This window comes from Vespula vulgaris, chromosome 6, assembly GCF_905475345.1.
Source record: "Vespula vulgaris chromosome 6, iyVesVulg1.1, whole genome shotgun sequence".
In the NCBI taxonomy this organism is placed as follows: Eukaryota; Metazoa; Arthropoda; class Insecta; order Hymenoptera; family Vespidae; genus Vespula; species Vespula vulgaris.
This window is the reverse complement of record NC_066591.1, coordinates 5,022,338-5,266,130: the sequence shown is the minus strand read 5'-3', so window position 1 is coordinate 5,266,130 and position 243,793 is coordinate 5,022,338. Positions and strand designations below refer to the sequence as shown.

Genomic DNA, 243,793 nt, shown 5'->3' with positions numbered 1-243,793 from the left:
GTAACACTCTTCAATTCTTTTTCGATCATTCAAATGGATTTTGTTAAAGCATTACTATGATTTTCTAATGCTTAACAAGATTAAATTATAACATCATTACAGATTTAAAATTGTAATGTAAATAGTATAAAGGATGGAAAAAATGAAGAATATGTAAGAATATTCGAGGACATGATGGTTAAACGAAATAAGCGCGCTTTATCTGTCGATATTCATCGACGAATATTTTTCGTTCAAAGTGAAGACCGATTTGGCTTCTTTTCGGATTCTTATCGAAGGGAATTCGATCGGAAGGATAGGAGACATTTTGGAGAATATTACCCGTACAACTACCGGAGAAAATGACGCGGTCGGACGAACAACCGTTGTCGCGAACAGCCTGCGAATAACGCGTGTCGCTGACGCGGATTTCGTGTCATCCACAGGTCAAACACGTTCGCTAGTAGAGTTAGCGAGATGTATCACGAACAATAGTGGAATCGAGAGATGAACTGCTTTGTCTCTGTATATATGCTTGTATTCGTACATATATCTTTGCTAACCAAAGTGAATTTTCGAATAACATGTACGTATATGTGTATGTAGATGGGTACATATTCGTGACAAGATACATTCTCAAGAAGGAAAGAGTTAGATTACTTCCGATGCATTTTATGTTCTTTCAAAGAGTCTACCATCGAACGTTGTAATTCCACTGTATCACTTTCACACACACGAATGTATACATTTATATGTGTACACATAGTGAAGGCTCGTATAATCTAAAAAGTGACGATGCACATTCCTCGTAACAATGTAACTTTTTTTTATTTTTACATCGAACTGCTGAAAGATTAATCGACAAGCTCGTTCAACTATAAAAGACCTATTCGAGTGTACACGTGAGGCACGTGTCAGCACTAATTTTTATTTCGGAATTATCAGTGCGCAATATATGAATGCGTTCGAATAAAATAAATAAAAATGTTCATTTAATTCTGAAATTTAAGAACAATAGGAAGAAAAAAGGAAGGAGATCGATTTAAAAGAAACACATATGGATTTATTGGTGCAACTAATGATTTTATTTCAACTGTTTACATCCCAATAGTCAAGGATAATATATTCCAAAGAAAACTTTTTTTCTATCTTCCAAAATGAAGAAAGATAAATAGAGAATAAAAAAATGAGAAGGGAAAGAAAGGAAAACAACGTCCACCGTTGCGTTCTCGGGTAGTATCGATTTTAAAAGCGGAATGAATGCAAATGTGCACCTTTTTTCTTTACTTTACCTTATCTCTACCGTTCAACTTATTTTATTCATATTGTTTTACATACTAAGGGGACAATAATTTTGATTACTTTGATTATCTCCCAATTTTTTAGAGATACAAAGAAACTTTTTTTATGAAAGTTTTTACGAAGAGAGCTATAATACGGTAGTAATAATTTTTTTGTAGGTAGATGCATAAAGGAAATATGAAGGTCAACTAAGTTTTTTAAAATGGAATCATATGTTTTTATTGCATTGTATCGATGTAGCTTAACATTCTCTATAAAAAAGTATTAATTCATATATGTCGAAAAATTATTAGTTTCGGAGATATAATATTTTACATTTATAATTTTATTGCGAAAGAAAGCCTTTCGAAATTTTTATTAATATTCTATTCCTTATTTTAATTAAACAAAATAAAATTTACATTATTATAACATAAATTTTAACGATTTTATTATAGTTATGTTCTTATTATGAAAGAAAAAAAAAAAATTTGATTTTTAAAATTATTAACAAAATCGATTTTATTATAACAATATTATTGCAATATTTAAATAAATAAAGCATAAATTATACTTGAAAATGGTGTTTGTTTCAAGTCTCTACGACTTTCCGTTCCGGAGATATCGCGTTCGAAAGATTTTCATTCATAATTAGGGTAAACATCTGTTCGTAGTAAAAGTAGTAGTAGTAGTAGTACGAGTGCGTAAATTCTTGGAATTTATGTAGGTCAGTGTGTCATCCAGCCGCATGAATGAAATTATATAGGTCAGTGGATCAACGTAAACTCTTTCCACTTATATGGGAATATCTCCAGAACGAAAAGTCGTAGAAATATGAATGAAATATCATTTTAAAGGGCAAAATTTTATCTATTTTTTCAGCGTATTGTTAATAAATAATTAACAATTTTTTATAAACAATATAATTTTTATAAACAAATTTTTACGAACTAAATTCATCTTATTTTGTTAAAAATAATCCTAATTGTAATTTATTTATAAAATTATATAAATTAATAAATAGTTAATAAAAAATTACTTTTTTACCCGAGTAAAAATTTTTTTCTACATTATTAATAGCCACATTCTTCATTTACATGAGCATATCTCGGGAATTAAAAATTTTAGAGACTTGAAACAAATATGCAAAATAAGTGCTTATTCTATGTTTAGTTACACCATTATTATAGTGTTAAGATAATTTTTTGACATATATTGATCCTTCGGTTTTCTTAGAAGATAGTTTAACTTCTTTGTTGATAAACAATCCTTTTATCTGCTTGCATCCTTCGAACAACGCCACATCTTCAGCACGCTTGCAACATAGCTTTCTCTTTTCAAAGTTATCGTCCCAACAACTCCGCTATTTGCCAAGTGAGTTTCTCTAAACTTTTTCTCGTTTCAAGAGCTCAACTTCAGGGTGCCTTGACGACAACACTTCATCCGCATTTCCCTGTCGAATTCCTCGTACTACTCCGTTTCCCGGTTTCAACCGGATGCCTTCCAGGAACAAAACCGGGACCCATCTCCTGGTCTCTTCTTGGCAGTGGTCCTGGCCTCTTCCAAGCTCCTTTTCTAATCTATTCCTCTTTCCTCGCCTAGAGCATCCACAGCATGGGGAAGAGGTGGGCTGACATGGGCTTTACTCATTCGTTGACCGACTTGGTATTCTCCCGGAGCCCTAACTTGTTCTATCCGAAGGGTAAACCATAGCTTAATGTAGGAGATATTCCATTGGGATGGTAGGTGTTCGTATTTCTCTCAAGTTAGAAGGGAGGAAGGTTTTTTTAACAGTGATGATAACGATCCAATGTTTATGTTTATTTCGAACATGTTGCGTTACATGTTTTTGAGTCACGCGACTGACTCATAGGTTTTCCTGGAAAACAAATTTCTGCGAATTGATGTTCTTATACCCATCGTTTCAAAGAGCTTCTTATATCCATTGTTTCGAAGAAACTCCCCACTCTCAAACACCGCGCTCAGTCGAGTCGCTATTATAGGGCAATGTTGTCAGTTTTATTTGAACTCTTGGAGGGACAACATCTCTTTGGCGAAGGAGGAGCTCTCAGATTGTAAATAATTGCGGACGCTGAAGTCAGGTAATCGATATATTATCCTTATAGATATTATTTGTATTTATATTTTAATATATATATAAAATATATATATAATATATATATATATATATATATATATATCGTTTATATATAGTATATATAATACCGGTTACATTAAAAATCTCCTGGAGGATGATCATATCCTGTATAGTATTTTGCGTCTGATCTTTGCGCCTGACCTTCGCACCTGACCTTTTCTCTACTATATGAATGTAAGTAAAACAAACAGTCTGTCCGACAAAATATCTTTCAAGGGAAACCCAATCTTTTTTTTCAACAATATCTCTAACGAAAAAACGTAGAATAACGATTTGAAATTAAATTGAACAAAATATTCTCTAATTGAATCTATACCGTTATATGGATCCGTTCCGACAGAACAGCTTATTCCTATGGTGGATCTAATTTTGCGACAAATTTTTATCCATCATCGATTAATTCCAAAGAATAGAAAAATCATCGCTCGCAATCATTATCATAGATATGTATATATACATATGTAATTAGAAAATTATACATGTACATTTTAAGGGATATTTGCATAGAATTTTAATGCTATTGTTGTCGTTCTATTCGGCTTATTTTTATTATAAAATCATTAGCTAACGTCATTTTGATAATATAATGTTAAACAATAATTGTTTTACGATTATGATATTATCGACAACGTCTATCATTGAATTATCGATTGATCAAATTATTAATAATACGTTTTATTTCATATTTCATATTTTATAAAATAAAAGAGATCACTACGTTATAAAAAGAAAAGAATAGATCATTCATAAAGGAGAAACTATCTTTTTCTTAAGAAAGGACTTATTGTAACAAAAGATCTTGCACGTGCAAGATAATCCTCGATTCCCTTTCGATACTTTCCGCGAACGTGGTAGCACGCGTTATAATTTTAGTGCGCGGCGTAGTGCCGTGACTTGGCTATAAATAACATTGAAATAGCATGCCCAACGTCCGACCAATAAATCTAGATATAACCCTGGAGAATAAAATAAAGTTATGGGCCCGGTTCATGCACCGATACAGACCGATAGTTTACCTCGCTTTGACTACTAGCAGTAGTAGTCACTTTGTCTTCTATCCCGTTTCCTTTCTCTTCTTTTCTTCGTTTATATATATATTTTTTTCTTTCATTTCGTATCTCGAGATTCTTTTCATTTACTTTTTCTTATTACTCCGTGCAACATCCGACGTATTTTCTTCTTGCTTCTGGGACTTTCATTTTTACAATACTTTTGCTTATCATCTTCCTTTTTCCTTTTACTTTCTTTTCTTCTTTTCCTTCGTCTTTGTCGTCGACGTTATTGCCTTTATTAGCTTTCTTCACGAAAATGCATTTTAACGCGTTGGCACGTATACAAACTTTAACCCGTGAGATCTCTCAGAACAAATCACTCTACAATCCCTTCTAGCCATCTCGAGAGCCGCTTAGATATGTATACCTATACCTATATATATATAATATATCATAAATAAGATCAGATCTTTAGAATCCTTGTTACTACACAAAATATACTGCTTTCGATATAAACTAGAATAACGTTATGTACCGACGATAAAGACTCTTTTCTCGAAGCTTCTCTTGGCTTTTTTTAATATTCGAGATCTTGAAATTCCGTCGACGATGAAGCGTATGCGCTTTGAAACGACGTACTGTTTAAATTTTTATAGCTTTCAGGTACTATTTCGTAGACAGTTTTCGAGAGACGCCATCATAGAATTTCTCTATCTCTGAAGCCGTAAAATGTTGGATTATCGAGCGTCTGTAACCTTCCAGTTTGGACAACTTTCCTTTCCCGAGGGGGTAGTGGCAATGTTCTTTTGCTTTCACTGCTTTCTACGTTTCTCGATATATTGTCTGGAAGAATGAGTGAGAAGAGAGAACGAACGAATACAGTGGTAGATGAATCTAATAAATATGGATAGAAGGAAAGAAGCTTGCAAGCTTACCGGAGAATCTTTTATCCTTCTAACCGATCGAAACTTTCTTTTCCGACGATTCTCGTACTTTCCCTAAAATAACAAATCACGCTTTTTTCTTATATAACTACTTATCTAATTTTACGTAATTTTTTTTTAAAGTACGTTTCACCGGCTTGATTTTAATCGATTCAGCGAGGATCTCGAGTTTGAGAGAAATTGAAGTATGTTTTCTTGCTTTTAACGTCGTAAGACGACGCAAATGTCGGAATTTGAAAGAGACGGAGAGGGAGAGAGAGAGGGGGAGAGAGAGAGAGGCAGGGAGGGAGAATTGATAGAGGAAGGAGATTGAAGGAGAAGGGCAAAAGGTAATTAAACTTTCACGCGCTTTGACACAAGTTCGTTGCAAGATGATGCTTGATTATTTATATGCATGTATTCATGATTATTAGCTCTTTTCTTTCCATTTCTCTCTCTCTCTCTCTCTCTCTCTTTGTCTCTCTCTGTTTCTCTCTTCCTCTCTTTTTGTATTTCTTTTTCCTTTTTTTCTTGCGAAGCTATTTATATTTATCAGCGTGTAATTTTGGTAACCCATACGTAGAGCAGGAAATTTAGTTGAAACCTTCGAAATTTTTTTCACGATTAACGCGCATCCTCTTTTCTATGTGCATCGAGAACGATCCGTGTTTCACGTTAATTTCGACGACGATGCTCTTTCTTCCTCGCTGCGAAAGTTTGGCCTTCATTGATGCCGTTTTTCAACGAGCATAGCTACTAAACAAGCTCGTCGTAATTAAATTTTTGTCCCTTCTCGTTCTCTCTGGTCCACCATCACCATCACTTCCTTCTTCATTTTCTTCTTTTTGTCTTTGTTCACTGGCTGACGAACTCGAGGTGGTGCAATTAGTGTCGCTATGACGTTGCTTACCTCCTTCCCTATTCCCCTCTATTTCGTTAGAGAATCTTGTTTTCTACTTTCGTGCGTTATCAACCATCGATGTTTTCTTTTAATCTTTTTTTATTTTTTAGTAACGATAAAAAGAATTACAGGGAGAACTCATCGGACGTAAAATGTGTTATATACCAAATGTTATCAGCAAAGGTTCAAATTTTTTTCTTAAAAAGAGTTATATTCGAAAATTTACTCCACATGAAAGATATTAATTGTAGCATTGTGCACTCCAGAGTAAAAAGGCTTATGAATCTAACAACAACATTCGTTTGACATTTTCTTCCTGTTTTTCTTTTCTTTTTTTTTTTTATTATTTTTACAATCCTTTCGACTAAGATTAGAAACGGAAAATTACAACTTCTTTTATTTGATAAAAGTAAAAAATTCTATCGATTTATCCTGAATGTGATATATTGCCATACGTCAATAAAGACATATTTCATTTTTCCATTAATCGACCATACTCACGTGTGTCGACTTCATTGCATTTCGCAATACAATCGGGATAAACTATATATTGTTTGTTTTAGATCGATGTCATTTACGATTGCTCGTTCTTCAAAGATCGCTACGGAACACGTTTGAAAAAGAGAGAAAGTAATACGGATTTATAATGGGATTTCAGGTCATCGTTAACGGACTGCAAAGTTGAAATGGCGTACACTCTTTCGAGGAACTAACTTCGACGGCTACAAAGATTATTTATTTACGGTTCGCGAACACGAACATTTCATCGCGAAATCGCGACATTTCTCCCTTTATCTCTCTTTCTCCTTCGCTCTTCTTTTTTTCTTTTTCAAGGGAGTAAACTCGCATCCCTACCCCTTTGCTTTTCTGCGCATACTTTCTTACGAGGGTTACCCTCGAAACTTAATAAGCGGTTTTCGCGAGTTAAACGTCGTTAGTTATTCATGCGAGAGGATAACAATGGATCCTTTCCATCGAGCTCCTGAAACTTTTAGTTTTCTTTCCATCGAATCTAGCTTCGTATGTAAACTTTACTAAACTGTGAACTCTATAGTATTTTTACTTTATTTTTTTATTTTGTTTATACTGAATATGTATTGAGGATATGGAAGAAAATAAGTTTCTTAAAATTAATTTCCAGCCACAATATCGCTCGAGAGGATCACGAGAGAGGGAGATAGACAGAGGGAGAGAGAAAGAGAGGGGTCAGAGAGAGAGGAGAGGGAGAAATGTTATCTATATTCGTGCAAGAATTAATTGTTATTTTACGACGAAAAAAAAAAATAAAATACTCTAGTAAAAAAAAGAGTTTTAAATGTATGCATAAAAATTGTGTGCATATGTTGGTTATGCATTAAAGTTTCAAGATAGCTATTATAATGATAAGCGTGATATACTCAGCTTCAAAAATAAATGTTACGAAATAGATAACGAGATACAAATATCATCACAAAAAGAAAAGATAACATTATTATCAAAACTAATATATGATTAGAATATGTGTAAGTACAACCAAACTTGAGAACTTCATAGAAGAAACGAACGTATTAATAAAATAGAGTTTAATAAGAGAAATACGACCTAGAAATAAAGGATATAAAATAAAAGATATAGAAAAAACCAATATGATATATTAAAAAACAAATTATCTAATATAAATTATGAAACGTGTATTTATATGCAATACATCATGCGTCAAAAAAAAAGAAACTCCAAAGAAAGTATTGAATATATTGAAACTATAATTAATGATTGGTAGTTATCGAAAAATAATGAGCATTTCTTTCTATCATATATCTTCGCGCAGTGATGAGTCATTTCATCTTTGTTTCTTTCGGGCTTTGTTTTTCTTTCGCTTTGTTTAGTGCGTTATGTGGAGTCAAGCCGTAGGAGAGTAAACATTGGTCGTGACCGAGGCCTAAGAACAAATGTTTATTTATATACAATCGTGCTGTAACCTTCCGAACATTTATATGTGATCGGAGATCGTCCTTGGATATACCGATCAGTTTGAAACGAGACATTGCGGCGTTAGTATGGATAAGACACGTTCAGACAAGTTTATTCAAATCTGTGCTATGATTGTGCCTCTCCATGATGGGACCGAAGGACCAGAAAACGAAGAAAGTATCGGTAACTATCAAATATAATTTTTATCGTTTCTAATCCTAATTTTTTTATACTCGGCGTACGTAATAGATTACCTTATTATCGACGATTAATTGATATTTTATATTATAGTGCGATTTTATACAAACTTTTGTACAGATTTGAACGAAAATCGAACTGAAAGAATTTTGTAACCGAGAAATAATAATAATAGTATTATATTATATTAATTATCATCTTCGTCACGATACTAACTAAACTAATTAAAAGTCCTCTCATCTCAAAACGTTTAGCATGCACACACGCGTACATACATTCAACATTCACAAATCATTTAAACATTAAAAAAGCAATCATACTTAAAGCAGCAGTAATAATCAGAAATGCATTACAATAATAATAGAACATATGGGTGTAGGTTAATCAAGACCCATTGCATGATTATCGAATCACATGATGTGAATTAGTAAAGAACGTAATAATAATAATTATTATAATAATGTAGTATCAATATATAGTAACAATGCTTCTAATAATGATTCTATAGAATTCTGCATAATGATTCTAATGATGACAATAATAGTAATAGTGTGCGTATGTGTAGTAAAAACATGACACATTTCTTTTTATTACGATATAGGGAAAAAAATATGATTATTTTTGTAACTATTCGAAGTGCAGTATAAATGAAACTTAATAAAAGAAGGGAAATTATTTTTGTGAAATTTGATAACAAAAAATGGTAGTTTGCAAAAGAGTAAAATAGTTGTAATTTGTAGGAAATGAAAAATTGTCGTACCGATCAATTATCAAATAAGTAGATTTTTATGCCTAAATGATTAACAATTTTAATAAACAGACATTTAATTGTTAAAATAAAAGATTTTTGTGATATTTATTTGTTAATTCAACTAATCAAATATGTACTAATATCTAATAGAAGATATTAGCTTTGTTCGGTACTTCTTTTGAAATATTCGTTTACTAGGAGAATTACAAAAAATTAAAACACTGATAAAAAAATTGCCTATGTAACAGAAAGATTCAACTGCGATAATATTTAAAATTATATCAGCAATTTGTAATTATGAATTTTTTGTAGATTTTTTTTATGTAAGCTGTCAAAGAATGTTAAGCATATAAAAATCAAAATGTTCGAACTTAACAAAATATCCCCATATATATTTTAATGTTATACACAATTTATATTTTGATGAAATAGGAGAGACGAGTATCTACTACCAAAAAGAGAAGCTTTTTTCGCCGGGGGTCTAAAAGGTGGAGCCCTCTGACCGGATTGAAGGGTTGGTTTATTCTCGCTCACACAGTGCAAGTATGTGTGGAAGTATCCAGGTATGCACGTATGTGTATTGGAATACATGTAACAGAAGCGTCGCACTTGCGGTAGTGGAAATGGATCCGATGTTATTTACGGTAACTTTGTTTTCAAGCTCAGGTTGGTACGTAGATAGATGCACGAAACGTGATCGCTTGTTACTGGTGTAATACTCGATACGATGCGAGAACGATGGCTTCACTTCGATAGATGAAGTACATAGCATTCTTTTTCTTCGTTTCTCACAGCTTCGAACGATCATCACTCCTCTTCGATTAAATCTTTCTACGAATTGTCTATTTCCTTTAAAAAAAAAGAAAAAGAAAAAGAGAGAGAGAGATCATTTTTATATTAAGCATATGTTTTGCGTATGCGTTCCGTTCATTTCCGTGTGTATTTATACGCAAGGGATCCTCACTACGAAAGCAAGATGAATTCGATAAACCATTTGCGAAACAAAATACAAGGTCTCTCGTCGCTCGTAAACAATTCTGACGTGCTAGAACTAGTGCATTTTTACGAGTATGGATTAATAATAACATGGTGCAATTCACGTAAAGGTATATGTATGTATGTATGTATGTATCTCAATCGTTGGAAGGGCAACCTACCGATCCTAACTAATTAACGGTCAGTTATCGACGATGCAGCGAAGCTAAACACCGGCACAGTTGAGGTGCTACATAATTTCAGCCTCACCGAATCCCTTTATACGTGGCTCGCGTAAAACCGCAGTTACAGTTAATAATAAAGTTCGTGGCACTATGCCAGCTCTGATATACTACGCATTCTCTTTCTCTCTCTCGCGCTATCTGATACCTTCTCGTACCTTCTCTATTCGCAGCCACAGTCATGGTCGCAGGTAACGAGTCGGTAAAGCCGCTTCACGATTCGTACATAGTTTGTATATCCGACAGTGCATGATGTAAATATGCCGAGAGGAGAAAATAAAGCAAAACGGTGTCGTTACTTATAAACCTACTAATTGTAATAACCTGTAATTACACGGCTAACAACACAAATGTTTAACTCGAACACTTTCGAGCTTAATTATGATACGAATTGAATCGTTGCGTTTGTTTTTCGTCTTTTTAAATTAGTCATACGTCATAAAATTCCAGATAAAATAGAAAAATATTCGATCTATCGTATATGCATGTATTCTTGATTTTTATTCGCGATAATTTAATTAATAGTCGACGATACAGTTAAGAACAAAAATAGTTATATTTAACAGAATTCGAAAACTTTCTGGTATAAGCCGATATCATCTCGAAATTTCAATATACGAGAGGAATTTGTTGTACAACTTGGGTAGCACATTGTTTCGAAGATTCCTATGTCCGATATCGTGATGATCTTTCCATCATAGCGTATCCGAATTATTTAAAATTTAGAAAAGATTATCCACAAAGGTGCTTGAAAAAGATACACAAAGAAAACGAAAAAGGATATCTATTTCAAAGTAAAATTAAAAATATGGTAAGTCAAATTGTGATGTAAGGAAGACTAAGAAATTTTGAATAAAAAATAAATATTTTCTTTTTTTAGATTCCAATCGTAATTATTATTATTCACAGATAACTGTAAAGTATTTGTTTAATTTAATCTTAATTTGACTTGTAAATTAAAAATTTGTAAAACGCTTAAATTCTAAAGACTTATCATATATTACGTACTAACTTACTAGTCTCAAATTATCCGATACATTCGATGTGACGAATTGAGTCAAGGATATTTAAACGAAGTTATCTCTGTCTCTTTCTCTCTTCGAACGGATGAACGTTTTCAACGCGTTTTCTCGAGACTTGAACTTCTGATGACGTCTGTTTCAACTCGGCAATTAACAACGTTTGCGTAGCAGCGACTCGCTTAAACGCTTGAATAGTCGTGCTACTGCTTTGAAATTGAGGCGGCTGTACGGCAACAGACGTTCTCGTTTGCCGCTTAAGATGTACGTTAAAAGAACGTATATCTCGTAGAACGGCACCTCTCTCTTCATTTTCGTCTCTACGTAACGGAGGTTATAGCTAGATGACTACGACGAGACGAGACAAATTTTCATCCTCCGGTCTTGTTCGCTCAACTACCGGATGCAGAAACCGATAAGCAAGTTAAGAGAGAAAGTTGTGAGATAGTTGAACAAGTTTTTTTCTCTTTTTCCATCTCTCTCTTTTTCTATCTATTTATCATTCTTCAAAAATTTCATTTTGATATTTTTCTAAAGATGGAAATGTCAAGAATTTATTGAATTAGATATATATTTTATTTCTCTCTCTTCCTTTCTCTCTCTTGCTCTTTCCGTATGTTTCAATGTTGACATATCGTCACCGTTAATTATTTCATCCACACGTTACGTTGAGCAATTAACCGAGCTAGAATAGGGTCGTTAAATGGAGGTAAGGAATAGGTACGACATTGAGCCATCGTCTTATTGCCCACAGGGGAATCGTAATTAATTAAGCTGGGACAATATTCGAAATCATGAAGGAGTAATTTGGTATTTGTTTGAATGAATAACGTTATTTTCTACGTTCGACACAGATATTCGTTGATTATCACTCGCGTCGATTAATCGAAACGCGTATTGTAATGATAAAACGTTAAAAGAAATTTATTATAAAGAATTTTTTATTTTTCCTTTTGTTTCTCCATTTCTAATCAGTAATTTATTTGTATAATTTCAAACGACCTCGTAGGAAGTTTTGCCTTTTTAATGATCACATTGAAATCTTTAATCTGCAGCAAAATACGAGCGATCGATTTTTCTGACAATTTCACCAACGATGGTCCATAGTTAACGTTGGATTACATTAACCTGCATGCTTGACCGCGGTTAAGCTCGAAATTCGAATGGCCGGTCATTGTAATCGGAGTTTGCCCGTTTGCTTTGCCGAGTTACACTTTAAGCAAAAGCTATGAGCATAGTCTTCCCTGGAATATTGCAATGGGAGCTTCTCTCAAACACATTCCAAGATACTCCTCAGAACGGACTAATTCGAATTGCTGAGTATTCTCGATCGCTTTTAGAAAGAATCGTCCTTTCGTTTCGCGATCGAACGCTCTCGTTCACTCGAATTAATTCCGATTCGAATAAAAAACTCAAGAAGAAGTATCGTAATGACACGGTGCAACGTGTCTTTTCGTAAATATTTCAGGCACGTCAAAAGATATACATTCCCTATTTTTTCGCGTTAACGAGCAACGGATCCTTATAAAAAGATACGTAGCTAAATCTGTGAAATCTCGCGAACGAATGATCGAACGAAGTTTTTTTCGCCCTTCGAATTAAACACACGAAGAGACAAATGAAAAGAAACGAGATGAGAGTCGGAGTATTTGGTAGGTGCGAAAAGCTGGGGCTGCTTGATTTGATGCGACTCTCAGTAAAAGAGGAACCGAGTCGAGAAAGAGAGAGTTACACATACATACATATATACGTATATATATATATATATATATATATATATATATATATATATATATATATTTACATGTACAATTGGATGAGAATGCTCATACGTAAATGATTCACATACAATACAAGAGAGTCGAAAAATATCAGTGTATACCGGTGAATGTGTTGCTTCTATACATATATACGCGAATGTATCTGTATAATATATAGTATATAAATATATAGACACACGTGCACGTGCTTTGGATCCGCTTTTCAATGAATGCCAATATAAAGGCGGGTCGTCCCAAGCTTTCGCATTCTCAGCCGCAGCGAGAGTGCACCGGCTGGGCTCGCCTTTATACGCGGAGGAGCAGAAAACAGAACGGTAGCTCATTAGCGGTAACAGGGAGCCGAGCAAGAGAGGAAGCTCGTTATCCATGGATACACAAACCCAGAACGTATGTACGTACCTCCTTCGTAATCCGTGCGGTACGATTCGAGTTGTCTGTATGTCTTGAAGCCCGAGCTTTCTACGGGCGTCACCCCCTTTGAATTCAACTCGTACCCCTTGCAATCTATTTATCTATATATACATATACTTCTATATCTTTATCAAGTTCTCTTGGTAATCATGAGTTGATGCTTTTAATTTAGTCATCGAACATTTCCTTTTTCGTACGTGTTTTCTTTTATTCTTTTTTTTTTTGAAGAAGTATTGAGGGAAAATATGGTTAGAATGATCAAGCAGACAAAACTTTTTGAATTTAGCAAAGTTTCCGCAGGAGTGCTTTCCGGAGGATATTGATCCTACCGTACGGTGTATTATATAAAGGCGTAGTTCGTTTATCGTTATAGTCGTCGTTAAAAAAAAAAGAAAGAAATTGGTTAAAATAATATTTAATTATTATAGAAAGGATTATACCTTCGATTAATTTTTGTTTGATTACGTTCTACAATTAGATAATAAACAAAATTAATTGATAAAGTGGAGACTAACTTTTTGTTCTTTTAACATTCGAATATACGTAAAAATAATATCGAGAAATATTTGTTTCCTTAAGAAATATTGAAAGATATTTGTAATTATTAATCTCGAAACTTTAATGGGCAAAGATGAATGATCTTGTTAGAGTATAGAGCCGTGGACGACGTGGTGACCGTTTTTAGGATGAATAATATTCTGTAAGAGGATTCTCCGCTTTTGCTTTTCGTGGAAGAACATTAAGAGGACGATTCTCGTTCGTCCTCGCTGTTGTTTAAATGCGATCTCTCTATAGCCGTACTCGTCGGGGCAGAGTTCCGCATCGACTTAATCGTCAAGAGACAGAGAGAATTTACATTCACAGTGATACAATGCTATGCTTACTGACAAATCGGTCGTTCACAGTCAGCAACGACACAACGAGGAACGCGAATGGCCTTTTGAGTCATAAAGACTATTTCAAAATATCATAGTCTCTTCGTCTTTTCCTGCTTTAATTATCCAGCGAGTTCGTAATTAGGACTAACGATATATACTTGAAAGAAAAAGTTGGCAGCAACGATAATTAAAGTTTTTCTCTTCGTAGTTTTTTTTTCTTTTTTCTTAACGATTCGACTTTTAAGTCAACTTCGATATAATTATTATGTAATTATCTTTAATCTAGAAGTGTATAATATAGGACTTTGTGGATTGCGTTTCTTTGTAGCTTCTTATTTGAACACGACTGGCAGTAACTCTTATCAGTAACGACGTCTTCAAAATAACGAATATAACCATAATTTAAATTATTTCGAGTAACTGAGAGCAAGAAAAATGTGACCTTGACCATTTGGGATTCCATCAACCGACAAGATCTATCGGCTCGGAAAATCATCGGCTTCTAGTCGAATAGGCCGTTGTCACTAGCTTCCTGGTAGTACAAGGATACCGTAACCAGAGGAATGCTCGTTCGCAGTAATGCAATAACTGTGGTATCGCGACGGCAGGATACCACGAAGGGCTGGCATTCAGATTGGTCGCATCTCCCGCCGGTAAACTTGGAAGCATTTGCGCAAGATCGATCGCGTCAAGTTTAAGAAGAAAAACGAATGATATACGAGGATTACGTGAGTACGATTCGTTCGTGAACTGGTGAGTTTCCGGTGAGTTTGGCGTACAATGAACCTCTCTTGTGGAATCGTTTCTTCCCGCAAAATCATATTCGTTCGTGTTTCATACCGATGATTAATAATATACTGAAAAGAGAGGTAAACTTAGACTTTCGTTAAAAGTAAGAAAGATTCAATATTAACGATAAATACGAAAAACGGGAACTTCAACTTTTGTAAATCGTTTATTTATAATTGGAATGAGGAATTTAACTCGATCAAAGAGAATCGTGTGTCTCGAGTTAGTTCAAGTGCGTGACAATCGTTGATACAGTGTAAAATTATGAAGATATTATACTTTCTTACTTTAAAAAACAACAGTTAAAAAAATTGGAAGAGAAATGGAAGTATCTTTTAAATAAAATTTAGTCACTTTTAGAGATAGACAAGATTTCTTGATTCATCAATAATTTTTTAGATCGAGAAACAACTTGATTTTCTTAGTAAGATAATAGTAGCAAGGTATAGATACTAAAGTGTCTTGATTAGCCACATGTCAATATACGCATAAGCGCGAAGGATAGCCATGGCCTTAAGTGCCATCCTCGCGTATACCAGCTAGCATAATCGAATTTGCAAGGGATAGACCAATTTGATTACGTAGAGAGAGAGAGAGAGAGAGAGAGAGAGAGAGAGAGAGAGAGAGAGAGAGAGAGACAGAGAGAGAGAGAGAGAGAGAGAGAGAGAGAGAGAGAGACGGAGGGAGAGAGAGAGGGAAAGAGAAGGAAATGGATGCTTCGACATTGCTCCGTGTAATATCAAGTCATTACTATAATACTTGCGAATCCGGCTTAATAAACGTTTATTTAATACGATGCACTATGAGAGAGTCATGAAATTGCAAGAAATTTGATATACTTGCACGAGTTATGAATTCTCTAACTTTTCTGTTTTCTTTATTACCAGGCGTATCTACTCGAACTTATTGAAATAAGTTAACTCATTGAATTATACATTCTGCTCAAGACTATTCACAGCGAATAATAGACATGAGTTATGCATTTGACCCGTAAGATTAACACGCTCCACAATATTGTCGACTTTTTATAACGCTTGAGAGAGTAGAAGGTAATGATCACTTTTGCGATGTTTCATCCTTGATAGGAGAGAAACGAATATCGATTGTTGCTGTAAAAGCATTAAGATTCCTTTTTGATCTATTCTTTGATCGTGTCGCTATCTCTTTTTTTTTCTTTGTTCTCTGTTCTCTCTTTTTCTCTTTCTTTTCGACACTGATGATCGCGAACGATTATCAAGGCGACTTCGTGTTTCTTCGTATTCGCGAGATTCAACTTTCTTCGTTTATTAGAGTAGAACTTTTCTTCGTATTAACTTTTCTTCGAATTGCAAGAATGAACAATATTTCCTCGATTTCTTCGAGAAGTAAAATGTCCCCGATCCTCAATCTACTTTTTTCAGCCGACTCTTTAGCTTTGTCATTATACGAACGCATTCCTTCGTTTGAGATTTCTTACTTTTGATCTTTGAGAGAAACGTTAACGATTGAATAATTTGTTTTATGGAAAAAGAAGAGGAACGAAGGATGATTCATTCAAGGACGTTACGTTCGATGGTTTCCTCGTAGCAATTAAAGACGTTCGAATGTCTTTAATTCGGTGCAACATGTCGACTATTGTTCCAGACAAAAGAGAAAAAGCGATCAAGCTCGAAATACACCTTCTCTTTGGGATTATTCGGGCATACTTTTCGTAGGTAGCACTGTAAGTGATTCTTAAGCGTTTATCTGTAGTCAGACACATATACATATATACTTAAAGCTATACGTACGAATAGCAAGAGTGAGAAGGTTTGAAATACCGAGCAATATCAGGGATACGGCTCTTTTACGAAAGTACCGAGGTGCTGGATACAATCCAGGAAGCTCTTTTTCTTTTTCTTTTTTTCTTTTTTTTTATGCGCATGCGCGTGTAATTCACGTTTCCGCACGTATGCCGCTGCACATTTCCCGCAATCTCAAAGTTTTAGAACGATGCAAAAATCGCTTTTCTACGAAAAGGGATGAGATACTTATCAACCGTGTAACAGTGGACTTTCATAGTGCATGATAGAGGAGATGCATTTTTAGAGAAAACTCTGATCCCTCTGGAAGGGAGTGATACCACGTTCTCGTGATGTGAATTCTTTATTTGAGAAAGATAGATTGTTAGATAGATAGATAGATAGATAGAGAGATAGATAGATAGATAGATAGATAGATAGATAGATAGATAGATATATAGATAGAGACAGAGACAAAGAGAAAGAAAGAGAGAGAGAAGGGGAGAAAATATTTATAAACATCTAAAGAGAGATAAATATATTTGATCATAAGTGATATTTCATTAATAATTACACATATTTGATATATGTATATATCCGAGTATATATATTTCTTTTTTTTTTAATATTCATTCAAATTAATCAATATAAAGTGATCAATACAGTAACACTATAAAGTAAAATAAGAGAAGATAAAAATGAAAGAAGGATGATGCAGGATTGTAGAAATTATTCATTTCAGTGAATAAGAGTGAAAAGGTATGAGAGAGAATACACCCTTTCCGTATTTGTTTATTCGACGTGTCGAGCGTCGGTGGACTTGTTGGCCGGTTGGGTCAGTGCCAGACTTAGTATTGCTTCATAAATCCTTACCCAAGGAACTCCTGCATCATCTTGTATTGTGTCGCAAATAGTGCCCGCTTGCCCGCGTACCAATAATCGGATGTATCCGATAAAATTTATGGCCGATGCCTGTCCCTTCGAGAGGAAAGGAACAGGCGTGAAACTCGAAAGAAGCTCATCGAAAGCTCTTGGATATATTTGTTAATCTTGTATATTTTTATGCAGTGTTTATTTATTGTAAAGTTTTATATCAAAACGAAATTCGAGAAAAGTCGTTCCGTTCATCAAAAATTATTATATGCTTCCTCGTAATAATAATTTCTATTCTTACGAATAAGAAATTGTTTTTCGAGGAATTCTTTTCGAATAATAAGAAACCATTAGGGAATTGGATCGTTAATTCTAATCATCGATGGCTATTCATACAAGAAAATTGTATCAGAAATCTCAAGCTTGACCAGCTCGAAGCAATAAAAGAAAAGAAGAGAGATATTTGTTAAAACTGTAGTTATGAACGATCCTTCACGACTAACAATATTTTATTTTCTTTTTTTTCCACAGTTACGTTCGTTGATTGCTTTACGAAACAATGAATGAACGAGATCATTAATATCATTATGATAGATAAAGAAAATAAAGTAATCAATATTGTAGTAAGACATAAAAAGCTATAACATCGTATTAAGTAATTTAAATCCATAAAAAGATTTAAATCTATTAAAAGGTCCAACATTTTATACGGTTAAAGTTCACTTGAATCGTAGGGTTGCTAAATCCTAAAGGGTTTTCCTAGCGCAGAAAAGGATAGATCCACTCATTCGTTTCCCATTTCAAGAAACTCTACAACTCCTTTCCATCAGTTTCATCTCGCATTGGTAGAAACTTACCGGTGGATCAAAGTCTGAAGACGAGTCGTCGAAGGCGTGTGTTTGTGTGTGCGTGCGTGTATGTGTGAGTATGTGGTGTATCTAAAGGAAAAAAGAAAGATGAAGAGAGAGAGAGAGAGAGAGAGAGAGAGAGAGAGAGAGAGAGAGAGAAATGGTAGAGGAGGTATTGAGGTCGGATGCGAGAGGCGTCGTTGAGGGTGGAAATATAGGGAAAAAGACTCGGGGAGAGAAGATCTGGAAGGGAGGAGTAAAGTTCTTTCCCTCTCTCTCTCTCTCTCTCTCTCTCTCTCTCTCTTTTTCTCCCTCCCTTTCTTTTCTTTCTCCTTCACTCCCCTCTAGTTCACGCATCGACGCCTCTTCACCGCGAATGCGAATCGCTTGCTAAGGCGAAACGCTTGACGAATGATGAACCGGTTTCGCTAGCATGAACGGAGGGAGATAGTAAGAGAGGGTAACGTGGAATGAAATAAAATCGAGCGTTTCGCGGGTGATGAACCGTGATGACGAGTTGCGATAAAGGAGCGAGACGGCATCGTGAAGATGTATGAATTTAGGATAACCAAAAGTACCTTACGAATTCGTCGTCTCGTCGCTCGCTTTACGGAGCTGGAAAAAGAGCGGTGCGTTTCTTTTTCTTTTTCTTTCTTTTTTTTTCGAGGAATAAATGAATTCATAGATTTCGAAGAGAACGAGAACGTGCTTTGAGAAAAATAATGTAAAATTTGTGAAATGATAATATCAATGTTTTTGTTTAATTTAATATACTGTATTTTTATCGTCTATTCTTGTTTTCAGTTTTATATATTTTCGCGTTTAACTATTAATAAGTATTATTCGTCGAACGACGACCACGTTTCTACATATGCATCGAAGAAGAAGGAAGAAGTAACGTCCGGCTTACTCATTCGTAAAGGCATCGCCGTAGTGATATCGCGATTCGCATCTCTATTTAAAGTCGGACACTAGACAAATGTTAGCATTCGCGCTTCCCATTCGTACTGTTGGGACTTTACGTACGTTCCTGTGTGAGGCTATATCTACGAATATGGATACGCATTTGAAAGACATCCGAAATGGAGCGCCTGGAAATTTTTCTGCTTTCCATAGAGAGAGAAAGAAAGAGAGAGAGAGAGAGAAGGAGGAGGGGAGAGAAAAGAAGAGAGAGAGATGGAGAGAGAGAAGGAAAAAGAAAAGGGCGAAGATGTGCAAACGGAACGGAAAGCCTTCTAGGCGTGGGAAACTCTGCTTTTGACGTATCTTCACGTCACGGAAAAGAATATGCCTTCTTTTTTCTGTTTGCAATTATTTGTTTCAAAGGAGAAAGCTCCGTGTTTCTATGATATTTTTTAAATTTTCTTTATCCATCGTGTCTTTTATGATAAACGTCGATATCTATCGAGAAAGACGAGGAAAATTGAATGGGACAACAACGATCTCGCTTTGAATAGAATATTTCCTGTTTTTTTTTCTTACATTTTCTTTTCTTTTTTTCTTTATAGAGCGTATACAGCTAACTAAAAATCGAACGTGCCATAGCCAGAAATTTTGAACGATTTAAGTCTTTCTTTTGGCAGTTATTATTCTTTGACGAGTTGTTAAAATAGTATTGTAAGAATAAAGAGAAAAATATATAAATCGTTTTAGTCATATAGAAGTGCAATGAATATTCATGTTCAAAATGTATTTTTTTTTATTAATGAGTCATCCTCGCATGTACCCAAATGTGGTATGCGGAATACGAATACGATAAAGAAGAAGCTGCGAGATTCCTGTTGTAGAAGTGTCGGCGAGGGCGACAACAAGAGCTGTCGAAAGCAGTTCGGATTATTTATGAAGCTTTTTTTCCTTTGGCTACACTTCGAAGCTTGCTGCTACTATAGTTCCGTTGCTTTAAAGCCAAAACGCTCGAGACCGCGACGAAGAGCACGAAGAATTCAAGGAAGAAAAGATGAAATTGTCAGAGAAATCGTCGATGTTTTCTTCCAACGTTTTCATGCATTTGACATTTTGAATTAGGTTCTTTTTTGTTTCTTTTTTTTTTATAGGACTTTCTTTAAGTTCAATAAGACATTAATATGATAATATTGCAAGTATTCGAATCGATATTTATTGATTGTATTATAGTGATTGATATAAATTTCTTATAAAATTTCTCTTCATTAATGGTAATATATTTTGACGAATAGTTTATATTACCTCACTTACGTAAATCTCACAAAAACATAAAATCTAAATCAATAAAATTTTAACTCCTCTTATCGCGTTTTTTTACAATTTATTCATCAAGTTTTTTAAAAAACGTTTTCAGTAAAATACGCACGAACAAGCGTACTTGCATATATTCCGACTTATCTAGCATATGATTATGAATATATAAAAATGTTACTCGCGTCGATCTTTCGTCTTTACTTGGAAAACACACAAGTTTGAGATAAATAGCTGTTATTGTTGTCATCGTCATCTCTGTCGGTATTCTTGTCCACTTCTTGTTCGGACAAGGTGTCGCTTTAAACTGGATGACTTTATCTTATCCCATGTCACGCGTTAACAAGACGGATTTAAGAAGGATGGCCGTGTTACCTGGTAGACGCGGATCGAGGAAAGAAGGAAAGGAAAAAAGAAGAATACTCTCAAGGGTTTTCTGGAAGAGAGTAAACGAGCGTTTACGAGAATGGCCCATTATCAGGGCCAATATCCAAGATGCTCGACAACCTCCTAACGATCCTAACACAACTCCTCTCTTTCTCTCTTTCTCTCTTTCTCTCTTTCTCTCTCTCTCTCTCTCTCTCTCTCTCTCTCTCTTTCTATTCCACATCTTTTTTTCTCTTTTTCTTTTCTTGCCCTTGGACAACTCCCTCCTCCTTTCTCACGCTTCTCCTCCTGCTCTTTCTACGTTCTCGTGTTCTCCTAGAATCTAGAATCTCGCAAGACTTCATCGAAACCTCTTTCAGAAAGCAACCGACAACCGGCTGGCAACGACATTGACGACGACACCTCCTGATAGCGACGTCTTCTCTTACTCTTCTATCGCGGCTTTCACGTCGTATCGTCATTTCGTCTCATTTCCCTTCTAAAGCATGTCGCACACCGCAGTGCTTTTATTAAGTTTCAATGACGCTTGCTTTCTACAGAATGAACTAATCCTTGATCAGGAACACTGTAATAGCCTTATTCTTGAATCATTGTCCTCTCTTTTATAACAGTTTTTCTTTCGTTTCGATCACAAAAATTATTTTTAATTCGTTCATTCTTTATGATTTATTTTTATGTTTCATAGACTTTTTATAGTCGCTCGTTTATAACTGGGAAATTTATAGCTGCATGAAAGAGTTTCTATGAAGTTAATCTGTTCTTTTGAATGTTGAATTGGATATGTGGTTTCGTTGAGCTATTCGAAACACTAAAAGAGAATGAGAGAAAGAGAGAGAGAGAGAGAGAGAGAGAGAGAGAGAGAGAGAGAGAGAGAGAGAGAGAACCGTAATCATCTTTTCGATAGGAACGGTAAAAATATAGTAACCATCTCGATTCGTTTTCTTTTCCAGTAATGGAGGAGGTAATCGATTTTGTGTGTCGCCAATGTGAGAGATCCCTTCGCTACGGTATTTTTTATGTCGAGCGATCAGAGAAGGGCTCGAAGGTTCCTTAATAAAGGACACCGATAGGCTCTCTTCATTGAATTCGTTCTGATACTTTTATCCCTCGAAATCCGTGTCGGGCCAAGCACAGAATAAATTTCTCTTTCTCGCTTGCCGATCGCATATTCCATCTCATGTTCGAAACGATTCTTTGAAAACGAAGACTCGTTCATGGTGAGCCCTGCTGTCTCCTATTATACCGTTTCATTCGCTTGATGTCCGAATCGAAATTGATGGACGGACGGATTATCATAATTACTCTTTATTCATGAATTTATTTTCGTATCATTTTTCGTTTTGTTCGTAAGTTAAACAATTACAAAAAAGTTCTCGCTTCCGTTGGATGTTTTAAAAAGTAACGTCAAACCTTTAATAACCACGTATCATATAAAAATAGGCAATTTAATAACATTCACGTAATGTTAGTCTCGTATCAAAGTTTTGATTAGCTATATAATTACATGTCAACCGCAAGAATACAATTCTAAATATGAAATGGCAAAATAACGAGTAAGCGATCAGCGAGTAGCCGAAATCTCAGAATCGGTTCAGTATCATACAAGAGAATTGTTGATATTGGAACGAGTGCTTCGAGTCGTTCGACAATTATTAAACAGTCACACATAGGTGTATCTGCAGTTGATCGCTCTACGAACGATTTCTCGTTAGTTTTGCGTCATATGCACGTTTCCGTCATATCGAGCTAAACGGTGTGCATTATCGTATCCTCAATGCGACCGTGGATGCATAACCTTTTGGCTCTATCTCCATTCCCCGTAGATTTGCAAAGCCGATAATCCTAGGCAGCCGATCGTAAAACGTACATTCGTCATTTCCCTATAGTCGAGTCATCGAGATTTGCACGCGATCGCCCCGACGCGATTCGATGGAATTGAAAAGTCGGACCGGACGTGACAATCACGTAGCAAACAATTTTTAAAGCCGATGGACGTGAACTTTTTCGAGTCATTTGATATCCATCTTTTCCGTTTGGTACTCCGATCTTCACGGAATACACTTGGAAGTTTAAAAATGTATCAATTGCCTGTCTTCTTATTTTTCATACGACTTTATAATAAGTCCAGTGCTTTTAATAATGTTTTTATAAAAGAGAAGCATATAAAAAAGCTTGATAATATATTATGTTTTTTATTTTAAAAAGATGAAAATTTTGTTAATGAAATTGTACGTCAGTCATCGATGGCCCGATCATAATTAATACGATAATTTATAAACCTCAAAAACGGGGCAGAGAATAAATGTATACCCATTTTTACATCGTTTTTATCCTATCTGATTGTAGTGAAAAAAGGGAAAGTCAAGTTAATCGACGAAAAGTCTCTCGACGATTTATCTCAGCGAGTCTAAGAAGGCTTAAGATGAAAGCGTGTTGTTTCGCTGTCTAAACCGGCACGGACAGATTGCGGGGCTCGTTTATACGAGGCACTTACACTCTTGCCGTCGTATGGCATCGATTTATGCCTCAGCATGCCGTAAATTCGACGGATCTTCCGCTGTAAAGTTTCATCAGGCTAGTATTCACGCCGAGAAAATCCGCTACGTTTCGTCACCTCTGCTTGTATACCACATTTTCAATGATTTTTCATCCGACTTTTTAAATCAATAACTGATCAAAAATAATCATTGTAGACTTAAAGACGTGCTCGTACGTTTCATAGATTTTTTTTTTCTATTAAACAAATGTGACTTCAGCGATGATTTTTTGATCGATATTAATAGTTTGAAACTTCGAGATGGATAATGGTAATTTTATAGAGATTTACAACAGTACCCCGTGAGAATGCATAAATAATATTACTTTCCACGAAGTATTTGACCCAACGAAAGATCGAACTTGCTAAAGAGAATTGAATGTTCAGCGGAATCATCTCATGCTCACGTGCGTGAATATGAAGCGTTGAAACACGCTTACGGCTTCACCCATAGAGAAATGTAGGTATATCGTATTCGCAGTTGCAACTAATTTACCGTACCGCTGGACGATTTATATTTCGATGAAATCTATTGCATCGACAAAAAGCCAATAGTCCAGGACATTTGGTTATTTCAGCTGATGTATTATTATCGGTGAATCTCGCGGTCGTCAGGCGGCCTGTTGCCTGCATCAGCGGTAGCTGTACGACATGAGATAAAGAGAGACATAGAGAGAGAGAGAGAGAGAAAGAGAGAGAGAGAGAGAGAAAGAGAGAGAGAGAGAGAGAGAAAGAGAGAGAGAGAAAGAGAGAGAGAGAGAGAGAGAGACAGAGAGAGGAGGAAAGAGAGATGATAGAGAAGAGAGAAGAGACATCTAACAACAACGCAAAATTCGCGATTTCCGCGTATCGTGTACGAACGAGCGCTCGCTCGAGACATTTTCCGCCGACGAAACCCGCACGCCCTTTCTATAGGAGCTCTGCGAAATTGTTTTCAACAATAGGCGAAACTAACAATAGGACGAAGTCGTATAGTACCGTTCGAGACGACATAGAGAGGGTGGTGTTGTGTATACGTACGTACCTTACTCAGGAGATGCTACAACAGGAGAATATCCGTGTTGCTTGGGTTGATGCGTGTACCCGATATGAGAGAGAAGGGCTAAAACTTTGCATTCTCAAAGCTCATGCTGAATTAACACAATGCTTCTACTCCTCTACCCTCGCACAGCTCGCGAATTTCTCACACTCTTTTCGATTTACGCTCTCACGCAATACTTTAACAAGTATTAAGATAAGCAAGATTATATTCATCGTGTTGTTCGCAGTTTCTATTTCATAAGAAATTTGAATACTAGTTTCGAGTAATGATAGTCGTTCAACTTTGATTTCTTTTATAAATTGAAATAGAAACAATAATGTGTTATTTATAGTTATAATAGAAGTGTTGTTTATTGTCATTGTTTTAATGAATTTTTCATTGAATTTTAATTTAGGATAAATGATCGAGTTATTGAATATTCACCAACATGCCTCGAAAAATATGTCATGTGATTATATTCCATATTTTTTGAATTTGCCTAAGGGAACTATTATAAGGAACGTTAGAAAAATGTAATAACGTATTATGGTTTAGAAACAAAATTATTTTTATTATTTTATTATATTATGGAAGTAAATATCAAAAAAATGTAATTATTGATTGGCACTTTAGTAATTATTGTGAACAGTTATTGTTTAACACTTAAAGAAGAAATAAAATTATGTATTATATAATATATTCAACAAATATTAATAGAGATGTTAATATAGTCAAAGTAATAAAACAACACAATTTTTTAACTTAATTTTAATAACGATGATGATGATTATTATTATTATTTTAATTTAATGTTGGATTATCAACTTTATCATAATGTTTCCGCATGAAAATTTACACTTGATCATTTAACTATTTCAAATGATTTCAGAGAAAATCTCACTCTGATTCTATAAACTTCTAAAAAAGTTTTTTTTTTAATTTTTAAATGGCATGATTTATTAGAAAAGGCTTTTGGTTTTTCTTTAGTGATCTGAAATAAAGATGATAGATTAGTTCAATAATTGATTAGTTGAATTTATAAGTCTGTTTGCATGTTTTTTATGTTAGTGGACAGAGATGTTGTCGTACTCTTAAATGAAAAACGAAACGATTTCGAAGCATTATCGATCGCTTATCCGCGGGCGTGGATTATTTCATTCGATTCGAATCTGCGACACGTCGGCAATTTTCGCGCGAAAATCGCGAACTGTAGCGATTGGCAGAACGCGACGTGCCAGACTTTCGATACTAGTGCCAGAGGTACGTCTCGATAATCCATCTCGAGGGCCTTCGCTTTCAATCGCGAGAGATGCGATTCGTTTGATGTGCCAGCCGTTACGTGTTCCCTTTATTTTTGATTTCGGCCTCGAACGTGCCGATGCTGTCGTAGTATATTGCCCTTTAATACCTTCCATTTGTTATAGAAATATGAAAAAGCATGACGTGGCATGTGTCGCTTTTTATCACGAGATAATAACGTTAAGTCTTTCTCTTCCTCTATCTCCGGCTCTCGTAAAGAAAGTTTCGACGTAACTGTCATCTTAACGAAGTTTTAAAGTAACTGTCTATGACGGAAAGTTAAGAAGATAATTTGATATCGGATAACTTCGCATTACTTCGATATCGATCGTTCTGCTCGATTATGTTTTCTCATTTATTCATATTAATACATATTAGGTTTCATATTACATGGAAATTGTAAATGGATAACATATATCGGAGTTTCGTAAAATTATTTCCTGTTTATCACTTAATCGACTTTCATCGTACACACGTTAAAGAATATCTTCGTAGTATTGCAAAATGTTGAATTTTATGGAAAAAAATTCGATCTCGTCGCGAATCCTTGCACGTTCATTGATGCTTGGAAAATAAGCTGGGACGTCGATTTACTATACGATATTTACAAGCAAATATACGAGCCTCGTTCGTTGAATTTTTCGAGGCTCGAACGAGCAACGACGTGCACTTCCTTCCACGAGTTTTACACGTTTTCCCGGTTATCGAGGCCGAAAGTGAACTTCGACGGCAATTCTCGTCAGTTGATATTCGCGCGAGAGGTGATAAAATTCATCTCTCTCTTTTTCTGGACTTCGTGAAACTGCGAAAAGGGATGAGAGGATATACATCGATAATACGTCCTTTAGTCAGAAAGAGTACGAATTCTCTCAAAGAAAAGCGGGCCGGGTTGATGGATTCCGATGAGAAATAGCAGACTTGGGTTATCAATGACATTGACGTAACTTGATACTCTAACGGCCGATAGCTTGGCTCACACGATGGAGAGGTAGAGAAAGAGAAAGAGAGAGAGAGAGAGAAAGTAGCCAGGGGATGACGTAAAAGTGAAAAAGTTAGAAAGCTCCGGTCTATCTTATCGAATAAAGGTGCTACTTTTGCGAAAAGATAACGAGAAAGCTTCATTTAAGACTTCTTTTTAAAACGGGGTAAATATCGGATATTATTAAGGATGAAAAGATATTTTCTTGAAAATTAAATTCATATTGTATATTCAATTTTGCAAGAAGAACCTTCCGGAGTATTTCCTTCCTTCAAATTCGATTAGAATATTAAGCCATGTGCCAAATGTTGCTATTTCGTAAAAAATTTCATTTCTCTTCAAAATATTGCCTTTTTCTTTTAATTAGAGTACGCGTATATTTTATTTTTATTTTATAAAATGAAATTGAATATTGGTAGAAAAGAATATCGAGATATAAATTGATTTTATTTTATATCGAAACACAAAGCTAACTCTTTAGAAAATATTGTTTTATGAATCGGCATATGATAGTCTATTAAAAGAGGGAAACCTTTTCGACCTATCGTACCGTCTCGTGCGATAATTAAAATACAGACGCAGACACAACGTGTTTGATGTATAAGTTTCGTATATGTATGTATATATAGATCCATGTATACACAGGAGTGTGTACATGTATATATAGATACAGGAGTGTACATATACGAATATATGAAGCGCATACATGGAAGACACGTACGGTCGAACGTTCCGAGGATTAAAGGGGATTCTTTGAAAGGCATGAAAGAGGGAATTACAGCGGAAATTCTTCTTTAGCATTTTTCCTTTAGATCTCTTTTCCGAACTAAATTATTTCGTTGATGTTGAATCAGATATCTCGATCATGGCGTCGAGCTTGATGATGAATTTTCAACGAAGGTCTTTCATCGTACAAAAGTATCTTCGAAAATTATTGTTTTCTCGATCCTGATCGATATTCAATCTCTCTCTCCCCCCTCTTTCTCTCTCTCTTTCTTTTACTTCCTGAAAGTGTAGAGATTATATCGTTCATTCCCTTTCGTTTCTAACGACGTACTGAATATAATTTATCATCGAGACGCCTAAATACAATTCTGTATCGTTTCTACGAGATTGTTGACAGCGTGAAAATCAGCAAAAGTCATTGTTCAAGAAGACGCAAATCGAGCACTTTCTCTCGCGAAATGACTAGCTACGTTATCCTTTGACGTCGTCACATTTATACAACAGTGAAGACCGGTCCGAGAGGCAACAGTGAACGACGACGTGGCTTTCGGAGTGCCTGTCGGAAATCCCTAACCGCATTTCAGCGCGTTGCTACTCTAAGTAGGTGCTGCTCTCTCTCTCTCTCTCTCTTTCTCTTTCTCTCTCTCTCTATACACTGACGTTGATGTAATTTTAATGAGCGTTCATGGGTCAGAGAAGGGAGGCCTCCTCGGAAAACTGTAATTGCAAGTCAGCCTCTGGAATAGAGAAAGTGCTGCTGGTGGTGGTGAGAGGGTTAAGAAGAGAGTAAGTCGATGGAGATAAGGAGTCAAAAAGGGTGAAAGGAGATGGAAGAAAGAGAAAAGTTAAAGAGAGAGAGGGAGAAAATGAGTTTAAAGGACCTCTCGGTAGATAATTCGGCTCTTTCTAGGAATTATCTAGATTCAGTGCTATCTACGTATGAAACTACTGTGGAATTATGTTCGAAAGCTAACCACTACCACTAGTTTTCTCCCATATTTAGAATTGTCCGGCACGAAATACACACGCGGTACATTGACGCGGAATGCGTATTTAATCTCTGAACATGAAACTTCCATTCGTTGCGAAGCAAGCCAAGAGGGTTTTATATGCATATAGAGACAGGGAGACAGACGGACAAAGAGAGAGAGAAAGAGAGAGAGAGAAAGCCATGTATGTGTAGTCACATTTAAACGATACCAGCAAATTCGCCTGTTGAGTGAAAGATGAGGGAGGTGAAGAACGAAGAGAAGACTCGCCGCATATGCTTCGTGAAATGTAAATACTCGCCGGATTTTCACTTTTCGAGTAGACGTTGCGATTATCGCAGGGATTACCATTTAATGCGCGAGTTATCGCCAAGGCTCGTTTTCTCTTGGCTATTATTGCGTTTTGATATGCAAAACGAGCGATTCCAGTTCGCGAGCTGTTTTGAAGACGAGATTTCGATGATCGCTGAATTAGTATTTTCTTATAGTATTTTTTATCGTCCGTTTTTATATTAAATTGTTTGGATTTTTATTATTTTCATTTTCATATTATTCTCTGATTCATTACAAGATGAAACATTGATTATTCATGTCATTTATTTTGTGTTTCCCATCCGTTATAAATTTATAATTATTGTCGTATATAGGTAATGTTACTTTTTACATATACATTTTATAATAATTTAAAAAAGAAAAGAATTGTAAGGATCGTATAAATCGTAAAGAGAATAAGGGGATACTTATTTCAAAACGTACTAAGAAAATCAAGCTGGAAAAAATGTACCTATACGTACCGAGATTTCCGATAATGTTTTCGCAGCGTTTCGATTTGGCGATCGAGAGATATGTTCTTTCTTAAAGGAAGTCAATTGCTAAGAGGTACCAGTCACGTATAATCATGGGACGCGATATAAGAAGGACGATGAGAATAGAAAACAAGTTATAGTCGGTAGTGCATTGCTCGCGAATCGAGTCACGATGAGGTCGAGCGTCGAAGTGGACCAGAGAATAAATTCTACCGATGTCTCCTCGTCCTTCCGTCGATGAAAACTGCATACTTATGTGCGCACATATGTGGATATACTTGGAGAAGAAAGGAGAGTAAAGAAAACTTCCTTCTCTTTTAACCTCCTTTTTGGCAAACGAACGAACAAACGGACGAGCATTCCGCAGTCGCGACGAAATAACCTATGAGATTTTTGTCGACGAATATTTTTGGATGCTAGCCATTGTCTTCGTCGTCTTCGTGGTCGGTCGCAACGTGTCAACTCTCTATGGGTGGTACTTGGCCATAATACATTTTTTTATTTATTAGATCGTTTCGTTTATTCGTCTCGACGATAGATTTATTAAGAATTTCTTTCTTATTCAGGATGGTTTTCCTTACCGTAAACGCATATGTAATTAACGTTCATGGCTAAAATTTATTTTGGAGCGAACAACGGCAACGACGAAAATAAATTCTCTCTCTCTCTCTCTCTCTTTTTCTCTCTGTCTTTCTCTCGCGCTATCCTAAAAGAGAATTTTCGGTGTACGGTATGTTTTTCCGTGCACGATAAATTGTACGCTTATGCATAGAAAGAGGCACACGATTACGAAGAAATACGCGCTCGCATATTGTTACCGTAATTCCAGCCAGGACAAGAGGGATTAAAGCTAAAAGTACCTACCCTACGTATTTATCTACGACTTGACGCCTTTTCAACGAACATTGAAGTTTTACGGGGGCTTTGATTAACTTACTTTTAATCGTTATTTTAATGTGTGTTACTTTAACTTATAGAAAGCCATTAAATTGTACTTTTCAATTACAAAGTTATAAACCGAGAGATTTGGATTCTCTTCTGTTCGCTTTTATATTCGTTTAATGATATATATTCGTCGAGATTAGATTTAAAAAAAGAAAATAGAAAATGAGCGAATGAACGCATGGAAGTGACAAGAGACGAGATTACGAGTGTGACTAGCAAGTAAACGAGAGAGAAAGAGAGAGAGAGTGAACGGCAGGAGCAGTGAAACTCGACGGATAAATTTAGCGTCTTTCGAGGAAATTTCATTTTACATTATAGACTAGTCTTTCCTCCATCACGTTGGAATTTAATATTTTTGCCGACAATTAATGAAAATCTTGTCTGTATCTTCTTTTTTCCCCCAATAAACATGTTTAAATCCATACCGAATAAGATATATTGATATTGTCTGATTTTTTATTTCCCACGTTTTTACTAATTACAAAAAAAGAGTAATTGATCCGTGGAGTTAATTATTTTTATTTTCTTTGTTATTCGCTTCATCATTTGTAATATTTTATTATTTTTTATCTTCTTCCTCGTTGTCGACGTCAACCGTTTTGACTGGCTTGGAGCACTTTTTTTTTACTCCAAGCATTTACTTTGGTATTAATCGCGTTCTCGCATGAAATTTCAGGAACGGCTACGCATAATGGCTTAAATACAGGCTGTGCGTAATAGAAATATAATTTCCCGTTTCGCGGAAGGGGTACAGGAGAGAACGCACGCGCTTCTCTCCGCAACGCTTCTGCCGCGTCAATGGGATAAAAATGTTGAAGCGAAAAATACGGCCCGCTTCGCCTTTCAACGCCACTTGCACCTAAATTATTTAATGGTGCCGTTCAATTTGCAACGCATTTTACATGCTCTGCTATAATTTTTTCGTATCTCATCGTTCCTCCACTTTTACTTTATTTTTCATTACATCCCAACCTTCCTCTTCTTTTAATTCCATTCATATGCGTGCTACTTCATTAATTTTGCCATAAAAATCGATCGATCAAATAGATAATCTTTTCTTTTTCCTAAATACTTAAATTAATTTTTTTAAATTAAATTTTTATGCGATTCTTTGAGTATCATACTAAGATATCCATAAGCACTATACATCAGTATAGTGAGAAGGTGGTAATATAAGAATTATCTTATCGGTCTCTAAATCAAGCAAATTGGTGGTAATAATTTATCTAATGTCACTACTCTTTCGTGTAGTGCTTGTCTTCTATATTTCGGAAGTATTAAAATAAAAAATTAAACTAGTCAAAAGATATAGCAAAAAAATCAAAAGTAATGGAGAAATTTAAGTTTGAGAAAATTGAATGGCAATAGCATTAAATATGTTCAAAAAGAATATTTGATACACAAATCATAAAAATAAACAATAGAAATACATAAAAAAATACGAAAAGATATTAAAATGGACATAAACAGCAATATATCATCTTGAGTATGAATAATATAATCAGTCTACATATTAGTCCAATCAAAATAAAGATTTATAAAGATTTATAGATTCCAGGAAAATAAGTCACACGCGTAACATATCTGTATGACATTCAGAACGAGCTAAATATGCCCAATCAGGCACATGGGAAATAGAACTTTACGAGTCCCATATTATCATTATTTGCCGTATTTGTGTTTAATCTAAAATAATTCACATACGAATGCGATTCCAGGGGATTGAAACACATCATTTTAAAGAATTATTTAAGTGTTATTTGAAAACCTAATTTAAATGAGATAAGTAAATACTTGGTCAATTTCGCAACAGAGGGAGTCTAATTCATAAGTAAGTAAAAATTTTCAAGTGTAAAAATATTGACAACTATAAAAACATATTTAATTTAGCCATCATTTATAAAGTGAATGATGAGGATATTAGAATGAATTTTTAGATGTAGTGTAGCGGAATCACTATTATATGTTAAATCAATATGTTAAAGTTTATAGCGGTTCCTATATTATCACTCTCTCGTATATTACCATCTTCTGCTCTATAATCTTCCTATAAAGGAACAATAATTCAATGCGTTTACTCGCATTTATACATGGATAAATAATTAATGCCTTTAGAGCATGAGAATGCGTTGATGAATGATTAATGTAAAGCTTGAGAAGACCTTTCAGAGCTTAAACTAAAAGCAAGAAGAAGAAGAGATAGAGAGACAGCTAGAAAGAGAACGATCAGGAGATACGGATCCATTGGCGATTGGGTCTTCGAGAGAGAAATCAGTCGACATATCGAGATGAAATCGATCGTCGCCCGCCGGCAGCTTCTTGCCAATTAGAGATCTGGCGGGGACCATCGTAATTGCAATTTCGAGAGCCATTTCGTGGTATGTGTGAGAGGTAGGGTAGTGGCTATCTGTTCGCATGTCGACGGCGAGAGGTGGAACAGCGACGTGGTACGAGCTTGAAGCTTTCGTTACATTAGTCCCTTCTCCCTCTGAGCCCATATTCATCCTTCTCGATGAGAGAAGGGATGGTGTAGATTTACGCGGTGTATAGGTCGCTTTGTTGGCACGACTGCGGTGTAGGCAACTAGGTCGGATTGTTGTTTACTCCATCGCATAATTGCTCACTCCATTTACGTATCAATCGGTGCATTACTATTGCGCTATGGCTAATTAACGCCTGTCCTTGCATTCGTATTCGCTCTCTTCGTTCGTATGACGAGTAACATCATTGATGAAGTGGCCTGGTACCTGTCAAGCTTGAGCTGTTCGCTTGAACCTCTCTTCGGCTTTGTCCTCTCATCAGGATTTACACTTCGGTCAAAGTATCATCGCATGGTGTTATGCTAATGATAATAGTTACGATTGTGGTGGGAAAAAGAGAGAGAGGGAGAGAGAGAGAACTAGTGTATGGTTCGTCTTAGTCGTTGGGCATACATAGCTGTAATTCCCATGACGACGATACGAATAAATATACTGCTGTAGAGCAAATAGACCATTTTCCACGAATCGTGATTTTGAAATACAGTCTTTGAATTTCTTTTAATCATTTTAAATAAATATGGTAACATATTTAAATAATATCCAAGAAGTAATAATATATTAAGAAAATATAATTTTATGATTTTATACATGACTATGCAACTATATACAACACTATACGAGAATATGAGTGTTTATAATTCAAGTCAAGCTACGTATCATTCTGGTCATTTTGACTCATCTATATGTATATAGTGCATTCTGTAAAAATGCGATTTTATCGATGATACTGCTTCTGATATCAACCGATATAGAATTACGATTTATACTGATAAACGTATAGGAAATTTTGAAATAAGTTTCCTCGCAAATTCTTTTTCTTTCAAAAATCGATGATTGGATAGCTATTTTATTCTGATCCTTCAATATTTTTCTAATATTAGTTATATTAGATTAATCAGACTCAACTCTTTATCTTTCAATCTTCTATATTATCAGAACTCAAAATCCAATTTTTCAAATACTTAAACAACTATATCGTCCCGTTTTCTGTAATAACCCGGTTTTCTCACGCGACTCTGTTTCTCCGTTTGTATGATAAAATTTGTTGTGTCGATCTATAATTACTACAATTTAAGTGTAATCCCAATTCTCAAAGGACTCATTTTCGAGGAACTGACACAGATCGGGTATCACAAAGCGATTATCTGGACTTCTTTTGATATCAAGATAATTATAATATTTGTCAAAAAAGAATCACTGGGGATACATTGCCATTATTTAGATACTCGATTTTGTGTAATTCAGTTTGTCCCATGATCCCTCGAGATTATTTATTTAAAGCAATTTTGTACTAATTATCATATACAGATATTTGTATATCCTGGAAGCGGATTACGAGAGATCTAAAATATCGATTTATCTCATGTCCTCCTTGTTGATTATTTATTATTATTATGGTAAATAGATTTTTGTTGAACATTTAAATTTTACCTTTTACATTCGTCTACTGATGGTACGCGGTAGTTTTTATACGCGCGTTCTTTTTATATGCAATAAATTATTCCACGGTTTATACGGTACTTTTATATGAGGTCTCTGTTTACGCGGTCAGAAAATATAAACCTCTATAATCTTTATTGAATTTATGGTTGGTGTTGCAATATCTAAAATATGATAAAAATGAGATTTTCATTGACACGATTGCTTTAACTTTGAACCAATCAATAGGGAAAATTTGATTACTTTGAAGTACAAATAAAATTTTTTTTCATGAACCTACGTAGAATAAATATTTTTAAAACTTATATCGATTTTTTCTTTAGTATGTTTTGTTACTGGAGAAACTTCGATTTTTATTCGCGTGAAATAAAAACTGCATGGAATGAACATTTAGTAAAAATCAAAAGATGGTTGTATTTATTAAAATAAATTATTACAATTATATTATTCATTTTATACAGTTATCCTATAATACCTCGTAATATACATATTTTTTCGCAAAATTCGTAACTTGTTTGTTAACTACTTTGTTAACTCAAGAAGACGAATTAACTAGTTAAGAAGATTTAACTTCACTCTCGAAGAAAGAAAAAATAAATAACTTGTTTCTTACTGTTGTTTGAGTTAAGAATCATTATAAGTATTTACGATTAAATTTTACTTTTTATTTTTACTAAAAGTTTTCATCTGTATCATTTTACTTTTAATCAGAATCAATTTCATACGTTCACGTTTAGCGATTAAAAAAAATTCATCTCAGTTAAAAGATTAAATTATAACTTTTTTCAGAATAGAGTATCTCGAAAGCATCTTTACAAGAAGACTGCATCGAGATCATTCATTTCGAAAACCGAGGAAGTTTCGCGGTCGTGTCGATTATCAAACAAGCGTCGTTCCGCGGATAGGGGTGGTTTTCCGTCGAACGGAAGGAGCGCGCGCGTTCGTTCACGCTAGGCGTAAACGGATCGATCAACAATAATACCGCGCGTAGCCTGTGTTAGGTGGTCAGCGTGTCGTACGCTCTCTTGCTGCTCGTCCCGCCCTAAAACGCAACGTCACCGACAAATAATTTCATCGGCACAGCACGAATATCATTTCGCGCTTGCAAACCACGCACAACCACTATCACATTGGTTTAACTCCGTAGAGATTTTACTACCACCCTCTTCCATTTCGCTTTTCGTCTCTCTCTCTCTCTCTCTCTCTCTCTCTCTCTCTCTCTCTCTCTCTCTCAGAGACTTCCGGGATTGATATATCAACGATAAATGTTCGTTGAGGCCTGCCAGGTCGGTGATGGGACGTCATTTCGAGTTGAATTGCAATAACCGGCCCATATCGGTATTAATGCCATGGTGATTCATGCACGCATAAGCCGAATAGAACGGTCGCTCGCTGTCAGTTTACGAAACTACGACCGCATCAAGTTAGAAACAACTAATCGTGACGGATTGGTTTATAACGCTGACGACGAATACGCGGTTGAAAGCTTCAAATGCAACCTAGTTCGTTTCTGCTCCCTTAACTACTATATTTTCTTTCTCTCTCTCCCTCTCTCTCTCTCTCTCCTTTCTCCTCATCTTCTTCTGATAACAGGCCGTTTCTATGTAGAAGCGACTTCCCGATAAGATACGCTTGATCACGCTTACATTAGCATCCTAGCGATCGTTCCAGTTTTCCTTCCGAGCTCGTCAGATTATTGATTGCATACGTGCTTTGCTTATCTTTTTTTAAAGTTTGAATTCTTTGTTGCGCGATCTTTGCTGTTTTGAAAAAGAAAACAAAAAAAATAGAGAGAATACTTTTCTTTCGAATGCACTCGGATCGATCGATTCGACTTACGACAAGAGACGCGTAAAGCAGCAAATATTTGTATCTTTCAAGAGAATAGGGCGATTGAAGGAGAGAAAGAAGAGAGGTGAAGAAGGACGGAGGGGAAAAGTGCGTCATCTTTATTGGTGGAAGAACGGGAAGGGGGTTGAAAGCTTTTCTATAGAACAAGTCGAACGATTTTCCTCGTCGTCGCGTACGGCGCCACGCATATCCACTCGACGTCTTTTTCAAATCCATTCGCTCGCCTAGTCGAAGCTGGAATTTAAGTCCGTAGAAACGTACTTTCTCGCGAATATGTGTGTATCTGTGTAAGAGAGAGAAAGAGAGAGAGAGGGAGAGAGAGAGAAATTGTGTAGGAAAGAGAAAGAGAGTCAGTGCTAGGCAGTGAGAGATGGACGTGGTACTAGTGCTAGCAGTACCAATTAATTACGTCCGCTCTGTCACGATGTTTAATTAAAAGTGCAAACGACCGGTGCAGTCCAACCCATCGAATTCGTCGCACTTTTCGTAATGTGGAATTGCATTTACGCGGAGCAGTTTTCGGAAGGGCGATTACGATGCTCTCTTTCTCTCTTTCGCGATCCTAATTAATTAATGGATTTTGAATCCCCGCAGCTAGGCAAATCGGTCGAAAGACGTAAAAAGTTTTACTAATTAGAACGATTTGGATTAAACCTTTCTTTTCTCTTTTTGCCTGTCCTTTACCTCCAGGACGATGTTTTTTCCAGCACTATGGCTACGTACATACCTATGTATGTATATCGTAATGCCCGTGTTCGCCTTAAAAAGGTATTAATTTGGCCGGGTCGAAAATAGACGTTCGGGATGCAACGGGAGTTGAAAAAAACGGTGCTAACGATATCTTTTTGCACGAACAGTTTTTGCCTTTTTTCCTTTTTACCGAGCGAGCAACGCTTATCGCTTATCGCACGGCTTGAGGCCGTTTGCATTTTAACCGGCTCGTTGTCGATCGCTCTCCAATACGCGCGAATGAATTCGAAATTTCCCTTGTCGAACGCGAGTTACGTGCACCGGCAACGTATCTTGGAAAGCATCCTTTGTCCGTATCTAAGCGATTTTTTAATTTTCTTTTTTTCTCAATTTTGTTCCTTTCAAGAAGACAGATAATACAATTTCTTTTAACACGATTTTCCATTCGCATTTGTTTTCAAACGCACGTGTTCATTTAAATAATTAAACTTTCGAATGTACCTACACCGAAAAAATCTTGAATGATAAAGAGAAATTATTTATCAGTAATTTTACAGAACGGAAAATCTAGTCGGCTTTTCAATAATCATTGGGCAATGTTCGATTTATGCATTTTAAATATGGAACGCGGGTTACTCATTTCGCGTGATTAAATATTTCATTTATCATGAATTCTGCTCAATGAAATTCTCCCTTTTCATTCTTCTCTCTTTCCACCTTTCACTCTCTCTCTCTCTCTCTCCCACTCTTTCTCTCACTCTCTCCCCCTCCCTCTCTCTCTCTTTCTATAGTTCTTGAAATATCATAGACGAGACGCAAAAAGGGCGCTGGGAAAAAAGCGCGAAGACAAATATTTGTCATGACTCTCACTGGTTTATAGAACGCTCGAGTTATCAGCTCGTAACTCCGGCAACTTCTACCTTCTCGTTCCATGACTTTCTTTCTTTGTTTTTCTCTCTTTCTCTCATTCTCATTTTACTTTTTTTCCTTTCTATCGTTTCGTTCTTTCTCTTTCGTTTGTATCTTCTTGTGACTCTCTTTTTCTCTGTCTCTGTTTCTTTTCCATTTTCTTTATCGTGCTTTGAGAATTATTTCAAACGTAAAAAAAATCAGATACGGAGATTACAGAAAATTTTACAGAGATTATCACGTTAATATAATTTGTCGATCTTTTCAAAAAGTCTATTTATGTTTTGTACTTATATGAGTCGGATCAATGTAGGGTTCATCGGCCTCTCTTACGTTTCTCATTCCCCTACTCGAAGAATCTTCGTGTATTTTTCTTTCTATTTGATTTTCTTTTATTGGATTTCCCATAACGGCGGATATCGATGACTGTTTTTCTCGCGAAGAGAAGGATCTTATCACGAGAATAAAAATCATAAGAGGAAACGTTTAAACTCACTTCGATTGTTTCGCAAGAAACGTAAACTTTTTGTCGATGATTTCTAAACGGCGAAAGATCGTTTTAAAAATATAAAATTTAGAAAAGAGAAAAGAAATAGAAATAATCCTTTCAGTCTATTTTCATGAATTTTACTCTAATCCTGTTAATTGTGAAAAAAAAAGAATTAACTTGTAACGAAGATTTGACTTTTTTCATTAAGTTAATAATTCATTCGTTTCACACTACTACTAAGAAAGCGTTGTATGTACATCCGAGTTCCTCTTTTTACGATTCATTAATTTAGCTCCCTGTCCCTATGTCTGTAACATTTCATTTTTAATAGAAATAAATTTTTCGTGAATTTACGCTCGCTGATTAAAAATCTTTCCCAGGATTTTGAAACAATTTTAAAGTGCGAAGCTCTTGGGATTCTAATAATTAATTCTTCAGGAATACGTTCCTCCGATTATCTCCTTAGATTTGGTATACACATGATAATAGAGCGAAGGACTTTAAAACTCATTAAATTTGCATCTCGAGACATTGAGAACGTGAGTGGACCAAAGAGAGGAAGAGAGAAAGAGAGAGAGAGAGAGAGAGAGAGAGAGAGAGAGAGAGAGAGAGAGAGAGAGAAAGGGAGATGAGCGCGGAAATTATTCGAGTTTGTTTGTACGAGAAAAGCGGAAGGAAGGTAGGACCTTTGGCTATTCTCTTGCCTAAGCCGACACATTGCAACGAGTCTAGTCGGATTAAAGTAGCACTGCAGACCAGCGATTCGTGGTTTCGTACGTCGTTTCTGTCCCTTCGCCGACGATGAAACACGACTAGATTCTCTTGGCTAAGAATAATTGATAGCTTTAGTTCTAGAAAGAGCGAGGGAGAGAGGAGGGAGAAAGAGAGAGTTGGATGGAAAGAGGAATAAACTTTCTATCGGATAAGGTGTCCAAAACCGAGCCTTACGATAAGTCCATAGTTCGAGGGATTCAAGAGGATTCCACCCTTAATATCCCAAGGGAGATATTAATTCGCCAATTATCGAAAGAGCACAAAGCTTCGCTTAATAAACTCTCTCTCTCTCTCTCTCTTTCTCTTTCTGGAGATTATCGACATAGATTCTTCTTTCTATATCTGTTTTAGGTATATATATATACACACACACGATATATATATATATATATATATATATATATATATATGTAATTGTATAGGAAAAAAAATGGAAAAGGTAATTCATCTTTGCGAAGAATGGAAATACAGAGAAGAAGAAGAAAGCATAAGCGTTGAAGGTTGACCGAATGACCCGGTTAAATTTCGTTCTCACAAATCGTCGCTCGTAAGAATTTCTTTGTTTTACTTACTTGACGTTTAATTATTTCGCCGTTCCTTTGTCGTAGATTCCCACCCTTCGTCGAGAAAGAGAGAGAGAGACAGAGAGAGAGAGAGAGAGAGAATGCAGCATTCCAGTTTAGTGCAGTTATTTGGTAACGTTTTATGGTTTAAGTTCTGGTCGTGCCTGAACGAAGAAATGTTGGCATATAAATTAATGACAAAGTAAACCGAAATAGCACTTTAGATTTGAAATGAAAAGCAAAGGAGTCGTTCTATGACCAATGTTATTATTTCCTGTAAAACTAAATGCTTTTTCATGTTTATCGTTAAAGAATGATTATCATTACACACGCACCCAACACGAACACACACACACACACACACATATATATATATATATATATATATATATGATCGTGATTTATTTGTAGTTTGTTTTTAAGGTAATAACGAAGATGAAAGAGATATTTTTCCTTAGAATTTCTTTCTTTCTCTCTTTATCTCTCTTTGCAAGTCAAATTGGAAAAAGCAGGAAAAAGTAAATCTCGTTAATTAACGAAGAACAGCTTGTCTTTTATGCATAGTTCGTACTCTCATTGTACAACGAAACAGTATAATAATACCTTGAGAATAATTAGCTAGAAAAATATCTTGTCATGTGTCGAGGAATCTTTTGGAAATTATAAAAAGGTATTCGACGAAAATGATGAATTTGAGAAAATATAAAAATATCGATATCACGATTAATTCAAAAATAGCTCAACGTGGTGCAAGGTTTAATTTGAATTATATACATTCACGCTACTCTGTCTACTTTAGGTTACTTTGTTTGTACTCTAAGATCCGTTCTTTCATCTAAAGGGAAAACGATACCTCGAAACCAAACTTGTCTTGCGTGATATTCCAATATAGGATCTTTTTCCCTCGAAATTACACGATTCCCTATAAAGAAAGTTCGTCTCTTTCTCTTTCCCTCTCTCTTTCCTTCTTTTTTTTCGAAGGGAAGAACACAGGCACGTGCACGATACGACGGATACGTGTACGGGTCTGAACTTACCGTGCGCAGCGAGGGGTTTTAATTTCGTCGAGAAGCCAGATGGACCAAATGGCTACGTGTTCTCCTTTACGGTCGTCTGCGTGTTCTTGATTAACGTCAATTCCATGGTGGTTCCAGTTACGTTCTCATTTTCGTTTCCGCTACTTTATTCAATTCACCGGTACTAACACCACCACTAATACTACTATCACCACTACCATCATCACTGGCAGTAGTCCTACTACCAATGTCGCCATCACCATGGTCATCGTCGCTTATAGCCTACCTTTCTTCGTATCCATTTCGTAAAAGAGAGGGCGAAATACGTTCCTTTTTTTTCTGGTGAACATAAGTAGTCCTATAAGTGGTGCTAAACTTGAATCATATAATTTAACAACCTTCACTTATTTTAACATCTAAAATCACTTTGTAGAAACGTATTATGATGAATTCGTCGATTATTATGTAAGACGATAAAAAATTCTTTAAGAAACAAGCAATACTTACAATTACATGGTTTTTTCTAAATGAAATGTATATATATATATATATTATTTGTGGATATTATTTGATTACATCATATATTAATTTCTCAATTCCTGTACTATTTGTAATTGATCATCTTACAAAAGAAAATATAGCTCTTTTCTTGAGGCTTGATAAAAGCTGCAAAGCACTATTTCATTATTTCTCTGGAGTACTTCGATTTTTATTGAAATGGAAAACGTTTAAAACGAGTACTGTACTTTGTAATATCCGATTATTAAAGAGAGAACTTTTATCGATATAATAATCGTTAAAGCGTTCCCTTTTATCCACTCTCTTTCCGAAGATACAGAAAACAAATGGGAAGACTTGAAAACGGAGAGAAAGAAAGAACATCGATCAGTATTGTTCGTACTGTAATTTATTACAATTTGTACAGATTACAAACCAGTACCTATCGTTTCTTTCTTCGCATTCACTGTTAGGCGTCTTAAAAGGAGCGGATATCGAGCCAAACGTTGCCGCTCGCCGTAGCTGCGCTAACGTTATAATATACCGATCGTTACGAGGATTATCTCAATTTTATAATCTACCCTTATTTTTTGTTTTTTTTTTCTTTTTTTTTTCATCGTCGCTGAACATTGGCGTATCCTTAACGTAGAAGAGAAAATCTGAGAGAACAACTCGGGTCTCGCGGAGAGGCAGTAGTTAGACGTACATATTTCGACGTAAGTGGGAGAGGAAATCGAAAATAGTTCCTGATTGTCCAACATTTTCCTCTCTCGCCAGAACTCATAGTCACCCGACGCACATCATTCCTCCCTCTTTCACCGGGCACCTTTCTTCATTCGTTTTTATATACTTGCTTCACTTTAACGAACGATCATCCTTCGTCCTTCACCTTTTTTTGCCTCTTCTTAATCAACAATTTACATCAAAAAGATAACATGTTCAAAAGTAACTGCGTTATGTATAATAGGTCGTCGTCGATTTTACAATGGGGTCTTTTTCTTAAAGCGACGTGTCACCGTCTTTTTATCGTCGTCGTCAGGCTGTTTTAATTTATTTTCTTTTTTGTTTTTGTTGTTGTCATCTTCTTCCGTCTCATTCGTTTCCAATAAAAATCATCGTTATTCGACTATCTACTTCAATACATAGTAACATACATAACTGGAAGCCCTAGACTACTAGGTTTTACATGGACGATGTATTCGGATCAGACAGTGGCAGTGATGTTCTCGTTAATGTCGCGGACAAGCTACCTCGTACCGAGTACAGCGTTCGTAAGTCGTCCGCTCGTCAAGAATTCGGTCATCACCAGTATCGCTGTAGCCAAGGCTATCGAAGTCATCATTGTGGAGTACCAAAGTTGTTGGTTCATGACGATGCTTGCACTTGATTCTGCTGACAAAAAGAGAAAAAACAGACATGGTTTATATTTAGAATAAACTTACAATGATAAGCATGAAGAATTTATCGTTGGATACTTATTTACGTATGCACGATAAAAAAGTTTAGCTCGTTAAAAGAGCATATAGTGTTCTCTAACTATTCTACCGTAATTTATCTGCAGGAGAAATAGAGAAAAAGAAGTAACTAATATTAAACGATGTATCATTCGCTCGCAAATAACTTAAAAGCGTATCATATCCCAAAGGTACAGAGAAAATCGTAAAACGGTTAGTATCTTAACATCCCGACGATGGGTATGAAGTATATATAGACAATGCATTTTACGGAAATCTCTGGGGAATAAGCCCCCCAGTATGTCCTCGGGCCATTTTGATAAAATCGTATCTACCATGCTATAACACCGAGAGGATATCCTCTTATCGTTCTCCCTTTAAACCTTTCCTTTAAACCTAAAAGGAGAAATCTAGAAAGAGAAAGAGAGAGAGAGGGAGAGAGAGAGGGCAAGCAGAATTCCAGAATAATGTCGACGTGAGCCGATAAGGCATCTTATATTAACAAAATCAATGCAAAATACATGCTATATTAAAGCACAATACTTTAGATCGTATCTTGTAACCTTTTATCGGCTACTTAATATCAAATCGTTATTAGCATCAAATTTATGTTCGAAATTATTTAACCTAAGGATTACGTAAAATTTTAAATTGATTTAAAATTGATTACGATTAAAATTCAAATCTACCGCGTTACAAATATTTAATCGACGTGTTGTCGAGTTTATTTTTTCTTCTTTGAAAAAATATAAAGTATAAGAACGCTCAACGAAACTTTTAATATCTCTTGGCGAAGAATTATTAGAGAGATATTTTTATCTCATTCCCTTTTTCGCGAATCTCTCTATGCAAATAGTGGAACATAGGTACGTTGCGAATCGAGAGAGATTATAAAAAGCTTTTTTCTGATTATACTCCATTATATTGAACGAATAATTAAATACTTATTATTTTATGTGTTCTGTTTATAATTTTTCTCATTAATACTTTAGAAATTCATTTTAATTTTCAGGGAACTCGAGGTGGATCGATCGAAAAGTTTCGTCGAAGGAAGGGCGAAAAGAACCGAAGATGTGGTAAAGAATCGTATTAAGGGCAACGTCACGGTTCCCCGCGATTAAATTTTCAAGAAGGGGTCGGAGAAAAAAAGGGCGACGAAGACGAAGCAAAGAAGAAGCAAGATCGAGAGAGTAACTTGAGCAGAGGAGAATAGAAAAAGTAAATTATCGGTTGACTCGCATCCTCGCCGAACCTCGACGAAGTCACGCCATTGGAAGATGCAAAGAACCTTAGGGAAAAGTACCCGATGGTAATTTTGTCCAAGACGAGACGTGAAAAATAATTGGACCGGTTTGTCGCGGACATTTTAAGTAAATTCTTTCTCCACCTTTTTCTCTCTCTTTTTCTATCTCTTTCTTTTTCTCTTTGCTCAAGTTCCCCTATTTCTCTATCTTCCAATTTTTCATACTTTTACGTTTTCTTTTTTCTTCTATTCTATGCGAAACACATAATCATACGCTTATATCATATTATAATTGAGAAACATGAATAATAACGCTTATGCTGCATCATATTTACATGTTTATCAAAAACGTGAGAGAAAGAAGGAAAGAAAGAGAAACACATTAAATGAGAGAAACACATTATAATTTCGGTCAAATGTGAAAATTAGGTAATTACTCTTTCCTTTTCTTTTCGGAGAAAGAAACATTCCTCGTTTTAATTTCGTTTTGTTTTTTCTTTATGCATCCTCATCTTTCCTTATGACATTCTTCTTATCGTCCTCTCTATTTTCTTTCTGCTTTATACTCTGTTTAGAGGAATTCGAAAAAAAAATCTCTCAGAGACTAGCAGGAAGGTAAGCGTAATGAAAGGGAAATTCACTCCATTTGAAAAACCTCATTACTTCGTCTTCTTGATTCGCTCAAGAACTTGTTTTCCAACATCATCACGTATATTTCTCTATTTATGAGCCGTTTAAGTCGCAAAGGAAAAAAATACATCATATAATACGTTTTAATCGTGACGGATTTGACTGTATATAGGAGAAGGATTTTCTTGGAAAATGTGTCTTTAACGGCGCATTTCTATCTCGTAAATTTAATCCCACGTAGTAAGACGAGGACATGCATGAAACACCTACAAGAATGTATACGTACACGGACACACGAGCGCTCAGAGTTAAATCACGTCTCCGACGTCGCTGATACAAAGGGAGAGCATTTAATGCAGCGCATCGAAGCGATGTTCTTTGATGAAATTCTAATCTATCTCATTATCACGATTATGAGTGTGCGTGTAAGAGAGAGAGAGAGAGAGAGAGAGAGAGAGAGAGAGGAAGAGAGATAGATCAATACTTGACTAACGTCGAGTAAAAAGCCTTTCTCTTTGAGTTATCAATGATCTCCACGTTCTTAAGATTTAACGAGCAATTTTTTACTGATTATATTAGAAAGTTTCAACCACTGAATATTTTTTCATCTTCATAAATTTTATTTTTTCTCTTTCAATCGTGAGTTAATATTCAGGCTACTTCTTTTAAAGTAAAATTCTTTCTAATATTTTCAGGATGAGAATTCGACTCGACTCGTCGAATTATTATGTTATCCCCTACCATCAAACATTTTTCGCAGAATTTCAAACGCTCTTATGTTTGCTTTGCTTCTCAGAATTCTATCGAAATTGAAATATCGAGAGTCTAAGTAAATCGATTCAGTTATCTCACGTCCGATATTGAACGATAGTATTTTTTTGTTTTGATACGATTATATAATAACATGACAAGTCAGTCGGTCATGCTGATTACGAAATATATTCAGTTGGTTTATGTATCACCAAGGACGAATATTTTCTCATTCTCTCTCTTCTCGTCGAATCCGATAAATCCGTGGGAAGTTTTTATCACCCGTATCTATCGGCCTAATAAACTTTTCCACGGGATTTCCAACGTGGGAAATAAAAAGGCCTTGTGAACGACCTTGTGGTGCCAGCCTTCCCGTACTTCCGAGAGGAGTGGTTCAAAATACACGAATAAGCACACAGACTTTTATGTATTTCTTTTCGATATATTCGAGTATAAAATGCTTCGTCGGCAATATCCTCGATCGACGAGTTCGAGCTATTAACTCGTGTTTCACTTTTTCTCTCTTTTCTATCCTTTTTTCTACCGCAGAATTACGGCTTGTTCGATTCGTTTCAGGGAAGAGAGAGAGAGAGAGAGAGAGAGAGAGAGAGAGAGAGAGAGAGAGATAGACTTTTTATGTTCCTTTCTGTTTTTATTTTTTTTTTATCTTTCCTTTCTTTTTCTCTCTCTCTCTTTCTCTTTTTGGAAATTTGTTTCCCAAGTGAAACAAGCAAAATCTATTTTGAGAAATTTGACGTTTACGGATGGCTCGGGAGATTTCGATTGTTTATGAATAAAAATCAATCGTATCGATGTAGAATGGAAGAATAGAATAGAAGAGGGAAAGGGAGATAGGTCGTAGTTCGTCGTGCGTTGGATTTTTATTAGCGCGCTAACGTAAAATATCGTTGGGGTCTATGCACAGGACAATGGACTGGATCAAGCGATAATTCTTTCCAGCGCGTGCACTCGTTATTACCGAGGAGTAGTAGTCATTTATTGTCCGGACGCATTCGTCTTCGTTCGTCCCTGGGGCCAACTCGCGTCAGTGATAAATCTACCAGAGAATCTTTATCAATCCAAGCCGAACTTTTTGTTCGATACTAGCAAGTTCGCGTTTAATAAACTTCACGTTGTCGTTCCTAATTCGACGTTAAATCGAAATAAAAGAGAAAGAAGTGACTTAGGAAATGAACGCGAGTCGATGAACAAACAAATGCTCGATCGTGGCAAATAATAGCATCGATAAGATAGATTTACTGCTTTCGAACCTAACTGGGAATAAATGTTCCATTAGATCTTTGAAAAAGTCATTTTATCTCATAAATATGCAGTATTAAAAAAAAAATATTTAAATCTTTCGCCGTTAGCTTCGAAGTTGGAAGCATTAATATGATTTGTAATGGCGGTGCCAGTGAATGTAAATGTAAAGTGTGTTGTATATGTAATCTATGTTGAAAGGAAATGTTATAAGAGAAGCTTTAGAAAGACGTAAGCTATTTTCTATTTGAGATATACTCTCTACTGAATTATTTTCTTTTTAGATGAAGATTATTGAGACAAATTTAAACGATGCAATAAGACTAATAAGATACACGTGTTCCAGAGAGAACAATTTTCTGCGTTAAAAAATAAAATCAATTTTGAGAAAGTTAAACGTCGACGGATTGAGAATAATCGATCTACGTTACTGATAGAAACGACGCTGAGAAGAGTTCATTGTGTGCGTAAACGAACGAATAAGAGTTCGAGCCTTAAATCCCTCGTACAATTGCGATTACAATGATTAAACGTAATTTCTCGATCGATGATCCGAACCATGTATTGAATCAGGGATTCACGATGAAATGCGAGAAGAAGAAAGTGCGAACAACGATAATTGCCGTTCCATGGGCTTTTGCGGATTACGTGCGGAATCGTTTTCCACGTTTGCGTGTTATTACGCGAAAGAGAGAGCGAGAAAGAGAGAAAGAGTAACCGCGAATACGACGCTCATTCGTTGGTTCGTTCGTTCATCGAGTTCTCTCTTTTCGTATTTCATCTCTCATCTCTTCTTCGTCATCCCGTTGGAATAGGCGCGGTTAGAGGATAGAAGAGTACAGAACTATTCCAATTTGTGTTTTCTACAAGTATCTCCTTACAATTTTTAACGATCTTTCTGTTCACTCGTATCGACGGCAGTCTGGAGGACTGCCAGGAACTTGTGAACGAGAAAAAGAGAAAGAGAAGAGGTTTCCGAGTTATTATAAACGAACAAGAAATGTCCAAAAGAGTCAGACGAGAGATTATAAACGTTCTGCGAACGACGTAACAATCTCCGACAGCGTATTGTTGTTCAATGATTCGATTAGGAACTTTATTGTTAGTTTCTCTCTTTCTCTCTTCTTTCCACTTCTTTTCTTGAGATTATTTGCCCTTCGATTTCGACGTTACCTCTTCGAAATTCCTGAGCACGCTTTCTCGAAGCGAAAATGCCTTCGTTTTTACGAGCACCGTTTTACGAGTTCGCCTTTCTCGTCTTACATGTCACGTTCTGCTCGCAAAATTTTCGAGATACGCGCCGAATCGTCGCGTGCCGCGATCGAATCCACGTATTTCATTCGTGCTATTTGCCTAGCATTTAAGACCTTGTCAAACTTTTGGAGAATTCGAAGATCCCGCCGAGAAACTGCCGAGAATCCTTATCGTCGGAATCGTTCTCGCTTAGTGATAATAATTGCCTATAGAAATATTTTATCGAATATTTTATGAAATTTCTTATAGAATTTTTATCTAATATTTTTCATAACTTCCTTTTATATAAAAGATATAGACATTGTTATAATTTTTATATCAAAAACTTTACTTATATTAAAAAGTATATTTTCAGTCTTTTCAATATCGTCAAGGTGATTTTAATAATATTTCAATAGATTTCGACATTCGAAATAAGATATGACTCATTGTTATGTAAGTGTACGTGAATAAACAATCTTAATTCTTCGAAATAAGGTATGACTCATCATCATGTATGTGTACGCGAGTAAACAATCTAGGTCACGTTGTTTATAGACCGGTCGGATCCTGTTGGATTTATTACGTATGAGTAATTAGATACCAGTAAACATTCCTTTGTGTTATATCGGAGAACGCGTAGAAGCTTCATTTCAGTTTAAACATTTGTTGTGTTAAGACGTATATCTGTAATTTGGTGTCTTCAAATATAAAAGCCGTGGAAGCGTTAAAAGAGTAAGTACTTACATATTTTATAAATTTCATCAGTATCAACGAGTACATTATTATCGAGCTACGTTAATATCGATTATACACTACATTATTATCGAGCAAGTAGATGAAGTAATTAAAGAATTAATTATGTTGACTCTATATATAAGGAAGGAAGGATAACGATGATAATAATAATACGATAGTACGATAACTATAATATAATAATAACAATATAGTAAAAGAGCGATAATGATGTTGATGATGATAATGAAAGTATTAATAGTATTACATGAGGGATACGAAATAAAATATAATAGTTTTTTCCATTCGATCGTTAATAAAACATTCACTGCTTGATAATAAGTCAATTATTATTTGCCTTTGGAAAATAAAATGAGATATTTTTCGTGAACCGATTTTATAGCTTTTTCGTGAAACTCTTTAAGAGGAAAGTACCGTTCGGTATCGGGAACGTTTTTTATTTTCTTCTATTTTCTCTCTCCTCGCTTTGGTCTCGGTAAAACGCACGGTATTGCTAACGACTTTGGCGCATCGATTCCCTCGCGATGAATAAACGTTTTGCCGTAGAGTGGAATAACGATTCTCGTTTTTCTCTATATTCCGCCTTAATTCTTGCCAGGCCATGCCGAAAAAGTTTAGATTGCTTTTCTTCCACCCCCTACTCGCTGCACCTATCTCCCTTACCTCCCTGCCCACGATATCTACTGCTTGCCTCTTTTGTTTTACCTTCGTTTCGGAGTTTCGACGATATTCTAGACTTCCTCCAGTTCGAGCACTTCCATCCGTTAGAAGAAGCGTTGGAAAAGCAGTAGCGGAGTCTTTTCGAGTCTCCAACCAACAAATACACGTTTATTTATTTCGACGATTCATAGGAGAGATCGTCGTAAGGAAGAAAAGAAGCGTTTGTTAGTTCGCGAAGAACGTAAATCGTGGTAGTATGCCTTTTAGAAAAATGGCAAGTGAATTCGTTTGCGAGCGCCGACACAATCGTTTTGTGCGTTACATTTGCCTCGTCTAACGTGATAAGCGTCAAGGAATTCTTTAAGAATTCAAAGAGAGCTACGTGAGGGATGTTCGAGAATTCTTGGAAGGAAGAAATCACGGATGGAAAGACAGAGAGAAAGAGTTGGAACGCGAAGGGAATCACGATAGACATCATATTATCTTCTCTCTTTCTTTCACATAGCGTGAATTCGATGGACCAAACGAGAAAAGAGCGTCTCGCTTAAGGTTAGCAGAAAATTTCTCTCGGCCCATATAAACGTCGAGTTGTAAAACGTCGAATCAAACCATCATCTCGGGAACAGGAACCAAGAGAAAGAGAGAAAGAGAGAAAAAGAGAGAGAGAGAATGTATAAGCTGCGTCGATATTTGGCGAATTGCCAATTATTTGTCAGTCCAGATCGAATCGAAAACGTCGGTTTGCGAGGTTCGAAATATCCGCTCGTGCACCCTCGTTTCTTCCATCACTGAACTTCTCTCTTTCTCTCTCTCTCTCTCTCTTTCTCTCTCTCTCTCTTTCTCTCCCACTCCCATTCTCTGGTTATCCCTCTCTTCCCTTCCTCTTTGAATCCGGACGCATGCTCGTGTTTCCTGTCAAAACAGATTCGACACCGAGGATAACAGAGTATAACACGCTCGACGATGGATGGATCGTCGCTCAGGTGGACGCGTATCTCTTCTCGTTCGAAGGATACAGGGAGAGTTAGAGAGGGATAAAGCCGTGAGAGGAAGGGGGAAGCGGGGGAGGAATAGAGAATTCACGTTCATCAACGCCACGCTTCGCTCTCTCTCTCTCTCTCTCTCTCTCTCTCTCTCTCTCTCTTTCTCTTTCTCTCTCCCTTCATCTCACTGTTTTCATACCAATTTTGATAGCAGCCCCGTTGTCGTCGTCTGTGCAACGTAATTGCTTTTTCGGCTTTGAACAAGTTTTTTTCAAAATATCTGTATTATTCATGCCGAGTGAATCGAGTAAAGCCGATTCGCTATGAAGCTTGTTTTTAATGGCCCAGCGTAACGCTCTTGAAGCGAATATGTGCGCGGTTCCTCGTTGATTATGCTCGTTAGCCTTTACTACGTTTGCTTTCAGTCTCTATATACACGTATACATTTGTAAAAGCTGATCTAAAAAGTATTTATATTTCTCGTATCTTTATATGTATTTCATTCTTTTCTTTACATCGACATTAGTCGTTTTTCTCTTACCCTTCTGTTTTTTCTCGAAAAATGCGTTTATCGGTTCTTCCTTTTCTCTCTCTATCTTTCTCGTTCTCATCGATAATTTTTAAAAATAAATGAAAAATTGAGGGATAAACGCGAGTCATGATTTAGAGGATTCGTCACGATTTCGAGCATGACGTTTTCCTCCCTTCCAATCAAATTTACAGCTTATTCGATTCATTTTGCGGTTTACATCGTCTCGTTTTGATTGACAAGGCTATGCGGTCTAACCACGGTCTAACCGCATTCTAGCCACGTACCGTTCGCCGTATCGTTTCATGGAAAATTTTGCAGAGAGCCATAGGAGAGAGATAGAAGGAGAGAAAGAGAAAGAAAGAGAGAGAGAGAGAGAGAGCAAGATAGAGAAATAGCAATTCATGTGCTGGTGGCGATTTTGTGAATATGATTCGATGCAAAAAATATAGATAAGAAAGCAGATATTTCGTAAGAGGTATGTTACAAATAATAGATTTCCATACCGCATATATTCGGAGATATTAGCTCATTAATGCAACTACAATATATCACAAGTGCGTATGTAGATATATTATATATATATATATATATATATATATATATATATATATATGCGCACATATGCGTGTGTGGACGCCTGGATATTACGTTGACTATCTGCTAGTACCGCATAGTATGCCACTATGAGAGATGCAATTCGCAGCCGATGGAATTGGGTCGCAACGAATTTGCATTTGAATGCACGTTAGAATAAGACAAAGGGCCGATCTCGCGACGTGATTGGCGGCAACGTGGATAGGAGTGAGGTCATCCTCGAGATTCGTTCGATAGTGCAGCATACATATACGTAGATACATACACGTATACGATCCTAGCGAGACGAACTGTATTAAAACTGCTCGATATCGGGGGCAAACGAATAAAATCGATTTCGACCTCGTGATTCGATATCGAGCCACATGCGTCTCCCTCGATCTCGAAACCCTTCCCACGGAATAAAAGCGATCGGGATAGCGATTTTGATATTTCCACATAATTTCTTTTTCTTTGTCTAGTCTTTTAAATTCGACATATATTATTTTATTTATTTTCTTATTCAATTATTCCAGTTATCGCGAGATTACGTAGTAGATTTTCTTTGAATTCATTAATCGATTAACATGCCTGAATCCTTTGATTTTTTCTTTCTCGGTATTTAATTACGTTACTATTTACTAAATAGTTTTTCGAGCGTCCGTTAGAGTTAGATGAGTTGTTCACCGTCTCATGAACTTTTGGGTTAGAGGTGGTAGGAAGAGTAGTGGTTGGTAAAGGGAAAAGCTTAACCGGCAACAGAAATGCTCGTTGAAGTGTCTCGCATTAGCGTGCACTTTCAGTACGTGGCACAAGGGTGCAAATAAATTTCCATATTTTCATTTCCCTTTCGGTCATTTTCTCACAGGAGTTTCCACGTTTCTACTATTACTCTATATTTTCTCCCCTTCTCAATGTCATAAACTGTGTAAAGAATAACGAGAGAAAAGCTATTCGACGTGTATAATAAAAGCTTTTCGTTTTCTTATTTTTCATTTGTTTTTAAATATCAATACTCTTCGAAACTGTTATCGACAACAGCTAGTAACTAGTCTGTTTTATTCCGAAAGAATGAGAGCATTGAACAAAACAGAAAGCTTAGTGTAGTGGACATTTTTTATTGAATGAGAGAAAGAACGAACAGTAAATATTAGAAACATGAATAAATACACAAATAGATGGATAGGTAGACAGATAGATAAATGGATGGATAGAAATAGATAAATAGATGGATGGATGGACAGATGGATGGATGGATGGATGGATGGACGGACGCATGGATAGATAGATAAATAAATAAATGGATGTATAGATACGTAGATATATAGATAGATAGACAGAGCAGGCAGTGGAAGCCAAGAGGGAGTTAAGGGGTGTCCTTTAACAGTACGTTTACGTTGCTTTTATTGCGAAGTAATGTTATTGGCAATCGAATAGGCAATACCATCGTCATCGATGTTGGGAAATAGGGAGAAAGACTTTTACCCGAGCTATAGGAAACATGGATGTTTTTAGGCAGTTACAGTTGAATCGTCGGTGTTTCTGACAGATCGAGAACGTCGAATAGCGACGTTCCGGTCATGAAATCTTCGATATCGCATAATGGCCTCAACATAAATCATTCTTACTAGCGGATACTCTTTCTCTCTCTTTCTTTTTTGTAATTTTGTCGAAGAACTCGAAAAGAAGAAGCAGCGGCTCTTGCTTAACAGGATGAATCATGCGAGATCGTAAAAATCGTAAGATGTTCGAACAACTCAATAAACGTGTCAGTAATAGGTTTCTATTGAGGAAATTAAATGAAATTAAAAATGGAAAGGGCTGTTCGTACTTTGAAGCTCCGATGTTCGTATCATCGAGGAATTTTTCGACGATAAATTTGGCGACGATCGAAGCGGGAAAAAGAACGGGAAGAACGTTGTTTTCTATGAATCGCCGGGCGCATTAGTCGTTCGCTCGTCTAAAGTACGATCGGCCCGGTGCCAAAGTTTCTGCCTCACTGGGAACGCTTTCATCGCCCTTTTTTTTTCTTTTTTTTTTTTATCGCCACCTTGGAACTTACGGAAAATCTGTAACGCCTCTCGTCTCTCATCGAAAACTTGTCTAGCACTTGTCTATCAAGAAAAAAGAAAAAGGGAGAAATCAAAAGTTGTGAAAGCCTTTTCATAAAAAAATTTTTTTCGATTATTTTTTCTTTCTATCTTCTTATTATATATTATATATTATAAATCATATTATATATATATATCCATATTATGTATTGTATATTACACATCTCTTCAATATTGTACTATATAACACTTAATTATCTATTATTATCTTTGTTATGAAAGATGCTTTTATTCGAATATAACAAATTTTGTTTTCTTTTTTCATCTTTTCCTTTTTTCTCTCTCTTTCTCTTTTGCTCTTTCGATAGGAAGAGTAACCGTTTGGAACAAAAGTGTCCATTTACGCGGAGGTACAGACTTCGAGCTGACATGGTCAAATATCTAAAACTTTCAGTCATATCCCGGCGTACTTTCACACGTAACAGCATCCGGTAGCGTGAGTGCTAAAAAATTGCCATATTGGTGGATACGTCGGTAGATATATGTAACATAGGAGGCTAGTACTCACGAACGAAAGTGTTAAATGGGTCCAGGCTCCCACGAAACGTGGCTTTTACCGGTGTAAACCTTTAAGTAGGTCACTTCCGCCTACGATAATAAGTCTTTTTCTCATGTTTTTTTTATGCTTCTCGTAGGTATTTTCTCGACGAACGACGGTACTGTTATGTGTAATCTTTTGACGGACTCGACCATCAAGAGAATGAAAATTGAAGAGGTTCTTGCAAACTAAAGAATGGAACGAGATGGAGTATATGCGAGAACAAATTTTGGAACGAACAATCTGGAGCAGAAAGAAAAGCGGAAATGTAAAAATTATCGAAATATCTCGGAAATGAAGTTCGTGCGAGCTTTCTTTTAAATATTTTCATTCATTCATTTTAAGTAGTTCTCACATTTTACAGAAATATTCTCTATTGGAATCATTGTATCGAAATTATATGAAATATTGTAATCCATTTTCGATCTCCCTCTATCGCTTTCTTTTTTTTTTCTTCTGTTATGGTCACCTTTGTTGAGAAGAGCTGAACAGAATTGGGTTCGAAGTAGGACGTTAATAAAACCAGAGCTTTAATTGCTGAATTCCCCATTGATTAATGGCTCTTCGAGACAGTCGGGGAAAGAGATGGATGGTACTTCGAACGACTCGACGATTTTAAAGAGGAACATACTAGTTCTCGTTTCTCCCCGACGTTTCAACTTATTAACTTATTCTCTGTTTTAATAAATTATTATTTTCAATAAACATTTATATAAACATATGTACACATATAATATATACATAAATGTAACATACACATACACATATACACACATACACACATATACATATATATATGTGTGTATATGTTGTTTTAACGAACAAAGATAACATTATCGAACAAACAATAGGGGCAACGAGCAAACGGTGTTCGTGATACACCCTTTCCGGCAGCTGCATCTGTTTATAATGACGCGAAAACGTGGTAACGAGACACGTATTAAAAGCGAACGATACGAAATGAAGAGAGAACAGGAGAAAAACGTGAAAGAGGATGAGTATAAAGAGAGAGAGAGAGAGAGAGAGAGAGAGAGGAGAAATCGCGGATAATAATTTAGATAGCGGCGTTGGAGACGATCCCATTTTCTGCAACAGACATAACGGCTTTGCTTTCCCAGGCGGAACAATCGCGTCGTCCTCCCCTTTGCTTTCTTGGCGAGAGCCTGATACCGCTAGGAGAGTCACATAACTGTCACAAGGGTGGCGTGATTCACGTGAAAGATGGCACTCGACCCGATACATTTACGGTCCTACTCGGCGCCATAATTTTATTGTCGCCGGTTAGTCTTTACCAAGCATAGAACACGCCTCTTCTGGAACGACATTACTGACGAATATCTACTGACTTTTCCTAATCAACTCCTAAATCTTCCTATGAAAGGTATTATAATAATACTAACGATAATAATACAATAATAATATTAATTATTTACAATGATTTGTTTTATTAAACCGAAAACACTTTTTTTTAAACTCGATCTTTCTCAATTCGATGTTTTTAAATCTTTAACAAATAAAAACGTATCGAATAAAACATTTGTACGTAACAATGTATTTTTCAATCAATTCGTAGTTGGAAAAATCCGTAGATATCGATACGTTATAGTAGAGATAAAAGCAACTATGTTGATCGTTGAAATTCCTGAAGCGGATAACGAACTGATAGCACAAACGTGAGAGGAGATGCGTACCTACAACGTTGAAATTCGTACTCCTCTGATATTCGATACGATCGCTTTTCCGTACATGCGCGAAATGTACTTAGTTTGTCGTTGTCGTCGAATTCATAGGGCGGAAAGAGTAATTAGAGTTTAAGGAGGTACATCGAACTACGTTACATTGTACTATTTCCTACACTATTTCCGTTACCACTTACTATACCAATTTACAGTTTGAATTACCTACGAGATGTAGTTAACGATAGTTCCTCTTGCGTTGATTGCGAAGCCAGGTTAACTTACGACTTTGGTTGAGCAGTTTCGATACGTGGTCCGAAGTAAATTTTATTAAACTCACCGTGTGGTTTACGCAAGAAAATTGGAACGGTTTACTATGTACATATATCTGTACTTACGTGGAATTTAATATTCCCTCCCCCTCTCTCTTTTTCACTCTCCTTATGCAAAATATGGATTTTGATATGAATTTACAAAGTTTAACTTCGTCGTTAGGGATCGTGTGATAACGAAGAATAGTATTATGACTTACTGTGACTATGTGCAGGGGCATCACCGGTGATAGAGGCAAGAAGCGGTTCGTCGACAGCGATTTCCATGTCAGCGGATTTTCGATATACATCGGAAATGAAAGCTATGCAGCGTAGATGCAGCCGGCCGTTTTGAAACATGTCGTTGGTGATTTTAAATTCTATATGCGACTTGGTCTTTACGGTGTCGTCCTCTTGTGAGATCGAATGGGGTTGAATCCAAAAGTGTGAGCTGTTGTTTGTAATCTGTGAATATAATACAAACGAATTTAAAAGAAACAAATAATTGAATTACATACTTTTCTGTATTTAAACTTATCAATTCGATGTATCGTATATATCATATTCTTTAATCAAGAACAAATGTAACAAGAGCGAGGAGCATTGGGAATAAAAAAGTCTCCGTTTCGTGCACTTTTATTATGAAACATCGTCGCGAGATCGACTCCCATTTTCTTCGGGAAGTAAGAAAGAAAGGGCAAAGGAATAGTAGAGAAAATGGTAGGCGAGTATCTCTCGGCGTTATTACTTCGGGGAACAAACGAGACTATGCATCAAGTCCGTGGACTCGCGATGACGCGAGACCAGAGGACGCATCCATAAAGCATAAAGCATAAAGCTCGTGCCATCGTGTTGCCCATCTCCTTTCGTAACAACCATCTCTACCCTTTCACATCTCTCTTTCTCTCTTCTACTCGTCCTCTTTTTCGTTCACTTCGCGCTTACGTTGCGTATTTCAGCGCGTAGGCAGGAACATAGAGGAATGGAAGGCTTCTCTATAAAGCGTCATCTCGTCGCGTTACGATGCCAGACAGAGAGAAAAAGAGAAAGAGAGAGAGAGAGAGAAATCGTGTTCCGCCATTTGGCACACTCGAAAGTTGGTTAAGTTAAATCGGAGCTATGCTAGGTATTAGAAAAGGAAAAGAGATCTAGTAGATGTACTATAAAATGCAGACAGAGAATTTCCTTCTTCTTCTCAAGATGACTCACGATGAAATACTATCGAAACGTTTCAGAAAGAAAAGGCGGTATCAGTGAACGGAAATATCGAATCTCTACTACTATTGCTATATACTTCTTATGTCAATCCATAATGCATCAATATCGACATGTCGTTAGTTCAGTTAAGAATTGTTGAGAGACATAATATCCGAGAGATATATCGGTTCTTTCATTTTATTTCATTTTATTTTTCATTTTAGTTTCATACACGGAATGCTTTCAATCATATCAAATTTTTGACAAACTCCAAGTTATCCCTCGATTCTTTTCCTCAATTTTGATTTCTCTTGAAGTATATTTACAAAAATTCTCGGTTCTGGAAGGTAAAAGAAAAAGAGTGGGAGAGAGAAAGAGAGAAACCAACGGACAGAGATCACATTTTCAGGGAAAGTAATAAAGAGTGAAGATGTCGGATGAGAGTTTAGAAGTCGAAGAAAGATAGAGACGGAGAGGAAACTCTCTCTCTCTCTCTTTCTTTCTCCTTTTTTCTCGACTTTATTGCTTCGAGTAAGGTACGAAACCTTGTATCCTGTACGACGATGACGTCGAAATACTACTAGCTGCGTTCATAAAATGCAAGGAACGAAACTGCTATTGCCGCCATTTCTGCCACTGATGCTGTCTACCCTTCTGCATAATCCATCTCTCTTTTTCTTTCTTTCTCCCTTCCTCTCTTTCTCCTTTTTTTCATCCTTTTTTCATCGTTCGCAATCACGTACGGCTAGAGAATACGGCAAGAGAATAAGAGCAAGAGAGAAAAACAGAGAGAAAGGGATACACGCACGTTGACTTTTATCTATATGACTGTGTGTGCACGTCTTCATTCACTCTCCGACACATATTTATCTTCCTTCAATGTGTTCTCAGTGTTTCCCTGGTAATCCTTCATTCTCATAATGTGTTCGTAAGCCGAGTTTTAGATAGCTACATACAGTCCTGCTGATTCATGTAACTCTTAAAGTTCATTTAATTTATCGGCGCTTGTTTATTTTCATTCGATAGATATTCTTGTTTATTTATTTTTGTTTATTACTCTTGTATATGTGTATATATATGTATGTATATATACGTAATGTGTATGTATATATATATATATATATGTATATATTCAAAAAGGAAACATCATCGTCTCTTGTTTTCCATCGAAATATGGATAGCATAAATGTTTGCAATTTACAAATACCCGGATATATATTTACTTAAAGTATTTATTAGCAAATATTTGTAGGATTCATGAAAAAAGTTGAACCAGCGTTTCCAAATCTCAAAAGCCTGGTCAAAATCTCAAAAATGAAATATTTAAATTTAGAGTTTTGAAACGTTGTTCAAAAGCGCAAGTGACGTTCATTCGAGCACGTATATCTGCGTGAGAATAAGGAAACAAAGCTTGCTTCGTTAACAATTAACTCGTTAATAATATTGTTGGAAGTGCATCAAATTTTATTCTGGAAAATGGAAAATACTTTTGAAAGTAAATACAATTTATATAATGCTTAGGAAAAAGTCATAATTATAAAGCGTAATATAATAATTTAGTAACGCTTTTGCGTAAAAATTCATATAAAGAATTCTGTGTACATTACGAAGAATAATAAAAAATTTATGCCAGTTGCAAACCGCTACAAAAGAGAAGACTCAGGCTTTTAGCTAAATACTATATACAATTTAAAAAAATCAATAAAAATTGACTCTAGAAAGATATTGAATTCTAACGAAAGTTTGTATAGATATTATTAACACGATGTTTAGAATGCGATAATTAGATGTAATTAAAAAAAAATATTAAATTTAATTCAAACTTTGTATATTAAGATTTTTTGGGTTGTAGATTACGATATTTTTTAAATATATTATATATCATGATCATAATCAGCGATATCGAAAACTTTGTTATAATTGAAAAACGCCTTCATATTTTAGTCAGGTTTTTGCAATTTGAAAATATCGCATGGAATGGTAATCTACATCTGTACTCGAACCCGTTTTTTCCACTTTTCGTGTGGCTGTTTTAACTATTAAGCGCTTTCGCATATTTCTTATCGCCCTTCTTTTAAGTTTTTCATGAGCATAAGCAGAGAAATTTTTATTCGCAGGGAAATCGAAAAGTGGAACAAACCTTCCTTGAAGAGAAGCAATCTTGAAAATGTTAGTGGGATCGAAAAGAAGTAATGTAATTGGAGCCATGTAGGAGGTACGAATTTGTTTTTCGAATCGGTATTACTATATCTCGAGAACGAAATGGGTTACGTGAATTTTCTTTTAAGGTGACAATAGAAAACAGCGAGATGAGAAAATGCACGTAAGATTGCCATGAATTTCTATTATATTTTATTTTTATTTGGATTTATGAAAGATCGATTTAAATCGTTAATTTATTTCTAAATTATGCGTATAAAATTAGAACCCATTATTTTCTTTTTTAAACAGGAAAGAAAGAAAGAAATGGTTTCTCAGAAAATTACACTTTAAATTGAATTTGATTTTGCAAATTTAAATTCATGTTCGGAATGTCAGCTTCTAATGTTATTACTTTTGAAAACGATTGGACTTACGTAATCGATAAAAACTGGGAGAAGAAAAAGGAAAAAGGAAAAGAAAAAGGAAAACGAAAGAGAATGTTGTGCCACGTTTTCTTGCGATAAAATGTGAGTCTTGTTTTAAATTCGATCCCCGAGCGATCGCGGAAGCGATAAGTGTCTTCGAAACGAAACGTCGAGTGTCGTTCGATTCTTTTGCAAGAGAGCCGTTCTCTCGTTTGAAGGAGAGTCTATATCTGAGTTCCGTAGATAAACTCATGAAAATATTGCTAGCTCTTCGATTGTTCTTGAATTCTTTTCTCTTTCTGTCTTTTCTTCTTTCGCACTCGACGCACGTAAATGCGAAAAGATGTTCATGAAGTCACAAAGCCTCATACTTCTCATACTCTTTTCTACCTCGAGCGTATTTTCCGACATATATACGCACGTAAGCATGTACATATTTCCATAAAGCACTCGACGCGTGCCACGACCTCGAAGATACACCTACCATCCTCGAATATTATACCTCGAATCCCAGGAAACCACAGCGACACAGATCTAGAATTTCAACGTGTTTCCCATACCTTCGCTTCCTAACGATCGAACTTAATTTTGAGAACCGAAAACTTTGTATGATTTTGCTTCGAATTTATCTTTTCGAGAGAAAAATTGAGTAGATAGATAACATTCGATTTATTGAAACTCTTTCGTTTTTTTTTTTTTTACTATATGTTTTTTATTAATCCGAACATGAATGATTAATCAAATAGTTACAAATAATACTTTCTTCAAAAAATGATATTTGATTGATGGTTGTCCATTGTTGATGATCTTGATTGTACGCCTTTCAGGTTGTTCATCTGACAGCAGAGAGAGATTTCTCTACTTTAAAAATACTCCTCTATGTGTTTCGCATTCGTAAGAAAGCTTTTCTGCAAAGTCGCGTGAAGCTAAACGGAAAAATAGGCGGTGAGAATATATCAGAGAAAAGTTGATTCGAAATTGCAAGGTGCGGTTCGAATCCTCTTGGCATACGATCAAGTATATCTATATATATATATATATATATATATATATATATATACTACTACTACGAATATCAGGACGTTCTATCCTATATCTAAGACTATTTATATAAGAAAAACACAGACATGTACAAACGAATGTAGTATAGTCAAAAATATATATATATAAAAGTATATATATATATATATACTAGCGTACGTATTAACTCGGGATGTTGTGGAAGAGTAGAAGTAGCTATTGGACAATCGATGGGAGCGATTTTCTAACCCAGTGACCGGCTACACCAGACCATCGTCATGGTCCACGCGTCTCCTGCACTTTACGCGAGTTAACCACCGGTTGATAGGCCTTCTGCACTTTCACGACCTTTTCTACTACCTCTGGAGTTTCCACGGAAGCGGAAATTTCATATCAGCCGCGATCGTTCAATTTATTCCAAGTGACCATTATCGTAATTCGCTTGAATGAATCTATTTCTCGCCATCTAATCTCGATTAGTATCTCTAATTAACTTTAAACTTTATCTGTTTTCTATTGACTTCTCTTTCTCCTTTTTTCCTCTTTCTTTCTTTTTCTCTGTCTTTCTCTTTAGTAGTATTCATACATTCAGAGTTATCAAAGAAGTTTTTCTAGTATGAAAGCGCAGGGAAGGTTAAAAGAACTTCAAAATCGTCTGTACGAGTGTTTGCAAACTCAATTTATATAGAAGGATTTTATGTTCTTTTTATATTTTTGACTCTTCATGGACCTAAACGCCTTTTATTATATTTCTTGACAAACAAAAGGAAGACGGGAGAGAAGGAAGTAGTAGACCTAGGGAGTCAATCGAAAATGTCAAAAATTGGGAAGTAAAAACGATAGAATAGTCGATGCATTTTCTTAGAAAGTAAACGGACCGAGACGCATCAGGACTGCTGAAAAAGACTCGAAATTCCACACCCCCACTATCGTTGCTCTCCTTCCTTCCAAAATCGAGAAACATAAAAATAGGAAGCAGTTCGTTCAGACGTGTGCTTTCGAGCGAACAAGCTATTGTTATACGTCATCAGGACTGGGAGAGATAGAGCAGCCCTCACGAAACGCGAATTTTCTGTTAGTGCGCGGAATAGTTCAGTAGTCGTTGCCACAACGTTCGTTTTGTTTCCGTGTCAACGATTTTTCATTCCTTCCGTTGTTGAAAACATAATCTCTCTGTCTCTTTCTTTTTCTCGATAATTATAAAAAGTAATGTAAACGCAGATAAATTTCACCCTAAGATCTTCGATGTGATGTCGGAATAAAAACATTTTTATATTTTTCTTTGTAATTCCTTCTTCTTTATACTTTTATTCTAATTTTTTAAGGGTCGAAAATTATAAAAATTATTCATTGCTCATCGGGACAACAACGACGACGACGACTATGACGACTACGACTACAACTACGATTACGACTACGACTACGACTACGACTACGACTACGACTATGACGACGACGATGAAAGGAGGACGGGCGTCCGATCGAATTTATTTCTAGCTCGTACGCTGTAAAGTTTCATATTTCATTTTTTAATTAGCGAGCAGAGTCGTAATTCGATATTTCGTAGTCTCCCGTTCGAGATCAATCGAGCTCTCACTCCGACGCGAATTAAATTTACCGAGATATATATCGTGATACGCCCATAGAAAGTGGGCGACACATAGCGGTGTTTCGGGGTGCGAAGAGGTGAAAGAGGTAGAGGAGAAATAGGAAGGGGTAGGTGCAAAGGCCGCTACGATGCCACCCTATGCAAATAAATCGTTATTCCGCGGCATTTGTTAAATCAACCAAATTATTCCGTTAAATCGCAATTCGAACTGCACACGTCGGAACATATTGCTACGTTGCTACGGCAAAAGTGGTTTACGTGTTTACAATCGTATGGATTTAAATCCCCTCACCTCTTCTTTTCCTCTCCTCTTCCATTGCGTTTCCATTCCTTTCAACGATCGGCAACGAATTGAGAACATTTTCCATGATATCGATGGATAAGACCGGTCGTGAAACGTTTACCTTCGTTTTGAATTACATCAGAGCTACGTGTAAATCCGATCGATCGATATCTATTAATTTATCGACCTATACAATTTTGTTTCTTTCTTTTTGAACGGTATCTCGTGGTATATATTTATGTCGTATTTCTATAGACCATTATTTAAGTAATCGCATTAGTTAATAATTAATTGCAGGAAAGCAGAGAAAAACGAAATGAAAAGAAGGTAAGAGATAGAGGGACAGAGAGAGAGAGAGAGAGAGAGAGAGAGAGAGAGAGAAATAGGGATAGACAGATGGAAAGTTTTCCATGTGGGATTTTCGTCGAATCCCACATTATATAGTTATATAACCAAATATAGAACAGACGAAATAACTGTAAAAAGAGAAGAAGAAGAAGAAAGCGAATAAAGATAGAGAGATATTGAGACAATAACACCAAGAGAAATACTCACATGATCTCCGTTGAGCATCCACGTAATGGCAGAGGCTGGACGGGATGCACCGGAGGTGCAATTCGCTCTGAGCATCTCACCGACTGCTATGCGCTCCTTCTCACTGCCGATCGTCGGATCCGTTTTTGGGGCGTCTAAGGCATAATAATTATGTCGTTTAACACATGGGAGTCCTGCTCGCCGGCATTAATTCGACGTCTGGCGAATTGCCAGAGACCAACCGGAAGTGTACTTCTAACTCTCTCCCATTCTCTTTGAAATCAACCCTAACTCCCGTCTGCTTGGCAATTTTATCGTCTTGAGAAGATCGTTCGCGCGGTTTTCCTTCGAACTCCAACCGCGTAACTTTCCGCGATCGTTCGTTACGTCGGACTTTTTCCACGTAGCGCGGAATACGCTGACGTCACGTTTTCAGCTTGCTTTAGACCATTGAAAAAGAGAGAAAGAGAGAGACAGAAAGAGAGAGAGAGGGAAAATAAGAGGGAAGATCGAATCCCCTAATCTACGGAGAAAGAATCGTGGCGGTTTCCGGGAATGGGGACCGTAAAGGGAAATCCCGTGCCGCGAGTTATGTGCCTCTAAAGTTCTCGTTAAACGTATCGTCGTTATTTGCGAAAAGCAGGACGCAAGGAATGTCGCTATCGCCGGCCAACGATCGATCCTGTGTCCCACTCTTCCCTGTCTTTCCCCTCTCCTCTTTCTGTGCTCTATTTCGTCGGTAGCTTTTTTATTGCTTTTTTTTTTATGTCCTCTCATCTCTTCGGAATTCGGATTCGTGTGCTTTAAGAATTAAGGCTGATGGTGGGAAGAGCCGAACATTTTAATCCTCCAATTCGTGAAAACGTTTGTAGTGAGTGGTATAGATCAAGCCTCGGACTCCTCGCACACTGCTTACAAAATATATGATGGGCTATCATGATGCCGACGAATTGCAATTTTTTGAGAATTTTATTAAGGTTTTATTAAAGTTTATATTGATCAGAGACAACGGTTTTACACTATCTTGGTTATCTTGAATAGGTATTTCAAGTAACATAATCCGATGGAAAAACTGTGGAATATTCAGCAGAAAAAAAAGAAAGAAAAGGAGAGAGAGAGGGAGAGAGAGAGAGAGAGAAGCATAGAAAGTACGAACATCGCGAATTATAAGTGGAAATGAGATTTTAATTTCGAACAAGGTAATTTGCTGGTAGGAACCGAACTTTCGAAAGGTAATTAAACCATCGAGAGTACGATATCTCGTACCAGCTCGTTTTCATGAATCATAACGCATCGAATAGGTTATTATGAGTTTTCAAAAGTGTACTTACCTACGACCATCATTTTCGCTCTCTCGATCAACGTGTGATAAGAGGGCACACCGGCTGATACTTCGCACTTGTACGTCCCGGTCAGATTTCTGGACACGTCTACCAGGGTGACACTGGTTGTATCAGATGCGGTGACCTGTGAAACAATATCGAAGCTTAATGCATCCCGAGTTTCGAGTTTCTTTTTGTTCTCGTTCTTTCGAGCTTGCCTCATCACATGAGGTACGTTATATTTCAAAGCCGTTTTAGCTTCCATTCTATTTATTTTTTCTCTCCATCCTCCTCTCTTGTTCTGTCAATTTTCTCTTCCACCATGTATCGGGCTCGTACGATCGTACGATCGTAGCTCTCGTCGAAAGCAACACGGATATTACTTCGCATTCTGCCGCACCATCGACTCGCCGAAATCGATCCTCCGCGCGACTAAATCTCGATCGGCTCGACTCCACTATCGCTACAACTCACCCCCAATCCCTCACTCCCAGCTTCCTTCATCTCACCCTTTCGTTCTTTCATCCTTTTTTCAGCTGATATTTATATGCATCGCAACGATCTTTCTCTCTTCCTCCAACTCTTCATACTGCTCCGTTGTTCTCTTCGATTCGTTCATCTCTTCTATTATCGTTTCTGCTTCCTCATTCTTTCTACTCTCTGCTATTTTCTATCTTTCTTTTTTTCTAATTCTCTTTATCAAGGACGGATGAACGGCCGATGAAAGAAATTTCAACGAATCGATATACGAAACGAATAGGGAAATGTTCTGACTGGAAAAAATTATAAGTATTAAAGATATATTGGAAGAATAAAAAATTTGACCAGTCGATTAAAAAAGAGACTAAAAGAGAAACTTTAAACTATTGATTATATAAAATGATCGTACAATTTTATTTATTCTTTTAATAATAATTACTTTTTCCAAATAATACGATCGAAAGTACATTCTTTTTATCGATATGATTTTTTATCACAGATAACAAAATATTGTTAACAACTTTTTGTCCGTTTCCAATATCAGCTTGATAGATAGGTCGTTCCGACGAGATGACCATGGTCCATAACTTTAATTTGTTTCGGAAAAAAGGGAAGAGGAATACATACGTGGAATTTTTACAACTTGATCGATCACATGGATCAAACACAGCGAAAGCCCGCGGGCTTGGGAACCCATGGGACATGTCGCGTGCAAATGCTTGTTTAATCGTTGATCCACGCTGCTCTTGTACCTACGGTTTTGAATTTCAACGGTGGTGGACATGCGATATGGCAATTTTACGGAACGTAAGCACGAATGATAGAAACTCCGTTTATCTTCTGTCATGCGCTAACGTATTTCAGAGATCAGAACGACGGATAAAATCGTTGAATAAATCTCTCTGAATTAACTTTAATAAGGCACATTGAGTTTGCTGAAGATCGAAACAAAATGAAAAAAGGCAGAGTTATCTAACGACATTAATAAACGATAAAGAGTGTTAACGTAGAGAATACAAAATTACTTGGCGAAGTGAGATCGACTTTGTACTTTTATATTTATTTTTTCAGAAAACGATCGTACTTGATACAATTACAAAGAGTTTCGGTATAATTTCCTCATTCTTTTACTAACAAAAATGTTTCCCTACGGACATTAGCTCCAAGACCGACATCAATGTAGGACGTAAGACCCCCCAGATTTCTTAAGTAATCTCATTTTTTTTATGGAGGAACAGTTCTCCTTCCATGTCATGCCTCACTTAACTCGTAAAATTTAAAATAAGGACGGTTTCATTATTACATAAAATAAATTTCTATTATTGGCTATCATACTCGGTATAAGTATAATACAAAGCGATTAGTATAATTTGCTTCTTCCTTTACTAATACTAAAATTCTTTTCTTTCAAAAATGTTTCGCAACAATAATCTTATCCTGCAAATAATAGAACATATAATTAACTCTCGAGTTATAATATGAGTGTAAAAATTACAATGAATTCAGCCGAACAGTTAAAACGATTGTAAACGCGCATATTATTATAATTTGAATTTGTCGGAATTCAATGAATCGATAACTTCGATAAAGTGTTTCTCGATTTCGTGTAAGTGTCTCGAAAAATCATAAAATCTGTCGTTCGATGCAAAAGAAAAAAAAAAGGAATGGAAGAAAAAAATCTTATTACGAAAATCTTATTGACATTGGACTCACATTTTCGACGATCTTCTTATCGACGAGCTTATGCTCAACGTGGAAAGAATTGGAGACTCATTTTCACAAGTACACCCGACGGAGAGAGATCGTAACCGGGTGCGAACGATTTCGCGGTGTATCGCCGTGGGGATGAGGGAAAGAAAAGAGAAAAGAAGAGAGAGGAGAGACAAGATGTTTCAACGAGAATCTCAATATCCAGAGCGGAATGAATTTTTGTAGCACCGACGAAGAATGAAAAATGTACGATACCTACTGTTTTTCGACGGTCTCTTCTCTTACGAGAACTCGGTAAAATTGAATCGGTGGCACGTTCGACGAAAGAAGTGAAGAAAAGAAAAAAAGAAAAAGAAGAAAGAAGGCAAGAAAGAATCGAAAAAGAGTTTCTTTTGTACGAAATGAAGTCTATCTATCCTCTCTTTCTCTTTTACTCTTCCGTTCTTTTCCTTACTAGCAAGAACGATGCTTTACAGGGTGGACTTTTAAAACTCACAAACGATCTCTTGTCCTTCTTTCTTGCTCCTTCTGTTTCATTCTTCGGCACTTCTTTTCTGAAATGTTCGGTCACTTTCTGGATCACTGTTACTTCTATGTACACGTATATAAGTATGTGTATAGGTATATATCTATTCCAAAGAATGCTCGGAACGTTTCTATAGTTCAATCCGTCTTACTACTTTCTCTTTCCTGTTTTCTTTCAACGTGGTTCGATATTGTTTGTGATAAACAAAAAAAAAAGAAAAAAGAAGAAGAAGATATAGCTAGCTTCTAGCTGTAGAAGCATTAACTAGTCTTGAGAGGATATTTTCTCAGAAGACTTCGAAACTCTTTCTTTTGAATCTATGAATAAAAGACCGTAAGGAGGACGAGGGAGGGTATACTCGACGTTATTAGAGATACACGCCGTCCAAGTAACCATAACCTCGTAAGCCGATGTAATATTTCAGTGTTCGCGTCTATTTGCCAGGGAACGAGGAGCTACGCTTTCTTGGAAAAGAGAGAGAAGAAAAAAGTCGGAGGATAAAAAAAAGTAAATGCCTCGACGGCATGTGCGCGAAGAAACGCGAAAGAATGATGGCATGGTGCTAGGAAAACTAATGTTACGAGAGATGTTTTCTTTTGCATTTCTTACCTCGTCTTTTATCTGGTAAATCCGTAGAGAGGTGAGGAGATAGAGATTGCGACAGAATGAGAGAGAAAGAGAGAAAGAAAAAGAGGAGGCGGGACAAGTGGAAAGAACAAAAAAAGGAAGAGTGATGGAAAAATCAACAATAGCTTCTCCAATTTTTCTTATCATTGATAAAGAATTATAACAAGTTTAACAACTTCTGTTCCACTCCGTAATTGTAGTCTCCTAATACGGACCCGATTGACTCGTTATTAATAACTCGAGTTAAAAGTAAGTTAAAACTATCGTTCGTACAGCTTTCGGACTATCTGGATAAATGAATGTGCCTTTGAAACTTTTCTTCAAAGTTCTGCAGTTTTTTTATCTTTTTATTTTTTTAAAAAATAAAGAGGAAGAGGAGATATTCTTTATCGTATTGGAAATGGGATAAAAATCTAGCTTAATCAACTCTTCCATTTCAAAGAAGATAAATGTTACGTAACAGCAAGAAAAAGTTAAAGTCAAAGCAAGAATATACAAAAAAAAAAAAAAAAGAAACTACGACTCACATTTTTCTCTTGAATAACTATATACGTATGTACGTCGACGCCTATCGCAAAGCAATATATTAATCACTCGATTTCTGACTTTCGTTGCGGCCTGCAAAATAAATCCAATATCGCTTTTTAATTACACATCGACCGAGTGGTTTCCGATTCGCATTAAAGCGTGCTCGCTGCTTCGGGTTCGCATCGCACTGGATACGTGTAATGAATGAGGGTATGGCAAAACCGCAAGCGAAATTTTTGAGTTATTAACGTGAAAAGTAGCGTTTAATCGTTTCTCGATTCGGCGAGTCGGTTTGAACTCACGATAGATTGTTTCGTTCCGAGTGATATATATATCGCACATGTCGTTTACCTAAATTCACCTAATTGAGAACTATTCTTCGTTATAATTTAAAAATTTGAATACATATGAATGCAGAATTATAAAGCATTAATGTTTAGCTCAATGCTTAATGTAGCTTAATGCGTAATGTAACATACGTGTAATAATTTAATTTTTCGTTAAATTTGATTTAAAACAAAAATTATGATAATGTAATTTTGCCATTACTTTGGTTCTATTATTTATTTAATTAGCTAATATAATATTATTTTTTTTTTAATTTATAAAGAAAATAAATTAGGTATCTATTAATAGGATTCGGAGAAAATGATATTGATTCGAAAGGAAAAAAAAGCCGAAGGATCCAACGATCGATATCGCGAGATAGATAAAGGATTTTCCATGGGATAAGAAAAATCAGGGAATGAGGGAGGTGTCCTCGATCGCGAAGGCGTTGACTCGATTCTCGTGAAACACGGAGTCCGCTTGACCCGGGTTCAAATTCACTCGAACGGAATTTCAAAGGGTCGTGTCGCGGTCGTAGCGCCGCCCGTAAATCAGCCCTATCGATTTCTTTCTTCTCGACGAACTCGAAGGATTTTAACCGTTCGACATGGTGTTACCTACGCTGTTGAACTTTTCCATGTATGTACGTAAGTACGTATATATTCTGACTTTTCTGTGTGTATCAGATTGCATTGGTCTTGAGTAACTCGAAAGAGAGAGAGAGAGAGAGAGAGAAAGATGAAAGAAAAAGTTAAACCTTTTGTAGTGGTATGTTGGAAAAGGCATCGAAACCCTTCCGTTTATCGAGACTCGTTCGCTCGTAGAAAAATATATTATAGTCGTGAGAGGTGTGACTCCAGAGTAAAAAGCGATGCATTCGAAGCCGAGTGGAAAAATCAGGTCGGTTTACTGTTCTTATCTTTCTCTCTCTCTTCTCTCTTTTTCTTTCAACATCGGACAAGTACACGACGCTGATAAATGTCCGCCTCGAGTTTCGTCCTGCTTCGAGCTTCTCTAACTGTATTGTCTTTTCCCAGTTCGCTCACTTGCTCACATTGGCTGACTCGCGAGAAAATTACGCGTTTCCTACGGAAAATTTTGCAGACCGACCGACCGACCAATGAGTACAGGAGTGAGATAGAAAGAGGATGAGAGGGGAGTTCAAAATCGCTTATTACGCGTCTACATAGTGGTTTAAATCAAAAAGACGATGATGAGCACGACTATCTAGAGAGAAAATTTTACACCTCCAGCATGAAAGACAATTAATCATCCTTCTTCTCACGTTCTTCGCCTTCTGGAATCTGGCAGAAAGTATGCATTCGCGGTTAATGAGGATGCCGTAAGTCGACTGAATTCTATCGAAAGTTCGTCGTCTCTTCTATTTTTCCGTTGGTATCTTCCTGTCGATGTACGATTGGCTTATGCTTCAATCGTTTTTAATTTCTTTTTTCTTTTTTTCGGTAAAATAATTAACATTACGAGAATGTTTATTAGAAAGGCCATATCGATTAATCAATCCTTTTTAAATAATATTTTTTTCTTAATTTCGTTCTCCGAGTAAAGTATAAAATTGATTACGATTCCATAAAATAGGTAAACGTAGTTGAGGATTGTTCGAATCGTTCTACTTAAAACATATTTTATATTATATTTTCTATTTGATATAAATTTTTATACATTTAATATTGAAAATCATAATTTAAGATACTTATTAAGTATATATATTATGTGATTTATGTCTTTGTATTTGATAATTGTGTTTTAAGTAATTTTGCATACTTCTTAAAACGAATATATTATTTATTTATCAATTTAAAAAAATTTATTTCTATGTTATATTTTACTCTTTCTATTAGCTATTGTTTTTAATTGAATTTTAAGAACGCCTACTTCAACATTCTATTATACGGTTTGGTTAAGGTAAAAAAGGAAATTCTCGCGTCTAACGAGGAGAATATAGATGTAATTAAAAGAGAGAACGCGAAAGCGTATAATTAAAAGTCAAGTTAAATTAAGTCATAGAACGAACTATAGATACTTACATTTACATGTATTCCACTCACGTTGTACGCGCTTTGGGGTGGCATTCGTTCGGTCACGTAACGATAGAATTCTACCTCTTCTAAGCTCCATTGAATGCTGTACAACGATGAACCCTCTAGGTCGTACGTGCAAGTCAGTATGACGGTGTCACCAGATCTTACCATTGCTGGGACGTTGATCGTTAAATCCTTTAAGCCCGTAACACCTGGAAAATATTTAACGAGAACGTGCAACGAATTACATTTACGTGTGAAACAAATCCTGTGCATGAAGTATCATGACGCGAGGCTCTATGTCGCGAGCACCATTTGTCAGATATTTTATTTATCTTTTACAAACGTTTGTGCGTCATAAACATTTATGGTAAGAGCCAGAGAGAATGGTTTTAACCAGAAATACAGTGTTTTGGTCGTTGTAAATCCTATGAAAAAGAATGGAAAAGAGAAAGAGCAAGAGAGAGAGAGAGAGAGAGAGAGAGAGAGAGAGAGAGTGAGAGAGAGAGAAAAAGGGAGGGAGAGAAAGAGAGAGAGAGAGAAAAGCACTCGAGCAGATTTAGGTAAAAATATTTTTTGCGAAAAGCGAGCAAAAAGCAGAAGCGACTATGTGAGTGCAAAAACGAAGAAGAAAGAAGAATACAGAGGAATTAGAAAGACGAACGAGGTACAATAATTTTTCGAAATGGAGTTATTGTTCCGTCGTGTCACTTGGAATTGGCAATATCGTTTGTACCGCACACGAGTCATATACCAGTTTGGATTGTCGTCAAGATCGAAGAGACGTAGAACGTATCCTATTGAGACCACGAAATAACCTATATGTCCATCGTTTTTCGAAAGAACGTTCCGAATGAAGAGTTTTCTTTCGTAAAAAGTAATAAAAAATATTGATCCTGTAGTTTACGAAGATTGGATCATATATTTCTCGATAAATAAATCATCAACTTTCATAGCTATAAATTTCATAATTATGTAGGTCGAAAATTCAATTAAATTTTTTATTTTTAATTAATTTATTTATTTGTTTTCTTATTAATATACGTCCTCATTGATATATGTATTATTACAAATGAAAGCTTGAAATTAATATAATCCGATGCTATTATTTAATACATATATATCACAAATGAATAATTGAGTACGCTGGGTATCTTTACAATAGAAACTCATTGCATATTTTAAATTCGTCATCAAAGTAAAAGCTGTGACGTGTAGCTTTTGGGCAGAAATCTTCCTACCGTACATCATCCTTTGCGCGAAACTTAATCTAAAATAATGTGTTTCAAACTCGATATTGTGGTATAGCTGTCTGATGAATACTACACGACACGTAGGTACCGTACAGCACCGTATAACGTACTTCCTAAACTCTCTAGCATTATATACAAAGTCAAACTTAATCTCGCATCCCTAAGAAACATACGGACTCGTATTTACTGCATTTCCCTTCCTTTACCATGATCCACTTAAATCAACTCTATACCTTTCCACTCTCAATATCGTCGTTACGAAATTGTAAATTTCATGTCATTGTCGTATATATATATATTATATATCTCGTATATATATGTGCGTGTGTGTGTGTATGTGTATGGATTATTTGATAAAGAAAAATAATATTTAAACAAGAAAATGGAATAAAATTCATCGTTGGAGCATACAATATATTGTAACTATATATAAAACTTTTTTAATATTATATATATTTTTTAATATTTATCACTTTTTCAAAGTGATTCGTGTTACACGCATACACATATACACCAGATTTCAAATATTAATCCTAATCTGTGATATTTAAAATTCACAAAGTATTTTATATCGTTCCATTTCAACTGCCATTCATCTCGGAACATTTCGTAAACCATTTCGTTTCGGAAGAAGGGAAGAATTTCGAAAGAGAAGAAGAAGGTCGATTGCTTTTATTATCATCTTTTTCGTCCTTATATGTGCTTTTTTATCTTTTGTCTTTTCAACTTTCTTTCTCTCTCTTCCTTTCTCTCTCTCTCTCTCTCTCTCTCTCTCTCTCTCTCTCTCTAACTTTCTCTTTGCCTTAGTGACTTACATGATGCGATTGAGGAACAAGTCGTACTTACCTAGGTACGTAAGCGCCCTAATTCGCTAAAGTTAGCCACATTCCCAGCCAATTAATTTTCATAACAGCCGTTTCTAATCTGCAGCTTTGCCCTTTAACACGGCGGATGTATTTCATCCGACCCATTAGAGCTTCAGAGAAAGTCGGGTTAACCGCCATATTTCGGCTTCTTCGGCATTACGGATGCCTAATTAGATTAATAAATAAGATTGTGCGATGTTGAAAGAGACACGAGTGAACGAGATAGAGAACAAGTCTCTAATGAACCGATTTTATATCGCAAACGAATATGAGCTACAAATATTGCTCACGAAACTTGTTTTTATTTGTTAATTTCTTTTTCATTGTTCAATCGAAGGGAGACAAAATCAAATATCTGCTTCGAATAAATTAATATCTTTCATGTTGTTTGCCCCGTATTAAATCGATTTTAATAAGAAGAAATCTTCTCTTTGATATTCTTCTCCATAATGAATTATTTCGTTGATAGAAAGAGAAAGCGAGCTCGAAGGTAAATTCCGTCTCTCAGATACTTCATTATTAAAATCGGATTTATTGTAAATAAAATAGATTGCCATCTTGGATTCATCGAAAACGTTTTTTTGGTCGAATCGATCTTTCAGCTTCATCTCTTCTATTTTCTCTTTTTTTTTTCTTTGTACTTGAAAAGAAAGAAGATCTTATTTCCGTCTTGAAACGAGGGTGAAAATGTACGAACGGAGAGACTCAAAAGCGTAAGGAAGGATGAGAGTGGTGAAGAGGCAGACGAGATAGACGAAGAGAAGAGAGAAAGCATTACGGTGGGTCGTCGCGATTAGACGAGCTTCGGTCTACGTCGTACGACACTCTAGGGACGTTCAGACGTCCTAAATGGACTTTACGCACACCATTAGGTTTAAGGGAGAAAGAGGAGTTAACTAGCCATGCACCAGAACCTTCGAGCCACGGCTAATTACGATAATAAATAACGCGTGTATGTTACAACGAAAGAGAGAGAATGAGAAAGAAATGAGGCAGATGGAAACATTTTACGAGGTGATTATAATTTCTATTTCCCAATTGCCTAATTCAATAGCCTCATTAACTTTTTTTTATATCGAATGAGAAATTCTTTATTTTTTAGTTTCACTTTTAATATACAAAGGATTCCGAAAAAAGAAATTGGATTTTGTTGTTGCAACAAAAAATATATAAATATGAACTTTTCACAAATATGTCATGAATTGTTTTATAAACGATATGTCGGATATACATAGATAATCTATAAATATCACATAAGAATCTCTGATTATATTATATAAAATAAATTTATAAAATAAATTTACATTACATTAATAAAATTAAATGTTTTATCACCATTGTAAAGATCGTAGTGTAATGATGTTGGATTTTATTTCCCGTTTTGTAATAACTTCATTCTCGCTGGTTTTATATTTACTGTATGGAATATTACATTATCTTTCGTGGGAGATGTATTTGGAATGAAAGGTGGAAGAAAATCGATACGATGTTCAAAAGTTATTGTGGATATTCCTTTCACGCTAGCCATTTTGAAAGAATAGCCTTTGTTTTGATGTTTCACCGAATTTTGTCTGTAGTTTTCTCTTGAAAATGAAAATGCGAATATTTGGAGGCCTTTCTTTATTTTCGAGATATCTCTTTTCCACGCATTACATCGAAACCGTTGTTGTTAGAGAACCAATAACGTGTAAAGTTTTCAACATTGCAAAAATACACACATAGACGCAACACAATCGTAACATTACATTGAAAAAGCTGCAGACAATAGGATTTGAAGGGAGACAACGATTTTCGAAAAACATTTGTCCAGAAAGTTTATTGGATATTTTATTTTCGGCGACTGTTCGAAACGATATATCCAGTAGTGTATCCGTGCTCGCTATCCATCGATATATATTCGTCCGAAGGGATGGATGTGCCTATGTAAAACTGCGGAAAATCAATCGAACGGTCGCTACGTTGTCAGCTAACATAAAGCGTAACAGACTGTTTTAACCGAAATTGTTACAACCATCGTTTCATGTTTTCTTTGTTAAATTTTTCTATTCCAATTTTATCATTTTACAAACAGAGCTTATCGGATTTGAATTCATTTTTCTTTTAGTTAATTATAAGATTATACAAAATTGTTATTTTATTATTATTTTTTTTCATTTCGTTAAAGAATCGCTTTTGTTTTTTCATTTAATACGAACAAATTTTTAATGAAAACAGGTTTTATCACTTGAACCGCCGAGTACATGTTCCTACATATATAAATGTGTATTATATTATATTCACGTATACGCCTACACACAGATCCCTTTTTACCTTCTTTTATTTATCCTAATCCAATGTCAACGTTCACGGATGGCAAAATGGAAGAAGAAACACGCTGTGAAAAGAAACACATTTACTCAAGGAGCCGAATATTTTTTTTTCTTTTTACAGCTGATTCTAAAATACCTCGCTTTATCGATAATCGTTTCAATTGCGTGGTCCGAAATTTCGCACTTTTCGAGTGTGTGTTTCAAATAAATAGAAAGTTCATTTGAGAGCGTGCTTAAAGGAAGAACGGAATGGGAAAGATAGAAGAGATCGGTACATACATTACACGTACGCGATAGTAAATGGTGGCTCGATCGTGCCGATACAGACGCATGTAAATTAAGGAGTTGCTTTAGAGATGGCTTCTACCTCTCGAATGTTAAATGAAAGCATGTGTGTGTGTGTGTGTGTAACAGATAGAGAGAGAGGAAGATAAAAATACAAATTAACAATAAATGCACAACTAGTGCAAGATTAAAGTTAAAATGTTTATTCATAATTCAGTTCATTGATTTAATTATTATAATACTTTTATTTATTCCACAGACTTGATTAATATCGAAATAATTTTTTTCTGATATCATCGAGATGAAAACCTACTTGAACTCTCATCATCAACTCTACTTGTAACTTTCAGTTGATTGAAAATTAACATAATACACTTAATAAAGCGATGACGAACGAAGTTAATCGAAAATCAATATAATTGAATCAAGGTTGAGGAACAATTACAATAATGGATCAAAAGAGACGATCTGTCTTCTTGTTGCATTGTTTTCGATTGAATCGCTTTGCACGTGTACGTTTGTCAGGTTCCTGAGCCGGTAAAGCAATCCTTCGAAATGAACATTCCGTTAGTTATAGAGAAGGAGATGGAGAGAGAGAGAGAGAGATAGATACAGAGAGATAAACTAGATGGAGGAACGGAAAGCCTCGATTACAATGCATGTCTTCGCAATTGTTGCTTTAAATGGAGCGTGCTTCGTAAAGTTTCAAGGTACACGAAAATGGGTAATTCGAACGCAAATTACAAACAGTCGAAACGCTCGCTAATGGAAATTACAAGGACCATGCTGAGATTCGAAAGAAAGTGCAATTAAAGTGAGAAAGTAGGTTGGCGAATAGACGCGACGATGATCATAATTTATTTGAAAAATTTTTATTAAATGAGCCACATATCTTTGGACTATTATGCAGTATGAGCACGTTTATCGAAAAATGAAATTTAATATTAGACGAACGTAATTTAGCTGGCGATGGACTTATCGTATCAATACACACAGCCCACGACGTTATCGTTGAGCTTGGCTGACTTTTCTAACCCGCCTCAATTTTCATCGGATCAACGATCTCCTTCCGTTTAGTATGTATATGGAAAGGTCATTGCCTCCGAAAATACGCGACGTCAATTTCGTGCTTTCATAAAAGGAGCCATTTTGCTGTTGAAGTTGGTCGATATTCTACCAAGACGTTCCTTCCCGATAATTTACGTATTAAATTTTAAACTGCATTCCACGTGTAATAAAATGAGACTTTATCTTCGACGAACGCGCGTTAAGCCAATTATCTTGGCTTTCTACGTTCCTATCTTTTATCGTATTATCCTAACGGATAGGACAACCAGATATGAGAGAAAGATATTTAATATTATACTTTCCTTTTTAATTTTCGTCATTATGTTTTTAAGCTTTTATTTTATTCGCCAGTTTTCAAATGCGTTTAAATTTTAATTTCTCTTTTTCTTTTTTTTTTGTTTCTTTTTTTGTTTTCGTTTTATTTGTTTTTAATGTACGAATCCTGACTGAATTCCTGCGAAGAGTTTCCATTAAAAAGCTTCTCTCTCTCTCTCTCTCTCTCTCTTTCTCTCTCTTTCTCTCTGTTTATTCTGGCATTATTCAAACGTTAATCGAAAGCAAAGGGCAGGATGCGAGCGGTGGGAATGGCACGTAGCGCATCGCGAAATGGGATTGTTTGAGCTTGGCACGACCTAATTACGTGGATAATTATCGGAGGCTGATTGGTAGGCGTCGACGGTATTGGCTACTAATGAATATAGATAAATCGTAAGTGGCCGGTTATTGGTTTTGCAACGTGGTCGAGGACCGTACGGTGAGTGCTTCCATAGTGCAATATCTCTGATTTATGACGCGGCCTGAATACAAAGTGTGGAAACTTCGGGAAGTATGTTTCGGATCAGTCTCCCATTTTCTACTTGTTACAAGTCTACGAAAGTCTAATTAGCTGGTGACTACAACGAAAACTTTTTGCTTATTATCGATTTGACAGACTTAAAACAAATTGAAGTAGTAGTTTTAGTAGGTTAATATGTCCTCACTTTGCATAGGAAAATGAAGAATATTTGGAATAATATGAATATATCGGAGAGATTTCCTCAGTAGTATCAAATGAATGGTAATTATTTTCGATACATACATCGTTACATTTGATTCTAAATTAACACGCAACGTTTATCTATACACGTTTAATTTTAATTGCATTATTCGTGTACAAAGACGATGGTTATCGAATCGAATATTAAGCAGAAAGAGCAAGAATCTACGTTATTGAAACTCCGTTTTATTATTTTCTTCTTTTTTCATCTCAAAATTAAACTTTAGAGAAAAAAGAATTTAGAGGCATGTTTTTTGTTTTTTCTCTATGATTTGTGGTAAATTCAAATATACTTTTTTAATTTATTCCTTGATCGAATAAAAATTCGAGAAACGACATTTTCTACGAACTCTCACGTTGATGGCTTAATCAAGGATCGATCGTTCCCAGTAACACATTATCATTTGGTGTAGCTGATTACCATTTGAACGCATCACGGTGTTCGGAGAGGAGGCGGAAACGATATTTCTCAAACGACAGCTCTAAACGCATTCCTGAGACCAATCACCAAGCTATGTCCCTGTTGTAGCGCAATCTCACGATCCAGTACATCGATCGGTGATAAATCTTAGGTCGGTCGGATTAGCAAGGTTGAAAATTTTCGACGCGAATGCACCGCGACGCGAGAAGCTAAACAAATCGAACTACGGGGACTCATTAGCCTAATTCTCTATTCGACCACGTAATCGCATACGCACTAACAATAAGGCTTGTGATTATGTTCGCGCTTATTAGTAGTACCAATATGTAAGCGTTGCCGTTCAAATCGATCTTGAAACGCGAATCACGTCCGACCTATCGAACTACTACAATTGAATACTCATGATAGCCTTATCAACTTGCGTACGCATGTAGATGTATTATTTACGTCGCATGATGCGAGATAACTCGTGATATTTCCTATGTAGCAATTCTAGTTCGATATCGAATAATTTCCAATTTCGAAATTTTCACGAAATCAATGATATATAGTTTTAAGCAAGAAATTAATCAGTTCATTCTTAATTTTCCAATTTGCGAATAAATTAGAAGAATTTTGTTGGTACATCTCGTCGATGTATCGAACAAAATATCTTTCGAAATTGCGAAAAATAGGTTTTCATATAATTACGAATGATCGTTGAAACGGAATCACCTAGATCAATTGTATCGTTAGTAAATGCTTCTCCGAGCCTCGGGAGTCCTCTCGATTGGCGTTGGAACAGAAATTTGTTGTGCGAAGAGCCAAGAGAGTTCGGAAATCGCGTGGGAGCGAGAAGAGAGGGAAAGAGATATAGATAGAGAGATAGAAAGAGGATGAGTACGAGGGTAAACCTTAAAGCTGAAGATCGAAATTTAGCCTGAAACTATCACAGGTGTGGGAGATTACTGAAGTAGAGAAGGGAGAGAGAGAGAGAGAGAGAGAGAGAGAGAGAGAGGAAGAGAAAGAGCGAGCGAGTACGACGTACATTTTCGATTTAAACTTTCAACGTAGCATATATATATATGTGTATAACGCACGACAACTTTCGAACGACAACTACGGAACGTTCGAACACATTCGCGGCTTGCACTTTGTTTTGCACCTTAACGGTAGGTGTCTTAGATACGGAAGTTTAATATGGTCCTTTATCGAACAGTCTGCAAGATCGATTTTCCCTTGTATAAAAGCTCCAAAAAGTCGTAGTTGCTTTTCGAAAAAGATACAATTGATTCCTTTATCGAAGGGGAATTTCCATAAATTTTGTTTGCTTCGTTCGATTAATGGGACGATAGATATGTAAACGGCGTTATATCTTCATCGTTTTTCAATATTCCGATTTAACAATTTCAACAAAAGTAGAACGTTTTTTGCTACTTTCGCATAAAACTACGATGAAGTAGCAAGTATTTCGTTTCTCTCATAAATCGAAGAATAGAGATGGAATCTCCATAGAAAAATAACTCCTGTTTAGTGGGTCTCAACGCTAACTGCCATGTTCGTTTCGCGCCGTAACAGTCAAGATAGGAGATTTAATAGTGCCTTTTATCCATCGAGTCGTAAGACAAATGTTAGTACGTAAAACTACTGCCGTACCCTCCTACACCTCTTTGTTCTTCATACTTTCGGTGATCACTCGGAAAAAGGTACCTCCAGTGATAAACGGTCACTCCGAGAACAAGTTGTTTACAATTCTACGAGTTTGCGTCTATGAAAATTTTCAAAGTTTCTCTTCCTTTCTCTTTCTCTCTTCCTTCCTTTCTCTTCTTATCTCTTTCTCTCTTTCTTCCTTTCTCTTTCTGTGTCTTTCTCTCTTTCCTCCGTTCTCTTCCTGTTTCCCTCTTCCTCTCTCTCCCTTTCTCTATTTGCTTCTTTTATTTCCGTCGATATAAACAACGACGAGATTTCTACTCTGACTCCACCATCGAGCATTTGCGCGTTGCTGAGCAAAGAACTGTTTTCATATATGTATACTCTACATATGTAGATACGTCTTCCCCGTCCTTTTCCTTTTCCCCTTTTTCATATCCTAGCTAACCCTCCGTCGTATCCTCTTTGTCCACGCCAACGTTGATGCCTCTGGATAGGCAAGAAATGATCGTTGTCCTCACAATATTTTCCCAACACCGTAGATATTTTCCTTCTCTGACGATTTACAGTGTGCTGTCTCGCGTCTAACGAAATCTCCCTCTTGCTGGATGCGATTTTTGCCCTACGGAGACATATGCGATGCAACCATGTATGTAGGTATGTTTTCCGTCACCGCATAAGCATGAAATACGGATAAGTATAGTATGATTTTTATTTCGAGCGTCGATTTATCCCACGAGAAAAAGAGGGTGAATTTGCGTGGAATGGATTAACGTAGGTGATGCTTTCAGCACTCGCAATTTTGAAAAAAAAAATATGTTTTCGAAAATAATTCTCGTAATCGACGAAAAAAATTCTTCTAAAAGGACAATGAAAAAAGGAAAGACTTAAGAATCGTGTATTGCTATTCGTTCAATTTATTTTCCTTTCTCTTTCTTAAAAAAAGAAAGAAAACAAGAAAAAAGTAAGGAATCTATCTTTCGTTCTTGGAGATAATTTGTTCAAAGGCACGAGATCTTCACGATAAAATGGAAAATTCAAAGATTACGAATGATATTCTCTCTCTTTCTCTCTCTTTCTTTCTATTTAATTTTTTTATCATTTCGTTTCCACTTTCGCCTGGTGTTATCACGGGCGCGAACGGTTGGGTTCGTGCATTTAGAAATACGACGAAGCATAATCGTTATCTCTCTAGCTTTCTCTTACTTTCTTCTCACAAGCTGTTCGTTCTCTTTCTCTTTCTCTCTCTCTCTCTCTCTTAGATACCAAAATGCTGGAGCTTCTGAGTGCCGACGCGCATCTGTATTTTCCCTCTTCTCTCCCTTGGATTTTCAATGCGCTATTATTCTCCGTGCGCCGAGGGTTTAAAATGTCGCTCTTGAGATGCCGCAAAATGTCCTTGAGTAGGAAAGCTCCAGAAAGATTTCTCTCCTAAAGGCAAATGTGGTACACGTTTATGCCGACTGCCGCCGTTAAATACAACGTTGTGGTATATTTAAAGGGAGAAAGTGAAAAGAAACGAGAGAGAGAGAGAGAGAGAGAGAGAAAAAAGAGTGATCGTTTCCATCCGTCATCTCGTTTCTCTTCTTCATGCTTTTCGAGCTAGCTATCCTTACCACACCGGTTCTTCTTACTCTCCACCTACACTATAATCTTCTCGAGCTGTGGAATTTTCTACCTCCAAAATTGATACCGCAGCGAGAAGCTTGAAATACGAGTTGCTTTAATTAACGTAAGGCAACGCGTCGAATCGTCCTGTTAACCCTTAATTGTACCTGCTTGCGGAATTACAACGTATTAACCTTTAATGTAGATTTATGTGCGACGTAATGTATGTGCAATAATTTAGTTTTATATTAAATTTCATAAAAAAGAAATATGAGTTTTATTAGAAAAAATATGATTTCATTTATTATTTCTGCTTTAATATTTACTTAATAACAATAGTGCGTCCAACGAGTCGAGTCAGTAGAAATACACAAACCCGCACGATTAGAACAAAAGAGTATTCACAACCTTCAAGTACTGTAACATTGTCAAATATTAAACTTTAACAATGACTCGTGCAAATTCACTCCTAAATTTAACAATTGACCAGTCATTGCAAATGTTTTGCTTAATTCTATTAGACTGACTATAGTATGCGTGATATTTCTTTCTTCTGCAAATTTTTAAAGTAACAAATCATAAATGAAAGGGTTAATTAAACTCTTTATAATTTCGAAATCATCCTTTATGCTACTTCAAAATATTGGATTCCTTTCGTCCTAGAAAAACTTTAGATTATATAAAATAATTTTTCTAAGATCGTTATCAAATAATACTTGCGATATATTGTTCTTTTAAAAGTTTCAGACAAATCGTAATCGATATGATATGTAAAAGATTCTTTTTTCTCTGTCTATCCCTCTCTTTCTCTCATACACACACTACCTCTGTTTTATATCCATAACCCATTCCTTTTCATTATCCGCCAGCACGGTCGATTGCAGCGAAATATAAAGCGTAAGATATCATCCGCTTTCTGCTGGAAGCACGTCGTTTATCATTCCACCGAATCGTGGCCTCTTTCTCTTCCTTTTCTTCTTCTTCTTCTTCTTCTTCTTCTTCTTCTTCTTCCGATCCTTTCTCTATAAGAGAGCATGTCAGTCGAATACTTAACGCGTACGATCACGCGCTTCTCTCAGGTTTTCTCTTTCTTCTATTATCTTTTCCTTTTTTCCTCTTTATCTCTCTTTCTTTTTTCCCTCTCGGTACCTTGGAACTTTGCTCCACGATATCGTATAGCTTTTATATGCATATGGATAGCGATCGACGACGACGAGATTTAAAGCAGTCGAGTCGATCGACGGTGAGAAAGGAACTAGAAGGAGAGACAGAGAGAGATAGAGATAGAGAAAGAGAGAGAGAAGGAAAGAAAGGGAAAAGGAAAACGTACTCTCTTCTTAGAAGGGACGGTCGAGCCCTTCGTCCTCGGGCAAATGGGAAATTCAATTTGCCGTTCGCCTTTCTTGTTTGATCGTGGCACAAATACAACGTTTCTATCTCTCTTTCTCTCTTCTTTTCCTTCAACTTTCTTCCAGTCCTCTTCTCTCTTTTCTACGTTCCTTCCTCTGGCCGTACAATTTTCAAAATCAGTCTCTCGTCGAATCTCGACTAGGATGGCAGCTTTTTGTTGAACGAAAACGAATTTGAAAGGTAAAAACAGGACTAGTCCAACGAAATTCTTCTATAAGAAGAATTCTATACAAAGGATAGATTTCCATGTAAAAGAAAATCGATGGAATAGAAAGAGGCATTCGATGAGTTGTGTCTTGGAAAAGAAAATTTTGGAAAAATACGAAAAATAACGATTGATCTCGTGGAATATCGATTTCATTCAAGTATCTCTTTTGAAACAAAATTAATGACGTTGTCATGATGAAAGCAAAATAGTGATGATATAGTCACGGTGATAGACTGTCCGCAAAATCAACAAAACCATTCCTCCTACGATTTCCATCGAGTATTCCAAGAGATCTCTTAGAAAACTTCAGTTGTCCGTGCCAACTGCGAAATTGGGCTTCCACTCGGATGCAAATTTTCTTTTTCTTGATTATCGATGTAGCATCCTTCTTCATCTATCGTCGATAATCTTGCGTCGTTCTTAAACACTTGTATCTCTTTTTCTTTTAATAGAAATATAAAAAGAGAAGAGATTTTATTTCCAAGATCTAATATCCTGAAGAAAGATTTACAAGTTAGTTGCAAATTAGAAAAATGAGGAAGAAATAGAGAGAGAGAGAGAGAGAGAGAGAGAAGAAAAAGAATATCTTCTTATTCGTAGTGAAAATAAACGTCATTTAATCAGGTTAAGAGGGAAAGCTGGAGCATCGCCAATGGTTTACTCCACGTGCTAGAGACGAGGAAAATGATCGGCAGAGAAGAAGGAAGAAGCAGTACTATATACAACCTTGTAACTAATTTCGACGAGATATTAACGAAGTAAATTTAAAGTCCGCTTATAAACGAGGAGCAAAAGACAGGTTCGCTTTTGGGGATAGAACCGATTAATAGGGTGGAGACTTAGATACTGTGACAAAGGAATGGTTTATAGGGATGAGAGTGAAAAAGATGGATGACTGTCGACAGTGATTATTCGTTTAACGCAAGCCAAATTAATATCCTGCTTAATATCCTACGACTTTCGACTCGAATCAATTTGGCTGGCTCAAATCAATCTCTTCGAACAGAAGAGGCTAATGATATCGGTTACGTAAAGTGCACGAGATAGCAAGTCTATGAGTAATGCGATCAAGAAAGATTTAACGGGATACGTGGAGCGAAGATACCGAAGAATAAATGTGATAATCTGATACGTCTTACAATGAGGACCACTTTTACGAAGAAAAGAAGATAAAATATCCCGTAAGATTCTTTTCGATACGAAAGTGACGCATCGCTAGCTTACGTGTAAGCTAAAAGAAAATGGAAACCCTATCGAGATCTATCGAAACTTCGATTTTGTTTCTTTCTTTTCTCTTTTTTTTTGTTTTTTCTTTTTTTCATCGTCATTATAAAAGGAGAAAGAGAAGAAAAAAGAACATAATCCAATCACTGTATTCCTTTGACATCTTTCGTCACTTCGTTCTTCCATTCGTCCTCTCGTGAAAATTGTCCCAATTTCTAATATCGAATTTCTCGAAGAAAGAGAAAGATAGATAGAGAAGGATGAACGCGCGCAGTCAGCGAGAATCGGAGCTTCAAATTTTCAATCTCGTTGCCCTCGCCACCGATAAGATTGTATCTCAGGGAATTTAAGTGAATCGAAGTGGGTGTACCGGAGAAGTTTGTCCTCTATCGAACTTTTATAGAGAGAACGTAACATAGTTACGTTTTCTCGATGCTCCTTTTGTACGTCGTTAAATTAACGGTCCTTCTTTAAGCTCGCAACTTTTCTACATTCGAGGATGCTCTCGAATAAGATAGATTTTTCTTTTTTTCCTTCAAGTTCGTACGTCTGATCTTAATCTTCTCGCGACTAATCGAGGAAAGGTCGAAGGTTCGAGTAATTGGTGGCCTTTTTCGAATCGTCTGGGTTGCGAAGTCGTAACCAGGAAAAGGCCGAGTTTTCGAAAGAGAGGAAGAGAATGAGACAGATAGAAAAAGGAGCTAATCAGTCGTGGAACGATCGGAGAAGGTCGAAGGCAAGGAAATCCTCGCTTGTGAGGCTTACCTCGGCGAAGATCAAGCTAAAAAGAGATCTTTCCTTTTCCAAGGAGAGAAGGACTTTCTTAAACGACGGAGACGCGTGCCCAAAGGGATCACCCATCGTCTCGATCAGCTGCTGCGTCGACGAACTCGAGATCGAAACTTTTTCATCTTCTTAACTTCGTTCTCGACGCGAAACGAAGAAACCTTGGTTGGATTTGCTCGTCTCGCTTACGATCTTCCCTATCTTCCTTCCTTCCTTCCTTCCTTTCTTTTTTTTTTTCTTTCACTATCTTGTACGATCCTTCTCTCCTTATCTTTCTTCAATCGTCTTCTTGTACATTGGATTAGAAGCGAATTTGGAATTTTTATACGTACGGTGGTGGTGGTTTTTCTTGAGACATGATTTTAATTATTTTTATGTAATTATGAGGGCTATCTATGTAGATTTACTCGACAAGAGATATTTCATTTTTCGAAAGAATATTTTAAAAATAATTTTTTTCGGTTAAAGACCTACTCGCTACTCGTGCTCGCTACTCAATGTCTTTCATTTCTTTCTCCCTTTTCGCTTCATTAATACGTAACAATTTTTCAAAACGAAATCCGGTAGGATCCATCGTAGTTCTCTTCCTCGTCGCATTTAAATCGAGTCATTAGCGCGACAAGAAATTCACCGATCCGTCACGCCTGTCATTTTCTACTAATTAAGCGATGTTACTTCTTCGGCGACGTGGAGACAAGAAGGAGAGGGGAGAAAATAGTACGGCTTGTTGCAGAAAACTACTATGCTAATGCATATTGCCGGGAGGAATGGACATTTTCATAGGTTTCATTATGAAAATGAATGATAGACAAAGGAAGAAAGAGAGATAATAAGCGGAAGTGAAAGACAGGGAGAAGGTAGAAGAAATAGGAAAAAGGAGAGTTAAAGTTGAGCCGCAAATTGTTCATTAAGACTGTTGGAGATATACTTGGCGAGCCTCGATAGAAAGCAGAATAAGCGAAAGAAAGATAGAAAATAAGAGAAAAGAAGAAAGATGAGGATGTAAAGGTGGAAAAGGAAATAGAATTCGACGAGGCACGACTCTCGAAAGTACGCAGGTAAAGTACTTCGGATTTAATCTAAATCCTCGTTGGCGGCACGCTGTGGAAAATAACGGAAACGGAAATCGCAGAAAGAAAGTTTTCTCGTTAGAGGGCACTGCTTTTCTCTAAGCGTATCCCTTCAACAAGGGTCCAGCATCGTAAGTACTCAAGGAGAAGATACCGATTATCCTACTTGAGATGCATGCTTTCGTTATGACGACCAAGTCGAAAGGTCCAAACGAACCTCAAATACCACCTGTGCTTAACAGATGTTGATTTCTTTTCTTCATTCTCATTGTTATCACGAATCATCGGATATTCTTTTCCAACGATATCACTACCCGTTGATTTTGTTTTCAATTTTTGTTAATTTCTGAAACGAATGCTAGAGGAACTTCGTTCGGAAATTAACGAAATTTGACGCAAGATCCAAGTAAGGAGCGATTAAACAAACCCAACGGCGATTTTAAAGTACTCCCATTTCTTCGGTTAATCGTTTTTGAGCTCGAAATTCTTCTTGGATCTTCATTAAAACGTATTATTCTACATGAGAAGATCGTTAGCTTTGAAACGCATATTAAATAAATGCCATTCGATTTCCGACCTCAATCGACGGTATAGCATTATGTAAATTTTTCCCAATGGTTACCAACGAGATTCTAGGGAGAATCGAGACGGTGAAAATACACGTGGCACGTGGGCGAATTGAACGGTTCAATAAACGGATGAAAATTATTCAAGAATCTTAAAAACGTCACATTGATTTTAATAACTGAGAACGTTCCTCGTTATTACTCTGTTAAACGTTCTCCTAACGAGAGATGTGCGAAAGTGAAAGAGAAGAAAAAAGAGAGAAAGTAGTAAAGGATCTGATACTAGCTATCGGAAAATAGCAGTTAGGAAAAACATTTTAAGCCAAAGAAAGAGAGACAAGACAAGTCAAGCGTTTACCATAGAGAGTATTCGTCGTGTATCTACAAATGCCTCTCTCTCTTTCTCTCTCTTCCTGTCTCTTACTAAAACGAATCTCGTATTTCCTTCCTTTATCCCCCAGAAATATCTCGTCTTCTTTCTCTATTGCTGCTAGAATATTCCGCGATTTTCCTTCATTCCTTCTATCCGTATGACTCAGAAGAGATTTAAGAAGCATTATAATACCGTTCTCAATGGAAATGTATCTCATGGTAGGTATCTTCATGGTATCAGCTAAATCGATTTCTTGCTGGACCTTCCTTTTCCGCTCGGTGTAATCCACTTTGAAAGTCATTACTCGATTCAGGACGTTGAAGAGCACGTATATAACCGAAATCGACTATTTCTCCTTCTTTTTTTCCATCTTTTATTTGATAAAGAATCATATAATTTATGAATGATATGATAGTTGAAGATAAGGGAAATAAATTGTAATCTTTTATAATTTCTCAAAGAGATTGGGATTATAATAAACTATGCATATATATGTTTTGTATATGATTGCATATCGTACATAGATATATACGAGAGACATCTTGGGAAGAGTCAATGTCTAAGATATCTCAACTTCTCTCTCTCTCTCTCTCTCTCTCTCTCTTTCTCTCTGAGGAGTCCAAATAGAGCAGAAATGTCAGTAACAAGAGTGACTGAATCAGCCTGGATGCCGTTTTCGCTGGCATAAACGGCAAGGTAACTATCGCGTCGTTTGGTCTGTCAGTGACGTTCTCGACGACGACGACGACGGTATGGGTTGAACGTTATAATTACCGTAAAGGAGGAAGCCTGCGTTTTCATTGAAATTACCAGGCAGATGCTGAGATGTCATCGTGGTTTGAGTTTGGGGAAAGAGACCGATGCAGCTATGGAGTGAAACGTTTGTGTGTGAGAGAGAGAGAGAGAGAAAGAGAGAAGGTTTAGCGAAGAAAGAGAGACATGTAGACGTGGGCGAGAATAGCAGGAGACAAAGGGAGTAGTACTCTATTACCGGAGGTAATGATTGTCACTACCAGTACTCGGTCTCGAATACTAGCATATTATGGAAATCAAAGAGAGACGTCGAACGTATCTTAACGTTCTTTCCCTAGTCGTCGTTTAAAGCAAAATCGTTCTCTTCAATCCAAGCTAGCATAATATGCGAGATAAATCTAGGTACTTTCCAAATACCATTTACGAAGATCATTTATCTTATTTTTTTATTATCGTAATTGCAAGATTTTCTACATTTCTTTTTCGCTTGTTTTCAAGTAGATAACTGCTTCATTTTAATAACGATTACATATCGGTGCATGTATTTAGGAATTAAAAATCATTTGTTGGTTGATGTGTGATCGAATTATAAGAAAAATAATTTCGAATATCTCGTTCGTGACCTCACCGTTCGTTATAGTTCGTAATATAGGGAAACACGGTTAGAAAGAGTATAATGTTAATTAGAGTTCTGCTTGATTTATCAGATATGCATTTAGGTAGATCAGGATGTATTTATTAATAATCCGATTTTCTAAAGTTTCTCATTAAATTATATTTGAAGGATTTCAGGGGTAGAAGAAAGAAATTATTTAAGCACGATCGATTATTTTTTGTTCGCCTATACTAATTACTTTTGCTCCGTTGAAAATCCGATAAGATTCGCGATAGCAATTAGTACCTTTTCCCGGCGGTGTAAGCCCTTATCGCTCGGTACGGTGATTATCTCGTCGACGATACGACGATGGCAATTTCTTTCGACGGGGAGATGCTTAACAAGACTGTTCAATGGAAGTCGCCGGAGGCGCGAGGGAAAAGGCAAAGCGTTTCTCTTCTACGAAATGGTTGGGTGTCGTTTTACGAAAATCGAGTATACCACAAGCGAGAGATTGCCGAGACAGTTTCGTATTTCGATCGTGTTACCACCGATTGTGCTGATTGTCTCATTAGACACGAAGACGGTAATTGCAACATTGTAACCACCGTAATACCACAACGCTTTAGAATTTCTCGAGAGGTACTGAGAGAGAAACAGAAAATACGGTGTGTCGAGAATGGAAGACTATAGTTTGGAGACCGCCAGACTCTGGTTTCTCCACTTCGACGAATTTCCTTTACTCCTTATATCCTTATAACCTTCTCTTCCATTAGGTGAGTTACGATTGATTGTTAAGTCCTTAGAAGATGCCAAACGCTTTATCTTCTAGATTACTCTGGATCCATTTTGACTTCATGATACACTTTTTAATTAGAATAATTTTAATTGGGATACGATGAGATTAATTGTTTAATCATTTGTTGGATTAATAATTATTACTCCAAGTTCTTATTCAGAAATTAATATTTTATTGTACATCTATAAAATACGTTTTATTCGTGTCTTTATTATATACCTCGATCGATCATTTAGAAACGTTTCTTTCTTTGAGCTTGATACCTATCGTTAAATAATTTAATGTAATTGTCTTTTATTCAAAGGATTTTGATTGGATTAATATCTAAGTGATCTTGAGTATTATTAATTATGACGGACGCTATCGCAGAACAGGAGCGATCTTCCTCAACGTTTCGGTATGTACACATATTGATTATATCCTCCAGATGTCCTTCCGCACATTAATAGAGACGAATCAATCTAGATATTATCTTGATTATGGAAAGAGAAGGAAATGTAAATATTATATCTAGTACTCGATACAGTAGAATGATATATCAAGTTTGAAAAGAAAAATACATAATGCATAAGTACATAATAGTGAAAATACATAACAGTAAAAGATACATAAATGTACATAAATGTGGTTCAAAATTATTTATTATTAACTTACTATTTGACAAACTTAGCATCGAGCCATCAAAAATTAAGATCTAAAAAATATTGAGTTTAACGGAGTAATATCTTATGCCATATGATTTCTATCTTAAATAATATAATGATAGTGCGTCAAAAAATATTATTCTTACAAATCTTTTTCTATCTAATTTCGATGTAGAAAATAAAGGTAGTCGCAAAAGACATAGCTGTACTATTTCGTGTTAATTTTTGCTTTTCACATTTCTCTTCTCTCCATACTGCCTCGTTCTTTTCCTCTCTAAGGGATCGAGAATAAGAGACGAGGTAGTTTTGAAGCGTTCCGCAGGGAAAATCCAGTTATCACGAGTGGACCGGACTCGACGCGTCTCGCCATTCATCCGGCTTTCGGCTCGCACTCCCTACTGCATGATAATTGCTTTAGGAATCGCCGTTTACGTTCATGCACTTGCTCTCCAATGGAAAACAAAATAACGTTGCTATGTCGATAATCCCAAGACAGTTGGATTTTGAAATTACTCTAACTCATCGTTACCATGCTCCGAAGTTGCAATAAATATATTTTAGGATGTTAGCTACATTCTGTATTAGTTCGTTATCAACTATTTGGAATGACGTACTATACAAATCGATTGTTGACCATTGCAAATATGTATGTAAATAAGATGCACGTAGCACGTTGTCTGATTTTGCCGACGTTGTTCAAAGGTTGCTTTATTAAAAGTTACCAACATGTAAAGACGTGATAAGTTTATAGTTCGGTGAACTAGTTACTAGTAGTACTCTATCATATCATAAGTGAACGAGTGAGTTTCTTGATAAATTTTCAAACGTTCATAAATTGGAAAGTCAAATATTTAATGATTAACATTTAAATTCCAAATGATTTTAAATTATTTTGCAATATATCGAAAGTAATTTGATATTATCGTCCTCGAAGTTCATTCCATATTAATCGCTGATTTAAAGTAGTAATCATTCGAGTAAATTAACTTTTAATCAAAATTCAAATATGTGAAATAGATTTATAAAATTGAGTATATCTGCTCTATTAACCGTATTAGTATTTCTTTATGTTTAAAATATATTAGATTAGTCCAACTAATAATTAAATAATTACATTGGCAGCTCGTGTTTTTACTCGTCTACTTCGGTAGAATAGAAGAAAACGATCTCCACTATTTGACACTATAGTACCTTGTGAGTGATATATATGAGTAATACTTTGAAAGTAAAAATATACAATACGTGCCATTGTTCCTTAAAACATAAATGTGATTGTACACCTTTATTTTATCTATCCCTATTCTATATCGTGCGAGAAGAAGGCCTCTTCGCGAGTTACACAGTCTGTAGTTTCAAGCAAGGAATAATGGCTAGGGAACTTAAACAATGAGGTGAATGGACTGATTGATGTAGGGGATCAAGTAAGAATCCACAGGAGAGAAGTTGCCTACCTGTGAAATAATATATTTAATTGTTTGATTAAAACTATTGTAATTAAGAATTGAATCGTTAATTATATAGCGTATATGATATATCCAAAAAGTACAAAGGACACGGTCTTCTCTTTTATGTATATCTCACGATTCACGAGATTCCAATTCGGTCGAAAAGAGAAACAAAAAAAATATAGGGAACGAAGAGAACGCTAACGAACTCACATGGACGACGCGCAGATGCCACAGCTTCGACGGAAACGCGCAGCTAATGCGTATTTTCTCGTAATTGCCTGGATGGGTTGCGTACCGCGAAGCACGTTTTACTCTCCCTCTTCCTCCTAATAGCATATACATACATACCTACCATATATATACATACATACGTATATATGTATAGGTAGAGTAGTATATCCATGGAGGCCGGACCGTTTTGGAATAACGGCACGACCGTAGCAGACCGAATTGGTCGGCTTTATTAACGCGTATTCTCGCGTGGTACGAAGCCGACGTTCGAAGGTCGATTCCCATCGCACAGATCGCGTAAATTGTGTTTAAGTGAAGATTAGTTACGATAACGCGACTCTTAATTGTCTACGAATACGAAACTTCAGGCCAGCTCTCTCTGGAATTTTCCCAAATTCCATCGTGACTCTCTATTCGCGTTTAGTTTTCAAAAAAAAGGAAAACAAAGAAATTTCTCTTTCGATAAATGTTCTCAAAATGTTATAATAAATACATATTGGTATTAATTTTCTAATGCATGATTTTGTATCTTTCTTTTATAGACAATTTTAAGAACAAATGTGCAAGCAAATGTTGTAAATAATACCGGAGAAATATAAAACAATGCGATTTAAAGAAATTAATATCTTTTACATTGTTGAAAATTAATGTATTGTAACAATACAATCATATATGAATTTTGGAATTAAAGAACTCTATCATACATTTTTTCATACACTATTTTAAGAACAAAATTATACATAATATTTAATAAACAGTCTATTGACATCTAACAAAGTTTGTCTCTTACGATTATTTTTTTATTAATAATCACCGTTGAATAGAGAAAGTTTCATTGCATTATTCTCCTTATTAAAGACGGGATCAAGTTCAATATGTACTTATGAATCCGAATTAATTTCAATATCCACGTTTCGTTTCACGAATTTCCAATGAAACAGTAACAGTAATGTTTCAATTATGTATTTAATTTATATAAGCTAGTTTCGGAACCTATAATGAATATCTGTATGTTTCGAAAATGCAGTTTTGAGTACTTGGATATTAAAAAGAATCGAACCTTTCACAAGTGGCACTTATTCAAATATTGTTTAATAAATGAAACATAAAAAGGACCATTATTGATTTTAAAGATAGCAAAGAAATAACGATTTGAAATAGCATAAAATTTCTTGTCAGGTAGTTATAAAAATTTGGTATATATTCGATCGATATCCGAATCCATTTGGAAGTATTGTTTTCGCTTTAAAAAATTCCCATGAAAGGTTTGAATCTATCTCGTTTAGGTATAAGTGTAGTTGGAAACAGTGTTTTTATTTTCCGAGATACGTATAGAGGGTTGAAATCCAATCAGTCAAAGTACGAATTTACTTGCTAGATACTACATCCCATCATGGCTTTTTATAAAGAAAAAAGTAATTCTTGACAATAATCTTTTTGCCGACGTTAAACGTTTTCTTGCTGTAAAGAAAAAGATAAGAATCGTGTATCGAGCAAATCGTTCGCATTGGCTAACGTTCTCTACGTTCTTATTGAGGAACGTAAAGAATTAAAGTCGCTATAGATTTGAAATGGGGTGCCACACTGGTTTTATCGAGCCACGGAGCTCGCACGAACGAGCGCGCTTGCGTTCATTGTTCTCTTTTTTTATTTGCTTTTCTTGTCCTCTCATTCAACTTTCCCATCCAATCTTCTTTTTCGTTTTTCTTTTCAAACGCGACAAAAACGAAGGATATTCAATTTTCGACGCATACGAAGACGATCCTACTCAATCTTTTTTTCCTCTTTTAACAATCGACTATTGTAAAAAAAAGGATGACAACGAGGAAGCTTTATTGTCGATGAATGAAACACAAGAAAAACGTGAATTTCCGTACAATCTAGAAAATAAAAAAGTAACAATAATAAAAAAATAAAATAAAGAAAGAAAAAGAAAAGAAGGAACGATATAGATATTTTTCATCCTGAAAAATCATCGTTGGAAAAACATAGACGGGAAAGGATAACTTGCCGTTGCTAGCTATGACACCTATATGACATTGGTAGGTTCGAGGCGAGCTAGTTTTATAGCGATCATAAAAGAAACCGCAGTAAAAAGCTCTCAAATTTTTCCCTTTGGTCAGCGTGACTTTCCGGCGAACGAGCTGTGAAAAACGTGCTGTATTAAGTCACCCTTTTTCTCCGTAGTAACCTTCAGAATATAAAATTCAATCGAGCGAATACCGCAAGGAGACTTTCGTTACACATAGATGTACGTATTTTCAGCCTTTTCGAAAGGAAAAGATGATAGAACTTATGAAAATATTCCTATCTCGTAAATCTATTCTGAGGTTGGAAAAGAGAAGTGGAAACTATTCTTTCTTCTTAAGACTGCACGAAAAAAGTGTCGGGTAGGAGATAGAATCCATTAATTATCTTCTATCTTTTTTTCTTTTTCTCTAACAAGTCGCTATCAAATCAACCCGTCAAATCCGTACCTGTACCTTGAAGATAAAATAAAAACCTAAGAATCATGTTATACTCTTTCTCCTTTCACTCTGGACAAGGTAAAGTTTCAAAATAATTTGTAGAATAATCGCGATGGAAACGGACGAGAGGTAGGCTGCTCACCTATCGGTAGCAGGCTAGGCAGCACTTTCTTGGCTCTTCCACTTTCTTTCGCTCTTTAATGTGCATTTTACACGCGCTTCGTGAATAATGCAAACGCCAGTATCCAGAAACAACCACTGCGGTAATTACCATCGTTCCATTGAAAAGAAGTTGGCTTGATCATAATTTCGCCATTAGCCTCCGGGGGAGTTGGTGGTGGCGCGAAAAGAAAGTACTACGTGAGAGAAAGAGAGAAAAAGAGATAAAAAGTAAGAAAGTAAAAAAAGAAGGTAAGAGAAGGATAGAGAGAAAGAGAGAGAGAGAGAGAGAAAGCAAGAGAGAAACAACGCAAGTAATTCGCACAGGTATCGCCTGCAGATATTGCATTTTTATAAGGCACACACACGTCTAGAACTTCCCTTTCCTTTTCTTTCTTTTCGGTGCCTGCTTCACTTTGTTTTTAAAGCTTCTACGTTAGTCCCCTATCTCCCTTTTCCCCCTCCCGCCCACTCTCTCATTCTCTCTCTTTTTCTTTTCTTTCTTTTCTTTCTTTTATCCCCGGCTTTTCTCTTTTTCCGGAGCACCAACGGCCGAAGTTGAAGTTATAGGAAGGAAGTGGCCGCTAACGATGACTGCGACGAAAGCTTTATCGCGTGATATAGAAAAAGATAATAAAAGAAGAGAGAGAAAGGTATGAGACTCTTGGTTTCTCATGGTAAAAAGGAAAAAAACCACCCTTCGTTCTATCTCGTCATACCACTCTCATCTCGACAACGTTTCCGGAACGTTTCCGATCTTAGGATATAAAGTTATTACCGATGAGAATGTACCATTATAATTATTTCATTTGCGAAATGGATGAGGAATAATGTCAACGTAGCGGCAATCGTGTTAATTCATAGTCGAAATAATGAATTCTTTTTAATCTCGTTGTCAAGAAACCAAAACTTACTCGATCTTTATCGGTCGTTTTAATTTGTTCGGACCACCGAGCCGACCATATGCGTACGTAAACAAACGCGATACTCTGTAAAGCCAAAAGTTTCTTGCGGAAGGAAGTTTGAGAGCAACGGGAACAATGCCAAGTAACTTCGGCTTACAATCGAATTTCGTGGGATGCAGCTAAACGCAAGCTAACAGGCAAAGATATTCTCGAGACGACGACGACGACGACGACGACGAAGACGACGAAGACGACGATGCTTCTGTTCTAGCCCCGCCCCTCTTCCTCACACGACTCCACCCCATCACCTCTAACTCCTTTACTACCATTTCCGTCTTTCTCTCGAGTGTGCTTACGAAGTTGGAGAGTTCGAAGGACGCGAGACTATAACCGATCGTAGCCACGTATCTCTGCCAGTCGGGCGATCGCGAACGAAGCGACGCCGGCAGACTCGAAGACAAATTGGGGATATGCCCGAGATTGAAGTCGGTAATTGGCCAAGCTCGAGTCTTATCTACCGTCTCGTTTCGCTCAAGAAGCAAGAAGACTCTGAGAAGAGAAGGAAGAAGACGTACCTCGAAAAGTTTTAGAGGTTGTTGTAAGAAGTTAATAAGAGCCAAGGAGCTTCTAACGATACTCTTCTCTCCGAATCTGTGAGATTTTCAACAGGGAAAATTAGAGAGGTTGAGTGGAAGAAAGAGAGAGAGAGAGAGAGAAAGTGAGAGAAAAGAAAATTATACTGCTCGAGATGCTATATGAAGGTTGACGTAGAAAGGTTACAGACAACTTGAAGACAGTAAATCATTAACAACTAATTAACATACTTATGTTAATTCAGATAGAGATAGTATGTATATTAAATTTCAAATTTGAACTCTCCATAGAAATGGTATATTGAATTTAAAATTATGTTTTGAAGGAACTGATTCTTATGGATAATAATCGACAGATAGATACTCAAAGGATTATAACGAAAAAAAAGGAAGTAGAAGATGATCGTAGACGTGGACTTTCAGTTCCAAAAAGAAGTTTCCATAGTAGGTTCTTAGGAAAAAAAGCATCGTGAGAGAAAAAAGCGGAAGGAACGTAGAGAAAAAATTGTTGAGTGAAAAGAAAAACATCAAAGCTTACTCATCGACAAGGAGTGAAGAGGAGAATAAGCGAAGAAGAAAACTTTGGGATTTTTTTGTGATGTTTCGTAAAAACGAGCAATCGAACGCAGCTTTTTCTTTGGAGCCATGGAGTATTCCTTCCTTTTTAGGAACAAAATGTTGTATATTCTCGTCTTGGAAAAAATGGTCAAGTAAAAAATTGAACAAGTCAGAGAAAAAGAAAGGAAGAAAGAAAGAAAAAGAGAGAGAGAGAGGGAGAAAAAAGTTGGTACATCGATCGAATTTACGCTAATTACCGATATAGTTTTCTCGTACAAACTTGTAAACGATCGAACTGCTCCGATAAGTCGAAACTATCGATGAGCATTATCGTGACCCATCTCTAGCTAAGAAAAAGCGACGATATAGCTAGAGTTTTGTGTGTCTTCGTTTATTTCAAGAAAAAAGAGAGGAAGAGAAGTGCAAGTTCCAATCTTGCTCTTCTTCGGCACTCCTCTTTCGACCTTTCCGATATCGCCGATAATTTTACGTCGTCGTTTCGAAAGTATCGAAGGAAGGAAAGCTTGAGGAAAGAAAGAGAGACAGACAGAGAGAGAGAGAGAGGGGGAGAGAGAAAATAAGAGAAAAGCGAATTAGAACCGATGGATTAACACCGACACTCAGCTTGTTCTCTAATTCGTCTCTTTCGCGTCTCTTTCGCGTCTCTAACTTCGTTTCTCTTTCCTCTAATCGAAACTTCTCTTTCTCTTTTTCTTTCTTTTTCTCTGTCATTCCGTGTCTTACTTTGTTTGTGAAATTAAATTGATTGACGTTTTCCATCGTGAAAGATTTAATAAATCGATGGGAATTAAAATTTGATACGTCTACGAATTTCCTTTCAGCAAATTTCCTTTTATCGCTATTTCCCCTATTTTTTCTCCCTTTCTATCTCTGTTTCTCTCTCTCTCTCTCTCTCTCTCTCTCTTTCTTTCTTTCATCTCATCTCATTTCAACCGCTCCGTTACCCTTCAACGAGAAACGGGCGGTTATAATCGAAATTAATCGTAAGATTGATCATTTCTGGAGGCTCTCGTAAAAATAGATTTTTCCTTCTCTTTCATGAGACTTTAACGATTAAATTCGTAACTTTGTAACTTCCTCTATATCTATATTGCAAAACGAAGAAAGTTTCGGATACTGTGATGAATCAAAGCGAGCGTGAACGCGATAACGATCTTTTCTGCTTTTCGAGCAACGTGATTTCTTCGCTCGTTGAAAATCCGTTTGATCAGAAAAAGAAAGAAAGAGAGAAACGAGCTATTTTGTGAAAGCAACGACGTTCTGTAATCCTCACTTTTAAGTAATTAACGAAGAAAGAACGTTTCCTAATTGTGCTATTTACTTGAAGATTGTGCTTTATTGAAGATTCCAAAAGGATAATACTATATAGAAACTAACTACGTATATAATACGAAAAGAAACTACGGTGTGACTGGCACAAGGGAGGAATAAAAATGTGAATGGAAAAGACGGCTGTGAGACTGTCGCGCGCGGAATAACTTCGGCTTTATCTTTCGAAGTACGCTTGAAATATCGCTCGGCATATCTTTCCTTTGGGTTCGCGTGCCCAGGCTACGAATAAAAGACGTATTTGTATTTTACTCGGCGGAATAATATCGCTATCTGAAACGTAAGTCTTCGCTACATGAAGGATGCTCGAAAGGAACCCACTGTTCTCATTAACTTAATCGCCGATGTTCTTTAGAAAATAACGTTTCTAACGTTTATATCCTTCCATCACAGCGTGTTCTCTATCGAGTAATATTTTTCTAATCGATAAACTCTTTTTTCTTTCTCCTTTTTTCTCAAAAGATTATTCTTATTTTTTGCTCACGAGGAGGAAAAAATAATCGCATAGAATGGACGGATACTATTATGCGATTGTGTAAAAGGTGGAAATAAATACTACTTAAAAAGGATACTGTAATTAAGCAAAAAGGATACAATAAATATATAGGACTGTATCACCGCACCGCACCGCACCGTACTACACCGCACTGCACCGTGTCGGTTTAAGAAAGCACGGTTTTAACGCGAAAAAATTCTGACAGACTGGTAGCCTATTTTATTAGGTAGTGTTTCCGGGACAACTACTCTTGGCAACAGTCAGTGAGAAACTACCGAATTTTTAAAAAAGAAATTGTACGAAGAAATGAGTAGCTCAGGAATTGTATACCGAGAAAGACTGAGTATCCAGAGTTTTCTATTGTGTATTTTCTATTGTGTGAGACTGATTGTGAATATTCGACGAGGCGTGTTTTATATTTTTTTCTGTTCCTCATTTTTCTATATCTTAAAACCTATATTTGTTATTATTCTTATTAACATTATTTGCGCGCGACAGTGTATTTATCATATATTACACTGCCATAGTGATCGTAGAAATGTATCATATATATATATATATATATATATATATATATATATATTTCTTTGTTTTATTATATACAGTTTTATAAAATAATTCTTTATAAAAAGACAATCCAAAACTTGATAATCTACTTCTATTTTCTTTTCTCAGAGTATTTGCTTGTTTTTTATTTACAAGAAAGGAGAGTTACTTAAAAACAAAATGATTGTGGACAACGGTAGAATATTATACAAATGTGTATTCTCAAGAGAGTGAAAGAAAATAAATGGAAAAGATAATATTCCATTCCTCGCTGTTTTAATCCTCTGTTTGCAAATCGTTATGACAGATTCAGCGGTTCAAAGAACGTCACGTCGAACAGTAAGTCGTTCAGTCTTAATTTCGCTTATATCGTCACGTTCTGGTTTACTGTCCATGTCCGTTCGTTGGTTCGTTCTCATCCTTGACTTCGTCCTTGTCCTCTTTTTTCATCTCAGCGTTCTTCTATTAATCTTCTTGACTCTTCGTCGTCGTTGTCGCGTGTGGAAAACGAAATGAAAACGAAGCTTCTTCTGCGTCGGCGAGTCTAATTACGAATCCTTTTCACGTAGCTACTCTTCCGTAAGAAGAGAAGACATAATTAGTCGTATGCGTGTGTTTTAATTAAGACTTTCATTGGAATATTCCTCTCTCAGTGACGTCAGCAACTTGAAAAGTTTTATTTTTCTATCCATATCTCCTCAGCCCTCGATTTTCTATCGTTTTAACAAGATATCCATACTATTGCATTTTAAACGAAGTTCATTCGCTGCAATTTGCCGTAGCTTTGTTTTCTCAATTTTCGATCGGACCACAAACAAATTATCTAGAAGTACGCTATCTATACGCGAGATAATATTCAATGCGAAAAAAAATGAACAAGAAATCGTGTTTGGTCTTGGTTGTACGCATCAAAATGAAACGAAACGAGTTTATTCCAGATCTCATCGCGAGGAAGGAAAAACTCGATTGAAATGAGTGTACTTTAGCATGATTGTCTAAAACAAAATTAGCGTTTATTAGACAATTGGTATGATAATGAAGTGTAAACATTGAATCGAGTCTGTATGTATTATTTCTTTTTGTGTGAGAATTTTGTATAAAATTCGCTAGTAGTACTTTTGTTATTATTATTACCATTACTATTCTTATTATCATTATCATCATCATCATCATCACCATCATCATAATCATTATCATTGTTATCATTATCATTATTATTATTATTATCATTGCTTTTCACAGCAATGGTCGAGATAATAAGTAGACATTTTAACCATGAATTATTGTTATACTGGATTATCGCATTCTCTTATTCGTACGTAAGCATGTACGTAGGATGGCTCTTTATAATAGCAAATATGCAAGTAAGCTAGTGAATAGGTAGATACATATATACGTACATACATATCTAACCACGACACCTGGGAAGCTTGTTTTGCATTCCCGTAGCCAATTACGAGTTCACTAACAGTGTCACTTAAAGGACGAGAAGTTAGGTAATTGGACGTCTTTGGAGTCGCGTCTTGCGTATCTCTAATTAAAGCTGACGTCGATGCCACTTGGCGAGATAATTTACACGAATCAAAGAAACGAATTCTGCTTGCTTATTTTTCATCGACACGTTTCGCTGGTTTTTAATCACCTCGAGAGTAAGAGCAAAGCTAACTTCTCGTCTCGTCGTCGTCGTCGTCTCTTCCTCGTCCTTGCACTATGTTATCTAACGAGACTTACCTCGTAAAACTCGATTGCTTCGTTAGCAAAGGTAAAAAGGAGTAAAAGAAAAAAGACGCATAGTACGAAACTTAAAGTTATTCTTTCACGAAGATTTGACCTTTAATTATTCTACGTACATAAGTCTAATTCGCGATAAGAAAAATACGTCATTTAATTGAAACAATAACGCGATAAATGATATTTCTTTTTAAGTGTATTGATCTTTTCTATTCCTTTTTGAAACAGCACGTCTTTTTCAAATGTTTATCTAATCATTTCGCTTTTAAAAATTTCTCGCTCTGACACATTTAATATTTTTAAATACATATTAACAGTTTGCTACTTTTATGAATATAAAAATTTATTTGCCACAGATCACGTTTCAATTTACCTACTTTTAATATACGTATTTTGTTTCTCCTTGCAGTTAGATTTACAAAAACAAGATTCATAATTATGGAAATTCTGATCTTAATGAAATTTTATACGTATACCACAAGCTATGCAAATAATGATTTATTTTCATTTGAAATTGACTTTGAATTTTTTGCTTTTTAGCAAGAGTTTTTCCTCATTTTTCTTTCGTGGTCTAACAAATCTACAAATATAATATAATTTTTATATAAAGAGATTCTTTCCTATCCCTCAACTAATTAAATCGGAAAAACGATACATTTAAAAAAACTTTGACTTCACTCACTCAAATTGAATTTTAGCCGAAAAAAATTCTTCCTTGCATAACTCGTGCTTTACATACAAAGTTTCATTAAAATCAGAATTTTTGGGTAGGAACCTTCTCTTGTTAGACGTTACAGCGTTCTGCAATTGAAGTACATTCTTCGATAAAGAACGATCCTACTCATAAAACTTTTTTCTGCTCGGCTAAGTAAATATTCAATTAACTCTTCGAAAGTTTTTGAAGTCAAAGAGAAAAGCGAGTTGCGGCCGCGGGCTGCCTTCTTCTCGTCTCGTTGATTTTACTTCGTGGCAGTTTCGATAGCGAAGTGGTTTATCATTTCCTACGCGGATTCCCAATGGGACATCGCCGTTGACTTTTTTATTCGCATAACGTGGAACTTCTTCGGATCATTTTGATCCAGTCTTTCGAAATAAAGTTATTTCGTGAAATATTGATAAATCTACTTTTGTGCATATGTGTCAGAATCGTTTAATACGATTGAGATTAAATTAATAGATTTAACTTTGATAAAGCATGATAAAAGTGCAGAGATAAGGAATGATGAAATGGAAGAAAAGAAAAATGACAAGAGGCAACGAATGTTAGACGTACGATGTTGCTTTTACGATTGCAGCCATTTACTTTTACGATTAACCATAACCAACATGGAACTTCGAAGACAATAAAAAGGAAAAGAGAGAGAAAGAAAAGCGAACTCTGGAATATCCAAGTGCGAGGAAAAATCGAAGATCGATTAAATCGCGAAAGAATAAACATGATAATAGAGGAGTATTGACAGTGAAAAGAGAATGTGTGTACTCGGGATAAGAAAAAAGAAAGAGAAAGAGAGAGAGAAGGAATTGTTCCTGTACGTTCACTCGTCCTCGCCTTATCGTCGAGTTTGGTCAGATGAGAGAGACACTAAAAGAGATTTGGACACACACGAGAAGAGAGAAAGAGAGGATCCTCGCGTCCGATCCGTTCCTTTTTGCGGTGTTTTCTATCGTCGAGCCGGCAGACACAAGTTACCAAGGGAGACGATAGTTTTGAAAAAGTTTTTCTTCGCGAGAGCAAAGACAGAGGAAGATTTTTGTTACGAGGGAGGAAAGGGAGTACGAGTTTGTAGTAGAATGGTGGAAAAGAGAGAACGTCTTATCACGAGACGAGTCGTTGTCTTCGTTGTCGTCGACGCTCTTCCAGCTGGACTGCCCGTTAACAACTTTGCCGGTATTATCGCAGTCTCACAGACACACGAAGAAGATTCCTAGACTAGTTTCCTTTCTCTCTCTCTCTCTCTCTCTCTCTCTCTCTCTCTCTCTTTCATCGAGAAAGTTGCAAGGTTTAGACGAAGGACTGGCAAACCGCACACGTACACTCGATTTCGCAAGAACAGCCTAGGTTATACATGAGCACATACAAGGTCAATGTATACATACATATATAGATATGTACTTAAATGTGTGAATATATACACATACACACGTGTACGATCACAGTTTTACACAGACGGGTTTCCGGTTTCATGGGATACACCCGATAGAGCTCGGTGTCGAGTCTCCGGAGATGTTCGTTGAGGAAATTTCCTTCCAAGATAAACTATTCCACCCCTGGGTAAGCTCGCGAGTTTCTTAGAAAATTTTCTTGGAATTCTTGAAGGGCTTTCCCTACTATAACACTGTATCCTTGTCCAAGACACAGCCCCATCACTGGAGTTCTACTCACGATTGACCTACCGTTAGATCGCGTGAGAACCAACCGAAGCAAGTTAAAGCGAAAGAGAAAAAAGTCATAGAGGGTAAAGGTGAAAGGAGAAAACGAGAGTGGACGCAGCAACGTCAGAGAAATTTCCATTTTGCCGCTCTAAGCGAAATTTTCTTTCATCTCTCTCCCTTTCATCCTTCTCTCTTCATCCTTTTTTTTCTTTTCTATCTCCTCAACGCTAGCTTCGATAAATTGAACCTTTTAAAGGGGTACTAAACTTTCAAGATAATCGTTTCGATCTGCCTCTAGAAAACGTTCGAAACGGAAATAAAAAGAATAAACAGAAATACGGGAAGAAAAAAAGAGGAAGACAAAAGAAAAAGAAAAAAGTAGTAATCAAAGTACAAATGAGTAAACGGAAAGTTTTCCTTCTTTTTTCTTTTCCTAGTTTAATAACGGGCCAGATTGAAAGTTTCTTCAGCGACATACGTATACCATACAACGAGGGTAATTAAAAGGTGTTACCTCCTGTGGGGCTTTCCCGAAGCTCCGGATCGGATAACGCGTGAGCAACTTTAATATACTCGCCCAGACAGGAATCTCAACTTTTACGGGTCATTTCAAAAAGTCCATGGACAAACATTTAAGCGGGATTGTGTAACATTTCATTAAAACTTACCGTAAGAGTTCAACAGGAATAATATTCTTGAGACGGTGTCGCTTTCTTCTACTACATTGCAAGCTACCCCCTACCCCCAATTCCCAAACCAACATTCACTTCCTCTTTATTTCACCCTTCGTCTCTTTTCTCCTGTCACTATTCTAGTGTTTCGCATTTTCGAAGGACGTTTGCGTCGTCGTTTACACGCTAAAGTTTAAATGAACCGTACTACCGGTACCACAATAGTAGTCTATTTTTCCTTTTTCCTTTCTTTCGCGAATGCCGTCGAGCGTGATTCATTAGTTTATCGAGAAACTGTCGGTCCGTCGTTCTCCTTCGTTACCGGTCTGACTTACTTCTCCATCTGCGTTAGGAATAGAAATTTCCTGATGGTCAGATGTTAGTCCGTATGAATAGTTTCTATCGAGACGTACAACAGACGAAAATGGCACAAGAAATTATATATGTTTGATAGAATATTTGACAATTGGTTTCGGTAATTATCAGATTTTTTTAAATCTATTTCTTTGTCGGTACAATGTGTTGATGTGTTATCGGTACATTCACATTTTATTAATTATCCTACTTATAAATATAATTCTTCTGTATTATGCTACCTATCTTATAAGCCGATTTATGCGCTCGCGTGTGTTTATTCGAGTCTGATAAATATATATAAGAAGATGAGTCTTTTCTTTCTTTCGTTTTTCTTTTCTTCGCAAAAAACGGTGATCGAAGTTGTAGGTCCTATCAGGAGGGAAGCATTCGAGGTTCTCGGTGGCTCGTAAATTTCCACGGAGCCGGGAAGAAAAATCTAGAACGTTCGAGTCCTTGGCAGATCGGCGTCGGATGACCAAAGGCTGGGCTTTGAAGGATGGGCCAAGCTAAGAGCGCGAGCGAGCAAGAGAGAGAGAGAGAGGAGATATATAGAAAGAGAGAAAGAGATAGATAGAAGAGGACGAACGGAGGGCCGAAGTCATGGTTAGTCCGGTAACCGCGTAAAACCACTCGGAGAGTTCAGTAGCTTTTTCTGACCTCCGACTGACACCGATGCTATTATCCTAAAAGACTTTTATCTCGATGGAAATATTTTTATCGTCCTACCACACCGCTCTCTTTCTCTCCTATATATTTTCTTTTATGCCTTACTCCGGCATGAGTAAAGAGAGAACTTCGGAAAAGAATATATCCTTTGCTATTAAGAAGATAAGACATAAAAGACAAACGAGCCAGTGAACAGTAGACCCGTCGTGATAAAGTTTCGATAGCAAGCTCGATTAATTCGTGATTCGATCAACGCTCTTTCTCTCTCTTTATCGCTCTCTCTTTCTCTCTCTCCCTCTCCCTCCCTCTCTCTCTTTTTTCTCTCTGCTTACACTTTTACACATTTTATTTTTCATTAAAGAACTTTTAATTGAAAAATTCAGCTACTCGCTGATTCCAATAAAATATGAAACTTCTCTATTGATTCGTTACCGATATCTCGGATATTTCTGCAGCAAAATGTGACAGTCGTTTTATGCGAAATATTGAGGAAAGAAAAAAAGAATGCAAAAAGCTTTTTTCTTTTACTTTTTATTTCTTTTATCTTTTTCTTTTTCTCTTTTTTTTTTTTTGACACGATGGACGGTCAATGTGCAACTTCTCATCGAAAACATGCGCGCGAACACATTTACAAGTACCATACGTACGCACTAAAGGCGAACGTGAAAAGTACAAAAGCTAGCTGTGATCGTGTAGTCTATGGATTTACGTGGAAACGCTTGTCGCTCGACGCCAGAACCCTTTTTCACATGCCTATCGAGCGAAAAACCGATAACAACACTTTTCCGAAGAGATAGACAAAAGGATTACGTAAAGGGAAAGGGATTACGCTGAGAGAAAGGGAGAACGATAGTCGAAAAAGGAGAGAAGGAAAGAAAAAGCGGAGAATGAACGCAGCTTGAAAGATCAGAGTAAAATTCGTCCAGGTAACCGAAAACTGCAAGCAATACGCATAATGTTTATCGATCTCGCGTATTGCGTTTTAGACGGGATGAATTTTTCTCTTCCTCTGTTTTCTTCTATCTTTCTCTTTCTCTGTTTTTTTTCTTTCTCCTCTCTCTCTCTCTCTCTCTCTCTCTCTCTCTCTTCTCTCTACCTCTCTCTTTCTCTCTCTCTCATTCTCTTTCTGTCTCTCTTTCTCCTTTTATCTATCCATCTACCTATTTACTATTCCCTCTTCTCTCTTTCCATAGTAACGTGTGCCGACCGACGAATTGTTTCCTGGCCGTTATCCAAATACCGCGATGATCCATTAAGCCACGAACATTCCTATCTTTCCAGCATGGACGTTTTCGTACACATGCTGCCCAATGCAAACTCAGAACGAACGGACGGCTTCTTTTGCTAGACGACGATAATGCAAGGGATCAGCCATCGCTAACGTTGACTTTCCTTTCTCCATCGATACGCGTAATTTTACTGGGTCGCGTATAAAATATGAGTTTGAAAACACTCGCTTGAAAATATATCACGGTATCTTTTTTTCTCCTTTTACTAAAGTTTTTAACGCTGTCACATTAATGCCACGTTCCCACAAGAGCCCCTGAACCACGAATGTGAATCAAGCTATCGTACTTACTATAGTTTCTTTTTTTTTTCATGCTTTCAGTTAATGGAAAGCGTGAACTTTTCACATGGAATTTATAATTCACGACAGTAAAAACCACTCAAGAGTATCATTATCGTTCAATTTTAATACATAGTACGTAGATATTCTATTTCACGCTTGCTACCACTGAAAATTAACTTGGTTTGATTATAATGATACTGTGAAAGATACATGTCTGAGAAACGTGAACGTATTGACGTAATAGGCGATCCTTATGATAGCATGTTCACTAGTAATAGTCTACGGAAGCATAATTCACCTTAGTGGTATATTTATAACACTGTATTTTTCGAGAAACATTTTCAAAGAAAAGACTTGCGATAAAGTATATAGTAATTTTTAACAATAATTTTTTGGTATAGATAATGAGTAAATAGTTCAGCGAAACTTCATATGGATCAAATTTTCGAAGGCTACGATTTCTCTTAGAAACTTTGCTTCCTTAGAATCTTGAGGAACTTTTAGAAACTTATAGTTTTCTAAGTATCTAAGAGAGAAGATAGAATAGATCGGTGGTGTGCGATCTCCTTTCTTAGACTGAAATCTTACACGGCTGTTAAAATATATTTTTAAATATATCAAATAAAAATATAAAGATAATAATAATTTGTATAAAATCTGTAAAAAAATGTTATCCTTCGGATGATGATCGTATTATTTTTAGTAGCAAAGTATGAATTATTCTTGATCTTATTAATATTTTATTATTTCCTTTTTATTTTTAAAATACGAACATTTTCGTACGTGATATTCATGAAAATTTCGAAATCCGTAGTTTACACACCACTGAAATATATTAATACGAAAAAACCGAAAGTTGCGAGATGATCAATTTATCTGAAGAATCAAGAATATCGGGGTTCTGAAAGTTTAAAGTAATTTTTTAAATTGTCCCGTTTCTCGAAGAACCGTCAAAGAAAACTTTTCTCACGAACCATCGTTTATATCACGACGATGATCGAGCACGTAGAAAAAGAGAAAGAGAGAAAGAGACAGAGAGAGAGAGAGAAACAGAAAGAGAGAGAAAGAAAGAGTCGAACAACGCTGGAAAAGTAAAGTAAATACGAATGGAGCTAGCCAACGGCGGGTTACCAAAAAGTTTAACGAACAGAATACAGGCGAGTAGGCGGTGAGCCGACGGGCAGTGGTCGAGCGCGACGATGCTTATCGCGGCCAGCGAATTATTGGAAAAGCGAAGAATTTGAAGCTCAGGACACGCTCGTGCATTTGAGAGTGTGTGTATCTATTGAGCGAGAGAGTCGAAGGGAGAGGAAAGAACGACACAACTGCGAGAATACCACTATGCTACTGCTGGTCAGTAAAATGTAGCTCAGGGAATTTCTCTTAGGAGAGCTTGGGCCCCTCAGAGTTAGAGTTAACGAAGTTTGTCTTTCCTCTGACGACTTACAAACGGTTTACTCTAGGTATATCGGTCCAACATAGTAGAGTTGATAAACTCAACGAAAATTTATCCTTATCGAGAAAATATCCGATAATTTTTCATTCGTAAAATATAATAGATGTAGCACGTGTTAATTATTGCAGTAAAATAAACTATTTAATGTTTTACGCACATTCGATGGACATTGTTAATACACGTTGGATTGAAATTGAGAAATGATCAAATATAAATGTAAATATCTTTTTCGAATGAGAAGAAGAGAATCGTTCTAAACGTTATGACCTCGGTTACATTCACATAGATTCTGAACTCTTAGACTTTCATGAAAAGATCGCTTTTGCAAGGCAACTCCCCATTGATTTATTTTATCGAGTAACGTTTATATGGAAATACGAGAGTGTTACTTGAACTGTGATAACTAGCATCGATAAAAGAAAATATTAAATTGTCTTCTTCGAGATAAGTACGTCGAATATATTCCTGCATACACACATGCGCCCGTACATTTATAATATTCGTAAAACGTTTTGCTAAAGTGAAAACTTTTGAGATATTTACGTTATATCTATTAGCAAAGGAAATACAAGAAATCAGAAACGACCGAAAAATTTTGAAATATTATTAGATAACGAAGAAATAGGAAATGATTAACGTAACACGGGTAAACGCAATCTACGCACTCGAACGTTAAAACAACATTAAGCCCCGACAACCTCATCGGCGTACTTCAATATTATCGGATATTAACCCGATTATTCGCTCTTGTAACATTAATTTCACTTTATCCCGGACGATAATTTTCTATTACCAATATTTATGATGTACCACGAACAGTAAATATTAAAGGACGTTTGTCATTTTAATTATTAAAATAAGGTAGGGAGTTCGGAATTCAAACACGTGAAGCAGGTTTCGAAATCATTAATTTTCGTAAAACTCTACATCTTTCTTTTTTTTATTCTCTCACTCCCTCTCTCTCTTTCTCTCCCTCGCATAATCTCACATAGCTCGCATAATTTTTTTGCCTTTTTTATTTCTTACGATTTATGTGTTCTTTTTCGTATACATATACATATATATATATATATATATATATATATATATATATATCGCAATTCTTGACAGTTAGTTCGCATTTCAACAGAAATATCCGTAGTCCCGAACAACGAGAGAAATTCCCTTCAAAATCCCAGGCATCCTTGTGCTCGATGGGCTCGTAATAATCGTAAACTTGTTTACAAAGGCGCTGTACGAGCAAAGCTAAAAAAAAGAAGTACTGGTGGGAGTACGAAATAGCAATACGGTTTAGAAGCTTTTCCTCTCTTCTCTCTCTCTCTCTCTTTTTCTCCCTCTATTCGAAAAGTTTCAACCCCTTTTCCATAATATAATACAATATCGTTGTAGTCTTTAGACCGATGGAATATAGATTCTCTTCCGCTTTCAGGTTTGTATTAAAACAACTTTCATTCGATCCCCTTTTATCTTGCCTATAAAAAGATAATTAACCATCACATTTTTTTTGCTTTTTATTGAAATCAATAAAAAAAGAAAAGAGGGAAAGGAAGAAAGGGAGAACCGAGGAAGGGCAAGAAGGAATTTCTATATGCATTACGTTCGAGAGTTGCAACCGATCGATAGGATCTTTCGACGGGCTTGCCTTCTCCCTTTTCCTCTCTTCGATGGTTGAACGCGCGCGCGTGAACACCCATTCCTCTCACCCCCACTAAATCCTGTTATCGCCGTGTCATGGCGCGTTATCGGAGCGATTGTGCAGACCGAAGCCCCCTTTCGCGATAGATTACTATAGGTTGCCTGGTCGTACCCACCTAACGTCCGTTCGGACCACCATGAATCATGGCTTACACTAGATCCTATTTCGAAAGCGTTGCGTGACGAGTTCCAAACATCTCATTGAAATATCCGATTTAGAGAAAAACTTTTTTTCATCGGATCATTGAAACGGAAGATCTTGCGTATCTCGTTGAGATCACCTCGTCTCTATCTGTTTTATTATTGAAATTTAGGCACGACATTTGCCGAGCGAATTAATTTTCCACGAAATCCGCCTGTTATCTTTGAGTTCGTTCGCAATCACGCGAGTTGACGTATACGGTCGACTTGTTTCGCCATTAAATTACACATCCACATTGGCGTCGCTATCCTGGATTAGATTGTCAAGCAGAGAATTATTATCCCTACGTTGGCCGTCGCAACGTTGACTGACATATTGTAACGATTTACGATAATCGACTGTAACGGACGTGCACGTACATACGAAAAGGGAGAAGGAGAAATGGAGGAGGGGAGGAGGAGGAGGAAGAGGTAGAGGAGAAGGAGATGAGGAGAATGTCGGAATTGATAAACCAATAATAGATCGCGATATTTCGTTCGGTATGTACGGAGAAGACCCGACATATCTTGACGAGTTATAACTGCGTGGTAATATCTGTCTTCTCTCTACTATGATGCTCAACCATCGAGAGATATCATCGAGTTTATTACGACAGATTTATAATACATGAGATCGTTTCCACGTTACGTTTAAATCGCATTCTCGATTGGTACGTTCTTTATTACGTTGAAGAGGAAAAATTCTTGAAAAATATTGACGAAGAAAAATGTGAAAGAAAATTGACAGGTGAAAATAACTTAGCAATATGAATGAGAAAGGCAGATAGAGAGAACGAGAGAGAGAGAGAGAGAGAGAGAGAGAGAGAGAGAGAAACAGAGAAACGCAGTTTCCATATCGCAAAGATGCGTTTGTTCGTGCTTTGTATTAATGCATGACGCCAACCATTATATCCGACATTCAAAATTATTCGATAAGGAGGAGACTTTATAGTCGAGTAAAGTGCTAGAACGAAGAGAAGGTGAAAGGCAGGAGGAATGGAATGGAAAAGAGAGAGGGAAAGAGAAAGAGATAGAAAGGGAATGAAAGTCGCTCGCCTCTAGAAATATCCATAGTCCATACATTATCTCGTCAAGATGCGAAAGGAAGTTCTAAAAGGAACGAGGCAGAACGCTTTCCCGTTAACTTTCCCCGAAACCCGAACCGGTGTGTTACCTATAACATTTCAAACGAAATTCTTGCGAAAATACGACTACGCTGGTAGGTACGAGCTCTCGGTATTGCAAATCCGCGAGTTCTCCAGCATGAAGGAGTCAAGAGAACGAGGAGATATGCGAAGAGGATGAAGAAATGGGAAAAAGAGATGGAGAAGAGAGTACGATGATAAGAGAAGAACGAGTACGATTACAACTACCCGAGTAAGGGGACATGGTTAAGGTGTTACATTCTTACTAGCACTACTGATGATGGTAGTAGTGCTTCTAGTAGTCGGAAAACAGTCGATGCAGCAGACAGAGAAATGCTACTCGTAGAAAACTCAATGTACAGGGTGTTGCGCGAGAAAGTGCTTCGGTTGAAACATCGGAGTTTAGACATGCCAGTGTTGCTGTCTTTCTCGTCATCATCCTTACCACTGCTGTTGCTCGACGTGAAACTTTTCAACGAGTTTGCCGTCTCCGAAGCGATGCTACTTCTACAAAAAGAGAGAGAGGTAAAAAGAGAGAGAAAGAGAGAAAGAGAGAAAAAAGGGAAAATTCACGAGTATGTACCATACGTACTACTCGTATGTACGTACTCAGAAATCCTCTACACAGGAAACGTTTTCTCTTATTTGAGTGCAGTGCCACTCTCGACGTACACGTCTGCTTGTAATATTCGTTTGCCATATCAAAATAATTTTTCTTACGAGTTTAGTGAGAGGGTAAGAGAGAGAGAGAGAGAGAGAGAGAGAGAGAGAGAGAGAGAAAGCGAGGCAAATAATTTTCGAAATGCACTCGGCGCAGGAAGGAATCGTTTGGTCTTTTTTTTCAAAACTTATTTTTTCTCTTTTCCTCTTTCTTTTCATGTAATTACCAGAGAGAAATTGAATTTCAAGGAATCTTCTATATTCCTCTGATACTCGAAAATTGGGTTTTCTGACGAAAATGATTCGCATTATGTAAGTGATAGCGATACCTACCTGCTTTCTGTTCGAGTTTGAAAGACTACTCTTCCAAGATCGACCATTAAAACAGAGCTTTGATACCATCCTACTACTATCCTCTTGCGATCCTTGAATTCTCTTCGTACTGTTACATCGATGGTTCCTCGACGGTCATGCACTCGTGTGGCCGATGGAATAAATTTGAATCGGGATATAAGGAAATTTCGAATGCGTATTCGAGTTCCTCTATTCGTGAGACGGCATTTCCGATGCCGGATCCTCCTTCGTGACTCTGCCATTTTATGATTCTTCTTTGTAGCGAACACATACATATGTATATATCTATATTTCCATGTACCTACATAAAGCATATTTATTTTATTTATGGAAATGTGCTTCTGTAAATAAGATTTCCTGACAAACGAGATCGCTTGTTCCTTCTACACAATGTTATATTTATTATATTTATTACTTTAGTTTTATATTTATTACATGCGGTGTTATATTTATTACTTGAAATTCTCTCTTTTTCTTTCTGTCTATCTCTCTTCTCTCTCTCTCTCTCTCTCTCTCTCTTTTTCTACCTTACATCGTTTTATAAAATATAATATTTATATTTTATTTCGCGTAAAACATAATATGGATCACATCGATAGGTAATTAGGATCTAAAGGAACAGATACGTTCGTATTAACGCATTATATTCGTCGAGAAAGCCAGGATGTAGAACCGCAAAGATCGAGCTTGTAGATCCGATGTGTAGATCCTGGGGTAATGATCTTCGGAGGCACTTCTCGAAAGGCCAGATGCATGCGGTCGCATAAATGTACCGGCTTAATACGGATTACATCAAGATTCATCGATGGATTCGCGGTCGATCGACTTTAACCGTTCCATCTAATGGCCTTCGTTCGATAATAATTCACCTTCTACGACAATCGACAAACATGCAAGGGGATCTTAACTGATCTATGATTTTATCGCAAATATTGTAACAAATTTTTTCTTAGACTTATGTAGCTCCCTTAAAATCAATTATTCTTAATATCGAATTTATAAAATGATCGAAGTCGTAAAAAATAAAGTAATATCGGATTTTATTGTTTATTTCGTCGTATTTCGTCTATTTAAAACTTCGATTATCCATTAAATTATTTTTAGAATCATTTTCATGAATAATAAGGTTCTTCTAATTCTCTTTTAATAAATAATAAGTACGAAACAAACCACTTTTATTACATGTTCTCCAACTTTTTTATCTAGCTCGATAAAACGAAAATCGAAGATAAAAATAAAAAGAACTAATAAAAAAGAAAGAAAAGAGAGAAAGAGAATTGTCAGTGATTCGACTCCCTGTTACATATGCATCTCGTTCGGATATAAATCAATGGGAACAGACTCGCCGTCGTCTGACGTCCCTTCGCCCATCGAATTGGACTGTCGCGCTGCCCTAGATCAGTCCCAGGTGAAACTGTTTCAGTAATACGCATGCGCATTTCTACACAATAATATATATATATATATATATATATATATATATATATATATACACACACATATACACATGCATAGATACATACACATACATTATAAAACAGCGTTTCTCAATCTATGGGCCGCGGCTCGATATTGGGCCGCGAAATAATAGTTACTACCTAAGCAAGAAAAATGATGAATTTGTAAGGAATTTACGTGAAATGTTCAAATGGATTCGAGAGAATATTGCAGTAATAGCAATATACTTAAATTAATATACAGTGATTCTGATCTAGCAGATCCTTAAAAATTGTATTTATATTATAAACTTTTGTAATCGCGGTATCATTATGAAACAAATGTATTCGCGCGGCTGGTTGAAAAAGGTTGAGAAACGCTGCTATAGAGCGTAGACATTACTTCGAAATGGTGAAATCGTCTAGAATAGAACAATGGTGTGTACTCCAAGATTCTGTAGAGAATCGGGAGTACTCATTCTTTATTTTTCTCTTTCTCTCTCTTGTCTTTATCTCAGAGAAACGAATAATATCTATGTAAATAAGTAGAGTTGACCGAGCTTCGTCCCTTCGAGTGTATTTTCCAAGCGTTCGAATTCTCTAAGAAAGCATGGGGAATACGTCTCTAAGGTATGCTTATGTACCAAAGTATAGAAACACAGTGAAAGAGAGAGAAAGAAAGTATAATGTTTCTCCCAGGGAGTATTCCCAATTATTTTCAATAACCACACCAATGAAATCCGACGAGAGTATATAGATATAACTGACAATATTGAATAATCTCCTCATGTTTTGAATTCCAGCAAATATTCAAATTGTAGAAATAAATGATCGTGTGACACGATCGTAATCACGAGCTACTATTTCAGGAGCGAGGCGCTAACGTAGGTGATACTTCGATGAGGATGAAAACTAGAAGGTTGGAAGAGGAGAAAAAAGCGAAGAAAGAGAGAAAATATTGAAAGTATTCCTTTATGAGGAAAATATTTGCGACGAAGAGAGCGTTAGAGAGATACCGTTGGTTAAACGGAAAGGGTTGATAAGAAGAAAAGGGGAAAGAGAAGAGAGGCCGTAGTCAATGGAAAAATCAAGCAAAAATCAAGAAGAACGAAGAGAAGCTGCGTCTGTGAGCGAACGTGGTCGAGCTTTTTCAAAGCTCCTTCCTTTCAAATTCTCCTCTATCATTCTTTCTCTCTCTCTCTCTCTCTCTCTCTTTCTCTTTCCCTCGGAAATTTGTAATGGTCGAGTCAGACCGGGAAACGCGCGAGGACGCCCAACGACGAACCCTTTTGTCCGTCTTGGCGCGATAATTGAATGCACGATCGCGATTTTCAGCTACTACCTTTTACTCTCTTTCTCTTTGTCTGTCCTCCTGCCTTTCTTTATTTCTTTCTTGCACATCTCCCTTGCAACGCGAGACATTTCGCATAGACAAACGCGCATCTGCCCTTTATCCGGTTACGCGATTCAAACTACCGCCTGATTCATTTCTTTTTCGTCTATCGCTTCCTCTCTTTACTGTATATACACGCATACACATTCACACGTACACACATATATACGTATCCCTTTTACTTTTCCTCCCTGAATCTTTTCTTTCTTTAAAAACTCGATTATTCGTTTCAACCTTTCGTTGGTGTTTCTCGCTCACATCGAACGCGGGTTTCACAAATCGCAAGTACGAAACCGTAAGCTTTTCTCTTCTTTTACATGTTTACACGCATATACGCCAACATACTGCTTTCGTAGCGTATTCCTCTCTCTCTCTCTCTCTCTCTTTGCCATTAGGACGATGACAGGTTGGATTTTACGTTTCCTTTGGATTACTCCAACTACGACCGTCGAAGCTTTTTCTTTTTCTCTCTTTAAGAATCGCATTTCTATATCTTCTTCTCTACCTCATTCTGTGCACCAGAAATGAAATCCGTTTCTGCTCTAGTTTGTTGATAGAATTTGAACGCCAACAAACAAAGCGAGTCAACGTTTTTTTTACGACCAAAGAAATTCTTCTTTCCATGTTCATCTTGAATTAAGCTGAGATTAAAACAATTAATTCGCTGAATATTCAGCCGCGAATAAAGCTTTGATTAGTGTTATTGTTATCATTGAAATTCAAGAGGAAAAATCATAACGTTGTTTTGTGGTATTTTTAATAGTTGCTCTTTACTCTCATGTTGGAATACAAGGATAGGCGAAAAATTAAAATTTCGTCGGGAGAAATCCCATTTCACGAGCAATTTAGGACTTTACGTTCCATATCGTTTTAGTTACGATAAAAACAATGAAGTTACTACTACTATTACTACTTGTTGCAGTATACGATGAACATAACGAGAACATTCCGTGGTTGTTTGTTGCTCGAGAGAGCTTTACAACGTCGCATTTCTTTACCTTCACAAGCTTCTCTTATTTTCTTCTCTCTCTCTCTCTCTCTCTCTCTCTCTCTCTCTCTGTTTCTCTCTTTCTCTCCCTTTCTTTTTCTAACATTTTTATCTTTTTCGCGTGGTGACTTCGCATCAACGGAAAGCATCGAATGAATCTTTTCATCGTGCGCAGTACATCCCGTTCTTTATCTAATACCTCGAGGAGCATTAAAAGCACAACTAGAAGACGTCGTCTCGCAGAAATGAATCACAATTTAAGATATTCTCGTAACGTAAACTCGAGAAAGACTCGATTTTATCAACGGTTGAGATTCAAAGAAACTTAGTCGTAGTTGAACAAGTTTTAAGAAACTCTAACGATAACTAGTTTAAGATTACTTTGGTCGAATAGTAATTTTACGCCAAGAAAGGTTTATAAAAGTAGATACTAATAACGTAATAATACTTCGTGATATTTCATTTTATACATACACTTATACATGTGCAATGAATAATAGAAATAATAACTAAAAATTAAAAAATTTCTTTTAGCTTGAACTAGAATTAGTATCATTAGTACATCTAAAGATACGATTCCGTTTCCTTAGGAAAGAAAAAGGAAAGAGGAAAGGATCGAAAAGATCTTAAAACTCGAAAAACTCGATAATTACGATTTCTCTTGCTCTCGTTAATTTGCTCAAACACGTATTTCATTAATCAGTCGAAGAGTTTTGTAAGAGGATTTGCGTTTCGTTTCTTTCTATCAAAAAAATTTTCTTCTTTGCTTGGAAAAGATACAAGAACGAGCGTTTCTTCAAGAGAAACATTATCGTATCTTCTCCCTTTCTTTTTTTTTTTCTTGGAAGGTACGTCGTGAGGTAGAAAAAATTTGTGGCGTTTATTTGATCGATAAGAAGACTCCGTAGCGTAGCGAGCCAACGAATAAAAGTACATACGTACACAGAACACAGAAGAGATAGATAAAAGTTTAACTTTTTCTTGAAGCTACCGCTATTTTCGCGATACTCTTGAGAAAAGAAGAAAATCGGATATGGGGGGAAAGAAAAGGGCAAAGAAAATACGAACTATTTATGATCTTATCTTTACGTCGAATCAATTGAAATTTTTGACTCGATAGCGTACAACACGTTCCGTAAGAGTTTCTCGTTTAACCAATCGATTTTGTTTGCTTTCTTATCTCTCCGACCTTCGTAATTGAAATTTTTCGAAAAAAAGTAGAAAAAAAAGGAAAGGAAAATAGTCCAGGAAAGAATACTTATGAAAAATCGACGGAACCTCCGACGGACGTGTAATAACCAATCTATTTTGGACGAAATTTTTATTTTAGACGATATTTTTTCGTGATATCAATCTTCTCGATTATTTATGCCACGAAATAATTTCTTTTCGAAATGTGGTGTCCGGTACACGGACGTCGATGCAATGTTGTGCAACGTTGAGAAAATCTCTTTGTACTCCTATAAAATCCATAAATCTTGTCACCACGAGTGGGTAAGTATAACGCGCGGAGTTACGAGGCTAATACCCTTTTCCTCTATGCTTTCTTTTACTCTTTTCCCGCTTGAGCAAGACCGTGCTTCTTCTCTTTCTGCTTTCTTCTCTCGCACTTTGGAGTTTTCTTCTCTTTAAACCAGCTCGTCCTTTTTTCACTGAGCATTCTTCTCGTCTCCTCATCTCGATCTACGTCATCGTTTACCGCATGAAGAAGTCTTACGATCGAGTTTAATAACCAAAGAGTTTTAGTTCATTTTATCGATTTGTTAAACAGCGATTTTATGATGGATAGGACACTTTTATATCTATGATGTTAAATGATGGGATCTATTATTTCACCAAAGAAAATATTCTTTTGTTCTTATCTTGGGTCACGCTCGTTAGCGGCTAATTGAAAATCGAGGAGAACGCGGACATGTTTCCGTATAAATATACATACATATATATACATGCATATCCTACGTATGCATACAGAAGTAAATATACGAAGATAGGCACGTGCTCGCGCGTGACCGAGAGCATATTGAAAATCAACGATTTAACTGGATCTAACGAAGCTCTTCTCTTCTTCTTTATAAATAAAGTTAATGGAAATTTCTGTGCTATGCATGCAGAAACATACGCATACGTATCTAAAAAAAGTAAAACGATGATATTGCGCGTGGCATATGCGTCTCGTGGATCGTTCCAATCTCAACCTTTGACCTTACAGAGGAAAGAACAACTGAATGATCAATGTATCGGCAATTCCAAATGAAAAGCGGTAAAGTGAACGTCGTATAGCAAACAGCGAAAAAGAGTTAACGAGGACTTGTGTAGGAGTAAGTATACATGTATTTATGTAAATATACGTATTCACGTATTAACTATTACATATATAGTATTTTATGCATTACTGTATACTTATTATATACGTATTAATTATTTTACGGGAATTACCTTACCCCTTGACAAGTTGGGCCTGCCATTTAGTAATAAACACAAACTTTCTATATATAAGTAGCTAAAAGAAACACTCTTTACGCTTTCTAGACGCGTAACAGAAAATGATGTAGAAAACGATCGTTCGGAAAGTTCTTAAGGCTAAGGAACCACCTGTTTCGTGAATAGACTTTTTACTTCAGGAAGGATACGACCGAGAAAACAAGAAGGAGGAGCATCTAGGACCGATCGGATTACGTACTATGACCTCGAGAAGCTGTAACGATAAAAGCTTGTACTTTGATATCGTTTGTTTCCTTTGATTTATCTCGATTTATTTAATCGCCGAAAGAAAAATTCTTCCTTACTTATTATTCTTTTTTTTCCTTTCAAAGCAATAATTTATATTTTATGTATATTCATACGATAAACATTTTCAAATGAATCGAAACAAGTAACTTCATTTAATTATTTTCATTCTTATCATGAGCAAATAATTCCGTAGTAAAATAATGATCGTTCTTACGAAGTAGTAAAAATGGGAGTTCGATGATGACAGTGATATCAAAAGAACTTTTTACTTTTTCGTTTATTCTATTATATCGTAGAACACAGCTACTGTATTCACGATAATTTCCTAACTCGCGAAATACTCCCTCGTCTCTCCGTCACTGCCACCTACCACTACCACTGCCATACTCTTTCCGATCTCTGTGTTCTCCTCTTGAAACATCCCTCTCTACCTTTTCCCTCCCACGAGGCGCTATGAGCAAACTGAGTTCTACCAGAGAGTTTGTTCAACGAACGTGGCGACAAAAGCTCGCTGATTAATTAGAACTCTCCTTGTGAATGTATAAACTATGTGTGTGTGTGTGTGTGTGTGTGTGTGTGTGTATGTGTACACAAACACAAGGGAATGAGAGAGAGAGAGAGAGAGAGAGAGAGAGAGAGAGGGAGAGAGAGAGAGAGAGAGGGAGAGAGAGAGAGAGAGAGAGAGAGATACTCTCTCAACTATTCAACGATAATTAATTCACTCGACTGACTCGCGATTTTACTTGCCACTCATGTCGGAGAATCCTCGTAAAATCCAGCAAAAACGCGTCCACGGAAATGGTTACACGTCGCGTTTAGGATAAAAGCTAATTCGTATTGCGTCGCCTAAACCCGAGGCAAAAGCTTTAAGCCACAACTAGTTTCCCGAATATTTTCTCTTTTCTGAGTATCAACGTGTATTTACACATGTAAAGAAAACGTATTAAAACGAGTGAAAGAAGTATCTTTATAAAGTACCGTGCGCATGTTCACGTTTGTATGCAGAGAGATAAATTAGATCAGTAAGATGGAAAGTTAGAACGTTGCTTGGAACGTACGATGAATCATGTAATCTAATTTTTTCCATCGAACGCTCGCTTGGAATGAATTCAACATAAACATGTTGAATAGTTTCTTTTAGAGAAAAAGGAGAAACGAAAGAAAAATTTATAGTAGTTCGCTATCGATAAATGTCTTCTGGTTCTTTTTCTTTTCTCTCCTTTCGTACTATTTTACGAGTTAAGTAATTAATCGGTGTAATTAATCTATATTCGATTAACGCTTAGTCGTTTCATTATTTCGAATTAGTTTAATGCGATCGTTCTATTTCTTTCTTTACTTTTTCTACTTTTCTTTTTCTAAACTTTACTTTTTCGTTCTATTTCTTCTATACGAATTGAATATCGATTTTAGAAGAATACTATAAAAAAGAAATTGGAGCGAATATGACGTATTCTTTTTTAAATAAAAAAGAAATAGAAAAGAAATAAAAAAATAATGAGAACGAACACGATGTATTTTTAAAAATATTTTTTTATATATCTCGATACTATATATTTTTTACAAAAGCGAATATATAGTTTCTCGGTATAAATACGTTTAAAGCGATAGATCACTCGAATGAAGGAAATTATAGCTACTTGTCTAAAACCGCTTAACGAAGATTTACGAAAAGGAAAGTACTTTGGAATCGACCCTCGGAATTACCGCGAAATGGTGAGTCCGCCGCAAACTTAGTCGTTCGATCAGTTTGTGTACTCGAACAAGTTAACTTCCGACCTTTCCTGCGTTTATCCGGAAAGGTGCCGACGTAGGAAACCACCGTAAAGCGACAGGAAATTAACCGTAAATAATTAAACAACCCGATTATTTGTTGTTCACTCACTGAATCACTTCGCAATTATTATTTAAGAATTAGTAAATAATTTTTTAAGGATTATTAACTCGACTTCTTCTTTCTTTATTTTTTCCTCGTTCGATACGCGTGCTCTTCCTTTGGGACACGAAGAAAAGAAATCAAGAAAAAAGAAGATACCGAAGAACTTAGTCTTCGAGGTAAAACTTTCGACGGCTCTTGTCGTCGACCGATCAAACGTTAAACATGCTTAGCGTGCACACCCGAAACAAGTTTTTCCAGTGAATAACTCAGAAAATTTTTCTACTTAAGTTTAACTCGCTACTCGGACCTCGAGGAAAGCGGATTATACGATTAATTTATTCTATTCGTATCTATGAAAATACGTTCCAAGAATATCGACGTCTCCTCGGATTAATTCTAAGAAAAAGGAAAGAGAGTTGAATTAACGAATTGCAAGAGAAGATAAAAAGGTAAGAAGAAGAAGAAGAAGAAAAAAGAAAAGTATGGCGACATTTTTTGAAGAATGAACTCGTCCTTTGATCCGGTCAAAGGTCGTTGCCTTTTAAATCATCGATGAAAAAGATTTCTCCTTTAATTTTATTATTCTTATTTGTATATACATGTATATATGTATATATGTCTATATGCGTTATTGTTATATTTATATTTATTAATTTTATATAATAGAGAAATGCTACATACGAAACGTGGAAAAGTTACTTGTAAAATTTCAATAGAATCGGTACGAATGTTTCATTAATTATTATTATTAAAATGTTTATTACGAAACACGTGATATTTTAAAAATAATTGAGAAATTTATTTGAATTTAAAAACGATATATTTTCACAGCTTGTTAAAGTTTTCCAGAAAATTTCGATATCATCGATTCAATCATTTCATTAATTTTTACCTTTAAATGGTATATAATAAAAAATATAGTATTTTGTAATCAATCAATCAATTTGAATTCATGAACTATAAAACGTCCAAATTTTCCTGTAAAATTTCGATAATATCGTTTCTGCTGTTATAACATTTTTAATCATTAAATTGTTTGTAATAAAATCATTTTGAAATCAATCTAATCAAAGTCTGAATTTATAGACAGCGATTCTCTCTATCGAAAATAAACTCTGTGTAAAATTTGATCAGATTAGGTTAAACTTACTTATTATAGTTCAAAAAAGTTTAAACACGTATATACTTACAAAACGTCACTATTCATAAAGAACTTGAAACAGAATTGGAAAATTTTACTTCTATCAAAAGTTATAACAAGCAAACGCTTTCCGCGATGGTGATTGCATAAGATATTCCCGACTGTCGTATCTGGAAAGCTCGGTCTTTCTTGACCCTCACGGAAACCCTTTATTAAAAGACATGGGAAGAAAGAAAGAGAGAGAGAGAGAGAGAGAGAGAGAGGGAGAGAGAGAAAGAGAGAGAGAGAGAGAGAGAAGAAAAAAGAGATGAAAAAGATGGAACGGAAAAGGGAGAAACAACCGCATAAATTATGCTTATGAGCCACTTCGTGTGTTCTGCCACCGTCATTTTAAAATTATACTTTTAAATATGGTTAAAAAAAAAGAATTATGTGATAGTAGTAGTGGTGATGGTGTTGGATAGGAGAAATAAGAGAGAGAAAGAGAGGCAGAGAGAGAGACAAAAAGGAAAAGATGAAGAACTCCTTAAAAGGTTGCGGTTCTTCCGTGACGTATTATCCGCTAGAAACAGTAATTGTAGCAGCAGCAACGATGACCTTTGCAATTTGGAGAACGTGCCGTTGAGAATTTGTTAGACGGACGAGTTTAAAATCATTATTTTCGTTAAGAGTTCTGCTGGCCTTCGCGTTGCGACCTCAGGAATAAATTTCAAGGATTATAGTAGAGTAGGTAGCAACCTTGTGCAAAGAATATTGGCTTCGTTCATCGTTGTAACCAAAGTAAAACGAAAGTTCGGCAGATTTCTTACGTAATTTTAACTTTCTTGTTGCAACTTCACGATAACGTTTAATGTTGTCGTTGAAAAACTTGACCTTTCTTGACTTTCTTTCATTTTTTCCTTCTCTCTCTCTCTCTCTCTCTCTCTCTCTCTCTCTCTCTCTCTTTCTCTTACTTTTTTTTCTTTCGTTAAGCACGAAGGTTCATAACTATCGTCGTGGACATAACGGCAGTCAAATATTTGCCAGTTTCGTGACGACGAACAATGCTTGACCTTGTTACAAAAAAAAAGAACTAGAGTCTTATTGGCATAATATGTCTTATTGAAAATTAACGAGATGATCACAGAGTTTAAGTTCAAAGTGCGATAAGGACATTTAAGACGCAATGATATCCTCGAAAATTCATGAGACGAAATGCGATGCATTACGTTGTTTTCTACTCCACCCACGTAACATCGTCGAGAGAAAGCAAAGCTAATTCATCAAGAGCTCGTTAGGCGCGTCGTGTGACTAAAGCTATTAATAAATCTGCCCTGGGTATATTCCTGTTTTCGTAAAGATAACATACGATTACGTCGAGATATTATAAAATTTATCGTTCGCTCTTAGCATCGAGAAGACATCGAAGAGCTATCGTTTCAAAAACCCAAAGACGATGTACTTCGTCCTAGGTCGTTTTTAAAATATTGAAAATTTCTTAAACTCTTTGATATCTAAGAGTAGAAAATTGGTTCATTAAAAAAAAAAAGGAAAGGGAAAATGCTTCCTCTCGGTAAGTCGATGATTCGAGCGATGACTTTCTTTCACCTTCATACGACGTGCGCTTTATGTGTATGTCAGCATATGTGAAAAAAAGAAAGAAGGATTGAAAAAGTAGGCAGCATATTCTGCTTTCCTTCTCTTTCCTCTTCGCCCTCCGCACGTGCGATTCGAAAGTAGATCTCTACCTTGAAGATACTTGACATTCTTTTCTCACAAGTCTTTCTCTACGCTAGTTCCCTCTTTTCCACCGTCACTCTATTCTCTATCGTTTTGTCTCGTTTCATTTTTTTCACCGTTTTTCACTCTTTCCTCTTTCTCGAGTTCTGCATTAAGCACTTTCCGCGTTAAATTGAAGCGATTGACTACTTCGATACCGTTCGAGTTTCTCTCTCTCTCTCTCTCTCTCTCTCTCTCTATTTCTTTTCCTCTCTCTCTCTCTTTCTCTCTCTCTTTCTCTTTCTTTCGTTCATCTATCGGCAGAAGATCAAGTAACCAACCCTCTTTTCTCCCTTTGACCGAGTGAGATTATGCAGCGAGTCAGTCATGTTACACGTTTGAAGTAGATGTTTGATTAACGAGCGAAAAGGTATTGAAAGAAAATTCTACGATGTATTCGTTTAAATCATTTTAAGAAATAATCCCGAACAAATTTCATGTAATGTAAATTTTTCTAAAGATGTTTAAATGTAGAATATATATTTATGAAACTGTGATAACGATAATAAGAATAATAATTTTTACATATTAAAAAAGACGGAAAGTAAATTTGTATAAAAATTTCAACAAAGACTCCTCGTTACAACTCGTGATCAAACGATTGCACCTCGTACCGTTGCACCGTAATAATACGAAACGATCCTATTTTCTTTTCGGCTAACTCTTTATACTTTTTGCCTAATGCTACTCTCGCGTAGGTACTCTTTTTCCATCTCTTTTACAACAAAATATGGTAGCATACATTTTGGAACATATTATCTGAAATTAGACGAAGCTTTTCTCATTATTTGATTATTCGTACCTCCATGCATACATCCATCCACTCGTGAATTACATCCGCTCATGTACTCGTCATTATATTTTCATATTTTCGCATAATATATAAGATTTTTATTAAGTTACCTAGTTTGAGCAACTTAGCAAGAAAAACAGGCATTGTGCTTCGATGCAAGTGACGTTTATTTTCATCGTTATTATTCATGTTCGTTCTTTCTCTCTCTCTCTTCTCTCTCTCTTTCTCTTTTCTCTTTCGAACATTAGCAAGCTGACATACATTAGTGTAACAAAGATAAATCTAAGTCTAGAAAGAAAGAGAGAGAGAGAGAGAGAGAGAAATAGAGAGAGAGAGAGAGAGAGAAATTCGCCGAGAGCAATGGAATTCTTTGGACGTGCTACGAGACATTTATAGATACATGAATTTGGTTGGTTGGATAAGATAGAGGAAAAGAGACAGAAAGTAGAAAGAGATGGGAAGAGAAGAAGGAGAAAGGCAATGGAAAGCTCGAACGGGCACGATTTTAAATTTTCCTTCCAATTAAAGCTACGCTGGGGACTGCCTTACGTGGGTGGAAAGCAGAACATGGGTAATAGCACAAGAGAAAAAAGGAGAGAAAGAGAGAGATTGTAGGAGAAAGAGAGAGAGAGAGAGAGAGAGAGAGAGAGAGAGAGAGAGAAGGAGAAGCCACCCAGCACTTCGTCTAATCAGTTTTAAGGCGGATAGATTTTTAAGTCCGGAAACGTCGCCGAAAGTTTCACCTACTGAGTACTTTCTAGTGTGTTGCGGAGGAAGGAAGATAGATTAAGAAAGAAGAGAAAACGTGGTATGGGAGGAGGGAAAGTGGAAGAAAAGAGAAGTGAAGTAAGAAAGTATGTGATCCACGGTAATGGCCGACGCCTCGGAGTTCTCTGAAAAACTTTCGAACCGAAGGTGAGTCACTCTGTCCTCTTCTCTCTCTCTCTCTCTCTTTCTCTATCTATCTATCTATCTATCTATCTATCTATCTTTTTCTATTTCTCTTGCTTTCCTTCTCGAAGGTTTAACAGCTCCTTTATCGTTGGACTTTCGTTGCCGTGCGAGGTGCAATCGTTATAAAAGCACCCAGAGTGCGATATAGAGCAGCAACCTACTCGACTTTCTCAACGGACTTGGAGTTATCTAACAACTACAACCACCGTCATCATATTATATCGTTGCCATCGTTTTTTATTACTAGAAACACGAACGTACGAACTTTTTTGGATAAAAATCGTAGTTCGCTATTTGGGTGAATCAGATGTAAATCGTATTCTTCGAACGAAGAAAACGAAGATGATATCGGTGACCCAATACGTGATAATGAATATTCGTGAAAAAATTAATAATTAAAAGCGGATACACACACATACATACACTTATATATATATATATATATATATATATATATATAAACTATAATAAATAAGTCTTCTTTCTCGTATTATTTTGATAGGATCAATTTATATTGATCATTCTTTGTTTTTTACTGCTTTCAAAGTTTGCAAATTCTTCATATACGAAGAAGCATCGAAAATGAAAGTGTTCGATCTATCGTTTATCGAATGCGAGTGTGTGTGCATGTATATATATATGTGTGATAGGAAAAGAAGATCTTTCTTTCTGTTCTCTCTCTTTTCCTAGAGAGAAACGAAGACGATTCCTTTGGCCAAAGGTATCGCATTTCGAACGTTCACGTCCATTACAGTCTGACGTATTAAGACGGTTCGCAAGCAAGCACCATTAATCACTATCGAAGAATCAATCACTTTGCACGGCACACGTCGAAACGGATAGCCTCGGTAGCTCCGTACGATTCTCCGAGTGAAAATTATCCTGACCGGTGAAGCGAGAGTGGCTGTTGTAAGAAGGGTGCTCGAAGTTGAACGGAAATACCAAGCTCCCTAGCTGAAACGGAGGCTAACCGAGTTCTCTTCGACGGACACACTTCGACGAGGACAAGCCAACTCCAAAATTGTACCTAAGAACTTGTCCCGTTTGTTCGCCGCAATATGATTAGAAGAGACGATGTTTCCCCTATGCAAACTTTGGTTTTAATAACTAAAATGATATTCATGCTTTTAATTCATTTGCTAAGAAAGAAGAGAAAGAGTAAGAATTTTTGAAGAAAAATAAGAACTAATAAAGTACTGTGTCTTTTTAGTTCGGTAAAGTAAAAAGAAAGAATAACCACTTGCAAAGACACGATTGAGAATAATTTTGTAAGGAAAAAATGTGTAATTTCCATCGTAAAGCGACCAACGTAAAATATTATATCGATATTTCGAGAATTTATGTCGGGATAGAAGCGAAGAACGTTTTAACGCAGCTCAGAATCCCACGGCAGTAAACTCTTCTTAAACCCATTTTCTTCCTCATTCCTGCTCTCCCATGAACCTCTTCTCTCTCTCTTTCCATCTCTTTCTTTCTCTTTAGATTGCATACGATTTTATCTTCCACGTACGCCTACGAAACGGTCAATTTCACCTTACAGTTTAAGCTTACCAACCCCGGAAAATTCGATAAAAATCTGATTGTTTTGAGGATGAAGATTTGAGGGAATATGAAGAAAGAGATAAATGATTACTCATATAAAATGCAAATATGAAACGTAGTGTAAAGAGTATATCTACAAATAGTAAAGATCGTCTTTCGAAGAATAACTGTTTCGTAAACGACTATATTTCACTTGGAAAAACAACAATCGCGTAACGAGTAAACAAGTAAACTGAGTAAGAGAGAGAGAGAGAGAGAAAGAGAAAAATAGAGAGAGAGAACGATTAAATATTGTTAGCACGAGTATATAGCTGCTTCAGCAACAAACCGCACCTGCGTCACTCGTCCACCAAGCCCTTTCTCTATCTTTGTCTCTCTTTGTCTCTCTTTCTCTCTCTTTCTCTTTCTCTCACTGTCAACCCCTACGGAAAAAATATGATCTCTCGCAAACTCGACAGCAACGATTCGTCGTGACGTGGCACGAGGTAATGCGATCTACTCGGATTTGGCCGAAAGTTTAACAAAAAATTCGTGTAGCATGATGAAACATCATACTAGTATAGTGTAAACATTTGAATTAAGAGAAGAAAGACGAATGAAGGGAAAGAGAGAAAAAGAGACTAGTTAATTAAACAGCTCACCTATAAAAGAGAGCGACGAGTTCAGGATACATTAATCGAGTCTTTCAACGTTGCCAATGAGATTATTTTCTGTGCGACGAGTCGCTGCTTGGTACTTCTTTTCCAAGCAAAAAGGACGGTCCTGTCTCTATGTGTCTGCCTATATGTGTGAACGGCCATTTTCTGGCTCTTTGAACCGCAAAAAAGTCGGCCTCGACCACAAGCGCACACGTCGCACCACGTGCCACGCACTTGGTTATAACCCTTCTCCTTTTTTGATTCTCTCACTCTCTCTCTCTCTTTTTCTCTGTCTCTCTCCCTCTCTCCCTCTTTCTCTCTCCGTCCCTCTTTCTCTTCCTCTTTTTTCTCTTTCTAGCTTTTCCTTCTTTCCTTTCCTATCCTTCTTTCCACGGATGGAAAAGTCGTGGAAAGAGGGATAAAGTGGCAGTGATGGTGGTCGTGCTCGGTTGAGCGGAACCAAAACCGGAACGTATTTACGGAATTACATCCTGAGACTTCTTCCTCCCTTTGTGTCTTTTTCCGGCCTCTCCTCTTTGTTACTCTCATTTTCTCTTTTTCTCTTTCGCTTGTTCTTTATTTCTATCTATCTATTCTTTTTACGAAGTTTCTTTTTCGATGTTAAACCCCGACAACCGCTTAAGATTCCCTCTTCGATGCTAACTGACAAACCGTTTCGACGTAACCTTTCTTCTTCTTCTTCTTCTTCTTCTTCTCTTCTTCCTCTTCTTCTTCTTTTTCTTCTTATTTTACTATTTCTTTTTCTATCTCGAACGAGCGTCCGTCCAAGCAATAAAATTTGCATGGATTTTCTGGATCCTTACCGTTGAGAGTTTCTCTATACGAGTTTTCTGCTACGTTCTCTCTGTCTCTGTCTATCTCTCTTTCTTTCATTCTTTCTCCAAAGAGAAAGAGAAAAGTCGTGCACGTACACGGGAAGATCGCCGCGATATCAGCTCAACGTGTGTAAGGTGATATTTGCATGAAAGCATGAAAAGAAAATCAAGACAGTCGAGCTCTCGTTTTCACGTATGAATTGCATTGTAGGTCTAGAAAAACGATCGTCGACGTCCTGTTTTGTTGGTATTACTCTATTTCATTTTTAACTGTACTCTCTTTCTTTTTTCTTTTCGCTGCGAGGTATCAAACGAGAGATAGGACTAAAAAAAATTATGGTAAATATTACAGAATGAAAATTTTCATATTTGGTACGAAAGAAAAAAAATACAAAGAGAAGGGTAGTTAAATTCTGCGTTAAGAAAAAAGAAAAAGAGAAAAAAAAACAGTACAATTACGAACATACATAGATTTGAATAAATATTGAAAGTGGAGAATAAATGATAACTAAGATGAATAGAAAAATGAAATAAAATTCGTAATTGTTCTTTAAAGAGAGAGAGAGAGGAAAAGAAAAAAAAGAAAAGAAATCGATAATTTTTCGATGCTTTCACGTGTGCATCGATTCTAGATATGTTTTCTTAGCCAGTCTCGGGACCGTAATCGAATAGAAAATAGTGGATTAACGTTGGGAGAGAGAAAAGAGGAGAAGAATCGAAATACGAAGAATTATAGACCCAGTTAAATGAATGTGATAGAGAGAGAGAGAGAGAGAAAGAGAGAAAGAAAACGAATTCGAACGTCCGATGGTGAATTAAAGCATTGAAACGAGAAGTACCATCGCACTTGAGTTTTGTGAAATTCCACAAATTTTACTGTTTGCTTGACATTATTGTTCTCGACGATAAAAACTATTTCACTGATTTTTATCTCTTCTACGTTAATTTCTCATTTTTTTTTTTTTATTTATATACATAATTATCCTGCTATCTTCAGACAGGTTTTGTTATCAATACAAAGCCAAAGAGAATAATCGTTTTTCTTATCGAGAATTTTCTTCTTCTGAACGTTGATTGCACTAATTAAAGAGCGCAGTGACCCGAAAACTAAACGGAGAACCAAGGAGGTAAAGAAATCGCGTGAATCGAATGATCTGTGAGAGATGAGAAAAACGAATAGAAAAAAGCGAAAGAAGAAGGTATTGATTTGTTGAAAGAAAAAAGATCGAAAACGCGTTGATGTTTTTCTAAACTAGTCCATCAATGATAGGAAAAGGGAAAAATGGAAAATCTCTCTCATTTCGTACTTCGATTTTAACCGAACGAATTCACCTTTTGTCGTATTTCGAGCTTACACGTCATTTTGAACTACGGAACTTTCATATCAGAACGCCAGCTTTGCGAAGCGTTCGACTGTTCATACAAATACTTTTTTTGTCTCTCTCTCTTTTTTCACTTGATCCATTCAGAAAGCACTGAAAGAAAATTAAATCTAATGAGACGATTATCGCTTTATTCTCGACTATCAGCCAATGCATAATGTTTCAGAGAGAATGAAAACTCAATAACAAAAACAAGCTGTTTTGACAAGTCATCGACAGTTCGATGCTCGTGACAGATACCTTCAACATTTCTCGAAACGTAGATTAGCGAGCGACAATTGACAACCAGAATAATAATATTCGAGATCGGTTGGTGCAGATAGCAATTACAGGTCGGCGAACTGAGCAATAATAATCCAAATTAATCCGTACATATCGCGATTACAGGTCAACGACCTAATTAATAACGGCTGAAAACGTTCCCAAAGATGATACGAGAAGTTTGCAACTGGCGATGATTGCTATTCGATATCTTCAAGATGACACATGACTACATTATTACCTCTGCTATCTCACTTTGCATTTTATCTTTCGAGTTTAGTCACTATCTACTTTATTTGACGCACTATATTGAACGTTATATTGAAATTGACATATTCCCGAATTTGTTGTACAATAAACACTTTTTCGTGTTAAAAACTGTAGTAATTTTTTCGTTCATTCTTCAATCATTCTTTCGGAACCTTTAACCTTTTCAATTTTATACGGGTATTCTTTTATACAAGCATTGAAAAAATCGATATTAAAAAAGAAATCGATTAAAGATACAGTTGACCTAAGAAAAACATATTTTTATTACAAATATTTTTTTTTCTTTGTTATCAACACGATTGTCAGCTTATAAAATGTATACATACGTACATACTTTCATAATAACGTGATATAAGCAACTGTATATACGAATAAAAGTAATTTTCCTAAACTTTCAAAACGACAAACGAAACAAACGTTCGCATTTCGTTGAAACTTCTCTTTCGTATATTTCTTTTTTCTTTTTCCATCACGATGCAAAAGCCGTGCTTTAACCCCCTTTTTTTTGTCATTTCAACTCACTGCGAGCGACAGTTTTCACTTGAAAGTTTCTATGAAAATACGAAACAAAACGTCGGTCCGTTTTACGCGAAGGATCGGACTTTTGGAGAACATCCATATTATTCAACCCTAAAAATCACTTTATACTCAAATCCTATCATTTCTCTAATTCCTTTGAACAGTTTATCGTTCTTTTCCGTGGATCTACCATCTCATAAATCTCTCCCTCCCACTCACTCCCTTCTCAAGAGTTTTCTTTCTTGTTCTTACGAAAATCCCAATATTAAATCCACGAAGACCTTCGTCAAGTTCAAGGTCAAAGATCGTAAGCTATCAACGATATAACAGTACAAACATTTCCATCGACAATTTAATTCAATTTAAACCCACGATCAATCGATCGATCCATCGAGTTTATATCACGTAATTAATACGAAATGAAACAAAGCTTTCGGAAGCATAACGTTATCCTATTACTATCGATGGATTTATTAAACGTTATAATAAAACCTGAAAATCTTGTTCAATCGAATTAAATCATTAACGATACGAGTATTACATTTAATTCATAACGCTCCTATCCGTAATTATCCTGACACATACCAACCGAAGGTATTATCTCTTTTTTTCTTTCTCTCTCGTATCAATATATAATAATTTTATTCTGTTGCTTTCATCGATATTTAAACTCTCGGCACACTCGAACGTCTGATACCAACGACGAACGGCAAATATTGAAAAGAATAAAGATAAAACAGGAAAAAAGAAAAAGGGTACCACGCTTGTATCGTAAAGTAAAGATCATAAATTCTATTTCTTTTTCTCTTCTCTTCTTTCTCTCTCTCTCTCTCTATCTCTCTTTCCCTCTGTTTCTTACTTTCTAGAATTTCTTTGGAAAACTCTTGTAGAAGATACGCGTATTCGAGAATCGTCGGGTACATCTGTATATACACACCGGGTGGACGACAAATCAAGATCAGCTGGCTAGGCGAGGGTGCGACTCCGCTCAAACGAGGCCATCCACACTGAAATCGAGTATATCGTAGGCGAGTAGGCGATCGAGTTGGTATAATAAATAAGACTTAAGAGGGGTCACGTTCACCCTATCGATGCCCTTACACGTAATCTTGTACGAGCTTCGAGCCGTTCGGTTTACCATTTCTCCGAATATACTCCCTGCTAACCGTTTTGACGCTTTACGACGAAGGGAATCGAGCACGCATTCGGCATTGCTATACGACGATGAAGAAGCGTCGGAGAAAGCTTAAATTTATATTACGTCAACGAATCTTTTAAAAGTAATCCGTTTTTTGTTTTTTATTCTTTCTTTTATATCTTCCCGTTTCACGATTACATTTTAGGGAATTTCATACGTTACAATGTTTGTACGATCGAACTTTTATAGATTACTTTAAAACGTAAATTGATTTTCCATTAACTTTGTTAGTTAAAAACAATTGCGACAGTAAATGTTTTCAAACGGATTGTTTTTTTTTTTCGTTACGAGCGAACTTTTATTGATATCATAAACAAAATTATTTTCAATTATACTTTTGTGTCGTATTTTTCTTTCTCTTTCTTCTTTTTTTTTTAATAATAAAATAAGCCTAAGTTGATATTCTATTCTGAAATCGAATTAATCATTTCCATCAGCGAGGACTACTCGCGAAGTGACGAATTTAAAAATAGCGAAGAAAAGAGAAATCGTTGGAACGTTGCAGGCGTTGGTGGGAACGATCAATTATATGGCAGAACGGGTTATATCGTGAAGGAGATCAAATCGGTGCAATAAAAAGGACTTGAAAGTAGCGAGCTTTATCGATATCCTTACATATAACCGAGAAAGAGAGAGAAAGAGTGCGCACATATATATATATATGTGCCGACTGGGAGTTCCACTTTACGAGGAGTCTCAAAGTGGCGCGTATCGGTAATCGAGTAGAGTTCTCTTCGAGGAAATTTTTCTTCGAGGCTTTTCGAAGTCGAGAAAATCTCTAACGGATAAAGCCAAGAGGCCTATAACCCGTACGATGAACGTATATTTTATACATGTATCTACATTAAACTCATCTATTACGCACCGCAAAACAGATATGTTCCTTCTATATATATTATTTCAATATTTATAAATACTTTAAAAATATTTTCAACAATCACAAATCTAAACTTATCTATTAGGAAATAAACAGTATTTTATAATAACTAATGAATGATATTATATACAAGATATTTATATCGGTTTACATTGATTGAAAAGAAAAGAAAAATCATGAATTTTTAAGGGCTATCTTATCGTGTAATACTTCATGTAGCATAAAGTACATCTCTTTCGAAGGAAAACATTTTTATCGTCGACCTAGGTAAGCGACTTCATACGAATGGTTATTAATAGTATGAAATATGTGAAAAGAGTGTGCTAGTAGGAGGACCGCATCCACCTAAGAAAGATAAGTAAACCGAACGATTCGTTTCCTTTCCGATAACAGGAACGTCGTTCGTTTTAGAGTACGAAACGGAGTTCGACGTTTTCGCCATTCTCCGTTCGAGAAGCATTTCCAAGGAGCGGAAAGGTCATGGAAGGGAATTCCACTTTGAAGGGAGGACCCGAGGCAAAACGATAGACGATCCCGGTTCGATTGGAAGAAAATCATCCGACGACTAACAAACTAATTGACTTGATTTTCTCTCCTCTCGTCGTTTTAAGATAGGAAAAGGACGAGGAAAATGAAAAAGAGAGAACAGGTAGAAAAGACGTCTCGAAATTCGCGAGACCTTTCGGCGATGGTGGTGAATGTAACAATTTGAGAACTATGAATAAAGAAAACGGGCGTAGATTTGGTCCAGCTTTCCCATCTCTCTTTCTCTCTCTCTCTCTCTCTCTCTCTCTTTCCTCTCTCTTTCATCCAACCTTTCTCATCTTGCCATTACGACGAAAACTTCATCCGTACGGAGATCGTAACGAGCTCTGATTCCGGTCTGGTAACGTGGTAAGAGAAACACTCCGGAGACACCTCCAGCGAAACTCGCTTTCTTTATCTTCTCTTTCATTCTCCTCTCTGTCGTTACCATATACTGAATCTTTCTCATCTTCTCTCTCTTTCTCGAACACGTAATCATTCTTTTTCTTATACCCCTGACAGCGTAATTATTGCAGAACGAAGTTAAGCCACCTTCCAACTTTACGTATTTGTTTTTTTCCTTCTTCTCCCACCCCTTCTTTTTTCTTTCTCATTTTCTATATTGTTCCCTCTATTCTTTCTCTCTCTCTCTCTCTCTCTCTCTCTCTCTTTCGCGTGGAATTTTCTACTACGACGATATCTTCGTCTTCACCAGTTCTTCGAACTTTCTTATTCATGAAAGAATATTTGAAAAATCTGGTATCAACTAAAGCAAATCAATATCCTCAAAAGAGATCGATACGCACGTACATTCCTTTCGTTTAAATAAAAAGATAAAATTTATGAAAAGTACTTAAATGAAGAATTACTTAAATTAATACATCGAATCGTGCTTCTGTCGTCAATAATGTAGGCTGCCGAATAATTAATTTTGTTTAGCGAATAAGAAGCAATGGGAAGAGGTAACGAAGAGAGAAGGAAGGATGTTTATACATTCGTGTACAAAGTCGATAATCGCGGATTAATCCAGAAATCACGTCGATCGTTCGCGAAACTTGCTCTATGATCCTCGTGATCTCGTCGAGTGCATTTAATGCAGTTCGCCGAACGACTCATACAAAATAGCGCGATTAGTTTCCATATGGTGTCCCGCCCCTTTCCTCTCGATCCTCGTTCATCGATTCTCTTCGTGTTCGATAAAAGCTCGGAAGGATAGAGAGTGCACGCTCGATGACAGCACGTTAACGCTCTGTTCGTTCTTGCACGTACGAGCTCTCCACTTTCCCGTTAATTTCGATGTCGTTCGTTTCCTCATAAATGCACATTACTTAACACATTATCGACGTGTACAATTTTACAGAAACTGTGCACCGAACTGTGTAACGATTACTTTTCAATGATTTGATATTCTTCCGATATATGTAAAAAAAAATATTTCATGCTTATTTAATTTTTGTTGTATATTTTAATTATAAAATATGTATATTTAATCCGTGCGTAATTCTTTTTTAACGAGAAGATTTCTCCTTTTTTTCTCTGTAATGTTCTAAGAAAAGAAGCTACTATGCCATTTTCGAAAGAGGCTATTTTCGTCAGAAGTCTTTCTTGTCAGATCAATATGTTTGTTAGAAAATTCTTATATATTATTAAAATATATATTTTTCAAATCTACACGGAATATTTCATGATAAAATATTGCTTTTTTGAGCTGCAATATGCTTCACTGTCAATCTTTGCTTGGAAAACATTACTATCCGGGCGATCAATTTCCGGTCAAACATAATTTTTTAAATAAAAAAATTCCTACACCATTTTAAACGACACAATTGTAGTTTCAATTGCACGGAGAAATCTTTTAATAGGTATTTTTTTTTTTTGCTAAATAAAGCAATTTCGATGATAAAATTAAGAGAAAGTGTTCAGTTTTTAGCCTTTCTATAAATACTGATATTGATAAATAAAATTCTACGTAGAACTAAAAGCAATCTTACCTAAGACATTCTGTAAATATTTCAAGTCAATTTAAATCAATAATTCGAATTTTGATGTAATAATTTAGGAACATATTTTTGAGATCTCAAATATTAAAATATAAAGAAGAATATTTGAAATCATTTATTTCGAAATCTTTATAATGGCTCTACTTTTAAAAATAAAATTATCCACTTGTATCGAACTACTTTTATTTCTCTCTTTACCTCTCTTTCAATTTCGTCGAAAGAACAGCCAATTCGCAATTATTTCACTGAGATGAATTCACATTTCATCCATGGTTTGAATTGAAACGAACTGCCAATGGATTTGTACAATCGTTTCTCTTTGTTCCTTCTTCTTCTTTACATCCTTCATCTATTCCATTTTTCATTATTGCTTTTTGTTAAATGACTAACCGTTAATTAGAAAAAAAAAAATATTTAATGTCTCATTATCAAACGACGATTTGAATGCGCACATACTCTTTTCGTTCGATTTCTTTCTTTTGTTTTCGGAACGATACTCTTTCCACGATGTCCGCAGGGATATGGACGTTAACGTAACAGGAGGATGAGAAGGAAATAGAAGGATTTTTGCATTCATTTATATTCATTCATTTTACGTTACATTCATTTCGTATTCCGTCGGATATCCTCTCGATAGGAAGGAAATTTTTCGAAAGCGCCGATCGGTTTTGTCTCTCTTATATATGTGTATATATGCATATATATATATATATATATATATATATATATATATATATATATATAAGAATGATAGTTGGACGAAAATGCAGATATGATAACTTTGCGTAAATGTTAAAAAAAAATGCGAGCTCGTCGATGAGAAATACGAAAGTATACTTATGTAAGATACTTAAGTATATATTCAATCAATCGATTATTCGTTTTGTATGAACGTTTAATTCTTCGTATCTTCGAAACGAGATCCATTTTTATTCCATAGAAAGAAGAACTGAAAGAAGGAAGGAGTAAAGGGAAAGGAAAAAGTGAGAGAGGAAAAATAAGGTAGCAGCACGCATGGAGAAGTAATATCTTACCGAGCATACATAGTCAACGAGGTAAGCGATGGAAAAATCACGGCTTGACGTGACGGACGCGTCTCGACGTCGGACGAAAAGAGTAGATGAGAGAGAAAGAGAGAGGGAGAGAGAACGAAGTGCCAAAGGCTGACTGAGAAACGAGCGCTCGTGAAAACTAACGCTTCGCCGTTATAGAAACGTCCTTCGAGGATCAACGCGACTGTTATGCTCGATCGAGTTGAAATAATTCGATGAAAAATTAAGCTCGATTCTCTATCGAGGACTATCTATTCGCTTATCTATTATTTTTCGTTTCCATATATACGAGAGAGACTCAAAAAATTTGAGTAATGGAGGGTGTAGTAGGTAGATGGGAAAATACTAGTACAAATATTCGATCATGTGACTAATTATAAGTATACGTTGTAATTTTTAGTATAACTGGATCATTAGTTTCTGAAATATCGTTTGAACAAGTGATTCAATTGCGAGAAAATACAGAGTATGGATTAAAATTGGTTTTCGCATCGCCGTAGTCAAGTTCCTCGTTAAACAAGAGAGAACACCTGAACACCATTTTGGAAGAGATGTCTGCGGTTTACGGAGACTCGCTTGCCCTCGCAAAACCATGGTTTACAAATGGCGTAAACTTTTCAAGCAAGACAGTGAGTCGATTGAAAATGACCACTACCCGGGATAGTCCATTGAGGTCATATCATTTGACGTTGTCGAGAAAGTAGAAAAACTTGATTAATTATAAGTATAAGGATGTCGCAATAACTGGAAAGTATTATGGTGATCTGATATAACAATAAAAAAAAAGGTATAAAGGAAAAAAAGAAAAGGAAAATGGATCAATGGAGATTTTACTTCCGCAAGAAAAAGCGCACGAGAGCAATATTTCAATGATTGTTATTCACAACTGTGACTCCAAAACGTTGAATCACTCTCCGTACAATCCAAACCTGGCTCTGTTCGATTATTATTTGTTTAGAAATATGAAAAAAGAGCTTCGAGGGAAGAAATTTAGGAATCATAAAAAGAGTTTGCAATTTCGGCCTATTTTGATAAAAATAAAACATTTGTTTTTGTGAGTATGAATAAGCTAATTGAACGATCTGAAAAACGTATTGTAATTAAAGGAGTTTATATAAAAAAGCAAGAATTGAAGGTGAATTTTTATTTGCCTCTCTTCACTTTTATTTCATGAAATTTTTTACCTCTCCTCGTATACAGATTAATTTTTTTTAAAGCTATTATAGTACCTTATCGATATCATGCTGCATTGTTTGTTATTTCTTACTGTTTTTTTTACAAACAAATAACATAGATAAATCTATGTATCTTTCTCGCATACTGTAGCTTTATCTAATCGGGACTCCTATCGAAAGGATAGAAAATGTTTAAGCCTGACGTATTCGAGGCGATCATGTTCGATGGACAATCGTTATTGAAATAATACTGTAGATAAACAAGAACATATGAAGGATAGGAAGAAAAGGAAGAATTTAAAAAGCATCCGTCTGGTTCGAGCGATCGATTTAATCGGATCAATCCGACGCGTTTCGCGTATCTAGCTGGCAGCGACAAGAATGGCGGAGGAAAAAGTTTGAAAAGTCGATAACGTAACCGATCGACTTTTATAATAAAAGGAATAAGAACGAAGGAAAGAAAAAAAGAAAATGAAAAATAAAAAAAAAATAAAAAAAAGAGAGAAAGAGAAAAAAGAGGAAAAAGAAGAATATGAATAGGTATTATGATTGAAAATCTTATCGTTCAAGGGAAAATGTTGTTATTCGTGGACAATGTTGAATATCCACGTTAATTTCGTGCTTCGGGAAGTCATTTCTCTTTTCGTTTCGAGATTCAGAAGACTTTTCCTCCGGTTGAGTGTTAGGAAGGGAGGTAAAAGAATATAACAAGAAGGAGAAGGATACATAGATATACTAACTCGCGGTAAGAGTTTTGTAGAAAACAGAGAAAGAGAAAGAAGGAGAATACGAAAGAAACTCTCCACTTGAATACTAAAGAAGAATGAAATCCGCCTACTAAAATAGAGAAAATAGAGAAAAGAAAGGAACATGTAGTGTACGTGGTGTAACTCCATACAATATTACTGCGATTATCTTTAGTTATTTAAAAATCTAATAAAATTTAAAAAGACAAATAAAGAAAAGTTCTAAAAAAAATTTTATTATATTTAGAATTATGAATGTTACATTCAGGATAGGAAAAGAAATATAAAAAGTAATTTTCAACAGAAAGCTATTTCCAGTTGGTCACGTTACACGATTTACTTCCCATATATAACATCATCTCGCGTGATCTTATTGTTAGCTCGACTCTTTGAATTATACTTTGCTCGGATCGCACGTACCAAAAGAAAGTGTCGACAAATCCTCACTGTGATGGAACTTTAGCTCGATGAGAAGCAAGAGGTCGATAGACGACAACGACGACGACGATGACGACGACGACGACGACGACGTTAAAAGAAGAAGGATGGAAAAAAGGAAGGACCGAGAAGAAAAAAGGTGAATCGATTCGAGGCACGTACGTCGAAGGATACAGAACGAGTTGGAAGATGAAAGAATCGTCGCAAGCCAGGACGTGGATTTCGGATGGTTATTCGACTTTTTTTGAAACTTGGCGAGGCTTCGTACATTCGTAAAGAAGAGAGAAATATATATATATATATATATATATATATATATATATATATATAGAAACAGAGAGAAGTACAGTGATAATCAAGGATAAAACAGAATATAACCCTTGGTTCTTCTCTACGAAGTGAAGTAAACGTAGGACAAGTCAAGAGAGAAAGAAAGAGACAATGAGATGGAAGACGATGATAAAAAGGAGGAAACGTTGTTCCTTTTCTCTTGAGACTGGAGAGAAACAACAGAGAGAGAGAGAGAGAGAGAGAGAGAGAGAGAGAGAGAGAGAGAGAGAGAGCGACGAAAGTCGAAAGGAGTCTGGAAACAAAGAGAAGAGAAGATGAGAAGGTATCTATAAGGCTTGCGGAACAATCGCGATGCCTGGAGTAGTCGATGAGGTCTGTAAAGTTGCCATCCGAAGTACCCCCTTCATTAACGTAGATATGTATATACTGAGTATCCTTGCTGTGTCTACGATCATGAAGAACAGGAGGACTTCTCGTGGTTGTCTCGGCAAGAGGAGAGAAAAGGAAAAAGATAGAGATAGAGAAAGTGTCCTGAATACTCTCCGTCGGCTGCCTCGAGGAAATCATCCGAGTTCGTCTCCCTTTCCGAGTTTGATTCCGAGTGTGCTGGTACTCTTCTCTCTCTCTTCCTGGACGTCCATTGGGACAAAAATAGATCTTCGTAGAAGGATCGTCTAGCAGGATTTTAATTCAAAGGATCGCCGGACGAAGGCCGTCTGTCTGATGTCCGACGAACCGTACTCGACCCAACTTTCGATCTTCTTTATTCTCTCGTACATTGAGAAAGAAGAGAAGACATTGCTAGTATTTACTCTTCTTTTATCCTGTCTCGAATCGAAGGAAGAGTTTCAGGAAAAATCCAAAAGAGGTTCCTTTTCCGAAGTCAGAGATATTCCTTGAAAGTCTTAGATCGAATACGAATGGTTCAGCGATTTTCTTTCCCTTATTCTTGCACTCGAAGAAGTTATCGCTGGTGTTATTGTAAGGCGGAAGAGAACCGTGGCTCGGTTAATTTGATAAAGCAATTAGATGTAATTGCGAAGCGGCGTGCGCGCCAAGTTTAGTTGGAGGTTGCTCACTGTTATTCTCAACGAAAACGACAGAAAGAGAGAGAGTGAGAGAGGGAGGGAGGGAGGGAGAGAAAGAGAGAGAGAGAGAGAGAGAGAGAGAGAGAGAGCAAGAAAGTGAGAAAGAGAAAAACGAACACGGTCAGGAGAAATGAAATAATATAGACGCGGCGCCGAAACGAGACAAGGAGTGGGAAATACAATTACCGGTTAAAATCAACAAAGTAACGAGGGATGGGAGTGTATTCGATTAAGGTCAACTCGTGATTGGCCTTTCTGAGTAGGAAAGGAAAAGTGGAATGAGTGAAGATAGAAATAGAGACAGAAATCAATGTCTCCTTGTCGTAAGGAAAAGAAAACTCCGTTGAGGTTCGAAGGAGCACGTTACGCAGATTTCGAAAAGTGCCTGAAAGATAGAAATATGAAAGGGGGAAATAGGAAGGAGAAAGAAGAACGGTCCGTATATACATAGATATCCACGTATGTATATACTTATACATTCCTTCGCACATTCACGACGATTTTCACGTAGCTCGCCTCGAGAAATCCTCGAATCCTATCCACTCGTTTTTGGAAGTTGTGGCGCTCAGTCTTGCGGAAGAGCCACGGATAGGAAAAAGCGAAGATCTGCTTCGGAAAATTCCAAGGATAGAGAGGCTATTGGATACAGGCCGAATCCGAGAGACGGGACTCAATAAGGCGTATCGCATGAAATATGGAATGGAAGTGGAATTCCGTTAAGACGTCTACGAGAGATCGAGAGTGAGAGAATAGCTCGTCAGGGATTTCGAATGTACCATAATTCGTTGCTATCTTTATTAATAGGAACAAAATGTGTTTGAAGACGTCCGCATTCAACCGTTAAGAAGGTAAAGAGGAGAGAAAATATTCTAGAAAATCGAAGAACTTCTCTTCTCATTCTTGGTAACCATCTTGTAGAATACTTTGGGTTATAAAAGAACGTTTCGTAACATGGATGTATAGAAACCATCGAATTGCGAAACGAATTAATCGAATATTTTCTCGGTTTACGTTGATTCTAACGTATTAGGATAATCCCTGACAGCTGCGAATAAAATACGTGAGAAAGTTAGGAGACATGATGGTAGTAGCATCGGGAAGAGCTAAGGAGACCAAACGTTCACCGCTACCACCGGAGTTTAATTCCGGATAAAATCGTAAGAAGGATCGAACTAAGAAGGATTTCTTTTCTCGCCACGATCCATCCCGAACACCAAGCTCTCGTATCTCTTTTCGTCGTCCTCGTTCCTTTTCCTTTTCTTATTTTTCTTTACTAAAAATCCATTCCCCGATATCGTCCGTATCAACGAAATCCATAGACGTTTTAGCGTATCCCGAATACGTTCAAAATTGTAGCGGCAAACTTTTCGTCCCGAACACAACACAACGATCGATACCAATACAACGATATACGATCCGCATCCGATGAGAATCTATTCTCGAGATTTCGAAATTAGGCTCGATATCACATTTCAAAAAACTTACCCCCCACTATCAGCAGTAGATGAAACAGAGTACGTCGCACTTTCCCGCATTTCCTTCTAGTCGAGTCTTTATCCATCCTGCCGAGAAGTAAATCTTCTATGTTTACTCTCGATCGATCTTCCGAGTCTTCTCTTCCACTTCTTTTCTTTATCTTCAACGTTCACCGAGTCACCGTTCACCGTGTCGCGTCAATCGGCGCCTTTCGCGCCACCGACTGTCATCGAGATGACTCGACGATCGATGATGCTTCGATCGATTGTTTTTCTTTTCTTTTCCTTTTTTTTTTAACTCGTCTCACCGACTTTTTAACGATCACTTCTCGATGTTCGATAGATCTATAAGAACGTATGATCTCGTTAGATCACCACTTTGTTGCAACCAGCAATTTCGACTGGTAAGATCGATGAGGTGACATTAACACGAATAAACACTTAAAGTAAGAAAAACGATCACGATTAGCACGATGCGATTACGGACAAGAACGAGAGGAGGGCGCAGCGCGAACGCGATAGTTCCTGACTTGCAACTGACGAGGGATGCTGCACGAAGAGTTTGCGCCAGTTTTGCGCCCGCGCACAGAATCCTTACTCCCCTTTGCCCTGCCAGCCTCCCAGTCAGTTAGTCATCCCCCCAATCTCTCTTTCTCTTTCTCTCTCTCTCTCTCTTTCTCTTTCTCTTTCTCGTTTCTACCTTCTCTACCCCATTGTCTCTGTCCGGCTTACGCTCATTCATCCACCCCTTCCCCTCACTTCGCCTCGATATCATCCCCGCTAGCATTGCTTGGTTTCTCTTGTTCTCTCTCTCTCTCTCTCTCTCTCTCTCTTTCTCTCTTTCTCGTAAGTCTGTCTCCGTTACACTCTGTTCGCCGTCTTCTTCTCATCGTTCCACCTTTCTCTCGCGAGTCTCTCCCTATTACACTTTTTTTATCCCCCTTCACCCTTTCTCTCTCTCTCTTTCTTTCTTTGTCTATCTGTCTCGTCTTTCGGTTATCCCCTCGTCATTCTGGTCCATCCTCTTCCTTCTTTCCTTAAATTCCCTGTTCTTATCTTTCTCTCTGTTTTTCTCTCTTTTTTCCTCTCTCTCTTTCTCTCTCTCTCTCTTGCTCCCGTCTTCACCGCACATCTAACTTCGCGCGCATCCTTTCGGCGGCTGTATCTCAAACACTAAAGAGTTTCTTAGGAAATTGAATTGAATCTCACCCTCTTCTGTTTCTCTCCCTTTCCTTATTCTTCCTCCTCTTCTCTCTCTCTCTCTCTCTCTCTCTCTCTCTCTCTTAGTTGATGTTCGTTCCACTTCGTCCTTTTGCATCCTTCCCGTCATCACCTCCAGCCAGCTTCCCGCGGAACTGATTGTCTCGCCGTTAAGCGGCAATTTATATGTTAACAGGGCCGAATCGGTCGAGAGTCATGCATACATTTAAGGAAGTGGAATTTCTGTGGTAGAAGTTTTGCGGAGGAGACAACGAGACGAACGAGATAAAGTATGAGAAAGAGAGGGATAACGTTTACGTCGCATCCACTCGTACATCGACAGACAGTTTAACCGATACTTTACTCGTTACCAGAGGATAAGGATCGACATTGTCGCAGAGATTATACTGAGAGGATCGTTCTCTTTCCCCTCTCTATCTCTGTTCCTCTTTCAATATCGGATAAATGTCGATTCTATCAGGGAAAATACTGGAATCGAGATAATTAAAATCTAAATAACTACATTAAAAATTAATTTGAAGAAAGGAACAAAAGGAAGAGTTATTGTAACAGGTAGCTCTGTAAAAGCACAAATGACGCTGTAGAAATATCGTTCGTACGATGTAGGTGTGGGATTAGTATCTTAGCGATCGAATTTTATTGTAGACAAGAATAGAGAGAGAGAGAGAGAGAGAGAGACACAGATAGAGAGAGAAAGAGAAAGAGAGAGAAAGAGAGAGAGAGAGAAGTAAGAAAAAAAGAAACGTACGCACGAAACGAATTCAATTCTCTACGGGTGACGCGCGACAAGAAGGAGCGAGCGTGCGAATAGCAGGGAAGTTAAATTACTCCCACGTGAGGTGTTACTCGCTTATACAACATACGCAACACGTTCTTACGGAAAAGCTCGCTCGTGCTTGCGAATAGGTCAAGAAAGGAAAGAGACCGACAATAGATATACAACGCCATATATCACGTTTAGCACTATAGTCCGAGATAAGTGTGTTCCTTTAAAACGACTTACGGATACAAGTACGACACCCTTCGAACGCTTTCCTTTTGTCCTATCGATTTTTATTTCTTCTCTATTTCTCTTTATTTCATCAGAATGTTCGTATCATTATTATTTCATATATATAAAATAATACTATCATAAATATAAAATACTTTCATAAATATAAAATAAAACTATTTACATTCGTCTTTGAAAAAGACTTGAAACAAGGATTTTTAAGATAACAAGTAATAAAGCATTTTGTGCGAATTAAATAGTTATTCAATTTAATAACATTTCTTCTAATAAGAAAAGAAGAGGATAATATTTTGAAAAAAAATTGCGAAGGAAAGAGGAAAACAATGGTGACAATGCAAATTACTTTAATACGTATGCGGGGTACTCGAATTGACCCTTAAACATTAGCTCTGTGACCTTAGCCTCCCCGGAGGCTCGACCGAGGTAATCCCTTCAACTTTTAACGACTCGGGGACTCCGCTAGCATTTTCGCTCGGCTTGCATCCCTACTCGCTTTCATCTTCCTTCCCTTCTCTTTGCCGTAGCCTTTATTCAACAAACTCTGCTCTTTTCGACGACCATAACTATCTCTCCCCTTTTTTTTTAAATCTCTAGTCGTAACAGCTTCGCAGATGAGTGAAAATACTTGCTACGCAGTTAAACCCAGTCTAATTCTACTCTACGTTGTTGTCGTGATGATGAACTTACATTTTTTTTCTTTCGTTAGAATGAACGCATTAAATTATATCTCAGCTCGTATAAGATTTACGATACAATTTTCACGTAAAATGACATCTTTTATTTGATCTTTTATTTTCGAGTAATAATTAATTAATTGTTAAGTATCGAAAATAGTGGAATGTTATACGTATAGGTAGGTATAATAATTGTTAGGATTTTTACATTTTTTTCTATTAAAACGTGATTTTTTTCGTTTAATATCATTTTGCAGTCAAGAAAAGGGATATCTCTTTTTTAACATTTAATTTGATTTTCATCATACTATCATACTATCATAACGAAACTATACCGTTCCATTTTTATTTAATTACGTTGCTCTCTCCGAATTCTGCAACTTTGTTCTACGATATAACATTTTTTCATTTCACTCAATTTAATGAAGTAATTAGGTATTCGATTTTGAGACACAATCATGTATAGTTAATTTAGATTTAGATAGATGTCATCAAAAGTATCTCAAATATTTCTAATATTGGCACAGTCTAAAAGTTATACTTAATTTCGTTGAAAGCATTTCTCTCTGTATTGTAAAAGAGTAAGGTCGAAGTTACGATAACGAAGTAGAGAAGCCATACGTTCGCGCCGACATTCCTGCTGCGTTTCCGTTGCGTTCCCGCTGCGTTCCCACTGCTTTTCACGCTGTGCCACCGTTTACCACCCGTAGTTAGTTTCATTCCTTCTTCGTTTTCAACCTCATATCCCCCCTCCCACATATCCGTTCGACTTACATGAAACATGCAGTCGAGAATGAAAATAAATCATTCATTTCGTAGTATGAAAAACATCGTGAAAAACATTCCATGAATTTTTATTTGATTCGTAATAATAATAATAATAATAATAATAATAATAATAATAATAATAAAAATATTGATAGAGTAAATAATACTCGATATATACTTTATTTAGAATATGGTGTTCTACGAAACGAGCGTTCGTGTGCGGCTGGTTTAAAGATTCGGCACTGCTGAGCACTTCTCGTTAACGGCTTTAAAAGTTCCGATTAAACGGAAAATTGCATTAAATCCGATGTTCGCCGCTCGGAACCTTTTACGACTACGCTCGAAAGATCCGATCAACGATATATCGATCGTACCAAATGTATTGTACTATCGCGCGATCAAGTATACGAGCTAATCTCTGCGTGAAACTTTAGAGAGCAAACAGACATTCCATGTTCTCTACCGAGTATAGAGAACTGCAGATTTCGTGAAACACGTTACTCTACGAAAGGTATTCTCGAATAAAGGATTCGTTTGCTTTTTTCTCTTTTTTCTTCCTGTTCTTTTTTTTTTCTTTGAAAAGTGATTATAAATTCTTTTTTCTTCAAAACTGAGTCTCCTTCCTCGAGAATCTTTACGAATTCTCGTTTCGAAGATATCCGACTTTGAAACTTATGTAATCCTTGAAACGGAACTGACCTATCACAAAGTGCTTCGTCATGAAAGACAACCCGGAGAATTAATGTAGGTCGACGTAGGAATAAGCAAAAACGTAAATCGTGTAAGTACATCAATGTGCAGGAATGATACAAATATGTGTATGACTTATCTACTACGTTTCTTATCCTTGTTTTCTTCTACATCGAAGGATGTCATATTTTTTGTCACTATGAATACACATAAATAATGGACAAAATGAAGGTAATCTTATTAAATTGTATCATTCTGATTCATGTCGATTATGTTTCTTCTCTTCTTTCTTTTTTCAAGCATTGAGGAATATTTTTTTGTTTGCTTCTTTTTTTTTTTCTTTTGAAATTCTTTCTAACAAGGAAAAGTTGTTACCAAATTGTATTTTATTTTGCATCGTAGTTACCATCGATTATAAAAATATTTCTTTTTATTTTAATTCGAAAACGCTGTTGTTGCGTTTCGATCTCTTTTCAATCTCAACAAATCTGTTATTAAAAGATAAGTAGTTTTCAAACTTAGATGGACATTAAATATCTATTAAGTATAATTATTATAAATTAACAAACAATTTTGTTGAGAATCTTTTTTACTATGAACGTCTTCATACTTCATAAACCACGAGAAAATTACCATCATTATCTCGTTTCTAAATATATTTCATTAGCTCGTAACATCTTTTATAGATATAAAAGTTACTGGCATGCATTAATATTCTTCGTTCGTTGTATTTATAATAAGACTGGTAAATAACATAAAATATGAAAAACGAAATTCCGCAAAATGTAGAGGAAAACTCAACTATGCACCACTTTTATCTACTTGTCTGTGCTACTTGTTGTATATTTATACGAAACATTGAATTATTTTGCTTTTTTTCAGTTATCTTTTATTTCACAGGAAAAGTACACTCATGGAGATGTTCGATATTATCAAATATTTCCAATGAAAATATTTGCATCGATTCTTTATACGTGTTATGAACATTTTTAAATTAAAATTGCCTTGAGAATAACATAACTATTTATTTAATTAATTTCATATCGCCGAATGAAAGCAAATGAGATTAATTATTTTTTCCAGATAAAATCGTATTACAAACTCCAATTAAAAAGTACTGGATTTTTATACAATCAATACCAGACTTGGTTGCGTTTTTTGATTTTGATGAAAACAAAACAGATATAATTGTATGTTACTCGATATAAAGAAAGTTCAAAGTTACAAAGTTCAAATTAACAAAACTAAAACCTTATCGGTTTAACACGACGTTCCTTCTGTTACGAAGTAACTGCAACTGATATGCTGAATAAAACAAAAGAAACAAAATACGAAAGAAATAAAAGCATAGAAAGTTACAATGATAGGTGACAGTCTACGATAGACATATTTATCAAAATATTTTCCTATAGAAAAAACACGAAAAAAACAACGAGTATTTAAATATATATATTAGCAATGAGAGTATTTAAAATGATACTAGTTAATATTATTAATAATATTAATATTATACGATATACATTCATAATATATTTTATTAATGATATTATAATATATACGAACGAATTAATAATTTTAGATAGTTAAGACCGGAAGGAAAAACATTAAATAGTCTAACGGAAGAGTACCATTTCTTCTATCCTGATAATTAAAAGGTAATTCTTGATAATATTAATCGATAAAGTTTATCCTTCTTGAACTCGAAAATGTAAATCGTCGTCAATCAATTGAGTCAGCGCGTGAACGAAAGTCGATCGCAAAGAGTAAATAGATCCTCGTTCACTTCGTGTATGAGTCATAAAAAATGAAAAAAAGAAAAACGAGAGAGAGAGAGAGAGAGAGAGAGAGAGAAAGAGAGAGGAAGCAAGAAACGAGTGCGAAAGTTACGCTCTCACCGAGGCGAAAGTTCAACCTCAATTAGCGAGTATGTATGCAGTCTCCTTTATCTTTGGACGGTGACCTACTTGGAAAGCACGGTGCCACTTATGCATCGTTATTCGAGGGTTTCGCGACGCTACTTGCAAGTAAATTGAAACGACGCCGTTATTCGTTACTCCTTTATGCAGTTTATAGGGATAAGGGATAAGCTTGGATCGGTGAAAAGAAAAGAGCATTGATCCCATGGGGAACGTTACTACATGGTGAAAGAATTCTCGATTCTTTGGAGTCCTTTATATTACGATAGGTATGTTAAATTTTAGATAATTCAATTTAAAGTTGGAAATATTAAAAGAGAGAGAGAGAGAGAGAGAGAGAGAGAGAGAGAGGCTCATTAAATCGAGAACTTTTATTATTACTCGCTCGGCCGTTCGGCTTTAATTCGTTTCGCAGAGGCACCTTCGAAAATCGATGCTAGTTCGTGTGAAAAATATTGTGCAATGAATCGATGATTAAGAAAAACCGATCCCTAAGCAATTTTATCCAAAAAAATATTATTCGATTGGTTTGAATCAAATATTATTACTATAGGCAAAATCACAAAAATGTTTACTAATTTTCTAAATCTTCATTCACCAACCATGAATCGCGTCTTAACGGTTCAATGAAGTTTAGGAGTTTCTATTCGTCGTGGTTGAATATATATTTTATACGGAGAAAGCGTGTGAATAAACGATGTGTAAGAGTGATAGAGAAAGAAATAGAATTACGAAGTGCATTTAAATAGGACTGATTGCAGAAAACTGATTATAAACTACGAAGTAATTTAATAATTTAATCTGAGTGCCAAGAAAAAAGAAAAATTATTTCTTCGAACGAAATTTGATTTATTTAAGGATACTTTTGTCATCGAATTGTAAAATAAAAACGAGAAGAGAAAAAATGTTCTAACGAAATCTTAAAAAACGTAACTACAATTACAGGAAATATGTAAAAATTTATTCATGCTCGAACGTGGACACATACAAACGCAAATTGTTGTTTCATCATTGATCCTTTCATAAAGATGTCATTACAATGAAATAGAAGAGATATTCCGTTTGTACGGCATAAAAATTTGTCATTCGTCGTTTGCTCGAGTTATCTCCCAAAGCGTATAATCTACAGCAACCCTTTCAAGCATTAATTTTTCCCATTAGCACGAAATGAAAATTATTCGCACTTAGTAACAATCACCGGCAGCGTATTAATACTCGATTGCATACGCGGGTTAAAGTATTGATGCAAATTTCGTGAAAGATACCAGTATCACTGCTGAAAGTCGAATGTTTTATTTATTGCTTCATTATATTTTAAATATGCGGTACGTATTCGTTTATGCAACGAGTGATGTTGTTATGAGACAAAAAGAAAAGAGATCCAATACGTATTTTTCAAGAAAGAAAAATTAGTTGATAAACGATGTCTATGAAAAAAATAAATCGCATCGAACGATTATATATTTATTAATAATAATATTCAGCTTTGAGTTTTCAAAAGATTTGTAGATATTTAACAAACCGGTGATACAGAAATTTATTACTCTTTCAACTTCCCTTTTATTTAAATAAAAACTCGATCTTTTAAATAAATATTTTTTTTTAATTAGATTAATAAATATGAGAATAGTATTAATATCATTTTATTTTTATAATAAAAGTAAACAAGAATGTATTACTGTGAAACCATTATTATTGTTACGCGTAAAATTCATAAAAATTTCGTGACCTTAATAATTTTTACGTAACCCATCAGGAAATCACGAGCCATAATTCACTGTCACAAACTTCTTTACTCTGTATTAATACGCACACGTTATGCATTTATACTCATTTGCCATATATTTTCAAATAGGCACTCATTCTCTGTGCAATCGTTAAACGCAGTAGAGTAATTCTTTTCGAACTCTGGATCATAAGAAAGACGCTTTCGAAGAGTAGTTCATTCAAGCGACATAATAAAGTATCCGAGGTGCTTCGAAAATGGATCGATCCCGCCTACTTTTTTCATTTTTAATATCCGCTCTGATTGTCTGTAATATAATGGACGACACTCATTGAATTAATTGTTTTTCGCGTGATATCGATACCCTCGAGGTGATAAAAGGATGGAGCATGGACTGTGAAAGAGAGAAAGCGAGAAAAAAAGAGAGAGAGTGTGGCGAGAATAGAAACGTAAAAAGCATTTTCTCTCTCGACTAGCTGACCGGGAACATCCCGGTTGGAGCCTCCCTCCAACCAGTAGCGGTCGCGTTCGCGTGTCCAGGCCAAGTGAATTTTTAAAAGCACTCTTATCCGCCCGGATTTCCGGCTGGTCGCCGAACGTGAACATTTTTTTTTCTATTTCTCTATATCTCTCGCTCACTCTAACATATAGACCATTGCCACTCCATAGACAGTTTCAATATTCGTCATGCGTCGTTGGGGGATTTCGATGAACCCTACGAAAACAATTGGTCGACTCCTCTAATCACTTTAGTGTTTCAGCTTACCGATCGCACGCAAACGTTTCCGGAGTCACGCATATTTCTCTCTGTCGCTTTTTTTTTTTCATTTCTATCATTCCTTTTATTTTTTTCTTTTTCCTTTTTTTACAAACCTTTCCCCAGATTGAAACATAACGGAGGGACTCTTCATGAGAAAAGAGAAAAAAGCATGAGAGTGGCTTTGTCCCGTACTCAGAGTGATGAAGCATTCATATTTTAAAACTTTTGTGAGATGACGCGTCTAATCGTGGAGTTAAATGGGTGTAAAGGAAAATGAATGAAGAATCGCACTTGGCGAGCTTTTGTTTTCTATCGCGTTCTTGTAAATTCGTGAGTTTGAACAGGGCTCAAGTTCGATTATACATATAGATGTATATGCGCGTATCTACAATGTCATCATCATCTCAAGCTAAATCGAACGATCATTGTATGTAACGTTTTGTAAAATAAAGAAATAAAAAAGAACGACGCACGTGTACCGAGAGGGGCTTTGCGTCAGCCGTGGACAATAAAATTTCGTAACATTCGAATGCGGCGGACTACGTCAACGTCGAGAAAACGAGAACCCGAGATACGACGTGACCCTTGGAAATGCGAGAGATAACGAAACTGAATTTATTTACGTTGGATTTTTATAGTACCACCCTTGTATATACAGGGTGTCCAATTTGACTCGATTGTCCGCAATGTATCCATTCCTTTGTACGAATGAAACAATGAAAGAAATAAAAGGACGTAACAATGAAATATTTATCTCTACGAATTAAACAATTTCTACCTTGGGCAATTTCTTTTGTTATTTATCGTGCAAGAAAAGATATTTTAAATGTCTCCTTCAAAAACTATTAACCTCCGAATTTATCGTGGACAATTCTTCTTTTTTCTTTTTTTGAAGCAAATAAAATTTCAACTTTTTCGGTCTGTGATAAAAACCTTACGGAAAGTCGGAAGGCCACATTTCGACATGCAATAACTTCATAGCGTGGCAATAAAGCAGAAAGACGTATAAAAGGTGACACTGTTAGAACGTACTATACATCTATCCTCGTACTAGATATCTACTCTCGATCTTTTTTTATAAATGGAGATTAATAACTATCGAACGAACGAATGTAAATATAGCAACTAATACTCTTATGTAGTTTCTTTTTCGCTTGATATCGTGTGATAAGCAACCCTCTTATTTGCTTCTTTCTCTATGGTCTCTTTCTCTCTATTTTCCTTCTACATTCTCGTATAGAGCGATTTATTTATTCGAAATTCTATCGTGTAAGGCATATAGACCGTACTTCGGCAGGCTGGTTTATAGATATTAAGACCGGTCCATGCTGATACGCAACACGATATCAATGTGCGCATGTACACGTATATGAGAACATATAGATGGCGGCGTATGAACACGCCCTCTCATATGCGACTATACACAGAAATATACACGGACACAAAGACTCATAGACATCCTCGAAACGGTCGATCCGATGAAATTTACGTGCGTGCGCCTGCTGAGATTACGACGGGGTCTTCTCCCATCCGAAAACTCCTATTGCTTTGACCTCCTAGTAAACATTTTATAGATATAAGCGAAATAGATACGATACGCTTGTATATGTGTATATATATACATATACATACATACATATATATATATATATATATATGTATAAGGCAAGAAAATGCCCGATAGCCATCGAATGTAATTTCATTTCTGCTGTTAAACGAGAAATTTAGATCGCGGACAAATTAATTGCTCATACGTAATTCGTTTAATTATCAATTATAATATATAACAACGACGAGTAGGAGATTGGAAAATGTCAATTGAATTATAATACTTTCGTTCGGGGCTTAACGATTTTGATAAAAACATAAAATACGTTGTGCAGTATTGACGAAATGAAAACGTTAGTTGTTAATTAATCATCGAATGCACGTAAAGATTTTTTCAATAGATCGACGTCATCGGAATAGCGGATTTTTAAAAAAAGAAAAGAAAAAACATATTCGTTTATTAACAAATAATATTTGATTATTGCATTTAGTATTCTACAATCTATAACATATTTATGCAACGAAATAAAAAATAAGAAATATATTCCTTTACGAATCAAAATAAAAGAGCTCGTAGTCATTCGTATCGATTTTCCTAAACATGCTCGTTTTCTTTGCACTGTAGTGTAACTGTTAGAGAACAATTATATTTAACTGTATTGCAAAACTGGTTACGATTTAAATTAAAAAAGAATGAGATAATTACTTTCGTAGATATTCGAAGTTCTCTTTCACTCGAACTTATGAAAATTATCTTTTATCCATAATCTGCAATGCGATTTTCTTCGAATATAATATCACTGTTAATAAATAATCATATATATATATATATATAGATACAAACATACATAATTATTTATATATTATTTACGTATAGAGAAATAAATTGTGTTTAAACATAATCGGTTTTATTGACCGAGCATATTCTTCATAAGAAATCTAATACATCGCCTTTCATAAAATGTATATAAAACGCAGGTGCTGCGTTAGCACGTCGCTGCTTTTCATGGTGGTCACGCGGACATTGTAAATTTCATAAAATATTGATCTCAGTCCGCACATTTTGCTCTTACGACGTTGGTCGTTACGTTACTACCTACTACCTTTGCGTTAATAAAAACGTCAAAATTATGAAAGTCTACTGGAGTGCACGGTGATTTCTTATGTTTTTAATTGTATCGCGAACAAAGAACTTTTGTTGGAATCAACGAAGGAATGTTTTTTTCTAATACTATCTCTCTCTCTTTCTTTCTCTTTCCCTCTCTCAAATGCATCAAGTCAAGGATGATTATAACGATAGCACATGAAAATTATGATGGTAACGTGTTTTCAAGTGCAGATGACTAAAGAAATGAGTATGTTCGATAACGAAATGGAATTTTTAAAAACTCTTCGAAATGCTTCGCGCGTACGATTTTATCTATGTAACTACAACATAGCGCGTTGTCTTCCGCAAGTCAGATAGATTCGTTATATGGTTACGCTATGCGAGCACGTAAAACACTCTTTTTGTAAAATCTCGTTCGTGCTCGCATGTGAAATTGCGACGCGTCACAGAAATTCCCCGTTTTAGTTAATCCGACAGCACACCGATATTCACACATTTTTTTCAGCGGGCTTTAAACGGAATATCGTAAAATAATAAACCAATGGTCTATCCAACAGAAGGTTTTTTAAACTTTTCATTCCTGCAAACTCGTAAAATAATGTATTCACTGTGAACGGAACGCATCGCCGACAATCGGAGTGCTTACGATGCCCGATTACTTTCTCTGTTCTATAAACTTAGTAATAGGCTTTTTCACAGGAAATAAAATTAGTCTTCTAATTCTCTATTTTAAACGTCTCTTAAAAAAAATTATTTATCTATTTTTTTAATATAATAATTTAAAAGGATCAACATGTCGTTTCTCTCAATTTCAATATTATTTATTTCTTTTGAAAACGTTGAAGACGATTACTCGATCTTTCGCTCAGAAAAGTATTCTTTTGAAATTTTTGTTTCGCTATTTTTCATAAAGAAAAAGATCGTGAAAAACTAAGAGAAATTTGTAATACATAATATAAAATACAATGGCACAAATGCAACCAATGTTTACCTATTAATTGATAAAACTGAACAGATTAAGAAAATATTGCAATTGCTTTAAAATAAAAAATAACTTTGATACTTTTATTAGAAACGATGATAAAAAAGATATCTCTTATCGATAATAAATAATTTCAAAATAATCGACCCTTCGAAGTATTCAATGTTAGATATAAAATAAATAAATATAAAATAAAATGGACGTACATATCTATCCGCTTTCCGTATTTGAGCGTTACTTTTTTGATAGATGTATACATACGCTCTTCATATTTGAGTACTACCCTTCGAGTATATTTCCAACCGTTCGTATCCGTGGAATAATTTCGTACGGAAGACCATTTTTCGTTTTCTTTCTGTAGTTATTCGTTATTAAAAATCACCTTCGATTCTTTTTTCTAGCAGATATGCATAGGTATATATGCATATGTATTTATTCGACGAATTTGAATCGAGAATAAAATTTGATGAAGTTCTTGGATGGAGTTAAACTTTAATGTCTTCAAAAATTGCGTTTAGTCATTCTAAACGAATTAACGTCTTCTTTCCAATCTATCGAAATAACGTTGGTCCTTTCAATATTGATCGATCGATTATGATCAAGAAAATATATTCCTTTTTATGTAAAGTCATCACAGAATGTAAATATTTTCGTTCGCCTGTTATCAGAAGATGTCAAAGGTTATCCTTCGCTTGGAAAATATTACTGACATAACGAATGATCGGGAAAGTGCGATTCTCAATGGCGAGATGCCAAATTATCTCAACGATTCGCGAGTGTCATTCGGTTAAAGTCGAGAGAAGACGGCTTTTGCGAAATGGAGGGGGAAAAGAGAGAGAAAGAGAGAGAAAGAGAGAGCATACAAATCCCATTTAAAGTGAGAGAGGATCGATAATATGCGAGATGCGTAGTCTTGCTCCGATAAAAAAGAGAAAAATCATTTACTTCCGAGAAAGCATCGTAAGCTTTATCAAACTATTTGTTTATTGAAAAAACTAATTAACTGAAATTGTCCCGTCGTATCGAACGAACGGCAAATCCGTGAGATTTTAATTAAACTTCGTAATTCATTCGGTGTATCATATTTAATCAATAAAACTTTAATTTTGATCCAAATAAAATAGTTATACTTACATTTTATTTGATATTAAGAGAGTTTGAAAGAGAGAGAGAGAGAGAGAGAGAGAGAGAAACAAAGTGAGAGAGAAAAAGAGAGAGAGAAAGAGAAACAGAGTGAAAGAGAAAGAGAGAGAGAGAGAGAGAGAGAGAGAAAGAGAAAGACGACAAAACAAACAAAAAATGATTTCGTTCGATATTCACTCAGTCACAACATGACTGATACGTTAAAAGCACTGAAACGTTAAAAACAAACAGAATATAGCACGGAAGAAACAAAAATATAACTTTGAAGGTTATAGATTAAAGCGTAATAACAACACTTTGAAATTGTAACGCAGTTATAAGTAATATATGTACTTGTTTATACATATAACTGATGGTAGTAAAAATATAAAAGGAAACACAAAATTGATAGCAGTCGAATTATAAAGAATTTCAAAAATGAAAAATATACAATTCACCATAATTATTGATATCCGAGATAAAAAGAATGGAGATCAGCGTAGCCAGAATAGATTTTTAGATCGCTCGATTATAATTTGTTCACTGAATTACGAAATAGCGGTGACAATTACGAAGACAAAAACAAATAGAACGTATCTAGTTCATCAATCATATCGCCATGCGATGACAGTCGACAATTTATCTTAATATTTTCTTATGGTTATTAATACGTCAAACATTGAATGAATCATTGATGATCAACGATGCCGTAACAATACAGTTAATTTACGTGACATAATGATTTCATTTCGCCGTCATTACAAGTTTATATAAAATTAACTTGATAATCAGCATGCTGACCTTCTTTGCACAAAAAATATTTTCTAACGAAATATTGTTGATAATAATGACCACAAATAAGTGTAGAAATATTACTGCGATTTAAAGTATGTAAGTAAATATGGCTATATTTACGAAAAATTATTAATTTACTTTTAGAGATTAAAAAGTGAAATCGATATAAATGTAGTTAAATTTATTCTTTGTGTAACTGTTGGGTTGGGTAATAAATAATATCAGAATGTTTTGTATTTTATACCTAAATGAACAATACTAGTATTTTTGTATTTTAGTATTTTTTTTAATAGTATCTTTTTTATTGCCAATCCAATATTTTTTAACAATATATAGATTTATATGTATTTTTGTATAAAAACATATTCTCTTCTCCTATTTTTTTTCTCTCTTTTTTTATCAAATATTGATTTGAAAAAAAACGCACAAATTACTTATTACAAAAATATAACGTTTTCTTGATTTCATCAGTATAAAGATATCTGAAGTTATTATTACGATCATGATTATGATTATGATTATTAAACAGTTTTCCATATTTAATCGAACTTTTGTGAGATAACGAAATATCGTGAGCTAGTTATTTCGCATCGGTGCATTGTACCAATGAATCTGATATTTATCAAAGAAAGAAAAAACTTTTAAGATCGTTATCCTTTTAGATATCATTATTCTCAATCATATGGAATAATTGGAAAAGTCAACGGATGGAATTGCATGGAAGATCAATGCAATAATTACATACACGTCGAAAATGGATATGTAAAGATAGATATATTTAAAAAAATTAAAAAATAGATAAATATACAATATATAAAAAAAAAGAAAAAGCAAAAACTATTGCTTCGATGAGATTCACCATCGTGGAATTCGGTCACTATCGCAGCATGCATTAGAACTTAATTCGAAATATATAGTATGAAACATAACAGTTGCTTCGCTATCTCAAAGCACCATACCAAACACCATAGAACTTTTCATTGATTATCAGACTCTTTATATCCAGATTTATGCTCAATAAACGGTATAAATGCAAAAATAATATGTGCTATACGATATAGTCTGGTCCTCGACTATCAGACTCTTTGCAGTCAGCTTCTAATTCCTCTTTCCCCTTGTTTTTGCTTTCTCTTCTTTTTATCCATTTAACGAATTGACGGCACGTATAGTACACGATTAAATAAATAGTGATTGCACACTGTCTAATAATAATCGTATTCATACAACGTGCAAATTTTATAAATGAGAATAATAACGAGAATAGGCGATTATGGAGTTAAATAAAGAACACTTATTGGATTGTGCAAATTTTATTCCGCTCGTCGGGATCACATTGGATTCGTATTACTTTTAGCATTTCGTTCTATAAACACTGGTGTGAGTTCTTTTTTATTTTTTCGTTTTTAAACACCATTACCTCAAATATTGTATGTATTCATCATTGCTAAATATATTTGCGCATTATGATTATAAGTAATATTTAAATTTAAAATAATGAAAATTATAAATCTTTTAATGATGAAAATTAATCGAACGATCGTATCAATTTTAACGAAATCGTATAAAAAACTACTATTCAAATGGAAGATGCATTATTTAATATAGCTTAAAAAAAAATTATCTGATTATTATTAAAATGATCCCTATTTTAATATATAATAATATTTAATATATAAACCTTTTAGTATTAATGTAATGTATATTAATATTAATTAAATTCCTATCACTACCTAAAATCAATAATAGAATCTAATAGTGATACGTAATACTACTTTTAATAATTATCTTTTTAGCTGATTGATCTCCTACGATAATGAACTGTAAGCGTTAAATAAGGCAATGAATAATATCCAGATGTATAATTTAAAATATCTCGGAAAGAAAACAGGACGCGATAAATGGAAACTACTTATTTTCAATTTTGTGACAATGTATCGTTCTTTTTTTTTATTATTTTTATAATTGATCTCGAAAAGAATAATACAGTAATCGACTTTATTATTCTATATTATTATTCGACATTATGTATTCTAGATTAGAGTCTGGGGAACAACGTTGTCGTTTGTTTCTCGACATGCTTGTCCCGCATCATTTAACCTGGATCATCGAGGTTTAATCTATTTTCGATTAGTGTGGTGAGTGATCGATCGATTGGTGTTGCCAAATGTTTGCAAAGAAATAATTCAGGGAGTTTGCGAAGGGTAATTACAGGTGTGCGAACGGGGAATAGATGGTAATGATGGAATATAAGCAGAGAGAGAGAAAGAGAGGGAGGGAGAGAATGAGAGATGGAGAAAGAGGGAGAGTGAGCCGACGCCGCAGTAACATTCGATAGATACGCGTACGTGAGTTAAAAGCGATAATTTCGCGAGAACGTATGTACTTTCCTGTATAGATATTCTCTGAACGCGAATATTAAACGAACGAATCAGCTCGGATGGTCGTTAATTAATTGCAAATTCTTTCGTTTCGATCCTAATTACAAAACGCCATTCGTATTTCCCTGATTTGTATGAATGTGAGTCGATCCGATATCTTTTTTTAAATTAAATGATTTTTTGAGCATCGAAAATGTCACTCAACGACGAACTAAAAATATATTACTTATTCGAAATGTATACTGTATGGCGGAAAAAGAAAGACATGTATTACCTATAATTATTTTCTTTAACTAATCGTTGACGTCTTATTGACAAAGAGATCCATACTAAAATTATGTCACATTTTTAATTTAGAAAAATTGAAATAATTTTTATCTTCTTCCTTATTAAAATATTTTATGTGATAAATCAAAAAAATATTCTGTTTGGAAAATATTCGTCTTAAATGTACGTATATCTGGAGATTTTGTTTCGTCTAAAGGTCAGCACAACCTTGTTATTTGGTAAGAACGCTTACAAAGATACCACCCAAATGGTAAATATTCGTTTCTACAATAACACACCTAGGTATAAAGGTACACTCGTAGCTTTGATGTTTTCCGTACAGAGTATTTATTTTGAGAGAGAGAGAGAGAGAGAGAGAGAGAGAGAGAGAGACAAAGAGAGAAAAAGAAAGAGAGTTCGTCCCTATACACTTGAAAAACATAAACAAACGAACTATCTGTTTCTTGGAAATGAAAACGAACGTGGTTATTGTACACTTCGTTTGATTATTATTATAATACGATGAAAAAGTAAGTAAGAAAGAAAGAGGAGAGAACAAGAGAGGTGGGGATAGACAGAAAGGAGGGAGAGATAGGAAGGTAATGAAAAGTTTCAGTACGAGGTGGAAAGCACGGAACGTCGCACACGTCGATTATACCTATACATCTCCCGTCTCTCGCCTACTATCATACTTCTATTATAATTACTCGAACATTTATGCAAATGCGTAACTAATAATAATCGAGCGATGCGTATTCATTGAAATGTTATTAGACTTAATGGACGACCGTTAGACAGAGTTATAGCGCAGTACGAAATAAATCCCCGTAGAACATGGTCGAGCGATGGAAAGAGAAGGAAAATGAAGAGAGAAAGAGAAAGAGATAGTTATAGAGAGGGGAAGTAGTTGGATAGGGGACGAGTGGGGTTGCTTGCGAGTAAGGGTGACTAGTGGTGGAAGAGTATACGACTCGTACGTATAACCAGACTAGCGTTGGCATTCAACGAGAATGACAATGCACACTCCGCTGCACTTGCTGCTTAATGTCATCCTCAAGCCGTGCCTAGTATCATTAGTACACGCGTACATGCTCCTCTCAACACGAGCGCGCACGTACGTCTTCGTGCGTCCCGGAGTTTCTGTCGTAGCTTTGCATTCGTGTTACGAGTGTGATATAGAAAGAGAGAACTACGCCGATGACGACGAGGCTTGATATCACTTCATGGATACAATGGCAGTGTAGCGACACTCGGCACACCGTTTGCCTCTTGTTGTTCTCTCATACGAGTTTTTCTACACACTGAACGTAACGCCGCGAGGACGTTGTCCGAAGAACTCTTTTTCTCTTTTCAATCGGATCGCAGCTAAATCGAAAAAAAGAAAATCAACCGAACGATTTCCTAATGAATTGAAATCGTATATATAGGTATTTCTGGTTTTTTGATCGATAATATATTATTTGATATCTATGTATTTCTGTCATATCCTATCTCTTTTATTTTACTATCGATTCTGTCAGACGAATTGTAAGTTAATCCAGCTTCGATTATATAAGAATAAAGAGATTTTATTCTCTTTAACTTTTAAATATTTTCCGTATAAAAATATTCTCAATTAACATCAGACTGATAGACTTATGGAGATTTTCTTTGAGAGCTCATTAGAAAATAATTGTCTTCTATTCGAGCTGAAGATCCGACGCGTTTATTTATTTTTCTTCTTTATCAAGATAAATGGGAAAAGTACGTATAAAACGAAAAAGGAACAAATCAATTTAATCTGATTAATTAACATTTTAATGTTTATTCTGTCTATTTATCTATCTAATTCGTAGCTCGAGTTCGACTCTCCGATTTAACCTTCGTTGTGTTTATCTATTATGAAGGTTAAAGTTGTTGTAAGAGTAATTTCCGAGATAATAGAAACTAACGTTCGTTCGCATGGATGGTAAATAATGGAAAAGTTCTTACTTGATAAAAGTAAATATAAGGACAAAGAAAGTATGTGATCGTACTCGACGTGCTTCTCTTTGCCCTGTCCAACTTTTTTCAGGAGACAAATAAGTACATCGTCGGTTTCAACCAAGGGACGGCTGACGTCTCGTTCGAGTCTAGTCACGTCACATTGGTGTACATACGGCGTACGCCATGTACGGAGTGACTTGTCCGACTAGAAACTGCCTGCACTACTTAGCTCTGCCGCGTCACCGCATCGATCCGCAACTCTCGTTTCCCCTTCTCACCCTCTATCTCTGTCCTTCTCCCCCTCTCCTCCCTCTCTCTCTTTCTCTCTTTCACCTTTGACCGAGTATTACGATCTCCGTTTCGTTTTATTTCCTACTTGGATCTCGCAAGAGCAGAAAGTCGTCGAATTAAATGAAATCCGACCTTAAGGAGCAACTTTACGACATCGTTACGAATACAATCGACTAACAAATTATTTCCATGGGTCTTATTTTTTTATTTTCGCTCGATTCGGAGAAAGACGTTAAAAGTAAACACGCTACGTCTAATACCGAAGGAATTACAGTAAATACGCCACTACTTTTCTATCTTTTTCTCTGTCTATTCCATGCCGTTTGTTACTTATGCTGTCATTGTCTATAAACCGATTAAGCGATTAAGCTCGCATCCGTGACGGACATCCATCTACAAGTTCAGCCGATACGATACACGTTCGAGCGTTTATACGTTTACAACATCGACTGTTTTGCGAACGTATAAAGTAGTAGCAGCGTACGTAGCAAAAGATAGGAATATCGAACGCATGGAAAGCTACCGGCGAACGAAAAAAGAAAGAGATAACAAAAATTGCACACGAGAGGAGAGAAAGAGAGAGAAAGAGAGAGATAGAAAGAACGAGATTCGCGTTATTCCACGATTCAATTCGTCGAGATTCGCGAATAGTCAGGTCCACTTTCATGCTGGGTCCATGGCGTATAATATCAAAGCGATGGCAAAACGGATCGAAGTTACGTTCGTTTTTGAACGAAACGTGAGTGCTCCACTAACGGAGAGGGAAACAGAGAGAGAGAGAGAGAGAGAGAGACAGAAAGCAAGAGAAGAGGAGAGGAGAGGGAGGAGGAAGAGGAGAAGGCGAAAGAGTAGATAAATTCGTAAAGATTAACCGACTGTATGCGATTAAAAGTTCGAGAACGAAAACGAGTGCAATAGAATGTGGAAAATATTCGTAAACGTACAGTATTTTTCGATGATGCAGTTCGATGAGAAAGAAAGAAAAAAAGATAGAGGGAGAGAAGGAGAGAGCGATGAACGAGAGCAACCAAAGCTGCTGGAAATAACCAATCTTGTGACAAGTTTACGGAAAGTTACGCAAAGCTATCGCTGAAAGTATCCGGAGGCATGTCTGCGGTAAATAATCAAGCAAGACGCCATTATTTAATTCTGTATTCATTATACAAAAGACAACAGGTTTACGATTCCTGCAAGCTATTCTACTTATACCTCGTTACGTTGCGTCTTGTTTTCTACCTTCGAAACTACCAACACCGATATTTACTATCGACAAAAGCTTTATATCTTTTCTATCTTGTTTTCTTTCTCTCCATTGCTCTTTCTCTATTATTCTTCCTCTATCTATTTATCTATACGTCTGTATTTCTTTTATTCTCTCTCTCTCTCCTATAATAGTGACGATATCTTAAACTATCGTCATCTTATCTTTCTCTCTCTCTTTCTCAGGCATCTACGGAACATAAAACGTAATACGAGAAAGATAAGAATGATGTCAAAATTTTGTTCCTCTAATTCTTCTCTCACGTAATTTTATTCTTGAAATAAAAAAGAAAGAGTTACAATTCGATAGATCAAGATATTTTCGTTTTCATTTTATTCGAATAAGGTAATTAATAAAATTATTTTAAAGAGGAAGAAAAAGAAGAAAAGAGATGTTAGTACTTGTATAAAGAATAAAATAAATTTTTGGAACAGATCATTAGATAATAATTTTGTCCGTTTATCAAAATTTTAAAGTAGAAAAAAATATGATTAAATAAAATATGACAATTTCGTATAAGGATATAAAAGCCAATCGGTAAAAATGGTAAAGGATAAAAAGTCACCGTTGCGTTCCGATCGTTCCTCGATCACCGATACATCGGAGATTTTTAAAAGCGTACGATCGATGCACTCTCATAAAGACTGACGCTCGGAAGAATCGATAATCGTTTTATCCAGCCCGCTTAGCCCGTTGACCAATTGAGCGAGATACGTTGACGTGGCATATAAAATCTGTTTCCCCGGGAACTGTCCTTGCGAAAAATTCTTCGTCAGACTCTTCCGAGGGACCACGTTGTGGTTCTTTTTTCTTTTTCCGTATGTCACTACTTCCATCTGATTTTTTCCGGATCAGCGATCCACTTTCATGCTGGACATGATTCGAAACTGAATATAAGAGGGAAAAAAAAACGATCGACGAAATAATATCATTATGCAGATCGATCGTTTAACCATCGATTCGAACGCCTATGGCAACATTTCATAATATTAAAAAATGAAAAAATCATCCTACGAAATTTTCGACAGACTGATCGTTCAAAATCGTTTTCACTTGAAAAAGTTGTGTAAATTGACACTCTCATTGTTCCGGTCGTACATTTGTAAAACTCGTTTATTTAATCGAACGATGAGTGACGTTCTGAATGAGAATCTTTCGAATTCCATGTCTCGTTTATTCGCATTGAATTATGCACTCCGATATTCTTTCTAATAAAAAGAGAGATATTTTATGGAGAGTTCTCCATATCCCTTCTCTTCTCTGTCTCTTTCTGTCTCTCTCTCTCTCACTTCCAATCTCTCGTGCTCTTATTTTCGGACAAAAATTCATCTCGGAATAATAGCACAGTCGTATACGAGCAGCAAATCTGATTTGACCCACAAATTTGAAGAGAGGGTGAGTTCTGGGAGATACAGAGAACGAGGGAGATAGGGGAAAATAGCTCGTTCGTTCAATGTATAATCGATAGTACCGAATTACGTTATAGTTCGAAAAGTGCATCGCTCCCGGTGCATCCGTGGCCATTCATGTGTAATGATTTCATCGATTATGCTATATGTGCTCTCCATTTTTTCCCCTTACCCTGTTTTAATATTCTCTGTACAGCGTACAGCACGGGATATTAAGGTATGGCCAATTAGTACGATTAACGATCGTTGATTTGTCTCGTTGATCGTTCCATCAAATCTCATACGATTAAGATATTTTTGACGTTCTACAATTTTTTTTGTCAAATTTGATTTACTGATATTTAGAATGAAAATTCGAATAGAAAAAAATTTGGAGAATTTTATTAATCTCAATTTTTCGTCTTTTTAAATGGGTGTAAAATCAAAATCCGATAGCAGCGTCATTTATATTCTAAAGCTTATTATATTCGTCAAATAAAAGCCTTGCTTTCTTCTTTTTATCTGATTTTTTATTTTCATTCAAATATTTGCGAGTTGAAAAAAAAAATAATAAAAGTACAAATAGATTATTTACCTACTATTTACAATATTCTCCTTTTCCCTCTTTCTCTCTCTCTTTCTCTCTCCCTCTCTCTTTGTTTCTCGTTGTTTTATAAATAATTTCAATGTTTAAATTAGCTCATAGCTTAATCTATTAGCGTTTCCTTAAGTAATTAGCTTCGTTGTCGACATGGTAACTCTCGACCACATGACACTTCAATAATTTAAACATCGGCAACATGAATGTTCTCTACCGTACGCCATATACTTTAGACAATTTTTAACATTACCTCCTTGAGACAAACATAATAAAGCGATGTAAATGTTGACAAAATTTGTGTCGAAGCCGGGAACGCGGTAGTTTCCATTTGTTCGACCAGAAATCAAGAATAAGCTAACAGTCTAAACAAGCGTAGAAGAGAGCTCGCAAAAGAAAGAGAAAAGAAGAGGACAAAAAAGCTTACAGAGGCGGAGAACTATCGAACAATGTTCCACAATACTTTCCGAGTCGTGGAACTTTAAATAATTCTGCTGGTTGCGATGAGAACAATGTCAAAAAAGTGTATACCGATCGATGAAAAGTGAGGAAGAAAAGAGAAGTAAAAAAAGAAAGAGATGAAATTCGAATGAAAGTTATTATTGTTAAATACGGGGTAAGTACTTACGTAAGTGAAATAATAAAAGACGGATAATAGTAAAGAAGTATAGGAAGAGAGTGAAAGAAGAAAGGCTATAACTTGCGAAAAGGTCATGGCGTACGCTATTAATACGTGCATTTTTCTCTCGAGCTTATATCAGTCTTCCTTCAATTTCGAGCTCCGCCATGGCACTCCGAGGTCTTTTGATATAAACGAGCAAAGAGATTCCTCTCTTTCCTTCTATTTCTACTTTTAACTCAAAGAACGCGCGATAACGCAACGTCGGAAGGTAATAGCGACGATAACAATAACGTGTTTTTGTAGTAACCGCGAAAATAGAACGGACAAAGAAGGGCAAAAGACGGACGCGCCCATACGAACGTTGTTTTTAAGGACAAAGCAAACCTTTCGTAGGCGCCGATAGAAAAGCATCTTTGTATTTCTCCCGCTTACAGAATCGAGTAAACGACGAAGAAGAGACGATGGTGGTAGCAATGCGTTCTCAGTCTCTCTCTCTCTCTCTTCCTTCTTTTCTTTGGCTATTCTTTTGATTCGTCCCGTCTCTTCTTCAGTCTTTTCGACCCTACAAAGGAGAGAGTTTGTATTCACAGAACGGTGTGTGCACCACGTTACGTACGCATCCCAAGCGATGTGTAAATGCAAAGGGGGATCTAAGGGGAAACTATGAGAAAAACTCAGTAGATACCCAAGGGAAGACGGCCGAACATCGCCACAACCTTGCGATGCACCAGGGAAACTCTCTTCTCTCTCTCTCTCTCTCTCTCTCTCTCTCTCCTTTTCTCTCTTGCTCTCGAGTTCCCTAGCAGGAGAAAGAGAGGAGGCGAATTGCCAAAGAGGAGACGCCCGAGAGATAGAGAGAGGATAGCTCGAACCTTCGAAACGACGTCGTCGCTCGAACGACTGACCCGACCTTTAAGCTATCTCCGTAATTCGCTCCTGAAACGAAGCGGCGATCCCTTCGTTGAAGAAATGTCGCCTTTGTACCCGAACGTTTATACTATCCTCTACGATGACATCCCTCTCGATTTGCCAACGGGCAATTCGATATCTTGATTTTCTGCCGCTAAAATTAAATTGCTATAAGTGCCGTGTTATTTGAGACTACCGAGCACTTTCCATCTTTTACCAACATTATCCCTTCTCTCCCCCTTTTTTCTTCGCGATCCCAGAAATATTCTACTTATGCGATTGAAATCTAAGAAATTTGAGTACTTTTTCGATTACCAGTAAAAATGTTTAATTCAGGTCGAAAGGAAAAAAAAAGAAAAAGAAGAAAATAAAAGTAGTCTCACGAAACATCTTTTTGAAGTCCAAGCATTTAATCCTTTGGTCTCGGTAATATTTTTAAATATGAGCGTAATACTTTCCCCCAGTTTTACCCTCTCCTTTCCCCTTCTCGGTTTTCCTCCTCTGTCTACCTACCATTTTGAAGTTGACTATAAACGTTCCGCAGAGCAGATTAGCCGCCGGTGAAAAGTGTTGCGTTTAAAGTGTAATCCAGACCTGCCCTCGCTCGAGTTTCGAAAACTTTCGCTCTCGTTACCCCCTTCTCTCTTCATCCTTCTAGCACTCTTTATTGCTTTATCCCTTTGTTCCAGTTAAGTTGCTCGATAAAGCAGCGTTCACCAGAACCGTAGCTAGCCCTTTCTCTCTCTTTCGTCCTTTTTATTCGCTTCTCTATGGCTCACTTAAGTCCAACCCTCTGTTCTCTACCTATCCGTCTCTTCTTCTTTCTCTTTCTCTCTCTTGCTATCTCTTTTACTCTATTTCTATCTCTCTATCCTTGCTATAGCTACCAACTCTTCCGAAGGATATTCTTTGCCATTCGCTTAATTTCTTAAAGTTCTCTTCCTTCTATGCTATCCATGGTGGAAGCTTTGTTTCCAGGTCAACCTTCTCCCGAAATTGCACGTAACCTCGCGATCTTCGTCTAGGTTCTTCGAAGGTCTTGAGTTAAGTAGCCGTGGCATGCCACCGTCGTTTCATCCATACAATCTCGTCATTTTAACGCATTTCTTCTTCTTCTTTTTACCTCGAAAGATAATAGATAATCACATCGTGAAAATTTCATGCCAGATAATTATTTTAAAAAATGCAAAATTTTTCTGTTTTGGTAATATAATAAAATACTTTGCATTAAGTTTCTACTTGAATTTATTGTTTCATAGACAAAAATGTATGGATTACTCGAATTCAGTAGGTAAGTTGTCAATCGTTAGTATCAAACGATATTCGGAGTTGATTAGTAAGCATTGTGATATTTTTGGAGTGATAAAGGGTTTAAATTAACAGTAATTTCTTGCTTCAAGCGATCTCGTAACAATAAAACATTTTTCTCGCTTCGACCACGAACGATCGTAAAATCAACGTTCGATTGCATGACACTAATAACATTTATTCGATATCGCTATCAACTTCTGGCTTTCTGCCACAGTGTCTCGAATTTTTCGATGACCATTTCGATGAGAAAAGCGAGGCAACGAACGAATTCACAGCACAACTTGGTAGAAGTAAAGTATTCTCACAGCAACGAATGCAACTCACACCACACCGAGCTTCGTGTCTTTTAATCGTCCGACGTTTATTCCGAGCGAGGCCACTCGCCGAGGGTGTAATGGTAAAGTAGGAATGTTCAAAGAGAGGGTGGTTAACACGACGATGGTGGTAAAGGGTGGAGGAAGGAACGAGGATGGGATAGCTTACCGATGCTAGTTGAAATTTTAACGAACGTCCAACTTCTCGAGGGCACAGACGATCGACTATCGTCTACTCTATCCTTTTGCTTGCTTTTTAGAAACACGTTGCTGAGATATTATCGTCTTTTTCTTTTTCTCTGTCTCTCTCTCTCTCTCCCTCTCCTCCTTATCTCTCTTTTTCTCTCTTTTCATCGTTTGCTTTACTTCCAACATCCGCACTCAATGACAGCAGCGGTAGAGCTCGCGGCAAGTCAAGAGTACCGAACCGAGACGTGCTTCGAATTCGCCAAGAAGATTCATTTACAATCTGCCGAGTGATAAGAATTTAATGGCGTATTAACATAAGTCAAGCTACTACTATACGTCAATTACTAGTCAATCGGGAGATGGTATACCTTTCTTGTGCCTGCTATGTCTGAACAAAGGTTTAAATATATAATTAAAATGAACAGAACCAATGCATCTATCTACGTGATCTTGAAATATCGAAGAAGAAGCAAATGAAATTTTTAATATTCGACTCAGATATCATTTATTTATTGCTCGATGGCTTGTCCAATAGCTCGTCCGTATTCATTTTTATTATTTATTTATCTCTTTTTTTGCTAGTTCCTTGTGCAACTATAAATGAATTTTAATCACTTTGCTTTCACATCAAAAATTGAATATACAGTAGTATAGCGGGTAGTAATATATATTTTTTTGATATTTTTTTTGTTTATTTGATAAAAATATCTTCAAAGATACTAATAGTTTCAAGCTCATTCATTTATGGATTTGTTAAATTCTCAAGTATATTGAATGAACTATTAACTGTTGTTATGGTGAATTACTTTGTACTTAATACTGTTAGAAAACAAAGTTCCATACGACTGACAGTAAAGTCTTTGAATATATACTTAAGCAATTACCATTTCACTTAAAATAATTACATTCTACATCACTAAAGTAAAACGTTATTTTGCTTGGCAATAGATATCAACTAATCCCGTCTATAGTGTGGGTTGATTTGAGAAATTAATGAACGCGTTAGTTTGAATTTTACGATACACGGTAAGTACGCGGCAAATCGTAATTCGTTTGCAACATGAATCGCGGCGAATGTTCGCGAGTAGTAAGTGTCAACCGTTTGGTAAAGAGAGAGAAAGAGAGAGAAAGAGAAAGAGAGAGAGAGAGAGAGAGAGAGAGAAAGGAAGTACACGAAACTATATCCAGTGGCTGCACCTGCGCGCGTTTCAGTTAACTCACTTCCAGAGCTTCTACTACGACACGAGCAGAATAACTTATAAACTGTCTTCCAAATGTGTTGTCTGAGGATAGGTCAATTTTCCGGCATTATATGCTCCGCGGCATGCATATTACGACAGATATTCAAGAATTTTGTACTACCTACTGGTATAAACAAATCGTTGTAACAAATCAGTGTTGAAAAAGAATGCATGTGAATATTATTCGAAACAAAAATGATTCAGAAATTTGAATAAATCAATTTTTACAAAGATGGTTCAAATCTGTAAATTGATATTGGTTAATATTACAAGCGCAACTCTCCAACTAAGTTCCCAGACACTGAAAACGGTCGGGATGTTTTATGTTTCATATGTAGATTAGACAACGTTTACCGAACTTTACAAACTTACTATATATATCTCCGTAATTGTAAGTCTTTTTTTTTAACAATCCACAAATACGTATCTTTCATTTTTTTTTGCACACGATAAGAATAAATTAAAGTGTCTTTTATTTTATTTCTTTTTTTGTAACGACGAACGACCTTTGGAAAAATTGTTCTCGACGTTTTTCGTGCCAACGAGTTGAGTTGAATTACGGTACAGTTAAATTTAAGCGTGGTTAAGCGGAGAACTGGAGAAAGAAAGAGAGAGAGACAGAGAGAGAGAGAGAGAGAAAGAGAAAAGAGAGAGAGAGAGAGAAAGAAAGAAAGAAAAAAAAAGAGAGACAGCGACGGACAGCTCGAAATCGAGTGGAAAGTATGAAGGCATTTAGTACAACCGATACGTAGAAATTGTATTCGATGCAACTAGAACCGCTCTGCAGTCAATCCACTTACAGCATTTAGATCGTACACCACGGTAGGAAACACTTATTAACCATCCACCTCCGTTTTGTGTTCATTGTTCTACGTAGCGAGAGGGTAGCCAGTGTTCTGGAACCTAATAAAACTCATATCTCTTCCGTCTCTCTTCTCCCTCGAGCCATCATTCTCTCTCTCTCTCTCTCTCTCTCTCTTTCTCTTTCTCTCTCTCTCTCTCCCTCTCTCTTTCCCTTTCTCTCTTTTTAAGCCACCCCTTATTCCATCTCATTCGTGCTTACACTCATTCTCTTTCTCTCTTTCTCGTTTTCTCTTTTCGCCTTCCTCATTCTCTCGTGGCTCATAGCTCGACAACGACTGCATGGCCATTTTCTAGATACGCTTCACGAGGTAACTCGATTTTCCCGGAATTTTGCATGACAAAATCGCATATTATTTCGTAGAAGATTCGTTAGTAAAACTCTTATCTTTTCTCCACTCTTGCGCTACCGTACGTACCTTTGTTCCTCTATCTTTTTCACCCTCACCTGTATTCACATTTTTACATCTCTTTCCACTTCTCTTTTCTATGTTTGAACGTCTTATCCGACCGAATGATATGTGATTCACTTTCTATTAATTTTTCTTTTTTTCTTCTTTTTCGAGAAATAATTACGCGACTTGATTATTAAATTTCTTTAAGCAGATGTTCATGACGGATAAGAATCATTAACGCAAGGAATAAAAAGAAAATTAAAGATGTATTAGAACGATCTTATTCGAAAATTTAAAAATAATAACGTGTTCGAAATAAATATGTGAATTTGGAATAACATACAGTTTTACTGATTTTAAATTATACATAAAAGAATTCATCTTTGATTTAATATTAAATGAATCGTATATTTAAAAAAAATATTTATTATTAAAAACATATATTCCCACAGCAAATTTATTATTTTATCTCATTACTTTATATCATTATTGTACCCTATTATGCAATTTATATGTTCTAAAATTTGATCCTCTAGTTAGGAGTCGATATCCTTATTAATCCTTTAATACATCTACATCCTTGTAGGTATATACGGTTGATAAGACCATCTAATTGGGGTGATCATCGAGGAATTAATGAAACCCTCGGTGGTGAATTTACGCACATAAGAGAAATAGAAAGAGAGTAAGGGAATGAGGGAGAATTTATGTAGAAGGTTGAATGCATAGAATTTAATCCTCGCGCATTTAATTACTACAGAAAATTCGTTTGTCGTCGCCTCGCTTTTGCCGGATGACAAAGAAGTGAATCGACTCATTTGACTGTGACAAAATTAATGAAGCAACCCAGACAATGTTTCCTCTGTCTGTTGCCTTACAAATTATGACAGATAAGTAAAATTGATGAAAATTCGAACGGTACTGCTATTATGTTAAAACTTACCTGTGTCTCTTTTTTTGTAATTTCTATTCTTTTTATCAAAATTATTTTCGATAAATAAAAACGCAGATTAATCGATATAATTCAAAGAGAATTGTGTTGGCGCGTAGCTTGCGTGCTATTACATGAATATTTCTCAAAACAAAACTTTATTTCGAGTATATACAATGTTATGATAAAGTTCTCGAATACGACTCTCGATAGTTGTCACTTTCGCAAATTGTTCAGAGAGACTATACGAATGAATGGAAATTGTACATAACGCTTTGGATAATGGACTATCGTTAAATCTTTCTAGGAAATATATGCATAGATTGTCAATCTATTCGTAGTGTTGGTTTCTGATATCTATTATTTCTCGTGCTTCTGTTTCTCGTATGAATCTTTCTAGAGCGTGTATAATGTATGTTGTATTCGTTGCATGTGGTTCGAGTTAATGTGTTCAGAGTTCTTTAGTTTCGTATTTGTTCATTTAATAATTTCGAATGAATATGCTAATATCGGTATAGCGATATATGCTTGCTTGATAATTTTCTTTTGAGTATTTTAATTCATCTGTACTTGTATTTGTACTTTAGATTATATTTAAAATTATTGTGGTTTATTTCGTGGCTATGATGAAATCTGAAATATTTGTAAATTTCCTCTTTTTCTTCTTCTTCTTCTTCTTCTTTTTCTTCTCCTTACGATATTATTATTATTAAACGAACAATTTGCAAGAGTGCAAGAGAAACTTTATTTCGCATTAATAACGCGTTGATCGAAAAGGGAGCACCGACCCGTCACTTAACGAACAAAGCCCGACGTCAGCGTCGAATTAATCCTGTCGTCAGTAAGAACAGGGAAAAGGAAATGAATGAGCGCGAAAGAGAAAGAGAAAGAGAAAGAGAAAGAAAGAGAGAGAGAGAGAGAGAGAGAGAGAGAGAGAGAAAGAGAAGATGGGAAAAAAATCTGCTGAAGACAAAGCTTCGACCGAATTCATTGACCTGTCAAGAGCCCCTTGATAGAGAAAAAAATTATTTTCTCGACACCTCGTTCTCATTAAACACGAAACTACATACTATTGTAAGACGAATAACCTGATATCGTTTAACGTTTAATATCACGTTTATTTTTTATAATGCTACACCTCGAACGTAAAAAACCATGTTCATACGACGCACGAGTTTCTCAGAAAATGTTGGATATCTTTTTCATACCATAACGTTATACTTTTATCCGTTTGTACGATCCTTTTTCCCTTGTACCTCAAAGCATAAAAATTTCTTTAGCGACATAATCAGTTTGATGGTTTTTGCAATCTTTTAAATTATGTTACGATAGTAAAAAAAAAAAAATGGAAAAAGCAATAAGATAAACATGAATAAACTATTTACCATTTTAAATCTATGTCCTGAAATAACTGTCATTTTTTATAGAATTTCGTGCGAACTGATTTATCTGTGAAGATCACGTTTCTTCTCGTTGACAAAACCTTATCCAGCGGTAAATACGGTAAGCGTGTTGCAGACAGCGAGTCGACCTTACATGGGTCAAGAGTCGTGCAAAGCCCATCCATTAGCGTCAGTACGGTCCAGGTGAGAGAAAGACGAAGCGATTTTACGGATAAGGTCATGGACGGAAAGCACCGAGTTTCCCTTTACTCTCGTAAAGGTTGAACAAGAGGGAGAGAAAGAGAGACAGAAAACATAAAATGGCCTACGAGACTGTTACGAGATCCCTCGAGCTCGGTCACACCACCATTCGTTGTTTTCCTCGGCGTAATCAATGAGAACGTTTCGGCCTTTTCGACCATCCTGAGAAACGACATCGTATGTTCTCGGAGCCTCTTACGGGTCGACGATAAGTACCGAGATCGTTTCTGCTTTTCGCACTTGTCTCCCATTGTGTTAAACATAAAGCAAATGAGATCAGATAGTATTTACGGAATACTTTACGGATATGATAAAATATCAATTAACGAATAGACCCTTTATATTCGAATATCATTTATTCCAAAAAGAAATAAGTTATATTTTGTACGTCAATTTATCATATAATATTCTGAGAATTTTTTGATAGGAAAACTAATAAAGAAATCTAAGAGGATATAGTTTTGTTCAATTTTAATGAAATGATTTTCATTCGAGAATAAATGTACGATAATCTATTATCAAAACGCAAAATGAATCTCAAAATAAACGAAATTTAAATATATATGTACAAACAATTCTAAAGACGAGTATCAGCTTTCATGCATCGTAGAAAAATGTTGCCGAATAAAGGACCACCTCTTTCCGAGAATTTGCACCCATTGATACATATATGAATAGATCGGATCGAAAGTTTTTGGAAGGAGTCCATATTTCCAAAGCACCTTTCCTATCGCCGTAGGATAGTAGGTAACTACGATGTCTATTTAAGTAGACAGGATAACGACGTATGCATATCAAATTCAAGAGTTCAATCTTTGAATGTAAATTCATTCGTGAATAATCTAATCTAATTTTTGAGAAAATCGATTTCAAATATCCATCCAATACGTATATAATTATGAAATACAATTACTATACGCTTTTTTAAAGCGATCGTTGTTTTACATTTTTATGACTTTTTATTCTAAAATTATAAACTTTTGAAATGTTTCATTCATAATTTCATAATGAACAGGTGGCATGAGTACGAGTAGTAGTAAATAGAAAAAACTATTCATGTCGCGAAATTCCTGGAGTAGGAATTTCAAGAATTTATATAGGTAACTGTACTGACCAACCTCTTTAAAGAAATTATGTAGGTAAGCAGACGACCGCACTTGTCTTAACGTGGAAATATTTCCAGAATTAAAAGTCGTAGAGATTTCAACAAAGGTCACTTTAAATGAAAGAGTCTTTTCCTATCTTCTCGCCGTATTGTTAATAATTTAACAATTTTTTATAAATAATTTTTGAAACTGATTATTTTATAAACGGTCATTAGGCAATACATGTATATATATTTAACAAATTGTTATAAACGATACGTTGAAAATAATTTTGATAAATAATATTTTACGAATTTAAATGAGAATATCAAGATATAAATAATAATACGTTTTGCTTTAAGACATTGTTTCAGTTAGTTGAGTCTCTGTTACGTTGCATTCCATCTCCTCTTCATATTATTTTATTATTATTATTATTATTATTATTATACATACGAGGGTTTTGTATTCAGATCTGACCCTAGATTTCATTAAGCTCTACAGGCGTATGCCATGTAAGGTCTATTTTATGTGGGTGGATCAAGAAATCTTCTCACAATATTGCACTGTAACTTGTACTGTAACTACTTCTTGTGTTTCAGCATGTATGGAGTAATTTATATCTATTTTCTTGATGTCTCTTATAACAAATTTTGGAATAATTCTCATTTATCAAAGAAATTATTTTCATTTTTTATTGTTTCTATAAGTCTGATTTCAATTATTAGTAAAGTGTATTCACTTATTTTCTTTTCCTATTTTTATTTTATGTTTGCGTTATTTGAAATTGATCTTTTATTAAGATAGAGTAATTAATAAATTAAATAATCTAGTTATTAGATATCTATCTTCTCGATTTTATAAATTAAGTATTGTAGGATTTTCTTTAGTGACGAGGGTTGTACTTTTAATATTTACAGATTTAGGGTAATATTTCGTACGAGCATTATTTACGTTTGAGAAACTGCTACGTAAATTGTTAATGTTCAAAATGTTCTCAATTTACCTGTAATTTTTTGCAAAATTTATTAAAATATATTTACCAAAACGCTTCTTTAAATTACTTATTCGTTAACGTATCAGTTTACGTAGAAAACTATATCACCGAAAACTTCATCATCTAGTTACGAATATTTTTACCAAATATTTTTACCAAGACTTTCTCCACATGTTTAATTATCGCAAAAAATATTGCTGACCAAACTAAATTAAGATCTGTCATAGTAACCATTACGAGTTCCTTAGGGGATCTTCTGATTCGTTTCAAACATAAGAAAACGTGTTTTACAACAAAGAAACTACGGTAACTCACAAAGGAATTGTAATGAACTTTGAAAAAATAACACTATGATAAAATCATAAAAGACAATACGCATTCAGCCGTATTCCGAGAAAGCCTATACTCGGAATCTTCGCCTGTAAGTAATATCAACAAAAACAAATCTTCGAATGACTTTGATAATAATGGCCTTAGTTCTCGCAGAATAAACATCAAAGTTCATTCAATATTTACAAAAAAGATTGTTGAATGACTTTGACTGAGTCATTACCGAACTAGTTCACTAGTTTTCTTTCGTATTCCGGCGAGTTAACATCGAAGATCTCTCTCTCTCTCCGTACGATTAAACTTTAATAATTTATAAAATCGACAATTTTATAATTATTTAAACAATCTGTAATATACACGAAGTACAATCGACTAATAATCAAATTATAATCTACTTCTTTAACCATTACGTAACTCTTAACATACGCGTTAAATAAAACATTATTTTAATTTAATATTTCAATACAGTTAAATTTTGAACTCGAAGTAGTTGCCTTTGTCTAATATCAACAATATCTGACTTTTGTTTGACTTTGATTGTTATTTAACTAATATTCTTTCGCACTCCGACGAATAAATCGAAGTAAACATCGTATTTCTTTGTGCAAATATCTCAATAATACTGTTGTTAAAATATTTCACAGCTCGAAACACGCGTTAAAGACAATTAATTTAATATTTAATGAATTATTTAATATTTAGATGGACTTATAATCCGAACGCGTACTCGTTGAATGTTTATATAAGCAAAATAAAATTTTTCAGACTTTAACTCTTATTGAAACAGTTTTCTTTTACATTTCGACGAGTAAACATCGAAGCATTCTCTTTCCAAACGAGTAAGCATAAATAAATCATATTTTCGATTATTTTAAAATTATTTAAACAATTTGAAACGTGCGCGGAGTACAATAATCAAATATTTAAACAATAGCACATTTGTTTAAATATCTTGAGTGTCTTATTTTCGTCAAACTCTTCATTATCTTGGTGCAGGATGCTCGTCGTGTAATATCAATGAAGACTTAAGATGAGTATATTTTTATTATTTATTAAACATTTCATATATTTTCAACAATTTTTAAATATTACAATGATACTAATAATTTTGTTACTATATTCCTACTTCTGTTTTTCTGTAATTATACGCGAAGCTAAGGGGAAACTGAATGTTGCATGAAAAAAATAAAAAGAGAAAATTTACCAACAGGAAGGTCAGTGTTGTTTACCATAAATGGAAATTACGATCGAAATAAAAAATCTGTAGTTATTTATTTTCTTCAATTTTCTTCATTAATGTGCAATAACAAGGAAGCCTTAAAGTTATATAAAATATTTCTTTGATATTTTCAATTAATCTTTGTTATAATAATATTACTAATAATTTTGTTTTCATTTTACTGTTTCAGTACTTCATCGCAATCGCGCGCATAGTAATGAAGTAACTGAGTGTTTGTATCGTTAAAATAAAAACCAAAAAGTCGTAAAAAGTAGAAGCAGTGTTTGTTCGTTCGCGTTTCGCGATTTAAATAATAAGTGAACTTACATCGACTGCGTGCAATGCAGTCGTTAGAATCAGTGTTTGTTCGCAAAGTTTTTCCTTTTATAACAGTCGCACAGACTGTATTTATCAAAAACTTTAGAATTTCGCGGAATAAATTTAGTGACCATTCGTTAATAAATAATTATCGCATATTAGAGTCAGTGCATTATTGAAGAGGATCTTAACCAACTTCGATGTCCAGCAACGAATCATTCACCCTCAATTTCGACCTAAATCGTGGACGAGTGTTTTGGAGCCATCGCAGAACTTCTTAAGTAGTAAGTAAATTTTTAAGTTCCTTCAATCACTCATTCATACTAAGGACAAAAGATTCAAATCGATATGAGTGATTAGTTGTAATTAATAAGTAAAACAGCATTTTGAGTGACTAGGAATAAATTTTGTCAGATATTTACTCGTGAATGATTTCTTATTTTTTGATTTATTTATTAGATCAGGATAGGGTCTGTTTGTTCCAACGTGTTAATTATAGTTATTTAAATTACTAAATATTTTAATGCGTTTTTAAATATTTTCTCTCACGAGAATAGTAAAGAATCGATATTTACGAGTTCTAATAAAAAATGAGCGAGAAGACATTCACGATGGATAGTCTCTGGATTACAAATAAGATTTGATGAATAAAATTTTATTTGATGTTAAGGGAATAATAATATATAAATATTACAATAGTCTTATCATTAGTTCCTGGGTCTCCAAATGCAGCTACCTCCACGTGGTGAGACCTGGGTCGGTATTACTTGCTATCTACCGAAATCTAGTCTGATGCAAGTACTACCGGGCGAATGGCTGCATATTTCAATGCTTTTCCAAAATATTTTTCTTCTAATTTTAACTTACATTTTACATTCTTAATACTACTTACTAGCTACTTACTAGCTAAATAGATTTAGTTATAGTGGAATTCTAAAATAATTTCTTAGAGAAACGCATTGAAAATTTTTAATATCTTTAATATTCCTATTATGATTTGCTTATGTTTATTCTTATTTATACTTTTCATTAAATTTATTCTCTTCGATCTAAATTTGAGAGCTTTATATTTAAGTTATCATGATAAGAAATCCAAAACCGAGTACTTCAATACTCAAATTTAAGTTCTAATATACGGATAGTCAGATTCGGACTTTGAGTTATGAATAATTGAAGTACTCGGATATTTTAATAGTAAGAGTTCTAAATATATATTCTAATAAATTAAATACATGTTCTAATCAATTTTTCATTTTATGTGATACGATATTTCTAGAAATAAAATTTTTTATTTCCGCAGTAATTATTGAGGTTTCACGATCTATGTAAGCGTTTTCAAAGGAAAAGTAACGGAACAATCGGTTGGCAAAAGGTGAAAGCCTTTGAACAGAGCATCGTATAGTTCATAATTCGAAATTGGTCTGTGCTCTGCTCGCGATCATTCGTCTCTTTTGTTCTACAATAGTTTCTCTTTCTTCGTCTTGTTATACCATGCTACTAATAAACTCGGCTTTTTCTCTGCTCGTTCAAACGAGATCGTGAAAGGTAAAGACTGCTTGGTCTTTCGTTTTTTTTTTTTTTTTTTCTACGAATATATATAATCTAACGTATACTGTATATAAGAAAAAAAATATATATAAAGACATATACTTTATATAAAATATAATATATAAATGTAGAAATATACCTGAACGTGTAAATACGTACTTGTTTATGTGTATTTACGGAGATTACGAATATGTGTGAGCGCATTATAAAAAACCGACCATATTCCTCGACGACCAGAAGCATTTTCTCTACTGGTTCCTGTACATAGACATAAAAAAAAAAAAAAAGAGAGAACTTGCGGAGAAACGAATGAGATTGCGTAACTAAGATCTTAATGAGTAAGTCTTCCTTTTCAACTGCTCACTGCTAAAGAGAAATAAAAGATCGAGAAAGATCTTTTGAATAAATTTGCGGTACACCGACGATGAAAGGCTAATGAAGGTTTGTCATAAGATAAGTTCATTTCGGTTTTCCTTTCTTGCTGTAGATCATGCTTTTTTATTTTTATCGTAGCAGAGAATCGAGCTCATTGATCATCCACATTGTCAATTATCGCATTGTCAAAGAAACCTTCCGTATATTCGTTGATATTGTCGCCGATATTTTTTAACGATCGATCAATTTCATCACTTTCTCTTTCATTATTTGTACGGGCTTTAAATATTTGTTAAAATTTTATCAACGTTTTTTCTAGTAATCGATGTCAAATATAAATTCGAGTTAAATGCCTTCGAAAAGACCACAACCGGTTGTAATATAACGTTTAACGATGAAACAGTGAGTAAGAAAGGGAGAAAGGTATGGAGGAAAAGGGAAGTTTCTTGCTATAGTGTTGAAGAATTCCCCACGTGCTCTTAACTATAGCACACTTCATAACGAGGGCCCTAACGATCCGAAGTGGCTTGAACTCAGTTTAATCCGCACTTAACTCTCGTACGAAATACGTACGTACATACGTAGGTACGTACGTACGTACGCTTTTGCGGTTCTACAAGATATGTTTCGCCTCGTAATTTCGCTTGGTATGCCATCGAGAAAATTAGAGAATCACGAAAGGATAACGGAAAACGATCCTTCTTTCCTCTCATTTCGTTATTCGACTAGGAAGATAAATTTTCTCCCATTCTCCTATAATACGGATCGATCGTCGTTACGGCGCAAGTTTAAAAATCCCTCAAAAATTCATATTCGATAGTTGATAATCGATGTCTCCATTATCCGATCCCGTTACGTCAAATCTGTCTTCATATATAAGATACCGAACGTGAGTTAGCGAAATATATTAATCATTTCGGTGGACGCCTAGCGAGATACATAGTACACACATCGTTTTTTATTATTAGTCTCATTTTTTCTCTTACTCGCGAATTCTTCGTTACGAAAAGAAATAATCGATAAAAATAGAGAGAGGGAAGGAAAGTGGCATATGCATCAGATGTTTCTGTATTTACGAAGTGGTAATTTGCGTCTAACTCGGGCACGGCATAACGAGGATGAATGTTCTTCAAATGAAAGAGGAATAAGGTGAATAAAGGGTACAAAAGGTGTTAATGAAGCGAGTCGGATGATCGATGCATGTGCGAAAAGACACAAAAAAAAGACACTGCAGAAATAATAGATCGCGATATCAACTAATAGCAAAACTATTTGTTTCTTTATCAATAAGCTCATTTCTGATATATCTATACAATACATATCTATACTATATAAACCCAGATCTATTATTTCAGAACGGTATTATTGCAGATAATTTATGTATGATTAATGGTGATTGTTAAAGAAAAATATCAGATCTTAGTTTTATTCGATAAATTTACATATAATAAAACGATTAAATGAATTAAACATGTAATTTATGGACATATGTTTTATAATATTTGTTTTTTACTATTACATAATTTAAGGCTTCAAAGATGTATCACTTTTCGCTGCATCTAACTGCATCTTAACAACTTTTGCATACTTGCACGCATTCGGTTTCGTTGGTTTACATATTTCGTTCACACACTTAACATTATTGTAAACAAATCTTATTTTTTTCTTATATCAAAATCTAACGTAGAAAAGCTTCAAAATTGAGCCACGAGATTTTGAAATGTTTGATGCGATACGATCGACGAATCTAAAATGTGAAGAATGAGAATAATGCGAGATCGAAAAAAGGCTTAAAGGTTTCTTTTTAATAGATAAACTGGATTATCCTACATGTCGTTTCCATGAAGAACGGTATCCTTTCTCCCTTTTTGTCCTCGTAATCTCTTAAAGGTGATATCAAACATAAAGTGAATCATAAAAGATTCACTTTTCTCTCTATTGATGCCATTTAAATTATCAATGAGAGCTTTTCAAATCTCTAAAAGTTTAAGAAGATTAATTCTTCGTTCTTTGGTCTCTTTATTTTTCTTTTTTTTTTTTTTTAACATTCTTCCCTAGCAATCTTTTAAGTATATTGATTTTTATCGAGAAACGTGCTTATGATATTTCAGTTTAATTTGGCAAGCATTTTGTTAAAGCGCAAATATTGGTAGGGAAGATTGGTAAGGTAAGTAAGTTGGTAGTTGAGGTAAACTCGGGAAATCGTTAATTCAACGCTTCTTTACGTCAGCGCAAAGTAGATTACACGCGGCGGGTCCGGCGACTTAATCCAAAGAGAAACTACCTACGAGCGAGGGAATAAACAAACCAACTTGCGAGTAAATCCAAGGAAAGTGTACTTTCAGTTTCTGTATTTGCGCGTCATTAGCCACAACGAATCAACTTATAATTAAACGTCCAAATTTTTATTTTTCTTTGTACCTACGAATAATACGAATGATAATAATTGAAAGAAAAAGAAAAGAAAATATTTTATAGTAATGTTTCAAAAAAACGATGTTAAGAATCGAATATTTATTTAAATCAGAGCGAGGTAAAAGCAAACTGAAAAAGGAAATGATTTAATTTATCGTTTATTAACTAAAATTGAGCTTATTCGCTTGATACTCATGATATATATATATATATACATATATACATATATTCATTCTGATGCTCTCATTCTTTATATTTTTATTTTCGCTTGAATTCACTCAAATGTCCTAATCACATAAAAATCCCTTTGTATTTTCTTTTATTATTCCCTTTATCTTTTCTTTTTATTTACTTAAATAAAAGAAAACTTCGAGATCGTTAACATTGAAAATGCGTAGAAGCGGGAAGGACTAATTAAATTGGTTAAGAAGTACATACGTCGGAAATTTTATAAAAGTGAATAGCCAGCGTATAATAATTTAAATTCGTGTAACGAAGTAACTAATTACACAGCGAATGGAGAAGGGAAAGGAAAAAGAAAACAAGAATGAAGCTTTGCTTGAGCGGACAGAGCTGCTGAGAGAAGAGATGGAAAAGAGAAATAGAGGGAAAGAGAGGGAGGGAGAGAGAGGGAGAAAGATAGAGGAAGAAAAGGAAAGACGACAAAAGCCATCGCCGAGTCTACAAATAGGGCCTAGCCCTCTCACTATTCAATCTCTTCTCGAGCCGTTGGGTTTGCACATTGCTCATTACCGGCCACGGAAAGAGATTCTTTCTCTTTCAGACCGTGTACAGCGTTAGCTTTCCGCGTCGAATCAAGGAGAGTTATATTTTCATTTGAAAGTGGCTACCGACGTTGTACGTTGCAAAGAAAGAAAAGAAACATCGATACGTTCGATCCTTTTACTCGGTTGAAAAATAAAATTTCATTCGTCATTTACTAACTAACTAACTATTAACAATCATTTGTTATATGTTAGTGTCCTTTATAAATGAAAAAGACATATTTGCTTCGGTCTTTAAATCGCTCCGTTTTAAGTTAAAGTCGGATCTTTTATAACATTCTTAAGTCTCGAGCGAGATAATGAATTCATTTCGCGAAGGTCTCCGATGTCGACGCATCGCATGAGAAGTTCAAAACGACCGAAGAAGCTCACGTAAATCGGCTCTCGAACGTTAAACTTACGCTTTCTTCGCCTATTCTCGGCGACGATATCATTCTAAACTCATTACCGATTCTCAACCGGAAAACTTTTCTCGTATCGTCAGAAAATCTTTCGAGAGAGGGAGAATTACCTTAGGACAGCAAAACGACAAAATGGGAAAGAGAGAAAGAGAGAGAGAAAGAGAGAGAGAAATAAGGTGAAAGGCGAGTTGCCAATGAGAAGGAAAAGAGGAAGAGAAAGAAGAACAGAAGCAGGAAGACAGTGAAACGGCTTCGTCTCGATGTTACGACGAAATACCAAGATACTCTCTGTAGAAGAGAAGGTCGGAAAAGAAGATCCGTTCGCCTTTTTTTCTTTCTCTTCCTTCTCTTTGTCGAGCGACTGCGTGGAGCAAAGAAAGAAAGAAACGAGGAAAAAGGAAAAAGGAAGAGAGAGAAAGATAGAACGACTCGATACAGTTCGATGCTCCTATTCGAGGCCAATAAATTAAAGACCCGCTCGAGTCGACGAGTTTTCCACGTTTTAGCGAACTACGCGACGATCTTTTAGAAAAAAAGGAGAAAAGAAAGAGAGAAAGAAAAAAACGAGATGCCAGAAGGAAAATCTACTTTTTCTTCTAGCTCTCAACGAAATCGAGCGAAAAGAAAAGAATGACTAAGGTCCTTTCGCAGATCTGCCGATTCGTAGTAAGTCCGGTCGTTGTTTGGTATCTACAATACCAAAATCTTATGTCCTTCGTTCCTTTTATTGAACTATCTTGCCTTTTCATCTTTCGTGAAAAATACGTTATTTATGTGAACATGAATATTTTCTTCTCATTTTTTTTTTCTTTTCTTCTCTTCTCTTTTTTCTTCGAGATCGAACATAAAATTCTCCCAAACGTTTGCAATTTTCCTTTCTTTTCCCTTTTCTTCTTTCCTTTTTTTTTGGAGGGTAAAAGTTTCATCTAAATAAAACGACTCTACTAGACAGCAGCAACTTCTGACAATGTTCTTGAGCTGTTGCTCTCGAAAAAGCTGCTATGGTAATCGTTATCGATCGTTCTGTAACGTCATCCTTCGTTAACCCTTCGTCATTCAGCTTCCTTGTTCTCAGCGTTCTACCGTTTGTAAAAGACGTTGCTGACAAGCCATGTTAAATTCCACGTTCGTTTAACTTCATTAGCGATTTGTGAGCCACATCATATTTAATTGAATTCATTCAGTCTTTTTCTCTTTTTTTCTCTTTCTCTTACTGATATTATTATGTGGAATCGTGATATTTATATGTAAACACATTTGCACATTGTACGGTGAACTCATATAATTCTATCGATTAATCGAAGATTGAATGAAATCACTGACGAAGTAATTAAGATCGAGATATCGCAGTAATAACTTTAATTATATTCCAATGTTTTCCAAAACAAACGCGTGGGAGAATATTAAAATGGAATGGATAATTGTATCTGGATGTTTCGCAAACGAATATTCCCTAGGGGTGAACAAATATGAGAGTCATTGTCATTCGACATCTGAAACTGACAAAACAATGAACAATTAATATTACAGAGAGCCTTCCTAAAGCATGCGATTATATTTTAGTAGTATGTGTATTGATTGTATTGATTATAGAAAGTATTATATATAAACCTTTTAAATTCTCTATATATAATATAAAGATACTAATTGCTTAATTACGATAATAAACTTATAATCAATAATTGAATAATAAATAAAGTGTGATGAAAATTCAGTTTATTATATTTCCGTTTCTGATTGGAAAATAACATTGAATAGTGTATCTATTACAATTTTAAAGATCTTTGAATTTTGCAGATATTTATAGAACGTACGAAATTTATTGTCGGATCTTGGCTTTAATCTATAGATAAACAAATTGTTTTAGCACAAACACAAAGATTTTATATAATTTTTGAATATAATTACCTAGGATACTTTATATAATCATCATATCATAAAATATCATAAATTTTAGTAAAACTAAAGATTCTTTCACTCTTTCTATCTTTCTCTTTCTTTCTGCCTAATTTATCTTAAGTTGATTTATATGTACATAAATCAAATTTTACATACAATTAATTATTATTAATAAACCTAATGATAATGTATATAAATAAAAACAAATAAGGATCTATGAGTCGATAGAGATGGAGACATGTATAAATGCTATTAATAGTAACATACAACGTATGACACTCTGCTCATTGGTTGGATATGTTTAATCAATACTATTTAACAAAGTTGTGTGCTCTCTATCGACATCAAAGTAAGATATTAATCAGCGAACGTAATTAATACCATCTCTCTCAAGATCTTCAGAAATGACAAACGAATATCATTCGAGTTTACACAATTCTCGGTTGTATAATTAATTATCGATCTACGTATGAACATCCGTCGTATTCATTTTCAAGCATCGATGTTTGCTTTATTATTCCGTAGAGTCGAAAATATTAATTCATACTAGAAAAGTATATAGGTATACTTATGAGTAAAACGAACCACGTCTCCATGTTCGTACACATACATACATGAACAGGCTGGAGTGTAAAGACAAATCCAAGCGAGGTGAGAGAAAGAGAGGAAGTGTGAGAGCAAGAGAGAGAGAGAGAGAGAGAAAGAGAGAGAGGACTACTAGTTCTCTCCTAGAGTTCGACGACTTCGTCGAAAGCCGAGCTTTATATCACGCTCGCCAAATAAATCGTAGAGCCTGCAGATTCGAGCCAGCCTTCTCTTCACATCCCACCCACACTATCGCCTGTTCGACCTTATCTCTCGCTTACGGCACGAGCTTATCGGTTCCTGTTTGTCTTACAGCATCAAGTCTTTGAGTTCACCAATATCTCGCAAAGTAGAACCTTCCAATTTAAAATCATCAAAACTGAATCACACAGGATAATGGTAATTATTAAAACCAAATAAAATTATTTCATTTTTGGATAAATAAAGTCGCGAAAAGGATCTCTAGTTATTAGAAAACGAAAAGTTTTAAAATTGAACTTTCAACATTCGAAGTATCGATATTTTATTAAATATCTTGATGGTAATTACAATCTATATTACTCGATTCACGTTCGTGGGAAGTTCGTAAGCGGACTGGCATAGTAATGATCTTGCGTGAGATATCGAGATGGTACTACCGAGTTACACAGCTATTGGACGAATCTTTGGATAATATAGCGTTGCGTTCCGTAGTAACCTACAGTGTATAGTAGCATCAAAGCAGGGCTTACTCACGTTCTATCTAGTATTGATCACAGGAAAGTTCATTGATCGTTAGATTGTGACACTCCGCGTTTGAACTTCTCAACGATCTCTCTCTCTCTCTCTCTCTCTCTCTCTCTCTCTCTCTCTCTCTCTCTCTTCTCACGTGGGTGGAAGGAACTAATTATGCACAGAGTTTGAAATTGAGTAAACTATCATCAAAACAGAAAAATTACTATTCGTTCTTGAAGAAAAAGGGACGAGAAGAAAATTGTTATAGATATTCATGTCTTCCTATTAAAATATTAATTTCAAACTTAAAAATAATATTTCGAAAATTTGCAAAACAATAAAATAAAATGTATTTACGTTTATCGTCAACCCTAAATAAAATTAACGTTTCTGCAAAGCTCGCAAAAAGGTCAGCGCTTCTTAATAGACTTTCCTCTTTCTTATTTTTTCTTTTCTTCTTTCTGTTGATTCCCCTCAAATAAGAGACATCACACGTGGGATTAGGTGAAATAAAGGAGTTATCGGTTTACCCAAGGGGCGGAGCATCTGCACGTATTTCTCCCTTCGAAAAAGAAAGAACTTTCGCGGTGTATCAGATCTCGCTCTCCCCTTTAAAATAGACTGGCTTATTTCAACGGCCTACTTTGATGATGATAGTGTGTGTAAGCGAGAAAATATATGAGCAAAAAAAAAGGTACGAAGGAAAAGAGATATAAAAAAAGGAAGTTGAAAGAGAGAGTAAGAGTTCCCTTTCATTCTCTTTTTCTATTTCCTCAATTGTAGGATGGAAAGAATCTAACCTTGACTGCCCAAATAATTTTATATGTATATAGTATGTAGATATGTTATTGGTACACGTTTTCCATCGGTAATCGAATTCATTAGAAGAACGTAAAAAAAAAAAAAAAACAAAAATTCGATATGTCGTATACACTCATTGCGAAAATATTTGGTTTCGCTATGTCAAAAGCAGCAAGTGAATATTGTTCAACATTATGTGATATTTGCACTCTTCAAGTCCTACAAATTTTCAAATTCACATGGAAATTAACTATGAAATATATAAAAATCTGTATTCGAACGAAGGGCTATTATTTTGAACACTTGTGCCATTGAACTATACGAATATATATACTCGCATACAATAAAAAAAAAATGATAGCGTGTTCTTTTACGCAAACCTTTTGATGGAAAAGTTTCTATAAAACGTTTCGCATTTTTCATCGCTACTGTGATCGATCGGTGTTATAAAATACCTGTTTTATACTGTTTTCTCTTGTTGATAAATAACGACGATCTTATAAAAATCAATAGCCCAATATTACAAAAGTTTCGAATAAAATTTTAAAACATCAATTCCAATGTTTCCATACAAATGATTACTTATTACCTTATAGGAACTAAGAATTTTTTAAGAAAAAGATGAATTATTAAATAAAATTATTAAAATACAGATATATTTGAAAACTATACGACGTTATAAGAAATCAACGAAACGATGGTTTCATCAATGGTAACCATCAATACTGAACGAGTTGAAACCTTCTAACAAAATCGAAAAAAGGAAAGAAACGAAGAAAGCGAAAGAAAGAAATGAGAAAGAGATAGAGGAAAAGAGAGAAAGAGGGAAAAAGGGAGAGAGGGAGAGAGTGAGTGATTCTTGTAAGACGTGGTAGCAATATTTACATAAAATTGATAGACGACACGGCGTGTCGAAGGTTGACTATGGCAGTGATGCGTGTCTCTCCCATTTCTAGAGGTGGAATATCCCGGCATACGTCCCCGGGGCGTCGTACGGCCGAGCCACTGCAGCGCCGCGATGTTTTACGAGGTGGCGAAACCGTGCCAACTGTGTCTCGTTATATTAGATTTTACTGGGAGCTCCAGGCGCCGCATAAATTCGTTAACCAATAAAATCCTCATCGCGTGGCGTAATAATCGGCTGCGGCTGTGAGTCCACGATAATTGTCGTAATGCGACGAAAGAAGAAACTAAAAGGCATTCGAAGGTTCTTTTTCCTTTTCATTATCTAGAGGGTTCGGTTCTTCGTCTAAAGAGAATTAAGAGAGTTTACTATTAGTTTTGTCATTTTGCTTTTAAGTCTATTTAATCATATAGATATGAACGTCATGACGTTCATTTGATTTTTTTCATCAATACATACAATAAAATACTCATTGATTTACAAGATTTCCAATAAAACTTTTATCAAATAAATCTTACTGTATGTTAGTAGTTGCAAAACGATAGAAAAGTTTCTGTAATTATATTAAGTATCGAAGTGATTGTTATGTCGAGTATATCTGTACCTTTCAACTTGGACTCAATTATCAAATATCATAAATTTAAAAAATACTGGAATCAAGAAAGTTACGACTTCGCCGTTTACGTAGATACAATTTCTATAAAGTTGATCTACCGACGGTAATAATATCCGCCTTTCCCTTCTAATTGCAAAACACATTTCTTCGAAGTACCGTTTTCTCATCCGGGCTTTATTGCCTTGATACTGGGAAACAGGTTGGTTGGTAGCGGGGCGAAAGGAAGGCACGAAAGTGCTAATGAATGCATAACTCTTACAACCGGATCGAGAATATATCGTGGGAACGCGCAATTGTTATTATGCTTATTTCTCGTGCTTTTAGTTACAATCTCTTGTCGACTGCTTAACTCTCTCTCTTTCTCTCTCTTTCTCTTTCTCTTTCTCTGCTTTCTGTGATGGAAACTAAATATCAAACGGAAAAAAAATACTAAAAAATTGTTTACTTTGTTACCGTTATATGTTGTTACAATTTGCAAAACAGAAAATATTTGACATAAATCTCAAAAATATTTGGCAACTCGCTAGCATAGAAAATGAAATATGAGATTTATTTTAAGATCGTCTATTTCCATTATCATATTTGTACGCACGTTGATGCATTTTATCGCGTTAACACTTTCTTCATCGATCAGAATCGAAAATGAATCATAATTTTATAGGAGTGTTAAAAAGATAGATAGCTTAATTCGTTTCGAGGACTTATCCTGGCAACAACTATCATCGGTAGAAGAAATTGATCGAGAATCGAATGGATGAAATGAATGAATCATCGATCGAATGCTTTCAATTAACTTTCAATTTTCATCTACGAAAACGAGAAGCAACGACAAATTAGAAGGAAATATTCAGTGGTAATTAATATAAATTAATCATGTAGGTTTTAACGGTAGAAACGTACGTATATATATAAATTGAGCGACGGGTTCGACGTTGAAATTTTGTAACGAAACGAAATATTTCATTTATACCAATGCGACGTAATTAAACGTCAATCTAGCAGTCAGCGGAAAAACCGTCAACTAGTTCGAGAAGCTTTCGATTGGATGTTACTCGTCCATGGCCAAAATATGCATGCTATTTTATGATTATCTTATCGTGCTTTCTCTCTCACTTTCTCTTCCTCTCTCTCTCTCTCTCTCTCTCTCTCTCTCTCTCTTTCCTTCTTTCTCTCTCTCCCTTTTTTTCCCCTACAAGATGTGTCATGTCGTGCAGTTATCATTCTCGCTTGATCGAGAAATGCGAAAACACTTGCGTTGAATAACACGATTCGACGTTTAGCCCCGAACATTTTAATACGTTTGTGCTTTTACGGGAACGACTTTCGATCGTTAAAATGGAACCACGATATCACAGAGAAAAAGAGAAAGAGAAAGAAAGAAAGAAAGACAAAGAGAGAGAGATATCGCCGGGGGCGTACTTGAACCATACAAACAAAGAATATACCAACGAAAAAAAGTCGAATAACAATAAAAATAAAAATGGTAACGGAACGGTGATGATAAAAGCGACTGTAGCGATATTGGTATGTATCAAAAGAGAAAAAAAATAGAAGAAGAAGAAAAAACAAGAAAAATGAGAGAAGAGAAGAGGATGTATAAATCTCAATGTGCGAAACTCACCAGTAGAAATAATTTAATTTGATCGTAGGCTGACGTTTCGATATCGGCTATCGACTGGCACACGTTTTTTTCGATAATCGGAACATTACATAATAGATCGTGATTCGAGACTCCTTTTGTTTCCCGCTTAATGATTCGTTTCAGTACAGACTATATTCTCCTATAGCGATAAATCGCGATTTCGCATGAAATTTGCACACGAAGCGAGTATCGTACTAGTTTCAAGTTCTTTTACAATTCTGGAAAAGTTATTCACCGTAGCGTGATTGATTCATTCCTTATGAAATCGCAATTTAATTTCAGTGAAGGAGATAAAAACTTTATTTCTATGAGAGTCCATTATTGAAAAAAGGAATAAAATAAATAGATATAAAATAAGATATTGTGTACAATGAAATATATAATATATAAAAGTAAATAGACGTACAAATAAATGTAAATGAGAGAAAGAGAGATTAATAATCTATTATTGCTAAAAAAAGATCGATATCCTGTAATTGTAAACTATTGTAGGATAAAAAATGAAGAGATCGTAAAAACGAAGAGACCGTAAAAGCAAAGAGACCGTAATCAATACAATAATACTATAAAATGAAATAAAACAAAACAATAGAGAGAATAAGAAAAATAGACAAAGAACGACAAGAGGCATACATTTTTCTTTTTTGATACATAAAGGATCGAAAAGAAAAGATGAGTACGAATGTGATCAAACGACAATAGATAAAATTATCGAACTTCATGTACCATAAATATCAACCATCCGTAGAAATTAAAGTTAACGAGACAAGCATCTCCTCCACTCGCTGCTTCTTATTTCTCGAGAACGTACTTGACGTCTCGTTCTCTAATCGACGAATTAATTAAAGTCCATCCCTTGACGTGAATAAAAGCGAGCAACACGCTCCACCGCTCTACCGCCAAAGAGTTTTCTTGAATTTCAGGATATCGATGATAATTGCTATTGGCGAACTTTCAACAAAGGGTCTCGCGTTTATACGTCGCTGAACGATCGTGTCGGAACGATGCTTTCCTTCGATTTCTCTCTTTCATTTCGTTTCGGCTCGCTGAGAAAACGGAAGGCGGATATTGAAGGTATCTCGAGCTCGATAACAATAACAAATGACATCGAGTCTTTGACTTCTCTAATTGCTATACTTGAGTTATGTCAGAAATTTCGAAAATTTTAGAATCACAATGGAAAGTTCCCAATCCAGAAATTCTAATTTTAATGAAACTTTGTGAGCATATAGAAAACTTCATGAATATGTATATACTTGTTATATATGTTAGTTGAAGTTGTAAATGTTTTTTAATATTTTTCTTCCGCACTCTGATATTTCATCAAATTAAATGTAATTTTTATATAAAAAGTTTTTTTCCCACTTCTTCCAGTTTATCGAAAAATGGAAAAGAAAAAGAAAATAATTCAGAAAAGTAATTGTAAAAGCTGATTCCATTCTCAAGTTAACTTCCATTGAAAAAAATTGTTCCTTACATAATTCGAAGTTCTCTGTGTGCCTTATAAAGTTTAATAAAAATCGGAATTACCCGTTTAGAATATCACGTTATTAAAACGTTTAAATAGATAGATTTCAATTAATCTGATTATCTGCAAATTTTAAGCGAATACCTCTAACAATTTCAATGGAAACAGTTTGTAACAATATATATGGGTCACGTTATACCAGTAACTTGTGCAGAACGCGTTTTGCATAAGTATTAGCAAAATCCTTGCGGCAAATTATTAACGACCTCTTCATGTACATGTATGCATATCGACGAACGGACAATTTATTAGAGTAAAATGTTCTGTTAAAGTTTAATCCGCCATTGTCAATCCAATAAGACGTAAAACTTTGCGAATTATGGTAACGATTGTCCATCGATCATTAGATTTTTTACAAACAGACTTTCCGTTAAATCTCACTGTTCGATATCGTTACAACGATATTACAGTTGGACTTGAAACGAACGAACTATCTCTTGCTAAAACGTGATCAAATAATATCCCATTATATACATATGTACGTGGATACATACATATCCATTCCGGAATAATCAAGCAATTAAGCACAATGGAAGCGTTCCTGTCTTTCATGAAGTTAAAACAAGATTGCACCGGTAAATTAATTGAATTTTCCTGGTATAAACTCTAACTATAGGAACAGTCTCACGCGCTACATCCCGTGGCCTATACGTCCGCATAGATTTAAACTTTAATTAATGTCAATTAGCCGAGAAACCGATTAACACCTATTATTCTAGATGAAAGACAATTTACACGAATACAAATGTTCCTTTTTTTCTATTTATTTATATTGTTTCATACTCGACAACAAACTACCTTCGAATTTTTTTACTCTCGAACGAGAACATAACGTACATTCACTTAATTAGTGGCTTTCCGTATGCAACAAATTACATATAACGAGACTCGGGTAGCTAATTGGTATTATTCGTTTCATAACATCTCCATCTTTGTAACGCATTGCAATTGAGTGTAAATATCATCGGGCTAATGGTCACGTTATTCGTCAAGTTGAATCGTTTGTTATTCATAAAATATGTATATAGTATAGCACTCAATTACGTTTCCATTTCCCTATCTCTCTCGCAATTGTCCCGCATAACTCTTGATATTTAATCGAACGATTGTTGGCGTTAACGTGAACTTGAAACACTTTCAAAGGAAATGAAGAAAAAGAATGAAAGGGAGGATAAAAAAAAGAGACGGAAGAAAAAATCCTTACGTTCGCATAATAATCGAAATAGAGAGGGTACAAAGCTCTTTGCAGGCAGCTATATCGAAGCAAGCGATTCGCCTGGAGAAACGATAACTTCGAGCATAGTAGACTACTACTGCTACGCGAATGGTCCGGAGGGGAAAAACGAAACTTATTGTTAGCTTGCGGGCACGTATTAAATTCGCACGGAACGAACGATTCGTAACGTAGTTTGCCTTTATCACGAATTTCTTTTGAAGAGCCGCCACTTCGAGAAAGTTTCTACTCGTTGAGCCTCTGTTAACATCTCGCGAACTCCTCGTGCGTTGTCTATTATCGATAAAATCCAATTGTAGCTTCGTACGTCTCTTTCTTTCTCTCACTTTTTTGATATTTTTGTCTCTCTCTCTCTCTCTCTCTCTTTCTCTCTCAGTCCAGTCAGCAAGCCCATTTCATTTTACGAACGCATCGAGAACAAATAGGTGACGGTTTTTCTTTCTTCTTCTTGTCTTCTTTGAAAATCCTACGTGAAGTGAAGAAGAGGAAAGAAAGAGAGAAAGAGAGAGAGAGAGAAGAATCTCTTCGCAAGGAGATCGATAGACTGGGAGGGAAAACGATGTAAGCGTCTAAACGTACGTCGATTTGTTTGTCAGAATAAAGCAACGCCTTTTTCTTTTTCTTTTTTGCAACATCCCATGGACCACTTCTCGGATGAGACAATTTTTCTCGCCTATTCTATTTGCCTATTGATATTTTGTATTTTCTTTAATAATATTATATTTTAGGAATATTTTTAGGAGTTAGAAAAAAATTGATGAGATTTATTATTAAATGATTTGTACGCATTTATTAACTCTATCCTATTTATAACATATTTAGTAATTTTAAGGAGAAAGATACCAAACGTATACAACACCCCATTTGAAAAATCTCATAAATTATTCATGTTATTAAGTATTCTTTTTTAATATTTCGCATCATTTTATCATTTTTAAACGATCGTCAACATCTTCGTATATACGAGATACACAACAGATCGGTATAAGGAGGTCGTAGGTATTGTAGTTGGAAAATGATACGACGAAGTAGGTCGTAGTCGATATTACATCGCGAATCTCATTTACTCGTTTGTTAGCAGTCTTTGGTAGTACACGAGCTAGATCGATTTCTTGGAAAATATACGCTGGAGTGCACGCGCGCTCTTACGTTATTCATTTGTCGATATATAGGTTGCAAGAGAAGCATTGATGATATTACTATAGTCCATTCAAGAGTCAAGAGACGTAAACGAAACAGTCGTGTTCTGTGATGAATTTTCATAGATCATTGTTGTTAGTGCTTGTTTTTAACTTCCATCCTGAAAAATGTTATAACATTTGAAATATTTTCCAGATTCTATCACGTTTTTATCATGTGTATTCGTTTACGTCATCTGATTCGTCTCATTGAACGGACTGTATGTTTATTGAATTTCTAACGACGAAATAGCAATTACAAAAGAATAAAATTTTGATACGTATGTATTGGATATTATTTTCACGCTTGAAACTTATCTTTGTCAACCACTTTTATCATGGACGAAAAGCACGAAGCTCTTCCCACGATAAATCCTCGATAAATAGAAATAAAAGACGTTGGTTCTCCTCGAAAGACGGGTGACGTCTTGTATTTATAGGATCGAAGGCGATAGAATCGAAGACCGTTGAGAGACGAGAAACGATCGAGTCGAGTAAAGGTATATGTGTATCTATTTGTGTGTGTGTGTATAACAACGAAACGATATCATAAATCATTCGGAACCTGCATAAACGTATTACTAGTCGTTGAAATTTACTATTAAACACATGTACCTTTTCTTTGTAGTTTTCAATCCTTCTTGAGAATAGCGAAGGAAAGAAAAGAAAAGGAAAAATATATATATACAGAGAAAGAAAATGAGAGAAAAAGGAAAGAATGAAGAAAGTGTGAGAGTATTCCCCGAACAAAAGTAAATCATTGAAACGCGTAGGACGAAATAGGACCGTTTTGGAAAAGTTTGGGAAAGCATGTTTTCAACTGGTAGGTGTAAATCACAAGGGCTCGAAATGTAGGGCTTCTTTGGATAACGCAAAAAAAGAGAGAAAAAAGTCTCAGTCTACCGAACACGTTATAAGCCAGGTTGAAAAAATCTCTCCCTCTCTTTATTTCACGATAAATTATCCTTCCTCGACTAATGACGTCGCGACGATATCGCTGTGGGAAACGTAAAAAGGCGTATCTCCGAAATGATTGAGCTTTAATGACGCGATAAAAATTCCTATGATGGTCGATATGTTCTTGCACGGTACGTAACGTAACAACCGATGCCGTTCTGTTAATCGTCGAGAACGATACTTTTTACACTATTCCATTATAACATAAGAAAGTATATATATATATTGTGTGTGTGTATGTGTATGTGTGTATCATGATTGTACCAAAAAACTCGTTAACGAGATTTTGATGTAAGGGTATCTACGTATGTATGTACGTTTTAAACATCGAAATATATATTTATTATTTTACTTTTCATTGCTCTCCTATTTCTATATAATCGATGTATCGATTTTTATCGACGCTCCTATTGGAAATTTATTTTTACGGAAGAGCTGTTGCAATCACGTATCTTCTTCGAACGTGTTGAAATATAAATTTAGATACTTATCAAATTCTTTCAAATGTTTCTTTCAACTTGTACTTCTTGAACGTGTCTTTTTAAATAATAAACAATTGTATTGTTTATTGATATGAGATTCTATCGGATAATATCAAATATTTATTATTTGTAAATTATTATTTATCAGTGAAATTGGGCTTTATTTTGGTCACATTATTTATTTAAGAGCATGGAACTCTGTTGCATACGAGTAAAACTCTTCCCATGAAATGCTACCTTCAGAGAGATCTACATTTTCATACAAACGATATATATGGAAAGAGTGTTTCCATTTTTGATCCTCTTTTAGAATGCGAAAGAAACGTTCTCTCTCCGGTTACACTTGAGAAACTATTCCTTCGAGACCAACGTCGCGTAAATAGTCACACAGCGTACAAGACACACCGCACATGTACGCGTACCTTCAAATTACTACTTCCACTCAACAAAAACTATAAATTTAACGAATTTGATGGTGGACGACAGAGACAACGGTTGGTAGTAACGTTTAACTACGATCTTTTACTACGTTCCCAATGTTCCCGAATGCTTCCAGTCGAGCTATTCGTCGGAACGGTAAAAATCGACTAGATTTACTGTCCTACTGACTCGACAAATCAATGAAATCTAAAAAATAAAAAAAAATAAAATTCTCTGAAAAATGTTTTTAGAAGTATCGACGTATTTCTAGCAATTTAATAGATATTACGTTTTATTTCTTTTTTTTGTCTTTCATTCATTTTATTTTTATTTGCTTGAAGTTTCAATTGCTTCGTGGAATATTAAAATCATGAGATATACGAGGCTAGATAATTGACTATGCAATGGCTTCAACTATTTTATCTATGATTTCTCTCTCTCTCTGTCTCTGTCTCTCTCTCCCTTCTTTCTTTCTCTCCCTCTCTCTCTCGTGCTCATTTTTCATCTTTTTCTTTTTTTCACGATTCGCCCATAACCCTGAAAACAATGCACCCGCGGCACGTATCCGTATTGTCGTTCGTAGCAATCTACGTGTCACGCGATTCAGCGAATTACACTTTTCGTCGCTCATACAACGCTTTTTCCACCACGAGAGGGTGAACAGAAAAAGAGAAGAAGAGAGGGAGAGAGAAAGAGAGAGAGAGAGAGAGAGAGAGAGAGAGAGAGAAAAGAGAGTTACACTTTATGGAGATGGAGATCGAAATTGGAAATCCCTTTGAATGTTGAACGTGCCTCTCGTTCAACGCGAACTCAGGCGTTTCGGGCGTCGATTGCATTCGGTTGGTCACTTCTTTCGTTTCTTATTCGATATTTCTCTTTTTTTTTTCTTTTTTGCAGACATGTTTTTATAATGCCGTACGATTTCAATCAAAATACTATAATAATCGCTATATTTTTTTACATCATATCTATTTGTTCTATGTACTAGAAATATTGTATACGATTGTTTTGTATCATCATTATCGTCATAATAGGTTGTGACATATATCGAAATAGCTATTATACGAAACAAATAGAAAGGAATAAAACGATCGTCATAGCATACACTCGCAATTGAAATAAAATTGGAGAGAAGTTAGATATACTTATGTTTGAATTTCACTCGGCAAATCTGGCACGTTTTAGAGGCGATAGTATTTTCGTATATACGGTGAAAGAACGTATAAGAACATAGGTCTCTTTTCATGAAATCGTAACCGAGCGAAGCGTAACGTCGACGTAAACAAGTAACGTACCGCCATATCACGAGACATTAAGAACCCAGTGAGTTCGAACCGAACGTCGTTCCGCCTTTCCACTCGCGTTAAAGACGATGACAAGGAAGAGAAAGAGAAGGAAAAGGATAGAGACAGCCTCCCGAATGGTGGAAAGCGAAGAAAGCTCGGAAGAATGGAAACGGTTAGAAAAATATCCATGTCGCTTCCATACGTGAATGTCCAACTATGCTCGTATTTTCAGGGAGGCCGCGAGAATACCGCGAGAAACGACGTCGACGACAACGACGACGAATACGACGATGGCGACGACGAAGACGATGCTTGTGGCGTCGTCGGCTGCGGTAAGAAAAGTTTTCTGAAGAACGAAGTAATTTAAAAAGTTTCTGCTCCATGACATCGCGCGATAACAAATTATCCTTGCTCCATTATCTACAAATGCGATTATGATAAGAAAGAACCGACTGGGGTAAACTTTAATGCAGTGAGTTTTAGTTAGTGTTACCTAGCTGACTAGCTCCTTCACGGTTAGCATCGCGATTATATGAATATTCTAACATGTATAGCCATTCGTGGGACCGGCTAGTTTCTCTTTCAAACGTTTCTACAACGCTTACATATATACGTTAGATACGTGTATATATAGATAAAATGTGTACGCGTAAAAGATGAGCCTGTATTCTTCTCCGCAAACTTCTTTTGGGTCTTCGCGCTTATGGAAAATTAGAAAATACTGTGCAGTTTCTTACTTCCTAACAAACGTCACGTCGACTTTTCTTTCTCACAAACCTAATAAAGTATAGTCTTATCTTAAGATAAGCTACGACCAGTACACTCGTTCCATACGGAGCAGAATGTACAATACACACACACACAGATATAGAAAATAATGGTATAAGTGAGAACGCCTATAAAAATAAATTGGAATTAGAAAATAAATTTTGTTGAGTGTGAGCCAATTCCAAAATCAGAATCCAGTTATCAATCGTTATTTTACGTTCGTTCTCTTTTTTTCAAAAACACTGATCTCTTTTAAAAATAAATCTTACAGGATGTCACAGAAAAACAAGTTGGCTTATCTAAAGTCATCGAAACTTGAATTTCACACTTTATGTTTCATAATTTCAATTGATGCCACTCTTGGTAGAAGATATCGCGCATACAAATGTTCAGAAACTGGTTACGCACTGATCTTGTTGAGTCACGTTCAGTCCACATACACGGCGGGTCATCTAAGCTTTAAACACTATGAAACGATCTTAAGCAAAACGAACGATAATAGTCACTGACTGATGTATATTATCAAAAATCAATAAGAAAAAATATAAATTTGAGTAGAAGCAAAAGTATCCAAATTAATAAAGACTATCTTGTATATTTTTTAAAAATGAAGAGAAAAGAAGAGAAAATATTCTAATATTCTGGAGATTAAATTCGTGAATAAGAAGAAAGCGCGGGATACCGACGAATAGCATCGTATTTTATAAAAGGGAGAAAAGAATACGCTCGAACAAAGAAACCTAGTTTGCAAAAGTATCATATTTGTACTAGCAGCGTCGTCGTGCCTTCCCTATTTTAATGCGAGACGTATCTATTCCGCAGCTTCTTTTTATTCTCTCCAGTGTCTCTCTAGTCTACGTGAACGGGATAAGGATCATCTCATATTTTCTTCCGTTTTTACTTTTCTTCTTCTTTTCTTTCTTTTTTTATCTTTTTAATTATGTATAATTACACGGATATTGGTACCAATGGAATTGTGACAAGAAGAAATGAATTTGCAACAATAATTTTTCTCTCTTTCTCTTTAATGAAGTTAATTTTATTTTTGTCACATCGTGTTGATTTATTTTCCATTCAATGAATGAATAATGATTGTACAGTTGTTGTTTGACTAGCTAAAGTTTTCTCTAGATTTTGAAATATATCTCTTTTTTTTTAATTGTTTTTTCATTCTTCTTATCAAGAAAACAATGGACTTGAAGAAATTTGATAGGCAGATTGTGCGAGTAACAGATTATTTTATCAGGTAGTGTTTCCGGGTCGACTGATTTTGTCACGTCATTGAGAGTTTAGGGAATTGCTTTAAGGCCCGTTGCACACTGTCAATCAGTCGCCAGTAACCAGGTCACTAAATTCAAGGGAATATATGGGGGCGTACGCATGTGCTTGTAGTGACCAACGAGTCGCCGGCAACTACGAAAACACGAGCGATAACTCGTTTGTTCGAAGAGTATAGTCGCCTAATTTTTTACTCGTTCGTCGACTTAGTCCCGGTGACTGATCGACAATGCGCATGCAGTCTTAAAGAAAGAAAACTGCAATTTCTTTATAAAAAGGACTGCATAAAGAGAAAGAATGTCTGCCGAGAGAAATAGACTGTTCAAACTTTTTCCTACTTTGCATGAGATTGAGTGCTCAACGAGACGTATTTTATATATTATCACATTTTTCTATATTATAATACCATATTCATTAATAGGTAGGATATTTATTATTTATCACCTTACCCTGTGTTCTAAATAATGGACATGAAAAAAGATGCAATCAATGACCTACAAAAGTAACTTTTGTTAAGAAAAATCTGAAGATCTTTTCTTCCACCAGCACGTAAGAGTATCGACGGATGTTACGATGCTATCTCGACGAGGAGCGTAAACACTCCTCGATGATTTATGTAGGCAGTTGCTTGTGGTCGATCGAACAAAGTCGGAAACACGCGAACGGCAAAAGAAGAAGAATGCATGCTTTCGTGAATAAACGCACGTGCAGTCGGTATGCATGTATGTATATATATATATATATATATATATGTGTGTGTGTGTATACTTTCCAAAATTTCCTATCTACTAATTTATGTCGATGGCACGTCGAGACGAATCGACGGGGTCGGCAGGGCCGAGCACAAAGTTGAGAATAATCGAAGTTCGACGGTGAATGCGGAGAACCAACGGCAACCACCGAGAGTGATACCGGTGGAAACTTTACCATCAGCGCATTCGAGATCCAAACCGAGTAGTGAGCGAGCGAGTGAACGAACGAGTGAACGAACGAGCGAGCGAGCGAGCGAGCCTGGAGCCAAGTCATACCGAAGGGAAGCAAACTAAAGGGAGAGGGAGAAGCAAATACCGCGTAAAAGCACGAATAAGATTTAAATCAGGACTGACTGCTAGCATAACGTACACGGTAGAGTTATCGACGAACTAAACTATTTGCACGACCTCTTCGCAAGCAAACGTTGTAAGTTTCTTTGACTCGATGATGAAAGAGAGAATACGAATAAAATTCGCTGGCCCTCTGTATGATCTATAACACTTATAACATTTTTGTTAAAACCTTATGAGATTTTTTTTCAAAAAAATCAAAGATATTTTCGTTCATCTAATCGTTCTTCAGAATAACAACCCCTTGGTAGGAAGAGAAAAGAGAGAGAATCCTTTTTCGTATGTATGTATATATACAAACACACACACACACACACATATATATATATATAAAACTCTGGTAAGGATGACACGGTATTGATGAAAAAACGCGTACGCGAAAATTGCCAAATTGCCAAATATACGACCTGTAAAATGAATCTACACATCGATAAGCTCTCTCTGTCTCCTTTTTCCGCTTTCATTCTGTTTTATTGCAATAAGTGACATAAAAGGAAATAAAAAGACTATAGATTTTGTTCGTTATATAGCGTATATGTACCTACCATGGTATAGAACGAAATAGAGAAAAACAGAATAAACATAGTACTGCTACGTAGTGCCGTGCAAACAAACGTCGGAGATACTCTTTTTCAAGCTCGTATCGAGGATCCCTCCTTTTTCTCTTCTCCTCCTCCTCCTTCCACTATCACGAGTAAAAAAGAAAGAAAAAGGAAGGGTTTTATTTTCTTCTTTCTTTCATTCCCAGGAAACCATTATTTCGTCGAGGCGAGCTGAAAAATTATTTCCCCCTGCAACCTTCGATCGTTGAAGCAAGTCGGCCGTTATCCAGCCGATCTCATCATCGGATCGCTCCTGTCGCGATGGTAACGTCGTAGTCGTGGAAAAGAGAGAGAGAAAGAGAGAGAAAGACAGAAAGAGAAAGAGTAAAGGGTTTGAGAAGGGACGTTGGCGTAAAGGATCGGACGAAGAAGAAGTCTCGAGTGGAAAGTTGCATGTGCAGCGGAACGTAATCCTCTCGATGTTTCGAAATTCAAATGACTTCGTTCCTTCTCTCCTTCCTTTTAGTCTATCCAAGAGGAACGTCGCGACGTCGTCCTGTCGTCGTCGTCGTCGTTGTCGTTGTCGTGGTAGAAAGGGACGACGAGGAGGACTATCATTCCTTTTACACGGATGGACAAGCGAACGAAAACGCTCATCTGGATTACCACTTGCTTGTTCGATCCTGATTTTACGATTCTCTTAAAGGGAAAGACACTCGTATACGAGCAATCGAATCGCCATTTTCGTTGTACCATTTATATACGCTATCTATGTCTGTTTATTCAAAATAATAAGAACGTAGAAAATATACGAATTATTAATCAAGGATCTACGTTAATTTCCTAAACGAATTACAAAATTAAATCTATTCTTGTAAGAAATAACTGAAACAACATAATTTAGGTTTATTTGTCGAATTTTCAACGACCCGGTGATCACATGATCTTAACACAGTTAGTATTCGAAAGGAGGAAAGGTAGGGAATGCAGAGGAAACGTCGCGTGTACATACAGGCTGTAGCATGATAGTCATACTCTCTAGTGTTCGTGTATTTACCTATCCGTATAGGTATACGTGTATAGGTAAAGCGTCGTGGCTGCAGATTCACTACATCCCAACCAAATTTAGCGGGTGCACCAACGTTGATGGCGGCACCCAAACACACCATGATTTATCTGTAAATGTGTGTCGTACTTCCGTATATTCCTGTGCACCCTACATCCCATGTTGAGACGGAGAGCATGAGAGACAGAGATAGAAAGGAACATTGTGCGTGCCGTTGCCACAATATTCAATGTCGGAAACGTCCGGCAGCCTCGAGGCGCCTTCTAACATCGATGACTGGCACATTGGTTTATGCTACTCCATATAGATCACGTTATTCGGTATTGTACATCATTACGTTGACATCAGTCTTGTTATTTGTTTAAAAATTCTCAATGACGTCGTTATTCTTACATATATTTACAAGATACGCGTTTATTATTTCGAAATATTTTCAAATAAATCAGACAGGAAACCAATAGATAACAAAGAAATTATTTTTTACAGATGAAAAATTAATATTAAAATATAAAATAAAAATAGAAATATCGTTCCATGCTCGACGTTGATGAGTTAGTAGAAAAGTTATATATGTTAGAAAATTTTCATAAAAGAAGAAGGGTACTATCCGAAATCGATGCTTCTCACTGAAAGGAGTCTCGTGTAAATAAGACAAACCGGAAGTGTATACAGTGTGATTTATACACATGCAAATAGAAGGCATTTCCAAAGAGCGCATTCGCGTTTCGTAGTATCACCGAGAGAAAGAGGAAGAGAGAGAGAGAGAGAGAGATAGAAGGAGGGTGGGTGGGGATATTCAGACGGAGATATCAGAGTTGCCGCGACTCGAATGTTTGACTATCGAATTTCAACATCTTCATTCCCCTATCCTTCTCCGCTAGTATCCGTATAGATAATAACGTAGCACATGCTACAGTAGTGCATTGAAATGAAGGAATAAGAATGAAAGAGAGAGTGAGAGAGAGAGAGAGGTAAAAGGAATAGAGAGAATGTCCTTACATCAGATTCGAGTCTTAGTACACTTCATATGTATATGCGAATATATATATATATATGTGTGTGCGTGTGTGTGTATGTTCGTCTGCACCCACAGAAACGTGAGAGCAGTGTCGAACGTAATCGTATTAAGGCTGCAAGAAATTTCGGTGCACTCGCCAGGGATGCTTATTGCTTACGTGAGCATGGCAATGGCACGTATGGCTTGAGGTACGCGCATCTTGCGGGATATACGATCGAGCGAGCGACGTAGAAACGATCTTAACGATGTTTCTCTCCCTCTCCCTTTCTCTCTTTTCATTTCTCTCTCTCTCTTTCTCTTTCTCTCCTCTGTCTTTTCTCCCCATTCCTTTCTCAAAGAGGTGCAAATCTCGAGAGAGCCTGTGAGAAAGGAAACGTAAGTAGGATCGCTACTTTCAACGATGCTGGATGTTTTGTAGACTGTAAAATGCGTTTGTACATAGTGGCCCGTCTCTCTCTCTCTCCCTCTCCCTCTCTCTTTTCGTAAGATCTTCTACAATACAAGGACTCCGAGATGAATTTCAAGCTGTATCTATACGGAACAAGTCTCGCATACTACATTGACTTTGTGAACATAATTATCGTAAAGTTTGCAAGAAGTAATCACAGCTGTTTTGAATAGATTTTCGTATTATGTATGTACTATAGAAAGTGCATATGTATATATACCTATGTACATTTTTTGTTTTCAATTATTAGTTTCTTTCGTTGGAAATTAATTTAGTAATGCATAGTGTGATCATCTCTAAAATAATAATTCGCAACTGTTTTTATTATTTAAAAATATTTCTATTGAAATCTTAAACGGACTGAATATAATAAATGCATATAATCATATTATATAGATAAAATTGATGAAATTTTACAATAAATTAATTGTTATTTATACATTAGAAATAAATAATGCAATTAATGTGTACAACACGTCATTGAAAATTTATTTTATGAAAGAAAAAATAATCTTAACAGGAACATCGTAAAAGTAATAATTGAAATATTTGATCATTTGAAGTCACACCATTAAGATCATTAAGATCATTCTTAAATAATACTTTATACAAATTTCTTATTACTGTTATTATCTAAAGTAAAAAGAAGATCTTATGAAATTTTGTATCATCTTGCCATTAGGAATACGTCATGTTTGGATGTCCGATCATGTCCAAACACTTGTCATAGTACAGTTCGATACATCGTCGAAAGTAGGAAAACGCGAGCAAGCGTATACAAGTTGTCGTCCTGTATAGGATATTGCAACGAACAAAACGTCACTCTACGCGGTAACTCGACAAACAAAACCGAACATACTGTCTGCCTAAATCGCGCCAATCGATCAATCGATCGATCGAGCTCCCGATCAACGAGTCTATTCTCAATTAGCACCAGTCCGATTAACGACCGTATATACCGGAGCCGTTCGGGTACGTGCATGTTTAGATTTAATTGCACGACAAACCCGTAACTCGTTCGAGTCACCAATTCACCATTCTATTTCTTGTATTCATACATATATGTAAAATTCATCGTATCTATTTAACGACGTATCAATTTGAACGTCCACTTCTTCTCTGAGAAATTAGCATATTTCCGAATAGCTTTTAAAAGATCCTAAATACGAACTATGTGTTAATAGATTTTTGTTCTACTCAAGACGTCATTGTACATTCCGCACTTGCATACAATTCGAGCATCAAAACATTCGAAACATTTTTACGTATATAAGTTTCGAATATCTTCACTGTAGGAAACATCTTTTTTACTCTACAAAAAAGTATTACGTTATATCGTTTGTTGGACCCATAAAAGAAGAAAGAAAGAAGGAAAGAGAGAAGGGTGAGGGAGAGGATGAAAACTTGAGGATTTCGCTAGTGCATGGAAAACATTTATTCGCTCGACTTCACACAAGCCTCAGTTCGTTCGTTCCCATATCGAAGGGTCTCCTTGACGATGCGATGACGAAAGAGCGAATTCTGCGTGTGCAATAACTCTCTTTTAGTCTCTCTTTTTCTCTTTCTCTTTCTCTCTCTTTCTTTCTCTTCCTTTTCCAGTTCTAGTAGCGTGAGTAAACGAACATGCGGGCCATTCTGCATCCATGGAATCGTAAAAGCACAAAGAGAGCATGACGTTTTACATTTGCATCCGACGACTATCCTTGCTACTTTTCGACAAACACGAGCAAAGAGAGAGGAGAAAAGAGATCGTAAATTATCCTTCCGAACGATCATTGAGAAGGTAATAAAGAAAGAAAGATAGATAGAGAGCGAGAGAGAGAGAGAGAGAGAGAGAGAGAGAGAGAGAGAGAGAGAGAGAGGAAGCAAGTCTTACTCTCACGTGCGATCGAATAACTTCTACTGCGACATTGCAATTACAGTCAACGAATAGAAGCTGATATCAGTCGAGTGTACTGACGACATTGACTCCCACGGGACATGTTTCCTCTCGAAGTGAAGCAAGTACTTACGATATTGTAAAGCAACGAATACAAAGACACCAGATATTTTTCGTTCTATACGGGACAGGTAACGAAATTGGGTCAGTTTCTATCTTCTGTATTATTGAAGATAAAAGTAACTACAGTTACACTTGAGAGAAAACTAAATTCGTTAAAAAGTAGATCTTATTACGATCTTCAACTTCTTTTTTAAAAGAAAAATTCTTTCGCAATTTTATTAACGTTGCTATATTCAAGAGAATTTCAAACAAACGCGAAAGAATCTATGATCTAGTTCACATTAATCTTATAAATTTAATACTCATGATAATAAAGATTTAATAAATCACAAAATCAAGTTTAGCTGAGAGCGATAACGATGATTTGAAATCAAGCGGAACCGTCGTCGGAAGTATCGACAACGGTCCATTTCGTTATTTACCCATGATTTCGCTCGAATTGCCGGTGACAAAATCACCGGGATGTGGGGGAGCAAACAAAAGAGATAAACCTGGGGCCCGGCGCGAGAGAGCCGAAACACGAACGACCGAGATAGCACGCATAATGAAACGTTTTCATTGGACGTTGTTAAGCCGGCTGGTAAGCTAACGTTATACGGAGGTAAATTGAAATAAAAAAACAAACGAAAACAAGAACAAGAAAAGAGAGAGATAGAGAGATAGAGAAAGAAAGAAAGAGAGAGAGAGAGAGAGAGTGATAAAGGAGGAGGAGGAGGAGCAGAAAGAAAGAAAGAAGGAGAAAAAAGTGAAAGCAAATAAGAAAAAAAAAGTAAAGGCAAACCACTGCTGCCAGGTTTCGTGCGGTCCAACGAAATTGAACAACTCCCGTTTCTACCTCTCCGATCCCCGTGCCTTTTCGCGAACCCCATAACACCTTCGCGTTCGACCAAACCCCGAAGTTTGCTTCGTGTCGAGCATATCTCTCTCCTTTTCACCGTTACCCTCCCGTTAAATCGTTGCACTTTTGAGAGTTAATTAATGATCCCCGTGGTAATTGATTATTCCGCCCATCCGATGGTCGCTCCTGTGCCGTACATTATCATTGGATTTATCGCCGTTATAAACTTTGCGCCAGAGTATATCGTTCGAGCGGAATATCACAGCCGAGCGATTCGTTGAAAAGATATTGGCTTAATTAAAGTCTTCTCTCTCTCTCTCTCTCGCTCTCTCTCTCCCGTTCTCTCGTTTTCTCTCGCTTTCTATTTATCTACTCATTTATCTATCTATCTGAAAGTACCGGAGTTAATTTGGAAGGACGTTTTCTCTTTTTTGTTTTTTTTCTTCTTCTTTCGGGATGGAGAAAACATGGAGATGTACACGCCTTCGGCGTGAAAATCAAAGCAAGCGAAAACAAGAAGAAGAAGAAGAAAATGAAGAAAGAAAATGAAGAAAGGAAAAAGAGTAAAAGGAGAAAAAAAGAAGTAACAAGCTCGTCGGCGTATGCGTCTGCTTCTACTTGGAAAACGATGTGGCGTTAACGTGGCGCCGGCGTTAACGCGCCGTGACACAACGATCTCGCCTCTATATTGGGATTATTCGCATTCGAGCTAACTGAAACGTTAACGCAGGACCTTTTCGCAGTATCGGCCTGCCCGTTTAACGAAGCGAAATAGAAATTTGCAGGAACGTAAGCCGTAAGCGAACGTCGGAATTGGAATTTTTCGAGGAATGCTCGATCGTCACGTAAAATCGTGATCGTTGCAATTTTCTTAATCTTTTAAGCGGAAAAATAAAATCGAATAATACCATTCGTTAGTTTTCAAATGAAAGTAAATATCATTATACATTAGAATCTCGAAATTATCGTGTATAATTTAAAATGAATTCGTAGATATATATGTTATCTTTGTACGTATATTAAAAACTATTAATTATCGTTGCATGTTATATGTTCGAAAATATCAAAAACATATGAGATTAAAAAGTAGGAGATAAAAGAGAAGAAAATATTGATATTCTGGTCGGAAGAAATAATTGCAACTTGGCTTCTATAGGAAGAAGCGAGAGAAAACGAGGAGGAAAGAGAAAGGGAGAGAATTCTTGGTAGTGAAAACAGGGCGTAGGAGGAGGATGTATCGTGTCACGTGCTTGTTTGCAGTTCCCCGTGCTTCTCTACCGCGATTCGGCATGCTGGCATGCCTATCCCTGGTCTTGGCTCGTATACACCCCTGTCTCGTTGCACGTTCCTATATCTATGTAGGTGCATATAAACATATATTCTATATACGTGCATATACATACATAGACATATAATACACGTTCGGGAGATATGAGAACGGTTGAGAGCTCAACACTCTCACCCTTTCTTCGCCACCTTTTTCAACCACTTCTCACCCTCATCTCTCTCTTGTCATCGAAATATCTACGTAAGCTCGGTGGTGTCGTTCCGTCTAAGAAGAAATTCCTATAGCTTCGCGTCAGGAAACGCAAGGCGATCCGTGATGAGAAAAATTGAAAGGTTACGGAGAGGAGAGAAATAAGAGGAATCGTCGTTTTCTTTTCCTTCTTTGTTTGCGTACACTTGAAGCATCGAGTTCTCCCTGTCAGTTAAAAAGTGACGGTCGAGAGAGAACCATCTGATATGATTTATAATGAAATTAAAGTTCCATTTTTATTATTTCCGAGCGAACGGTAAATAAAAGAGAAACCAATAGGTTTTAATAATATTCAGTCAAAAAGAGAATTCAACCAATCTTTATACGATTAGCCTTAATAAAGTTAATTTTTGTATAATCTCGAAGATCTGACGTGCCACGCCGGCACCGCATAATTTCGTTCGTTTAGATTTTAAAAATGATTTAACTTCTTTTCTACCAACATTCAGTTATTATTTTTGCATCGCAAGCTTTCTTTGTCTTCGAAGAGGCGTCGTAAAATGTGCACGCCACGGGCGGCTTCCTCCTCGTCGTTTTAAAACAAAACGAATCTTCTTAGATTTATTCGTGGAGATACTTTTGGCGAACGTTCTCGAGGACATAAATAACGCGGACAAGTTCGGTACTTCTCCGTTTATTTCATTTATTTCAATCCCACTCCCTCCCCCCGCCGAACCCCAACTTCTATATTCGAAGGTGTAATCGTGGAAGCCACGATATATCGCGATTCTCGCGGTGATTTAAAACTCTCGATTCTGTTTATCGAAAGAAGCTACTTGATTTACGTAACACGAAGTGAAACTCGCCACGGCGAAAGGACGATACGTTCGAAGTTTCAAGAATACGATCGAAGAAGGAAACATTTTGGTAAGATGTGAAGGTATAGTTCGTTTCGATTCGAAAGCATGAGAGATAGTCTTTCGCATTTACGAAATTGATAGACCTAACCCTCCCTTGTAGCAACTCGGAAACAGCCGACGATAAACGGGAATGAAGTTCGTACGAAACGACGAGGTCGGTTAGCTCCAGTAAGTATTTCAAAGCTTTTCCTCCGATTACTCTCGCGTTTTCGAACGTTTCGCGTGAACACGAATGCAGCTTTAAAGGATAACGTCAAAATCATATAATGAAGTTACGGATCAAAAACGAAGAGAATATATTTCGATCATTTGTAAAATTTGGCGACGGTACCTACCGGATGTAAGTTCTTTATTTTCTTCTTCTACTTTGCAAGAAGAGAAGGTTAACCAGTTCAAATCGAGGAACGCTAAAGTTTCGTGAAAACGCAAGAGCGAGAAGAGACAGGAAGACGGGTATACCGTAACACGTTTCTCGAGGAATTTCAGTCGGAATTCTTGAAATTCGTTCGAGTCTAGTAGAAAACAGAAGAGGGAGTTAAGAAGGGGAAAACGGAACAGACATTCCATCGTGTTTTCATCGATGGTAGTAGGATCCATCGGTATCACTCGGAATAACCCTTGATCCGATTGTGTTTTCGCGAAGGAGGAGACTGGAATCGTAAAGGAAAAGGAAAAACGAGAAAAGAGTGGGAGGAGAGAGAGAGAGAGAGAGAGGAAAAGGAAGACTCGTTAAGGACTCGCATACGTACAGGCCGATGGAGATGAAAACAATTAACTGGCCTCCAAGCGTAATCAGATTTCTGTCTACGTAGAAAACGACGTTATCCGCGAATGCGAACGCGTAACGTATTCGCGTATTAAACGAGGAATGAGAAAGAGAAAAAGAGAAAAAGAGAGACAGAGAGAGAGAGAGAGAGAGAAAGAGATAGAGAGATGGAAAGAAAATAAAAGGAAATCGTAGGAGGAAAGAAGTCTATACCGGAGAGAGTTAACGATCCAATCGTTGCTCTCATTGGAAACTAGAAAATCGAGTATTAGCTCGTCCTGTGTTTCTTAATTTCCAGAGCCGCAATGGTCGTGAAAAGGATAGTCTCGATGGAGTTACCAGGGCGATCGATTTGTCAGAATTTTCAAGTAATACCGAAATCGTTGGCCGAACCATGAATGGTCGAGCGATGGAACGAACGAACGGACGAACGAACGAACGAACGAACGAACGAACGAACGAACGCGAAATGGTCAAAATGGCGCACGAGAGCGGTTCATTTGTTTTAATTACATCCGCTCGTTAACGTGCCCTTGCGGTACTACGAAAATGCCGGAGAGATAGAAACGGCCGAGTGGGGAGGGTATGGATTTTCGCGAAACACGTCGACGCGTCGATACATCCGCCTATACATGTTTGTATATGTGTATACATGCACGTATACGTACGTGATAGAGATTGGATGGGCGAATAGTGGCAAGAGTAGAGATAGATAACGACCAGAACTGGTCGGAACACGAAAAGATTGCCTTAACTTTCGCCATAAATAAAGAAGCGCGTAAGGAGGAGAGGATAATGCAAGGAGGAATGCACAGCGATAAGCCGCTTTAATAATAATAAACGAGCAAGGAGTGGGACAAAGCTCTCTCTTTCTCTATCTCTTTCTCTGTCTCTTATTCTTCTATATACTCCTAAGAGGGATACCTTATTATCATACTCCACTGTTGGAACAAGGTTTATGCTTATCCCGAACATTATCTACTTGCAATTTTTTATCAGAAGCCGCCTTTTATATTTTAATTGCTTTCGAAACTTTAGACCAACTACAAGGAGTCCTTTCGTCCAATGGGTAATATAAACATATGAAATATCATTCCGACAATTCTTTTCAATCCCAAGATCGAATTTAATTTTATTAGATCTTCAATTACCTTCGAGAAACACGTAAATTAATTTCCTATTATTCGAAAGAGATAATTGTAGATCGTACAGCTAATTAACGACTAATAGTTCTCGTTTTCTTATTCTTTTTTCCTTCCTTTTTCTATCTTTCAATATTTCGATAAAATCGATTTTGCACAGATAGAAAATCAATTCGATCGTTCGATCTTTATGAATGTCATATGCGAGAATCTTTGAATCTTCTCCGATATTGCAGTGATAGAAAGAGAGAAACAGAGAAAGACAGAAAGAGAGGGAAAGAGAGAGAAAGGCAAAGAGAAAGAGAGAGAGAGAAAGAGAGAGAGAGATGAAAACGGCTCGCAACGATGATACACCCTAGCGTACGACTCGACTGCATAATATGCAAATCAACGACCAAGCGCGGCCGATCCACGAGGTATTCACTCTCCCTCTCTCTCTTTCTCTTTCTCTCTCTCTCTCTCTTTCTCGCTCTCTCTCGCCCTCTGGAAATTACTGATGGAAATCTCGTTCGGTATCTACCTACTTAATGAATAGATACGCGAGAGTGCACCCCTCCGGATCCTCACGGAAATTCGAAACGATTCGGTCAACGATAAACTCGATAACGTTTCGTCCTAATGCTTGTCTCGCGAATTCGTGTTTCTCGTATCAAAACGCACGTAAAGATAGCAAAACGATCCTCTATTCGCGATTCGGCTTTTGAAAACGAGATAATTCGTAGGAACAACGTGTTTCATTGGTAGATCTTATATAAAAAAAAGAAAAAGATAGAAAAAAGAAAAAAAATTCTATACCGTTTGTACGATTTATCTTGACGATGTATCTATGCAAATGTTTGGCAAAATTTCAATATAATCGGCTGCTTCGTATTGTTAAAATTTAATTATTCAGCATTGTGTGACTGTTGTTTTAAAATTACAGAGATAATTAATTTGTTATTGCATTTTCACGCAAGTTTACATAAAAAAAGCTTCGTTAAAATTGCCAAAATCTACTAATAAGAAATAATAATTTACGATAGAAACAACGATTAAAAAATAAAAATTAAAGAAAAGACAATTTTCTCCTCCTGTCAGAGAAATGATTATTATTGGACTAGTCGATAAGCAACAGGGATGGAGTTTCAAGGTGAATTATCGATAATAGGACGTATCGGTCATCTAGGACGAATTCGTAGCTTCGAATCGTCGATACCTTGGGGTGATATCGTACGTGGATCTTCATCTACAGGAGAGAGATATCGTCGACCACAGCTCGGATATCGATTACTGCAACCGTAGAGAGATCCAAGACCTTCCGTTTCCATCGTGATCTACTTGTCTTGGACACTCCGAATATACTCGAGTAATTATCGACAAATTGTTCTCGATTGCCTTAGAACTCGAATAGTTCGAGCTATCGTTGAAAGCACTCGTTGATATAATTTCAAAGTATCTTTTACTCGATTGGTTTGACCCAATAATTTTCTTCCAATTGATCGTGGCCTGATCAATCTTATTAGAATACAGATTTTATTGTTGTTTATTTCTCGAAAAGGAAAAAAATATAACAAGAACTTTTCTACAAAAACATACACAAAATCCGAATACCAATGAAGAACTAAAATTAATAAATCTATTCTTCTTTGACTCTTAAAAAAGAATATATAAGTCAACTTGAAGGAACTTCTTCACGAGGTCGTACGCGTTGCCTGGCCTGTAATAGTTTTTCGAGATATACGCCGACGAGCGGAATAGAATCGTCTCTCTTTACTCGCTTTCGCATTCCACGCCTCCTCGTACTATGTATTCGAGAAGAAGAAAAAGTAGAGAAAAAGAAAAAGAAAAAGAAGAATGAGAAGAAGATAAAGAAGAAAAAGAAGAAGAAGAAGAAAAAGAAAAAGAATAAGAAAATAGAAAAAGAAAGAGAATGAAAGGGAAGAGAAAAGAAAAGAAAAAAGGAACGTCGGATTTAAAACGCCGGAGGCTTTCGAGCGCAAAGTGCTCGAGCCAGCAAGCCCTCCCTTACACCCTTTCTCACTCCCGGATAATTTCCACGTTGGTTCCACTCGGAGTTCCCTTTAGACGAGTAACTTAGAACGAGAGGCAACTTACGTACTTTAGGCTTTGCTCTCGTGCGTGCTTTTACTTTTGGTGCCGGCGCGTAACGCCCACCTTGAAGTGTTTTCCATTTGGCTGACCTTGCAGCAACGAACTGCGCCAACCTAGTAACATACAGAAAGAGAACGAAGAGGTATACGTGGCTAGAAATTTTTTTAAAACGACCCCTTAAACTGTCATTCACGCGAAACCATAGAACTTGCTCGGATAGTTACTCTGTCGCAAACAGATCGCAATTAAAGCTAGAACATCGTCCTTAATGACAAGATCCGTGACGTTCCTCTAACGTTTATTAACAGTACTTGTCGTACGTCTCTAGAGAATAATTAAGGGCTGTAAAGTGTTTGATTGCGAAGCACATCCTTTGCAGCGTATCAGAATTATAAGATTAAAGAAACTATAATATAGAAATATATCATAATCACAGACATAAGCGGATGGTCAAACACTTCGATAGAAAATATAAAACTACATCCAATCGATCAGAATCTTTGTCGAACCACACGTTCGCTCTAACAATGCTTATTTAAACAAACAGTTTCATCGTGTACATACACACTATTCACACTATCCATAAACACATATATTTTACAATAGAAAATTTTATTTGAAAGAGAGATCGATTTAAAAATAATTCTAAAATTTCGGGAATATCGATCTGTGTGTTAAACCCTTCTCGGGATTGAATCTACATATTTGTGTATTCATACACTGACATATAGATAAACATTTATATGGATAATAACAAACATAAGTATACATAAGTAAGTACATATATGTACAAAATTCACGAAGTTATAAAGTATACTCAGTTATAGTAATGAAATAACTTATCTATGATAATTTTCTACCGCACGCAAATAAAAGATTATTAAGATTTATCGTATTTAATATCAAATTTTTATTCTAATATCCACAACCATATATAAAAAAATATTTTCCTTTCACTAATAGACACACTTTGTAGAATATTTTCGTACCTCAACAATTCCAGGAGTTGTTTGCAGCACATGATAAACATGGTTCGATTCGTTATAACCATTGTTATCAATTTTACACATTATCAATGGACTATGAATAAGTTTTTAAAATATAAAAAATGTGTCGCGGATTTATAATTCGGAAATTGAGGAGGCCATGCGATTGTTCTACCCAATCCTATTCATTTCACACCGAATGTCGAATTTATGGGCGGAATGTTTGATAATCAATATAAAATGAGGTATATATCTAGCGTGCATAAATCACATCTTTGATTTACTTTTCATCGAGAGACACGTTTTTAAATATTTAGAAGAATTAATTTGTTAAAAAATTATGATTATCTACATTTGATAGAATATTCGATAAAATAATTAATCCTGCAGAATAAAAACAAGAAAATCTTTTGAAACATAATTACTGAAAATTAATTATAATTTCGTTGACATTAGATTTTCGATCTTTAATTTAATGAATTTCAAATTTCATATTGAAAGTTGCAGAAATTATAAATATTATTTTTTCACAATTTATATTATACACAATTTTGTTAATGTAATTTAATATGAACTTTCTCTCTCTTTCTTTTTCTCAGTAGAAACAGATATATAATCATTGCCCACAAAATCTGTTAAGATCAACTTTTTTATCTATTTAAACAAAACATTTTTAACTCAATTTAATGATATATACCGTCGAAATTCTTGATATCCGGTACATAAGAAGACAAATATTGCTTTCAGTGAACCATCTCAACAGAAAATAGATCAAATTCCAAAATAAATGTGTTATGAATAGTAAAAGCGGCACGGAATAGTCGAATCTATGCGAGTACTTTCTCGGAAGTTGTCGGACTCTGAAAAGTTTTCGAAAGGTATGACCTGGAGGAGACAGGAGGTAGCAAAGCTCGTAGTTCATTTCGGACTTGGCAGACATGTCCGCGGACAAGTTCGAATTAGCAAGTTCGTGAAGTTGTGGAATGTCGATTGGCGGTCGCTTGGACTGCTTTCCGCTTTCCTGGAGAGTCGAAAGAGAACGCGTGCGAGCGACTATCAACCGGAGAACTAGCGAAGCTTTTCGGCCAGTCACGAGTTCACGTTGGTCACAGTGAACACTTCAAGAACCAAAAGTCTATTTCGAGAGGACGACGTTGAAGACGACGATGTTGATGGCAGCAGCTTGGAGAAAAATATCAACGATTTAAGCCTCGGTGTAGAAACGCAGAAACCGGAACGGAGTCACGAGTGAACTCGTAAAACTTTAAAATCTTAACTTCCCATTTTCCCCTCTTCTTTACCACTCCTCAGAGTTCCGATATTCTCTTGGCGTAAGTCGCCTCGTGAAAACTAAAGGCACTCGTAAAAGATAGAGATAGACGGAGTTCACATTTTATGACGAGAACTATTCCATTAATGAATTCTTCATAGAATTCTCTAACAATATCCAAAGTTAAAATACTCTTTCGATAATTAGTACGTCGAATGTAGTTCTATTGGATTGCACGTTTTCTAGTTATCTCCTACGTCGTTTCCTTTATACTCGATATAATTATTTTCTCAAAGTCTTCTTAAAACTTGTTCGACTACTTTGAATACTTGTACATAATGTTTCATTAGTAGTAATAATTCTAATAGAGTAAAAAAAAAATGAATAGTTAAGACACTAGTGTTCGTACGTTATTTTAGTATTAGTTGCTGATAAAAAAAATATCATACGGATTATTTTTTCAAACGCGTATTTCGGCAGAATCTCTAGAAAATTTTAAAGGAAAACATCGTATACCTGCAGTACCGTACTCGCTCTAATATGCATTGAACCTCCCGTTGGCCCTTATGAGTATGTGTGAATGCATTTCAAGCATGCCTACCTTCGCCGAGTACTTGGATTCGCGTGTGTGACGTAGGATGCACCGGTTCTAGCAGAGACGTTATCGAATCGACGTAAAGTACTCCACCGACATGGTGATCCCCTTCAGCCGAATCCTGAGCATGATTCGACTTACAAGAGGCTTGACACTCGAGCTGTCTCGATGCAGTCCAAGCTTGTCAAGACACCTCGAGCTTCTCTTTACTCTGTCGCTCTCTCCGTCTCTCTCTTGTTCATCTTGTGGACGATTGACGATAACAATCCTTCAGATTCCACCTGTGAGACGCGAGAACCCTACAGAAATAAACGATTTAACATCTTAAGACTCTTGTTCGGAAGGATAAGAATAGATTTTTGTTCAGACATTAATCACTTATTAGGTGTATATATATAATATCCATTATAAGACATTATACATTATAGATCTTCGATGAACGTTTTGACATAGAATAATTTACTTCTCATTTTTTCACGAGATTGGATTAACTGAATTCTCTCTTCTTCTCGCAGTTTTTCAAATTAAGGATTTAATCAGGCCGATGCTTAAATTCTAAAAGTAAGTCGATGGTTAATTACCTTCTTTTAAAATTTAAATAACACTTTTTAAAAGAGTTCACAAGAAAATATATAAGAACTCCAGTCGTGCGCGTACGTGTATTCGACATTTTAAAAAAGAATGTGTGAAACTTTAACCGAGACTATTCTCCTTTTCTTGCTCATTCTATATTTTATCTCGACCTTCTCTGGATCTTCGATAGAATCCACTTGATCTTCCGTTGCGCAAAGATCTTCTCTACTTCGGGCATTTTTCTCTCGCAATTAACTTCGGCTTATTTTTACCAGACACTTCGCCTTGACGATATTTCAAGACTCGGAGGAACAAAGAGCTCACGATGCTCAGGAAGGACCTTTTCTCCTTATTAAGCCGTGTAAAACTAAATCTCTCCATCTTTTGATCCTGGATCTGTACGACAATAAAATGGCTATGTAGGTGGCTCAGCTGGCTCCTCGCTTCCGATTCCGACGCATCGTGTGGATCTTTCTCTTTCTCTCTATTTCTTTTCTTCTCCGTACTTAGATATAGAACTTCGTATCGTATTTCACAGACAGAGGAGTCTCCTAGGAAGTAAGAAAGAAACGAAGAATCTTCCTATCTTCTTCCCTCGTCTTCTTTCTTTTCTCTTTTTTATTTTGCTTCTTTTTATTTTAGCAAAGACTCTCTCAATACTAGTTACAGGATATCGTCCTTCTGTGCTGGAGATAGGTTATTCTCTCCGTAAGGGAAAATACAGAAGAATTTTGTTCGCAAATACCATCCGAACGCACTCGCGAGTATTTGTAATTATTAGATTTACTTTCGTATCGGCTTATTTATTTCCGATAAAATTTCATGCGGAATGTAAAATAGAGAAAGAGAGGAGGAGGGAGAGAGACAGAATGAAAGATTACATTTCCAAGTTATACTATGACGAACGATGAGACCCGCTCGTATTGGATTTTTAAATGGGACAAAATCGTCTTCGATTCTCGTTTCCTTATAGAACGTAATTGCACATTACTCGATAAAATCATGACCGACGTTACACTGCGGACTCTGAAGAGCATTTCTTTCGATCTTTATCTTTTTCGTTCTTTTGTCGATAAAAAAAAAGGAAAGAAAAAAGTAAGAGAGAGAGAGAGAGAGAGAGAGAGAGAGAGAGAGAGAGAGAGAGACAGACAGATAGAAAAAAAAGAAGACAAGGAAGAAATAAAGAAAAAAAGAAAAAGAGTGTAAGAGCTCTTGAGTTTAATCGAATTCAGGAGACGGGGGTGCTCATTCGTGCGCCGTAAAGACACGATATTTTTACGAGTGCGCAACCGTATAAGAAAATTGTAAGAAACTCGCAAAGATATGAGGAATCAAGCGAGAAGAGGAAGTAAGTACGAATATCACGGCCTTGAGAGCTTTCGTAGGTGAACCTTTCATCCGTGTGTGGGTGTATATATGTCTATCTATCTGTCTCTATGTCTACATGTATACATACAAACTCTTTTCTTTCCGTATCTATTCTGATAACACGCGAACGTGTTCTCGACGAGCATACAAGTATACGTCTCACGTCACGTATGACGGTGCAATAAAACCGTTCGCCGATGCATTCCAGAACGGCGTGACTGTACTGTCAAGACAGGACTTTACTACCGCGAGAAATGCACTACCACTTGGAAGAGAACGCGAGATAGAGAGAGTAAGAGGAATAGAGAGAGGGAGAAGAGAGAGAGAAGGAAGAGAGCTTTCGAGAGGGTCGACTGGGAATCAGCAGCTTACTCTGCTCGCTTTTGGAGAATGCCATAGTCGCCAGCGCTGGACCTAATCTCTGTCAGGTCGATCGCGTTAGTCCAGCCCGATTGCGAATCAAATCGAACGTGCGGGAGCTTTCGATCCCTCGAAATGGTCCAACATTCTCGAGTCTCTGTGCCGTCTACACGGATACAAGCAGAGTATGCGCGATGGACTCTGCTTTGAGTTCACGAGTATAAGTGTAGATATATACGTGTGTGCTTGAAAGACAGACAGACAGAGAGAGAGAGAGAGAGAGAGAGAGAGAGAGAGAGAGAGAGAGAGAGAGGGAGGGAGAGGGAGAGAGAGGAAGTGAAATCGTTCTCTCATCCCAATTGACACCGCGAATGTCTTTCTGTTCGATCAAATCTTCTTTCGTTTCAAATCGAAACGCAAAGTGAATTCGAGATATTAATCATATAATTCGTGATAAGTCATGCTGCTTAATCGTTTCGATTCGATAATCGTGTTGCCCGTTTTTTTTTCTATCTCTTGTTCTTCTTTTTCTATATCTTTTTAACGAAAAACTTATTCTAGAAATCGTTAGCTAGAATGGAGTACAGTCGCGTTGCGAGTGATTTAGCGTTAACGTCGATTTTCTCACAAAAGTCATCAATTATAGCTAAGTTTCTGAATCGGAAGGTGTACAAAAGGGAAGTGAAAAATCGAAGAAAACTTGCAAAAATTTTACTTTGCCCTTTAGAAAAGTAGTTCCAGGCATATAGCTTCAATACTTTTGGTCCGGTACTACGATGAGAGTACGAGGCAAACAAGAATCGAGATTCACCGGGTACGATAAGATAAGACTCTTCGAATTTGATTACGGAAGTCCGTTCGCAACGGTAAGATCCGATGATAGCTTTGACTATCATTACCGTAGCTCGAACCGAATTGAGACGATAAATCGTTCGTCTTCCTTCCTTCCTGCCTACCTACCGTGTGCACCATTCGTGATCAGAGAATCGATGAAATCGTGGAAAGGAAGATGAGGAGTAGGAAGAGAGAAGTGGAGAATGAGAATGAGAAAAAGAAAAAGAAATAGAGAGTAAGTACAAAGGTTCCTATTCATCCCTTACCATCCTTCTCTACGTTTTATTCTGATCAAATTTTTTTTATACGCATGTAAAGTATATTTTTAATACAACATTGTTAAGAAACAGAAAGGATACACTCTTATTATGGCCTTTAATATATTTCCTCTTTTTTCATTCTGATATTTTGTTAAATGGACTCGCGTTATTTGAATTTCAATGTGATCTCAGATTATTCCTATTTGTATCGAATTTCAACTCGATAACAAACGATAACGATTTTCTACGTTAGTACGATCGTCGAACTAACGACGAGAGATTATCGAAACATTCTTTGTCTTTCTTTTTTTCCTTATTATTATTTATTTCTCATCGCGTTCGGATTCTCGTTTCGAAGACGTCGTCGAGATCGTTAGACGTCTATAATCGATCGCTATAACGATAATCATGAAATTCGACTAAATAGATATCATTCGTTTTCCATCCTTCTTCTTTTTCTATACCTTTTTCCTAGAGTTTCATTCCCTTCGAAAACGATTTGAACGATGAAAGAAGAAAAAAGAAATTGCGAGAAAAAAGTGTATTCAATTCTTGAAAAGGATCTTATTCTCGTTCCGACGAACAAACTGTGTGTGCCTGTGTTAACGTTTCGATGACGTAGACTCAATTTAAGCTGTCATATATGCCGGTAAGAAACACGCTCGAATGAAGCTTGATATCATGTGGATCACACAGAGAGATTTACTTTGTCCACCTTTCACGCTCCGTTCTAGTGCTGCTTTCATGGTTTAACCCGTCGAAGTGGAAGAGAAAGAGAACAGAGACAGAGAGAGTGAGAGAGAGGTAGAGAGATAAAGAGAAAGATATATATATATATATAAAGAGAGAGAGAAATAGAGGATAGCAAAGTTTACCCCTTTCTAGCCCTTCTTGGTCCTTTCATCCCTTTTGTTCGTTTACTGGCGTTCCTTCGTCCAGTATTCTGTCCCTTCTTCTACCTCTTCTATTCCCTTTATGATTAAACTGGAAACAGTAATTAGACTCCTATTTCAAACGAGACCGGACTCTAGAATCCGTCTGTTCGCTGCCAATTCCAGTAATAACTTTCGACCTCGTATTAAGCACTTTATTTTCCATCCAACCTTTCCTTTGAGATCCCATGGAAGAAGGAGGCTAGACGTTTCGAACGTACCGACGAATTCGGTTGCCTCCATTGCCTTTCCTTCTGAAGATCTCTATTCCAGTTGAACGAAAAGTAAAAAAAGTACCAGGAGGAAAGAAAAAATGAAGAAGGCGACAAAAGCGCAGAGACTCGTTGAAAATTGGACGCCCTAGTGTAAGGGGAAGTAAGAGGAAAGGAAAGAGGAAGGGAAAACGAAAAAAGAAAAAAAGAAAAAAGGAAGAAGGAGAAAAAAGTACTGATTCGCTCGAGTTACAAAGCAACGCTGGAAAGAAGTAAGGGACACCATCGTCGTGTGTGTCGACGTTTGCACTGATGTTCTAGCATGACGTTTGCACGTACTCGCTACAGAGAAGGAAGAGAATGAGAAAAAGAAAAGAAAAAAGGGGAGAAAGAAGAAAAAAGGGTATAAATGCAAACGTTACCTCTAAATCCGTGGTGCAGGCCGAGGATGAGAGAAAGAGGATAAGAAGATAAGGAATGATTACGACCGTGACGCTAAAAAATCTGCAATTGCAGTTCCAACTAAAACTGCAATTGCATACACGACTGTTTTCAAAAATGTGTCGAACAAACGGTAATTATATTTCCATCGTAAAAGAAAGTAAATGAGCATCGAGTGAACTGTGTCGAATTTAATAAAATAACGGCTAGCGAGTCTAGGCACATAATGGCCGAGGTTAAGGAACTTTTATAGACGAGGGCAATTTCTTGCGATGCTGGCTAACCAAGTTCTTCCCACCTCCCATTTTCCTCCACCTCTTCTTTCCGCACCCTCTTCTTTTTTCTTTAGTTTTACAAGAAGAAAGAGAGAGAGAAAAAGTTAACACCTACTGAGTTGTCTGTTCCTCCTTTCTTCTTGCATGGCTTACCCGTGAACACGATAAAGCGAATTAAGTTTAACTTGAATTTTAAATGGAAACTGTGTCGCGTAACCCTCAGCGCGTGACGGTTAAAGCGCGATAAGGATGCCGACGAGAAGGCAAGTAGGTTCTTTAGTAGTCGAGCGAGGTCGAGTTCCTCTAGAGCATGGACAGTGAAGACGAATACGGTCCATGAATTATGAAAAAATTAAATTATATATACATATAGAGAGTGTCCTATTTGAAGTTTTTACGCACGAAATTATTTCCTAAACTATAGAACCTTTCAAAAAATGTTTTCCTATAAAACATATCCTTTTCCAATAAGACGAAGGAATATCTTATGGCTGGTTATAAATCTTCTCTCATATCATGGTAATAATGATAATAATTATTATGAAAAATATTACTTTCTTAAGTTTTACGTTAGAATCGTGCTAAGGAAATAAATGGTACGGAATTTCTTTCTGTTTATATATCGCTTAAAGATTTGTTAGAGTATCAGAAAAAAAATCGCTTTTTTATTCGGTCGGTAACTTCGTTCTGAGAAAGTCCGCTTCGATGAAAGTGCAACTTAATGTGATTTGAGAAGAAAGTACAGATGTATATATATAAAGTACGGAAGTTCTATCGAGAGTTAAATATTACTCGGATACTTTTGAGATCAAGCGTTAAATCTTAGTTTTACAATATCAATTGTAGACTTTGCTGCAACATTCTCATTTTTTTTTTTTTTTATCGATGAACAACTTTTTTTTCGACCTCGTTGACTATGCCTAAGGCTTTTACATAGACGTCGAATAAACTAGCAGTATATATTATGCGATCGAACAGTAATAAAAAACAAGAAAAGAGAAAAAAGAAAGTTCTCGAGAATTTTCTCCGAAAGTTAAGCTTCTCTTATAAGAAGAAATCGATCAGAGGTATTGTTTGTCCCATGTATTAAACTCCCGAAGGAACATATCGAAGATCTTATCGTGAATCGTTTTATTACATGCCTTCGACATTACAAGTCCCTTTTCATTTTCAACGATTATGCAATGCACAGTGATTTTTCATAATCGCGATATCAATCGATTAAAATCTTATTTCTAAAAGTTGAGATTTAAGCAATATCAATTCAATCACTAGTATTGATTCGAAACTACATCTATATTAATATATATATATATAACGATATACTTTTATACCAAATATATTTCACATTATATTTCAAAACAATCCTGCCATTGTCCATTTTTCATTTTCAATGATAAGGATTCCGAAGCCATCCATTTAGGATACTATCCTATATATATTTTTATTATTTCAAATTTAAAACGATACGATTACTAGTTACATAATATTCATTACACTAAAATATTATTACATTTTCGATCCTGATTTATTTGTCACAATATGATAGATATCGATAAGCTTCTCATATTTGAAACGTAATGAAAAATTAATTTTCCATTTGTCTTTTTACTTTATCACCTCATGAAGGTTCATCGTAGAGAGACCTAGGGTGCTCCTTTGTAGTTCGAAGGAAAACGTCTGATGGTAGTTTCAAAAACGCGAATAGAGTTGGCGAGTGAAGGTAACGTTGAGGAAAAGAAAGAAAAAGAAAGAGAAAAGAGAGAGAGAGAGAGAGAGAGAGAGAGAGAGAGAGAGAGAGAGAGAGTGTACGCTGCTGCAGAAGCACACACAAGTAAACACACATAGGGACCGAGGCAAAAGCAGTTAGAGCGATGTGGACGGCGAAAGCGATTCGAGGACCCAACGTGTACGAGACAGCGGAAGCACTCGAGAAAATCCCTCGTTCGTCCCGACCAGCAATCGATTGCCGAAGAAAAGCATTCCCAGCAACATTGACCGTCGGCAAACAAACGCGGAACTTCGAGGATCTCTTTTCGAGGCATAGGCATCCTTCTCCTCCTCTTCCTACTCCTCTTCCTACTCTTTCTCCTCCTCATACTCCTCTCACGTTCTCCTTTCCGGTTAAATCGAAATTTCGTACTCCCTCTTGTCCTATTCGAATTTTTACGAGGCAGTTAAAAAAAAAATGTATTCATTCTTTACATCGAAAATTTCAATAGAGGACTTTGATTATTAATAAAAATACCAAATCAACAAGTTTTCAATAAATGGATTTTGAAATAATTTAGAGAGATAAAACAAGGACTTCAATAAAAGTGCAAATATGTTACAATGGAATAGAAATTTTTATAGAATTTTGTTTTATTTTTGATTGTATAAATAAATGATTTCTAGATTTAACGATATTGTATGTGTGAAAATATCGGTTTTTCTTAATAATCTATATATATTTGTGATATTGCTTATGCTATAAAAATTGTGTTAAAAAATATAAAGCTTTTATATTTTATATCGTATATGTATACTTTAATAATCTTTCATATATTTTTAATTCTTTGAATTAGTACTTTATTATTTTACATGTATATATTATTATAACTTTTGATAGATATTAAAGGAAATGTTTAACATGTATTAAAATAAATCAAAATATTTAAAATACCAACATATTGTTCGTTTGATATTAAATTTATTCTTATAAATCACACTAAGATTCTCGTTATTCACACTTTTGATTTTATTTCTGATCAAAATAATTTGATTTTAGAATTATAAAAATTTTATGATAATTTAATTTAGTTAAAATTTTTTTCAAAGTTAATTTTATAAAATAAATATAGAAATTCGTCAATATCTTAAAATTGTTTAATTTAATATTATTACTAAACTATAAGATTCATATTGAAATACAAGAAGTGTTTATTTCTGAAATATATTACTTATATCTTTTGAGACATTAATTGTAACATATTCGATTCTTTAACATTTAATGAACGTTCTTTAGTTATCGTAAATTCATTCGATCAAATTTACGTTTATCGAAAATTGCATTTCATCGTGTATTATAACGAATTCCATTTTATATTAAATTGAAAATAATATAACAGAAAATAGCAGGAAAATTGTTCATTTAATCCTGTTATCGGTACAATCGGTCAATGCTATAAAAACGAACTTTATTTCTTCGTAAAAAATGGGCCACTTGGTTTATAAATTATTATTAAAGAAAAGTAAACGTGATGATAGATCGACAAACAAGTACGAAACTTCCAAGATCTAATGTAAAGATTTTCTTTTGCGTTCGAACAAGTTAAATAGACATTGCGTTAAGACTACATAAACTCACGGAAATGTTGCAAGTCGTTGATATCTATGACGATATCACGTTACGGCCGGTTAACGATGTTGCAAAAACGCTAATTTAACAAGCACGGATATAATTGCTGTACTCGACTTCACGCATGAAAGGAAGCGAGGATGAGAAAAATAACAAAAAGGCTTGGATATGGATGAGAGTGCATTTTTAATTCGGACACGAGAGTGTTTTCAACTTCTCCACTATTTTTGTACCACTCTTTCTACCATTTCTGTCTCTCTCTCTCTCTCTATCTCTCTTTCTCTCTTTCTCTCTCTCTTTCTGTGTCTCTTCTCTCTTTGCAAGCAAGTATCATAAACCAACTGGTAATTCTACTCACAAGACTCGCGTTTTCACGCGAATAGAAAAACAAAAACAATAGTGTACATACGTCTAACAAAACGTAAAAAAATATAGAGAAGTATAGTTAATTATAAATGATACTAATTACTCTGATTTTCTACATATTCATTTGTATTGAAATTTTCTTACATTCGTTTAAGTACATCTAATATAATTCTTTATATATATATTTATATACAGTTTAACAATCGATTACAATATGATATTAATATACGATTTCACTATGATATCGTAAATAAATAAAAATATCAAAAAATATATATTGAAATAAAATGTAATAACCTTATATGAATACTTTATAAGTATCAATTTTCTGTGCTCGTTGGCAGATGTATTGCATCAGTTATATTATTCTACAAATTATTGTTTATTTTATACTTTTTTGTTGAGGTTGATAATTAAGATACAGAAGAATTATTTATAAAAAAAATATATAATCCAATAAAGAAGTAAACATTTATAAGAAAAAGTATACTCTATTTAGAAGTCTAGTTTAAATTTATTTAGAAAACATATTATATTCGAATGTGAATGTAAGACATTTAGAGCGATCTTAGAAAGTCATTATACTCAAACACAATAATCAAGTAGTATTTCAAACTACAAAGTATCTCAAAAGGTTCTAGGAAGTTCATGATCCAATTGTACTGAACATGTGTACGTAAATACAATAGTTTCTAAATCTTTGATCGCTTCTCATCGATTTTCATCTAATGACAAAACACAAAAGTAATACGATCCGCGAACATGCTCTTAGCCGGTACTGAAAATGAATGTTCAAACTGTTTTCACATTGTCGGACGCGGAGGTACTCGCTCGCGAGTACTTGCGATGGTAATCAACTAGAAGCTACTGGCTGAAGCCCTTTTCAGATTGCCCTCGTTCAATTAGCATACATACGATAGCTACGGTGGCTTTTACTCGGCTACTCAACCTAGTTTCTGCTAAAACAGAAATATCAGGGCCGGTTAATTAATTCGACGAATAATATCAGGTAAGTATAAAAGTTTGCTTAAGACGTTTCAATTTTCAAATATTCTCACTAGAAGAAAAGCGGAACGAAAAGGAGAAAAAGAGAGACATGTAGAAGGAGAAAGATGGAATTGGAAGAGATAGAAGAGAAAAAAGAAAGAGAGGAAGGAAGAAAGAAGGTGGCCAAGAAGAAAAATAAGTACAATTTATTCTTTCGACTGTCCCTTTTAAATGCAAAGTAATCTGTGCCAAGTACCATCTAATTAGACATGTTGCAAAAATTAAATGGATTAAAGTCTGCCTCTGCCAGTATAACGAGAATTGCTAAGAGAGAATTCTTCGAGCGTAAAAATATTATTACGCTTTTAAATACACTTATGTATAAGAGTACCGATTCTATTGTTATATACGTGAAGGTACCAGTTACGAGTTTCCGTTCTTTATCATAACACATTCCGATATATAAAACAGAAGTTATTCCCGTACTGATTGGAGAATATCAAGTTAACGCTGGTATTACTTTACATATATACATACATATGTATGTAAAATATTATTTTCGAAATATTTTTATTCATAAATTCTCTTTCGTTATAGAACGTAAAATTCATCCTAGGAAAAATGACGCAAAATGCGCGTATTTCCATCGAATGCTTTCGAACAATTAACGCCTATAATGAACACGACGGCAGTCATTAAAATTATTCTTTCTGTTGTTGATATCCTTGTTAACAGATCTAAAAAAAAGAATAAATACAATCAACGTGATTTCTCTGTGTAAGGCGTTAGAAAATATTTTGTACCGCTCTATCGTAGAGTACTCGAAAGGAAAACTCGAAGTTCGTTTGGAATGCAGGATACGAAGATACGGCTAGGAAAGTATGGTACTTCGTAGGAAGTACTTTTCAATGGAAGCACGTCTCGCTTTTCATAACTCGAAAATGTTTCATGAAAATGAGCGAGCTACGGCATATTCGCGTAGTCCGCATTGGGGTACTTTGTATCTCGACTTTGGCACTAACGAAGGGATACACGATTTGAACTGGCAATTCCAAAGGCGAATGCCGAAAGGCACTGCCAAATTACGGAGAAGCAAAATGTATTCGTCTTTTCACTCGTCAAATTCTACTCGTGCTCGTCAAAGGAATGAACCGAAAGGAAGAGAGAGACAGAGAGAGAGAGAGAGAAAGAAACAGACAAAGAGAGAGAGAGAGAGAGAGAAAGCGAAAAGATTTAATCGAATATATTGAAAACGTTTAAAGGAATAAAATGATAATTACAGAATGTTAGTTAGCCGATGAAGCCGAATTTTGAGATTTTTAAGTAAACAACGTTACATTTGCTAAATGTGAACCAAGCGTGTTATTCGAAACATTCAATGAGGTTACCTATTCGACAATACCAATTGTCTTTCCAGAGATAACGAGCGAATTCACGTTTTCTAAACTTCCGTGTTCACTTGCCGCTTGAGCACGTTTTACTGAACACGATAGATAGAAAAGTACCTACTCGAAAGTTCGAACGAATCTTTCGTTTGGACGAACATTATAGACTCATCTTCTTGTTTCTTCATTTCACGTAACTCTCTCTTCTCACTCTCTTTCTCTCCTCTTCACTTTCGAAATTGACACCGACAGAAACTTTCCTATCCGTTTATAATTACTCGTCATTTCTTAATAATTACTCGTCGTTCCTTGTTTTTTCTTCGATTTATTTGGAAGAACGAATATTTTGCAAATCTAAAGATAAAACTACTGCCAGAATATCAGAAAGAATTGCGAGTACTTATTTGTTGGTAACAAAACGTTAGCACACAGAAGAAGTCTATTTTTTTTTTTTAATTAAGAATTTGTTACGTAGAAAATATAAAAGTTTCTATCCAATTCATCTTTCTTCCATCTAAGTCATCTTTTCGATTTCGTTCGCTAATAAAATTAAATTTCATTTTCTGTGATTATACTCATTTAATCTTCATATTCGTCTATTATTCAATTCACGAACATCGATAAAGTGATTCGGAGGAGCAATTATCATGGAAGCATCGTAAAAGTACCTGCATATATGTATGTATGACGTTATAAAGAGAAAGAAAAATGATTAGCAAAACGATTATGTATAAAAGTTATTCGATTATTGACTCGAATTATTTGAGCTGTATTTAAAGTAATAATTATTATTACTTATTTTTTATAAATCAATTTCTTTTTGTTTCTAAAAAGATTATATAATATGAAATTATAATAGAACTTGTACCGATATAACTATATTACCTATACCAAGTATAACTTATACTATATTATGTAATCTCATTAATCTTCGTATCTACAGAGAACTAATTTTAGTTCTACAAAAAAAAATGAAATAAAACTTTAAAAATACAGATATATGAGTATGTGATTTCAAAATTAGTGGTTTTTTCAAAGGGTTAAATTCATTTTATTTTGAAAATTATTTTTCTCTTTTTTTCTTTATACATGTTTTTTTTTTGAGATATATAACAGGAAAATAATCGTAAACAGAATTGAAAAGAAATGTTAAACGTTCGAACGCAGATAAATTCCTCTAAAATTCATTCGCTTAGCGTACCTACGTTACATACGTATATATAGGTATCTAACTACTACTTTTCACCAAAATCCGTACGCGTTCGCCTTGCCCGATTAAAGTTTTGCGCCACGAGTTTCGCCGTACTGTCGTATATTTCATAACTCGCTACCCGCAATTTCGCTTCGTGTTCCGACTCAATTTCCGTTTCCCGATGTACGCCGATGGGACGACATATTTTCGAGCTGGCCGGATCGAAAATTTCTCGAAATAAATTTAAAGTGAAGAAAAGGAATTAATGAACTGGAAATCGGCAGATACGTCGATTATGATTATTCAAAGCAATTTTAAACCATGCAATGACTACGAATGTTTAACAGAAGATAATAATGTTATGAAAATAATAGTCCAGTCAAAATACATTGCTCTTATCTATCTATCTATCTATCTATCTATCTATCTATCTATCTATATATATATATATATATATATATATATATATATATATAAAGAAATTTAAGAACATAACAACATAACAAAAAGTTATTCGCAGATACTACCCCCAAAGAATAAATTATTTTTTCCTGAATTACTGATCTACAATTCTGAGAAAAAAATATATGCAAAGTAGAGATTACTTTTCCTTTTAATTATTAAAAGATCAAAATACAAAGGAGACAATGAGAAACGAGATTCTTATATAAAAATATGAATCATAAAGCACACAAAGCACAGATGTCGTGAATGAAAGAACGGCAGAAGAGTCGGGGAAGGAAAGAAAGATAAAAAAGGAGTAAGAAGAGATGGAAAAAGAAGAAGAAACGACGGGGCGGGAAAGTCCAAGTTCTCTGATCGGTCAATAACAATTCTAGCGGAAATATAAATGTCTCCGCGAGTGGTCGAACCGTAGCTTGGGATTCAAAAGGGGTGAGGAAAGAGAGTAGGAGAGTCGGCTTTGCCTTTTAATCTTGTAGCTTTGCCTCTTTTAATCTCGTTCCATCGATCCGCCCAGTCCTCCCTCTCTCTTTCTCTCTCTCTTCTCGCAGGTACCATCCAGCCAGCGCAATTTTTCTTTTCGTTCATTCGTTCGTTCGTTCGTTCGTTCGTTCGTCCGTTCGTTCGTTCGTTCGTTCGTTCGTTCGTTCGTTCGTTCATTCGTTCGTTCGTTCGTTCGTTCGCTCGTTCGTTCGTTCGTTCGTTCCTTCGTTCGTTCGTTCATTTGTCCGAATGTACATCGAACGACCAAGCTGGACATCCGGTTCGAAGGATGTTCATCTACGCATTCGAGCGGACGAGAAAGCGTGCGTGCTTGCATGTGAAAGAGAGGGAAAGATAAAGGTACAAGGATAAACACAGAGACGTATGGTCCACAAAATAAGCTCGTGGCATCGGCGAATTTCGAAGGATTGGTAAGCTTGACGAGTCGAGCGGCGCTTTTCCACTCGATATCTCACTTTTTGCCGAGAGGTCTTCCTCTTTTTCCGCGAGAAACGACGCGTAAGCAACGAGAAGGGAAAAAGAGAAAGGAAGGAAGGAAAATCGGTATCGATCTACTCTACATAGAATCGAAAATAGATTTCATTTAAGAAACGAAAATTAATAGCGACCGTTCATTTAATCTTATAATCTTTTATTTTCGGTTTAAGATGGTACATGTTTCAGTTATCGACTATGAAAAAAGATCATTAAAAAAAGGAAAGAAAGAACGAGAAGACGATATTCTTTTTTTATCCAGTCAGACATTTTCGTTAAAAGATACTTTTAATTCCGCTATTATGCTATAGCTTCCTGAAGATTTAAAAACCAAAAGACCAAAAGGAAAAATAAAAAGTGATCATTATTGCTAGGTCGAATTTTTCAAATCAAATATTTCCCTCTCAGCAAAATGCATCTATATTCGAAGTTGAAATACATACGAAAGTGGTAGAAAAACAAACAGAAATGTCAATAGCCTTCTCTAGCTCTCTTTTCCCTTTTTCGATCCATTTGCTTCCTCTCTTTTCTATCTTTTATAACGTTTCCTTTCTCTCTCACCGAAAAACATATTCTCCGTTTCTGAAAGCCAGATTTTTGTCAGTTGGTATCCTCTTTCTATGCACAGTTTCTCGTAAGAAATCTGGATTGAAAGAGAGAAAGGTGTAGAGAGAAAGAGAGATCGAGGGAGTACGTATCCGATCGCATATTCGTTTAATACCAAGATGAGAAGGCAAGGAAACGAGTTCACTTGAATTCGAACTTGAGGTGATTTTAAGAAGCTATCCATCATAATCTGAACGATATTTCAGATGCAACAAATAACTTAAATACATATATGCATGTACGTAAGATACTTTATACTTCGTAATTGTGCACATTGTGTTTCCCATCCGTATCCACGTTTTGTAGTTCGACGTGTTTACGTTCGACAAATGAATATTGGCTCGTAAGTATTAACGAGAAAGAACGTTCAATGACAAACGCTCTGCGACCTCGTTGAATCTGAATAATTCATTCGCCGACGTAAGATAAACGCGAGTTTATTTTCCACGAAATTCTCGAACGAACTCGTTCGATATTATACTTGTAAAATCGTTCAACTTACAAGCCTGACGCGTTAATATAACACCTTTCTTCCGTTTTATTTTTTGCTCGTTTTATTAGATTTTTCAATAAAATTCTTGAATACTATTTTCAAACATAAAAGACGATTGACAATGACGTCGATAAAAAATATTTTCTATTTGCTTGAAGATATTTCCCAATCATCTTACCATCGATTTCTTTCTACGATTTCGATCGAGTGACAACTAAAAATTATTAAAACAATCGACGATTATCAAGAAGACAAGGTTAAATTCCTTACTTTCGAAAGAGAGAAAGTATAGTACGTAAGAGAAGGCATAATTTTCTCGCGGACAAGTCGACGATTTTCAAAGTCGAGATCTCGAGACGCAAGTATAACAGTCGGGCGGAACGCATAAATCAGCTGCACGCGAACCGCTCGAGCGGGTAGAAGTGCCGAGGCCAGCCGAGCGGAGCCGTCAATAAAATGCAAAGACGGAAAGATAAAGTTAAAGATAAGCCGGTCCCAGACCCTCACAGAGAGTACTTGGACGCTGAGTCCACCGACGAGGAGGAAGGCCGTAAGATTTACGAGAAAAATATTAAAGGCTCTAAGCTCGCTCGCCACCTTTCCTCTCTTCTTATCATGGAATTCTTCTTTTACGTTTAATGTTTCTTTCTCTCTCTTTCTCTCTTTCTCTCTTTTTCTCTTATTCTTTCACATTTTTTATTCCATCAAAATTCTCTTCTTTTGATGAATTCATCGAATCTCCTTTCTCTCTCTCTCTCTCTCTCTTTCTTTCTCTCTCGACGATATTCCAAATACTTTTTTCGAAATCCGCAGCTTCTCCTTCTTTGTCCCTCCTCCTTCCACTTCCCCTCCTTCTTCATTTAATCCTCGACAGTTCGTCAACAATCGCCACCAATAAAATCACTTTCGTCAAGATGCACTAAATGACCAACGTAAAAGCCATCTCTCAAACAGTCTTCGGAGTCGTGCCGAATTAAATCCGGACGATTAAGTTACGATCGACGTTAAAACGAGAGTATGCCTTTGAATTATGCAATGTCACGACTAACGCGACCGCTTCTCCTCGATTAATCGACTTGCTCTCCTCCGGTAGTAGCACCACCACCTTCTCCTACGAGTTTTCCCTTCCTCCAGAGGACGAGTTTCTAATTTGTCTCTTAGATTATGGTAATTTCTTCCTCATACCAAACCGCTTTCCCCTGGGTGGGGAAGGGGAGGAGAAGGGGAATCCACTTGGCCGTTGGAAAATGAACCTAATTCGTCCACGCGCGAGTTCTCCCAGTACTTGCACCGCTTCTAAAGTAGATAAACTAGATAAAGCAGTAACCTATATATGTATGTACTACGTGACCGCGAACCGTACCGTCCCTCGGTTCGTGTTACGCCAAATGCATCCACCCTGTGAAAGCATAGCGAATTTCGGCTATGGAAACTGTCCGCGCACAATTAAAGTCGCACTTCATCTAACACGTTGATCTCCCGACAATATGTCTGATTTCTATCGGTAATTATTAAAAGATTTTAACGAAGATCTTTCGACAATCGATCGAAATATCGACCAAACGTTTTTTACTCGACTTAGAGATACTCTCTAAGTCTCGAACTAGTTTCCTTCACACCTTCGAGACCGTGAAGATACGAATTAGATATTTGGAAGTTAATACTAGCGAATCTCGGTGACGCCAATTTATGTTCTAATTTATATCTTTTTTCATCTCATTTTTCCCTTGCAGCGAAGGTGTAGTTTCAAATGTTGTTTTATGTAAAACCCATTAGTAGAGGTTGTTGCAGAACACTTTTAATTTCTATGAAATTTAGCGACCTTAAGTTTATAACAAACCACATATGTCCTTAAAGCATTAACACCTTGTACATATATACGTTTCCTTTTTGTCTATTTTCAATCTATATATACAAGATCCGCAAAAAATTCGAAGGTATAAACCAATACTCAAATCCGGTCTTCCGCTTTCTGGGTGATTGCTTTAAACCACTAAGCTATCCAGGCTCTTCGGCTAACATTCCCACGAATTCTTATTTTATTATTAATGGAGGTGCTCTCTCTTTCCCTTTCCAACACACACACACACACACACATATACTCTTACAAAAATATCTCTGCGCAATTTCATTTTTGAATTTTTCAGTTTTTTCGATTATTTTGAAAAATCAGAATAAATCGAAACGTCAGCTAAAATCAAACGTCAGCAGACTATACAGTTTATATTTCAGTCTTACATCATTTTAAACTGAAATAAATAAAGTAAAGAACATAAAAATATTGTTAATCGTAAAAATGTTATTAAAAAAAATTTATTTCGTGTATTTCAATATGAAATAAACACGACCATTTCAAGGATGTTTATAACGAAACAAGGGGTAAGGGGTTAAAGGGAGAAAGGGGATAATTGGGAACGATCTACAGACAGCTACAAGTCAAACTCACAACATCAGTTACCCAGACACGTTAACCGATGCACGAGCGTTTAACCACGACCGCATAACATGAAGGTAGATGCGAGAAGCCCAGTGCCTGCTAAATTTTCGAACATTTTGCGGAAATGTCATATGATCGAGCCCGATCGTTATGCGCTGTAATCAGGACGCGTTCAAGTTTACCTCATACTATGACACTATACTCTCGTGCACGGTCTGTTACCATATAGCGAGAATCTGTCGTCGTTTTTAAAAAATTTAACGTTTTTCGTCGTTGAAAATCAGAAAGAGTATCGAAATGAAAATTCTAACATTTTTCACGTTTTTATCGAACCGTTTTTCGTTTTCACCTCTTTTATCTATACGTACATACGCTTTCGAAGCAGCCTCGGATATATTCGAGAGAATCCGTTTTTCCGATAGATTTCCGGATTTGTTAAAGTACTTAACAGAAGAGTACCGTTAAAAGAATTATTTTGGTGTAAAAGTTTACCCAGAGGCAAGAATTTCTTTTTTCTTTTTTTCAATTTGATTGAAATTTAACTTACTAAATATATAAACCTAATATGCTATATAAAATCTAAATGGCTTTTATAATTATTACCTCTATTTTAACCTTAGCATTTTATATTTCTTAAAAATAAAACATAGTACTATTTTTTCTCTTATCGATTTTCTTTAACGTTAAATATAAAAATAGACGGATGGCCTTGTCGAAACAAAGAAAGTGTTAACTTTTTCAAGACCACATGTGTAGTAAATACTCACCTACTTTAATTCGAACAACTCGATCTGTTGAGACGATGAAAAACAAGTACCTATTCAATAAGCGTCAAATAAGGGTATTGCTGACCTAAAATAAATTCTTGGAATTCGACTCAATACGTCAATGTTAGACAAGTGTAACAGATGCCATATGAAAGTATCATTGACCTATATGCACTTTCAGAATTCTACTCATTGAGTCAATAATAAATTCGTTTACGATATGCGTATCTAACATATTATAAGAGTATCATTGACCTAAATAAATTTTCAAAACTCGGTACGGCACGACAAGTCAATAAATAAACGGATGTGTTCTCGATACTTTCGCAGCATAAAAGTAACTCTGATTTTAATAAATTTTTAGAATTCGACTCGATGTTGAACAAATTGGGAATAGCTCGTGAGTCAAAGTATCGATCGTTGATCTCTCAAGGCTCATGTTTTTGATACAAAAGATCATAGTAACACGAATATCTTTTGAAATTTTGTAATATTCATGCATGCATATAATTTTGAATTATTAATTTCTTCCATTAAAAAATTTTTAATAGAATCAGTTTGCCTTCAATTATCTTTATTCTAGTTCGAACTGTTAAGAAAAAAGTTGAAAACAATTGGGTATATGGTACACCATATCTAATTCAGTAACCATCTAAGTTAGAAGAAAGAATATATGGTTTCTTCTTCTCTTTTTATTTCACCATGAGTGACATTGATAAGTCTTCTTGGAGATAGAAAAAGATATCGCGAGAATTCGCATAATGTGTTCTCTATCATAGTAGAGGATAAATCACGGCAAGGTATCCTTGCGCTCTCGTCTCGATTCTCCGTCGACCGACGTGTTTCCTTTTCCGTCGATTTAGTAGCTTTCCGCGATTTATCGTTCCTATTAAATCGGCTAAGGGTAAAATCGTGATAGGTTAAAGAGGAAACAAGAAAGAAAAAGAGAGAGAGGGAGAGAAAGAAAAAGGGAAAGAGAGAACGAGACTGGGATGTGAAGTAAGAGGAAAGAGGAAAGAAAATCAGGCGAGAGAGAGAAGGAAAAAGAGAGAGAGAAAAAGAGAAAGAGAGAGAGAGAGAGAGAGAGAGAGAGAGAGAGAATGATATCGGTACGGAGAAGAGAGATTCCTGGAACGAATGCCTTCGATTTAACTCTCCTCTTCGATTTAGGAGGACCCATCGCAGCAGACGCCTTTCCAATCGACGACTAACGAACGATCCGTGCGTTCGTAGAATTTGTTTCCTTTCTCAGCTGAAACTGTCCTTTTTATTTACGAAACCCTTAGCCTTCCGTCTTTTTTTTCCCCTTACAAAGAATCCTCGCATCTTTGCGAGCAAGCAAGCGAGCGAACACAGAGCAGAATCTTTAAATTTCTCAATTAAACTTCCCGACGATTTTATGACCTCCGTTTCTCGTGATTTAGGATCTAGATGAATTGAAAGTTAAATTAATTGCAGAAGGAGACGAAGGAAAGGAGGTCGAGGCAGAATTAAGAGCGGACTATACGATTGAGGAATTGAATGAATTGGTGAGTGCCTTACACTACTTTTAGAAAGAACTGAGAAAGATTGGGAGAAAGAGAGAAAGAGAAAAGAAGACATGTCTCTGCGTTACAAACGAGTAAGAATATCGAAAAATCTCAACGTCGGCGAATAGTTTGCGTCGAATAAAATCGTTAGAGGCGAGATCGTTCGTAAAGAGACAGTTAAAAACTTTTCTCGAATTTCTTATTCGAAAGTGGCCGATCTTAACGATCCTTCAATATCATTTTAATTGCGTTTCCATTAAACACGTTCGTTCGTTCCGCCTTTTCAATCTATCTATCTATCTCTCTCTTTCTCTCTCTCTCTATCTCTCTCTCTCTCTCTCCTTCTTCCTCTCACGGTTTTATTCTAACGTTCGGGAAGAAAGAGAGAGCTCGCAGTTTTTCGAGAGAAAAGTTCTTAATCCTCGAAGAATCTTAAATAGTCTACGCTTCTCGAATACGAATTGTCCTCACCCTACTCGGATTTTCACCGTTGGCTAAGGTACACTATGTAAAAGGTATGACGACACTGAGTGGATTGGCGAAGAAGGATTGGACGTATCAGTGTCATGTGATTATTCGAGAGTTCTTCGAAAACCCAAAGCACCGCGTGCTCTGCATATACTACGAGGTTACAAACAAGGTACCAATGGCCTTGCTGTCTTTTCCGTTGACACCAGTGTACGAGCTATGCTACTTCATTCGAAAACCTGATCAGATATTTCGCTTGGAGAACTTCCATGACACCATTGTGTTTGGTTCGTTCAATTGGAGTGTCGAATATTACATCCTCAATGTCGTTCAAAGTGTTCTAACACCGATAATCTTCAAGATCGAGACCTTGCCCGACAGTATCCTTTCTCTTTTATTTTACCTACTTGTTTATCTATTTTTCCTTTGGATTAACTTGCAGAGCTTTCGTTGGTGATTAACTCGCGCTATGGGAGACTCGGAAAATCTTTGAAATGTTGAGACAAGACGAATGAACCGCTTCGATGTACGAATGAAGAAAGGGTGGGAGGGGAAGAGAGAGAGAGAGTGAGAGAGAGTGAGAGAGAGAAAGAAATTCAGCATAGAAAGTTTTACGATCCTTCAACGAACGACACGCGCCACGTGAAAGTTTAATTAAATACTCGAAGCTAGAACGCCGATTCTTCCGATAAGCAAGAATACCTTCATCCGAGGAAGAATCAAATTTAACTTCTATCCCGTAAATGCCCTTCCGGTCGTTTACCAGTCACTCTTCTCGTATGTCTCACCGCTCGAATAAAATGAAAAATAATATTAATCGTAAGAGAGTCGGTTTAGCTGACCAAATAGATATGCTATCTGGAAATAGTAAAAAGGAACGAAGTGGAGAATATAGTATGGAAAAGGAAAGAATGTGAAAGAGAGGAAAGATACTAATCGTTAACTTCCAAATAGTTTCGGTCAGTCGCAAACAGCGTGGGAGAGCAAGCGCAGGCGGATGGAAGTAGTTGCGGTAGTTTCTCTAGATTAGCGTCGCACGATGCCAAGGGCGATCACGTGGATACGCGGACCGCACTCGCTTCGGCTTAAGGTCATAACAATCTGACGTGATGACATTACCAAGTGAATTTGTAACTTCACTCGCAATCCCGTTACCAAAACGCGCGAGCAAAGTTTTCGGAACCCCACGAGCTCTGTCGAGGACTCCCCACGTGTTGGAGTCGAACGTTCGTGCGCAGGAGCTTACAGTAGCAGCAGCTCGATGTTGCGTTTGGTGGGGACTACGAGAGGAAAGAGACACACAGGGACAGAGAAAGAGCGTACCAAGCGAAGTTATTATTACCATAATTTTCGGCTAAATGCACTGCCCAACTCGGCGCCGGTAAATTCAACGTCGATGTTTGCTCACGTACGTGAACGAAATTACTCAGTCGCTGAGTTCGAAACGATTGCGTTGCATTCGGACAAAATGCACTTCGTTATTTCTAATGGATTCTGAAGTAGAGAATTTGATTGAATTCGTACAGTTCATCTTGTCCCTTTGCTCTCCTTCTATGTTTCTCTCTGTACAAGATTTTTCTCAATTTATACAAGTTTTTTTTACTGGTATTGGTTTAGAATTTTCTTTTAGATAAAATCGTCGACGATACTATTACGGTCAAAGGGAAACTTTCTAACAACATTTTTAGGCGACGTCACTTTTCTTTGGTCTTTTGATATCATTGAAAAGTATAGTTCGTTCGTTTTGTATAACGTAGACCGAGCGATCGCTATTGATGCGTACATCTTTATCCGTATAAAAAAGAATTCTCTCGTAATAAAAAAGGATTTCTGTGGAATTAAGACGTCCATAATACATAGAAATGTCGGTAGAGATAATTAGATATGCCTCCTTATGTCGATCTCGTTTCAATCTTTATTTGTCTTCCTTAACCGATGACTCGTCGTAACACATGCGTGAAAATGGAGTTTTTCGCCAACTTGCACGCCTTTCTATTCAACTTGACCGATTTCACGTACAAAATGCTGGGCTTAACTATGATATATATACCTGTCTTAAGTAAAGAGCTCACCCCCGAAAGAGGCAGCTCCGATAAGGATTTGGTCAAACAGTTCGAGACTGTGGTGAGTCATTGGTCCACTCAAATCAAACTTACCCTCATCGATGAGGAAGAGACAGACCTGCAAGACCTTCTCTCCGTTGATGACGTATACGATTTCTGGATCTACAGATGTGAGTAATATTTTGATAAACCTCTGCTACTTTTCTCGATTACTCTCTTTAACGATCGATGTGACTAGCATTTTATTTTTGATACTTTTATCGATTCTAACGGGAATCCTTGTGGTCCTCACTTCCTATGATTATTTTATAGTTGAGAAAATTTCGAAATAAAAAACAAATCATAGATACACCGTAAATTGTATTCCCTCGGCTGTCACAACGATGAAATCGATAGTTACGTGTTACTTGATTATCTTGATCTAACAAAGCTGTTCCTTTACTCTGTTCATAGACGATAATCTTTGTGGATTGAATTTCCAAGTTTATAATCAGACGATAGAACGTATCATAAATATATTAATACTAAGCCAGTCAACTTATGTACAACAGTTTCTCACACTACGAGAAGACATAGAAATAGAAATTCTTAAAGCAAGATCGAACATTGAGTATTTGACACTTCTGAAAGAACCTTGCGAGAAATTAAAGCAATGTACTACACCAGATGAATTAACTCCGTTTCTGTCGAGAATAATACATCTTTGCAGAATGATCTGGTTAAATTCACCTTATTACAACACCACCGAAAAAATGACTAATCTGTTCATTGCATTGAGCAATCAGATCATTATAATCTGTCGGGACTTAATCGACCTTCGGCAAGTATTCAAAGGGAAAACTCGTGCCAGCATCCAAATGTTCTCCAATTGTATTCGTGCTTGCAAAGAATACAAGAAACGTTATATTAAAGTAAATACATATGAACAAATTTTTTTATTAAAAAAAATTATGTACGTATGTTTGAATAATATTAAGAGTTTACGTAAAGAATCTCGTTCGTCTGATTCTATTTATTTTTACAAATATCGGTAACCTTCAGAACATTATAATTTTGTGAAAAAGACAACTGAATTGCTTCTACAAAAACTTCGTAGAAAATTTGCATTCGTTATAAAACTGGATTGTAATAAATCACGGAATGCGCTCATTTTTCTTTCTCTGAATACAGAAATATGATGCTTTAGCAATTACAGTGAATCACAAAAATATGCGGACACTTTTTGAATGGAATAATTTCTTCTATATTGGACAAAGTACTCTGAATTTTTTATTAGATACGAAGAAATTAATATGCTATACGAAGTGCGCGAGGAATTAAAACAAAAAATTATTTTTTGTTATCACTCATTACCCAGTGTAGAGAAAACTATTTAATTTATAAAGTGTCCAAATATCTTTATGATCCCATACGTCTAATACGTAAAAATGGTACGAATTGCAATAATATAAGAAAATGGAAACTTGCTGGTAATCATCGCGATAATCGAAAAGCTGATCTTCAAAGGCAAAATTCACACTGAAATTAATGAAAATCATTGTAAATTAAAACTGAGCGTTTAAAATTACGCTATATACGCTCCATGAACAAATACATTCAAAGCTTATTATATGTCATATAATTCAGTAGAGTCACGCATAGGTAAACGCATTAAGAGCTTATTGCGTTTCATGTCATTGAAATTGTTGTTGAAGAATGAAAAATGATACCGTAGAGAAAAATACTTTAAATGGTATCGTATAATTAAATAAATGCATGCGTGTATCGAAAAGAGATTTATGAAATAGTTTTTCCCTTTTTCGGAAACAATGATCCATTCGTAAAAAATATATTCTACATTTTTTACATTTTTTACATTTATTTTGCTAGAATAGATTAATTGCTTTTCGATCGTATAACATATTTGAACGCATTCTGTTTTCGCATATGTATGTACATACTTGTCTCAGTCAAATTCGAAATATCGTTTGATGGAACGAAAAATATTAAAATTCTCCTAAAATCGCTATTCGATCGGAAAGATTGGAAATATTCGTACAACTTTAAAAGAGTATATAAGTTAATCTTAAGAAGCTGTAAAAAGTGAAGACCCCTTCTTCTGTATTCTCGTTTAACTTTTCTTTGAGAAGGTAGAAGTAGTTTAGACAATGTATGTATAAGTTTTCGCGTTAACCGAAAGGTGCAATAACGCCGACTTAGGCTTTCCCTTCTCGCATAACGCGATAACGAGTGAAATTCTCCTGCGCGAGTAATACGTCGCTCTTTTTCGAGTTTCCTCGAGAAAATATATAGGTAGACGACTATAAAACTAAGTTTTATGGTGACAAACCTACGGGTGGTACCTACGTCGTGATTATAATAAAACGTGATAAACTACTAAGGAAATAAATAAGTTGAAGTTTATGTTGCGAGTCGAACGAAACGAAAATGAAATCTGACTGTACTTATAATCTCCTTCGAATTTTATTACACTGTGATACAGGAACCAAATTATTTTACAGATTTCAGATGCCCATAATATGTACACCGAATATCCATGGGAATTAGACATCGATAACATTTTTCATCACATAGATATTTTTATCGAAAGATGCCAAGACATGATAGTCATCTGCAAAGCGATGATAGACTTTGCCAGGTGTCGGATAATATTGATTGAAAGAAATATGGAATATTCGGACACTTTTAAAACTGTATATTTGAATGTTTAATAGACATATTTGAATGTCTATTTTTCCTTAATTCTTTATTTCTTTAAATCTATTCATATATTAAAAATAATTTTTTATTTGGATTAGAAGTGTTCAAATATTAATTTCTGCGACTCACGATATATCGAAAAGAACTCAAGATCGTCTTTTTATTATTTTGTAGAATGGACGAAACAACTAGCATTCTAAGACCAAAGTTTGGTGGAACCAAAGGAGGAGAGCACAGTAGAGCCTGTCAAAAGATTGAAAGACTCTTTCTTGAGAGTCTAGAGAAAATCGAAGCAAACTCTCATAAAATATTCGATGTGTTGAACATTTCTTGGCAGAACATTATGTCTGTCTTTCGCAACGAAGTCAGAGAATTGGAGATAATAATCGAGAACTTGATAGCAACCGTCTTCACCGACATGAACAACGTACAGGAGGGTATCGAGAATCTCTATGGATTTTACAATTATATGAACAGAGAGCGACTACAGCAGCTCTTCAATAATAAGACTATGGAGGTAAGCGAGTTTCGAGAGCGAACTCGAACTTAGAAACAAGATTCTCAAAGTTAAACATTGCAATAGGAATTTCGAAAACTAATAAACGTAGCTATAAAACAACTCGGAACTGTAATATATAGTATATAAATATATTCAAAATTTATCCGTGCCTTAAATAGCACCATATGAAATAAATACGAAAAAATATATATATAAATAATATAAGAAATGTTAAAATTATAGAAATTGATAACTTGAATTCACATTAGCTCAGCTAAATTATATCTTTCTACAATATATTTATCTTCATTGCATAATACATATACATCTACGTTGTCCATATTCTCGGATCCATTCGTTTTGACAAAACTCTAACAATCCCGTCAGATATGGAAAATGTTCAACAAAGAAATTCAGTTTACAAAGCAAAGTATCTTAATCGAGAAAAATAAATACTCATCACTGATGCCATATTACTCTGGTAAAGCATTGTACCTGCAGCAAAAACAGCATAATTTGAAAAGAATGAAAAAAATAATGGAAGATGCCGAATGGATGCCCTATTGTTCCATGAAATTTGAGATCTTCAATCAGTGCAACATAGTGATAAAGTTAATCGAAGACATTATAACGAATCTCTATGAAGAGTGGATAGAAGAGTCAAGCGATAATCCAAGCCTTCGTCTCGATCGATACTTGATGAAACGAAATGAAAAATCGCCACTATTACTCGATTGCAATATGGATTCTTTTATATTAATTCTTTGTCGAGAATGCGATTGTTGGATCAATCTTCGATTTCACATACCAATTCAAATGACTGCCATACACATTAAAAAAGACATAATCTTTTCTATGTACGAAGGTATCCTTGAAGTGACCAATACTTACAACAAAATCATAGAAGGTTGGTTGATTGTTCATAATTGTTTTTTTCAATTACGATGATTTGTTAAATTATCGATCGGCTTTGAAAATTTTCGATTGATTAATATACACATATAAAATTTATTTTGATTAAAAATAAAATGGCACAGAAACGAAGACAGGAAACTTTGGATAAATTAATTAATTGCAATAAGAAAAATCGTGAGCTATAATATTTCTTTACAAATGATTTATTTATTCTTTTATGAATTCTTGTCATTCTATTTTTTTATCATTTTTCACTTCAAGAAAAATTAAATTTTTAATGATAATTAATTAATTAATTTCGTCTTCCCAAGTTGTCAGATTAATTATATTTCAAACCTGCTTAGTGGAATCTCTACCAGAAAGGGTAAGTATCCGTGCAAACGATGATTCGTTTTGATCAATCGAAGATTACAATGAAAGAGAAAAAGTTTGGATGAAGATAAAAAGAACTAAAGATACTTAGGTGTAATATTTCTTGTTCCCGATGATTCCCACGTACGAAATGATAAACGACACTTTCATTTTTCAGCATTGTCCGACAAAGAACGTGAACTGTTTCGAGAATTAATCCGGCGGGTCGACGGACAGATCAATCCTGGCTTAAATAGACTAACATGGAACACGGAGAACATCGAAAATTACATTACAGATTGCTACGATCAAGCCGGAAAAGTATACTTTAACGATTCCATTTATGCTAGCTTAAGTTCATCCCAATTGTGGTTTAATTTCATTTTCTATGTATTATACCGAAGAAGTTCGCTCGGTATTCTAGTTTTATCTGATCATCCATTCATAAGTAAACGTACGATCTCTATCTCTGTATCCGTATCTATATCTAAAGGACGTGACTGTTCGAAAGGATTAACTATCCGGGTTTGAAAGCTCACCGTCCTCGAAAAAAAACAGAAAATGAAAAAAAAATAATTTCTAGCTCTTAGAATTCATCCGTGTTTATAAGAAATCCAATTCCGAGATCATAAAAATATGCGAGAATATTTGCGAATCGTCGATGATCATGTTAAAACCAAATTATGCGTATACCTTGTCGGAATTGCAGGAGGAACTTGTAAGCGTGAGGTGAGCCATACAATTTTGAAGCATGAAACTATGAAACTTTGAAACTTCCCAAAACTTTTCAGGGATGCGGTTGTTGTCGATATACTTACAAAGTACAGCACGATAGTTCAATACATCATGGTGGTCTTCGACGGATTTAAACCAGTAATCCAGAACGTAAGTCTTTAATAATCGATACTTTTCCGAGATACGATATCTATCCTTTTATTTTTCATTTTACTTGGGATTAACATAACACATAATGGTAATAGTACAATGCAATTACTATGATCGCGTAGTAGTATTTAAAAGGTACAAGCGACATAATATGTCTGTAGTATGTTAAATTAGAAATACTAGGTAGAACGTACGTTAAATAATCGATAAAATCGTCGTCGTTTAAAGATACTTTAAGTATCAAGAAAACGAAAGAACATATATATATATATATCCTCGAAGAATTTCGAGAAGATACTTTATAAATTTATGCGCTCGTAAAGCTCGCTAAGACACCGTAATAGTGCTTAAAGATCTGAAATTCGCTTCTTATGATTTTATGCACTCGCGGGACTTTCCAAGGATTACCTCTCGACTACTTACGGAGACTTTTATTGTCGTCTCGACGAAAAGAGAGACGAGGAGCACTAAGGACGAAGATCCGTAAAGAGAAACGTTGAAATCGACGATGCAGTCGTAATACGATCCTCTCGCGTAGACGCTTGATGCGTTTACTCCAGAGATTAAACTTTCGAGTTATTTTTACGTTCTGTGCCGTATATGCGTGTGTCTATGTATACATATATATATACGTATGTGTATGTATACACACACATACACACGCATATATATATTCACTATACTCATCTTCATTGCATAACCAACGATCACTGAAATTATTTTACACAGAAACAACTTCCAGTGTCTATAACTACTCTTAAAATACTTCTTCGGATAGATAAGATATCATTATTACTTCCTAGACAATTTTCACGTATAAGTAAAGTTGAGAAAGACAGAAACGTAGATAATTTAACGTCACAGGTCTTGTTACGATCCGTCCTTTAATAACCTGACTATCTTCTCACGTGCACACTCGGTTAATTCGAAAAGTTATGTTATCTATATTTTTATCACTATAAACAAAGGGCGTGTCAACGTGCCTTTTATTTGATGTATCGCCGAGAAAAAAAGTATAAACCTTTTAAATCGAACCTTTAGTTCCCCTTTAATGCCAGCTAAAGGGTGTATTAATTTTTCTCTCTTCCCGTTCTCCAACCAAATCCATCGAATAAATCCGTTTTCCAGATTACAACGACCAAAATGAATTATCCTCTTTCATATAACTCGAATCCAACCCATAGATTTCATTTATATATATATACATATATATATATATATATATATATATATATATATATATGTAAAGCCTCTCGCTGATCCAACCACGCTCATCAATTTTATACGTTCTTCTTTAAATATGGACTATCCCAGTTGAGCTCACGATATTACATACATCCTGTGGAATGCGAATGCGTATAAGTATTATAAATTCGTATGATTCATTGATTTAGGGTTTCTCCAATTTTAGATTTTGAAGGAGTGGCAACAATATTTGACCCAGTTTGATCTAGCGATTCAGGAAGCAATGAAATTCTGCCTTAAGTATTCTATGAATGTCATGTATGAGGCCCTTCACGGAGACAGCACAGCAGGACCATCTCCTCTTCTACTGGTGCAACTGGAGTTGGTCAACAATAAGGTATCAACAGAGAGAGCTATAATTGTGTCCCTTCGTGCACATTGTTCGAACGTCCAGCGCTACTACCCTCCGGCTTACCACCTCGGTGATTCAAGTGAATCACGATACCGGAGGGAAGGGAAGCGACCTTCGACCAAGAACGTTTGAAAGCTAACATGTTCATGTATCCGTGTTCAGGTACACTTCTCACCAAACCTATCGGATATCGCCACAACCTTATCAAACATTCTCCACTACCTATTAATACCGATTAAGAACATTCAACGATTAACCGAAAAGTTTAATGTCCCCAGTAGAGATATGAAACCTCTTTGGAAGGTTTACGAGAAGGACATAGAACTTCTTCGTTATCAGCACATGCTTGATGATGGTCTTGAGATTATTTTATTTTTCTTTATATTTTCCTGAACCATACATTTTTATAATAAAAATTATAAATTAACAGAAACGAGTCATTGTTTCTCCCAAATACAAATTTATCTTAAAACGTGGGAACCTTTCAAGGACGTGTGGGAAGTCAATAAGGATATTTTCATTCAAAGGTGATTTTCTTTTTGTTTCGATCTAACATACAATCGTAGAATTCTATTTCTTGTAATATATAATGTATTTCGACTTTCTCTTTTGTTATACAGATACGAAAAGTTGAAGCCAACGGTTACATCTTTCGATTCTGACATTAACAATTACGCAAACATTGCATTCACTGTCGAACTGCAAGAGACCGTGATGAACGTATATTTTCTCGAAATAAATTGCGATAGTTTAAAAAGCATCATCATTCAGGAATGCTTGATTTGGCAACACAAATTAAGTGCTCTCATGTTGCGAGTAATCGAAAACAAAGTCAATCACGT

At 35.9% G+C, this 243,793-nt stretch overlaps 2 protein-coding genes and 2 long non-coding RNA genes across 6 annotated transcripts in view; 3 read left to right on the top strand and 1 right to left on the bottom strand.

Moving 5' to 3' along the window:
• The first annotated feature begins 3,298 nt into the window (after nucleotides 1-3,298).
• LOC127064735 (uncharacterized) lies at nucleotides 3,299-44,140 on the top strand. The gene is made up of 4 exons (XR_007781815.1): nucleotides 3,299-3,362; nucleotides 6,798-8,367; nucleotides 9,566-9,696; nucleotides 43,849-44,140. It is a non-coding gene; the product is annotated as an uncharacterized LOC127064735 (long non-coding RNA).
• Nucleotides 41,774-141,313, bottom strand: LOC127064728 (uncharacterized). Of its 2 annotated transcripts, none has more exons than XM_050996232.1 (6): nucleotides 140,772-141,313; nucleotides 70,868-71,073; nucleotides 64,634-64,769; nucleotides 63,324-63,457; nucleotides 56,314-56,557; nucleotides 41,774-42,774 (listed from the first exon to the last, which is right to left on the bottom strand). In XM_050996232.1, exons 1-6 carry the CDS (start codon nucleotides 140,845-140,847, stop codon nucleotides 42,629-42,631), a joined length of 942 nt encoding a protein of 313 aa, XP_050852189.1. In that variant the 5' UTR covers nucleotides 140,848-141,313; the 3' UTR covers nucleotides 41,774-42,628. The 2 variants fall into 2 exon arrangements, with proteins under 2 accessions (XP_050852189.1, XP_050852190.1); XM_050996233.1 differs by having other exon boundaries at nucleotides 41,774-42,771; nucleotides 140,772-141,308.
• LOC127064732 (uncharacterized) lies at nucleotides 48,348-59,198 on the top strand. Of its 2 annotated transcripts, XR_007781803.1 has the most exons (4): nucleotides 48,348-48,687; nucleotides 54,203-54,404; nucleotides 54,588-55,486; nucleotides 56,329-59,198. It is a non-coding gene; the product is annotated as an uncharacterized LOC127064732 (long non-coding RNA). The 2 variants fall into 2 exon arrangements; XR_007781802.1 differs by having other exon boundaries at nucleotides 54,203-55,486.
• A 93,808-nt stretch (nucleotides 141,314-235,121) lies between the features above and the next one.
• The window catches only part of LOC127064792 (dynein axonemal heavy chain 2), a 31,589-nt gene continuing 22,917 nt past the window's right edge, over nucleotides 235,122-243,793 (top strand). Inside the window, exons 1-12 of the mRNA XM_050996347.1 lie at nucleotides 235,122-236,174; nucleotides 236,458-236,915; nucleotides 238,506-238,642; nucleotides 238,879-239,221; nucleotides 239,591-240,110; nucleotides 240,648-240,994; nucleotides 241,053-241,198; nucleotides 241,261-241,354; nucleotides 242,766-242,936; nucleotides 243,114-243,306; nucleotides 243,382-243,478; nucleotides 243,572-243,750. Of these exons, the coding sequence (XP_050852304.1) occupies nucleotides 235,904-236,174; nucleotides 236,458-236,915; nucleotides 238,506-238,642; nucleotides 238,879-239,221; nucleotides 239,591-240,110; nucleotides 240,648-240,994; nucleotides 241,053-241,198; nucleotides 241,261-241,354; nucleotides 242,766-242,936; nucleotides 243,114-243,306; nucleotides 243,382-243,478; nucleotides 243,572-243,750 (2,956 nt within the window). The 5' untranslated portion in view covers nucleotides 235,122-235,903. The remainder of the gene's footprint in view (nucleotides 236,175-236,457; nucleotides 236,916-238,505; nucleotides 238,643-238,878; nucleotides 239,222-239,590; nucleotides 240,111-240,647; nucleotides 240,995-241,052; nucleotides 241,199-241,260; nucleotides 241,355-242,765; nucleotides 242,937-243,113; nucleotides 243,307-243,381; nucleotides 243,479-243,571; nucleotides 243,751-243,793) is intronic.

Bases quoted from the DNA above. Each gene is read 5' to 3' on its own strand.
- LOC127064728 (XM_050996232.1), bottom strand. From the start codon at position 140,847: ATGGATAAAGACTCGACTAGAAGGAAATGCGGGAAAGTGCGACGTACT. The intron at 64,770-70,867 runs GTAAGTATCTAT...ATTGTTTCACAG, and splicing joins TGAGTGGAATACATGTAAAT to GTCACCGCATCTGATACAAC. The intron at 42,775-56,313 runs GTAAGTCATAAT...TCTTTTTGTCAG, and splicing joins TGCCCCTGCACATAGTCACA to CAGAATCAAGTGCAAGCATC.